Here is a 251,983-nt window from a genome sequence, read left to right as displayed (position 1 = left end):
ATCATATTTTTTAACATGAGATATTTATCGAGGTCAATTGCCTTACTAAAAATTTTCAAATGATCCTCCTGTGGTTCATTAAAGTTGAAAGTTATAAAAATTGTTTGGGTCTATTTAAGCTTATAAATCTTTTCTGGGCTCAATATCACACATAAGCGTGCGCGCGCACATACACATATATATTTATATATTTGTATGATGTATGTAGGAATGTGTACTGTCACCTGAGGAAGCTTAGAGAATTCTAAGTGAAACATAATATATTTAATTTATAAGTCTGTATAGTTGAATGGTTAACTGAAGAGCTCAATAAAGGTATTATTTTTAAGTAAAATATGTCTTGTTTTATATATATTTATAAGACCCATATTCCTCTGTACCAATATAATTTTTTTTTTTATATAATCAAAAACCAACTTGAACAACCTAAGTACAGAATTACAAAGTCAATGAAATGACACTTACTTTTTTTTTCTTTATTCTAGTAGCACTTTCACGGGATCCCACATCATCAGTTGTATACAATTGATATAAAATTACATATCAAACATAACAAATTTTTTTAAATTTTATTATTTTTTTTCTAGAACAAAATTAAAATAACTATCATATATACAAAATATGAAGCCAATTAAATAAAAATAAGTACATATGTAGAAATATGACATCAATTAAGAATTAAAAAATAAAATAAAATTTAAAAATAAAATAATTACAAAATTTATACCATGTAACCTGCCAGCCAATCTTATATTACTGAGTGGATTTGAAATTATTTATATACAGTTAAAAATAAGTTTGTAGTTATATACAAATTTGGAAATAGTAGAAATCAAGAAATTTAATTTAAATAGTAATAGCAATAATTTGAACATTTTGGAGAGATTTTATATACATAAATACAAAAGAATTTCCAACTTTATCAACTTTCAGACAGTATTTAAAGATGACATTTATAAAAGTGGCAACAGATGGCAGTACATTTTTAGATTAAAATAGATATAATCAGAATGTATATAAATAATTTCAAACCACTCAATAATATAACACTGGCTGACCAGGTTACATGGTATAAATTTTCTAATTATTTTATTTTTAAATGTAATTTTAATTTTTAATTGACACCATATTTCTACATATGTACTTATTTTTATTTAATTGGCTTCATATTTTGTATATATTATGTAATTTTAATCTTTTAAGTTTTATTCTAAAAAATTAAAAAAAAATTGTTATGTTTGACACATAATTTTATATAATTATATACAACTGATGATGCAGGATCCTGCAAAAGTGCTATTGGAATAAAAAAAAAGGTAAGTGTCATTTCATTTACTTTGTAATTCTGTTGTACTTGGGTTGTTCAAGTTGGTTTTTGATTATAAAAAAAAATACAATATATATATATATATATTTATACACATTATCTTATACATGTAAAAAAAAAGTTAAACCTAAATTTGTGTACAGCTTTCCTCATGTGGGACAAAATTCCCAAAAAAATTGTATTCCAGGTATAAATTAATCCATTTCATCATAGAATGATTTTGTAATTATGTAATTTATATAATACAACTGAATAAGTGACTGTACAAAATGCTTTACAAGAATCAAAATAGGCTGCATCTTTTTCAACTCTTGAACAAAAAATGGGTGCAACAAAATCATATCAACTAAATTAGAGATAATTTATCAAAATTACTAAATCCATATTCTCAAGTATGAAATCTTTTTTAGTGAGTAGCAAAGATACTGATTATATACATTTATATATAGTTGAGATGATTATTATCTCAGATAACTTGAGTAGAACACCATCAACAGAAATCAATTAATAATTTTTAAGGTCTGCATAGTTAGCTTTTTTTTAGAAATTAATGTTTCAAAACTCTTTTAAGATTCATAAAAAGTACTTGCTTTCAAGATTAAATGAAGAAGAAATTAGTGGCAATAACAACATTCAAACTGTCAATGATTGTAGGAGAGATGATATCTACACTCACAGTAAATCTGATGTTCAGTATATTATTAACATTCTTAATGTTTCTGTGATGACTTAAGGAACATTTATAAGGTCACTCTTTTCCTCATTGTCATAAATGAAGACCAATGAATTGAATCAAAGTATTATTCAAAAACTCATTTCTTACTTTTCTACATCAGAGAAAGAGTTAGGTTAGTTACCATGTGGAATCATTGGTTGTTGCTCAGTAATGAACCAGAGATGTCGATTGTTGAGTTGAGATTGAATGATTAGTTTCGTTTACTGGAATCAATAATTGCGAGAAACATAATGGTTCTTTCGGTAGATGAACACATCTTTTGTAAAGGTGACGAGTATACTGCTTTAGTGAAGCACAAGTTTTCTGAAACGTTTCCAAATATTCCTGTTCTTCACCACAATGCAATTCGAACTCTTATCGAAAAATTTCAGATAACAGGATCTGATGAATTTCCACTTTGGATCAAAGTGGAAGACCAACTAAACTAATGAATAGAAGCTGCTTAATATTTTGGATGCTATGTCCGAAAGTCCATCAAAGTCAATGCTTTGTTAAAAGTTAGAACAGCAGCAAGATATCGGACTTGCTACTGTACATAAAGTTGTAAGAAAAGAACAAACTTTTCCCCTACATAGTAATATGTGTTCAAGAATTGAAATGACTAAATTATTGTCAATGATTTAAACGTTTTATTGATCAAAATTCCGTAGGTGTCCTCGTAATTATGTTTTTTTATACATGAAGCGAGGTTTCATCTGGAAGGATATATTAATTCACAAAAAAATACGACTGTGCGAAAATTAACCCTTTATTACATGAACAATCTTTACATGAAGCGGAAATTGAAGTCTCTGCTACGTGAGTTGTGGGTCCAATCTTTTTTAAAAATACAGTTAATAGTTATCCTTATTGTGCTTCTTTCTTTTTCCTCTTTTAGCCTTCTGGAATTACCATTCAAGTTGTACTTCAGAGGATGAATGAGGATGATATGTATTAGTGTAAATGAAGTGTAGTCTTGTACAGTTTCTGTTTGATCAGTTTGGAGATGTGTAGTTAATTGAAACTCAACCACCAAAGAACACTGGTATCCACAATTTAGTATTTAAATCCATATAAAAGTAAATGTGTTTACTAGGACTTGAATGCTGGAACTCTCGACTTCGAAATCAGCTTATTTGGGAAGACATGTTCACCACTAGACCAATCTGGTGGGTATCGTTATTCATTAGTCAGTTAACAGAAGTGGAAATTAATCATGGTTGATTTCAACAATACGGCGCCACAGTGCTCATAGCTAACAGGTCAATGACTTTTTTACAAAATGTTTTTGGTGAACAAATTATTTTGAGTGGTTTGTAACATGCACAATCACCCATTCTGACACCCCCAGATTACTTTCTACAGGGGGGCAGTGAAACAGCAGCATACTGTAACAGACCAGTCACGATTTATGAACTAAAAACCGCAATAACAGCATATGTACGAGACATTCCAGTTCATCAGCTGGTTAAAGTGTTTGAAAACAAATTGAAATGTGTGCAGCATTATATTGATGTTGAGGAGGTCATTTTCAACACCTTTTATAAACTATTCCAGATGCTATATTATTCATTCCTTTAAAATAATGAAATAAAAATACAAAGCAATCATTAAGAAAGTTTCATCATTACACTTCCATAATTCCAGTGCACAGCAACTTTCGTAATGCTCTGTATAATAAAGATTCTCACTGAACACATCGACTCCCCTTTTATTAATAAAATTGTGAATTATTATACATCTTGCAATTGGTGATGTATAATTTCTTGACAGTATTCAAATAGTTTATGCCTTCTATTATTTGTATGTAGAATTCTGATACCTGTACTTGAAATATCAATGTCAATAAGTCACCTTAGAAATAAAAACTGTTTTCTGTATTTCTCCTAATTTTTAAGAAAGCAAAATCCAAAAGACTAGGTTCAGTTTCATACCATATTTGGTGTTCACTCAACCCTCAGCAGTATAATTTACAAAGGAATTTTCTTTGCTCACTCTTTTAAGCTAGACCTCTGTCATAATCCTTACTGACACATCAGTTTTCAATACTATCTAAAAAGGGTTTAGTTGAGGAACCTGGTGTTTGCTTGAAGAGAATGCATACCAGAAAAGTCAGTCCAAAATGTTTTATGTTTTTGATGTAATGATGACAGCATGTTGGCATCGAAGGTAAACTGTCTTTACAAGACTTTGATCTCTACTCTCTATTCATATATAACCAATAACGTCTTCTTAGTATAACAATAGAATAATGGTCTTATTAAGGTTAAGAGACAGTTCATACTCATTTGAAAACTTTGTGTTTTAATCCTGTTGGAGGATTAAGTAATCTCTAAGAGTTAATTTTGTCATACATTTTGACATTGTCAGCAAATTTGAATATCTTTGTACTTAGTCATTCCCTTTGTTATTAACAAATAGGATAAGTAATAGTGGATCTAAATTCAACCTCTATGGAATGCCAGAAGTCTCTACACACTAGCTATAGATTTCACCATTCCTTTACCCAGAAAAATTCTGCAAATACGAATGGATCCATCTTAGCACAACACCCTTATCACCACAAATTTCTAATTGTACAAAAGGATGTCATCAGGAACTGTTCAAAATCCTTCTTGAAGCCAAAGTAGATGGTGAACACCTGTCTAGGTGCTTTCAACTCTGGGGCAACAAAGGTATAACATATTTAGATTTGTATTGGTTGATCTCCTGGCTACAAAATCACATTGCCTTTGATCAATAAATCATCATCATTATCATACAGATAGCTTGTAGCATTCTTTGGCAAACCTTAACTACTACATTTAACTTGGTGTTAGGTCTACAATTAGAAATAGCATGCAAATCTTAGGGATACTGTGAGACTACTGCATTCTTCCAACAATAGGAAATTCACCATAACATTGTTTTAAATTAAATGACTCGGTTCTTTCATCTGTTACAACCCTGATCTGGATGAACTTTAAATAAATCCTCTATAAAGAATTTAACATATTTAAAAATGTTTGCAAGCTTTATTTTAAGCTTCTTAATCTTTATCTCTCTATCTCTTCTGAAGGAATCTTTTCTCAGAAAATTCTTAAGAGTTTCTTAATATTTCAATAGATTTCTTAAAAGTGTGAAATTATCATAATAAACAGCTAATCTGATTTTTTATTTTTATGCACTACTTCCTTACTCTTAAGTTGCTTAATGAGCTCCTAGAACACCAGGTAGGAAAAGTACTTGACCTTATTCTTCTTACAGGTACATATTCAATAATTCTTAAGAATATTTGAAAAGGCAATGGCAGCATCAATAATACTTGAGGAGGCATAGACCATACTCCAGTACATTTCCTTAACAGCATTAAACAAAGCCTGGTAGTCTCTTAGAATTATCATAAGCTTGCCTATTAGAATTAGTAAGGCCTTTTCTATTTGAATATGTACTGTAAGGTATCATGAAGTGCATCAGAATAAACAATATGTCTGTTTCCTTGTTCACATCTATATCAAAAATTCTGGGAAGCTGGATTGAGATAGACTGAGAAATAGTGCAATAGAACAGTCTAAATATGTTGCATAAAAATAATAAGAATAAATATAGATAAACACATAGAAAATCAATCAATAATTCATGTAATTAGGAAAAATATCTGTGTATTATAACAATAATATGAAAAAACCTAGAACTAAGAACTTTGTCAAATTATTGAAATAAGTTACAGCAACTACAAATAATTTTACTACAAGTTACTTATAATTGATAGCTTTACTTACTGATGAACTATTATCAACAACAACACCCACAGAATCTGGAAGATAATCATTTATTTAATCCAAGCACCTTACCAAAGAACTAATGAAGTCGGCTGCTGCAGTCAAAGAAAAAGATGATTCTTTCTAAATCTAACGTAAAGCATTCAAAAACCATTATTGGTTATATTACTAAGAAGACTTCCATTAAGTTCCTTAGTAACAAAGATAACATTCTGAAACAACCACCGATTCCTCCAGGAACTCACAGCCTAAAAACTACACTGGGCTTCATAATCAGAGCTTCTCCAAAACTTTTGTATGTAAAAAATAAAAAAAAAGATGTTTCTGAACAGTTTCAAGTTAATTAAAAGTATATACTCTATAATTCCATACTGGGGTGCATTATTCAAGCACTGGTCTAACATTATTTTATATTGATACAGACTCATTTGAATATGTTGTTTGAACATCTTGAAAAAGCAACAGACCCATAAAAGCAGTCCAAGGTTTCTCCTTGCTTTAGATAAACATGAAAAACATTCTCATTAAACAACAGTGTAATTCATTCATTAGTATTTTTATTCATGGAGTAATAAATATGAGACTAACAAAATTACTCCATATAAATGGAAGAGTGACATGAAAATGACTTGTTGGGAACAAGTAGTTAGAATCAGTCACATGCAATAAAACATTCATATGTTAACTAGCAAAGAAAGACCAACATGCAGTGCATGTGATAGACCACTTACTATAAGCATCTACTGGAAGAGTGTACAATATATGAAAACCTTAGAAAGAGGTATGAAACAAGAAATAATATTGCTGCTGATTTAGAAAATGGTAAAGAAGAAAAAATAGTTGCTTACCTACATGCCAGCAAATTACTAATAAATTTATGGTGAAGCCTTTGATGAAGTCAGTATGTGTTATATTTATGAGTAACATTATCGTATGCCTTACGTATGAGTATTCTCTACGTGGAAGTCACTTTACATCCAAACTGATTTCTCAAATTTACATGGTTCTGTCCAACATTTTTTGAGTATTTTTTTTCCTGTATGTTTAATGTTTTAATTTTATTTTGTGTTTTATGTAAATGTTAAAGCCCTTTACACTCTGTAAGTGTTGTATGTGTGCATTTTGTTTAAATGTTTCACGTAACATCTATTTCTGTGTTTTATTAAAATTTAAGGGCCTTATACACCCTCACATCTGACAAACCTGCTGGTGATTTTATCCTTTTTTTAAAGAATGTGATGAGGGCAATGATCTTTAGAAGTTGATGCCTGTATAAATAAAAAAAATAAATAAAAAATAATAATAGCAGTGTACATGTAAAATGTGCAGTTTTTAATTACATTAAATAACTTATTTACATACATTAAATACAATACAGGCCCCAGGCAACTGCTGAATTTAATGTATTTAATAGTTTTATCACTGGCACCTTTGACTAGATTTTCTGTTTCCAAGTAATAACTAGCAAATAAATCGAAATAGATACTTTCTACAGTGATTTTTTAAACCTTTTTTTTATCAAAAGTGGTTTATAGTATTGAAAACTGTCGAACAGTCAGTAAAAAGTAACTAATGTATAATAATATTATTCTAACAAATAATATTTAGTTTATTTGGACATAAGTATAATCAATAAATTCCAAAATCAAGTGTTCACATCATTACATTTTTGAAAATCAAGTGACTCACTCATGAATTAATTAACTTTTGGAAAAGTTATTTAATTTCATTATAACGTACTTTTTTTACAAGTTTTTTGATTATAATATTATTATATCAGATTCATAATTTGATATCTATTATCACATTTTTTAATATAGGTATAACCACTGATAAAAAGAATCAGAAAAAAGCTCTTTTCTTAAAACATTATTTATTGACACAGAAATTAATTCATTGAAGATCTAAATTATTATGCATATCTATTGCTCTAATAACTGTAATTTATTAACACCAATGGTAGTTAACGATTATATTTTTTTTATTATTTCTGAATCGGAATAATTGATAAAATCTATAATTTACAATATAAAAATCAACATTACTTCTATTATTATCATTAGTATTTTTTTTTTAATAACAATAATAAACAAAACAATAATTGTTAAAAAATCAGTTGATAATAAAATGAAGTGGAACTTATAAAAATAAAAAAAAATAAAAAATAAAATACAGAAAGAGAAGTAGCTCTAGTAACATGTAAGTGTAAGATAAAATCACAGAGAGATTTAGTTCTAAAATACCGTGAAAAAGTATAATTGTCTGAATCGAATTCATCCGAAAAATAAGAGTTATAAAAGATATATAATTTTAAAAATAAAGAAATGGGTCATACTCTCTCTCTCTCTCTCTCTCTCTCTCTCTCACACACACACACACACACACACACACACACACACACACACACACTTTGAAAACAAAAATTAGTTATCAGTGGCCGATGAGCCAAATCGATATCAGTGTGAGGTTGAACCAATTGAACTAATATTGTGTGGAAATAATGGCACAGTAACCTAAAAAGTGATAATTTACAATCTGTAAAACAAGTAACCAATGCAATACATTTAAGTATAATTGAGCTTGTTACTTTATATATATATATATATATTAATTTCATTTGTTTATTCCACAATTCATTGTCTTTGCATTCAGGCAAAGTTTTAATGACATATTTCCTTTTTATGGTGGATTGACTGACTGCCATATATACGTCCAAATTATACTACTAATCTGTAATGTATATGAACTGCTCGAAAGGTTTATAGTTCAGTTTAATTCATCTATACTGTATATGTATCTAAAAATTACAGTAGCAGGAAAGGGTGTCTCTTTGTAAAGTCTGAACTTATTTTTTAGTAGCCCTTTAATGTATAAAGGAAAATTTTGTTATTCATTTATGCTTGTTAAAGCAAAACCATTGATTCCATAATGTATTACTACTTTCCTAGGTAAAACTTACCTAAAGGTAACAAGTGGGTTGAGAAGTTGCTGCCTGGAATGGTCTCAAATCCTGTGGATGAAATTATTCGCTTGAATGGTTTATTGTTTTATGCTGCAGTTCCTTAATAGGTGTAAATGGGTAATCTATTTTCACCAACAAAATCTTTTTCTTTATCCTTGATTGCATCTTCCTTATTTTGATTTTTGTGATGAATTAGATCCACTAATTTCTTATTGATTATTTCTGACATCTGTAGGGGTTCAATAAAATCCAAGAGGGGACTGTTAGTGGATTTGTGAAGGGACTCTATATCCTAATTCTAATGGCTGAAGTTCTTGATGAAATATGCCTCTTAATCCAAGCTAAAGTACATGTCTAAATTATGTTATCATTTTTTGTCTTCATTTAACATTGCCTTAGTATCAAAACAATTTTTTTATAATAATGCATTAATCTTAATCTGACATGTTTTGTCTGTGAGGTTGGTAATGAAGAGTAGCCAAATTTTAAGCTTTTAAAATGACAAACCGAACCAAATTTAATACAGTGTTTTTAACTAATTACTTCAAAAGATTTTCAGCTGGTCTTGTATCTATCTTCAATGAGTGGTGCTACTGTGTTAAACATACATGTATTTAAAATGTGGTTTGAATTGTATCTATTCATAATTTAAAAACCTTATGAAGTAACTTCTTTAGAATTTTGTATTTATTAAATTTGCTTTCATTTATTAGTTGAAAAGTTAATGATTTTAAATAGCTTATTTAAATCTGATTTGCCTACTACATTTTAAATTTGTATTGTATTTATGAAATATACTGTGTTTTTCTGTCCCTTAAAGCTGTTTCTTATGTATTTTTTGTTTCTTGATATTTAAGACTAATATCTGAGTCTATTTTAATAGAACTTATGGCATACTTTTCACTTAAGAAAAACAGTAATCATATTTTTTTAATTTTTGTTAGACTTCAGATATGCTTCTGCACATATTTTAATGAGGGAGATGAGATGGATGAAATGAGTAAAAAATGTAGACCTTAGCCAGTAATTGAACCCAAGGTCAATTGATATAGACTGATAAGATAACTACTACATTAACTGGCCAGCCAATTATCTTACCTTAAATTTGGCAAGAATAAAATTTTAATCTTATTAGTGTATGTGTACTGAGGGTAGGAAGTGGCTACAAAACATGAAAAATATGACTATAGCAAACTGTAATATTCTTTTTTAAATTTTACACATCTAATATTAATTACATGTATATTAAATTATGTTGAGTACTATAATTACTACAACATGCCGGGTTGGTCTAGTGGTCAAACTCATTGTAAATCAACTGATTTTGTAGTCAAAAGTTCTCAGATTCGAATCCTAATAAAAAAAGTTGCTTTTATTTGAATTTGAATACTAGATCGTGGATACTGGTGTTCTTTGGTGGTTGAATTCCAATTAACCATACATCTCAGGTATTTTTGACGTGAGACTTTACAAGACTAAATCTCCCTCCACACATCACAAACAAGGGATGTGGCTGGCTACAGGCCTCGAATTCAGAGAGCTGCATGAGATATCTGGAATATTCATAAGAAAAGTAAATAAAAAAATTATTATATACTGATAATAAATTAGAGTGAGTAACAAGGTGAAGTTTATGAAGCAGGAATATATTGAATGATCTTTAAAATGTATTTTTATGTAATGATTAGAATAAAAATTTATTTATTTATTCAAGAAAAAAAATTGCATTGACTATAGAAATTTTTTAATTTTTAAACTGAGGTCTTATCTTCTCTCAGTGAGAAATGATTTTAATCACTTTACTTATCTTTTAATAACAGCTGAAGATAAGTAAAAAAATTGGTTTTGTTACAGAGTTAATAAAAAATGAAACTTTCTTCATTCATTAATTTGTACATTTTTTTAATCGGTAAAACATTCACCAGGTCTCAGAACTGCTATTTTAGACAAGATTTCTAAACAGTTTATTGAACTGTTCAGAATCTTAGGTGAGGTTGATTATGAGAGATTCTTCTATAAATTGTATGTAAGAAAGTTTGTATTCTTGTGTCAGAGAAAACGTTTGGCACTAGAGAAAATAATATTTACAATTTCTTCTTTTCTATCTAAATGACTCATTTGCTGAAAAAAAATTTCCTAATTTTTTCAAACCCGGAAGTTTTAGGTTCAAGTCCCTGTCAGGCATGACATTTTTCATATTATACAAAATTCATTAAAATCCACCATCGTAACTATTATTGAGCCAGGATGTTGTTACTGTGTATGAATAAACAAAAGAGTGAACCAGTGAAAAAATGTTACAATATGAAAAACACAACTGTACAATTTTTTTTTTTCTTGCTTGATATCACCACATAAGCTTGAAGTTTGTGCCTACGATATGGAAATGGATCTTTGTAGCGTATAAAAAATGCAATTCCTGATTGGGATTCGAACATGGGACCTCCGGATGAAAAGCTACCACTCCCCCATGGAAATCAACTGAATGAAATTTACATATACACAAAGATTGAAATATATATATATGGTTCTAGTGATTGAAGCCATCAATGGGCCAGTGAAACAAATTTGAATTTTATTAAACTTTGTTGCACTTTCAACACTATCACTTTCTTTTTCGTCTTAGATATCTGTTTAATGCACATCTCTTAATTCCTTACCCAGTTTGTGTTGATTACTTCTAAGTGCTGTAAAACTGTTGTTTTTCTTTAGGGTATTACAGATATTTTCTCCTCCTACTAGTACAAGAATTTACATTATTATGTAGAGATTTAATTTTTTCCTTTTTTTTGTAAAAATTTAACTTAAAAAACATATTTAAAAAAATGAATGTTTTCAATGCTAAAAGCAGTGTCAAATTATGAACTACTATCGATATTATTATTTCCAATCGTGACTTAGCCCCGACTTTCAAAATTCGAAATTTAAAGAATTAAAAATTACTATTTTTAATTTTTTACATTGGATTTTTGAATTTATTTACATTTTTTTCTAAATTTTAATTAAAATATGGTTAGGTCTATAGAAAATGCTACCGTATTTTAAATGTTCGCAAAAAATCGGATAAAAAAGTATTTTTACTGAACGTTGAGTTCAGGCTTACTGAAATATGAAGGATGTACATTCCTATTTACAAAACTTCTACCGATTAATAGTGTTAAATTTTGCGTGAAAATACTAGCATAACATTGGGATAATATCATAACTCTATAGTAATCCAATATTGTTCGTTGATGAAGACCAAAAAATGAAACATTTACAAATTATCTATGAAAAAATGTAATTTACTGTTAAAAAATATTTCAATTAATTTCTCCGCTAAAATTAAACAGAAATCAACAGAAAAATTTCCATTATAAAATTTTAAAAATTCATAAATACAATCACATAATCACACAATATATATATATTAGCATCTCCGTTCGAACTATATGTATATTTACGTTTCCCATTGCGGTTAATTTATTTTTTATTTTATGTTTTTTAGTAAAGTAACTACAGGCAGGTGCAGCCAGTCGTGTTGCACATATAGTAACACTGACTGTGTTGGTTTGGCCACCACGCCGTACAACAATGCACCCCCTGAATAATCGAAATCCAAAAAAACCCGAGAATGGTTTTTTCGATATTTATCTGAAGAGTATTTGCAAGCCAAATCTAGTGAATATCTTATTTAGTATAATCGGAAATGGGAAAATTTACAATCATTATTCAAGATTTTTTACCATTCTTCACCTCTTTCAAAGAGTTTTAAAAATCTAGAAATTGGTTTTTAGATATTCACATGAAGTTTAAACACCAAAAATCAAGTTGATATCTTTATTTCTTACCGAGAAATTAAAAACGTAAGTAGATTTCATTGTTATTCCATTTTAACCCTTTAAATTTGGAATTTCAAAAAATCCTTTTTAGTGTGCATATACATCATAAGAACGCGTATACAAATTTTAATCAATTTATCTACAGTAGTTTTTGTTGGGCGTTGATTATGAATCATTCACATGTTCTATTATACACAAAGGTTTCACGAAGAAATGAAGAAACCTTTAGGACATTTTACTGGTGAAAATAATGATAAAAATTCATATTTTAATGATTTTCCAGCACGATGGTGAAACGCCACATTTTTCTTTAGTAGCTAAAAATTACTTGATGCTAATTTCTTAAACTGGGTTACAAACAACTGGGAGCAAACGATTGGCCAACACGATTACCTGACTTAACGCCACTGGATTACTTTATTTGGGTCTATATGAAAATGATAGTAAACCGACAAAACGTTAATACCAAAGAAGAGTTTACTCATTAAAGTCCAAAATGCTATTGAATTTATACGAAACAATCCTGAGATGAAACCGGAAATATTTTACGTCGGGCAGAGACTGTTGTGTACATTATGAAGGAGGGAATTTCAAATAATTACTGTCATTGAGCAACTTTGAACAATTACTGTTATTCTTTTACCATTTATAATTTCATGTTTTTTATTTTTTTGTTTTGCTATATCAAGAATAATGCTTATTAGATACAGGAAGAATAATACGATTTTCTGCCTATTTTTTGTCTGTTTTGCTTAAATAAAAAAACGAGTTTTAAAAAGTTTTATTTACTTTTTATTAAATGCCGGCCGGGATTTCAACACAGGACCTCGGGGTAAAAGGCGCAGACGCTATTACGTCTCCACCATTAAACACTAAATATTATTAGTCATTTAACAAAGCTATTGTACAATAAACCTAAAAATCTTGTTTTTCGACACCGAATTTTGTGTTTTATGTCGGATATCTTAAAAACTACTGGAGTTACAGTTCTGGAAATCTGTTTCATCCTATTTCCCAACTCGAATTACGTAAGAATCCATCAACTTTTTCCCGTAATTTGGGTCCCAAATCCGAGCGAAATCTTTCGCGAGTCGTAACTCGAAAACAAAGCGTTTCCAAACCTACATTTATACGAACTTTTTTCATTATTTTCACCAGTAGAAATATCCTGAAAATGTCTCCGTTTCTTCGTGGAACAATCCGTATATAAATATAAATTCATGTCAAACTGAATTTTCCTCTTTTTTGAATTCATTTATAACTAACTCACGATTGTTTTAAAAATATGTCACTCACGGGCATATGAACCGAACAATAGTAATCCGCCCTCGATCCATTTACTTAGATCATGACAATAACGAATATTAGACTGTAAATCATCTTCAGAAACCTTTTTATTTCTACTTTCTCTTTTTTTGTAATTGTAAGAGATTACATGTTTTTGAGATGAAAATCTTAAGGATTTTTATGCGGGTAAAAATATGTTTATGAGAGTTCCGATGATAATATTAAAATTTCTTAACAGCCATATACTCGTGTAGTTATGACTGGTGTGAGTATATGAGTAATTGAACAATATACAGTTTGAAAAATACTTTTCGTAGTGCGGTTGAAAAAATCTATGTAGAAGATATTGTATTCATATATGATTATTCAGAATCTCATATGTCATATATATATATATATATATATATATTTTCAACAATAAGATGTAAAAATACCATCAAAATTGGTTTAATACACTTTTCTCTTTATTATATTGTCCTCAATGAAAACATTTTTCTTTATTATTCCGGGAGAAACTACAACATGCGCGCGCGCGCGAGCACACACACACACACAAGAATGTATGCATATACTTGTGATATTTATTTTCTGAAAATATTAGCAATATATATATATTTATCAGAAAATTTTGATGTTAACCCAAAAATAAATTTTTCTTAAAAAAAATTTAACATCTATATATCAAATGTATCTTTATAAATTTGTCTATTATATTTAAATCAATTCTAATCAAATTTCTGTTAGCAAAATTATCATCTTTTTGGGTTTTGGTATGGTTTGGTATCTTTAACGATCTATCTGTTTGATTGCAGTTAAGGTACAAATTATTGTAAAAGGTTAGCCTAAATACTATTAATGCTAGGTTAGAATTATCTAATAACCTTGTATCAATCTAAAGAATGGAGTCCCATACATCAATAACAGTTTCTGTTGTGTTATTTTGAATAAAAACAATATTACTTTTTCTGTTAAATACAAATGAAATGCTGTGATTCAGGGTTTTTTCTTTTCTTCTTTTTCTCTTTAGCCTCTGAAAGCAACATAAGGTGAACCAACATGAGTGAGGATGATATGTAAATGAGGTGTATTCTTGTACAGTCTCAGATCGACCATTCCTGAGATGTGTGATTAATTGATACCCAACCATCAAACAACATCAGTATCCACAAACTAGTATTCAAATCCATTTCAAAGTAACTGTACTGTGAGTCCAAGCATTAAGTAACCAAACACTGTGATTCAGTGCTTGGAGTGAAAGTAAAGCAGGTTTAGTGAGCTATGGTTTTTTTTTTTTTTGTTATCAGATATTTGATTGGTTTGATGCTATTCTTTGGACCTAACAATAGTAATTTAGTCTATTCTATTCTATATTAATGCTTTATCTTTAATATATTTATTATTTTCTACAGATTTAATTGTATGTTTTACAATATTATACATTACAGTATAATGTCTTCTCTACAGTTTTTATTTCACTGTATTAACAAATTAATTAAAATTTGGTGTCTAATATAACATCATATCAACCTGATCTGTTTACAAGATCTGTCACAAATTTCTCCCTTTTTTTAATTCATCTTACAATCTCTTCACTTCAAATTTGTTTGAAACACCTAATTTTCAACATTTTCATGTAGCACTGCATTTCATAAGCTTCTATTCTTTTTCTTTCTGTTTTTTTCATTCGTCCATGTTTAACTACCACGTGCACTAACCTAAAAATAAAATTTTTTAATAATTTCTGTTTACTTCTCAGATCAATATATATGAAACTACTGAAATTTCTCTCTTGCATGAAAATTCTCTTTGCCTTTGTTAATTGCTTTTGATGTCTGGTATACTTTATTTATCCTTTCAAATTTTTCTGCCTAAATAATAAAGTTCTGCAACTTTTGGTACGCTGTAGTCCCTTATTTTTCTCCTTCTGTTTCATTACTTTTGTTCTAATCTTATTAATTGAATAGCTCTTCACTTTTATTTTTTACTTCTGTCAAAAGAACAGTGTCGTTAACAAATTTCAATGTTTTTATTGTTTCTCTGTGGATAGATATTCCACAATCAAATTTTTCTTTCAATACTTGTTTGTCTTCTCTGCATGCAAGTTAAAAAACAATGAGAATGGACTGTATTGTTGTCTCATTCTTTCAGAATCAGAGTTTTCCTTTCTTCATTTTCTACTCGATGACTGCTTATCAATATCTTTTGTAATGTTCCATTAAAGTTTGTAGTCTTTCATTAAAATAAATTTGACATCTTATCTCTATTTGATACTGTATCTCGTCTCCACAAATGTGTCTTCTTAATTTATAATTATTAAAAAAGGTGTATGCAGTTGCTAGTTACTTAGTATTCACTTATTGATATTTTTTATTAAATGTTCTGAAAGCTTCTTTCATTTCTTTCTATAATCTTATCTTCTTTATAAATATGATTAAATCATCCAATTTTTTATGTATCTTTTCTATTTCTTCATCATTTACTGAAGAGGTTGGCACATAAACCCAGATGATTTTTATAGGGTTAGTTTAAAAATGTATTCTGGCAAATAATTTTTTTCTGTGCTTTTTGTAATAACATCTCTTTTCCCGTACGCTTATTATACGTCTACATTTCCATTTTCTAATTTTGTATTAAATATTCAATAATTAACTGAACAAAAATCTTGTTCATCTTTCCATTGCACCTCAGTAATTCATGATAAATTTATCTTTAACCTATCCGTTTTTTATTTTAAATTACCCTCCTTACAACACTTATTTAATTTTCAAACATTCCATTCTCTGATTCATAGAATGTCTTAATTTTTATTTCTTGGTGACCATGTCTTGAGAAGATCACATTTGGATATAATCAGGCTGATTATTTTACTTCTGGAATATTTTACTTGAAAAGATAGCAACATTGAATTGAATTTAAATAAAAGAAGAGAAATACATCTCTTCAAAATACAGCTGAATTTTCCACTCCTTTCAGTCATGCAGTACTTAGATTTAATTTATGTTAGCTTCAATTTTATAGTTCAGGCTATATTAACTATTAATTTGTTGGTACCCATAACTGAAAGAGCTGCTGACCCTTTTAGGTAATAACTTCTTCATCTGTCCTCTGTACAGACCTTTTACGATCACATACTTTACAAGATCTGCTAGTCAGACATACTAGTTTCTGTCTGAGGTGTTTGTTTATTTTTAGGCAGTCGATACCCATTCATGTAATTTTGTCTACCTTTTCCCTCTTAGACAGTACCCCACTGCCTCAGCTACTGTCACTTCTGTCAGTATCATGTAGTAGTATAGATGTGAATATTACTTTGGATCATTCCTTATTAGCAGCTAATTTTCATTTTAATGAAATTAGTAAATAATTTTTATATTTTTTCCCTGTATTTGATCCAAGGACCTACTTTGTTGCCCGGAGTTAGGTTTTAAATTAAATAGAGTAATGACATCAATCGTATTTCTATAACCAGGGAGTTCTTTTAAAAGAATAATTTTGAAATTAAACAAGTCAAACATGATCAGGAAAGTAATTTTGACTGATCCAAATTGATTATATCTGTAAATGATGAAATGTTTTCATCTACTAATACAATGAGAATCTGGGGACTTTCTATTATATTAATATTTATAACAAACATATCGAGCATTTCTGATTGATTTTATCCTAGCATTTGATTTACTGAGCTCATTATTGTATTACATGAACAAATAGAAATAAAATTAATGACAAACTACTGGTGTATATATGAAAGAATATTGCATGGAATTGACCTATGAGTATAGCAAATGAATTTTATGTCAAAGAATTTTTTTTTTTTTTAAATGCTATTACACTTATTACAGTATATTTTATTTGCATACCACAATGCTTTTCTTTTACAACAGCATATTCCTTATATGTTATCATCTATACGTGAATAGTTATAATTTTTAGAAAATAAAAATTACCCACTTCATAGTGAAATCAATGCAGAATATCGCAAATACAAGATTGTTATAAATTAACAGACACAAGTAAAAATTATTTTTAAATAAACTCTAATTCTGCACTTTTTATTGAATATAAGAGATAATCTTTCTAATAGCATTTTATATGTTGAGTCTAAATTTATTTATCCATTTTTATTTTGTTTATATGCTGTTGAATTTTAATAATAAGGTAATTTTAAGTCGTAAGATTTTGTAAATAAATTTATTTGTCTTCCTACATTCAAAGTATCAATCAACACTACAAGAAGAGTTTTTAAAAGGAACTAAAAAAAAAACACTCATCGATGATGGTAAAAAAATTGCAGTAATTCATTTTTAATAAAAAAAAAAAAAAAAAAAAAATAAGAACGAGTTCATTTGTGGAGAAGCATAGAACGATATTATTTGAGTGTAAGCCGTCGAACCTAGAAGTCGTTTGGTTTTCAATAAAGAAAAAATATTTTTACTCCGTCGAAGATAAATTTCTTTACGTCTCCGATAATAAATAGTTAAGATAAAAAAAGAAATGAAGGATTAACAAACTGCAGAGTCCTGAATTCGCTTATCTTAAATAAACGTATAACGCGGTGTGTAGTAGGGGTAAACTGGTCCGGCTATAATCGTAATAATTGAGACTCGACAGTGAAAAGTGACCTTGAAACCTTGAATAATTTTTCTTGTAATGGACGTTCATGTATATACTTTCGCTCGCTTTTTTCGACATAATTTTTTTTCTCGTGTTTGATTACCGTTATTATTTTTGTTGTTTTTAATCTATATATACACAAACACTTTTTATGCGTTGAAATACAATAAAATAATTCACCGAATATAATAGCCTGTTAATCTATCTTCCTTTCTATTTCTAGTAGTTTTTACTTTTAAAGCGAACAGTACATCATTCAGTAGCGTTCACTCGTTATGTTCGCACAGTGTTTTCACCATTAATATTTTAGATTATACACCGTATTATATACTGAATGGGATGTTATTGTTATTATTTACTGTCGCTATGTCGGTGTGTAAACAGAGTGAAAGTGAAATAAATTTTACGCTTCAGTAATCTTTTGTGATCTTTCGATTAAACGCGATGTTTGTGTCGTAGCCTACACACAAAAAATCCTTTGTTGTTATTTTAATCCATCGATGAACGGTTAGCATTATTGTCGATTAGCTGCTAGTACAACTTATCTATGATTCTAAAAAGACGGGTAGAAATTCGAGTTAAAGTTAGATTCAATCTGTTTGGATCCGCTCTCCTTAATCCTAGATGCCTGAAAATTCTGTACGGAAAATCCATAATGATGGGTACAGGACAAAAGATTGACGGAACAGGCGTACTATTAAAAATTTTACTTTTAGAAATTTAAAATATTCGATTAATTTATTTATTTTATATTCGAAATTATTTATTCGATTAATTGAAATACTGTGACAAAAAATACGTATTTTTTATTCCAATCGATCTGTGTATAATAATGATTACAGCCTGTATAAATTTATTTAAAAAAAATTATAATATACTAGCATTTCCCGTCGCGGCTTCACCTGTGCTATAAAAGTATAAAAACCGGAAATAATTTTTTATTTATTACATGTGGGCACTTGGTCTCACAGTTATTGCTAATCACAATTTATAACATATTTCTTAAAGGTTGAACTCGATTTTGAGCCGAGCGTATACGTTGTTCTTCAATTCTTTGAGAACGCTCTGACATTGATTCACGTTACCTATAATCATAAATTCTAGTAATTCTAGGAGTTCTATCAACAATAGACTTAGAAATTATGAAAATATTAATATCAAATTGAAATTCGAATCCATGCTGATTATCTACATGGCTTACTCTGATGGAACTTCTTAGTTCTGGATATAAAAATCTACAGAATGAAACTTTACTCGCGTAAGGTTGAGTTCTTATGGCTCTCCGCCAGATCAAAAGTTCAAATCGTAGTAAAGGCAACTTACTTTTATACAGATTTAAATACTAGATCGCGGATACCGGTATTCTTCGGTGGTTGGATTTCAATTAACAACACATCTCAAAAATGGTCGACCTGAGACTGTACAAGACTAGATGACACTTCACTCATATATATCATTCTCATTCAGCCTCTGAAGTTAATACCTTACAGTGGTCCAGAGGCTAAACAGACAAAGATAGAAGGGTCTCCACCAGATTAGATAATGGCATTAAATTTAGTGAAAGAAGTTCTAGTTATTTATTTATACATTAAAAAGATAAAAAAATAATAATTTATGTAGTAATGAGTGTATAGTGGATTTTATCAGAGTGAAAGAAGTTTGATCTGAGACAAGGAGGTACCTTTACAATGTAAGAAAGTTATACATAAAGACTACTTTGTACCAATTCTTGACTACGCGGCAGAAACCTGTACAGGAGGCAGAAAGATGTAGACTCGAGTATAAGCAGCAGAAATGAATTTAAAAAAAAATTATGAAGGGATAGACTAAGGAGTAGTATGATTAAAGAAGAAATGAAATTGGGAAACCTTGTCGAGTCGAATGGAATATCAAATCTCAGGTGGTTTGGACATATTGAAAGGATGGGTGAGGAAAGATTAAGATGCTGCATGCAGAGGGAACAGGTAGAAGACTAAGGACTAGATCAAGAATAAAATGGATAAATAAGATGATGAAAGAAATGCACAAGAGAGGGGATGTGATGAGAGTAATGGAAGAAAGATGGTTCATAGATCGAGACAGATGAAGAAATTTTGAAGGAGGCCCAACCAGAGGATACTTGGATTTAATGGGAACTGAAGATTGTAGTGATAATGGTATGTAATGAGATTGGTGAGATTTGAAATAAACATTACGGGGTTCATGAGAATGCTACTGTAAAAATTTCGTAATGATTGGTTCAACAGTTTTCGCGGTTATTGGAAACAAGCGAAAAAGACGTTAGTCTCTTCATGTAATAGTGAGATAAATCGATATAAAATCGACCTCAGCGATATGATCGGTTAGATAGTTATCCGAATATCCGTAGAAGTGAACAATAGAATAGGCATTTTTAAATATAATTACAATTTTATATTAGATATTTTTCTAAAATATTTTTAGGAAGATGTAAAGTTTAGCTTTAAGATGCCTTTATTATTTTACTGGGTAACGTGTAAGCACGTGAAACATTGACCGATGGTAATTGATTGTTTTGAAATGATGTTTCTTAATTTTATTTATTTATTTTTTTGTTGATTTCGCCACATAAGCCTAAGGTTTGTGCGTGGGAGATGAAAATGGATTTTTTGTAGAGTATGAAAAATGCCACGCTTAACCGGGGGATTCGAACTGGGGACCTCCGGCTGAAAAGCAGAGACGCTATCACTCCGCCCCGGAGATCGGCATTTTGAGCTCCGATATGAGATTTCTTCCGTCACATTCTTCATTAACTCAGAGGTGGCGTATCTGCAGTCCAAGCCTATCGAAATGAGTATAATATTGAGTCATACAAGTGACATCTTCGATCTATTGAACACAGGAACTGGCTGCAAGTTAAACATATTACTCTTACAAAAATCAGTTCTGATCGGTACATCAACTGCTTTCACAGAAGTAAGAAAGACAGGAAAAATAGTGTAAAACCGTAGATTAGTGTATTCATTTTTATAGGAAAACTATGCGTTGTATGCTTCGCCTCCGTCGAGGAACGGAACGCAAGAATAGCGGGAGATTTAAGTATCTCCTTACTAATCGCAGAACCTGGACAAGAGTCCCTTGCTGCTGTGTCTTTCTTTTAAACGGCGGGTAATTATTTAATGGTGGTTATATCTACGTGCTATTTTTCGACGGAATTAATAATTGCCATCCTTTAGACCGGCTGAGTATACATCGGGAGTGACTTTGGGAGACAAGCCGCGTGTGTGCTTCGTTCTCCCGGGGGAATTTCCCTTCAGTCCGTTCCCTGAACTCCTTTCGGTGCTAAAGACTTCCGGCCCTACAGGAATACGCCTCCTGGGGGTCCCAGTTGTTGGAGGGATGCAATGCACTTCCTTCGCCGGAGGAAATCGCATGTGCTGGCAGTGACATAATTGTAGCTCTCAAGGTCAAAAGTTAAAAGTAATTTAAAACACTTTCGGGCGTAAAACGTCGACCCACCGGGTTAATCTAGTGGTGAACGTGTCTTCCCAAATCAGCTGATTTGGAAGTCGAGAGTTCCAGCGTTCAAGTCCTAGTAAAGGAAATTACTTTTATACGGATTTGAATACTAGATCGTGGATGCCGGTGTTCTTTGGTGGTTGGGTTTCAATTAACCACACATCTTAGGAATGATCGAACTGAGACTGGACAAGCCTGCACTTCATTTGCACTCATACATATCATCCTCATTCATCCTTTGAAGTAATACCTGAACGGTAATTCCCGGAGGCTAAACAGGAAAAATGAGGGTGTAAAACGTCGCAATTATCACCTGTACCAGGTAGTACTAAGTCACCCGTATGCAATTCGAAAAGACGAAATAGAATAAAAGTGATTTAATTTTTTTTTTCAAACGTTATAATTCGAAAAGTTTTTCAGGGCCACGGCGCCGGTTTAGGTTAACCGTCATAAAATTCGAATCGAGAGGTGAAAGTGGAACACCGACCACGAACTTACCTTAGTACCTTTAGTCCTTCGGCGTTTATCTCTTCTTAACGTTTGTCTTTCAACGTTATACGTATGCCCGTAGTTATATAAAGGACTAGAATTTAGAAAATAGTCTTTTTATTATTTATAAAGTACAAAACGTTACTTTTTATCGAATTTTTTTGTGGCCACGGCTAGCTCTGAGGATTACCCGATATAGAGGCTCCACGCTTATCATTATTCGACTCTGCGTCCCGCCATTTACGGTGGTTCGTTTAATATGGCGTGAGCCCTTTTCCTTGCACACTGCGTTGTAGGATCCTTTCGGCAGATGCCAATGCTCACCCACCGGGTAGTGGTGAACGCGTCTTCCCAAATCAGCTGATTTGGAAGTCGAGAGTTCCAGCGTTCAAGTCCTAGTAAAGCCAGCTATTTTTACACGGACTTGAATACTAGATCGTGGATACCGGTGTTCTTTGGTGGTTGGGTTTCAATTAACCACACATCTCAGGTATGGTCGAACTGACAATGTACAAGACTACACTTCATTCACACTCATACATATCATCCTCTGAAGTATTATCTAAACGTAGTTACCGGAGAATAAACAGGAAAAAGAAAGATGCTAATGCTCAGACACGGCAGTCCTCCCAAAGAGTCTGCGAGCCTGGCTACACCCACTCCCGATACGGTTTTTATGCCTGCACTCAGTCGAGGAATATCAATTAATTTTTTTTTTGTCTTCATCATTTGACTGGTTTGATGCAGCTCTCCAAGATTCTCTATCTAGTAGTAGTCCTTTCATTTCGATATACCCCCTATGCAAAATTTTTCCCTTCTACCTGTCCCTCCAATATTAAAGCGACTATTCCAGGATGCCTTAATATGTGGCCTATAAGTCTGTTCACTTAATAAAAAGACTTAACATTGTTTCTTGAATATGCTACACAATTTGGGTTAGCGCTAGACCAGAATCAAATTCAATCGCTTTATTAATGTTTTCATATAAAATGCATCGATTGTGCCATACTAGCACTCAAATTATGTTGTTCTGCGTCACCCTTGTTAACCTGACCTTGAGTATATGAATGAATAATGCCGAGCGACTTTTCCGTTTACGTTGTTTAGTTACGTCGAATTTGTACTCAAATTACACCCCGCTAAAATTGTTAACATTAGTAGGAAACATGATGTTCGACCCTGAGAGATGAAAGTAATAAGTCGTGATTGTTGATAGCTTGTAGGAATAATATCAAATAAAAATAAATTTGAAAAGCTAAGAACATGGGAGAATGCAAGAGAATCTATTCTTGGGGAAAAATGGAGTACTTTCAATCCTACTGACAAACAAGGTAAAGGTTGAGTAAATAAAAAATACGGTAAAACTATGTAAATACGAAAGATGAATGAACGTCAACATTTTCAATCTCGAATGGAAATAGTATCAGTTTTTAATAAGATGATAACATAACGAAGAGGTCTATAGATACACAAGAGTCACTGGAGTGGCACGTGTGGACAAAAATATGATTGTCACGCTTCGTACTCGAACGATCGAGGCATGTCGCGGTCGAGTAGCTATCCTACAACCTACATTGGATTTGCCACCAGGAGAAAACAATTTACAAGATATTCTGAGATCAGAGAAGAAAACCAATTAGTCGTAATTTTGTAGATTTTAATTTTTTAAATAATAAATAAAGATGTACTAAAAACATCTTTTCGCTATTGTTGTTGTAAATCTTTCCTCTGAATTGAAAACTTCTCTAAATAGTATATCCGATTAATAAAAACAGATCTTGTCATTAAGTAATTCCTGAAATGACACTTCAGTTATCGGATACAAATGAAAGAAATTATCCAGGTATTTCTTACTTTCTTGGCAAACAATTTAAAACTGGCCTGTCTCCGTCTTGTTCTCATGAAAGGAATGAATCCAATACTTTTTCTCTTTTTATCTTCTAAAGCTTCGTAAAAGAAAATTATTTCTACATTAACTATAACCAAGAATAATGACTAACGTTTACTGAAAACAAATTAGAACTCGGTTTAAACCGATCGAGCAGATGAAATTTTCGTCTAGTGCAGCGCTCGCCTTAAAAATGTATAAAAAAGAGAATGATTTGATTTCTGTATTTGTTACTACCACCGTATCATCAAATTGCATTCGTTGACAATAACGGTAGCCGTCATATCTGATACTTGGTGATTATTTTATTTATGACATTTTTTTAATATTTGCAATATATATATAGTCATAATAAAAAATAACAACGTTTTTTTAATTTATGTATTTTTATGAGTTTATGAATAAACTCCAAAACAAAAATTAGATGAATCTTCATTGAACTCTTTTTTATTGTGCACTTAAGAGTTTATGAAATATTTTTTTATTTCAAAAAAGTTTAATATTTTTGTGAAAAATTCAAATTGTTTTCTCTATAAAAGCTACTGTCATTTTATCGAATAGATCGGATAATAAATTTCAATCGAATTCAGTTACTTGAACCTATGACGCGCAAGGATTCGATCGATGTTTTTCACCTTTCGCTGAGAAAGTGCAAGCTCATCCATATCATAACGTTAATAATACTAACAGTTGACACATTTACCACCCGCAGCGCTAGTGTAGCGCATTGTTTATTAACTAAAGTACGTACCGGGTTAAAGAATATAAACTTGTAATCTATGTATTTTAATTGTCATGGAGAAAATTATTATTAAATATAAGTCTATTGTCGAAGCTATCTTAGAGAATATTATCTTATCGCATTTGTTTCCTTCTCGTATCTTATTTTCATCTTTACTATGAAAGGTAGGGCATAGAAATTAATACGCTTACTGAGGAGCGTGCAGAGAACATACACGTATAATCGATTGAATGAATATCTATTTTTTTTTTTTTTTAGATCAAGAAGCCGATAATAAAAATAAAAAACCTATTATGGAAACCGATAACTAATCAATAAACTCGGTCAGATTTTAAAATCAGTGAATATTTACGTCAGATGACTCGAATTTTTTAGTCGGTTTTTATTTTTTTTTATTCTGATATTTGTTACTCCAAACGATTGTGGAAACCGCTTATAATTTTTTTTCCCGAGAATAATATTTGATAAGAAATATTTTGCATGAAAATATAAAAGAAAACCTGAAGATGTTATTGAACTTCCCTAATAATTAATAAAGCTTAAAATTTTTGACTTTCTGTAGGGATATTCTTTACTGAGTTATTAATGAATTATTTTTGCTCCTTTAAACAATCTTAGTCTTTTTTTTTACATCCATTTTCTTAATATTATAATTTCTTTTAAATATTTTCAAATAGTCAAAATTATATTTTGGGCTAGAATAATAATTACAGTAATAATAATACCGACAGAGAAACAAATAGGAACCCTCCGGGTTGGTCTAGTGGTGAACGCGTCTTCCCAAATCAGCTGATTTGGAAATCGAGAGTTACAGCGTTCAAGTCCTGGTAAAACCAGTTATTTATACACGGATTTGAATACTAGATCGTGGATACCGGTGTTCTTTGGTGGTTGGGTTTTTCAATTAACCACGCATCTCAGGAATGGTCGAACTGTGATCTGACAAAGACCTACACTTCATTACACTCATACATATCATCCTCATTCATCCTCTGAAGTATTATTTGAACGGTAGTTATCGGAGGTTAAACAGGAAAAAAAGAGAAACAAATAGGAAAAGGAAACCAAAGTAACATAATTATTAATATAATAATTAGTATAATCTGGAGGATTTATCTATTCCGAGTAAAATTAAATTTAAGTAGAATTTACGAGATACATAAAAAATTTAATTAAAAGAGAAATAAAGTGGAGGTAAAAGAGACTTTAATGAAATAACTAAAGAAAAGCACATTTATGTAAATTTTTGTTTTCCTAATGTGTACGTTGCAATCTGTTCAACTAATGAACAATAAGCAGCTTCCCCCCTTTTAATTTGAACTCCCCCATACTTTTAGAAAAATGTAATAAAATCAAATATTTAAATAATAGATCATTCCTGAAATATAAAACAAATTAAAAACAATATAAAACATATCCTCCGCTACACTTCTCCTTTACAACAAACATATGAATAAAGTTCTAATTATGCAATATTTTAGAAGTAACAGTAAAATTTCTGTAAGCCTATAACTGATTAAGAACTTAAAAATTTATCTATATTAAAGTCGATGAAAAAAAATTATTATTTAGAATATTTTAGGGTTCTTCTACTGAAGACTAAAAATATCCATGCTATAATTCATAATGTACATTTAAATTATGTAATAAGAACAAAGATGTAAAATTTCAGTGTCTAAATTCTATTTTTTTTTTAATAATAAATTTGAGTTTATAGTTTATAATTTATAGTTTATTTGATGTAAATTTGAGTTTATAGCCAAGATAAGACACTATAATACGGTGATCAAACCGGTAGTAATGTATGGGAGTGAAACACTGGGTCAAATCAAGATAGCATCGAGAACTGAAAAATTAGCCAAAATAAAAAGAAGGATCGTAAGGATCTGTATTGGCGGGGTAAACTTGGTGGAAGGAAAGTGGAGATTACTCCCAAACTATAAAATCTATGAGGTCGTTACACCAATTACAGAAGAAATAAGAAAGAAGAGAATAAAATTCTTTGGCCACCTCTTGCGTTTGGAAGAATCAAGGAAAAGTAAACGACTCTTGAAAAGAATGCTAAAGCTAAAAACGCAACCGGTGTGGCTCACTGAGGTGCTTCAAGACATCAAAGAAGCAGGTATTGCACTGCAAGATCTCAGAACATGATCTGGAAATTATGACAACTTGCCCGGTGTTAAATTTGCAGAAAAGCCTAAAAAGAGAATGGGGACGGTTTGGACTGAGGAACGGAAAAGGGATTTTTCCAGGAAAATGAAAAGAATATTGGAAGATAAGAAAGACTAAACATAAATGACTAATTGATCCTTCCGGGCCGTAGAAAAAAAAAAGAAAAAAAATTGAGTTTAGATGTAATAATGACGCAAATTTTATAACAGGGATCCGTTCAGAGTTATTTTTAATATCACAACCATAAAAATATTTGGAGCAAAGGTAAAATATAACGTTAAAAATACAATAATTTTGTATGATGTTTTGATGTGTAAAATTTCATTTATACTTCTTATCCTGATAAAAAATACCAATTTTTAATTATTATGCTATAAAGTCAAAAAAACGATAATTAGCCTGGTAGAAATTGTAATTAGATTATTATAATAACCTATTACAACTATTACATTAATAATTAATTCTTATATATAATAATATAATATTATATATATATTATATAATATATAATATATTCTTATATAATAATTAATTCATTAATAATTTGATTTTCTTTTTAATATTTAAATATCCTTCTGTTTTAGAACAAACAATCTTTAAAAATGTTTTTACTTTTAAACATTTTTTGTTATTATTGTTTACTGAGCGTTTATTTTCTGAATGCCGTAAAAGTGAATGAACTAATTACTTTCCTGTGAAGATCACCGACCTCTTAGCGACTAATAATTACGCGGCTACTTCAGCTACACCAGTGCATACGCATATATAACAGATACATCGTCTATTTAAAATATATCTGTTAAACTCATCTACGAAATAATTAACAGTAAATATTTTCAACCAACGAACAGTCGTTATTGAATTCAATATATATGTGTGCAAACATTTTTTCTCTTATATCAATTTTGTAAACCAAATGCAAGATTCCAAAATGGCGACAAAACTAACTTTTATAAATAAATCTTAATAAATTTATTAATAAATAATATTAACTTTGCGTATGTAGCGTGAGAAGAAGTTAGAAATGAATTAATAATTGAGAGAGATCAGTAATAATAATAAGGATATTCTTTCGGGAAAGTCTTTCTAGGTTTTTCATGGAACCCACCGGGTTGGTCTAGTGGTGAACGGACCTTCCCAAATCAGCTGATTTGGAAGTCGAGAGTTCAGCGTTCAAGTCCTAGTAAAAGCAGTTATTTTTTTACCGATTGAATACTAGACCGTGGATACCGGTTTTCTTTGGTGGTTTGGGTTTCAATTAACCACACACATCTTAGGAATGGTCGAACTGAGACTGTACAAGATTACACTTCATTTACACATACATATCATCCTCATTCATTCTCTGAAGTATACCTGATCGGTAATTCTCGTTGGCTAAATAGGAAAAAGAAATGAAAAGACTTTTATTTAATTTCACTGACAACTGGTTATAGGATTATTGTTTTATTATTATTTTTACAGAAAAATAATTCTAATCGTTTGCTACTGATTATTTTTTTTGCTTTGTTTTTATTGTAATTACACACTAATGTTATAGAAATACAGAGCGTTTGGAAAGTCGCTGAGCAGTATGTTTTAGAATTATGTGGTGCATTCTATTCTTTCATCGTTAGGTTGGTTGCCCTGTGGATTCGTTGCTCAGTATTAAACCAAGACATCAGTTGTTGAATTGCGATTGAAAGTGCTCCGTTTCGTTTATCGGATCAATAGTAACGAGAAAAGTAACGGTTCTTTCGGTAGAAGAACGTCTTTTTTTTCGTTGAACATGTCTTTGGTGAGGGTGAAAATTATACTACTTTAGTGAAGCATAAGTTTTTTTAAAAAATGTCCAAATACTCCTGTTCCTCACTACAATGCATTTCGAATTCTTATCGAAAAATTTCTGGTAAAAGGCTCTATTGAAGACGCGATCGAAGTGAAAGATCGCCAAAAATAAACGAACAGAAGCTTCTTGATATTTTGGATGGTATGGCCAAAAGACCATCAAAGTCAAAGCTTAAGTTAGCATAGCACCAACATATCGGACTTTCTACCGCACATAAAGATCTAAGAAAAGAACTGCATCTTTTTTTTCCTTACAAAGTAATGCGTGTTCAAGAAATGGAACATATATCATAACAAAAGATTAAATTGCTGTCAATGATTTAAACGTTTTATTGGCCAGAATTATCTTTGACATTACGTTTTTTACAGATAAAACATGGTTTCATCTGGAAGGGTATATTAATTAACAAAATACACGACTGCGGTCGACAACTAACTTGAATAATTAACATGAATAACACGGAAAAACTTTACAAGAAGCGAAAATTGGACTACGGGTCGGTGTGAGTAGAACGCGCATTGTGGGTCCAATCTTTTTTTGAAAATACAGTTAATTGATCATTATTGTGCTGTTTTAACAAACTTCATTAGTCAGTTAACAGAAGTGGAAATCAATCACGGTTGGTTTCAAAAAGATGGCACGAAATCGTACACGGCTAACAGTTCAATGACTTTTTTACGAAATGTTTTTTGTGAACGAAGAATTATTTCGAGGGGTTTGTGGTCTGCACGATCGCTCTATCTGACCCCCAGATTACTTTCTATGAGGAGCTGCAAAACAAGCAGTGTATCGTAACAGACCAAACACGATTTACGAACTAAAAACTTCAATAACGTTATACGTTTGAGAAATTCCAGTACATAAGTTGGTTAGTGTTCGCAAACAAATTGAAAGATGCGCAGTGTTGTATTGATGTTGGAGGAGGTCATTTTCAACAGCTTTTGTTATTTATTCCAGTTGTAATATCCTTTTTTATAAAATAAACAAAATAAAAATACAAAGTAATAATTAAAAAAGTTTTATCAGTACACTTCCATAGTTCCAGTGTACATCAACTTTCCGGATGCACTTTTATATAAAAATAAATTTGAATCCCGAAGGATATTACAACAATATTACAATATCAGATATTACAACTAAATAAATGCCAACAAAGCCACGAGACGAATAAAAAAATATTAATTCATTTCTTTTTTCTAATTAATAAGATGGTTTGACGTATTCTTTAATCCTTTCTGTTCTGTACCGACCTCTTACCCTCATCATATTTACCTATCTACTTCCTTAATTATTTTTTTCTTCCATTTCAATCTTATTCTTCTTCTACAGATTTTACTTTCTACACATACCTCCAGCAATCAAAATTCTGCCTATTTTTATACAATCAATTCTCTTTATAAGGTTCTACTAAAATTTGTTTTCCTCTTCTATTCGTCTAAGGACTTCTTCATTTCGAATTTTATTGGCTCAAGTTGTTTTCAACATCATTTTATACACTGCATTTTAAAGACCTCTGTTTTTTCCTTTCTGTTCTGTTCTTTTCTTATTTTTTCATATAAATGATATGATCTATATAAAAAATACTTAAATAACGGGTAAAGACGAATAATAACGGACAAAAGTTTAATTTAGTTTTATTCTTACAAAGATTTCCATAAAAGTTAAAAAAAAAATTATATTTTACGTAAGAGAACCACCATTTTACATATCGGATATTAAATTTATTTTTCTCTTCGTAAAGACTATAAGAAATACACTGTGACCATTGACATAGAGAGAACAATATTGTTTTCCGGATTGATAACAACAGAACCCAAAAAATTATCCCCGGTATTTAGTTTTACTTCAGCGAATCGTTTGGCGAGTAGTTCAATAAGTACGTTCGTCCGGGTCCCCCGTAGTATCAGTTAACCTAGAGAAAATAATGAAAGTAATAATAATAATAATTTTATCGAGTGTTAATAACAGAAATAACGATTACTTCTGTCTCCATCCATCGCATCTCCTGCAGACATTAACGGGCAACAGACTGTGTCGAAATTATTATTTACTTTAATAATAATAATAAAAATTTTGTTGACCGAAAAACCCTAATACTTCTCCTAATTATTAAAAAAAAATAGGACGATAAATATATCGATTGTTGCAGCAGTTAGTTTCCTCGATATTAATATGATAGTTTAGTAAACGTTTCGTTTGTCCTATTAAAATGCCGAAAAACACGGCTATTAACGATAGAAGTAAAAACAGCTGGAAAAATTTAAATAACTTTACCTGCTATTAATAATAATAATAAAAAAAAAAACCAATAATATTTTTTAGAGGTGGGAAATACATTTTAAGAAACACTTTTCTAAAAGTATATTCATACAAGATTAATTAAGCTTAACAAATTTGCTGAAGAAAAGTTTTCTAAAAACTTTTCCAGTCTCCCTTTGATAAAGACTAAAGTAAAAGAAAATTTTCAAAAAAACGTCTGTATTTTAGGTTCGAGTTCTATAATTTAAAAAAAAAAAAATAGATATTTCTTGATAGCTGTAAATATGAAGTATAAACTTACAAAAATATTTGGAAAATGTAGATATAGCAAAAGAACAAAAGACATATATCTCAATTCTAATAATTGGGTGTTAAAATTTGAAAAAAAAAATATTTTGGGATTATTTACGAGTATATAATACAATGTAAGTAAGAAATTTGTTTTAATAAAGTTTTCTCTAAAATTCCTCTAAAGAAAATCGAAATTGTTTTTTTTGCGATATCTTCTCACACCCTTAACGAATTTTGAAAAATTTTAATACGATTAATGCCTCCATAAATAAAAATAATTCAGGCAAATTTGAAGAAAATCGGTTTGGTCAATCCCGAGATTTAAGGCCAAAAACAACGCGACATACGTATACGTTCATCGTACACGGACGGACATACATATGCTTTTTTGGTTTAAATGAACTAGTTGGTCCCTAAAACGTAAAGCTTTGTAAAAAAAAACTTGTTACCTCATTTTTGACATGATCACCATACTATACCCGTTTATAGCTATTCTAGTTACGTAAAATCGAGATCCGGGAAAGTAAAACTGAAAGAAGTATTTATATTAATTCTATACGGACTATAAAACAAAATATACAGAATTAATTTTAAATAGAGATTTAAAAATTAATCTGACAAAACTAAAATCTTTTAAAATCAAATTTATACAATTTCACAAATACCGAATTAAATTAATTTAATTTTTATGTCGATAAAAAATAATAAGTAATGATTAAAACAGACATTAATCAAGCAGATCTTAGGTCGTGAGTCCAAAATATCACTTTTGAAAAATCGCAGTATTTTAATTATCTTCGGCGCGTCGTGAAGTAGAACTAGAAGTATTCAATGAAAAAATATATGTCAACGAAGTCGGTAGAGAAAGTAAAGATTTTCGGTTCATGAGCCATGTATTAACTGGTCGTAATTAAAAATCAAAATCTGTATATTTATGTTATTCGTTTTTTGTACGCCTCTACTTCTCAAAGTGTATGTGCCTCCAATAGAGGCACATACACTTTGAGATTTAAACAACATGTACGGTGTTTGGAACATCGACTTAACGAGGAATTCTTAAAACGTATCAGGTTTATCTTTTTTTTAAATTAGGGAAAACAAATTACTTATTTTCGCTTTTTTTGACTCCACTCCTTTGAAGTTCGATGAACTTCTCCATTTCTTTCTAATCTTGACCTCGACATATCTTTTGACAACTTATGTATTCAATATATCTGTTCCAACAATTCTTATCTTTTTCTTCTTCCATCTTATTATTTTACGTTTAGACGTCTTTAACCCTGAGTCCGGTAATCTTGTACGAATTGATATATCGAACACCGACCTTTTTAAAAGATGATACAAAGAAATTTTCCAGTTATTCTGACATATCACATCTTTAAAGTTTTTATTACCAGTTTTTCTTGTTTTCCTATTTCTTCCTACTTTCTTAATTTTATTTTATAATCATGAAATATTAAACAAAAGATTAATTCGTAAATTTACAGAGCACCTGGTAAGTCAGTTCGTAAATTTTATATTAAGTCAGGTCGTATTTTAAATTAAATACGACCGGAATAGTATGCCTATACAGAAGGTTAACAATCTGGTGATAGAAACTACAGAACATTTATTAAAATTACAGACTAATATAGAATTTACGAACTATCGAGTTCGATATAAGCACCAGCATTACTTCTGTAAACGCTAGATACGTAATCTATTGTCTTTCTTAAAAAATCTCAGAGAAATCAAACTGAACTGTTTTCTTAAAATATCACAGATTCTGTTCTCAAGATCACCGAAGTCTAACCTCATAAATCTCTTCTTCGGCTCGACTTTAAATTTTAAATTTAAATTCGACCTTGAGGTTGAGAGTAACTCGTCGCTCTCCTGTTTCCTTGTTGTCTGGATGGCAGACAACATTATTCCGATGTTTCTTTTGGTTAGACCACTAATCACTTGAACGGGAGGAGGTAATCAGCCGATATGAGGAGGCAGGACTGTTATCTCCCGCTTGATTTTGGTATTAGCCTGCACCAAGTCGTGTTGGGCCTTGATCTCCGATACCAAGTTAGAGATAACGGCATAGAGACTGATTACCAGGTTACGCCCAGAACTGGTTTCGTCTACATTATTGGAGGTCATATTATGTTATATGATTTTATACAATAATTAATATATTTAATTTTATTGTTTTTGTTTAAATTATTTTATTTAATTGAGATCAATTCAGTAGTTATCTTTAATAAAGTTATTTTATCTATACTAAATTATTTATTTAATTAATTAAAAATTATTTAGTTAAAAAGATGGGAAAATAAGAAGAAAGAAAGAGAAAGGAAAGGGAGAAAAGAAAAAATTAGAACGGGCACCGTACTGTTACCTTTGGATAAAGCAAGTTCCTCAGTAGCATCTAGACCAGCATTACTCCAATAATGACAGTTTTGTCTGTTAAAATAACTACCTAAATAAAAAACTGCTTCATCAGGCCAAGTGATATTAGCCAACCGATCGATATTAACTTCTTTCCATTCTGACATCAAGATTTCTGAACATTTCATACGATGGTCACAGCCCTCGGGAAACATTTAACGGACTAGTGAAGCTTCCATTGAAGGAAAAGAAACTTTTTCTTCAAAACTGTCTCCATGAAATAGCGTGTTAGCTCGATTTCTCTGATGACTTCTTTCAAACATCTCCTGAATATTAGCAAACATTTCTTCAGATCTTGATGCTCTCGGTCTAACAAAATATGAAATGTCCAAACAAGAACCGATTTTCAACGATTTTCTGTGACAGTTTCTGATGGTTTTGGGTTGAGCTTTCATTTCTACTGTTTTCAGCTGTCCACCACGCTGAAGTTGAACAATCGATTTCCATACTTCGTACTCTGCAGATCTTTATGCTCGATTTTTACGCTGAAAGCATGTTTAGTTACCGTAACAAAAATGGAAAGAAACTAATTTTCATTCGCTCTTCCTTGATTAAATATTACCAACTTAAAAATACAGACAATGACTTATCAGACAACTGGTATTTCTAATACCAATATATTTTATTCTTTCTCCTCATAAAATCTTTCTGGCTTACACAAGTCTGGTTTTGATTTCTACAGTATATGATAATTTGTAATTTTGCTACCTAAGGCAAAAAATTTCTGTAACTTACCATATACATTCTGTTCTACAGTACCTTTAATATTTACAGTATTTTATTTTCTTCATTTCTGCCCTATTCCCGTTTAGTTCTCTTTTTATACTTTTATTGTAACTACTTGATTCTAGTACAAATAACAAATATATTTTCTTTATATTTCTATCAAATTTTCTATTACTCGTCAAAGTTTAGAAAACTCAGTTGACGGCAGGCTGGGGATAGATTACTGGACCGGCAACTGGCTTCTTGCTGTTTAAGACATCCAGTCACGGTACACTGTTCCTTCCAGTGTACTATTAGCAGTACCAACACCACTTCACACACCCCAAGTCCGATTTAACTAAGGGTACTGCGAATTTATTTTTTTACGTTTTTCAGATTGTAAGGAGTAATACTTTTTTATATATCGTTTTATATTAATGTTACCATTTAAAGCCATTATTATAAATCGTTTTTTCCGTTTCTTTATCTTTTTTATCTTAATTTCGTTAACGGAAAGAACTATATGGTTAAAATCTGGAGGTCCCGAGTTCGATTCCCTCCGTAAGACAAGGCATCTTTCATACGCTACAAAATTTCCATTTCATATTCCCATGCACAAGCTTCGAGCTTATATGGTGAATTAGTTTTTTAGCATCCGGGACTACCATTAGATATTGCTACAGAGGATCAGATGAAATGACGATTTTGTACGTGCGAAAATGCATGTCTGAGCGGGATTCGAACACGGGACCTCCGGATAAAAGGTCGAAACGCTACCACTTACCCTACGGAGGCCAGTCAACGTTCCAACTTGTAGCATCACAACTGAACCACGCTTCTTACTTGTCCCTCACAAATTTTTTCACCCTTAAATTGAGCATAACTCAACAACGACTCAGTCAATCTTCATAAAAATTTCACATGCAGAACTTTAGATACTCTACAACAACATATCTAAATTTCAGTAGTTGTTTTAATAGTTTTGAAGATTTTCGAGTCACAAAATTTTATCCATAGACATATACGTAAATTTAAGGAAATGATATCAATTTAAGTGAATGATATCTTCGTACTACTCGTACCTCAAAACGCAAAGAAAATTTATTTCCTCAGTTTAAGTTTGTTTCCATAAAAATATATTCTATATAGATTCCATGGAGATAATTCAAGCTTGATGTTATAATACATATGTATACTATCTGCGGAGGCGTGCCGTAGTCACGCCCTCCGCTGCTAGGCCCTCTGGGCGGGCGGCGTCTCGGAATGGGATTATTATGTGTCCAAAATTGATTACTTCTTGTGTAAAAATATTTATTTTTGAATGATGAAAATTTATGTAACGAAAGTTAAATTGCAAATTTAGCTCTAGAAATTGATACTAACGAATCGGGATTTTCCGCTAGTGATCGGTACATTCCGGCACCTACCTTTTGGTTGTATTTCATTATTTTATGAAGAAAAACAACTACATAAATAAAAAAATCTGATATGGACACTACATGACTTCCTTGTATGCCTATTAAATTACATTTACACATTTTTTTAAAATGAAAAGTACATAAAATTTTATTTCATTAATAACTTCTGATAATTTTTAAAGTTTATTGTTATTATTGAATTATTATTTATCGTAAATTTTTTTTTACAATCAGAGGTTAATAATTATTAATAAATCAATATATTTAATTTAAAAAAAAAAAGTTAAAAAAAGGAGAAGTCTGCCTTCTCCTTGTAAGATCAAAATAACATTAATTAAAATTTTATTTGACTATAACTATGGAACCAATGAAAATAAGTACCACTTATGGATATATTGTTGAAAAGCTCTTAATGAGGGCTTGTTACTGGAGTTAAGGAAAAATCGAAAATCCAATTTTCTTTTGAATTTTGGGCTCTTTTGGACAATTTTGGTTCAGTTGATTGCAATGAAAGGGGAGGTACACAACTAGATGTTGTAACAGACCTAAATCCAAAATTTCAATATCCTACGGCTAATAGTTTTTGAGTTATGTGCGATATATACGTACGTATAAACGTCACGCCGAAACTAGTCAAAATGGATTCAGAGATGTTCAAAATGGATATTTCCATTAAAAGTTTTTGCGATCACAATACTTCCTTTACTTCGTACAAGGAAGTAAAAATACAGGTGTACATTATTAATATATATTTCCCATATACACCGATATACCGATATATAATAATATAAAAAGTATACACCTAACTACCACAAGATATGTACTAACGAATCGGGATTTTCCGCTAGTGATCGGTACATTCCGGTACTAAGGTAAGGGGTACACACACACACACACACACACACACACACACACACACACACACACACACACACATGCCCTTTAGTAGGGTAGGATGTAGATGCAATAAATAAAAATATTAAATATATAATTTATTTGTTACATTGACCTAATATAATACCGTACTCTATAACAATTAAATATTTCATACAACAAACTGAGTTAATATCAAGGTTAAATGCAGTTTAAGTATTATAATTTTAATAAAATGAATAGAATTCACACGTTAACTAAAAAATAAAACAAAGTACATTTAATATTAAAAATTATTTGTAGCTTATACTTGAAAAAAATTAACGTGCAGTACAATGAATGAAAAAAAAGCCCTATTCAAAATGTTCATACTGTACATTAGATGTAAAATAAATCCACATGTGTAAATAAATGTCTATTTATTCTATAGCAAATACAACATAACGGTCAAAAAGGTCATTTCATTTTTTTATAGTGACATGTAATGAATATTTAGTAGTGTGTGAAAAATATCAAGCCCAACTCCGAATCGACTGGATGAAAGGTAAAAACACCACAATGCTGTTAATATAAATATGCTAAAAAAAAATCACAAAACGTTTTTAAACGCAATTTTAATTCAGAAAACGAGGTTTCATAACCAAAATAAAATTTAAAAAAATCTAATCTGCACACCACATGACTTCCTTGTACGCCTATTTAATTACATATACACATTTATTTAAAATGAAAAGTACATAAAATTTTATTTCATTAATAGCTTCGGATATTTGTTTTTTTTTGTAGTTATTATTAAATTACTTATCGTAAAACGTTTTTTACAATCAGAGGTTAATAATTATTAACAAATCAGTATATTTAAATTAAAAAAAGGAGTTAAAAAAAACAAATGAAGTCTGATTCGAACCCATGTGCCTTACCCTTGTGAGGTACAAATATTTCATTAATTAAAGTTTTATTTGGATATAATTCTGGAACCAATGAAAATAAGTAACACTTACGATATATCACTGAAAAGCTCTCAATGTGGGCTTATTACTGCAGTTAAGAAAAAATCGAAAATCCAATTTTCTTTTGAACTTTGGGCTTTTTTGGAAACTTTTGGTGCAGTCAATTGCAATCAAAAGCAGAGGTGCACAACTAGATGTTACAACAGTCCTAAATCCAAAATTTCAACATCCTACGGCTAACAGTTTTTTATACATACGTGAGATACATACGTACGTATAGACGTCACGCCAAAACTAGTCAAAATGGATTCAGGGATGGTCAAATGGATATTTCCGTTGAAATCTGAAAACCGAAATTTTTCGCGATCACAATACTTCCTTTACTTCTACAAGGAAGTAAAAATTGACTATATCCGTAAATGAAATAGTTATATTAAAACTGAAATTATTTTAAAACTATTAAATACTTAAGGTGGAGTTGTTTAACATCTACTACTAATTAGCTGTGACAAGTGTTGTAGCACGCTCGCATATCGTATTTAATTCACGCGGGTGTGGCGGGACTAGCGGGGACAGTCGGCACTAAATAAACTAACGTAATTTCACAATTTACATAAAACAATTTTCGCTTCAATGATCGGCTCACCGATGTAGCCGCGAAGCGGCTAACGCCCTAGGTACCGAGTCGAATGGGCGATCGAGTTCGAGACCCAGCCATATCGGTTTACTTTTTTACACTTTAAATATTTAATAATTTAAGAGCATTTTTGGGGTGGGGTGCGATTTTGCAAAACGTTTTTGCAAATTTGTTATTTTTATTATTAACAAATGCGCGTAGATAAATATGATCTTAATTAGGCGAAAAAAATACATTCACTCGTAATTTGTTATTGATATGTGCTTAATTAAAAAATGAATCAAGAAAAAATAAATCAAGTCATATTACATGTACAATGAGAAGATATTACTGTCCTCGGATCCACCTGGATGTTATTATCATTCCACACTTTGATCGCGTACGTTTCCTTAGTCTCAACCTTGATCGTCAAGGTTCGGGAGCATAGGGGGCGGCGAGGGGATGAGGGACAGCCTCCTGATGAGCTGCCGTTCGTCTGTGCTTGCACGGATGGACGGCGGTAATGAGGCACTCGGACTCCCTCATCTCTTTGCGAAAAAGACCGAGACCCGATGTGGGTCCTCTTTATGGGAAGCTCACATTGGAGGCATTGGCGTTAAGACCGAGTCCGGGTACCTAGGGTGGGGTTCAGGAACGACATAGTCGGGCCTGGATACCTGGCTCTAGGGGTTAGAGGGAGGCACTGAAAAGATTTAACGCAGGCTGACGGGAAGGCTCATTAAAGTGGACAATCCCCTGGGCTGAGCTATGCTTCACAGTGGGTACAGAAAAAAGAAAACAGTTAAACACGAGGTATAAGAAGCTTTATTGATCGTTAGACAGGAATTTAGACTTGTCGCTGTCCAACAAACGTTTATTATACAAAGTAAGCAACATAAAACCGAAACCGTACCGTAACCGTTGCAGAATCGATGGGTTATGTTGGAATGTCATTTTATGAATGATACGGATAAATTAAATAAGAAAAACATAAAATGTAATTTAAATGTTGCATTTATTTACCTTATTGCTACAAAGCTGTTCAAAATTACTACCCTGGGCATCGATGCACTTTTGTGCTCGACTAATCATATTGAGAGTCCTCTGACGAAAAATGATGTCAATTACGTTGATTTCTCGTTGAATGTTCACCTTTAGTTCATCAACATTGTGAGGATTAGATGCTTAAACTCTGTTCTTTAAGTATCCCCAAAGGAAAAAACCGCAAGTAGAGAACTCTGGGGAACGTGGAGGCCACCGTCCTCTGCTGATAGCTCGTTGTCTGTCTCCTTTAGTTGCACAGTTGTAAAGCGGTATGGTTTCAATTTTAATTCGTGAAGAATTTTACGATAAGATGTGTATTTAACATCAGATAATTGGGATAACTTCCGTAGTGACTTTTTTGGATTGACAGTAATTCTCCTCTTAATATCGATCGACAATGGCCTGTAGAGTCCTAACGGAAGGTTGCCTATTTCGTTTTACATTTAAACCGAACCTGTTGTACGCCATTTTTTAACTAAATCGTAAATGTTACTCTTCGCTGGGATACAGGCATTAGGAAATTTTTCTACGAATACTTGACGTGATTGTTCAAATGATCCAGAACGAATATCTCAACTACAGCTATCCTTTTCTGGATTAAATAAGGCATTTTACAGAAATACAACTTTTCCTTTCTTTTTCCTGTTTAGCCTCCGGTAATTACCTTTCAGATAATAGAGGATGAATGAGGATGATATATATGAGTGTAAATGAAGTGTATAGTCTTGTACAGTCTCAGTTCGACTATTCCTGAGATGTGTGGTTAATTGAAACCTAACCACCAAAGAACACCGGTATCCACGATCTAGTATTCAAATCCGTGTAAAAATAACTGACATTACTAAGACTTGAAGGTTGGAACTCTCCACTTCCAAATCAGCTGATTTGGGAAGACGCGTTCACCAGTAGACCAACCCGATGGGTACACAAGTACAACTGCACTCGCAATACTCAACTGCAACAAAACGTATACTGCACTGACACGTAACCACCTGACAAACGGCATCAACAATCGGTAATAACATATACATCCACTAGTCGCGCTAATTGTGTGAGAGTCTTTCATAAATAGTGTTGGGTAGCGGTTTCATTATGGGTTCGGTTTTACGTTGCTCATCCTTTACAATGTGTATCTAAACCCGATATGGACTTTGGCATAGAGCTGTGGGATACGACGAGCAAAGATAACGTTGAGATTATACAACGTTTCAGAATAAGTTGAAGAGGTCCATTGTAGAGGCACCGTGGTTTGTACGAAACGAAGAAGTTCATGATACCTAGAATTACGCGGTTCGGTTCAAATTATAGACAGCGTTAGATAATCATGAGAATTTTTGTTAAAGCTAATCTTCTAGACAACAGTGAGGATGATCGGCGACTGAAACGCCTACACGTGCTGGACTTGAGGGACGGAACGGAGGGGGTGTTGTGGCGACCGGTAATGTCACAAGGTGGTCTTCCTCCAACCGGATTGGGATGGACTTGAGGGAATCTGAATGACTCTTAAGCTGGTACAATATCAGATAGGTGATGACAATCTTTCTATGTTTTGATGAAGAGCCTAGCTTATTTCTCGATGAGCTTAGCGTTACTGTTTTTTTGTCTTTGTTTATTGTTTAATGATGTTATCAATTTTTTTGTTTGTTTTTTATTAGACCTTTGTGAGTGAGGATATGTATTATTAAGAGTGTTCGTTGGAAACTCCTCATCATGTGTTTTTTGTAGTACTATTTACTTGTGGTTCCTTAGTACGAAATGATTGTAAATAAACAAATTGCAAGGCAAAAAAAATTTTTTTTTGCATTTGCGTTTTATTGCCAGAAGTATTATTTACTTCGTGCATCAAAACTATGTTCTGTCCTTGTATGCAGTATTCAATAATTATATATATTTCGTAGTACTTTCGCTTTATTTTAACGAGAAAGTACGAAACCGGCGGCGACATAAAAATAAATAATTACACTCGTCTGTCGGTTGTGAGATAAATGGCGTAGGTGAGTAGAGTTATTATAAAAATATTGTAGTAGAAAAGTACACACGCGTTAAAATTTGTTTGTGTTTAAACAAAGGAAAATTTAGTTTTAAACGGTTTCGTCGGAATAATTCTTGTATTCGAGACAATAAGAACGGGTCGAGCCCGTTACGGTGGATTCACGCCCTTATCGGTGAGCGTCGATGTGGAGCCGTGCGTTTCATACACATAATGCGTATAAGCGCATGTACGATCTGTTTTCATACCGTAAACGCATACACAAACAAATACACAGATACTCTTATAAAGAGAAATAGCTAGTGTAAAAAAGAGATCGTCAGCGTATAGGACGGGGGAAGGGAAAAAGAAAGAGAAAGATTCAGAAACTTTAATATGGAGAATCGAGGGCAACAGAGATTCTACGATTGTGCTCTTAGAGCGACTCTTCTTCTTCTCGGCATATTTATGGATCGAGAAGAAAGTGTAGCCTATTCTTTCTTTTTCTTTATTTCATTATTATAACTATTGTCGTGGAAGGCTAACACTTTCAGTTTGTGACGGACGATCATACTGGTAGGTACTCGCTCAGCTCCGTTTCAACATCACTACCACCACCACCGTATCGCCTCGCGTATCGTACCTCGCGACCGATCTAAACGAGACTCAAGACTGGCAGATTCGGTGACGACCTTGTAACAGCGATCTTTAGATTTGACTGATCATCGGTGACGCAACGTATACTACGATCCTGTCTAGAAGACGGACGGACAGTTTTTATTTTATCGGAGAAGATAATCCAATTTTTTTTTAGTAGCAAAAATTCCTCACCATTAAAAAATCGACTTTATTACAGGTAAATAAATTTATAAATGTTAAGAATTAATTAAAAAAAAAAAAAAAAAACTTATTAATTTGTCCGTAATTTTTTTGATAAAATTTTATAATCGAATTAATTAATGTAAGTCATGAAAAAATTGCCATTTAAATTTCAATATTTGAAAAATTATTTAAATTTTTCATTGATCATCTATTGCTAAGATGGTTTTTAAAATTGTATTCTAACTTCATTCTTGTTATCCGGTTACAAAAATTTAAAACAAGAATTTTCGTAATTGTTTAGTGTACTGAAATGATCATCAGAAAATAAAAATTTTACTGAAACAAAAATTATGTAGCTCATTATTACGAAAAATTTTTTTTGAAACATTATGTATAATTAAGGATCTGTATTAGTTTCCATTTAAACAAAACAGTTTAAATTTAATATTTTGATCATTATTATTATTATTATTTATTACCATTTTTTTAACTATGCATGTATATTCACGCACGGATACAACAAACGTAACGGTTGATCCCAGTCACGATTCACTTCAAAAATGGCACAACCATTCTGAAGAATAGCAAGTATCCCATGTCAGGTGAACTATGAAAAGCCAGGTTTCACATCGCTTTCTTAACCGAACTGAATATACAATTACATATCACCAAGCCACGATCAGGACCTAAAAGTGAGGCTTTAACAGGGATTTGCTGTATAGTGAAAATAATTACTTTCAGAGAAAGCAGTGATTGGTGCTTTTTATTTTTAAAGTATTTCGAACATGAGAAGACAAAGAAATAGTGTAAAGTAATAAATTATATATCCATTTATTTTTAATTAACTTAATATTTAACTCGTTAACATACAAATAACAAATATTATTAAAATAGAAGTATGTTAATGTGATTTACATTAATTAATAGGTGACACAAACTTCAAATAAAATTAATGAATTATTTTAAAAAAAGTAGTAAACTACATGAATTGGAGTGGGGAAATAAGAAAATAACGTTGGATATGTCACCCTTTAATAGAAACGGAAAATTTTAAATTCTACTAATTTTTATTCCTCATAGCATTATGTATTTTTTATCTCTTAAATCTTTACAATCTAGGTTGTTGTAAATTTTTATCTATATCTTAAAGATTAAGATTTACTTAACCTATTTAATTTTGCTTAAATTTCATAGATGACCTAAATTCCCAGATTCAATTTAACTACAGACGTCGGACGCACAATTTATTTTTATTTGTAACTGTTCTCAAATTTTTTTTCTTACAGTTAAAGAAATTATAAACGAAAAAATTTAAGTTTTTCATATAGATTTTTGTTGAAGTATGTTTAAAATTTTAACTTGTATTTGCCACTTTTGAAAACCGATTATTTTTACTTTCCCGGTGAATAAAAGTATATTAAAGGGAAAAGTGTGGTTATCATATTAAAAATTGGATATCTGAGTTTTGCAAATCTTTAAATTTTAGGGTCTAACTAGTTTGTCTAGCCCAGAAAAACATATGTATGTATGAGAATGTGTATGATATTGCTTTTGGCCTTATATTTCAGGATTGAATGAACAGATTTTCTTCAAATTTGGGTCAAATATTTCTAAATATGAGGTACTGATCAGATTTTTTTTTCAAAATTCATTAAAGGATAGGTGATATCGCAAAAAAACAATTTCAATTTTCTTCAGAGGCATTTTAGAGAAAACTTTATTAAACCAAATTGGTTACTTACAATGCATGTATAAATAATTAAAAAAAACTTTTCAAAAAATTAACCCCCCCCCCACTCATAAAATTGAAATATATCTGTTTGTTCTACCGCTGTATCTCCCTTCGGTTTAAATATTTTTTGAAACTTTATACTTCACATACATAGAACTATCAAGAAATGTTATAACTTTTTTAAATTGTAGACCCCGGGCTTAAAATGCAAAAAATATTTTTTGAAATATTTTTTCTTATTTTGGCCTTTATTGAAGTAAAAAGAAGGACATTCTAATTCTGACCGGTAAGTTGTATTTTATTTTTAAATCTACGTTCAAGCTTTCTCTCCACTAAACGGAATTTCTTTTATTTTGTAAAGGATCTCTTCTTCTGGTAGTGGTTATAAGTTTTCCTAAATTAATTTAGTGAAAAATTATTTTGTACAGAAAATTATATTGTTTATATAAAAGTTTTGATATTTAAAATATAATTTCAAGAAAATTGGTGTCCGATGTCTCAGATGAATGGGTCAGTCATTTCATATGTTTTTTTACAGTTCTGTTTATTCTTACTTTTGCAAAATGAAAATTTGTCATTTTATGAATTTCTTACCAAGCCATTGTTCATATGGTCAGCGCTTTTTGTAGGCCTATAGAGTTATATTTTAGATAAAAATAAAGAAAAAATGTAAAATAAAATAAAGTTAAAAACTGTAGATAAATGAACAAAATCTACTAAAAATGTATTAATAAATAAAATATTTTTTAAATTATAATTCCATCGGGCTGATCTAGTGGTTAACTCTCAATTGTTTTTCAGCTGATTTTCGAAATCGAAGGTTCAAATCCTAGTAAAATTTAGTTACTTTTATACGGATTTGAATAATAAACAGTGGTTACTGATGTACTTTGGTGGTTAGGATTCAATTAACCATAACGTCGACCAGGAATGGTCGTAGTCTTGTACAGTCTCATTTAGACCATTACTGAGATGTGTGGTTAATTGAAATCCAACCGCCAAAGAACACCGGTATCCACAATTTATTATTCAAATCCGTATAAAAGTAACTGCCTTTACTAGGATTTGAACCTTAGAACTCTCGACTTCGAAATCAGCTAATTTACGAAGACGAGTTCACCACTACACCAACTTGGTGGGTAAATATTATTCACCAGTTGAACAAATTGCAACGTACACATTAGAAATAATATTTACTTTCCTATCTGCCTACTGATGATGATTATTTAACGCTGAAAATGGGCATCTAGTTTTAGGTCTTGGGTAAAATTTTTGTATACGATTTTTAAGCAGTTTGCTTATTTTCTAATTTATTATCTTTTTCTGTCAAAATACAGTCAACTGTATATTGTTTCGACTTAATACGAAAAACTAATTGTAATAAATTAACTTATTTAGCATAATATTGATTCTCTCAAGCAGTTAAATTTGATTAATGTACTTAAATTAAAACAATGAGAATATAATACCAATTTTTATGGAACAATAATTTCCAGCTACGCGTACTCGATGCCTTTCTGTCGTGAGACGGATCGATTTTTAGATTAAAGTGAAATAGTTATAGATAAATAATAATTGAATCCACTAAAATATACAGGTTATACATATTATAACTTATTTCGGTATGAGAAATAAGCTTAATAAAAACCGATTGGATATTTTTTTTTCAAGTAAGGAAATATAATAAGAAAATTCAAATCAAATACTTGAGACGACTGTCGGATGTCTTTACAACGTGTAAAGATATCACTGACTATAAAAAAATCTTGTTTTAAACGATAAACTTGTTTTTAAAAGATCAAAAGAGAGTTACCAAATTTTTTAAAGAAGGAAATTTGTTAACGGAGAAAAATGAAAAATATTGTAAAAATCAGACTATTTCCCAAAAAGTATACAATATACAACTATGTCGAAACGATACAAAAATATTTATTTTCAAAAAAGAACATGTGATGGTAACTTCATAATCAATGCCCATGAAAAACTGTTAAAGGTAACTTGATGATTTGTATAAACGTTCTTACAGTGCAAGTGCACACTAAGAAAGGGATTTTTGAAATTCCGAGTTTAAAGAGTTATAATGGAGAAAACAATTAACTTTTCTAACAAATGAAGATAACTTGATTTTCGGTGAGTAATCTTCATGTAAATATCAAAAAATTAATTTCTAGATTTTTTAAATTCCTAATTTGAAGGGGGTAACTTAAATTTTATTATTTTTTTAAAATTTCTATGTAACAAATGAAGATATCAACTGATTTTTGGTGTGTGCAATCTTCATGTGAATAATTTCTAGATTTTTTTTAATTTGACCTTGAAAGGCGTGAAGAAAGGTAAAATAATTTGAAAAATTATGGCAAATTTTTCCCATTTCCGACTATAATAAACGAGATATTTACTCGATTTGGGATTGCAAATACTTTTTATCTGAAGAGTACTCTTCAGATATAAATATCTAAAAGCCATTTTCGGATTTTTTGAATTTTATAAATTTAAGAGATAAAAAAAAATATATTTTAAAAAATATTTTTGCCGTTTTATTGAATCATCTTTATGAAATTTGATAAAATTGTGATGGTAATTTACGTTTACAATTCTGATTATCTATTTCGCGAACGAAGCCGCGACGGGAAATCTAAAAATCAAGCTGACCAATAAATAATGTTACTCTCAAGAAATTACAATACATTGATAGTTTTTATAAATTGAACAGGTTTATTATTATTATCACAAGCATGGGTTTAATGACCACAAGGAGGTCCAGGGGACAGAACTTTGATTAAATATCCCTTGACCATGAAGAGAAACATAAATAACCACACAGCGTGAATGAAGCCGCGACGGAGATGCTAGTTTATGATGAATAATTCTAAAAAAATTATCTAGAATTATTTATAAACGGATTGATAAAGTAAAATAATTTTAAATGATAAAAATATAATTTCAATTTTTTTTTGTAAAGCACAATCGCTTCAAAAAAATCTGATGTTGACACCACATGACTTTGTTGTACGACTATTAAATTATATATACACATTTTTAAAAAAATGAAAAGTATATAAAATTTTATTTCATTAATCTGATATTTTTTCTTTTTTTTTATTGTTATTACTGAATTATTATTTACTGTAAAATTTATTTTACAATGAGGTTAATAATATTGATTAATAAATCCGTATATTTACATTAAAAAAAAAAATAAAGAAAAAGGAGATGAAGTTGGATATGACCTTCAAGCCTTCCCCTCGTAAGATCAAAATATTTTAATAATTAAAATTTTATTTGGCTATAACTCTAGAACTAATGAAAATAAGTACCACTTATATAGTTGAAAATCTCTCAATACGGACTTATTACTACAGTTAAGAAAAAGTTCGAAATCCAAATCTTTTGGATTTTGGGCCTTTTTGGTCCAGCCGATTGCAATCAAAAGGGGAGATTCACAACTAGATGTTACAACAATCCCAAATCCAAAATTTCAACATCCTATAGCTAATCACTTTTGAGTTATGCGAGATACATACATATGTACAAAAGTCTCGCCGAAACTAGTCAAAATGAATTCAGGGATGGTCAAAATGGATATTTCCGTTGAAATCTGAAAACCGAAATTTTTCGCGATCACAATACTTCCTTTATTTTGAATAAGTAAGTAAAAAAACATTAAAATGCTTGACATTGAAAGCGTTAAAGTGTGATAAAAAATATTACACAATTTTTCTCTCATTAAAAATTTCAGAAGTGTTAAAGAAATAACTATTTACAAATTCATACCTTTTTATGTTTATTAATCCTAACCGAAAGTTTAACACTAGATCAATACAAGTATTACTTGTATCTTATGCCGGGAATACGTATATCTCTACGTCAACCTCTTGGATAGTTTTCCTTTTATTATCATATCTTATCGTAATCGAACTCTTTAAGAAAGTCCACATTAATAAGCTTCTTGGTGTTTTAAGGTTTTGAATTATGTGGTCTTTATAGCAGATTAGTAACTGGGAAGAACAAGCGGTAGTTAATATCAGCTTCTGTATTTGACTCTTGTAGTACATCCACGAACTCTGTCATGATAACGCAATCTAGTATAACTGTCTTTTAATTTAATAAAAGTTTAATCATTGGTTTTTATTCATTCTTACATCTGCATTATAATAAAAGTTCTGAGTTTGTCGTCAGAAGTTCTGAGTTTGTTCTCATCTCAGAGTTTTTGGGGTTGATCTTTTTGTAATACTTAGCTATGAGGATATCATTTTTTTTCGACTCCAATTCTTGGGTCTTTGCAATAATTTTCTCAGAAATCATTGGAGATATTTTTTTTAACTCTTCATGCCGAAGTACATATAAAAACTCAACATTTTTCTCTTAATTTCTGTCCTAAGAATTTCAGTATGGCTTCCTTTTTTCGTTTTTAGCGGAAGTCAGGGCGAATATTTCACTAGCTATAACTCAAAAACAAAAAGTTTTCAACAACATGTTGTTTTCTTATATTAATGTCCAGAATTAGTTCTCGAAGTTGGGTTATTTTGAATCATATACACAGTGGTTTCAGAAAGTTTGGCTACACTGTTTCATCAAAATGAAAAAAATTGTTCATATAACTGCTTTTGAGTTACGAGCTAGCGAAAAATTTCGCCCAGAGTTTTTCTCTAATCGTAAAATAATAATATACTAAAACTCTACGGAAAAAACGAATATTTAGTAAAATTAATTGTTTTAAAATGCAATCTTAAATGATAAATTAACAAAAATAAGCCTCAGAACCATATCATCTGTAGTTTTCAGGTAAATTATAAAATAAAATAAAAAATTTAATCGAAAAAGAATTCATTTTTAGGTTTGGCGTAAATTTGTTAAATTGCCGATAACCAGATAAAAATACAAAATTTGTAGAGATTTTAATTCTGAGAAAATTAGTATAATTAAAGTTAATAAAAACCAAATAAAATTTAAAAAATACATTTTTACTGCAAACCAAACACAACTTACGTATAAATTTAATAGATTTTAAAATAGAAAACGGACTGTAATTCACCCCACCCACAAAAATGAAATCTAAGGTAATCTTTTATTGCTTGTACACGTTTTTAGTGGATTTTTCCTACTTTCTTCCATTTAACATAGTAAACGTAGAATAATCAAAAACATTTCTTGGAAGATTAGTTTGAAGGTGGGGAGCAGAAAAAAAAGTTTTTTGAATTTTAAAAACATTTTTTGTTTATTTAAACATTTAATAATAATTTTACAATAAAACTTCATCATAAATTACTTGCAACACAAAAACGAAATCTTAGGTAACGTTTTTCATGTATAATTATTTTTCCATTATACGGATTGTACCGGGACGTATTCGCCGAACTTCAGGTACTAATTCAGGACACCAAATTGAGCAAAAAACTTCATATCGACATAAGATCCTATTTTGCTTTACTTTCCTGTTGGACGCCATTTTGTGATTTTCAACAAAAAAAAATATTACTCAGGACGGGTAAACCTACTTTAATTAAATTTGGCAAATCTAAGACTAGTGTATTATTCTATAAAATAAGACAAACGTCACCTTCAATAATTTAAAAATAGCGTCCATATTAATTTCTTAATCTTTGTAATTATTTGCGTGAAAAATGTATGAAAATTTTACTTATTAAAAAATGTATTAAGCATTTTATTTTGAAGAAAGCGACACCCCTTATTTGTTAAAATCCGTTGACATACAATCGAGTTGTTGCAGAAAATTAACCCGGCAATACGACTGTACACCGCAATGCAGGCTGTTAATTTTTATTAATTTACTATTATTATTAATTATTTTTATTACATTTAATGGAGGAAATAAAAACAGGCAAAAAATTATCAGTATATTATGAAAGAGATTAAAAACACAGAACAGAGAGCTACATTCAACAAATATTTAGTTATATCGAAAAAATGACTAATACAAAAAAAAAATAAATAATAATATAAAATTTCCCGATTAGTTCTCTTACATTCAAAAAATTGATGGACCCATCAAAGAAGCATCTAAACCATGTTTTGGAAAAATATATATAACAAAAGTTTAATTTAGATTTTAAATATTCTAATTTTTAAACAGATTTTATTTTGTTTTGTTTTTTAATTCTAATAAAAAGATGTTAAATATAAAAAGGTTTTAGGTGTAGAATCTCGTACAATGTTTTACAAAGTAAATATGAAACGATAAAACTTTAATCGGTAAATGAATCAGGAAGGAAAATTAAATGAAAGTCTATTATAACACATACTTTAAATTCTGTCAGAATTTAATATCCTTAACAGAAGGGAATTTATTGAATTTAAAGGCGCGTACTTACTTTATAATAAGGCATTAGAAATTGAAGAGTGCCGTGTAATAAAACACACTAACTAAAGCAAGTTACGATACGATTTCGAAGAAACTATTATAAAAGAAAATAAATATTTCTTTTAAATACATAAAAAAATCTAATTTTGAACCTGTAAACAGTCAAAGATATATGAGATTATATTTTTTCTTTTTAATTGTATTTATTAATTAGGATCTCTGACGTGAAGGTCACAAGTTTAAACATTATACTATTACAGTTTAAAACTAATTTTTAATTTTCTATCTGTGCAGAAAGAAGTTCCACTTTTTTTTTTAATTATCTTTTTTCATAGTCGCTTAACAATTGAAGTCATTAGCGTGTAACCGTAAATGTAGCGGTAAACGTGTAGTCTGGAACAGATTCTGGCCGATTATTCCTGAAACATGGTTAATTGAAACCCAACCACCAAATAACACCGGTATCCGCGATCTAGTATTCAAATCCGAATAAAAGTATCTATCTTTATTAAGAGTTGAACCTAAGAACTCTCGATTTCGAAATCAGCTGATTTATGATGACAAGTTTTACTACTGACCAACCTGGTAGGTTAGTTCCAATTTTTTTATTTTATTTTTAATTTATTATTAATTACACTGATTATTATTTATTCATTTATTCTTAACAATAGTCAGTCTGATCGATAGCCTATATTCGCTTTTTTATGATGATGAGAAATTAATTTTGTAGCTTATGAAAAAGCGCCTAGCCTGACCGTGAATTGAACCCAGAAGCTTCAGTAAGAAAGACGAACATGCTACCGATTTGTTACAGAGATCGCAAATTATTTTTTATTTGTTGTTTTAGCTAAGATAAGATAAACGGTATACCGTATAACCTCCATTCCATATGTTCCCGGAACAGCGGCTTCCCGTGAAATCTCTATGCTTTATCAAGTTTGGGTTGGCCGATTTCAAGTGCACGTGACTGTTCCACAACCTACGTTAATCATGTCAAAGAAAACTGCTGCTATCTTTTTGTGCGTCTTTGACATGAATAAACTGCACAATTTTGGCCAAAAGAGTCGACTACGGATTTTGTCATATAATATTCAATTACTTCAGGTTTTCCTGAGGTACCACCAACTGATGTCGTGTGGAACATGGAAGATATCATCACTACCTACACTTCTGTTTTTCTTTGGGAACGTATAAGATCAACAAATTGTGACGAGTAAATCCAAATAGCGATGAATTTTGAGATCTATTTCTTTGTGGCAAAAACTGTTATGGTATTTCCCTCTTGTTTTGTCTCATTGTATCGACATACGTTAAACCATTAGATCAGAGTTCTACTAACTCGAGGGAAGAGAATCAATTGTCTCCAGTAATATTTCTATTGGTATTTATGACTGAATTTGCCAATCGCATTACAGTTAGAGTAGGTATAGACAGAGTTTTTGAATTGTTAACATTACGATTCTTTCCCCAGTATACAAAAGCATTTATTAAATGCGTGCGAGAGTCACACAAACTCAGTACTTTCAGACCATACTTTTTGGCTTGTTTTTCAAGTACTGCCTAAAACTACATCGCCCTCGAAAAGGAATCATGTGCTCGTCAACGGTTAAATTTTCACCAGAACAGTAATTAATTATTCCTGCAGTTTGCTGCGAACAGATCAAAGATTTCCGAAATAGGGGCTAGCTTGTCGCCTGATGATTTCCTCTTCTCTCTAGTTGCTTGGCCTTCAAAGCATAAAGCGATCGACAAAAATGAAAATCGTTTTATCTGCATAGTTGCACGAAAGATGTCACGGTTAGTGCCTTTTAAAATTTTCTATTAATTTTATAAATACACCGGAAAAGTTTAATTTGGCTGTATATACAGGCAAATATTACCCTGATCTTGGAAATTATCCGACAAGGGAGCATAATAGTATCCCACATTCGTTAGTTCTAGAACCCGGTCAGGTATGGCTTTTCACACCCGCTACAAATCATTCATCTCATTCTCTGAAGCATGCCTAACGGTAGACGCGGAGGTTAAATAAAAAAAAACCTTTTGAATAACATTACACCTAGCTGAAAAACTTATTGGAACAAATAATTACTCCAATAAATACACTATAAGCCCCAAAAGACAAGGAAACTGAACGGAACTTAACCAAACTTTTTGAAGTATACATTTTTTAAACTTTAATTTTCACTAACAACTATATCTAATATTAATTCAAATGATACGGGGACTTTTTTAAAACTCTTACGGCTATCCCCACTTAAGAATTTAACAATTTAAAAATATTTTTTATAGTTTTTAATACTGTGCTTTATTTGTTTTTCAAGTTGTAGCTGTTATTAAAAATATTATGTGAGGTTTCAAGTAGAAGGTCAAATGCAACCCAAATTTTTTTATTATAAATTTATTTTTTAAGATAAAAATGCCATTTGGTCAAGGAGATCAACCGGGACTAACATTTTTTTACTAAATTTTTATTCTTTTTTCTTAATTACATCTTTATCACTGCATTAGTTTTAACATAGAAACATTTGATCAAGAGAATTATATCTTTTAATCGTTTTCGCAATTGTACGGTAAATATTGCGTAATTAAGTTATTAATATTTAAAAATCCTTTGACATATGAATGAAAAAAATGTCAAGATCAAGACCGAGAACGTTATGGAATACGTTGTCGACTTTTTTTAATTAATATGAAATCGAAATGCTGCATACTTATTTTACAGTGGAAAGAGAAAGATGAAAAAATTCCAGATCTTTGCTCGGGAATCAAAATCAACACTAGTTGATTTAAATACCAAGTCGTATATAATTTTGGATTATTTATATACATGTATTGTAGGTAACAAATTTGCTTTAATAAGGTCTTTTCTATAATATTTCTAAAGAAAACTGAATTTTTTTTTGATATCCCCATCCCCTCAATGGTTTTCGAATAAAAATGAATATGATCAATGCTCCAATTACAAAAATATTTGAGTCAAATTTGAAGAAAATCGATTTGGTTACTGCTAAGGTATAAGGCCAAAAGTAGTGCGGTGCGACACACAAATGTTCATATGTTCATACCTACGTGCGCACATCCATATATATATATATATATATATATATATATATATATATATATATATATATATATACGGTTTTTTTATTTAGATGAACTAATTGGACCCTAAAACCTAAATATTTCAAAAAAACCGATACGCCATTTTTGACATGATCATACTTTCTCCTTTAATATAACTATTCTAGCTATATTCAACAGGAAAGTAAAAGAAAAAATTTGTTTGATAGTAGTCACCATATTTATATTGCCGTTCTTTTTTTCTTTTCTTCTGTTAAGTTGCAGCAATGTATATAGAATATCCTGAGATGGATTAACCAAACTTAAGGGACTAATTCAGAACATCAAAATAGAAAAAAATTTTAAGTAGATAAATCCTCTATCTCTCTTCACTTTTCCTCTGTCCGCTATTTTATGTTTCCAATAAAACCTGTTCAAACAACAAAATAAATTTTTATTTATTATTAATTTTATTAATATTTATTATTAATTAAATTATTAATAATATTACGATTATTAATTTTATTATTAACTTTGTAAATTGTTCAATCTACAAAATTAATGGGTTGGAAAATTAAGGTTTAAAAGTGAATCGCATTTTATACCTGTTTTCACTCCTACAGAAATTGAATTAAAAGTTATTTTTAATATTAGTAATAATAGAACCGGGATTTGTCAACATGAATGATTTTGTTTATTTTAATATCATAAATAAGTCCATTAAGTTTGGGCAACACATCCCAGGACACTCTGTTACTTTCAATAATTAAACTGTTTCTTTACATAATCTGTCCCATCCTTTCTTAAGGCTATGCAAACTACCCTATAGTATAAGAGACACCGGTAAGAGCTGCTTTCTCTGAGAGTAATGTTGTTTATTATACGATCAACCTATGCGGTGAACAGAATGAAGGTGTCAATTAAATATCACCTACATTTCTGCGTATATAACAATATGTATCTGATTAAAAAAAAGGCGACGAGAAAACATTTTTTTTGTCACTTTCTCAATAATCCTGGTTTGGGGTGATTTTATTCTTGAGAATGGTTATGTCATTTCTTTTCAGGTCACCTAGGCTGTTACGGTATTTCACAACATAAATACATTCATGTATGCGCTTCTCGTGCATAATTACTGAATTTTATCCACGTTACGCTTGATCTGAACAAATGAACAACAGACATAACCGGAAAACATGGATTAATGTAATCAGAAAAGGAAATTATAATGTTAATGCATTTTTTTTTTACTTCTTATTTGAACAGAGGTATTAAAAATCGTATCTTTAAAGAGATAGATGGGAGAGGGGGAAGCAAAACCTACACTACACTTGATTCGCTTAAAAAGCTATCCTGTTGTAAATAAACCATGTTGCACTGTAATAGACTGTCTCGAAAGTTACGCGTACAAATTGTATGTTTTGATGTTTTCATTTGGTGCCGACTGAATGAAATTATTTACGAATAAATTACACGGCAGTTATATTTAAAGTTATATTACTATTGAAAAAAACACGATGGCGATAAAGTATTATATAAATACTTGTGAGTTCTAACAAACTGGTCACCCGGTACATCACTGCACTAACGCAATCGCACACGCTGCAGTAAAATCTCACTATTACAAACAACAGCTAGGATAGCTCATAACGCTGAACATAGTGTACACCTTATATACGTACAAAATACGGCAAAAAACATTTAATTGATAAACATATATGTACAGTATGAATGAATTTTAAATTAAAATATACACGCTAACCTAGAAGAGTGTTAAACAAATCTGATAACACAGTTGTAGGACTTTCCCGGAATGCGGGTTTAGCTGTGTGACGGAAAGTCTTACAAATTTGGGTTGTTTCTGATGCACGGATTACGCACAAATACACATAAAACTTAATTTAAAATATTTAACATTTTATTTAAATATAATATATTTTCATTTATTTAATTTATAAATTCAAACTAAACCGCCCGCGCGGGTGCTGCGGTACTAGGGGGGGACCGTCGGCACAAACTAAACTAATGTAATTTTATAATTTACATATAACAAATTTCGCTTGTACCGTTGGCAGCTGGTGTAGCCGCGAGGCTTAACGCACTAAATACCGAGTCAATTGAGTGATCGAGTTCGAGATCCAGTTAAGACCGAGTTACTTTTTTACACTTTAAATATTATTCATTTATTTAATTCTACCGTTCACCTGTGACGTCAAAACATAGCTGTAACTTACAGCATTTTTTGGGATGGGGGTGCAATTTTGCAAAGGTTTTTTTGGCAAATATTGTTATTTTTTAATTGTTAACAGCTGCGCTTAAGAAAAATATGGCCTTAATTAGGCGAAATCTCGAGATACTGAAGGTGACCTTGCTGTACAGTCTCACCTCCTAGACTTTTTAAGTTGAGAATTTAAGGCATCAATGCCCCATAAACAGAAGTAATCTGTCTGAGTCTGGTGAAAATCGGTCCAGTAGTTCTAGAGATACAAGGTGATTTATAGGCCGACACCGAACACACACATGTACATAAGAACATTAACATCCGGAAAATTTCCATCCGGTTTTTTTAGTTACTTAGGTTCAAAAGTCAAGAACCCATGAAAATCGCATATGCCAAAATTGGACCGGTTACAATACTTTTCCTTCTATAGCTATAACTCTACTATAGCGCTATCTAGACGGGAAAGTAAAAATAAATGAAAAGAAAAAAAATAAATTTTAACTAATATTTATTTTTTTACTTTCCTGTAGTGAATAAATAAAAATGAACGAGGATAAGTCAAAAAGTAAAATAAAATTAAAAAACTATATAAATGCAATACGGTTATTTTCAACATAATCTCGTTTATTTCTATACACTTAGTTCATTTTCTAATAGGGTTCTGAATTTCTTCCTAGAAGAAATTTTCTAGTCTTGTGTGTAGTCAATTTTGAACCTGTTCCATGACTTTATCAGAAAAAAATGATCCCCTTACATCTTTTCCGTCAGCGGGCCAAAAAAATATGAAAATCTCCAGAAGCCAGGTCAGGACTATACGGTAGTTGGTTTCAAAACCAAAGGATTGCTTTGTTGATCCTATGAGGTTAAGATCCTGAAGCAAAGTCAAGCCTTTTGATGTTAATTTTTTCCTGTAGCGACCACAGTAACTTGCAGTGCTTTTTACTTTTCAGTATTTAACCTTTAGGTGTGAATTTACTATTAACTACAACTTCCTTTCTCATCCAAAAATATCTTCATTTCAACTTTCCCTGCAAACTGTTACTTTCGGATTTGTTGCCGTAGGGGATGATCCTGTCTTTTTAAAAATCAATCAATCCGTTTGTAGATCTTGCTTTAATTTGAACAATTCTCTGCCAATAATCTCTGCTTCGGAGTTGGGAGACGTAATTGAGAACGAAATTAAAATCTCCCTTTACCTTTTGATTTGTAATATATTGTATCCCGTATCGGAAACTACTTGATCACATCAAACTGTGCGTAGACATGAGTTGCAATTCAAACTATAGAATCACATCAAGAAATAATCAAGAATCAAGAAATTAAAGTAAGGAGTCTTAAACTGCATTTATCATAAGTTCATATGTGATACTTAGATAAAGTGACTTGATTTATGATTACAACTTTAAAGAAGAGAATATATATATATATATATATATATATATATATATATATATATACATGCTTGTATCTGAATGAATTCAAACAGGCATACGAAGAGAATTTTTGACAGGGGTAATGATGACAAGATGAATGTTAAATGGTTCAAGCAAGATATAATAGGATTCAAGGGTAGCAAAAATAAACGTAAGGGATTAAAAGACAGAAGAGTGTGTAGGAAAAAATCTTAGATCAAAGGGATCCAGAAGGAGAAGAACGAATGTGCTAACCTAAAGTGGTCGGAAAAGAAGGAAGCGACACAGTGGTCTATTCTATGTGGTCCTAGAGTGACCGGTGCAAAAAAAATATATATATACTACCATCCCTGTCACGGCTTCGCTACTTGGTTACTTGCATTTCGTGGTCAACTTTTTATATTATTTTATGTTTTTCAGTCAAGTAACCGTACAGATTCGGTAGAGGTCTTATTTCATAGGAAAACACATCAAGTTTGTTACCCAACATTCTAATTTGGTTCGATATGGCTTCCATTTTTAATGCGACATACATCCCACCTAAAGCTGATTTCATTCCGACCTGTAGCCAGAAGTCGGGAGTCACCTCTGCAGCTGTGGAGTTAAGTCGTAATTTTAGCTCAACAACTTCGGCAGGCAAAGGTAGTACATAAACCTGGATCTTTAATGAAACCGTACAAGAAAAATTTTAGCGGAGTCAAATCTGGGGAGCGAGGTGGCCGTGCGACTGTGGTGGCTGTTCACGACCGATTCACCGACCTGGGAATCGAGTATCAAGAAAACTTTGGACTTCTAGGTGGTAATGAGGTGGTGTCCCGTTTTGGTGATAGTAACGGCGTCCATCTTGGTCATCATCGTTTAACTTAGGAATTAGAAAATTTTGAAGCATGTAAAAACGTTGTAATAAACATGTAATAAACGTTGTCATTTACGGTTGCCTCCTGGAAGAAGATCGGGCCGTAAAGTTTTTCTTGCGTAGATCACAAAAACATTGACCTTAGAGCTATTACGAAAGTGCTGCAAAGTTTCATGAGGATTTTCGCTATCCCCATATTCGGGAGTTATGGTGTTCACGTTGCCACTAATGTGAAACGTTAACTCGTCACTAAAAATTACATTGTATAAAAATGCACCGTTGTCATTTTCGCACAAAACTGCCGCTGAGCAACTTTGTCGTCATCTGTAACTTGTTGAACCATTGTTAGTCTGTACGGCTTCAAGTGAAATCGTTTACGTGATACGCGCCAAACACTCGTTTGTAGAATGTCAGCCTCACGTGACGCACGTCGAGTTAATTTCTTCAAACTACGTACAAAGCTTTCTCCGAGCTGTTCCACAGCAATTTCAGGAACGTGTGGACGTCCTGGTGATTTTGTATGTCTAACGGAACAACGTGTCTCAAAGAAAGTTGGGTACCAAAAGTAAATTGCATGCTACTAGGAGGTTCTCTACCGTACTCTGTATGAAAATTACGTTGAACTGCAGTTCGTAACTGCAAATCGTGTACAGCGAGTACGTTCTGCATCAGTAAATATATCCATATTTAACAGAACTGGTGACAGCTGACTGGTGACCGAATTCGGTACTAATGAACTACACGAATCAAAACATGATGTGTTTTGCTATGAAATGAAACTTCGACCGACAAATGTTAAACTGCTTGACGGATAAAGTATCTGCATCTTTGATGATGTCAAATATGTTAGAGAATTGTCACAGGTTGTTAGATTCGGAATTCTAGGTGGCTACATTATCTCAAAATTAATTAGGCCTAATGTATGAAATATTGTTAATCTTTTAAAAACAGTATGATCTTATCAGATCCGCTTCAGATGTTGCATGCGGTGAGTGGTCATTGATTTCCTCACAAACTGACCATTTTCTTTATACCATAAATACATGTTCCGAAATCTATTGCTGAGGTAAATGATCACACTTTGGGGAGAAAAAAACTTCTTTCCGTAATTGAACGTTATAAAAATTCGTTAGAAGACCTTTGAAAGAAGTTTCCCTTAAAGCCATATCTTTGATAGAAGGCTCATTATCACCAGCAAGCTTAAGGATTTAAACCAAAGATCTTTTTCATCATTTTCTTAAAATCAGAAAATATTTACCTATGAAAACCTATCTCTGGTCTACTTAAGAGAAAATCATAAGAAAGATTCCTCAACAATATCAGAACTGTTCAGTGGTCTGGAAGGTCATGTAGGCTGTTTCAATTCGAAGACTGACCAGATCAAAAAGGCTTTTTTCCCACTTTTGAAGTGTTACTACTGATGGAGCTTCCTTGTCAAAATGCCAAACGAATTAATTTTTCATAATGTTCCTTAACATTTGTATAGTCATGCACCAAAACACTAGCAACAACCCTTTTCTTCAAGTGAATACTCGTTTGTGTCTACCATTTTAACTTAAAACTCCACTACATAAAAACTTACTGAACATGTGAAGATAACATTAACTTCTAAACATCAATTCATAACAAATATGGCGTTGTATTGAATAAACAAAGACAGCTGATTAACTATTACAATAACAATTAACTGATTTCATACAGTGTTACCAACCTATACGTTGTGTCATGGAAAGGGATTTCGTGACCACTGTGCTTATAACACTGATAAACAATGATTTTGTTAAATGAGAGTGAATAACTCATTCTTATAGTATTTTTCATGCTGATTTCAAATATGAAATCAGAATTCTTGTATCAGGCTTAGTGTTTTTGTAATTACCATTCTTATTTTCAGGTAGTAACATGCATGAACTCCATAAGCATAGCATTTTGTGAACGTAAATACATTCACAAATATTCTCTCTGCCTGCACCTAGTGCCACATAGCCAAGAGCTTCCAATTCCAGTACCACCAGATACATGGAACTTAGATGAAGATGAAAATGTCCAATCTTGTGCTGACATATCAGGCGATGAAGAAAGAGATCCAAAATTTATAGAAAATAGATCTACTGAACCCCATTTGATTAATCAGTCAGAATTAAACGATTGTTTTATGATCTAAATTTATCAGAGAATCAAGCAGAAATACTGGCATCAAGACTGAAAGGATGATATTTTCTACAACCAAACACTAAAATAAGTACTTTCTGTGACAGGCAGTCAGAATTTGAACATTTCTTCTCTCAGTACGAAAACTTAGAATACTATAATGATGTGGACTCTTTACTGAAAGCTTTGGGATTTATGCACCATCCTGACAAATGGTGACCTTTTATTGACTCGTCAAAGCTTAGTTTGAAAGCTGGTCTACTTCACATTGTAAATAAATACCCATCAATACCATAAACATACACTGTTCACGTGAAGGAGTCTTATGAAAATATGAAACTTTTTTTGAAGAGGATTCACTATGGAAAATATTTATGGCATATTTGGGGAGATCTGGAAGTAATAGTGCTTTTACTTGGACTGCAACTTGGATACACTAAATTCTGTTGTTTTTTGGCAGTGGGACAGCAGGGATATGAAAAACCATTACATAAGAGAGCAGTGGCCAAAGAGAGAGGTACTGACTATAGGAGAGAAGAATGTTGTTAGTCAGGCATTAGTAAAATCAGAAAAAGTTTTCTGTTACTTCACATCTTCTATTAATCTTCGTAATCTTCTATTACTACGCATCAAGCTAGGTTTATTCAAAATTTTGTTAAAGCAATGGGATCATAATGGTGCAGGGTTTCAGTTTCTAGAAAACAAATTCCCTAATATAAGTGATGCTAAAATAAAGGAAGGTGTATTTGTTAGACCACAAATAAGAAAAATAAGGAGTGATCTCGCGTTTGAAGAATGTTTGAATGACTTGGAGCTTGCTGCATGGACATCATTTCAAAATGTGGTAAACAACTTCCTTGGAAACCAACCATAAGGCCAGTAACTACAGAGAACTTGTGAGTGAACTCCTTCAAAACTTCAAAGAACTTGGGTGTAACATGTTGCTCAAAATCAATTTCTTACATTCACATTTGGATTTTTTCCCTAACAATTTCGATGTTATCAGTGATGAACATAGCGAATGGTTTCACCAGGAAATATCTACAATGAAAACATGATACCAGGGAAAATGAAACCCAAAAATTTTAGTTGATTACTGTTGAAATCTAAAGAGGGATCTATCTACACACCAAATTACAGTAGAAAATCCAAAAGAAATAAATTTTAGGCGAGCACAAAATGCATGTAATGTATTGTCATATTACGTTCACCATACATTTTTGTTTCAAAAGAAATTTCAATTAAAAAAAAAACTGAGACTGATAGAAAAAAATCTATTAAGATATACGAAAACGAGCATAAAAAATACTATTAGAATCAACCATCCATTCACATTTAACATACAAAAAATAAAATTTTGTTGACCAGTGTAATAACAAATGTAATCTTTTTCTTCTGTGTTCTGTTTCGAAGGAAAAAATTAATTCCTCATGTTCAATAATGGTTGGGAGTGTTGATGGATATATTTACGTGATTGTATAAAACAAGTAAAAAACCTAGTGTTTTTGAGAAAAACATGTTAATAGACATTTCACTCGTGATTAAACATAATACACCAAAATATTTAATTTTCAAAATATTTGTAATCACTGTTAATTTTCTGATGAAACTATTAAAATAAAACAAAAATAATTTAACGGATTTTAAATTAATTCTAAATTAAATGAACACGTTAAGAAATGTTTTCAGTTTGAAATAAAAATCGACCGTGATAAGATATAAACGCTACAATTTAAGAGAAATTTAATTCGCATAAGATCGAGAAACGCATCATCTAGAGTCGGGAGGAACACATTATGGGTGAAAGATGAGTCGGATGAAACCTTAACCTAAATTATAGATGAAAATCGTTTCGCTCAAAAATAATTTTTGACAGGAGATGAAAAAAGTGTCACGATGCATAATCGACGTACACACTGCACCAGTCGCGTGCGGATATACAGTCCTAATCGTATTTCTTCACCCCGTTCTCTTAGTCCCCTCGTTCCATCCGTCTATATTGATATCGACCGGTAAAAATACATCGATAAAATTGTAATGCAATTTATAAGTAGGTCAAAAAAAATACATAATGACGGTTAGACAAAGAAAATCAAAGAAGGAAAATTCAAGGAACGTTTACCGTCACCATCATTCTCTTTTCTCTTTTTTACACTCCGATTGCTGTTTAAATCACCGACAGATTATTTTTACATTAAGATGTCATCGCCTGTGGCACCGTTGTGAAATTTATAACTATAATAATAATAGCAGTAATGTCATCGTTATAAATTTTACACGTGTGGTTCCAGTATGTCCAGAAGCCTAATTTCTCTCATTGTCGGGATTAATATGTTCAATTCTTATTTATAATTTTTTCTTTTAATACGATCGAAATGTATCGTAATAGAAAACGAAGTTCAGCTAACACATTACTTTCTCTTTTAATGGTTGCCATCCGTGCGTCTTTTTGAAATAATTTACTTTATCGCAAATTATTGTGTAGATTATGAACTAATTTTTTTTTCGAGCAGTAATATAATTAAAATAAAAAGGAACGTACTCAGAGCATCGCATTAAATCCATCACTTTTTTGTGGGATTTATTGATTAAATTAAAACGGTTTAAGGCATTTACTCATTAAACTCTCTTCTGTGTACTGCCATTACCGTGCTTATTTTATTGTTTATTAATAAGTGCCTCAAAATCTTGAACAATTTATTGTTAGCCTATTTGTCGATGATACAGTTGTATCTATATATTAAGATTATTATTTAAAAGAACCTGAGAATTCTACATTAGCAGTTAAAAGAATTATCATTGGACGGACTGGTAAACATTTAATTTTAGATTTAATTAAAACTATTTATTCTCAAGTAAACTTAACATCGCTAATCACCTGGATAAAATACAGATTAACGATAGTACTTATGTTTCTATGAAACGAAATTTTCTGGGTGTTTTATTTATTTGAAAAATTATATTGAAATGAAAAAACTGAATTCATTTGCAATAAAATCAACCAAATGATTTTACTTTGAATCGCCTTAATAAAACTATAAGTTTGTAAAAATATCAAATATTTATTATGCTTAGTTTTCACACTTTTCATCACACTTTTTATTCACATACGAAGACGAACGTTCTTCGAGAACAATATCAATTTTGGTTTGAAGAAATGAGCTTTAAAAAAGTGGTTGTCAAAATGGTAACTGCATGGTTATGACCATGTATATGTCATATATATCCCATAGGAAGTACATTTGTATATAAAAAAAAAGATAGCACAGTTTCTGTTTCAATTAATTTGTTGTGTTAAGTTAGTCACGCTTCATTGCTTCTGCCTTTGTTTCACAGCATACCAAGGTCATCCGACTGTTTTACTAAGCGCTTCATTTCCCTTTAGTGTTCCAGATGCCTACTAACTTCAGTCCATTTAGGATGTTAAGGATTCACTGCATGGGATGGCAGAGGTAAAAGGAAATGAAAAAATTGTTTTTTTTTTATGAATATTAACTGTGAGAATTTTGTTTTTATTGATTTGACTAACCTGGTACAGAAAACACATTAGACCACTATTCAGAAAAATATTAAAATTCTTAATAAAAAAATTGGGATTGACTAGACCCCTTTGATCAAATTTTATTTATCTTAAAAATTATGCAATATTAATTGTATAATTTCTACGTTGAATAGTATTTACCTTTCTTAGCTTCATTCTTTTATTATACGTAGAACCGTTTCCAAATAATTCCATCGTCAATACTTATTGTACTGAAAATTATACATCAATAAAATAAAAAAATTGGATAGGCTAACCAACCATAATGAAAGAAATTAAACGGGAAAAATACGTTAAATTTCACCAAAGAATTGCTAACATAGCTAATACCTAACGGTGGTCCCGGAGGTTAAAGAAAAAAAAAATTATTGTTATTTTGTTATACGATAAAAAAATCTGATATGGACACCACATGACTTCCTTGTACGGCTATTAAATTGCATATACACATTTTTTTTAAATGAAAAGTGCATAAAATTTTATTTTATTAATAATTTGGATTTTTTTCATATATATATTTATTTATTTTTATTGTTATTATTGAATTATTATTTATTGTAAAACTTTTTTTACAATCGGAGATTAATAATTATTAATAAATCAATACATTTAAATTAGAAAAAAAAGTTAACAAAAAGGAGATGAAGTCGGATTGAACCGATGTGCCTTCCCCTAGGAACCAAATATTTAATTAATTAAAAAATTATTTAGCTATAACTTGGAACCAATGAAAATAAATACCAGTTATGATACATCGCTGAAAAGGTATCGCTGAAAATGAGGGCTTGTTATTGCAGTTAAGAAAAAGTCCAAAATCCAGTTTTTTTGATTTCAGGCTTTTTTGGACACTTTTGGCTTTTTGGTCCAGTCGATTGCAATCAAAAGGGGAGGTACACAATTAGATGTTACAACAGTCCTAAATCCAAAATTTCAACATACTACGGATAATCGTTTTTGAATTATGCGAGAATTCGGCGTGACGTACAGACGTCACGCCGAAAATAGTCAAAATGGATTCAGAGACGGTCAAAATGGAAATTACCGTTGAAACCTGAAAACCGAAATTTTTTCGCGATTTCCTTTTTTTACTTCCTTTTCTTCGTACAAGGAAATAAAAAAAGTAAATTTCATTGTTACTCCATTTTAACACTTTAAATTCCTAATTTCAAATACACCAATTTATCTTCAATAATTTTTGTGGGCGTTGATATTAAGAACACGACGTGTTATTATATATATATATATGAGCACGTCGTGAATGATTCCGAGTGTAGTTTATGATGTTAAAATGGAATAAAAATGAAGTTTTTTAATTTCTTGGTAACAAATAAAGATATCAACATGATTTTTGGAATGTGTAATCTTTATGTAAATATACAAAAACCGATTTCTAAATTTTCTGAAATTCGATATTGAAAGGGGTAAAGAAAGGTAAAAAAATTGGTAGTTATTAAAAAAAAATGTCGTAAAATTCTATACGAGAACTTGCTGAATGAGCTTGCTAGAATGTAAAAGAAATAACAATATAAAGAATTTAAAAATCGTACTAATTAAATATAACGTATGAGTGTTGTTTAATAAAATGTGAACAGTGCAAGTGTTTTCGTTTTTTTACTGTTTAATAAAGAAAAAGAAAATAGTAAATGCGGTTACTAATCGATTTAGATGTTAAAAACGTATAAATAAAATTTGAACTCAGTAGTGTTACTCTGACGGGAACGAACAAAGAAATACAAATAAAAATAATGAAAAATATTTCTAAAAAACTAGTTTATTCTGTCTCTCATCGTCTGTACAAATGATGTCGAATGTTAGTCGGTAGGCGCAGTAAGTCTAGCTCGCGAATATATAAAGATAATTCTTAGATTTACTTTCTTTTTTAATCATCTTTATAATCTCATGATATTCACGAATAAAGTCATTATGTAGCGTCTATTTATAAAAAAAAAGTATATGTATATATATAAAACACAATATGATAGAAAATGTTTTTTGATTACATTATTAAACATTTTAGGCCAATTGGAAATCGCGATCTGTCTGTAATTAAACGTATTTAATTGTTTGCGCTGATTCTCTAACAATTACTTTCCTAGCATCGTAACTCTAGAGCTATGCTGCAAGAAGGAAAATATGCTAATCAGTAAAAAAATGGGGTATTGATTTTTTCATTTCTCGACGTTTTATGACCCAGGAACCCCAAAAACAAAAAAAAATAAAAAAATTGGGAGTGTGAACTTAGATTTTTGACTCCAGATTTTTGACTGGATAAACCGATTTTGATGATATTTGTGATACAGAGACGTGTGTATATGGAACAATTTGTTGATAAAATTTTGGGGTTAATACTTCCAGGGGATGGAGTAGATAACTTTTTTGGGGTCAATTTTATAAAATTTTTTTTTAAATGTAACCCCACTTTATATTAAGCTACATGCGTGCATGCTTATCTAACCATTTTTTTTTTTAAATTTGGTGGACGTCATTGAAAATTATTTTAAATCATATTTTATGCACATTGAACGGATACAGATTTTTAATAAATTTTTAATTAGTATTATTTCTTCTGCAAAAGAAGAAAATATTATTTATTTTTTACTAGATGTTAAAAACGTATAAATAAAATTTGAACTCAGTAGTGTTACTCTGACGGGAACGAACAAAGAAATACAAATAAAAATAATGAAAAATATTCATTATTTTTCATTAAAAAAAAATGAATAATAAGATTTTCGCAAAAGTAATTTTGCGAAAATCTTTAAATGGTTCTGTATTATATTAAACATGGCAACAGAATCATAATAAGGCTTTATCTAGTAAGCCAACTAGAGTAGCCTGTACTAATAGCTGTTGAGCTACTAGTTCATGAAAATAGTTTTATAGTCTGGTCTGATAGAGTTGAATATCCTATTTTTAAAAACATAAAAAGTGTCTATTCTTTTTAGAAAAATTTACATACATCTATAAACATATGGATAAAAAAAAAATGTAATTTTATAAATATTTATTTACATGATTCATACTTTTTGGGGCCAAACGATGATCTTAACAGCCAATTTTTGTATCTTGAAAACTTGTTTAACTTTTTGAAAGAGCCGCAAGAAATGATATTACATTTCAGACAGGAATATAAAGAAGCATAACAAATATTAAATATTGATCACAAATTTGAGTTTTATTAAAGATATTCGAAGCTATTTAATACTATTAAACGTATTGCTATACTGTTATAAACGAATTCAGTTTAATAATCATTCCAAGAGAATTTTGTCTTTCAATAAAAAAAGGAAAAATTTTGTTTTATGGGCAACAGAAGTAATAACATTATCATTAATGGGTATTCTATCAATACGATTAGCCATTTTGTGTCAACCTGGGCAGCATAATGGAATGGTTTTATTGATGTTTAAAGTTAGGTGATTATCATCGATTCAGTGGATAATTTTTTAAACTACTAATGTAGCGTTTTCTAGCCGTTTTAAATGGCATACAGAGTGTCCCATGAGGAGACCGACATACTTCACAGGTGTGAAGTATTTTCCTCTCATTAAAAGTAAGTAAGGAAGTATTAATTCCTCTCATCAAAATAATGAAAAAGGTTCACATAAACATAAGTCTGGAAACGATTCGTTAGCAAGTTATGGCTAGTGAAAGATTTCACCCGGAATTCAGCTCCCGTAGTGAAATGAGGATGTACTGAAATTTTTTGCAAGCTGTAACGAGAAAAAAAAGGGTTTCCTATGATTATATGAAATTTTGTCATTATTTTCACCAGTAGAAAGTGTTCTCAAAGTTTCTTTGATTCTTCGTGGAACACCCCATAAGAATTTAATCTTAAATATAGCTTTTGAAAATGTAGAACGACACGATTAATTAATCAAAATAATAATTTAAACAGAAAGAGGTTTTTAAACTTAACATTTTTAGCATATTCTGACAATTAATAATAAAAGATTAAAACAGGATTATATTACCGCTTATTGTAACGGTAGAAAGTATAAAATTAATGAAGTCAAATTTAAGCTGTGTAGCTAATTTATTATATATATTTTCATAATAAATAAATAAATAAATAAAATGTAATTTTAAATGAAGATTCTGTTGATGATTTTAATGAGCGTTTCTACCTCAAACTATTATTATTATATTATTAAGATGATAATTTTTGTGAAAGTTTAACCAGATAATAATAACAATAACAACTTAATAAATAATAACAGCAGCAACATTATTATACCAAATAGTAGTATGTCATTATTATTATTATTATTATTATTATTAATGAAGTTGGGGTGTATTACAACTGATAATTATGAATGCTCTATTTAATTTCTAGCCTTAATTTTCACATAAAATATGTTGTACATAAGAAAACAACACACACGCGCGCACGCGCTACTAGAATAAAATCAAAAGTGTTTATCTTTACAATGAAGTCATAGTTGTGCATAGAATACTTTCTACTTCTATTTTATTACAATCTTTTTCTAAGCACACATTTACTACTCTTCCTTCACTCTCACTCTTAGCACACACAGGAGCATAGTGCTATAGATATATATAAATATTCATATTTATATAATAAGTTATGCACATTAAAAAACTATTGAATATCGATTAGTGATTCCCATATGATTTGTTCAGATATATATTTTATTATTATTTACTATATTGTTAGTAGATGCTTTCTATATTGTCAGTGAGTTAATAAAATATAGTATAACCATTTAGATGTTTTAGATTGGATGTTTTTATTACCAGAATATGTTGTAGATACATCTATTATGAATGACAATAAGCTGTAATTAGAGAAGCAGTTCAATGGTGAAGGAAATTGGGCAACATGGAAAATTATTATGAAAACTATTTTAGAATGTGATGCAGTTTTCGATGTAGTTTGTGGTATATTTATAAAACCTGGGCCAGATGCTGAAAATTATGAAAACAAACTTAATACATGGAAAAAAGCAAATTCAATAGCAAAGAAACATTTTATTTTATCTCGATATGAAGCCATTTCTTAGTGTAGCTGGATGGGCTACTGCTGTCTGGGAAAAGTTGAATCAAGTTTATGATGTTAAGACTACTAAAAAAACAGATTTATTGTTACATCAGTTTCACAATATCGAATAGGAATCAGCAAGTGGTGTACAGAATCATTCAGTAAAATTTGATGATATTCAGACAAAAATGTTGTTACTTGATAATTCAGTTGATGAAACTGATTTATGTGTTTGGTAAGTAGAAACTACAAAATATTTTGATTATATTTATTTCACTTCATACAACTTACCTCAAGCAGAGAAAACATGAGTGAAATTAAAAAAGATATGTCTGAAGTATGAACTTTGATTGACAGAGATGAAGCAGATGTAACTGCAGTGATGATATCAAAATCAAAATCTAGTGTACAGATTAAAATCACGGAAAATTGAAGGTTAATCAACAGAAGGTCTTTACATGAAAAGTTTTGAGACAAATCATCAAAAGCAATGTTTCCCAAGTGGAGATGTTTGACATCTATCACATGACTGTAAAATTGATTTGTTGTGATTGAACTGATTAAATCGTTGTGCTGCACACTATACAAAATATTGTCATGACTGGTATTGTAGATTTGAACCTTTTGAAGTGCCAAAACAAACTAATAGTACTCATCAAGGAGTTAAATTTAAAATTTTTAGTACTTGTTGCATACTAGATCGTGGATACCAGTGTTCTTTGGTGATTGGATTTTAATTAACCACACATCTCAGGAATGGTCGAATGGATACTGTACAAGAATACACTTCATTTACACTCATACACATCATCCTCATTCATCCTATCAAGTATTATCTGAACGGTAATTACAGGAGGCTAAACAGGAAAAACAAAGGAAAGAAAGTACTTGTTGCATAAATTTAAAAATTTTTAATGGTAAAAATTGGTCTGATTGAAGTTTTGAAGATGTGTGATACTGTCCAGAGGAAATTTGTAATTTGTTTTTAGTTAAGAAGGCTGGACAAAACGGAACTGACCAATTGATGAGTAATGGAAAATTATGGATTTTTCATAACTTATATAGTAATAGAAAATTTACCTAGATAATGAAAAATTATGGATTTTCCATAGAAATTGAGTACCCTAATTGAGAAATTAGAATAGTGATAGCTATTTCTAATTATGATAATGAATTTTATTGGTTGGCAGTGAGAGTCACTCGTCAAGTAAAATCTTATGCTATTTCTGAGGCTACAGATAAACTACAAAGTTGACATGAAAAATGTGATCTTGAAAATAAACAACATTTTCTGAAGGATAATTGAATACTAGTGCAAATAGATAATGAATCTTGTGAAGAACGTATGCTTGGTAAAAATCATCTACTCAGTTTTGGAGAAAGAATTTTAAAATCTGCTAAACCAAAAAAGAATTAATTTTTGCTGACATGAAGGCCCGATGGGGTAGAATGATTGAGTGGTTGTCAGTATTTTCTTATATTTAAAGATGATAATTCCAGTATCAGAGTTTCATATCTATTATACGTAAAATTGATGAAGTGAAAGTAAGATTAAAAATAAATGAAAATACAAGCTGGACTGATTGTAAAAGAATTACTGATGGAGGAAGAGAATTTGATAAGAAGGATGTAAGAATGTATACTGAGACTATTAGATTAAAATATTCAATTACAGTTCCTTACATTCCATAACAAAATGGAGTTACTGAATGTGAAAATAGGATTATATGTAAGATGACACATTCATGGCTTCAATCAACTGTTCATCTAACAAAGTATTTATGAGATAAAGCTGTACTTTCTGTGACATATACAATAAATAGAACTGCACTGAAAAATTAAAGGAAAATCAACCTAGAATTATTTTTGAATAAGAAGAATTATTTTCATCTCTTGAAGTTTTTTGCCACAGAATGTTTTTTATGAATTTCTCAACAGAAGTGAAAGAGATCTGATGTGAAATCTACTACAGGATATATTGCTGGTTATGCTGATTATAGTGGTTATAGAATTTACTTTCCCCAAGAAAAATATATTTGTATTTCTAGGAATATAAAATTGAAAGATGAATTTTCACAGAAACCAAAGAAAATTAACATGAATAAATGAATAGAAATTTCAAGTGGCAGCAAGGATGAAAGTGTTTCGCCAAATCTTTTTTGATATAGAAAATAAACAATCTGTGGATAATATTTCACAATTTGAGATAAATGAGAATAAGAGCAATTCACAAAATTCAGTTACTGTGAATTATGGACAAAATGAGGATGTTTTTTTCATAATTTGAGCTTGCAATAGAATAACATGAATAAATATTGATAATAATAATCAAAAGTATTGTTATAATCTAAGAAGCAGAAAGGAAATTCAAGAACATGTGCGAAATCAAGATGAATCATTTCAACAGAACCTAAATGTTATTCTGATAAGAGAAATACCAACTGATTATGATGACACTATGAACTCAAAGGATGTTAAATATTGGAAAGCTGCAATGAACGATGAAATGAATTCATTACCCAAGAATAAAAGGTGGGAATTAGTGAATTTACCATCTCACGGTACATTTATTGATAATAGATGGATTTTTTTCATAAAAATGAATTCTAGATATGAAATTATTCAGTATAAAGCTTGTTTAGTGGCTAGGGGTTTCAGTCAAAAAAAGGATAGGATTTAGTGAGACTTACAGTCCAGTTGCCAAATTAGAAACCATGAGAGCTGTACTGGTTATTGCAATTCAGCTGGATTGGAGTATTAAACAATCTGAAATAAAAACAGCTTTCTTGAATGGTACCTTAGAAGAAATATATATGCAGCAACTACAGGGATATAACAAGATAATGCAAGTCGTATATATAAATAACTTAAAAGTTTGTATAAATTGAAATAGGCTTTGAAATGTTGGTATAAATGTTTAACTGCACTCCTTTGAACTTGTAATTTACAGGAGAGTTGTGCAGATTCTTGTGTTTTGTAGTGAAAAATTGTTTTTCCGTGTGAATGATGGGTTAGTTATGAGATGAGATGAAGAATTAAAAGGATGTGATGATGATAGAAGAAAGGATGATTATAGAAGACATAGCAATAGAGATAACAATAGACAAAGAGCTAGGAAGAGGGGTAGAGAGATTGAAACAGAGATACAAATAGGGATAGAGGTAGAAAAAAGAAGATAGAGATAGAGAGTGTTATTGTGGTAGGAGATGATCAGATAGCAGTAAGGCTTGGTTTTAGATCGCATGACAGTAAATTACAAAAATGTGTAGCCCTATCATCTATAAAAGCAAAATATGTGGCTGCTTTTGAGATTTCACGATCACTTATATAGCTGAATAGATTAATGAAAGAAGTTGGAGTTATTGATCAACATTCTTATTCCTGTCATGTACATTGACAACCAGAATACTATTAAATTCATTGAAACCTTTTTTCCATGAGGAATTAAAACATATAGACACACATTATCAATTACTGTCAGACAAACAGTTACAGAGACAAACAACAGTGTAATATATATACCAACTGATGAGCAAACAGTTACTGAAACTTTATCTTCAAATAAATAAGAACAGAAATAAAATGTTTGTAACATCTGAGAAGATACTATGTGCTGAAACAACTGTCTTGATTTTTTATTAATTTTGTGTAAATCAAAAAACATATTTTACATATTTTATTTATTTTTGATGGAGTTTCATCAAGTAATGCCTTCATTCATCGATTATTTCAAATAAATCATATGAAAAATTTGATTGGTCCTTTCAATACGCAAATAGATGTTTATTATATTTACATAAGAATATTTCAGGAGACTGTCATAGATATATGTAAATATAAATTAGTGCATTAAAAAACTAAGCCTACAGGGCTGGTTCCGTGGTTAACTGGTCGCAAATTGAATTGCCAAAGTTGAAGATTCTGAAGTTCAAATCCTAGTAAACGTTAGTTGCTTTTATACAGATCTGAATATGAGATCGTGAATATCAGTGTACTTTGGTGGTTGGGGGTTCAATTAATCAAATTTCTCAGGAATGGTCAGCTTGAATATATACAAGACTAAATCTCTTTTACATGTCATACATATCCTAATCTCATTGGGGTTTGGCAGAGTTGCTTAATATTTACTAGCTGAACAGATTGCAATGTGCACATTAGGAAAAATAAAGATAAATTTATCTAGATTGATTAGTGATTCACATATGATTTGCTCATATGTATATTTTACTGTTATTGATGCTAAGTTGTTGTTAGTAAATGTTTTTCACGTTGCCATATCAGTTAATAAAATATAGTGTTACTGATTAGTTGTTTTCCTGTTGGACTTTTTTTTTATAACATTATATCTTATGTTGAATGTGGACCTCCAATAAATGCACACAGGCTAACTCCATTTCCTTTTTTAGTTTAGATCCGGAATAACTATAAGGTATTATTACATCAGAGGATGATATTTATGAATGTAAATGAAGTGTAGTCTTGTACAGTTTCAGGTTGACCATGTGGTTAATTAAAACCCAACCATCAAAGAATAATGGTATCCATGATCTTGTATTAAAATCTGTATAAAAGTAACTGCCTTTACTAGGATTTGGTCCGTAACTCAACACAAATCAGCTGACTTTGAAGTCTAGAGTTCTAAGGTCAAATCTTTATTTATATTCGTACATATGATACTCATTCATTCTCTGAAGTAATACCTTACAGTGGTTCTGGAGGCTAAACAGAAAAGAAAAAAAGATATGTTGGTAATTTCGGTATAATATCACATTGAGTTCAGTTTTGTATCTTACTTCAAATAAAGATGGAGCAACTGTTTAAGCGCTTAAAATAGATATTTTTAAATGAGAACCATTTTCTTGATTTCACACCCAGAAAAATCTTTTAGATGTTTTTAATGACATCGTAATAATTTTTACGACTGTTGCATTAGGGTGCATAGAATTCTTCTTGAACTTTGAAATGATTTCAGGAGACGGCATTTTCTATTTAAAAAAAAAATAGTTTTTAATAGAACATTTTAACGGGAAAAACAAATTTAGTAAAGTTAGACGCGGGTACAAAGGATGTAACAAGTTAACTGGGGAGTAACAAGAAATGATAAAAAAGCTTGGGTGTTACATAATAAACGACTGACTACATTTGTTACAATTTCTAGTATAAATATCTTTTAATTGCTAGTTATAATTTACTTACCTTCAATGCATTTGCAGAATTTTGAAGTAAATCTTAGGCTATTCATTCTAAACTAACCTTAATCAACCTAATTTAACTTAACCCATTTGTATTGTAAAAACAATGTTCGTACTGTTACTCGGGTGGGCAGAAGAAATTAATATTTAACCACAATTGCTCGAATAAATCATCGTTCTTATACTGTTGCCTCCACAAGTACTAATTCAGAAGCTCCTTGTGCGTGGACACCTTTCTACCTACGCCAACGTGTTGCTAACGTCCACATCGATGCAACAGATCATTTAAGCGCGCCTATCTGAAGATCTATGAAGTTCTCTCTACGTTTCACGGTTTGATGTATGATATACATATCTAGATTTCTGGGATACCGACATACGACTTCTAACAATGTATAACAGTTTTAGTGTCGGTTAAAATTTAAGCTCTTATTGTTTCATTTAAAGTTGCAGCATATCTATCTGGAACGGCATTGACCGATATAAAGAAACAAGCAAATAATTATGGCCGGCCCTTAAATTAGAATACCATTATTGATCGACAAGAAAAATACAATAATGACTGAAATAAATGAAAATTTAATTTATTTAAGTAGAAAATACACATTAGATAACAAAAAAACCGCTTCAGATGTAGAACATTTTTAAGAAATCCTGTTATCTAATATAATCGTATAAGACCAAAAGCTTATCGCATCAAGCAGCAGAATAAAGAGGTCTATTGTATGAAAGTATCTAGACGCTTTCTCGCCTAAATAAAATTTTATACTGTGATAAATAAATGTTTCCATCGAAATCGGAAAACAAGGCGCATGTCATATTCATTTGAGCACCTCAACAGGCGAATGAATAATTCTTCCGACTGGTAACAATAGGATAGCTTAAAAATTACCTACGTTTTCCACATGAACGTGCTAGAATAAGAAATCTGCTTTCTAAACTTATTACACAAGCTATCAATGTGTTAGACTTGATCTTTTGTTAAATTTTAATCCGAAGTAATTTACAAAAATAAATTATGATTGACTCAATTAATTTGAACAATAGAAATCAGGAAATGTAATTAAGGATCGTATTAGGGATATCAGCATAGGTAACTTCTTTCAACTTTTTAATATAGTCGTATCATTGAAATAAATAAGAGGCCAAGGAAAATACCCTGTGGAAGTTCTTTCTCTATTTAAACCAAATTTGGTTTTATATTTATTAATAAATTCAGTGTTCTTATGCGTTGTTTCAATAAACTGATTCGTTCACACTCATTTATAGATAGATGAAATTAATTTAAAAGATACCAAAATAATACCTTTAGTTATACTCATACAATTCGTTCGATAAAATTGAACGATTAACATGATCAAAAGCTTTGAATAATTGTATCAAAATGCTTTATCTTCTATAACGGGGCTGTATCAACACATTATATAAAAATTCTGCTGCATTAGTTATTAAGGTGAATCCTTAATATAACCATGTCCAAATTTGTTTAGAATGTTATTGTTTACAATAAAATTATGAAATTTTATTAATCCATTACATTTTGTGTGATTTTCAAATTGTTAATTTTTTTTTAATTTCGCTTTTTTAATCGGTCTAAGACCCTTTTCTAATCATCCTGGAAGTATATCAGTTAATAAGATAGTGTTTATCTGGTAATCGAACAGCTTTACAGGTACATTGTTACAATATTTGACAATTTTTAAGGTACGTCTCTCCAACCGGTCAGTTTTTATTTACAAAGGGATTCAATTATTTTGTGACTTTCTCCACGTATTACCGGTTGATAAACAAATAGTTTGTAAAAAAATACAATACATTGCTATCAGTACCCATTAACTCTTTCAGGAGGAGTCGTGGGATCCAACTCAAAATTCTAGTGAGGCAAAATATTATTTGATACATTTTTAAACAAATATGAATGTTTTAGGGATCCAAACTAAGAAAAATAATAATTATAAACAAATTTATAAAAACTATGATTTTTATTGAGTATTATTAAATTGTTATACCGTGTATCCGCTATCGTACTAATTCTTATTTTTTATTATATAATTACAACCCCCTCTCCAGGGGGTAGAATAGAAAGTTTTTTGGGAACAATTTTATCAAAATTTTGCAAACATAGCCCCATTATATATTAAACTCAATAAATGAATGCATGCTTATCTTGCCATTTAAAAAAGAAATTGACCCCAAAATTCTCCCTTTCCCAAAAATCTAAAAAAGCTATCTTTTTATTTATTGCATATTTTTTAACCGAATATCTTTTATGTCTTCTTTAGCATAGTAGTAATGCAAGTAATAAAAAATAATAGTTTGGGTTGGGGGAACCGATCAGAGTTTAAAAATTACAAATTTTTTGAACTTTTTAAAACGTCTTTGGTTTTCTAAAACTACTTTTAATATTATTAAAAGTTTAAATAATACATTTTAATAATAATATTACAATAAAATTTCTTCATAATTCACTCCCTCCCTACCCAAAAAAAAATAAATTTCAGGTAAATTTTTATTGGTTATATATTTTTCAATGGAATTTCTTTTATTTCTTCCATATAACTTAGTAAAGGTAAATAAATAATAAAAAAATAAAAAATATTGAAATATGATTTTGGATTTGGGGAGCAGAAAAAAATACCGATTTTTTTAAAAATCTTTAAATTTTTTTTTCTTTTCTATTTAAACGTATAATGATAATTTTACAATAAAACTTCTTCATAAATTACCTCCACCCAAAAAAATATCTTGGGTAAATTTTCATGTATCATTTTTTTCCCATTATATAAAAATAAATAACCGATGTCAGGAAAATATTGTAACTTTTTTGTCAGCTTTTTTATATTATTTCTTATCGTCTTGAAACCTCTCTCCTTTCTTGTCCCAACCAACTTTTCTACTTTTTTAATTACTATCTGATCTTTTCCAATATTTTTATAATATTTATAAAAATAATATACTTCTTGGGTAAAATATTATATATATATATATCAACGAATAATATAGATATGATAAATTATACTACACTAAATTTGCATAAATCCATTCTTGGACATGAAAAATAAGAGAACCCTAACAATTTCAATCAGGCATTTAATTTAATTTTTTAAATCAAACACACACACACACAAATACACAATACAGGTTTTTTCACTAAATCTTTTATTCTTTAAATAGCTTGATAATCTAATGTAGTATCGTGAACATAGAAAAATGAATATTTTATTAAAAATTAAAATCCTTAAAAAAAGACAATACCCTTATATGTTAGTGACATCATGAAAAGTCCTTGTCTTTTTTCACACGGTTATAAAAACTTCTCATAGAGAATAATAAGGCGGTTAGCCTTAAAGAATAATATTTATATACCTCACAAATGTAACCAAACAGTATATGCTCTCACCGAACATAAAACACACTCACAGCAGTTTTTAGTGAAATGTAATCATGCAAACGAATGATTTTCATGTTTCTTCGTTTATTCTTTATGAATTATTGGATAATAAAGTTTTTACGTATAAACTTTTTGGTGATAATTCAATCTGTCCCTTTTCCAATTAAAACTCAAATCATTTTATTTTTAATTGTCACTACATCTATATGGTTTATCATATTACTTAATTAAATAAAACTGTTCGATCTCTCTCTAAGTATTTAATCAAATAATTTTTTTTATTCTGATCGGTACATAATAAAACATATATAAATAACGCCAGGAATGGGTAGATCAGATTTTACCTGGAATGGACCAAGGGAAACCGAAAAATCTTAATCAGAGCCGTATATAAAAGTACGCAAATAATTATAAAATAAAAAGTAAATGTGATTAAAGTCCGTACTAAATATATTTAAAATATAAATATATGAAAAAATACTTAAGTAAATACATGAAGCTACTAAATATAAAAATTAATTCAGAATACAAAAGGCGTTAATGAAAATTATTTGATTACATATTTACGTATGTAAACGGTTTTGTAATTTAATAAAAATGTCAAGGAAAGCATAATAAGGCTCTTTCTCGTAAGTCGAAGTATTTTATCGAGTTATACGAAAACCTTTCTGTTCCTTGATCTGATAAAGCTGTATATCGTTATACTTAAAAAAAATAAATAAACGATGATACTTTTTAACAAACATTGCTCGTTCACAAATATAAATATACAAATAAATTTGAATTTTTTTTTAACGTTTGCTCAAGTATATTAGTAGTTATGTCTTTTTCAAAAAGTTGGTATATTTGTTTCATTATTTAAATCCATCCTCTATAAATCAACATAATTCCATTTTATTACAATAATTTCATTTGTCCTAAAATCTAAAGAAAAGTAGTATTTTTTAAACCGTTTGAAATAATAAAAAAAAGAAGATAATTATATGTTTTTTTACATTACATTTCTAATAAATATTCTTCGTCCAGTTTGGACAGTTTTGAATGCATTTTTCAAGCGATTTCATCAGGAAGGATAATTTTTAAAATTAAATAAAAATAATGTACCGATATGTTTATTTTGAATAAATCTAGTGAAAAAAAAAATAATAATTATTATTATTCTGGTAGGATAGAAGTGAACATTTGAAAATCTAAAACGGCTAAATTAACTGCTGAAAGAGAACATCTTTATCCGACTTAAACGAATTAAGTTTTTTAATATAGCTGCATATTTTTATCACATATTTAAACTTGAAGTTTATTCAAAAGTAAGTGATAGTTGTAAAACGTGATTTATTTTAAAGTCATTTGGATTAAAGACGATTAATTTTATCCCAGTCAACTAACGCGGGACTCTGTATACAATTCTGATCGATAAAATAAGTTACAAGGAATCTCATTTAAATAAAACTGAAAAAAATATGTACAAAAATAACATTGGTCAACATGATTTTTGTCTCACGATTAGGTGTATAATGCAGTTTTTTATCCTGTAAAACAAATATGTATTCGGAATTTCTCCATCACCCACAGTTTTTTTGTTATTTTAATTTCTTTAAATATTTTAAACATTTTTCCGTCCATTTGTCCATTGTCGAGTAAAAGCTTCTAGAACAATGTAAATATGATGGAACCAAATGAGCTAACTCATAGGGTAGCGTTGCTACTGTTGTGCAGCTTCAGTTGAGTATAGACATGTACAAACGTGATCTAATGTAGCACACATTCATCAGAACGATGCCAGTTATGAGATAGTAATGAAGCAGTAAACACGTCATTGTGAGTTTTGTGTATCTGAATTATTGTGTATTACATATTTACAACTTTATTTCTTTGAATTAGTCGTTAGTTACAAAATGCCAAGAGTTTGTTTAAATCATTCTAATATTTTTTGTTATGTATGTGGTGAAGTGACGCTCAACTCCCAAACGCAAAACCTTAACTCCATTTGTAAAAACGTGTTATAAACTTTATTTTGGGTTTAAAGTCGGGGACCAAACAAAAGTCTGGGCCCCACATATCTGTTGTTTATCGTGTTTTAGGCTTCTCACTGCATGGAAAAATGGTACACATGCCATTTGCTATCCCTATGATTTGGAGGGAACCAAAAGATCACTCTTCTGACTGTTATTTCTGCTTAACAAATATTAAAGGGATTACGTCAAAATCAAAACATACAGTGGTGTACCCTAACTTGCAATCTGCAATAAGACTAGTTCCACACTGCGAAGAATTGCCCTTACCAAAGCCTCCAGAACATGTGACATTATATGAAGAGAGCTCAGAGTCTAATAGAAGTAAGGAATAAAAAGAAACAGATTCTGGTGATACAATTCTTACAGTTCATCTTAGCCTCATTTATTGACTCAAGAAAATCTTAACGATCTCATACGAGATTTAAAGTTATCCATAAAAACGGTCTGAAATACTTGCTTCCCGGCTAAAATGATGGATTCTTCTTCAAAAGAATACAAAGATATGTTACTTATCGTAATCGTCATTCTGAATTTAAAGACTGTTTTTCTGAAGAAAATGGCTTAGTGTTTTATAATGACATTTCTTCTTTTATGGAGCACTTTGTAATGAACATAACCAAACAGAATGGCGCTTGTTCATTGATTCCTCTAAAGTTAGTTTAAAAGTTGTGTTTCTGCATAATGTCAATAAATTTCCATCAGTACCTGTGGCTCACTCTAATAGTATGAAAGAAACATATGAAAACTTCAAATTTATATTGGAAAAGCTTCAATATGCAGTGTATAATGAAATATTTTTGGTGATTTGAAGGTAATTGCACTTATTTGTCTGCAGTTTGGTTACACAAAGTACTGTTGTTTTTTGTGTGAATGGAATAGTAGGAACAGAAAAAACATTTCATTAGAAAAGAATGACCTAAATGTGAATCACCCATTCCTGAACAGAAAAATGTGAAACATGACCCATTGTGTAATCCTAAAATTGTGTATTACCCAGGTTACATATCAAACTAGGATTAATGAAGAATTTCGTCAAGGCCATGGACAATAATACTGGTTTCATGTACTTAAAACAGAAGTTTCCTAAAATTAATGATGCAAAAATTAAAGAAGGAATATTTGTGGGTCCACAAATACGATCACTAATGCATGAGGAAAAGTTTGAAGAACTATTGAATCCATTGGAGAAATGAGATTGGTAAGTATTCAAAAATGTTACTCAATATTTTTTGGGAAATCGAAAGTCAACGATCTTATAACATCTTATAAAAATTTGGGCTGTAATATGTCCTTAAAAGTACACTTTCTGCACTAGCAACTAGATTTTCTTTCCGTAAAATCTTGGCGCAGTGAACGATGAGCACGGGGAACGCTTTCATCAGATGTCAGCTATTGAAAAGAGGTATCAAGGCAAGTGGATTCCTAATATGCTGGCCGATTATTGTTGGACCATCAAGAGGGATGCTCCACAGGTGAAATATAGCAAAAAATCGTCATTTCTTAATTTCTAGCTGAGTCAAATGTTTGAATATTGTATAGTTAAAAATGCATAAAGTATTAAAATGTTTGAAATTATAAATGCCTGTCTCTCGGAAACCTTGTATGATGGGGAAAAACCGATATCGTATTTGAATTCAGAAGAAAGAATAATATCAGAATCACACATATTGTTCCTGAGACAAAAAAAAATCTTTTTTGTTTCCAAGAAAGTTCAAAATATTATTGTAATAACTTCTCATAACTAGTACCGGGTTCGAATCCTAGTACAGTCAAAAATGCATTTTCAGAGTGACATCTATTTTCTTTAAATTTGGTACCCGTGTGTTGATTATATCTGCTGGTAGAACACGATCTGACGTACTAAATTAATGACACGAAACGTTTTTACGCGTGTGACTTCTACAGTAATTTTTTTAAAATGATTTGATAGCAACATCACGTCATCCACCACTCCAAACTAAATGGCTAGATGGCGTTTTACATGTTATTTAGCAGTATTGATGGTACGAAGCTACCGAAACAATCTTTAGAATTTCTCGTTTTCTTGAGATGTTCTGAGCTTTAACTGATTATGAACACGTTCCTTAAAGCTATTGTTTCAACACGTATGAAAGTATGAATTTTTAAAATAGACCTATAGTAGATTTTGACAAAAACAATTTATTGGAATAAAGAACATATCAAACATGATCAATAACTTTACAATAAAAAAAAACCCACAAGGTTGGTCTAGTGGTAAACTCATCGTAAATCAGCTGATTTCGAAGTCGAGAAATCTTAGGTTTGAATCCTAATAAAAAGTAGTTGCTTTTAATAGCATTTGAATACTAGATCGTAGATATCGATGTTCTTTATTCATGTGGTTGGGTTTCAATTAACCACACGTCTCAGGGATGTTGGCCTGAATCTGTTAGGCTAGACATTTACCGGTAGAGTTATATTACACTGAGAAGTCACTAATGACTTTAATTGTAGATGCGACTATAAATAAAAGCATATATAAAAAGAAAAAAATCAAAAAAATAATAAATACAAAAAATGATTGAATAAGTAGCTGTTATAAATGAAGATATATACAATAAATACGTAACCGAAGCGGTTTCCTAATCGATTCAGTATGCTATTAACAGATCCAACTGCAAAAAAAAGAAAAAACAAAAAAAACAGTGATGTACAGCTGTGTGCTTTGAAACGATCTGGAGGCAAAATTTCACTTATTCTGATTTTTTTTTTTTATAATTTACAGAATGCAAATTGAATACGCTTAAATTATATATGTGTTGGGTATCATAAGATTTCAGTTATACGTAACTAATGAGAGATACAATTCATTAACGAAGATGTCAGACGTTCTTAAGTATAACAAGCATCCCATGCCAAACTGAATGAAGAAAGTGATGGGAAGTGATTTCCGATTGCCTGTTATACTCTCCAATCGGTATACTGTTGAGAAAGCTAGCTTCAACTTCTATACAGCCAGCCCTAGAATTTGATTCCCCGATGGGTCTGATTCCTTTTCATCTAAAATTTCATTATCTCTACTTCTTCGGTAAAAATTATTAAACTTATGTATGATATTTCAAAATACGACTTTAATAATAATAATAATAATGCCTTTTGAAATACATTAGACTATTTAGCAACACGATTGATACCGTCATTTCGTTCACCACGGGAACTAGCTATAATTGCTAATAAAGTCATTCGCACAGAAGATAGTTTCCGCTTGTACCTCAAACGCTACAGGTGCATTATAGCAATAAGAAGATCAGGAAATTAAAAATTTGACGTAAATCTTAGCTTGAGAAAAAAAATCGTATTGTTTGTACCATCCTCTAATCAAGAGATAAAAAGTTAAAATTATTATACTTGGAAATGGGTTTGATCGCTAATAGGAGGCTCGGCTGATAAATTTTGCACACTAGCGTGCTACACGGAGATAAAAGGTACTATCGAGTTGAGCGTGGCAGCACATGAAAGCTAAAATCCCCCTCTACAAACCTGCGATAATGCATTGAAATCCGTTTACCGGTTTGTTTCCAGTAGCAGTTAAATGTCGATTACGGTCAATATGTCAACACGGTTAAAATAGCGTGCAGTGTTCGAATTTTTAACAGCAGAAAATGTGAATCCTACGAATATTTTTCATCGTTTAAAAGCGGTTTACGGTAGTGAAACCGTTGATAGGAATACTGTGAATAGGTGGGCGTTGAAATTTCGCGAATGTGAAGCTGGTAAAGTGACAATTGAGGAAGTATCTCGCAGCGGATGACCAATTTCTGTGACTGACCAGAAACATCGAAAGGAGGTGAACAATTTACCTCAACGTGACCGGCTAATCACTCAGCAACGCACTGCTATTTATTTAGGCATATCTAAAGAACGAGTAGGCCATATTATCGAGCAACTGGGTTACCGTAAAATCTGTGCACGATGAGTACCGCGCAAACTGACGGACTAACTAAGCAGCGTCGTGTCGAATATTGCGAAGAACTTTTACACCACTATCGTACCAAAGGAAACAACTTCCTTTTCAATATTGTGACCGGGGATGAGCGTTGGATACATCATTACGACCCGGAAAAAAAAAAGGCAAAACATGAGATACATGCATTACGAATCACCAAAAACCAGAAAAATATTCTGGAGAAAGATCTCCAGAATATTTCAGTGACGGAATGCAAATATTTGTCACACGTTGGGAAAAGTGTATCATTGTAAACGGGGATTATATTGAAAAATAAATATTGCATTTTGTAGCTAAGATACTTTTATTCATTTATGTACTTTTTTTTATTCATTTTTTTACTTTTATTTATTTTTTATTTCATTCCAATAGCTCTTTTCATTTCCATGCTACGCATATATGTACCAAATTTAACAGCCGAGCCTTGTATTACTGTTAACTGTTATAGAAAAACTGTTTTGAAAGAATGTCTTTTTACATATTTTTTATTTTTTCCCCTAATGTGTACGTTGCAATCTGTTCATATAGTAAACAATAAGCGACCCCCTCAAGTGAGATGAGGATGATACGTATGAAATGTAAATGAGGTGTAGTCTTGTAAAGACTCAGGCCGATCATACCTGAGACTTATGGTTAATTGAACTCTACCATCACCTATGGTTAATTGAATACTCTCATTGACAGTATTCACTGTCTAGAATCCAAATCTGTATAAAAATAACTAACTTTTATTAGTATTTGAGATTCAGAACTTTTGACTTCGAAAATTAGCTGTTCAATAACTGATTTGCGACTACAAGTTAATCAATAGAACAGCCCGGTGGCTTTAATATATATATAAAAATAAAAACAAATCCATTTAATGAAATTTTTGAATATTTCAACGATTATTCGCAAAAATTATAATTCTATATAATAAATTTAAACAAATTAATTTTATATTTGTATAATTAAACATTTAAAATTAGTTTCTGTTAATAATTTATTTAAAAAAGCCATTTATTAACAGAATGTAAGAACGAATGAAGTATTTCGTATATTATGACAAAATTATTCAGGTTGTGTAACACTTTCTTGTATTTTTATTCTCTTTAACAGTAGACAACCGTACTAATAACTACCTATTCTCTCACAACTTAACCTTGGCAATTTAATGTACTCGTTCCTTCCACCTGTTTACTGCTACCGCATCTCCTCACTTCATAAAACAAACATTTTTTTTCTTATTTTAATTAAAATATGAAAATTAGTATTTTAAATAAAACCGTAATAAAAATCTCCAGATTTAAAAAAAAATTAAACAATAATTTGGTGTACAGTCACTTTCTCTAAAAGCGGTACACTTATTCATCAACATCTACGTAGGATCGGATTTACCAATAATGTTCTTAATGGCTACTGTTAAAGTAGATATTAAAATACCGTTATTAAACCACAAACGTTTATCCGGGAGTATTTTATTAAGTCTAAATTTACATTAAAAATTTCTATTTAAATATAACCAAATTAAGCTTTTCGATATAAGCGATTTCTTTTTTTTCTGTTTGCGGTATTTGTAGAAAATAACACAAAATAATTGTTAAATTTGAATATATTAATTCAATAATTAAATTCTCTTGATTTTCGAATTGTTTGAATTTTTATAAATATAGTTATAACGGAAAAATAAATATATCGGTAAAAAAAAAAAATAGTAATACTTTCCTGGCATTGGTTATTAATAAAGATTATTGGTTATTTAATTATATAGTGGAAAAATAATGATACATGAAAATAAACCAAAAAAAAATTTTAATTCAAAAAAGTTTTTTTTTTTTTAAACCATGATTGGCTCCTCCCTCCAATACCGTCCCCAGAACATTATCTTTTTTGGGTTTATTTGCTCTACTAGTATGCCTAAAAAGACAACAAAGAAATTAGGTTAAAATATATGCAATAAATAAATGATAACTTTCTTCAATTTTTAAGGAAGGGGGAATTTTGGGGCAATTTTTTTTTAAAAATTGGTAAGATAATCATGCACGTATGTACTGAGCTTAAAATAAAAAAAAAACTGAGCTTTAAATAAAGTGCAAAATTTTGAGAAAATTGACTCAAAAAAATCTATCCCTTGAAGATATTGACCCCTCAAAATTTTATCAATAAATCACGTCATATACACTGGTCTCTGTAAAAAATTTCATCAAAATCGCTTAATTCAATCAAAAGTTATTAAGATCCAAACGCGCCAACACACGTACGTACGAAAATTACCCCCAACGTTTATTTTGTTTTTGGGGTCCCTGGGTCACGAGACGTCAAGAAATAAAAAAAAACCCGTCGAGAAATTAAAAAAAAGACGTTTTTGTTTAACGAGACGTCGTTAAAAAAAAAATTAATTTTTTTTTTTTTTTTTAATTTCGATTTTAATCTAATTAAAATCGAGCTGAATGTATGGTAAATATTATTCTAGTTTCTCTAGCTAGTAGCTTTTTTTCATTTTTATTTTCTCAATTATTAATTGTTTTAATCGACATGACATTTATTGTGAAAATTTGTTGACTCCGAGAGTAAAGGTAACCGATTGACTGATATTTTACTTTTTCCTAAAAATGCATCAAAGCCAAAAATAAATTAATAATTTAAAATATATTTCTTTGTACCTTTATTGTAAATTAGAATGAAGTCAGAGTATATAATGCAGTTTCTAACCCGAAAGGTCTATAAACTGGAAATCAAGATTACGCTCAAAATATCATTTACAAACAATTTTACTTAAAATTTAAATCTAGACGGTTATTTCGATTTTTAAAGGATCATCTTCAGCAGACACTACGACAATAGTAGATAAAAAATAATTAAAAAAAAAAAGTAGAGAGACGCTTTTTCAATTGATTAATTTTACCTGCATTTCGGTGGAATTATGCAATTTTATATTCGTCTCGATAAAGTAGGCAACGGAAAACAACTACATTCCTCGTTTTCCCTGAGAAACTAAACCCGGATTCTTGATATTCTTGAGAATGGGGATATGCATTTCTTACAGTAATTTATTCTTATGTCTAATTCCATACAACAGTCTGGTTATCTCAACTGAAAAAAGGCATTAATTTGTTGCTTTACATTATCTTCCTAGTTTTTCATTCAGTTGAGACGCATACAAAGAGTCTGATGTACCGATTACAGTAGTTTTCTCTAAGAGTAATGATATTCGTTTCCTAATCAGTCCCTGAGGCGAACAGAGTGAAGATATTACTTGTAGAGTTTAATATCGCCTGGATTTCGATGGGCCTGGCATACTACAGTACATCAGACCGAGTAAAGAGGCAATCTGAAACCATTTCACTCCTCACTATTTCTAGAAAAGCCGGTATGGGTATTGCTGATGGTTATGGTGCTAATGGTTATGCCATTATTGAGAGCAAAATTGTATAAGGTCGTTTACAACCGTTACAGTTATGGTTCTTGTCATAGACTACATACAAACTGTCTTCATCTTTTTATTAATTTGCTATTATTATTTAATAAATAATAATAGTACACACCAAGTGCTATTTAGTGGAGGAAATAAAAACAGGCAAAAAATTCTCACCTTGCATTACGGTGCTAAAGCGCCCTGCCGGGTTAATTGTCTGCGATTACTCGATTGTTTGTCGATGGATTTTTATAAATAAGGTGTCATTTTGTTCAAAATAAAATGCTTAATAAATTTTGTAGTAAGTAAAAATTTGATCAAACCAATAATTATAAAGATATTGAAAATATCATATTAAAAAATTAATATGGTCGCGATTTTGAAATTTTTGAAGATGACTTTTCAAAATTTTTTATTTTGTAGAATAAGAAGACTTTAATATTAGATTTGCCAAATTTAAATAAAGTAGGTTTACCCATTCCTGAGAAATATTCTTTTGGTTAAAAATCACAAAATGGTATCCAGAAGTAAAACAAAGCAAAGTAAGACGACATATCGATATGAACGTCTTTGCTCATTTTGTTATCCTGAATCAGTACCCGAAGTTCGAGGAATACGATCCGGAACACTCTGTTTATCTGCTTTATTCCTAAATCCTTAATTTTTTTTTTTTAATATGTTAAATTCTTTAAAATAATTTATATCTAAAATTACATTAGCTTACTCAAAGTAGTTTTTTATTTTTTGCAGGAAGAACGTGTGATACCAACTTCAACGCAGGTATGAGGTAGAATCATTAAGTGATATATATCCGAGATAAAAGGAGCAAACAGAAAGAGAAAGGTATAAACGAGATCGAAATAAATGTGGTGGTTTTCTTGTGTTTGAAAAATGCGAGGGCTGAGGATGATACATATAACCGGTGCGGTAGTATTATGTGCGATACAATCGGTGAGATCCGTATCGATTCAGCTATCGACACAAGGAGATGGAACAGGAGGAGGGGGTTCACCTCTTGCTCTTTATCAAGCTCCACCTACTTATAAGGAACCCGGTAAACCGAGATTGAATTCAATCATCATTAAATCGAAACCGTATCTCATAAACGGCAGCTTCGTATCTAATTTAAACGACAATATTCATCAGGTAAGTACTCTTTATAAATGTTAACACGTTAAGATAACGTAATATAATTATAGCCAAAATCGAATTAAATGACAATAACAGGAATGGCAATCGGGTTTCCATTCCAATAACCGATAAGTTGCTGTTACAAAAGATAACCACTTTTATTAAACTTTAAATTCTTTTAGTAAGACAATTTTGCTGTTTTTAAAAAATATCTTTCAAATAATAGCAATAATTTATATTAAAATAATTATTTAATAAAAATATTAATACATTTTTAAAGTATTAAACAAATTTATTTTAAACAATGCAGGTGATTTTTAAAGTCGAAAGTTCTAAGATTCGAGTCCTTGTAAAAGCACTTTTATATAGATTGGATGCTAGTCAGTGAATACTGGTGTTCTTTTTATCACCAAAAAATCTTATTAATCAACTGGCTGTTGATTTTTAATTAACGAAACGACTCAAGAGTGGTCGACCTGAGTCTGTTCCAGCCTACATGGTTATCCGTACATTTACACTTACATTGCAACTACGTCAGGTCTGGCAAGCCAGTTGCAGTAATTTCATTTGTGTCTACACACACACACACACACACACACACACACACACACACACACACACACACACACACACACACACACACACACACTTTTTTACTTTTAAGGCCGCAAAGGACCACTTTAGTCAGAATAATTCAAGTCTTTTTTGCCGATCTTTTGGCCTTTAAGTTCTTAGCCTTTACTTTCTTCCAATATTTAGTCATTCTTAATGATCTTGCTTTACGATCCTCTTCTGAATAAACCCTTTTTGTATAATTAAAAGTTCTTACTTTAAAATTGGTATTCGGATCTTTAATAACAAATTTTAATTTTTCGGATTTATTAAGTAAATCTTCGTAAGTCAAATTTAATTCTTGTATGTCTTCTTTAATTTCTTTAATCCATAATGGCGGATTTTTTAAAGACCAAAATTGATCGATAATTCTCTTAGTAATCCTATCCTGCGGTAATCTTAACAAGTGTGCGCAGAAAGAAATTCGCTTCTTTTTCATAGTATCAAGTAAGGATTCCAAGTTTTCGTACAGAAATTTATTAGGCAATAATCTGTACTGATTTTCGTGTTTATGCAGGTTCTAAGAATCCTGCGTATAATAAAGTAAAAGTGTTAATACACTTTAAATATAATATTTAAAGTGTATTAACACTTATTAAATATAATAAGTGTTAATACAGAAATTAAAACGCTAGAATCATACAGAAAACCGCCGACTTATAAAGAAGTAGAAAATGCACTTAAAGAACTTAAAAATAAAGCAAGCGGAGAAGAGCAAGCAGTTGCAGAAATTTGGAAGAATGCAGGAGAATCAGTTAAGAAATATTTGCATAATTCTCTGGTTAAAATTTGGGAATCCGAAAAACTTCCAGAACATTGAACGACAGCTATTACACATTCTTTACACAAAAAAGGCGACAAGACAAATCCGGACAATTATCGTGGAATTTCGTTATTGGATTGTACGTATAAAATTTTATTTAGAATTATTTACAATAGAATTAAGGACCAACTAGAAAGCAAGCTAGGTTACCAAGGTGGTTTTCGGCCTTGGCGCAGTTTTCCAGATCAAATTATTACTTTGAAATTACTTATAGATATTTATAATAGAAAGCAAAAACAGATGATTATTTCTTTTATTGATTTCAAAAAAACGTACGATTGCATACATAGGCCTTCGATGTTAAAAATTCTGAGAAATCTCGGATTGGATTCTAAATTGGTAAATATGATCGGTTTAACACTGGCAAATATAAAATCTAAAGTGAAGTTTCGCGGTGAATTTTCCGAACCTTTTTACATAAAATCTGGACTGAGACAAGGCGACGGACTTTCGCCTTTATTATTTAATTGTGCACTAGAATTTCTGATGCGCGAATGGTTTAAAATTAATCCAAAAAATATTCACATAGGATACAAAAGAGATAACTTAAATTTAAATTTCCTAGGATTTGCCGACGACTTAGCTTTATTAGCTAATAGTATCGCAGAAACCAGAATACAAATAACAAGTATAGAAGAACTTGCGAATAAAATTGGACTTAAAATTACTTACGAAAAGACTAAAATGATGGCTATAGATCCTTTAGTTATTAATTCTGTAAATATTAATGGAAGCAAAGTAGAACTTGTAGAAAAATTTAAATATCTTGGAGAGATCATTACTTGTAATTGTAACGAAAAACAAAATTGGACTGAAAGACTTAATAAATAATTTAAACTGCTACAAGTAACCAAAAATATAATAAAGTAGAATTCTTCTACTTTATTATATTTCAAATACCATGGTAACAGAAAATGATCTCTGAGTTCAGATCTGTATATTAATCTACTAATTTGATCTGTAAAATATTTAATATTTATTATTATTATTATTATTATTGTAATTATCTTATTAACACATTTAGCAAACTTTTATGGGTTTTGATTGTTGTTTATTTTGGTTGTCAAAAATGGATTGTCAAAATTTTAAAAAATATTCATTCAAGAAAAAGAGTAACATTTCTTATTATTCCAAGTTTGCTAAAAGAATGAGAGTATCTCGGTCCCCTGAAACAGCTGAAATGCGTGATTCTCCGTTAACTGTTGAACGAGAGCGTTACGCCCAGACTCGAGCTGCAGCTTCGTCTACAGTAGGGATGTATCAAATCTTTTGTGTCAAGAACGAGGGAAACGTTGGAGGAAAGAGAGCTTTTCACCATTTAATTGTTATTTATCAGTGACATTCTCACAACCATGAGGATAACGAACACAGCAGGAGTAAAGGGCTCTGTCCGCGGGCTAGACGAAAAGGGCAATTGAAGCGAGTCCTAAACGTCTAATCATTCTATAAAAATAAACTATTGTAATAAAAATAATGTCTGTTTTAAAGATATAACTTTGTTTTTCATATTTGTTTGCTTGGCATTTCTCCCTCCACCACCCCATTCGGTCGCCCTAAAGCATAAGACCGAATGTCTGTGCCACAAACGGCTGCCGCTCACTTGTCATATACGTATTTGCTAAAATGGGTAGGCGCACCCCGTCAACTAATAAAAATATATGTAACATCCTTAACAAAATTTAAATTGTCTAGGCAGCAATTCGCTGCCACGCCTAGGTCGTTTAATGCCAGCAAGTACCCGTCCATCATATTAAAGCGCTTGGGGCCTTAATTGGCTGGTGGACAGCCATATATCTCTAGATTAGCTTCCCACAGCAGTGCGGTAAGAGTCTTTTCTCTTAGGTAAACTATTGATTCGGTTGAACAAAGGAACCGCATCAAGGAACTCCCACGCGGTCCGAAAATGCGGCTCTCGCCACATTGACTCGCCGCTTGTGAGTGGCCAATTTTCCCCTTGACCTCTAAGTTCCAGGGTGGCCCGGTCTCTGGCCCCCCCCCAAGAGCAGGGCAGTCAAACATCAGATGTTCAATTGACTGGACCTCCCCGCAGACGCACAGCATATCAGCTGCCCGGCGGAACCGAAACAGAAATTGGATCAAATTAACATGGTTGGTGAGCACCTGGGCCCCCGTTGCTCTTAAAAACGAACTGGAGGCTTACCATCCCCCCAGAACCTGTATTAATTTATACCAGGATCTTCCCTTAGTCGTAGTGTTCCATTCCAGCTGCCATGCATACATCGCGAGGCTCTGCAGCCTCTTCCGCAGGCGGGAGATGGGCAACTGAACGAAATTTAGATCCGGTGCATTGTGATCACCGTTCCGCTCCGGTTCGAAAGCACAATCCAAACATCTCGGCCTCCCTATCTCTTCGCAATCTCCACATGGCTGCCCGAACTTTCACCACTAAATCGATTGGGAATGCCTTTCCCAATACGATAGTAGCCTTAGGAGGTTGTTTTTAAAACACCAATGCATAAAATTAAGTCTCTGCGCTGGGCACTCCTTAAATTTTGAAGAAGTGCTCTATTCATATTCAACCTATGCGCCCAAACGGGCGCCACGTAAAGGGTCATGCTTTCGAAGACATCTCGGTACATCATGTATATTTGACGGCCCGACAACCCATAGTCTTTCCGAGCAATCCTTCTATGTTTGTGCATTACTGAGACGGTTCTTTTGTTTTTCATATACAAAATTTTAGCCCTTATAAGTGAATATAGTTTTACCTGTATTCCGCTAAAAGAGATATATTATTTTAAAATTACCCTTGTAGCACAGACAAATCAAAACGAATGTAAACAAAACTGGTATGGTCTGCTATTTATTTTTTTTTTTGGCAATATGTTCTGAAGTAATTTACTTTTTATTAAAAAAATCCGATAAATCTATATTCCCACTTTCTTAAAATTAGGAATTAAATTGAGATATAAGGACAAAAATATTTTGTTTTTTAATCTAAAAAAATATTGATTTTGTTAAAAAATTGATGTGTACAACACATGACTTCCTTGTACGCCTATTAAATTACATTTACACACTTTTTTATAAAATGAAAAGTGCATAAAATTTTATTTCAATAAAAACTTCTGATATTTAAAAAAATATTTTCTTGTTATTGAATTATTATTCATCGTAAAATTTTTTTACAGTGAGAGGTTATTAATAAATGATTTATTAATAAATCATTTAATTTAAATTAAAAAAAAAGAAAAGTTTGAAAAAAAGAAGATGAAGTTGATTCGAACTGATGTGCCTTCCCCTAAGATCCAAATATTTCATTAATTTAAATTTTATTTGGCTGTAACTCTGGAACCGATAAAAATAAAAATCACTTATGATATATTGCTGAAAAGCTCTCAACGAGAGCTTAGTTACTACAGTTAAAAAAAGTCCAAAATTCTAATTTGTTTGGATTTTGGGCTTTTTTGGACACTTTTGGTTCAGTTGATTGCAATCAAAACGGGAGATCGCCACACTACCCCTCCGTTCCAAGCCCTGATGGGCTTTAACGGAGGTCGTTTTTTAACCCTCTAACTGATTACATATCACAGTGATCAGCCAGGCCTCAGTTGGGATGCCACCGATGTAAATGCCTCGGTTGACATTTACATCATTGAGTTTTGATTCAGCCTTTGCCTTCGCTGTAGGCTTCTTTCGGACATCTTCTCTGTCCTACATCGTTGTCCTCTGAACTAGCTAACCGAGTTCGCGGTAGTACGAACCCCACGCCTAAGCATACGAACCCCAATACCTAGGCATTGTCATCGCCGGTGGTTCCCGCGGGACGCGTTCCTACTGTCTGAGACCGGCACAACTATAGCGTAAATTCGGAGCTGTACTTCAATACTACGCCTAGTTCACTACTTTAAACAAGCTGTGAGTGATTGTAAATGACTCATTAATACGAGCCTATTTTAATAATAATAAAGTACAGCACAAGAAATGTTCTTCGCAACAACGACTTAGTTCCCTTAGCAATCTCAATGATCAATTCCAAGCCTTTAAACTTAATTGCAACTACGGACTCCGGTCTTGTCTATCAGGGAGAAGAGGACAGACCTCTTTTACTCCCACTCAGCTACATCGCAGAGTCCCGCGTGACATTTACATAAAACTACCATTGTCAAGGTGGTGGTGCTAAACCTCTCGGGTGCATGGAGAAACGATTCCCGCTTTACGGATTAGCTTTATAGTTGTGTATAAAGTTTCTGTAATTATTTTTTAATTATAAAAGTTAATAACTGTGAAACTTTTAATCGCAAAAGTTTCTGTATTGATTTATAAGAAAACTCTTTTCATCCAATTAAGGCCTTATTTTTTAGCGATTGAATTACCAAACACACGGATTAACATGTATAAAATTAAAAAAAAAAAAGGGAGTAAGTATCCTGTTAAAGTGAATGAAGTGAAACATAGCACTATTTAAAAACGGAAAGAAGCGCATTATGTTACGTATTGGTAAAATATGAATTATAATTTTCGGGAATATTTTGCATGTCTTCAATTTCTTTTTGAGTAAATGTTCTTAGTGAAGTCTCTATTCAGATTCATTTGTTTTCTTTGTCCTATTACTTAATGTTTGCAGTTTACACAACCAATTGCTCCGCGGCTGAAATCGTTGTACATTATTTTTGGTTCTCCGGGCCGGATTATTAAAAAATATGGATAAGACCAGATAATTAAATAATCATTTGAAATATCAGCTACATGTGAAGTTCTAATATTGTGATATATATATATATATATATATATATATATATATATATATATATATACACTGCAGCTTGGCAAATTCAGTCTTCGTTTGTGATCTTCAATAATATAAAATTAATAATTAACTTATGAATGAACGAAAATATTATTTTTGGAGTTTTCTTCAATACAATGAATCTGGGTTCGTAAATTATTTTAACATCACTATCTGTGTAATATTATTTGTGTAATTTAGTTTTAGTTTTTTGGCCATATTAATTATTGTAATCATTATGGATAAATAACAATTATTAAGACAAAGAAAATCAATTAAGGCTTCCATTACAAGAACTGGAACATTTTTCGGATAAATTTGACGCGTCACAAGACAACAGTTACGCACGGCAAGTCAAATTACAAAATCTGCTTGATTTGCTCTGCAAATATGATTCCATTCAGATTCAATTAGAAATGGACGTTGATGATGATTGATTGTCTTTAGATCGACAAGTCGAGGAAAATTTATGCAACGTACGAGTAGAATGTAAGTTGCATCATTTATTAAATAGTCAGCATAGAGTCTGTAGACAAAGGTATTAAACAATTGCAATTGCGACCTATCAATTTACCATTATTTAATAGTGACATTCTTGAATGGTCTCACTTTTTTTGTATATTTAATGATTTAATCCACACTCGAAAAGATCTAAAAAATATTCAAAAATTATATTATTTACATTTGTTTCTAAGAGACAAAACCTTAGTCATTAAAAATCTTCCATTAACCAATGAAAATGATAAAATCGCATTAGATTTATTGATAAAACGATTTGATAAAAAATTTATGATTGCATATTTTAATGCAGATCGCATTTTAAAAATAATTTTTTTAACACTTTCAGCGCCAGGCATATATGGCAGTGTTATTGCAGTAGCCCACGATAGATTTCCCATTTTTTTTTCACCAGACCATACGTATCAATGATATACAGTCACAGTTTCACCCCAGGCCGTGTGTATCATATTGTCTCACATGTGTTGTCCAAGTTGAGAAGGTTGTTTATCAATATTCTCCACGCTAGCAATGATTTGTGTGGGTTAATGTGTAGGTCTGGGCTGGGGTAAAAGTTTTATGCCTTTGGGTTGTAAGATTTAACACATTGGTAGCCCTGTCAGCTACACAAAATTAGCTGACTTTTTGAGTCCATGTATTTAGCATTGCTAGTAAAATTTTGTGGTTATGATTGTTGTTTTGTAGCTTGTGTGTTGCTGTTAATGCAAATAATTGATAATGAATTCTCAAGACATTATGGACTTCTTAAATAATAATAGTGATAGTGACTTGAGTAAATTTGCCGATATCTCAGACTCTGATGACCCAATACTTGATATTAACAATGCTGAAAGTGAGTCTAGTGATTTAGAAAGTGAATGTGATGTTTTTGAACAGTTTGAACTTCCTGAGAGAGATGTTACCAATTCTTCTAATTTTCAATCTAAAACCTCAAAATAATACACAGGAACCACCAAATATAATTCCAACTGACCATCAACTTGTACAAATTAATAAAAGAGGAAGGTGTGTAATGTGTTATGCACTTTTTGCTAAAATATTTGATAGAAATACTGCTGCTAAGAAGACACCGCAAGTTACTCTTAAGAGTAACTTTAATAGACTAAAGTAACACTTATACTTTAGAATATTTAGGCCTACAGCATTTCTTAATAATTTTTTTTTTTTATAGCAGCAGTCTACTGCCAATTATAGTAGAAACAATAACTAATAAATTACCTTCTAAAGCACTTTAGGGTAACTTATAATTTGTATTTTTCAGAGAATCAGTCGACTACCAATCGTAAACAGTAAAAATAATAGTTTGAAGTAAAATACTGTATGTTACATTTTGTTGATACGTCATGGTACATTGATAGGCCTATAATATTACTTGTTATTTAATAATTTGTAATCCTAATAATTTGTTTTTCTTGAGAACAGTGAACTTTAGACTACAAACAGTGAAAGTAATAGAATAAAAAACTTAAAACTTTAGGATAGTTGGCCTTTGTCATTAGTTGTATCAATTTTTACATTAAGGAAGAATATTAAACATAATTGTATTGTAGAAACCAGTATATTTATGTTCTTAAATTTACAAGTACCCTGCTATATTTGTGGACCATTTACCAATTTTTCTCCACAGACCACATGTATATATTTTATACACGCATTAAAACTGGACTTAAATTGATTAAAATGTAATTTTAAGTACATCAAACTAGTTAATTTACATCAATATTGCTTATTTTTGAAAAAAATTTGCTTGGGCCCTGGGTGAATTTTTTAAGATTATGAGCTGGTCTGGTGAACTGGGTCTCATTTGTATAATATGTATACACATGGTCCACATAAAAGTCTTACTGTGTATAATAACTATACACATGGCGCTGAAAGTGTTAAAAAGAGAATTATTAGATCTTCTATATAAATTTATTAATGATATTTTCTTATTTGTCAATTGAAGCAATGCAACTTCTAGTTAACATATTCGAATTCAATTTCTAACCCAAAAGCTGGATTATAATACTGCCAGATTATGGAAGGAAAGATTATCAAATAAGGGCTGTTCAAACTTTCAAGAGTTCCTAGAATTTCTTGAGACCAGACGACACATCCTGGAAAATCTTAGTTTAAGTACTACAAACTCACAATTCAGGAATGGAAATGTTAAAGCACAACATTACAACAATGGATTTAAATCTCATCGCAAAAATCCTACTTCAAACAAGATTCATAAACAACATAATGTTAGTTATTATTCTAGATCTAACTTTAAACATTGTTTATTTTATAATATCAATCATCATTACAAACATGCAAAGAATTCCAATGATGAACGAAGAGACAATTTAGAACATAATAATTGTGGTCTCTTATGTTTTCACAAATATCATAGTAACAATCAATGTTACCCAAATCACTAATGTGATTTATGTCAACAAAGACACAACACACTCGTACACGCTAATAAAATTAATAATTCTAAATTAAGTAATGATAAATTTAGTAATAATGACTATTGTTCACAATTAAACAATAACGTAATTTTATCTACTGCTGTATGCAATGTAAATGACGTTTTTAGTCATTCTCATTTGTGTAGATTCTTGTTAGACTCAGGCAGTCAATTAAACTTTTGCACATATAAGTTTGCTCATAAATTGGGGCTTCAACTCAACAAAGATTTGTCTATTTCAGGCATAAATAATGAATTAGCCAAATCTGATTATAGTGTAGTACTTTCATTGCATTCACGATACAAATACTTTTCATTCAAGGCGCATTGTGCTATTTTGTCAGACAAAACTAATAACCTTTAATTACATACATTTGAAACTTCTCAGCTTAATCTACCTCAAAATATATTCCTTGTAGATCCTAAATTTAACATATCAAATAATATTGATGTTCTAATCGAATCCAATTTTATTTAGATCTTATTTTACCTCGTAAATTTATTCAAGATATCCTATTATTCAAGAGACTAAGCTAGGATATACTCTTAGCGGTTAGCGGTTGTCTTCCTGCTAAATTTAAACATAAGAAATCTCTTTTTACTAGAAATATAGATCTTTCAACTATATTTGAAAATTTTTGTAAAATTCAAGAAACTGATTCTGATGTTTCACTTAATGAAACATCTACGTGTGAAACACACTTCCAACTTAATACTAGTAGGAACAATCAAGACAGATTTATCGTCTCATTATCACGCAAATTCGATAAACTGCGGCTCGGTGATTTCTTCATTAACGCTAAAAATAGGTTCTTATGTCTGTAACGAAGATTATTCAACAATTCTAATCTTAAAAGAGAATATTCCACCTTTATGCAAAAAATACTTAAGATTAGATCACATGTCATTACTTAATTCTGACGATTTATTAACTAATAAATCAGATAAATATTACTTACCTTACCACCTAATATTTAAGCCCACAAGCCTAACTACTAAAATGCGAGCTGTTTTCTGTGGCTCAGCTATAGTTTATCTCTTAACGATACGATTGGGTCTGTTGTCCAACAGGATTTATTCTCAACAATACTTAGATTTAGAATTCATAACTATGTCATTACATCAGACAGCGAAAATGTATCGTCAAATACTAGTTAAACCTTATGACACTAATTTACAATGCATACTTTGGCGCGAATCTCTAAATCATGAACACTTTGCACTTAGAACTTTAATATACAGATTCGCTTCTACTCCATACTTAGCCACTAGATGCCTAATTCAAATACCAAATGAAAACCAAAGAGATTTCCCATTAGTATGCACTGCTATTAGAAATGATCATTATATTGATGATTTTATTTCAGGCACTGACCATCTTCTTTCTTTTTCCTGTTTAGCCTCCGGTAATTACCGTTCCGATAATACTTCAGAGGATGATATGTATGAGTGTAAATGAAGTGTAGTATTGTACAGTCTCAGTTCGACCATTCCTGAGATGTGTGGTTAATTGAAACCCAACCACCAAAGAACAACGGTATCCACGATCTAGTATATTGTTCTATTCTTTTAGCCCAGGAACATGAGTTACGTACCTTAGGCATTTTATGGAACAATTCTACGGACACATTATCATTTCAAATTACTCAATATATTGATACTAAAATCTGTGCTAAAAGAATTATTCTCTCTATTATTGCAGGAATATTTGACCCATTAGGTCTTATTGCTCCTATTGCTTTCTATCATAAATGTTTCATGCAATCTTAATGGCAACTTAAAATTATTTGGGATGATAGATTACCCACAACGATGTTATCTCAGTGGTATAAATTATACAATCAGTTGCACTTAATTGAATTAATTAAAATAATTCGTCCGGTTAAATTCAACAATGGTGCTGAGGTTAACTCAACCCAAATACACGGATTTTCAGACGCCTCTATAAAGGGTTACGGCTGTTGTATCTACATTTGAACTTTATTTTCTAATCAAACAATTTCATGTAATTTAGTTTTTTTCTAATTCAAGACTTGCTCCTTTAAAGCAAATAACACAACCAACAAGCAATAAGGCTTGAATTACCTAGTTGTTTACTACTTTCACATATGTTGGTGAAGATAATAAATGCTCTGAATATACATATTGATGAAATACATTTGTGTTAAGATTCAACAATAGCATTGTCCTAGATTCATGGAAATTCGTCTTCTTGGAAGGTATTTATAAGTAATAGAATTACTTAAAGCCGCTCCATGGCTGAAATTGTTGTACGAGTGTATACTATACCTTTTTCAAAATTTGTTTGTTTACTATTTAGCACGTCACTAAGATTTACTCGTTCTAGAAGTTATCATCTTATCATTGACTGGAAAGCTTATTTTTAAAGATTTGTCAAATTTCATGCAGAAATCTAACAGTAAGACCTTTATAAATCTATCAACTTTAAATTTAGAAGCCATTACTTGCAGTTAATTCATCTCAAAATATTTGCCGAACATTTTTCATGAAAGAATAGTCTGAGAAATAAATTTACATTTTGTTCGAGAGTCCGTCTGTATTAAAAAAGAGTAAAATCTGTATTAAAATCTTTGAAAATACATATTTACTGGAAAATTACAATAAAAATTGAAATTATCACAAACGAACACATGGAGACATCAGATGAACGATATAATCTTGCAACTAAAGCAGATTTAGACATAGTTTCTTTCTTTAATTTGACTACAGCGCATCCCAACAGTTTCCCTTTGAGAGTGTTACAATATCACTACAGTTTGAGACTATCGTACTATTTCAAAATATATTACAAGTTCCTACTGATCGTTGCCATAAAATAAAAAACCATGGAATACATTCTATTCAAATTGAATGCACACTATGATCTACAAGCCGATGCTTGCATATTAAAACTTCTCTAAATTTTCAAAAAATTTTCATTTCGCTCAAAATTTTCATCTGCATTTGTAACTTTTGTATCTTGAAGACATTGACAATCAAACATGTATTATATAGCTTTACCTCTTTCAATTTTCATTAGATAACATATTATGAATGTGCATTCAAATCCAGCAAATAATCTTTGTCCAGCAAATAAGAACGAAGGAACATGTCCACCAACATACAAAAATTTCTGTTTTTCAAACGTATTCATTATTCAAATTACAGAGAGAATTTAAATAAAATAATGACCTTGAATACAATCCTACCTAAAACCATATATGGAATCATTAAAAGCTTATGTTAAGTAAGTTATAACTGGAATTATCAGTAGAGAAGATGAAAGTAGTTGAAGCTAGGCAATTTTTTATTTTTCTAGGTATGAGGATGCTACCTCAATTATTAAATTTATTCCTTAATGATATTTAACAATTTCTAAATTAAAGAAGAAATACTTTAATATCCACTTGTTAATTGAAGATCTTTTTATTTAATTCATGTCTATTTTATTATTAATAAGTCTTACTTTCGATTAGTCATAGACTACGTACTGTAAAAAGTACGTAGTCTTTTATTCAAAGGTAAAGTCATAGACTTTCCCTTTGCTGGGAATCAAACCCTAGATCAGCAATTTAGCAACCAATGATGCTATCAACTGAGAAATAGATTACCACTGACGAAGCATTTGTTTTATTATATTTTTTTGTTTTGTTTCAGATTCAAAGTGGTAAATCGTGGAGACGAGAAGCAGTTGAGATCAGTCCGATTACGATTCTACCTCAAGAAAGAACTGACGAAATTACAACGACACAGTCTACGACAGTTATTGACGATCTCGCAACCATTCCGCAGTATACTATCGATTGTACAGGAGAGAAACAGACGTGTAGCGAAACGATAAGTATAACCGAATCGACTACAGCGGCTCCGACTTTTAAACCATATTCACAAGAAGAATTAGAAAAGTATTTATATCAGGCGACAATGTCTAGTATACCTAAAAGCAAAGTCGAAGAAAAGCCCACAAATAAATTAGCGAGCATTTACATAGAAGACGAAGCCGTTAATGTTTTAGAAACGACACCCGATCCGAGTTTAACAGATTCTCAAAATCAAGATAAATCTAAATCGTGGAATCTGGTCAATTCGCAAACACATAAACATCCGTACGATGATAGAAACGGCTGGGTGTCACTGGAACCTATACCTTGGTCTTCGAGTCAAATACAAAAATGGGAACCGAATCCTCATACCAGACCTCAAATTCCATCGTGGCCTGAACCAAATCGACCGTGGTCAAAACCGTCACATTCATCCAGACCAAACGAAGAATACAATCGACCGTCCTGGCACAAACCGGTTTATGATTATTCAAAACCGGTTTTAGAACATTATCAAAAACCTAGCAGCGGTTGGAATTATAATCAAGAGTCTCTTCCCGACAGACCTTATCAAGGAGGAGGGGGAAGTTGGGGTAGTTCTTCAGATATAGTCACCGATGGAAGACCAGGATATTTTCCTGCCGATAAACGACCTTGGCAAGAACAGAGCTCGGCCAGCTACCATAGACCGACCCAGGTAGGCCGCTTAACTTTGTCACAGTCACTCGACCGGTTTGATGCACTTTTCTATTCTGCATTGATCTTTTGACACTATTATATTTGTTATAGTCTAAATCCACTGTTATATGTTTTCATTATATCATATTGTCCCTTCCCTGAGGCTGGTCACTTGCACAGTTACCGTTTTCTATTTCCAGCTAAACTTTTGAGTTCCTGAAAGCCCTCATTTTATTTTTGATTGTATGTAATTAAATCATAAATTATCAAGATCGCCTCTCGTGAAATCACCCATTACCGTAACCACCCATTACCGTGAGTAACATAACTCGTTGGGCTCTCAGTAAAATATTCAATTCAGATAACTTTGAAATTTTAGCCTCCCCGCCCAAATAGACGCTGCATATAGGATAATAGCCTCAAACACGATTTTGTACAGAATGTTCATGGTCCTAAAATTAAGATCCCAATCAGGATTGATCACACGTCAAATTCCGAAGGCTCTAAAAGTCTTCTGCGCGAGGTATTGAAGGTGCCTCTTGAATTGCAACTTCTCATCCAAGAACACCCTGAGGTACTTCTCAGCCTGAAAATATTGAATACGTTGGCCTGCCATCGAAACGCGGGCCCTCCGCGTAATAGCCAAACGATCCTTGAGGAGCATCATAGTGGTCTTATCCGGACTGAACGTCATTTTGTGTTGATGACCCCACAGCTCCAATATCCTACACGCACGAGTGGCCCAAACTCAACCTCGCGTGCATCCTTCGATCAACAGGAGTCCGTTGAGGGCATAAGCCACAACACGACACCCACTGGGCAACCTCGGCCGCAGCAGAGAATCAAACCCAACCACCCACAGAGGACCTAACACATGGCCTTGGGACAACCCTTAGAGAGTGTCTTACCAACCTCATTGTTGCCCTCGTGGAGCAACACATCGCGATGACTGAAATAGCTTGGCAATAATTGCAATTCGCTATCAGTACATGCTCTTTTCTGCAATTGGTAAATAGCAGAAGGCCATCACAGGTTATTAGAAGCACCGAAAATGTCCTGCAAAGTTCCCAAGACACATTCCACCGAAATCGTCGATACCACACTCATCACACGAAGTATGACGTCCTCAGTACCTTTTTCAGGAAGAAACTTGTTCTGGTTTTTCATCAGTAACCCACGCGTGGTCAGCCTCTCATTTATATGAAGATACAGAACCTTCTCAAAGACTACTAATCACCGGCAGTAGCGTCAGAGGTCTTTAAGACGAACTAACAGTCGAATCCTTGTAGCCTCCTTTAAACAGCAATTTAACAATCCCTTTCTTCCAGCATACAGGGAAGCACCCTCCCAAACAACAATTTATTGAACACTCGTGTCATATTTTTCACACTTACCCCTACCAAGCGAAGAAGGAGCTCCGCCGTTATTCCATCAAAGCCATCAAATAATCTGATGCATTTTGACCTCAGCAATAGCCACAGACAATGGATTTCCGGGAAACAGAGCGACCTCACGCCTCACCCGCAAATGATATCCCAACCCCGTACAGGAAGACACCCACCTTGTGACGTTACTGGCCGCCATACTACCTCATCCGTTCCGAGCCCTAAGGGGCTTTACCGGAGGTCGTCTTTAGACCCTCTATCTGATTACATATCAGTCATCAGCTAGGCCTCGGTCGGGATGCCACCGATGTAAATATCTCGGCAGACATTTGCATCAGTAAAATACATATCAAACTTTGCCTTCACATGGGCCTCAAACGGACATCTTCACATCCAACCTAACATGATTCCCTCAAACTAACTAACCGAAACCGCGAACCTCGCGCCTAATCCAAATTTGACAGCACCGTTCGTGACTGTGAATGCCTCAGAAAATGGACGAGTTGAAATGTAAATCAGGCTACACTCATACCAATCAAGATTATGTCTTGCGTAACATAGAAATTCAGACCTACTCCCAAATAAGTCGACCAATTTAGGTCATCTAACAAGGGGAACGTAACCTCATTCCGGTCTGCGCAGAAGCCGAGGACAAACCCCGCATCCCCATTCGGTCCCATCATGGAGTCTCGCGTGACATTACTAAGTCACGATCAGGACCGCCATCGGCGGAGGGAAGCCACGACCAACAATCAGCCGATTCTTCTCGAATCGGGTTAATGTATAACGGAATCACCTAGGGCCTCAAAAATCAAAACAGATCATTTTAAAATAAAGACAACCATTATTTTCTTTCAGATCGTTACTTCATCGTCACTTTCATATTCGGACATAACGGTCTTCCAGGCTTTAAATTAGTTATCACCAATGATGAAGTGATCACATTTCTACTTTTACTTTTATTATTAATAAAATGTTTTGGTTCGCTTCTTTCAACAACCCACTTTCTTAATAGGTCTTATTATATGATCTTCCAACACCTCTAATTTAGTCATTTGTAAAAACCGATTAATATTTCAAGAAATTAGTTAATAAAAATGTTAATTGAATTTATTTAATATAAGATGTAAATCTGTTTTCTGCCAATTTCTCGCTTACTTTTTATTCTATCAAAAAATGTTTAGAAAGCGAAAAAATAGTTTATTTACTCTATTTCGCTAAACAAATGTTTAGATGTGGGATTCTATTTCTCTATAACTGAAAAATGTTTTAAACTGTTACTGTAATGAAAGTAATAACTTTCATTACATTTTAAAACAAATTAATCAATGACACAATATCTAAAAAAAATATATCAGTATTGAAATAATGTTTCAATATGGTTTTTTTGGAAAACTGTTTTTTTTCGAACATGACAGGTAACAACTGCCTTTCACAATTTGATTATCGTATATACATGTTGTTATTAGTGGAGTAGATAGATGTGCTTATTTTTACCTACTTCTTGAAGGAAAGAACGGTGTTACTTCCGGCTGCATGGTGGTACTGGGGGGAAGATGAAAATGTATTTTTTTTACGTTTTGAGATATGAGGAGTACGAAAATACCATTCATTTAAATTGGCATTACCTTATATATTTATAGGCAAATGTGTAAAATCTTGTGGCTCGAAGATATCAACAACTACTAGATAAATTTCACTAAAATTCAGATATGCTATAATAGTGTATTTGAAGTTGTGCATGTACAAATTTGATGAGAATTGGTTGAGTTGTTCTTGAGTTAGGCTCAATTTGAAGTCGAACAAATTTGAATGGAGCAAATTAGAAGCGTGGTTCGTTATGATGTTGCAAGTTGGAACGTTGAAATTTTTTTTATCTGCGGTATTTATTTTTAGCAATATTAAATTTTCCAAATTATAGAAAAAAAAATTAAAATATTAAAACCAAATTAAATTAACGCAAAGTCGGTCTTCTTGGACAGAACTATGCAAGTTTTCTTTTGAATTAAAAAATTAACTTTCCACTGTCGCCTTTGAAACGAAATATACATACATAAAAGATCGGATAAAACTATAGATATTTCAAAATGGAAGTGAAGTAAATTTTGATAATGTATATAAGTTATTTTCTTTTCATAAAAAAAAAAAAAAACAAAAGTACTCAGGTCAAAAATTATTTTAATTTTACAATAAATTGTAAAAGTGATTTCCTCTGATGGGGATGCGAATTCTTCTTATTTGTTTCACAGCATTTTATATATATATATATATATGATTATTGAAGTGTTTAATAATAACAGTTCTGGAAATCTCCACCCAAAGGATAAAATCTGATAGTATAAGACCTAAAGATTTTGATCGTCACAAGTCTTCTAAAAATGAAGCCATAACAAAAAAATTCTTAACCGGCTAACATTTCATTAGTGATGTGTCAGGTTCCGCCATCTTGCTGAAATCGGAAAATTCTTGTGGCATTTCTCTAACTATATTGTAAACCGTTGAACTAAGTATTAACTTATCGTGAGGTTACAATTTATTAATTTCATCGTGTGGAATTTAATAAAGAAGGTGTAAATAATACAAGACTATTACATTCTACACATAAAGAACTATTTTTTTTTTTGTATACATATATGATTGTAAAAATTTTGAAGATTTCAGCGCTCAATACTGGTCTATAATGAGTGTTCATTTAGTCATCCAAATGAAACCGACCCTCAAAACCATAATTTTCTCTGTTAACTAAACGCCTGTACCCGATTACTCTACCTTTTTTTCTATCGTAAGAAATGTGTTTTTAAAGCGTGAGAAAAAATTTCAAGACCGACCGGGATTCAAACCCAGAATCTTCAAGGTGAAAGATCCGTGGAGAGCGGTTGGCGAACTTGCCAACCAAACGACACATCACACTTCTACTTCATTTTCATAAAAAAATGCCAAAATCAACGAAAATACTGTAAACCCTCTTCGTGATCTAATTTTACTCTTACTAGTCTTAAAAGCAATAACTTTTGATAATTCGATCTGTGTGAATAACTTTCCGATGAGATTTTTTTTTGGGTGAACAAATCGAATGCTATTTCACTTCACAAGAATTTCTGCAGTAACAATGGCGCTCAGCCTACGCCGTTTCTATTCTGTACGATCCTGGGTTACAAAATTATGAATCGACTTGATTCCCTTGGGTCTGAGGAACAGAGAAATATCAACTGAAAGTCGATTTTTATACGTTTGAAATATACATATACATGTATATATACGCAAACTAAAGTCTTTACAGTAAACACATTCTCATCCTTGATAAACAACATACCTGACATGACACAAAAGAATCCGTACTGAAACTACACTAGTGCGAGATAAGATTATTTCAACTGCACCTGACCTCGAGCACAGTGTTGCCATCTATCATATAATGTGACCTAAAATTAACCTGCGCGTGAGTTACAGGTATCTACCCTTAGGTTTACTTCCTTTTTGAAACACCCGTTAATTTATTTAACGATATGGTTTTAAAATTTTTATCGTAGATTAATAAACTTCAATTAATAAGAAATTAGGTAAAAGTTATATGATAGGTAAGGTTATTGACGTTTTTAAAAAACCGATTAATTTGATTCATTTCTATTTCAGGTTATTTATCAGAAACCGAGCGATAGTTACAACGGCCACAATCAACACAATAATCACGGTCCCGGTGACAGCGATGGGCACTGGGTATTGCTGTCCAGTACGAAAGGTTATTCGACACCTCAAAGACATCGAAGTTTTCAAAGATCATTAAAAACAGAAGATTTTTTGAGTTCGGGATCATCAAACAGCGATACGGAGACGAGCTCTCGTCCGAACGGAGATACGGGTAGATCGCATACTATGAAATCTCATCGAACCGTTCGATTGACCGTATTACCACCATTAAACGGTACGACGAATACCACTGTATCTCACGGTGGATTGATCGAAGTCGAACAAACACATCAGACGGTCGACGAAGCGCATCGAGAACATATGGCTAAAATGATGAATTTATGGAAATTAGAACGAAAAGAAAGTAAAAACTTTAGCGAAAATAAATCACCTCCCGGTAGAATTACGGCGGAAAAACGTATCGGTTCTATGAAAGTAGTAGCAGGTAAGCCTTTGCGAGCGTCAAATTCTCGTAATAATGCCGTTTTAGCAGCAGTCGGTGCCGGTATGATTCCGGCTACCGTCGCGATGCTTTTACCGATGGTACTCGGAAGACGAAGAAGGGATACAGAAGAAGGTTCGCGATATTCCTTCCTTCCGTCTTCTAGTTCAGCCGATGTAGAAAATTCAGCGAGACGAAGGAAACCTATTAAAAAATTATTAAATCAAAGAAAAAAAACTCAAGTAGTTTATTATTAAAGTTTAAATTAACATAAACTGAGCAGTAAAGAGATATGAAATGAATTTGTTAAATAAGACTAAAAATATCAGTGAGGTTTCAATTAGTCTAATATGAATACTTAATCTCTACGTCTCGGCAAGATTATGTCGTTAATTGAATATTGTAATTAATGGTATACAAGCACGATCTTATCAGATGTAAGAAATGTGGAAGTTAAATCACGTTTCACGATTAAAAATTTGATTTATTGAACAGTATGTGGAGGTTCATTAATTTTATAGTGTACATATTTATCATTTAAAGCGTCAAACGTACGTTGTGGTTTGAGCGAACTATACCTCCTCCTCAGAAATCTTGGCTTAAGACATTTCTCTAGTACTGAGGTAGGCTTTATATGCCAACCGATGGTTAGAATTTCAGTGTTCAAACTTAAACACAAGAACAACTACGTACAGTGACAGTGATTTAACAATGATAGTGAAAAAGGTTTCTTCAAATTGTTATTAAACATGAACTGTTGTATATTTAATTTTATGTATGATGTATATCTCCAATTATGTTCTCTGAGTGTAAGAAATTTTGTCTTACATGTTTTAAGTTTCATAGCTCAGTAACAGCAAGTGATTTTATGATTTTTAATAGAAGATTTATGGCACAATTTAAATGTTTATATCAAATAACGATATATGATAATAAATATATCTACTTTCTATTATTCATTTTTGATTCTTTTAAGCAGTAAATCTTTTAAAAGCATTGTGTGGTTATGTGATGATGAACTGGCTGAAAGATTTATAATTCGATCGAGTGAGGTACTTCTGTCAGCCATATGATTCTGCAGATTTCTCGCAAGAAAACCTAACTAGATCAACCATTAAGATCATCTATTAAGTTCTCAGATGGTTTTTTAATTCTTTTCCTTCATTTTGAAATTTAATTTAAACAATAATAGTAAAAGTTTGGACATTTTGAGAGATTTTATATGTATAAGTACAAACGAATTTCCAACTTGATCAACTTTCAGATACAGTATGAAGGTGGCACTATTATAAAAGCAGCAACAGATAGCAGCATGTTTTTAGATAAAAATATATATAATCAGAATGTATATAAATAATTTCAAATTCATTCAATAATGTAACACTGGCTGTCCAGGTTACATGGTATACATTTTCTAATTATTTTATTTTTAAAGTTAATTTTAATTCTTAACTGATGTCATATTTAAATATATGTAATTGTTTTATTTAGTTAACTTCATGTTTTCTATATATGAGAGTAATTTTAATATAATTTTTTTCTATAAAAAAAAAAAAAAATCTTATGTTTTGATATGTAATTTTATATAATTTATATACAACTGATTATTAGGGATGTAGGATGTAGAGGGTATACTGAAATGAAACGACTAGCACTAGATAGGGAATCTTGGAGAGCTGCATCAAACCAGTCAAATGACTGGAGACAAAAAAAAAAAAATACAACTGATGATTCCGAATCCTGCGAAGTGCTATTTGACTAAAGAAAAGAAAAATAAGGTAAGTGTCATTTCATTTACTTTGTAATTCTGTACTTGGGTTGTTCAAGTTGGTTTTTCATTATAAAAAATACATTATATTGGTACAGATGAATATGGGTCTTATAAGTACTGACTTTAGAAAAATCATTATATTAATTTATATGAAGAAATATTTTTAGAAAACAAAGAATAACATGCAGATGCAGTAGTAATTGTTATAGATATTGTATGGAAACTATATGCTAGCTGTTTGGAAGTAAATGACATTTATTAGTGATACTAAATATGACCTCTTAAATAAGGTGCATTTGTACAGCCTCACAAATTCAAAGATGCTAGTAATGTACGGTCTAGTTATTCATGACAATAGATTAATATTTTTTTCCTGTTGATGTTATAACTCTGAAAAATTATTAATACATTATGCACTATTCGATACAAAACTGAAGCTAAATATAATGAAAATTTGTTCTATACTAGAAAACAAAGTTAATTAAATGTAACAAGACAGTGAATGAAACAATATTAAGAGCTGACCATGCTAAAATTCTAACCATTCAACATGATGGTTTCTAATAAATTCTATTGGCATACAGGAATCACTATTACCAAGTAACAAAACTGCTGGTTCAGTGATTATTATAAGTGTGCTAGTTTACTCTAAGAGTTTGCTTAAGATATTTCTCTAGTACTGAGGTAGGCAACCGATGGTTAGAATTTCAGTGTTCAAACTTAAACACAAGCACAACTACGCACAGTGATAGTGATTTAACGATGGTAGTGAAAAGGTTGGGAATGGTAGTTGAGAAAAAGAAAAGAGTGTATCACAGATATTTGCAGACTTGACATGAGTATGATTTTATTAGTTATATAAGCAGAAGAGAGATACTGCAAAAGGGCTGTTTTTTCTTGAACAGCCCTTTACTAACAAAAATTTACTAACAAAATAATAACATTTATACAATTCTAGGAGTATAATCTATGTGGTTGACAGGCTTATGCATACAAAATATTGAAGATCTTAAATAAGAAGGAGGAGATGGTGTGAAATTGGAGATGATCTCGAAATAGGAATTGTTGAATTATTTTTGTAGTGTTTGGTATGATGATCATCATGAAGTTGATACTGTAAAGCATGCTGATATGGATTGTGATTTTGAATCAGCACCGGTGGATTTACTCACTTGGAGGAATTAAATGTAGCATTAGGATTAATTAAGAATAGAAGGCAAGCGAAAGTGATCCAATTAATGGAGAATTATTTAAATATTGTGATATTCTTCTGAAACATAGATTTCTTCATTTGATCAACATTTGTTGGTTGCAATTGAGGGTATCATAGTAATGGCTAATCTCTGAAGTACAACCGATTCACAAAAAAGGGAGAAGAAATAATTGTGAAAATTATAGAGGTGTCTCTTTATTAAACTCAAAATATAAAATATATTCTAAGATCATTACAGCTAGAGTAAGATGATTGCTGAGGTTTGATTAATGGAGGAAGAAAGTGGTTTTAGAAAGGTAAGATCTTGTATGGACAACATTTTTAGTTTGCAGCTGACAATTGAGAAAATATGGGAATTTCAGTTAGAAACCCATATCATTTTTGTCAACTTGGAGAAGGCTTTTGATCATGTGAAAAGAAGTTTCTTACGGCAAATATTGGAAACTGAAGGCTTACCTGCCTATTTGATTAAAATTATAAAGAGCTTGTATAATGGAACAGCAATAAGGATGACTAAAGAAACCAAACTTTTAAAAATTAATTTAGGGGTTTGTCAAGGGTGTACTTTATCGCAGATGATGTTTAATTTTTGTTTAGATCATTTAAGCTTTATATGGAAAAAATAAGCACCACTTGGTGTAATTTTAGGTAACAATTTTTTGAATCATTTATTATTTGCTGATGATGTGGTTATTCTTGCTGAAACTAAAATTAATTTACAAATCAGTTTGTTCAAATGTAGTACGACTGGTATGGATTTTAACTGTAAAGTCTCTACCAGTAAAGTGAAAATAATGGCGTTCAAGGGAAAAGAAATGATTAGGAGTAAGATAATTAAATGAGATAATCCTTGAACAGGTTTAATCCCTTACCTTGACTGTTGTTTCATTTTTGATCAGAACAATGATATAGATAACAAGTTGAATAAATTTCAAACAATGCATGGCATTATTCAGAAGAATTTCCGAAATAAGGCTATCAATGAAAACAAGTTAAAAGTTTATAAAATAATGGCAGTGCCAATTTTACTTTATGGAAGTAAAGCCTGGAAAAAAATCAAGATGAAATCTTGAAATTACAGTAGATTCAAGGAGCAGAAATGGGTTTTTTGACAGGATTGCAGGGATTGAGTCATATGGATAGAATAAGAAATGAAGATATTCAGGCAGATTTGAATATTTTCCGTTAATGAAAGGATTGATTTATATAGGAATAAATGGGCAGAACAGTTGAACCATATGAATGAAGATCGAATCCCGAAACGAATTCTAGTTTATGTTTGTGACAGAGGTAGACCAAGGAAAAAATGGAGTTGGAACAGGTTAATAACCTAACCCATGCAGGAAATGATGATGATGATGTGGTAGTTTAATTGTTAAAAATTACGTGTTAACTTTAAATGACATTTATATATATATATATATATATATTTATAAATACACTAAGTAAACAAAAAAAATCACGATAAAAAATCAACCTCCTTTTACCAAAATATTACTTTTTTAACAATATGGATACTTTCATAATTTAAAATGGTTTAAGTTTAGGCAATTCTGAATGTTATCATGTCTTTGTACTATACTTACTCATGACTATGTAATTAGTAATATATTTAGCTGATAATTTAATAAATGTATTATCAACAAAGTATGTAATGAACCATTTTTTAATATTAACAATGTAAATATGTTTTTATAAATAATTTTACTAATAATATAATAAAATTTTCTTAGTTAAAATTAAACTATATGCAATGAAAAATGAATAAAAGCTAGTTAGTTTTAATTTAAAAATATATAATTCTTACATCACTCTAGAGAAGAAGTGTCAAGTAACATGCAGTAAAATAAATAATTACAATTTATACAGTTGGTTAAGAAGGTTAGGAAATCATTTGTAAAATGACTATTCTGGAATTCTGATTGAATTTTATTCGTGTGAATTAATGTGTGAATTTGGGCCAATAATATTGTAAGTAACAAATATGATAATAAAACATTGTTACTTATATATGAACATTTTAGCGACTCAGTAATGATCGCCAAATTTATTGATTTTATTATTAATTAAATTGATATATTTTGGTGTGTGTGTGTATATATATATACACACACACACACAAATTAAAAATTTAATTTTAATTTTTATAACTACTGCTTAATCATTATAATTGTTAGAATCAAGTAAGTTGAAGACAATAAGCAATAAGATAATTCTCACCTTACATTTATTTATGGAGAAAAAATGTTTTTAAAGGCGCATTCATAATTAATTTCATTCTCTTTATTTAAAAAATAACTTATCATTAATTAACTTGTGATCATTTAAAAATTATCCATTAGCCATAGTTTAGTAAAATATTTTAACTACTGCATTCTAAAGTACAAGTAATAAAGTGAGTGCAGCTATTTTTATCTAAATGACAATAAATTATATTTTAATCAAAAAAGTATAGAAAACAAAAGAAGAAATTAAAGATACAGAGACCTTCAAAAAAAAATATTTTTTTCTAGGAAAATAAATTTAAAGTAAGAATTATGTTTGCTGCTTTAGTAGTTTAATTTTGATTTTAACAATATATGTGTGTGTGTGTGTGTGTGTGTATGTGTGTGTGTGTGTGTGTGTGTGTGTGTGTGTGTGTGTGTGTGTGTGTGTGTGTGTGTGTGTGTGTGTGTGTGTGTGTGTGTGTGTGTGTGGGTGTGTGTGTGTATATGTGAGTGTGTATATATATATATATATATATATATATATATATATATAAATATACACATATAAAATAAATATTGTTTTTTATCATATCTAATTTGTAAATATTTATGTATAATTAGTAACTATTTTGTGAATTAAAGTATAACTGAAATGAAAATATTTTTACAGAAAAAGGATTATATTAATTTATTACAATCAAAATAATTGCAATAAAAAATACAGATTTTTACTAAAATAATTGTTTGTTGTTGCTATTTATATGAAATTAAAAAATCACTTATATGTTGTAATAATACAAACATGGGCTGAAAAGTAATGCACATACAAAAAAAAAATGCCCAAAAAGAAAATTCTTAGTTGAAAACTGCATTTTAATTAATTTTTTTTAAAAAAGCTGATTTTGTAATAATACCAATCAATAATGCGAGAAATTTTTTTTGTTGATATTTTAACCTTATCTATGATGGATTTTTGAGTGCTTATTACATTTATTAGCCAGTTCATATATTTCAATGTTTTACAAAAACTGATCTTCCACTGTAAGGTTTATCCATTATTTTTTCAACCAAGCTGTCATTCATGAAATTTTATTATTCAACAACTTACGTCAATCATTCCATTTAATAACCAGTTTTAAACAACAATGAATTTCATTAGGTAAAACTTTAATTACTCGATGTCATTTCAATTGACGTACTAATATTTCAAAGCATACTAATCAAGAGAACAAAATGCATGCATTACTTTTCATCCCACACTTGTATGCAATACATTATCATTAACAGCAAACAGTAATCCAATCTTTATTTACTTTAAATGCTATGGTTTCACAGTTTTAGCATGGGAAATAACTAAATTAACACACTGAAAACAAAACAGACATATAGAATGCATTTGTTAAATGACTTTTCTGAGTTTTACAAATTTGTTTAGTAACGTTTACTGTGCAATTCATTTGATATTTTCTGCACAGATACATCTTTGTAAACACCTCATTTTCTGCCTGTTAAAAAATAACAGAAAATAAATATTGTAGTTTCTATCTTGAGTCAGTCATAAACCTATGTAAAAGATTTATCTTCATAAGTGAAAATCTTTATCTCATAAGTAAAATCAATGAAGTATGATGACAGTAAGTCATTTCTGACTACTATTTCTGAAATATCCTACAGGAAAAATTCTAAATAGCACCAGTAAATTGCAAAGGAGCACTATCTCAATGAAAAATATAACAATCACCATTGATTTCCAGTACAACTGTGGTGGTAATCTCAAGCGTTTTGAAATTACAGTTTTTTCTTTTTTCCCTACTTAAGTATCTACACCTTTTGTATTAAACTGTAGTAATGTAGGTTTTAATTAAGTTTAAGACATTTCAAATGTTTTTCTTTTTGAAAATTAAAACTGTATTGTAAAAAATAAAACTAAAAAATAATTATCAATAGAAGTGGTAGAAACTTTTTCTCACAATAGAGCTCAACAACATAAGAACGTATTGCATAAATACAGCTGTGATTAATAACAACAAGAATATACATAGGTCAACAAAATTCATAAAATTTAACATTTATAATAAAATATTTTTTAACAAAAGAGAGAATATTTGTATGGGTTAGTTTAAATGTTGCAGAGAAGGCCAAAGGAAAGAATAATATTACTTTGTCAAAACAGTTATGTTTTGACAAAAAAACTAAAGAACAGAGGTACGATAAACAAAATTGTGTGGTAAGTTAGGTGGTCTTGTTGCATGACTAGTCAGGAAGACTCATGTACAAGAAATAAAAAAAGTAGCAGTGTGTGACAACAGTGGAGTGTAGGGAGGAAATTAAATTTTACTCTGATAACCAATCTTAGGAACTCACTGAGATGGGTATGAGATTTTCATTTTATGAAATACTAACTGTATATTTATTATATGTGTCTAATTGGAATGCTGATTTTTAATATTTTTCCAAAGTTTAATTAAATGAACTTTGAATTGAATAGGTTTCAACATAAATTATTCATTTCTCAAACATGCTACCGCTGATATGTTAAATGAATAAATTAACAATTAATGTAATCCACCTTATCAGCATATTGATATATTCTCTAGATCTTTCGGCCTACCCGGAAGCTATCATCAGGAGTTAAAATTAATATATTTAAAGTCAAAAGTTTAAAAAATCATAGTTAAAAAATTTTAAAAAAACAGTCATGACTGTTCCAGTCCTACTAGTATGTTCTAAAAAGTATACTCTGAAGAGTATACTAGTAGGACCGGACAGTCACTACTTTTTTTTTTTTAATGTTTATCTATGATTATTTAAACTTTTGACATTAAATATATTAATTTTAACTCCTGATGATGGCTTCTGGGTAGACTGAACGATCTAGAGTATATATCAACGTGTTGGTAAGGTGGATTACATTAATTTTTAATTTATAAATTATTCATATCACAAACTAACAGGTACTACAAAAAAATTTGTATTATTAAAATTTGTTTTCATTGTATTTACACCCTAACTATTTTTTGAAGAATTATAATGTCATTTTACTTAGTTATAAATAAACTAGTGCATAAAACCACAAAATAGATTTAAAACAATTTACACAATTTCATTTATTTTTGTACTGGAGTTTATTCCTTAAATTTGGGAGTAAGAATGTTTGATACTGGTTTTTTTTAATTCCTCTGTTGTTATGATCTTTCCTCTTCAATGTTATTGATGCATTCTTGTCCTTGATTTTAACAAAAGAAAAAAAGGATTAAATTTCCTAATTCTTAACATTCGATCAAGAAGGAAAAGCTTACTCGTACAAATAACAATGTATATATGTCAGGAATTAGAATACCAAATATGTATCTGAAGAAAATGACAGTACTCAGTATGTAAATCACTAAATAGTATATCAGTGTTTGTATAGTAAAGCTTTCAGAGTTACGTTTTCATTCAATGCCTGCCTAATGATGTAGCTGTACTTTTCACATTAATACAACTAGCATTTGAAACTCAATCATGACTTTTTTTATTCAATATATCAATAAATCAGTACCACATGGCAAGTTAATAGTGGACAGATACTGTCATTAATAAAAATCAACAGTATTGTACTGAATAAATTCACTGTAAATTAAATTTCAAAATCAGCTGAGCAAGTAACTCATTTTAGTGAGTTTTATATGATTATATATGTTACTAGAAGTTTTATTATCTGTAGCGTTTAGTAAATTGTTATTCAAATAGTTCTAGTTTTATATTTAAGCTCATAAGTGCTGTGTGTGTGATAAATAAAAATATAAAGAATACAAATTATAGACAATGTATTTATTAAAAAAAAAAGATAACAAAAATATTGTGTATATATATTTTTTTTGTTTGTTAATTGCACACAAATTATAAATAAGATTATATTTTTTTAGCTATTAATTTAAGTACAATGTTATTTCTTATTCTATTGACCTAAGTAATTTTATTTTGTTGTCTATAGTATATATAAAACAACTGTATTGTAATTAATTAATCATAATATTTATGATAGATAAAAATATTGACCTTGTATATGCATATTTGTTGTATGTTTATTTCATTGTAATTTTTTGAAATGAAAAAGTAAAAAAAAATGTATCTTATATAAAGTGTCTTATCATTTTTCTTCTTTTTGATTTAAAATATTAATGTTGATTTATCATTTTGAAATAAATTGGTTTTAAAATCAGTAAATTTCATGATACACTTAAACATACAATTCACAGAAATAAATAAATTTGAACATTTGTAAACCATAAAAGTATAATTCTTCCACTCATCACAATAATTTATCCAATGCTATCAACCAATGTATATTCTTCAATATTATAATTTAATTATATCATGACTTTTCTTAAATTATAAATGGGTTTTTATAATGGAAATTATAATTTTAATTTTCTAGTAAGCTTTATGGAATCTTCTATAACAAACAAAAAAGATGAATTTGTACTTCGTTTTAGTATCACACAGTACTATTTTCAAGTTTTGATAGTTTCTTTTTTATAATAACCATGGCCTATTACTAATTTTTATATTTAAAAATATATAAATATTAATTTTATAAATATTTAAAAATCGTAAAAGTACTCATTTATAAATCTAATAAATTGTAATAATGTTAAGAAGGTAAAGACTATGAGTGAAGATAAAGATTAGAATGTATACTGTATTTTTTCAGTTCCGAGACATCCAAAAATACAGAGCAGATCCAAAAACTGCACTGATAACAATCACAGCCATTTCCTGATTTGTCTGAAGTTTGCATTTTCAAAGTTTTGCTTCAATTTCCAAGAAATTAATGTAATTTTTATCAGGTTACCTGCTCCTAGTTTCCTGCTCTAATCAAGGTTTTACTATGGTTTCCCTCAATCCATCCAGAAAAATATTGTGTCAATCCTTTTTTATCTATGAAGTAGCATGTCTATCCATTTCTGACATAATCTATATAATCTATTATTATGTATTGGTCAGAATAAAACATTTAATTATTGTACTAGTAATTAATTACAAGATTTAGCTCCTCATCCAAGGCTTTGGATGTGTTAACAATCACAGAATCTCTGAAAAAATGAATCAGTTGTTGAAGTACACTTCAATAATTCTTTTCTTCATTTAATTTTTCAATTTGTTTCTTCAAAACTTAATGTCAGCTTTATACATGCTAAAATATTTCTATTAAAAATGAAGCTCAACTGTACGTACACACTAAACAAGAGAAGTTAAAAAATTAACAGAAAGATCATTTTATTACTAACAAAAAAAGATATCTGGATTTAGTTTAAACTGGCTTGAGTACAGATAACTTATAAATTTATTATTTCAAGAATTAAATTGTTCATTAGTTTTTTGAATGATGTAAATATTCATGGTTAGCTTATTTTCTTAAAGACTTTAATTTTTTTATCTTCATCTCTGAATTTATATAAATCAGGCAATAACTGTAAATTCACTGTAGATATAGGTCAATATACTTGCAGTAATGTGATTTGTTTCTAGCACAGATGCTTCCTGATCCACATAATTTCCATTTATTTCATCTCATATTCCAGATTCTTTCTTTTAAGAATAACTGGTAATTTTTATCTTTGATGATAAAGTGAAAAGCAATTTTTAAAGTTTAATGGACAAAATTAGTGAGTTTTAAAAGAGAAAGGAAAATATAATAATAAGTAAAATGTGAAAAGTATGGTAATTAAAAGGTTAGCATAGAGTAGAAAAAAGAAAAAAGTTCATCAAACAGTTCAAGTTAAAGATTAAAAATAAATAGTTCAATAAAAATTAAAAAAAAAAAAAAAAAATACTAATTTTCCAAATAATATGGAGTAATCTAAAGAATTCAGGCAACATAAACTAATTACAACAATAATGATATCCATTTATCATTTAATAGAAACGTTCTGGATGAAGAAAAATTTTAAAATAAAAACAGAAATTTATTACATATACAATTACTTCAATATTAGACTATAAAACAGGTACATTAAAATAAATAAATATTCATTCATATATTATATCCAGGATATTTTACAAGTTATTAATAAATTACTGACTAAAAGAAAAATTAACTTTAAAAAATAAACAGGAAGAGTCATCATTTTGAAATTATGTTATTTATTCTAATTATTTAAAAATATGATGGGATCAAAAATAAATAAATAAATAAATAAAAATTGTTCAGAATCATTAAGTTTGTGGGGGAAATGACTTAATATTATGACCCGATGTTATATGAGATAAGCTTCCACTCTTTGTTGATGAAGCAGATGATGATAATGGCGATGGTGAAGTTGAAACAGTGTTCCCGGTCGTTGCATACTTTGGTTTACAAACACACCCACTTTCAACTAATATGTAATCTTGACCAGTTAACGTTACTGGTCCTAATGGAATTACAAGGAACAAGTACGGTACGTACGTTTGAGTGCATTCACCTCTGACAACATCACATTCATTAGACCTGTAGAGCAAAAATATATCTTATTTTAGAATATATTCTATTTATTTAATTCTTGCTGCAGTAATATATTTTAGTCCTAAAAATTTACATCAAACAAGTGACCTATCAAAGAACAATTTCTAATACAAAATAAAACAGGATGGAAAAAAATTAACAACCAAGACTGAATTTTGCTTTTTTTTGGTTTAAATGCATAGACAAACTGCAAAAAGGTATATCAAAAATGTGCAAATACCCAGTTACAATTTGTATAGTTTAATTTTTAAAAGAAAAACATATATATACGAGTATTTGTATGCAAGATTTTAGGACATGTTCTACAAATGAAAATAAACAAAAACATTTGTATAAACATAATCCAGAAGAGTTATAGCTTGTGAAAAATTTTACCCTGATTTCTGCTTCAAGGATAAGATGAAGCCATGAAATTCTTGGAACTTAAATTAAGATAAATTTCATTTTTTCATATGGTTTTTGATTGAAAAACTGATTAAAAGTCCCAAAACTGTATCTCCAGTAATTTTTGAGAAAAATATTTTAAAACAAAAAATTGGTGATGCAAAACATAATTTTTTAGGTTCAATGTAAAAATTTCATTAAATTGTCAAGAAATAAATAAAATTTAGCAATAAAATTTGAAAAGAATTTAATTTTGAGAAACTTTATGTGAGAAACATTAACTGAACATAAAGAAAATTTAAGAAATTTTTTTTAATTAAAAACAAAACTGATTAAAACATAGTAGAAAAATACAGTAAATTTCTTACTGAAGAGTTTTCAGAATTAAATACTTTAAGGCAGTACCCCCGGGGGGGGGGGCATGATAACACTAAATGGGGGCGCAAGCATATTGAAAAGAAATTATTATTAAAAAAATTAACATAATAAACAATAAAATATACAATTATACTGATATAATACACTTATAAATAGGATTGTATCAGTACTGCACAATGTATTTAATAATTAACTTATCAATACTAAATTAAAAACAAATTTAATAATTATTAGTGACTTCCTTGGACCTGCCTTGCAGAGTAAATTTTTTTGAAGGAAGGTTTAATATTAGAAATAGACACAGAGTGTCTATTTCTATGCCTAATATTAGCATAGAAAATGCTCTTAATGGCTTAAGATGGACATAAATTTTATAGTGTATTTCTTTGATTCTTAGTATGTATTTAGGTACATTTTTATTTAAGATAAACAGATCAATACATTTTTTTATAATACGTAACAGAGATAACCCAGAAAACAAGATTAAGATCAAAAACCCATTATAAAAATGTTAACCCATATGGGTTAAAATTATTAAATCAAGGTGGCCATTTTGAATGCTAAACATTCATCACCATCATAAGTAGGCACAGAGGAAAATTAATATATATATATATATATGCATAGAGTGAGCAACTTAAATCCGAACTGAGTCAGCTATACTGCAGTTATTTGAGTTTTATTTTAATGCAGCTACTGCCACTGCTACTACACTCACCATTAGCAGTGTATGTTAGTACTCTCATCTCCTATTATCAGTTATAAATTGTTCAAGCCTCAGTGGAGTATAGTTTTATTCTGTACCGTAGTATTTTTCTAAAATGTCTTATTCAAATTACGGAAAATGTTGCTATAGTGGAAGTTTATTTGCGTTCTGGATCCTTTAAAGAAATATGTCAAATATTCATGGAAAAATTTCCAAATGTCAAGTGTCCCAGCAAAGAGTATCATATAAGAATTTGTTAAAAAATTACTTTGTTCAACAAAGGTCAGTTTCAAATGCAAAACAAAATAGGCAACCTTCCATTAGTATGCCTGAGCCTATAGCTGATATTCAAACAAGAATTTCTGCCAGTTTGAATAAATCTTTACATAAGTTATCCCAACAGAGTAGTGTAAAATACTGTCGTGATGCTTGTGGCTCGATCAGGATATTGGGAGATTGACAATTTAGAATGCTTGTATAATGACAGTTTATTGGTTTAAAAACATTAAATAATGACAATGGTAATAATGTGACAATAATAAAACAATTAATGAAAAAAGTAAATACACAAATATTAATCATAGTGATCACAACCACAATAAAAATCAGAATAATAGTAATACTGATAATAATAATAAGCGACAATAATCAAAAAACTAATACATAACATAATCAAAACAGTAAACAATCATAATATTTCACATCAAATAGTCATAAATGTCAATAATAATAATAATACAGAGATTATACACAAGACAGAGTTTAAAATAATCCTCAGGATTTATTCCAGGTAGATAAAAAGAAAACCAGAATTCCGACCCATTAATAAAACATAACCGCTAGTCTTAACACTTTTAACCACTAGTCTTGTATTAATAAACAATAGTATACTAGATAAGACAAGTATAAAGTTCACTGCAAATGCCTTTGTTGCCCACCAATAAAACTACCCAAACAGTTTATGAATGAAATTTAGTACATTATTTCTTTCACTTATAGTTTTACAGTAACTCACAGACAGTATTTGTTGTTTACTGGAATTACTTGTGGCATCACCTTAATCATATTACACTTAATTCATACTGGAAATTCGCTCCTTCACTATCCTCCCCACAGAATGCCCTTGCTGACTGATGTCTTGTAGACTGAAACGGCCAACTCTCCTCGCTGGAATGATGTCGTAATGTCTCACTCGACTGGTTCACAGAACTTTGCACAACTCATGTTTCGCAGTCTCTACTCGCAAAACTGACATCGCAACATCTCGCAGTCCTGTTATCCTTACTAAAAGGGTTCTTTTTAGTTCCTTTCTGGATTCCTACAATTGTTATATTTTCTAATACTTTCATAATAATTGGTAGGAATAAGTTACTCAGGCCCTCTATACCGGTCTTGTTGCAATACACATCTTGCTGTAAGACTCTTTGTGATTTAAATTTGAAACCATATTGTGCAATAACTATGCAACAATTTAAGAAAGTAGAAAACTGAAATGTCTTAATTATTGTGAGTAGCTTCTAAAAAATATTGCTAATGGAAAAGATAGACCCAATGTTGCATTTCATGGTTTCATTTATCTGGATATGTTAACTCGTACATTAGGTATTGGATGACAGAAAATCCTTACCAGATGATTGAGCAACCACTTCATAATTAGAAAATGAGTGTATGGTGTGGTTTCTGATGACTGTATTGTTGGGGCCAATATTTTTTGACCAGACTATCAATACAATGTGTACGTGCAATTTTTGTAGAATTCTATCCTCAGTTAACAAATCGTGAAAAAGAATGCAGCTTCTTCCAATGAGGTGGAGCAACATGTCATACACAAACGATTCACTAGCATATGTTCATGCAGCATTTACAAAAAAAAGAAAGAAAGAATCGTCAACAGATTGCTGCGGCTTCTGTGTTCCTCAGATTTGTCTACTTGCAATTTTTTCCTTGGGGGTATTTGATGGATAGAATTTATGAATCGAATCCCCATAATATCTGTATCTCAAGGTGAATGTATCTGTATCTATATCTACTGAAGGTGAACATTCAGTAAGAAATCTCCAACAACATTTTAATTCATAACATATTATATTGAGGTGACCCTCAAAAAATCATCATTGCATAGAACACTTACTTCAAAAATGTTTTATAAAAAAATTATTTTAAATATGTAAAATTTGCTAAAGTAAATAGAGAATTTAATTTATATTTTCATTTAAAAAGAATAATGTAAAAAAAATGATTTTTCTTTGAGTAAGATTTTGAGATATGTGACCCATAGTGATCATATCTCCCACCACTTTGACTGATTGTAACAAAAATTAAATGCCTTCATTGCTGCATATACAAAAATCATCGCACCAAATTACATCCAAATCAGTTTCTTTCAGTGCGTAGATATCAACCAAAAGCGAAGTCAATATGCACACAACCATCTGGAATTTTTCTGCGCTAAGATGACAAGCTGTTGATGAAGGGAAATTTTTTCTGAACTTCCTGCATATTTTCAGATCTCTACAAAAGTCTGATCTTCTGTCACTGCTTTGTAATTCTTCTCACCCAGTGCTTGGTAGACTTTTTTTATAGTGGAAAGGGTAGATGTTTTCTGGTGGTGTTGGTAGATGTTTTCAGTTGTTGGTGTTGAAGTTTAGGAGTTCTGTCGGTTCTTCGCAATTTAGCAGTTTGATGAAATGCAGCTATTATGAACAAAGTTTCTTTTAAACAAAAGTGTATGAGCTCGAAAATTTAAGTGATAAAAAACTGAATAACACATTTCTGAAATGATAAATGTATTATATTTCCTAAAAAAAAAACATTAACTTTAATTAAAGAATATTGTACACTACACTACATGGCCTCTTTATGGGCTCTTCCTACTCTTAGTAACCAAGCAGAAATTTTTACACAACAATCACAATTGAGTATTCACAAAATTAAATCTAGCAGTTCAAATAAGACAATGTTTTAACCATTTGTTTGAATTGGTGGACACAATTCTGTTGCAATTATTAATATCAGTTAAGGATTATTAGATAATATTAATCATTAAAGATTATCTAATTTAATTAATGTCAGTTAAGTAGTGAATGATGCTGCAAATGCTGGAACTTATATGTCTCAAATAATTATTTCCACATTAGATTTCCCAAAGCTCCTGGACATACAGATACAAGTAAGCATCCTTTTTTTATTTCCTAACTAATAATAATGCTACATTATTGTGATTTGTTTCATATTTATATAAGTAGGTGCAAAATATTTTAAATAATTCTTTAATTATCAAATTGTTATTGATTAAAGTTCAGTTATGTTTTCTATCATGCAGGCAACTAATTGCTGATCAATTTTACTACATCGCATTAATGCAAGAAAACAAATCTTAACATATGTTCTTTTAGAGATGAACTGTAAATTAAATTTTGCAACTAAGTACATTTTTTGCTGATAAATTTTCTTGATTTTCACATTATAAAATGTAGCATACTTAAAAACAATTTCAAAATAAACAAAAAATCATCAGTGACAGATGTACTTATTTGTAAACTATTTAACCTCAACTTTTGAAACTATGAAAATCAACACATGTCACTTTAAGACCACATAGACACAAATGTATAGTAGTGGACCAAGTTACTCTTACTAAATAAATTTAAAAAAATAATAAAACAAAAACACATCCCACAAATATTCACAACAGGCTAATAAAAATAAAGGCTAATAAATAAAAAAGCTTATATAGTATATAGTTAGTTTTCAGTACATAAATAAATTAAACTGTTCCCACTACATAAATCTTTAACAAATCTACATAAATTTGTCAACAAATATACAAAATGATACTCCAACAAATATGTACTGCAACAAATGGGATGGAGTCACAAACAAAAAGAAAATAAATGCATCGGAAGTCAGTTCCTGCCCCAGAGACCATAAAAATCAATGATGCACAGCCAATTAATCAAAAATAGAAGGTAGGCAGTAATCGGTCCCCTAGGACCCACATGTAGTGCATGGCTACCTGGCCTTCCTCAGCAAGAAAATTCAGGGATGCACCAGTATCGGAGTCCTGTTTAGCCAGGAGATGAATCCTACTGGATCATCCAAATGTTGTGGTCTCAGAAAGCTAGAGTAAGAACTAACTTTGCTAGACTTCAGAAAAAGAAAGGATGGCCTTAAGGGAAAGCCTCAAAGTATGGTTTGTTATACTAAATAATTTAATTTTATTAAACACTCGACACCAGAAATGCCAAGATAGGTAAGTGATAGGAAGTGTTGACATGTTATTTTATTTGTACGAATAGCATGCAACAGTGAACTATATTTTTCAACAGTCTGATGATTCTATAATATCTTCTGACACAGAAGCACCCTGAAATACAAAAGGTGTGAAGTAGGATAAAATACTAATGGCCTTAGCAGTATCCGTAGTTGGTTCCCACAGATTACCAAAGTTAATAACATTATATGCAGTGCTCTGCATATTGTAGATATTTTTTGTAGTCTAATAACTATCACAGTAAATTCCAATCAAAATACAAAATAATAATAATTAAAGAAAGCCTTCAATGAGTTGCATAACTTTCCTGACTTCACCCTTGATAGATTTTTATTTCAGATACTTCATAGTGTTTTTAAATGTTAGTAATTTAATTATGCAATATTTAGATTACAGTTGTGAAAAAGATTAAAATTTTGGTAAAAAAATATGGGTTCAATCTGACACCTTGAATAAATGTTTTTTTTTTTTGTTTTTTTTTACCCTAATAATTATGATGTATTAAAAATATAATTGGGAAAAATATAAATTCACAGTAGACAAATAAAAATCTAAAAAAAAAATAAAATTTTTTTAGTAAACATTTGGGTCCCTTCTGACTTCCTTCCACAACAGCTACCTCATGTAACATTTCTAATAATAGCTACAACTTGAAAATAGTTAAAATATCAGAAAATTATGAAATTTAAAAAAAATTCTTGATTAAGATCCCATGGACCCAATTTTTTTTAAAAAAAGTTCCTATGTCATTGATATTAATACTGGATAAAAGCTGAAAATTAAAATATTCTTGAAAAAAAACTGACATTGATAAGCATTGGTTCTACTCAGCCCCTTGTTTTTTTTGGGACTTAAAAGTTTATTTATTGTAATTACTTCAACAAACTGAATTACTTACACTGTAGTACAGTGCAATGTTTACAATTCAACAAGGCTATGAAACCAAAGCTGGGATAAAAGTAGCCAAAACTTTTGTGTCAAATTTCAAGTTTTCAGTCAATGGACTATTGAATTAGAAGAAAGTGTTCTAAATCGTGTGGAAGAATCCCCTGGTAAAAGTATACGTTCTCTGCGAATACAAGAATGTGTGGACCACGTGACTGTGTGGCAGATTTTAAATGGTAACTGTCTTTGCCCTTATCATTTGCAGTGCATACAGGGGCGACTGCCAATGATTTTCCACATAGATTGGCTTTCTGTAACAGGTTTTGAAGAACATTAATTGAAGACCCTTTATTTTAGCCAAGGATTCTGTCCACAGGTGAAGCTTCTTTTAACAAGAATGGTGTTTAAAACTATCACTACCAGCATATCTGGAGCAATGAGAATCCTCATGGTACCTACCAAAGTAGCCATTAACAAAGATTTTCCCTGAACATATGAGCAGGTATTTTTAATGACTACCTTTTGGATCCTGTCATTTTACCAAATCGTTTAAATGGAGAAAATTATCTTGCTCATTTGACCAAAAACCTTCTACATTTGTTGGAAGACCTACCTCTACAATTAAGAGAAAATATGTGGTTTCACCATGATTGAGCTCCAGCACATTTCAGTCAGTTGGTATCAGATTTCTTGTATGAAACTTTCCATGAAAAATAGATAGAGGGCAGAGCCCTGGCCTGCCCGATCACCTGACTTAAACCCTCTTGACTTCTACCTGTGGGGCCATTTGGAACATATTGTTTATTCAACTCCAATAATCAACATTGAAGCTCTTCAACAAAGGATCCAGAATGGATTTCAAGAAATTAGGAATACTGCTGGGATTTTTGAATGATTAAGACAATCTCTCATAAGACTTGAGACTTGTGTAATTTCTAATGATGAACACTTGGAGCGCTTATAACTTTTAACAATTGTTAACTGTTAATTTAAACAAAAAAGTACACCTAATATTCTTCAACAATTAAGGAAGGATAATCACAGGTAGTTGTTTTATTTTTTTTAATTATTAGGTTTATTATTGTGAGAAAATGATTACTTAATTTGATACTAATTTACAATACTAGAATTAACAATTAATATTTAATCGGATTGAGTGTCAAATGGAGGACATGAAAATATAGACACAACAACATTAATTTTCTGCCATAACTCGGCTATTTTTAAACTGATTTTAAAACATAAAATGTCATTTTGTTCAACATAAAGGCTTAATATTTTATCAATAAATTTTGATAAAACTAATATTTATGGAGATATAATGGATTGAAAAACAAACATGGCCACCATATTGTATTTTGCGAAAGTATTTAAGTCCTGATTTTTTGCTAACTTCAAAACTTTATTACCAAGACACTTACCAAATATTTACGTGATTCCTCTATCCGAACTTGATATATAAATTTAAATTTTTATGTAAAAATAACAAAATGGTGAATAGGGGAAGAACAAAGGAGAAATTGCCATTTTTCCTAAGGATATTTTTTGTTTAATTTTACAAGTACGTAGAATCCAAAAACGTACAGCCAGCTCACCATTTTAAAGACACCTGTATATTTATAAACCTAAATCATACAACAATAATAATAAAACTTGTCAACTAAACATTAACTGAAAATAAAGGGCAAACATTAGCATGTCATTGAAAAAGAAAGATCACAAGTGTTATATGTCAAGATTATTGAATGTCAATTGAAAGTGTTAATTTTTAACTCATTTTGGTTCAGTGCCACTACAGGATTTACATATAGAACTAAGAGTATAAGTTATGATATAATACCACCAATAAACATGATTCAGTTAACTGGAACATACATAAACACAAGTATAATCATATCTCATTAAAAAACAAATTTTGAATCACTAGAATTCAATGTCATTTTTTTAAATACGAAAATAAGGGTTTTATTCTAGGAATTTTGTTTTAGAAATATTATTTTTTATGATTTTGGTTTCTTTCTTTCTTTTATTTTGATGTCCTAGAATTGATATTACATTATCGAATGATATCTATAATATTTATCAACTCATGCTTATCAGTCACAAATTCTAGCAATTAAGAAAAATTACTGACAAAAGACTACTACTTGGGTTAGGTTTTAGACAAAACACCAGCGACGTAAATGAGAAGAAAAACATACCCTTGAATTGGTATTTTGTATGCAACTACATCTATTAACAATTTTTTCCCCAATAAATGTAGAGCCCACTGGGCTGGTCTAGTGGTTAACTTGCCTTCACTAATCAGTTGTTTAACAGTTGATTTTTTAAGTTGAAGGTTCTGAGGTTCAAATCCTAATAAAAGTTAGTTGCTTTTATACAGATTTTAAACCAGGTAGTGGATATTGATGTACTTTGGGAGATGGTAATTAACTACAATAGTCAGCCTTAGTCTGTACAAGACAAACACCTCATTTAAATGCCATACATAGCATCCTCATCTCATTTATTGGGGCGTTTGCTTATTGTTCACTATTTGAACAGACTGCAACATACACTTTAGAAAAAAAAATGTAGAGATTAATGGCAAGAAGTATAATTCTATAAATATCTATTTTTCATTTATTTATGTAGAATGTAAAAAATAATAGGGACTATATATTACTAGAAGTGCAAAATGTAAGGCTTGTTTGATAAATAATATGAGATATACTTCAAAGTTCGACTGACAGTAATTTGGAAAATTGCCAAAAGTATTCATTAAAGATTAAATTTAAAATAGTTTTTGTGTTCATTTATCTATAAATGAACTCTACTAGATATTTATCACTTAACTGTCTTTCAAATCATCTTCTCTCCTACACTGTCAGTCGCATCTCATAAACAAATCTGGACAGAATAATCAGTACCAGAAATTTAAATGGTAAAGTTATTTACCATCTAAATATCAAGCTCAATAAAAAAAAAAACCATTGTAAATTAAATCTAAAGGTGTGACAGAGGTTTTTTATTATAGATTAAACAAACTTTGACTAAACTTACTCGCACACTTCATAGACAACTTGTTGCAAAAGATCAGGAAATTTTTGAACAATAGTGACTGGCTGTCCAGAGGTAAGTGATACACCATACATTGGGGCTGTTGTGTTGTATCTTGTTTTGCACAAGCGTGATGGTGTGGCTTGGCAAACTGAATTATCATTACGTGCACTGCCAAATTCCCTGCCTAAAAATAAAAAATAAAAAAATTATCATTCAAAATTCCTATAAACTAACATCCTCATAACTGATATGTTTTCCATTTTCAAAAACTAAAACACAACAAATCTCAGAAAACATAAATTAAACAACATTGCACCAATTGCTTTATTTTCCACAACAAATATTCTACACAACATGATGACCTTCATGTTTGTCCTCTACATCCACTATTCTAGCTAAAACCTTTCTGCAACAAATAGAAAAATCAACAAATGTCAACAACCAACATGATCACAAAGTAATACAGTGGCACAAATGAGACCATTTTACTGTATTGAAGAGACACAAAACAATGTGAACAACTGTCAACATTCATAAACAAAATGTGCCACAAATTCAACCTTACAACTGAAAATGAATATAATAAAAAAATAAATTTTCTAGACTGACCACTATAAAAAACAATCAACAGAAATATGTTTTTAAAACATACAGAAAAGCATATATAACAACGGCCTATTCACGACAACTTTAATAATCTGACAATCTGACCACAAATAAACGTTGCTTTTGGAAGAAAAATTAAAAAATTTGATTTCTGAAAAACTTGAAAATCTCAATTCATATCTTTTAATTTTATCTAAATTGTACACAACATTTAAAATATGTATTTATTTTGTTATTCAAAAGATTGAAAGTCCTACTATGTAACAGCTCAACAAGCAGAAAAACTGCCAGTGAAATTATAGGGATTACATTTCACTTACGATAAACTGGACTAACAAACATAATTCTTCACAAATTTCAGTTTCTAAAAAATTACAGAAATAAATTTCTTGCGACGTCTACCAATTGATTTATTGGATCACATATGAGAAATAACACAGTATTTTCTACCATTTCTAAAACCAACTATAATTACAGTTCTTCAAATTTTCATTGCTGCAGATAATAATTAAAAAATATAAAAAAATTTCCTCGAACAGACTTATCAAAATAAAGAGCATGTTATAAATTGTTAACTGTTAAGGTTAAGTGTACACTCAAAGTTTTTAATATGGTAAAGAATACTAGTTCTGACTTTCATGTACACCAGACTACACTGAAATATAGGAAATAATTATTTGAATGCTCATTTTAAATAAAAAAGCATGCATCAATCTGAATATTGTGAAGGCTTTAAGATTTTAAGATTCATTAAAAACATTTTAGGGTATACTATGCTAGGAAATAATCATTTAAGCAATACATTAAAAAATACATAAGCTGTTTAGGGTGGATAAGTGATTGAAAAATGGATTTTAACTATAATTTTCACTTATAATATTGAAAACAGAAAATTTGGGTTAAGGAAATAAATACGGTAACAGACAAATCAGAAGTGAGACAAGGAGAGAATCATTAGATGTATCTGTTAAGTCTGAATGTCATTAAATTAAGAAGTGGACAAAGATTGCATATAAAATTATTGGATCAAAAAATTTTATAATTAAATCCTATAGTCTAGGAGTTTCAAGCTAATACTAGAAATTCTATCACATAGGGATGTAGACACTGGGATTTTATACCAATTGTGAAACTCATAAGAGAAGAAAAGTATCATTATTTCATGTATAATTATTCATTGTTGGAATATTGGACAGGGAAGATTTGAGATTACTTGAGCTGTTTTAATTCTTTCCTGTTTGGCTCTGTCCCATATTGATTACATTAGTGGCCAAAATAAAAGTTTCAGTATATTAATTATTTTTATTATTTCTACTTTCTTGCCTAGCACTATAGCAGAACTGTAGCTATAGAAGGGAAAGTATGGTAATCGCTCCAATTTGGGCATATGCAGTTTTCACTGCATCTTTACGTTTTGACACCTAAGGAACCCAAAAACCCGGATGGAAATTTTCCAGATGTTCATATGTATGTGTGTGTTTGGTGTTAGGTGACATACCCTAAATCACCTTATATCTTTAGAACTACTCTTGACCAAACTTGGGCAGAATACTTCTATATATGGGGCACTAATGGCATTAAATTTTCAACTTAAAACGTCAAGAGGGTGAGGCTGTAAAACAAGGTCACCCTCAGTATCTCGAGATTTTGCCTAATTAAGGTTTTATTCTTAGGTACATTTGTTAACAATTAAAAATTAATAATACAGTAAATATTGTTTATAGTGACCTCTAAGGGACCGATGATTTTAGGTTATTACAACCGATAGTCGCAGTAACCGATATTTAGGTAGCTTAGTAGAACTACTTTAATATGCCATCTACACAGGTATTGTAATATAGTAAAATAATAATCATTAAAAATAATAATAATAATTTATTTCAGTAATAAAGAAATATAAAAAAACAAAAAATATGTAATGATAAATACAAATAAAATAGAGTAAAAGAAGATATAGAAAAATTGTAAAAATTATTTTTTCTGCAAAAAGTCATTTATTTTGTTTTGTTTCGAACATTTTGTGTTGTAATACAGTTTTTGAAGGTTCGTTTCTAAATCAAAACACACTCTTTCTTCATTAGCAATTTCTGTAAAACTGAGAAACCGGCAAACGGTTTTCATTGCCACTAAAATTTCTGGAAGATTTGGTGAGTTGATGTCTTCATCATTGTTGCTACCATTACCTTCGTTGTCATTACCTATGTTCCTGTCTATTTCTGCTAGTACTGAAGCCACTACATTGTCATCTATTACAGTTTCATGCGTTTCTAAATCTTAGTCAACTTCATGACAATCTTCAAACAATGCTTTGATAATGATTGGTTTTGCAGGCTATTCCACTAAAGTGCATTCTTCAAGTGCAACATCAGTAACTTTGCCAGCTTGTGGTAAAAATCCTGCATGTCAAAAGCAATTTTTTTACAGTTAGCAGAGAAACCTTATTCCATGATCTTTCTAACATAATTATAGCATCCAGAATTGTTATTTGCATACCCTTTTTTTGATCTAAATCCTGTATCAGTTGTAAAATTTGGTGCTTTTTGTAGTGGAGTTTTATCAACTTGAACACGCCTTGATCTAAGGCCTGTAAGACTACTCTTGTTTTTGGTGCACGAACACTAACTTTATGCAAAAAAGAATTTCAACGTGCGGATGAGCCAGACAGTTGTCAATGAGCAGCAGTATTTTGTCATTTTCAACCTTTAATTCAAGGTCCCATTTTTGTAACCAAGACGTAATCACTTGTCATCCAAGCTTGTCGAATGAACTATGCCTTCTTGGGCAATGTCCTTATTAGTTTTACCTTTCTCTAACCGCTAGATATTGTGCGCATTTTCCTCTATCATGAATGTTTTTTTGCAAAATAATAATTAAATCAGTATTAAATGAATTAGACAGGATATGTAAAATAAAATACTGTACCTGCACGATATGATATGCTCACAGCAAAAGATTAATAACAACTGAATTGGCTGCTTCAGTTTACAATACTCTGGTACAGGAAGAAGATAAAAAAACAAGAACTATACATAGTACATATGCAGTTAAAAAGGAAAAGGTGACTCATTTTAACCATCAAAATATTTCTGTAGCTACAATGTAGATAATGACAAGTCACTTCCGTCCATCATTATCGCAATAAAATATTGTATTGCAGTAGAAAAAATAAGTCATAATAACCGACATGTCACTACAATCAATGTAATTATAAACAATATACCTACTGTATTTATGTATTAACAGCCACAAAACCAACCAAGAGACAAGTTTACTATATCACCACTATAACCGATATGTCATTATATCTGATGTTACTATAAACAGTACTGTATCTACAAAAAAAGTTTTTTGCAAAAAATGCTCTGAATAAACTAGTGGCTAAGTGGTATAGTATGTTATTAGTACCCTTTCACCACAAGGAGCACTAGTGCAGCACTTACATACAATTGCTGTAGTCATCTTCTATGTTGTAACATCACAGGTGAGCAGTAGAATTAAATAAATGAGTAATATTTAAAGTGTAAAAAAATATTTCAAGTGGCTGCTAGTACCACCACACCTGTGTGAATGAAATACGGTATGCGCAGATGCTTTAGTTAGAATCATTGAATTAAATAAACAAAAAATATTATATTTAAATAAAATGATAAATATTTTAAATTAAGTTATGTGTATATAAGCCTTGCATCAGAAAAAATTTGTGTGGCAAGAAAGCCCTACAACTGTGTTGTCAGCATTTTTTATTTATTCTTATACACATTATGAATTTATCCTTGTATTTATTTTTCACAATACTGAAAGGTTTTCATAAATAAAAATCTAAAAAATTGAAAATCCTCCAAAATTATCTTTATATTGACTATTAACTGTACACCTGCATTAAATTTTGAAATAAAAATATAAGTCTTAATAACAAAGAAATTCATTTTTAACTGTTCACAACAGATATGCATTACTACTACTACTACTACTTATATCTAATTCAAACTACTTCTAACTATCAAATACAGAGCTTTTGTCAAATTTTTTTTTAAAGAAGAATAAACTAATCTAACCCTCTATCTATGTACAGATACTTAATAAAAAAGAAAGCAGCTATTAAAAAAAAATTGCTGAAAAAACCTTATAGCATGTAAATGAAACAAATAAAAGCCTATGAAAATTACACGTACTTCCCACATTAAATACAAATTAATCAACTAACACAATTTAAAATATTTATCACATTTTGAACAAGAACACTAAATTCTTTTAATTTAAAATATAAAAGAAATGTTACTTAATGCACAAAAAGAATTTAAATGAACAAAAACATTGCCACTCTGAACAGCTGAGTATTTGAACAATATCAAATTTCATAATCCATCACAAAATGGCAGCAAATGTGAGACAGAAGTATCAGTTTTGGTAATGATAAACCGTAACTGAATAAAGCAATCAAATGAAATAGAAAATTAGCACCCATGGACTAAAATCAAAAAACCAATAAAAGGTTTAAAAAAGAAGAGGAGATAAAGGTTTAAAAGTATAAAAATGGGAATCATCAGTTTCTTTTGTAATACTGTTATTAGTTTTGAACAGTCTGTTTTTATTTCTTAATGGTACACGTATAAATGGATGAGTGTGTGGATGGAGCAAATAAACATACTAACTTTATTATAAGATTTAATTTTACCTGGGCTAAATCCTGACAACCTGGCAGATGATCTAAAGGATACACTAATAAAGGATACATTTCTGCTTTCTGTTTGGACTCCTTACAATTAAGCTGAATTATTTGTTTTTTCTTTTTAATGTTTTACAGATATATGGATCAACAGACAAAACTTCAAAAATAAATAACTCATTCTCTAAGTACAGAATCTAACAAAAAGAAACCCAAAAAACATAGTGCCATATAAAATTTTATGAGAAACTATTACCAGTAGAGAAACTGATAAGTTAAAAAAGATAATACACACTAATATTTATCTTGCTTTATTGATTTTCATAAAAATTATAAACATTTCTTTTTTTCAAGAAAACTTTTGATATGAATATAATTTTAAACAAAATTAAAAAAAAAAAAAAATTGGAATAAAAATTATTCACAAAAATATAATTACAAAGAATTTGTCCCTATTCCTTGTTTCTTCGGTTTAAATTCAGTTATGATACCTTAAAATAATTATTTATAAAATTTGCCTAAAAACATTGGCGGCTCGTAGCTAAAATTAGTGGGGGATGCTGCTCCAGAAAATTTTTTCTGGGCCTTTTCAAGGCCATGATTAAAGTTTTCTGTAAAATAAATCAACAAAAAAAATACAAAATGAATCAAATAGAATAGCTGGAAGCAGGATAATAATCTAATTCTACACTTTATCACATTCAAGAATATGGATACATGGCTTTTAAGCACAACACACACAGAGTAAAAAAAACTACCTTCCACTAGCATGCCAGGGTCAGCACTGTGGGAGCGACAGCGCTCTCTCTCTTGCAGCCTTGCATGCAGCATGTGCACAACAGCCAAACACCATGCTGCTGGAACTGTGAAGCACAGAGTTTCATACAAAGATTTTTGTATCGTTTTCATAAACTGGCGGATGGCTACTGACATTAAGCTTAAAGGTTATATACTGTACAAAGAAAGAAAAAAGGACTCATTATATTAAATGTTATCAGTAATATCAAGTGGAAATAGGGGGTGCTGCAGTTCCACAGTGTCTATATGCGAGCCGCCACTGCTTAAAAAGGACTACATTCATGTTAATTTGGATTTAAAAAACAATTTAGATTTCTGAAATTGTACTATAAGTTGGAAGAGTGTTTTTTTTTCAGTTAACTTATTTTTAAGATTTTTATTTTTTTTACTACTATTATTCTATTACTATTTTTTGTTCTGTTTGATATTTTCACCTCTTTTCAGAATTATACATTATATTAACGTTTCATACATTCAGAATTGTTATGCATAATTATTTTAGATTTTATATTGTTAAATTTTACATAATATTCATATTTTACAGTAAAATAATATAGTATCTCCTAGACATAAATATTTTTAAATAATAAGTGGTTTATGGCAAAAATAAAGTAAATAATTGTAGACTAGAAAAAAAAATGCATTCATTTATTTCAAGTTTCAAGTAAATTACAATTATGTAATATAAGACTAGGCACTGTACAGGACAGAACTTGCTCAAACTGTCATAACATACTGCAGTACAAACTATTTTTTATAGTGAAGTATTACATTTACAGGAGATACAATCAGTGCATCAAGGTGAACAGTGATATGAGAGCTATACAAACCATTATACATTACAAAGAATTCTGTGTTTTAAGTTGTGGTAGTGAACATTTTTAAATCTTTTTAGGCCAGTAAATTTCCTACTTGAAAAACCACCTATGTTCTATAAAAGAACATTAATCTTAGTTGTCAGTTACCTCCTTTTTTCAACAATAATTTAGTATGTTTTTCTATCAGATCAGTTCACTAATGGAAGGTTAAAAACAATTTTATTTTTCAATCACTTTGAACTGAACTATGAATTGAAACAACCAAAACAGTTGTGACCATACATGAAAATAAGACTAGAATTTGAGATAAAGCTTACTATAGACATTGAGTGAGTTGCAGGGAGCCCAAATTGGACATTTTTCCAAAGTAATTTTAAATAACTAATATAAAAACAAATATTTAATATTTGTTTTAATTAATCTTAAAAATAATTATTTGATGCAATAATTTTTATAACTGCCATAGACAAAAAATCTTAAGGTTACATATTTTCAGAAAAAAATTGATTACCTGATCTACCAGAGAATTGTCCAGCATTTGAATTTTCATTTGTCATAAACACATTATTATTATCATTAACCATGTTATAGGTTTTGAGCAATGCATGTCTGGTCAACATTGGATCAACAGGGTTGAACGTTCTTCCAGTCCTTGAAGAACCTGTCTTCAAACTAGACCAAACAGAATCCCTTCTACTGAAGGCTCTTCTTATCTGAGAACTTTAAAATATTAATAAAATTCACAATTGGATTATATAAATTTACTCTTATACTAAACATATGATAATTACTATAAACTAATATGTTAGACATATTCATTAACTTAAATTGCATAAATTATTTGAATAAAATTATATAAACCACAACAATTTTCAAAGTGACCTGAAAATTGACCAAATCAAGGCTTCTTTTATAATTTACCACTTCATAAAATCTTAATTATCTAGTAACATACTGAAATACATACTTTTATATAAAAACAGAATATTTAGGCATTTATCAATAAAAGTATAGTTTTGTTTGCTCACTGAGGTTGACATCAAGTGAATTATATCAATTATGCTTGGAATTTTAAATCTTACATTCATAACTATGATGTTATTAAATCTCTATGTTCTTAATTTTCTAATTATGTGAACTAGAAATTAGATCTTTTAGAAAATTATTTAATTTATTTTTATATTGTAAATATCATTTATGTTTGCAAATTGAAAAGATGTGAATAAAAGACAAAAAAAAAACTACAACTGTAGTCACAAACTAAAAACATAATTTTATGTTACATAGAAGATTAAAGGCTTTATTTAATTTAAAAAAATAAATTTTTCTTAATTCTATATAAAATCATTGTTGGATTTTTTTTTAAATTGCACGATTACAAAGATTAAAAGGAATAGAATTTATTAATTTAGTACTGGTGTAGGTAAGCTATTTCAATAAAGCAGCTAAATAAAATCTCCTTCAGAGTAAGATTTCCAGCAAGGCATATTGCATAACCTTTAATTTCAATCTTTATTCATTATCCATACAAATTAAATTTCAATCATAACATATTAATGTTATTAACACTTAAATTTAATTTTAAATTAAAAAAAATAACCTTCTAAGCTGGAGATGGGATTTAAAATTCAATCAGCCACTTATTAAGCCATTATTTTTTATATTATAAGATATAGAGCTATAATTAATCATTTAATAATTAATATTTTGAAACTAAAATATTATGAAAAAGTTTTTGTTGACATCTTTCTGCCTATAGCAAAGAACCTTACTGCAAAATTTCATAAAAATCACGAAGTGCTTTTGTCATGAACCGCATCGTAAACAAAATTGCAAAACCTTGATTTAAAACAGGACCTGCTTCAAGAAGTAAAAAAATGTATCAAAGTTACTGCTATTTATAACCCACCAGGTTGGTCTAGTGGAGAACGTGTCTTCCCAAATCAGCTGTTTTGGAAGTTGAGAGTTCCAGCGTTCAAGTCCTAGTAAATAAAGTCAGTTACTTTCATATGGATTTGAATACTAGATTATGGATACCAGTGTTCTTTGGTGGTTGGGTTTCAATTAACCACACATCTCAGAAATGGTCAAACTGAGATTGTACAAGACTACACTTCATTTACACTCATATCCTCATTCATCCTCTGAAGTAATAGCTGAACGGTAATTCCCGGACAAAACAGGAATAATTTCCTGTTTTGTCCAAAAAAGAACTGCAATTTATAAAGAAAGAAAAACTGTTATTTATAAATATGATGGTGGAATTGAGAATTCAGGAATTTGTTCATTATAAAAATTATATTAACTACTATTTCTTTTACTTTATTTCATCCTTTAATCTTATTTTTTCATTTATTATATTAAAGTTAAAATTTTTTGTCATACGTAACTTTTCAATAGGTTGGATTCTAAATCTGTTATTAATTTTTAATACTGATTGACTTCTTTAGTTGAAAATTTATGTTAATTTTTAATATGGTTTTACTAGTTTGATTTTTATATGAATTGTTATCCTGCTGATCTTCGTTGCAAAGTGGTATCATTCTGCCTTTTATTTAGAGGTTCTGGGTATGATACCAGTCAGGCATAATATGTTTCATGTCAGTCATTAGTAACTGTTAATGGGTGTCAGCCTGTTTTTGTTGTAAAGATAAATAATTTTTATGTCCATGAAGTGACTTTCTGAAACTTCTATTAGTCAGTTTAATCTCAAATTTATCACTATTTTTATCACCAAATTTTATTCTGTATTCATCTGTTTTATTACAATATAATTTGAATATGTAGTAAAATACTATTTTACTACAGGAAAAAATGGTATTTATTAAATAATAATTTATCTGAAATCTGATGCTGCAATGCATTTCAATAAATTTATTATTTTAATAAATAATTAGACTTTTACCTTCAGAGTATAATTAAATCACATAATGATGTGTGTGCGCGCGCGCGCACGTGTGTGTGTATTATGTAGAATATTGAAAATATTAATAAAAAAATTGGCTTTATAATTTCTTGTTTCTAGCCAAAGTAAATTTCAAATTTCAGTAAATATCATCACAACAGTTTAATCATTAACAATTCATTATTCCCAAATATCCATTAGTTATTAATGAAAATTCTTTTTTTTAATTAATTAACAAAAAAAAGTATTTTTCTTATTATTATTTAAATTCTATGATTTTTAAATTGTTTTTTTAATAATCAAACTGTTTTAATTTTTATTATATATTCAAATACATAAAAATTTATTTTTGCCATTTTTGAAGTAATAATAATGTTCTGAAAAGATGTTAAATAATGATTAGGTGGTTTCACATATATTTTGTTGTACACATTATAATTTACTTTGTAAAATCCAGATAAATGATATTTTTTTCAGAACTCTTTAGTAGTTTATATTTTAATAGTTTTTTTTTTTAGCATTGCATATTGTTTATTTATATCTATTAAAAAATATTAGTAATATTTTTATTATATTGTTGGGGTGTCTATATAATATATTTTTTATACCTACAATTAGATTTATTAATAATAATTATTAGTGTTACATGGATTTATTTCTGTTAACATTTTCTTTTTCTTTGTAAATTACTCATGTCATTTATATTAAAATCATTACCATTATGGGTCATGATAATTTTGATGCAATTTATTTCCTTTTCCAGCTTATTTTCATTATTACTATTATTAATGTAAATCAACATTTTATGAATCTTATTATTAAATGTATTTACTTTATACTCATATAACCATGGATGGTTAATTATTAATATCAATGAATTCGATAAAATAATGTTAATAAATTTTTTCTTCTTCTTTTAAATATTTTTACTGATAATAATAATAATCATCTGAAGAGATTTAGATTTCAAAAGGAGTAAGACAGGTTGTATTAAGTCACTTTTTAAAGGGTGTTTGAATGAGTACTGAAGAAATAGCAGTTGATAGCTGTAGAGCCATTTATAGGTTCTACATTTATATTGAAGATACATACATTTATTTTAACTTTATTTATTTTAACAATCTGTTAGTTTATGATAAAATTGTCAAAAACTTATCATACTTTAGATCTAAAGGTAGATTTTACAAAAACTAACAATTTAGGGAGGAATGATCAATCATACTACTTAGAAAAGATTATAAAGAGTTGTCAATAAAGTATTTAGGAGTAATAATCTTAGAAGAGCATTCCAGCAGGAAGGAAATTTCAAATAGAATAGCAAGCTAAGCAGGAAATAAATTAATAAAATTCAGTTTCTTGGTCAGACAAAATTAGAATGAAAATTATAAGAAGAATGGACAGTAAAGTACACTATTTTCAAAGCAGAAATATAGAAGATGACAAACCAGGATAAACAGAGGTTGAGAGTTGTAGAGAAGGATTTTATGGAGGCTCTCAAAAAAGTCATGATATAAAAAGAGTATGAATGGGATTTTTGAGGAGAATGAAAGGAAGTATTTTAAATGGTACGACCAAGTTCGAAGAATAAGAGGATGTTAGTCAAAGAAATAATTGAAATCTGCTGTAGAAGGAGAGGAAGATTGCTGGAGAAATGATACAGAACAAGTCAGGGTGATACTGAGAGAAAAGGATTGGAGGATGAAATATATTTGAATATTAATCCAAGGAGGAGAGGTTGAGAGATGGTCAAGGGGGATGCAAACAACTTAATTGTTTGTATTGTATTTTACAATAATAAATTATTGTAAAATACATATAATACGTGTGTGTGTGTGATTCTAATTAAAATTTCAACTTTAATGAACAGATTTTGAAATTTTTTACCTGTTCATGTGATTTTAAATTTTTTGTTAAATAAATTAAATTTTTCATTCATAGATGCTAACATAATGTTCAATTTTCATGTTTAAAAATAAATAGTATGTTATCAACACAATAGTTTCATAATAAAATATGTGTTTACATAATGAATGCTAAGTTCAAGAGTATTTTCAGAATATTGTAAATACATCATGGGTACTGAAGCAAGTTATGGAAGCTTCATATCCAAACTCTCAATCTGATAAAGTATGCCTTCAAGTTCAAAAAAATTTTTATTACATAAATTACCTCCTGTTAAAATGTCATTTAATGTATATCAATATCCTCATTATCATAATTAAATTTAATTATAATTATACTTTATCAGTAATTTACATAGTACATTAGTATTATTATTATAATTATCAGTGTGTGATTTTGGTTTTATTTGTAATATCCATTGAATTTATTAATTAAGTCAGTATTTTATATTATAATTGCATTATAAAATTATTTTTATCTCAGTATTTGTCAATTTTTTCAATGAAGTTGAAGAAAGCAGTTGTAAAATTAATTAGAGATTAGAAAGGTAATTTTTATGAATTTTTAGAACACTTAATACAGAAGTACTTGATTAACTGGTAAATTAGTATATAAATAAGAATGTTAAATAATGATGTGTTTTATTTAAAATGTCTATTCTTAAATTTTTCTGAGCAGGCTCTTTTATTTTAATGTAAATGTTATTATTTGTTTTATAATTATCAAGAAGACATAAATCCAATAAGTTCACAACTGAAAAAGGTAATAAAATATTGAAACAAAAATGAAATGATAAAAATACTATTATAATATTTTATAATGGCAAATACTCTGGTAGTAATTTTTAATTACTATAAAAATGAAGTAAATGATTTTACTGAAAATAACAGTTTTACAAAATAAAAAAAACAGAATTTGAAAAAAGACATAATGATAAATACTACAAAAAAAAACTCAAAAAAAAATCACAAAAAGATTAATTAATTTATTTAATTTTTTTTATTTTAACTGTTGATATCACCATATAAGCTCGCAGGTTGTGCATGCAATATGGAAATGAAATTTTGTAGAGTATGAAAAATGTCATGCCTGACCAGGATTTGAACCCGGGACTTCAGGATGAAAGGCTACCAGTCTATCACAGATATCGGTGAATTTAATATCATGACAATTAATGAATCCAACTGGGTGAACTGGAATACCTAAAAAACTTATAAAGAAAGAAGGGTGAAAAAAGTAAGATATGTGGAAACAAAAAATTGGGTACAAGACAAAAATTGAGTATAAATACAAACCTCATCTCTTTTTTCAAACACATAATAAATAAAAAATATGGCTACATCCAATATGAGTGGCATAAACCATTTTAAAATACAATAAAAACAACAGCTTAGTGACTGCAACAAATTTAATTTTGAAATGAGTTAAAATTATATTTGATTATTGTAGAGAAATAATATACTCAATTTTACAATAAAATATACTTAAATAAATATGGTACCAAAATATTAGTTTCATTATCTACTAGAAGACTGCAATAAATTACAATAATCAATTTTATTTCACTGACCAAGATAATAAACAGATATCTCTAAAAGAATTTTAAAATTAAATATGATTTTAATATGTTTATTATAGTAAAAAAATATGTTCTAAAGGAGCAGAGAATTTTATATCAACAGATACAGAAAGGAAAATAATTTAATAGATTCATTTCATATTTCAACAAATAAAAATCTTACTAATAATTTCATTCATATAATTTCTATACTCACAGAGGATATGGCATATCATTTGGCCCCGTACAAGTCGGTGAATCAACAAGTGCATCACCCCATAGATATTTCAATTGTTGTCCTCCTCCACGACAGCGTTCACTATCTGAATTTCCACCGACTGTTGTTATAATTGCGGCTAACAATAACACACTTGACTGAAACTGTAAACAACCAATAACTTCAATTACTGATATCTCCAACCCAAATACAGTTCCTAAAAACATTAATTCTCATAGGGCAGCAAAAACTTGCATCATATCAAATCAATAATAGTATATACATCTTTTATGTTATTAATTTATTATTCAAAACTCAAAATTTAACTACATTAACCTGGTTTAAATTTAATTTGACCTTACATTTTGAATTAAAAATTCAGATACACAATCATTAATGTCTTGTTACATTACCTAGGTGACAGACTGTGGCGTTTTACACAATTAAACCAAAGGTTAAATAGCACAGTTTGATTATTACTAACATTTTTGATTTTTTTTAAATCTGTCATTATATCAATTCATATAGCAAGCTGTTTTGTTTCATAAAAATTAATGCGATCATTAATATACACTGTACCATTCTTTGCATCTTAATTTTTATTTGTTTATTTATGGATACATTTCCTATATCTTGGTTGTAAGTTATTTTAACATTACAACTAGTTTCTTTTAACAACAGCTACCTATTGAACATCCTGTCACATCTGACGATCTGTATAAATATAATTTTACCTAATCTAGACATTTTTTTAATTTCATAATTCGTATACCTTATGTAAATAGAAATTCCTAAGTCCTTCTTAATGTAAAATGAAGTAATCATTAAAAAAACCATTCTTCATGTAGTACGAATATACAATTTTAATAATTTTATATAGATTAAAAAAAATTATTTAAACGAAATTACTCCACGACTGTACATTATATGAACATTATTTTTCCTTACAAGGGCAAGATACCATACTGTTTTCTATTTATCCATCAACATTAAAAAAAAAAAATCAAACTCAGATTCGAATAACGTCTTCGTAAAATTTTTATGTCTAAATTTGATGATGATAATACAATAATAAACAATTGGGTTTGAATAAACAGACAATTGTATATCTCCTAACGGCAATGCATAACAACAGTAAAAACTAACCGCAACGGTTTCTGAAGATCACAACTTGTACAAAAAAAAAACCAAGGTCAAGGATCTGATACGGTACATAAGAGTGGATTTAAATGAAAATGTTACATGTATTTCAATGAAAGATTTACCATGCGTGACAGAATGATATTAAAATGTAAAAATAAAATATTGTACGTTGTTTGTATGAATTGCTCGCAAATAACGGATCATATACACTGTAGTATAGGAGTGCGTGATCGTCTAGCGTTATAAACTTATTATTCACGAACAGGTTCTTCTCAGTTTATGCCGGGAGTGTTCAAAAATACCGTTATCTTTTACTAAATCTGAGTCTACGAAAGCTAAAACAAAAAAAAAACATGCTATACTTTTTCCTATACACTAATCCATTTGAAATATCAATTGATAATCATTTAAAAATTAAATAGCTATTTCCTACAGTATTTATTATAATGGTATTTAAAGTCAATAATATATTTACCTTTAATATGCGGCTTATGGACATAATTAAATATGTAGAGGCGACACGAAGATAGACGATACATAAACTCTTGGATCGTAGTAATAAAGTATATGAAAGATGTTATGTATAGGTTTACTTCACACTTTGATACATGATTCCCTTTTTTCCTAATATCGGGCAATAGCAACCCGTGTCAACGACCTGACGAAGAACGGTAAAATAACACGAACGGATGAAGTGAGGAGACACTGTCGGCTGTCCCGTCCGCTTCTGCTGAGTGCGGCAACCGCTTCTCATCCCCACTATTTCTTTCGAACAAGTCTCCCACTTACCTCTACTTGTGCACTTGCTAATAAGTTTTCCCACAGTTCTGCCGTAATAATATTACATTTCTTTTTTTTTTAAGACGCACTAAGCACTTCAAATTTCAGATAGAGAAAGGAATAATTAAGATTAATCACGTTAATTAAAGACGATTAAATATCAATTTTCACTTCAAAAAAACTGAAAGTTCCGCACTTTTCGTGAAATCGGTTGTTTTTTCATTAGTTATAGCTGGAGACCGGACCGGATTATAGGCAACATAAAAAGCTTGAAATATGGATGCAAATATGCATGAAAAATGCTTAAAATATGCATGAAAAGTTTCAAAATATGCAACTTTAAATAATAAAAAAATAGTAATTTTTAGTTTTTTTTTTTTTATTTCAAAATCAGCATACAATTAGTAAGTAAGTAGTTGAATAACATACCGATAAATTCGATAATTAACAATTATTTAACATTTTGTTACTTTTATATACGTAAACAATCAGGTACTGTTCCGAATGTTAGGTAGTAAGATTGTGTCTTCGAATACTCAAAATATTAGTTGAAAATTATCGCTCCACAAACCACTGAGGTAATTGGGCAGTATTTGAATTTGGGTGGTATGCTAGCACTTATTGTTTCTGGAAAAAGTTCACCCGTCCCATTAATAAAACTATCAATTTGATACAAAGGTTCAAAGCCTAGGTTATTGTTCAAAATGTTTTCAAATTTTTCTTTAAGATTACACGGGAATACCTCTGGCAATACGGAGTTCATTTGGCGGACTTTATTCATTAACTGAATAGATTCAGGCAACGCCAAACCTTAAGTTTCAAGTTTCTTAGTCGCAGGTATGTGGGAAAATTGAGTGCTACTCACAGTTACGTTTTTTTTAATACTAGAATCGTTAAATGCTTCCTTGGACTGACAAACTGCGATAACCTCTGCACTATGGAAGTCGTTTACTACACCTTTGATGGCCTCGAAATGTTCATTGTAAAACAGTACAGCTTCAATCCACGTTCCCCATCGAGTAACCACTTGTTCGGGAGGTAAAGGCACATTTGGCAGTTTTTCTATATAGGCCTTATTGCGAGCAGGTGTCTTAAGAAACACTTTCTTTGTTGTTGAAATCAGTTTATTTACATTTCCAAACCTGGATCGTACTTCTTAAGCGAGTCGATGTACTCCGTGAACAAAGCAAGTCACATGAATCAAATTGGGATAAAATACTTGGAGGGCTTTGGCTGCCTTGATCATATAGGGAGCAGCATCTGAGAAAAATATATACACTCTTTCATCTGCAGAAGATTCACGAAATACTTCCTTAATACTCTAATTCACAAATTTGGCGATCGTAGAATGATTTGTTTTTTCAAAGTCTTTGCAGGCTATGAAATAGGAAGAAGAAGGCTCTAGTTTTAATGCACCACAACTGTCGGTAGTTTCGTCAGTTGAAATCCAAATAACGCTATCCTTGAGTTCATTGCGTATTTCTTCCAAAACATGTTTTCTGGAATTGTTCAGGTGATTGAACAATCATTTCAATTGAACAATCACTTTTGTGTTTTGCTAAATGTTCAGGTGAATTGTTGGTATGTAATTTTTATGCAATATTAATTCATCTGGTATATTTTGATTCAAACAATATTTTCGCAAAAAATTTTTTAATGTAGAATTTGTAATTTGTGAAGAGGAATATTACTTGTAAGCAACGCTTCACGTAAATCCTTGTTAAGTGTTTTTTTTTTATTTACGTTGGAAGTGAAATCACTGCTACTTGCCGCTGTTATAAGTTGTTATCGTGAGCCTTTCTTTTGCAATGCTGCGATATGAAGACTTGTCTCGACATGCTGGTCTATTTGAAACTTCATTGTGCACGAAATATTTTTCTCGCAAACTCGACAATATAAAACATTTACGTCGTATGTAAATGTTCCAGGATAGTCAGCTATCCACGGAGACACTTTTTTCGGGAGGCATGGTGCACATTAATCTTTGCATAAATAAGTAAAAAAACTAAACTGATGCAATGAGCACGGCAACAATAACATGCGTAATTTAATTGCCTAATAGGAGGAGTGCTGCAGTAGGCGTGCGCGACTCATAATGGTATCGTCCGTCGTTGTCTCGCGTGAATCTGTGTTTTACTTAGCCTCATTATATTTTTTTCTGTTTAGTCTCCGGGAATCAACTTCAGGTTCAGAGGATGAATGAGGATGATAGTATGAGTGTAAGTGAAGTGTAGTCTTGTACAGTCGTAGGTCGACCATTTCTGAGATGTGTGGTAACCACTAAAGAACACCGGTATCCACGATCTAGTATTCAAATCCGTATAAAAGTAACTAACTGCCTTTACTAAGATTTGAACGTTGGAATTCTCGACTTCGAAATCAGCTGATTTGCAAAGATGCATTAGACCAATCCGGTGGGTTTCTTATAATAATATTATCCTACCAAAACAACAGACGCGCGGCAGATAGTTCGCTCTAAGAGCCGTGCGGTTAATACTCGTAGATTTGGCCGGCTACAACGTAAGATTTCATTTATTAACTAGGCACCTACCGAAAAATATTGTAAATATAGCGAAAATATGCATCATCACTAGATCTTAAGGAAAATATGAAATAACCGGTTAGAATGGGCAAATATGCAAATAATATACTTAATATATACTTAATTATACTTTGCATATACTTAATATGCAAATGCATATAATCCGGTCTGTAGTTATAGCAATTCATACAACAATTATCCAAATTACCGGACCCTTAGAAAACATTTCAACTGAATGACTGACATTCGCTTAGTCATAGTTTAGTTCTTATGATTGTCATCATTAATAAATATTTATTATATCTACAGATACTTTTGTACAAAGTATAATAATTATCAATTGGGGCTCCCTCAATAAACTCAGAACGAGTTTTTAAGATAGAAAAATGAACTCTCAGATCATTATCTGGCGTCTATAAATACGGATTGTGTAGACTTGTATTTAGAAAATTAAATATGTTAAATTACCCTTGTGTTTATGAATGTGCAATATTTGCTAAAAAGAACGGTTACTTACTACTAAAAAGTAATATTTACCTTTATCGTACCAGGCAACGGAACTGTTTTCATAACTCAACACAATAATTCGGCTTCGAAAAGAACTTTATTATTCTTCTGTTGTCAGTTTTAATAAATTGCTTTTTAATTGTGAATTATTTTGTAGAAATTTTTTATATTAAATGTATTTACGTTAATATTATTTCAAGTATTAAAATTTAAATAATTAATATTGATGTTGGACGCGAAACACATCTGTTTTTTATCTTATAATTTGTTTTTACATTTATAATTAATCTTACGTTGATGTGATCAATATAATGCATTATGTTACAACCAGAATACAGATTTATTTATTTATAAATACAGTTACTGATAACTAAAAATTGAAAAATTTAGATAACTGTAAATAGAGAAAAAAATTGCAAACAAATAAATTGAGACGATATGTATTGTTTTAACTTATGGAAGTGAGATGTTGATGTACTCACAAAGGAATAATCAAAATATTGGCTACTGAAAGAAGATATTATATATTCAGAGATAGATTGTACGAGTACAAAAGCGACGTAATGTAGAATCAGAATAATATCAAGAAACACTTAGCAAAACAACTGCTTAGTGTAACAAATGAAATAATTACAACACTTTTTGAAAATGCCAGTATTTAATCAACCTGGGTATAAAACTACAATCCTACTGGAAGAAGAGATAGGATTGCTGAGATAGTAGTAGACTATGAACGGCTAACAAACCTAATTCTTGAAAGATAAGAAGAAGAAATGCAGAATGATTGTATTACATATAATCAATAAGGTCTTCTCTTGACTGTAGACGCTTAACTAGTTATTTTCCAAGTTTACTGTAATATTACTAAAACAGCCCCTATTCTTTTGTGAACAAAAAGGGTATTTTATTTAAAATATTCTTTATTTTATTAATTCATTATTTTTGCATTTATTGACCAAACTGAATATTTATTTCACGAGTAAGATTGTTTCTATAGAAAGTTTTAATATCAAATTTGTCCTCAGTATTGAATAAAACAAATGTTTTCAATTTTTCTTGCCTTGATAGTAAAATTTTTCATGCAAAAGAGAAAGAAAGAAAAATTATTTTTGATGAAGTCTGTAAAACTTAGTAACAAAAAATAATCCTGGATCAAGTGAATATTGTACTTAACAGCTTTTTCTATCTATACGTTTATTCACAAGATACACACAATAATTTCAACTACTAGTTTTAAATCGAGTGAATATGAATGGCAAAAGGTTCTAATAAGGCTCTAATAACTTTAATCCTCTTCCAAAACTTATGCGACTCTGAAGTTACTGAAATAATTTCAACGGTAAGTTATTCTATAACAGTAGATAGTAGAAACCGAATAAAAATAAAGGAAACTAAGGAATGTTATCATACTAATCGGTTTTGAAACCACGGTAAAAAATAAAGAAAGTTTCAGTTCTGTTCCTAAAAATGGAATATACATTTCTCTTGCTGGACAGGATATTTGGAAAGTTAAAAAATTAGGTGTATAATGTTAGGATCAGAAGAATAAAATGAAATAACACATATTTCAATAATACAGTGTAACCCCACTATAACGCGGTTATCGGGGGACTTACGTGCGCCCGCGTTATAGGCTAACCGCGTTGTTTCGAGAAGAAAATTTTAAAACACAAAGGGGATTAATTAAAAAAATAGGCAAAAAATCAAGCAAAATTGATTTAATAGAAAAAGCCAATACAATATAATAAGTACTTACATAAAGATACGATATTTTTTCTTTGAATGTAAATTAAAAAAAAAAAAGTTATTGTTTTTGTTTCGCAGTTGATGTTTCTTCTTCATAATATATGAGTTTACACTTTGTAATGCAATAAATGACATCATCACTATCACTTTGTTGCTCCATCCAGGTTATTATACTATTTATATTTTCCAGAACGTCTTTTATTGAAGGTGTAGACCTCTCCGTAACAGCGACCTCTGCAACACATTCCCCTTTTTCCTCCGTCAAATTATCGTTAGGTTGTAGAATGGAATTTTCAATTTCTTCGTCGGTCATGTAATGGGCAACGGGTATTTGATTGTTTTCTTGAACCCACTCATTGAGATCACTTAGAGACAATTCTTGCCCTTGAATTTGACAATTTGACAACATTTCTTGGTTGAATTTGACAATTCCAGTGTAAAATATGAACATAAAAAAATTAACATTTCCTGTTTCAATGTCTTCTGTATTATTCTTTGACCAACAATTTTTGATTGTAATAGAATTTACGTTACTCCGTGCTGTTCCAGCGCAGTATACAACACTTTTTAATGACACAGTTTTAAGAAATTCTGTTATTTGTAATTCAGAGTTAACGATAGCGGTCAGTAGCTCTTGTCAGTAATAAGTTTTAAATGCCGGAATAACTCCCGAACAACTCCTCTAATGGTTGGATCAAAGATGTGCCGTTCTTGGGTAAAAATATTTCGATTATTTTCCCATCCTTAGATTTCAGCAAGTCAGTAGACGGATGAGCAGGGAAATTGTCAAGAAGTAATAAAGCTTTTTCTTCCAATTTTCGCACTTGTAATTATTTTTTAACACAAGGCACAAATTAGTTGTTAAACCACGTTAAAAAAATATTACACATCAACCAAGCATTTTTACTGTTTTTAAAAATAATCGGTAATGAATTCATATTAACATGTTTGAAGCAACGTGGGCTGGCATTCTTGCCAATGAGCAACGGCTTCACAAGGCGGGTGTGTTCCCCTACGGGGTTGAGATGCCGGCTTCGCGTCTAATGTTTTTGTTGGCAATAGAGTTGATAATTCAAAACAGTTTCATCACAATTATACAACTGTTCGTCACTGAAGTTTTTCTCTTTTATAACCGATTATAATATTGTTTGTGAGAAATGTTCGGCTGCCGTCGCATCTGCTGAAAGAGATTCTCCTTCGATATTTACTTGGCCTATGCCATGACGGATTTTTCATCGCGATAACCAATCGCTAGAACCACTGAATTCTTCTCCATTGTTAATTTGTTCATGAAAATTTAGTGCCTGAGCTTCAAGTAATGCCTCTTATAGCGGCACTCCTTCACGCCGTTTTTGCAAAAACCAGAGGTACATACACTCATCTACAACATTAACAACACCGAGTCTAACCTTTTTGCGATCAAGTCTGATTGTGTCATCTATCAAATCAATAAAAGAAAGCAGTTTATGTTTTTCTTTCGCTCAATCACGTATAGTACCTTCAGGCAGACCGAATTCCCAGGAGAAATTGGCTTTCGAACGACCTGCTTTAACCTTTTCAATAATTTTTTATTTTTCCTTCACAGAATACGTTTTTCGTTTAGACGACACGTTAAGCAACTACGAACAAAAACAAACACTACAAAATCTAATAAATTAACCAACGTAATAAAACTTAACGATACTGATAAACATAGCAGAAGCAGCTCGAAATAAATCACAATACGTAATAACATTCAGATACCGTATACTGTGCCTTGTACGGGCAGCACATTGATGGTCTTATCGCTGTTACAGGAAAATGAGTCGTGTGCAGTATATCATTAGAATTTCTCCTATTGCTGTATTAGAATCACAGTTTAGTTTTATTGAATCATGTTTTTTGGGAATTCCAAGGCTTTAAATTGGTCGTGACTAAATGACAGATGTTATATTAGAAGCGTATTGTTGACAATTTCAAAGGATTTATGGTGGGTTTTACACCGATATCGAATACAGTAGCAGCATTTCTTCATCCTATTTTATTTTTTCAGATATTCAGATATTTTTTGGGGGACACGTTATAATCCGGGTTATATCCGTAACCGTGGTATATCGAGCCGCGTTATAGCGGAGCTGTACTGTATTTATACAATTAGGTAATGTTTGTACATATACTGGAACTCGTACTATATGAAATTCTAAAACAGACAGGATAATAATAGCATTTTTTAAGATAAAGAAAACAAGGAAAATCATTGTTAACTGTTAAAAAAACATGCAAATGCATGCTTGAATGAGATGGTATATTTTACAGTATAGTGAAAAATGTTCCTGAAAGCCTACTCAAAAATGGGAGAACTTTAAATAAAACATTCAAGCATCAAAACTGCAAGACTAATAAAACTGATGGACATCAGACAGTTTAAGAGACTTCACTTTGCTGATGAAAACTGGAACTGAGAAGTAGACAATTTTTTAAGAACATTTTGTGTTTTTGAAGATAGTAGACTATAAATTACTGGCGATTAGGATGACATGAAGAGGGACTGTTATTACTGATAATTGTGTCAGTTTTGATGGTGATAGTGACAAAATAATGATTAGAAAAACTTCACTATAACATTATTTACCACGACTGAAATTAAACCTGAAAACTGATTTCCATAGTTAAAGAGTATAATGACAGGAGTAGTATTTTATCCTCATTTGAAATTCCATAGTCACACTTTTACAAAACTGAAAAGAGTAATAAAGTTTATATATAATTCAAAAAATAGATGATGATAAATTGGTTCTTGCAGTATACAAGGATTTATTGAACTCGTAAGTTATAGTATCCAGATGTTGGATGGCACAAGTTGTATGCTTCTGATTAAATTAACTTCAGAGGAAACTGTTCTGGAATCAAAAGCGGATGGTAAAGCTTCAAACAGTCAGGAACTATAGTTTTAGTGTAGTGTACTTGTGTAGATAAGAAAATTATAAACCATCTAGACACTGATACTGACAAAAAATTAAACTATTCACACAATACTAAATAACAGAAATACGAGTAGTTTAAGGTAAATAAATTTGGAATAGATAGTTACAACACAAAATTTCTAATCTATATAATGATATTTACTACTAATCTTTGTTGTTTATGTTACTACTGATCAGACTAAAAATAAAGAAAAAAAAAATTAAATGATGGAAATAGTACGAATTTGGACTAGCAAAAGATTTTATTGTTATGATATAAACTAATGTTAACATTTTTTATAGTTGTAAGATAAATTATTTGTAGTTAATAATTTTCAGTAAAATATTTTACAATTAATTACTTTGACTGCAACATTTGACTGATATATTTAATTTTAAAATTCATATCTGGCTATTTTATTTTACCAACTGTTAGTCTAAAGTCATTCTTTATAATGCACTTTTATTATTTGTTTTGTAATGAGTAATTTTTTTTTAATTACAAAAGAATTATGTTAATCAGACAAATACTTTTCAAATTATAATAATGGCAGTCATCTTGACTCATCTTGGCTCAAAAACCGGATAACTGTATTAAAATAAATATGTGCTAATTAATAAATTTATTGAATTTAATAAATAAATAGTTGTCTAATTATATATAAGAGTATTTCAATAAATTATGCAATTAATTTTTTTATCTTCACAAATTTGTTTAATAACTTATAAGTATAACTAAGCAAGTATAATTCTTATGCCTGGTTTTATGATAGTTGTCATCTTTATTTGTTTCAAAGGATATTTCCATGTACTTACAACATATATGTTATGGCATATGTTAATATTTATACTTATAACATATAGGTATAAAAGTTCCACATGTGTGATGCTATTCTGATCACTGTTTTCCTTGATGCGTCTGGGCAAATTATAAAACCAGTTTTACATATTACATATCACTCATCTTTTCTTGATGGGATCTGTGTAATGTTTAATTATATGTGTCGTTCAATGTAGTTTTGTATGTCAAAGTGAAATTTGTGTTCTATATGATTTCATGTTGGCTTTACTGCAAATATGCTTATGAAAGCTCATTATCCTTTGCTAAATGTTTTTAGCAAATTCTCTTAATAAGCGCTTAGGAACATTCAAGGTGATTGAATGATAAAATTCAACATAGTCAAATGAAGGTCTGAAAAATGACAACTGAAAGTCTGAATTTTGATAATTGATCCTAAGGTCTCCCAATACAAACTGATGAGTAATAACTGGTGACTAAGAATTTGTTCTGACAGGCTAGATGTTTCTAGTATAGCCACATAATATAATTTTACTTTCCCATCTATATAGCAGCTATTGTTATATGGAAAGTATGGTGATCAGTCAAAGTTGGGCAAATCCAGTTTTCACCGAATCTTGACGAATTGACCCCTAAGGGCCCCAGAAAACCAAAAAATGGCATTGAAATTTCTGCAACAAAATGTGCGTACATATGTATGTTGGCATGTAAATCAACTTATATCTCCAGAACTACTTGACTGATTTTGACCAAACTTGGTCAATTACTTCTATACATGGTGCATTGATGATACTAAATTTTTAATTCAAAAGGTTTGTGGAAAACAAAATCATCTCCAGATAATTCATAATTAAGGTTATAATTTTTTATAATTTTATGAATATTTATAAACAACTTTTTAAAAAAAATGTTTTGCTAAATTTCACTCTCACTCCTAAAAATGCTTTTAATTTTGAAGAGTTATAGAATGCAGTACAAGGGAGTGATTTTCATTGCAGTTTTTTTTTGTTGATAATTTTGTAAATATTAATAAACAATCTTTCTAAAAACATTTTTGCTACACTTCACCCCACCCTAAAAATGGTTTTAATTCTAAAGAGTTAAAGAAGGCAGTACAACAGGTAATTTTTGTTGCATTTTTTTTTTTAAATATTTTTGTGAACAATTACAAAAAAACATCTTTTCTGTAAAACGTTTTTGCTAAATTGCAACTCCACTCCAAAAAATAGTATAATTTAAAAATATTGTAGAAGGCAGTACAGTGGGCCTTTTTCACTGTGATTTTTTCTATCAGCAACTTGTTGGATCTACAGATTTGTTCCCCATCACCCAGCCAACCCCCTTAACAGCGGTCAAAGACCCAGCCACACCGCACATCCTACTTAGCGGCCGGACTACTGCTGTAATGATCTGCTATGTTACAATGTCACAGGTGAATAGTAGAATTAAATAAATGAATAATATTTAAAGTTTAAAAATTTATTTAAAGTGGCTGCTAGTAGTGCTACAACAGCACAAATGAAATATGGTATGTACGCACACTTTAGTTAAAATCATTGAATTAAATAAACAAAAAATATTATGTTTAAATAAAATTATAAATATTTTTAATTAAGTTGTGTGTGTGTATGAGTATGTAAGCTGTGTATCTGAAAAAAGCCGTGTGACAGGAAGGTCCTACAACTGTGCTGACAGCTTTTATTAATATATTCTCCTGCATTGTACAAAGTAATTTACTAAATATATTTTCATTTTTTTTTCATAAGGCACTTGTTTTAATAGCATTCTAATCACTTATAACATAGTGATGTAATTAACCTGAATTCTACATACATTCATTTAATTTTTCTTAAAGAGTGGAAATCTCAAACTTACATACTTTTTATTATTGTTTAATGCAAAATGCACACACTCATGAGAAGACTTCCAGAACTATGCACATAAACCTATTATCACATTTGTTGATGGATGTAAGACCTATTGGTTTCTTTCTTTTGATTCATGCTTCTTCTTACTTTAAACTTTCAAAACATGCGAATAATTAGACAAAATAAATTTCCACATCAGTACAAAAGTTACATTAGGATTGTGTATAAAATTTCTATTTTATAAACCATTCCAAAATTGAGTTTTCTTTTACAGACAACTGAAAAATCAATGAAAACTGACTGACTGAAAACTGGTTGCACACAATAGTGTTGCATGCAATTTATTTTTATCAAATAAAACTTTAGGACTTTTTCTTTCAAATTAACTGCTGATAAATTATGACCTTTTACTACACCGAGTTCATGCTCTATGAAAGTTGTGAAGATAATTTCTACACTACTATTATTTATATTAATATAAATCTTTCACATACACTATTTTACAATAGTTCTTTAACACTAGATAGATTTTCTGAACTATCATCATTTTATAGAAACTTCACTATTCTTGGAATTGGTTTCATTTAAGGTAATTCTGATTTCAATATATTATCACTTTGTTACCAGCAACAAATAGTCTTCTTCAATGTATTTTACATTCGCATTTTGTAATCCATGATTAAGATCTCATCAGAGAAAATTCTTCTTTGCATAACATCATTGCATCAATTAATTTAATATAAATATTACATGAAATCACATAATTCTTTACTTCAACCAAAATTAAATCCAATGGAATTCAAATCCTAAACTAAAAAGAGTTTGGAAACTTTATAAAAACCCGTAAAATAAATTGTCAATAAAAATCAACATTAATTATGCAATAAGTAATTATGTGATGCACATTACTTAGAATAATTCCGTAAACCATTAAACTTTAACATTAATTACATTAATTTTTTTTTAGTTTAAATTAAAAGATTTTTAAGATTTAACTCATTTGTAATCAATTGATTTTAGTGATATGCTGTAAAGTCTCCATATATCTTGAACATCTTTTGTGAGGTTGGACATTTAGGCATCCCTTGTTGATGTAGTGAGTGAACATGTACCTTATTACCTAAATTCCATAAACTCTATGAATTCTAGTAATCTGTTGATCCAGAGTTGAATCACTCTATGCATAATAATATCTAGAAATGTCATAATAAAGTCTATAAAAATAAAGTCTTGATGTCATTATAAATGACATTAATAATAAACAGTCATAATAAATGACTGTTTATTATGCTTTTTTTTTAATAGTATTTTAGATTTTTTAAATAGTATATATCTTTTTTATAAATTGTCTGACGTGGAGGTAAGCAGTACAGGTAGCTGGACACTGGAAAATCAGTGTTCGGATAATTGGTGTTCCACTGTAGATGATAATTGGAGTTTGCAAAAAGTAAAATTACTATTTAAAATTTTATATACAATAATAAAAGATAAAAATTACTTCTTATATTTTAAATACATGCATGAAAGTTTAAAAAATTATTGAAATTCTTTTTATAATTTTATCTGCATTACATAAGGTGATGATGCAGCTTTAGAATAGGAGGTTGGAGGGGCTCCAGATAATCCATTTTTTATTTGAATGAGTTTTCCATTTTAATATCATGATTTATTATACCATTAATTATTAATTTTGTAAAAGTGAAAGAAATAAAAGAATTTAAATTTGAATTTGAATACGCACCAAGTAGTGGTTTTATACCGAAAGATAGACCATTTTGAGATGGAATGATTGGCTTAATTTTATTTTTTTTTTTATATTTCACTCTTGAATGACTCAAACTGTTTCTATCTGAAGATAATTATTTAGAAGGACTTTAACATTAGTTGATTAAAAAATTTATTCATTGGATAAATTATAACCATCTAACTTTAAATCTGAATAAAACCATTCTACTGTGCTTCTCATTCACAGAGTAACACAGATTATTTGGTGTAATCATGTAGACAGAATTCTCATCATTAATGATATCATTTTTGATGTCTGTAAAGGGAAATTTCTAGGTGTTTTATTAGATGACTTCTGATTCTCTTTGCATGATCGAATTGATTTCATTTACAACAAAATCAAACAGTATTGTTTTGATTTGAAGCATTTAAATAAAACAGTAAGCCTTTCATCAATAATAAATATTTATTATATTTAACGTATCCCTATTTGAAGTATAATGATATCTCTTTTGATTCCCTAAAAGACTTAGAAAAGATTTTTGAGGTACGAAAATGGTTTTCAGATAGTTTTATGAATCTCATAAATATGATTCTTGTGTACTGATATTATTGAACATTTTAACTTGTACTTGTGTTTATATTTTATGAATATAAAGAATAAAACAACTATTATACTGACTTTTAAAAAACAAGTAATATCCACCTTTATCAAGCTGGACATCAGAACTATTCTCATGCAAATTAACACAATACTTCAACTTATGAGATAGGGCTATATTTTTATGCTTCCATCAGCTTTAATAAAGTACTACAAACCATTTAAAAAAAACTATCCATCAATTTATTTAAATTACAATATTAACAATATTAGTGAATAAATTAATTAATAGAATTAATTATTCCATCCAGCCGGCTAAACACACTTTTCATAATACTTAACCTCAACACCATACAAAAACAAAAACACCATAATTACAAATCTCCCTACAAAATGTTTTATATCTCCAGTTGATCATAAATTTAGTATCCAAGAATAATAGCAAAGTAATTAGGATAATGATAATAATTAGGATAATTCCAATATCATTAGAATTTATTTCAATAAATGAAAGATTATTTATTAATTAACCTTAGTAATAATGAAATTATTATTACAAACAACATAAAATCTCCCACACCTTGCTTTAAGGCTAACAAAAAGAATATATTTAAAAAATATGTTAATTAGTTGGTAGTAGTGGTTTGATAGACAATGTAAGAAAATTAATTTAAATTTGGTGGAAAAGAGGAATTCACAAATCATTGTAACTTTACTTCAAATAATACTGGAAAATACCAAAATATTAAAATGAAAGTTATATTGACTGCTCTCTTGAATAAAATAGTTACATACATACAAATCTTTGTGGGCCAAAATGATACTAATATTAACACTAATTTACAGAAAACTATCAAGCAAAAATAAAATTTGATTTGAGATAAGAATAGGTCAAATACTATAGAGTAAATGGATTGGCGTTCTCTTCAAAATAACGAATAATTTTATTTTAAAATATAACAAAAAAAAAAATTGGTTTAATGCAAGTAATAGTTTTAATTTCATTTCTGTTTTAAATTATTTTTAATTTATTTAATGTTTATAAAATTTTTCTCAAAAAGTAATTTAAAAAATAAAAGACAGGAATAAATAAGTATGAAGTAACAAAGTATAACATAAGGTGTTCTTCAAAACCATGGCATTTGGTGCCATGGCTTGACTTACAGAAAAAGACAGGAAGAAAGTGGATTACAAACAGTGGTGATAAGATTTCTTACAAGAATTTTAGACAATACAAAAAGGTAATGTGAGGAGAATGCAGAAGTAAGGATTGTCACAAAAATACAGTAATGTCAGAATGCCAAGATTAAATATAGTATTTTTTATTTGACAAACCTGGACAGAGAGTTAACAATAAAAAGATTCTTTAAAAAATTGCTTTTTAAGACAGGGAACCCTTTTTTCAAGAGCAGAAACAAGATGGAAGAGGTAGATTATTTGAATTGTGAAAGGACATAGAATAAATTGTCATTTCGAGAATAGTAAACCTAAAGTGTTTGATATATTTATAATGTTTTTGATAGTACTGCACACCTAAAATTATACAATTTAATTTTACTTGGAAAATGATACCTTTAAAATGCGTAAGTTTTATACAAGTAAAAAGATTATTAAGATGTTAGATAACATTGATTTTAACCAATAATAATTATTAGAAATTGATATATTTCATTTTGTAAATAATTTACCAGACAATAAGGATAATTGGGAAAAACTAAATTAACTAGAGAATTATCAGCAAACAATTTAAATATAATAAATGTAATTTACAATGTTTTGTAATAGGTTTTCAAAAGTGCTCGTGGGCGGCAGACGGAGAGACACTAGAGGTGGATCTCGGAACACTGAGCCCCCACAACGTGGTTGCGATAATGCTCCGTGACCTGAACAGCTAGGAAAGTGCGACCCGATTCATCGGAAGAATTCTCAGGACGAGAAGGGTGACCTGGGAAGTCCTGAAAATTAAGTAGCGACCTTCTCAGACTAGAATAAGAGGACTCGACCTGAAGTAATGTCTTGAATGGTTCCGGGTTGAGTCCTGGTAGAAAGGGGAGTGGTTTTAGACGGTAGTCTGCCGATGGTGGTTGGATAAGAACCCCCAGTGGGAGGGCCCAACACTCCGTGAGTAAATGCATTTCCATCTCTCCCCCCCAAAAAAATTTATTATTATTATACTTCTCATCCAAGTTATGGGAATAACTTAGAAAGAGACAGTCTGTACCTGGGGCCAGACTGAGTCCTAGAAGCGATGATAATAATAATAATAATTATAGTAAGAAAATTTGTTATTAATGTGTATTTAATTTATATATTACATAGTAAGCAGTTCTCTGATAATTTCTACATTAAATTAATGATTTATTTGTTAGAACAAAAAATATTAATGTATACAAAAATAATGATAAGATAAATCTTTAAGTATTTCCCACACATAAAATACAGAAATGAAAGCATTATTTATGATTTTTTTTTTTATAGTGTGGTATCTTAAAACTGGTTGGTTGTCTAAAAACGCCAAATGTCTTTGTTCATATATCTTGTCGACATATAAATACATCAAAGTTTTGAGTACTATGTTCCTTCATTTTTAGAAAAAATTTATACTGAAAATAATGTACAAAATGTTTTATTTTATTTTAATTTTCTTCTGCGTTAGTACAAGTAAGTTTTTTTTTTAGAAAGAAATCTATAATCTCAGTAAAATTTAGATTTTATAACAATTAAACAGTTGTAAGTATTTAGTATGTATTATATTAACTATTAATGTTTTTACAGTTAAACATAGAAAAATGATATTTTTCTGTTTGCGAAAAATTTCCGTTTTCACATTTCAACGAAAATATCCATTTTGACCATCCCTGAATTCATTTTGACTAATTTCGGCGTGACGTCTGTACGTATCTCGTATAACTCAAAGACGATTAGCCGTAAAATGTTGAAAGTTTGGATTTAGGACTGTTGTAACATCTAGTTGTGCACCTCCCCTTTTGATTGCAATCGACCGGACCAAAAATGTCCAGAAAAGTCCAAAATCCAATTTTTTTTTCTTTTGGACGTTTTCTTAACTGCAGTAATAAGCCATCAGATTTATTGTATTTCTATATACTCTATATTTTTTCGTTTCACTATGTAATTTGTATTTGTGTATTTTTGTACCGCTATTTAAATTTTTACTAATTTTCTATTTTCCGACACCCAAGATATATCATTAAATGAATAAATATTAATTTTTAATGAATCTGAATGTTATTTTTTTTGTGATTTCGGGGTGAGTAACCTCAACTAATTAATTACCCACAAAATAATAATATATAAAATAATAGACACAGTTCAAATGCAATAAAGAATTTACCACCCTAAATGTGTGGCCTCATACATAGCTCAAGAAAACTAGTTACCTGTATAACATCAAATGAACCAGAATTGAAAATATTAGAGCAAGTTTTTGAAAATGTTTGCAAAAAAAAATGAAAATATTATGATTTGAATTTTTAAACATTTTGATAACATAAATATAAATTTTTCATTAAAAATCAATTATACTACATAATATTTACTGTCAACTATATGGATAGGAAGTCGTAAAACTTTATTAAAAAATCTGAAATGACAATATTTTGGGCTATTTTTATAAAATATGTACAATTTAACTACATTTATAAAAAATCCATTTGATGATTTGTATGAGTAGGAATAGATATCTGATGGCTTGGACATGCTATTGTACTTATCCTTCAAAATGCTAGGATTATTGCGATATGCCATTTTCAGATATCTATTGAAAAAGTCATGCTTGGTATGAGGGATAAACCGATATCTTTTGAGATTATATCTTTTGATAGTGTTAAAGAGTTCAGAGAGCATTTCACTTGTTGTTAACTGCAAGATGATCATGTCGCTTTTTCTTGTTGAATTAACACTAACAATCATTACCCTTTAAGTAAAACTGCAAGGTCATATATGATGTTTGCATATACATGCAAAGAAAATATTACAGTAGTTTATTATATACTGTATGCAATATAAGATTAAAAATTTTATCTAGTGGTGTGAGACCTATTGAAATACATTAAAACACATATTGAAATACGTAATTAAATCTTAGCATAAGCATTTAAATTTAACTCTTGACATCTCTGAAGTTTTATTAATCTCAGTTAATCATATTATTACGAATTAATTTTCAAAGCAATTCATAGCACGTAAAAAAATCTTTCTAAGTCCAATAAGTCTTTGGTAAACTGAATTAGAAGCTTCAATAAGTTAAAATAAAACAGAAGTATTGAATATAGTACTGGGTTTACTAACAAAAGTGTAAAGTCAAAGTTAATCAGCAGTTCTAGACCATCGTGTCATCCCTAATATCAACAGTGTTATGTTTAACATGCTACATATGCTGATTAATAAAAAACATTAAATTACATTTTTTCACCTTATTATGATGTTTTATGTTGGGAGTTCTTCTAAAAAGTCAGCAGAAATTTTTCCATATATAATTGTGTTCGTCATTGTTTGGTGCACAATGTATTTATTAATTGTTATGATTAAATCATGGTATTTAGCAAACATAACAAAACTTTTTTCATATAACATAACCATTTTTGTAGAACAAGGTCATTTGGCCTTAGAAAATGGGATTTAATGTGGCTTCATTGTCACTTTTAATTAAATACTTTCTTTTCAAGCTGTTGAGATTTTGTTTAAATAATAAAAAAATAATCTTACATTTTCTTCATTCTTGTTTAACATGTGAGTGTACTTAATATGCACTCAAAAACATCCAAATTATTTTATTAGTGTTTTATTTTTGTAATTTAAATAATGTCAGCATTGTTAAGTTAATTGAATCCAAAGATTTTAACTTTTAATGTGTCGTTCGGACGTGTTTTTCCCCGCTCCGTATTTTTGCAGTTTTTCTTTCAGTTTTGTATTATAATTTAGCTATTTTTTTCCGTTTTTGAGTTACTTTTGTTGTTTTATGTTACTGTTAATCGTTTTGTTTCGTTTTTGTTTGTTTTAAGTTTTATTTTCTGGTATTTACCTACCAAGGACTGTTTGCTTGGTTACACAGCTGTTAGTATTACTTTCTTCAGTTTGTTTACATTCTTTGGTTAATGTTGTTTTGTTTCATTTTAAATTTCTTTTCTTTTAATCTATTTTTTGTTGTTGGACTATGACCGAGTCATATAGGTCCGAGGGTGTTTCCGCAACGGTTGGAGGGGATTTTGGTGCATCTCGGGCTTTGGTGAGTGAGGTCCCTTCGGACAGCAGCGGGATCGATAGTGCGGCAGAAATGGATATTGCGGAATATCGGCGTGAAAAGCGACTGATAGAAAGGCACGTCGGTTCGGTGGCGGTAACAGGCTATCGCTTCACCGGTTTTAGTCGCTGCGGGTTTCGCAAGTGGTAGCGGCCTTGGAGAGGACTTCCCGCCTCTTTCAGTACGGTCTGACGATAATGTGGAAGTGGGGCAGGGGATTCCGAAAACATCTGGGAAATGGAGATTGCGCCTTTCTCCACCGGTTGCAGAGAAAACAAAGAAGTCCAAGACTGGTGGAAGGGGTTTCAGGCCGGAGCTGGCCTGAGCATGTTTTCCAATCTTCAGTCCTGGTGGAGGATACCGCTGGGGTAGAAGAGGGTACTGGATTTGCATGGATAATTGATTTGGCGGATGGAGTCGACCACCCAATCACTCTGCGGTATTTCGTAAAGCACCATGGATTGAGAACCTAGCTCGTTCAGGTAAATTAACGGTGGGACAAGTCCTTGTTGTACAGTCATCTGCTCGTGATCTGTTCGGGGACGGCGTGGGTTCCAAAATTGACCTTGATCGTAATGATTACTCCCTAATAATTAACTCGGCGGCTAGAGACCGCGAAGTGGCCTCCATCGTCTGCCGGTCGATTCCTCAGGTGATGAAGTATGGGCACAGTCCGGCGGTGTGTTTTTCAGGACAATCTTGGCGTGTTGGCAACTGTTACGCCGCACAGTTGAATATTGCAGTCGACGGATCGGGAAGGAACACTTTGTGTAACTGTTAGTATCGATGCAGAAGAATGTCGACAGGAAACGGCCGGTAGGACCACCGACGACGACGGTAATTGTCAAAGCGAAAGGAAAATTTACGCTGACCTCCTCCACTTGGTGAAAGGAGCTGTGCCGCCAGGTGAAGTCGGGGTCCTCTCTGCGCGTAACTGTCAGGGTGAGGACCTCCACATCCGGGTGCGGGCCGATGGTGGTGCTGCTGAACGGATAAGCAAGGATATTTCTACGAAGGTTGAGGGCACCACTACTGCTCTGACAGGGAGGGGTGATAGGAGGGTCCACGTCCTTATTAAGGATGTGGATGTACTCACCACTCAGGATGAGTTTATTACGGAGTTTCAGAAAATCACGGGGGAGTCAGTGTCAATCGAAGTTATGTCCATGCGACCGGCCTATGGTGCAACACAGGTGGTTGTGCCGCCCATCTTTTCGGATAAATTATTGGCTGATGGACGTATCCATATTGGATGGTTTCCTTGTAGAGTTATGAGACGTTCATTTGACGAACTTTTTTTTCGCTGCTGGAAGCCAGACCCCAGGGCCAATTCGTGTACCGGGCCGGATCGTAGTGGCCAGTGTTTCACCTGTAGAGAGGCCGATCATCTACGGAAAGATTGCCGGCGACAGGCTCGGTATCCTTCCTATCGGTTGCATGGACATGACCCCGGGGTAGAGGATGCAAGGCTTCACCTGCAATATGAAGATGCAGCACCTGCTCAGTGCTAATGGGTGTCTGTGGGGGACAGCTTCGTCCAGGAGGCTCCGGCGTCCCACCATACATAATTGGACCGGGACTCCTTCGCAGCGCCTCTGGGGAAGGGAATGTAAGACCGTAGTTCCGGTGGGGGATCCCCTTGAAGGTTCCCCATTAGAGGCAGGGCATTAAGACCAGAGTCCCGGTGAAGGGACCCCTTTGGAGTCTTCTCATTAGAGGCGTGGCATGTAATGCAAGACCGAGTCCCGGCAACCTGGGCGGGACCTTGTGTTCTGCCGAGGTAGTTTGAGGTGAAGGCACCCACTGGAGCTGACTAATGCTTAAATGCTTGTTCTGGAATCGTGGGGCAAGGTGAATGAAGATGGGAAAAAAATGTTTCTATCCCTGATTTTCTTTATTTATTACCATCATATAATCTTAACTTTCATATTATTTCATATATATTTTTTTTTATTTTTATTTAGTAGTATGGATTTTAATGATTTATTTTTTTATTTTATATTTTGGGATGCTGCATTAATCAAGGTTTTCCATGATTTTCCTTGAGCCTTCCATGTGGACCTGTTATTCATAGCCTTGGGCATGGTTCGTGGACCATTTATTTTTTCTTCATTGTGGCAGTAAGCATAATAAAACTAAGCTGATCTGACTCTTGGTAGAGTCTCATTACAAGCTAATGTTCTTCTACATTAATTACACTGACAACAGACAATATTTAGCAGTAATCATTTTAGAACAAATTAAAAATTACAGTTTGGTCAATTTTCAACCAATCTAAATAGAAGATATTCTATTATAATATTACTTTAAAATTTTACAGTTGTTGTCACTGGTAAGAAAGGATTTGGGCCAGGATCACAAGAATATGGATATGTTGAAGTAAGAAAAGGTGCACACATGTTCTACTGGTTATATTATATCAATACAGTAAAAGAAATTGAAGCTACAAATCATCCACTTGTTATATGGCTGCAAGGTGGTCCTGGTGCTTCATCAACTGGTTATGGTAACTTTGAAGAATTAGGAACACTTTATAAAAACCTTTCAGAACGAGAATCAGCTTGGGTAATTTTTTTTTATATATTTTTTTAACATTAGCTATTGTTTGGTGGCATAGTTGGTGTGGACTTTCTTCATCAAACTCTCTAACTATTTAATTGAAATTCATAGTAATTTCTTTATTCTGCTACAGGTACTGATGATCATACTTTTCTGTATCTCTAAGTAAAACCACGGGTTGAGTTGCAATTTTTCAGTGTTCACTAACACGAGTAGTTTTTTCTTTTGGTACCATACCGTAATCGCAAGGATGATCGGCATGGATGAACACACTGTTGTTGCCATATTTTCTTAATTTCCTGAGACAATGGTATATTTATACTTCTCCACTTTCTCACTACTTAACAAAACTGTCACAATTGGATAATTATGTAATAAAATTTTTCAGGAAATATAGTGATTCAGTGTGCTGAACTAATAAGTTAGAAACACTTCAACTGACTTATCAGTGTAGTATAATTAGTACTATTAATAATTAACAGTCAATCTATAGAAAAAATTGAGTATATAAAACGGTCATTAAAATATATAATGTCTATGATGTATAAAATATAAGAATTTTTTTTTAAATATTAAAACAGAAGGGATGACCTGGCTTTTTTGGCTGAATTAGAAGAAGACACAGTAGCACAAGTAGAACAGTTAACAGAAATAGCCCAGAAAGCAGGCCTACAGGTATCTTTTATCATGATGAAAATCATGACAAAAATAAAATCATTCACACAAAAAACAACTGAGACTAAATATGAAAAGATAAAAGTCACTAACCACTTTAAATACTTTATAGATTACAAGCAGAACAGGAATAGATCAAAAATCAATTGAAGATAGGACATCAAAGCTGGAGTAGCTTAGATTTATTACAAAAGACATCTACAATCAGAAGCATTCCTCCAAGGCTGCGAAACTGAGACGTTCTAAAACTGTAGTAAGACCAGTAATCCTGTATGGGACTGAAACATTACACCTAACCAATCTCAAAAAACTGTTCAGGATAGAAAGAAACATATTAAGGCGCATCCATGGACCAAGAGTAATAGAGGAAAGATACAGACTGAAATTTAAGAAGGAAATTATCAAAATCAAGAAGACCTAGAAACAACAGTTAAGGAAGAGAAGATTAAATTTCTTGGGACATAGATCAGGATGAATCCAGACTAAATAAGCAAATCTTTGACAAACAAAGGAACATAAAAATTAAGTTGAACTATCTTAAACAAGTGGAAGAGGACTCTTAAGGACTAGCTTCAAAGAAGAGTAACATTACGATAGAAATAACTTCTGAAGAATAATATAAATGCAAAGGTTCTTATGACAGGAAAAAGGAAAACAGGAAGTGGATAGATGAGGAAAGGTATAGCCATGCCAAAAAAATGAGAAATGCATGGAAAAAAAAGAAAAGAGGCTAGAAAGAAAGTGATATTTGCGTGGTCCAAGTTAAGCTATTCATAAAAATAAAAAAACAGAAGGTAGATAGAATAAAGATTTTTTTTTTAATATATATTTCAATTTAACAAGTTGAATTTTGAAATTCTTTTTGAATTATCTATATATGCATTGTAGATAACAAGTTTTCTTTAAGATGGCACTGAAGAAAATTAAAAGTGGTTTTTTTACGATATCCCCCATCCCCTTAACAAATCTTGAAAAAAAAAATTAATCTGATCAATTCCCATATATATAAATCCTACCCTATTAAAGGGTATTTGTATGTGTGTCTGTCCATTGGTGTGTGTGTGTGTGTCCATCCTCCTTAGCTTAGCACATAAAAAAAAGTAGTCCAAGTGATGTCATTCATACAACAATAAGTAATAATATGCTCAGATTACAGGCACCAAAATGTACCGATCACTAGTGAAAAATTCCGATTTGTTAGTATAGTGGTGATCAGGTGTATACTTCTTATATTATTATATATTTATTATTTTACTTGTTATTATTATTTATAATTGTAATATATATTTATTTCTTTAATCAATACATATGCCAAATATATATTAATAATATATTTTTTTTATTTATGTGTTTGTTTTTCTTTATAAAATAATGAACTATAATCAAAAAGTAATTACCATGATAAATTAACCATGTTACAAGTGGAAAATTGTTTCTTCTGACCTTCCTTTTCTGATTTCATTTAATTTTCATATTCATCGAATATTCAAATTTAAAAAAAGGAACTGCTAACACTTTTTTCTATTATTAATACTGATGTTTGAATTCACCTTATAAATTCATGTTTTCTGTTATTGTTTAATATTGAATTTTTATTAATTTAAAATATATTTTTATAGTTCTATTTAGATCCCATTTCAGAGTACTCTGACTGAATTAAGTATAGTTCTTCTTTTAATGGAATTCTTATTCTAGTATCGTGAAAATTTGAATGTGGAAGTTTTCAATATACATAATCCAGCTGGTTTACTTCCTCATGTTTTGAAGTTTTCGATTGTCATGGGTTTAAGATATTTGAGCATAAAAGATGGTTTATGCAATGGAATGAGACTTATTGTCAAAAAAATATAGAATAATGTTTTAATGTGCAAAATTTTGACTAGAGATAAGCAAGGAGAAAAAGTTTGTATTCCAAGAATAACTTTGATGAGAAAAACACCAGGGTTTTCACTGAAGTGACTTAAGTTTCCTGTTTCATGATCAGCTTTTTGTATGACAATTAATAAGTCTCAATGGCAGACTTTTGAATTGGTTGGTATTGATTTGAGAAGAGAAGTTTTTGGAAATGGACAGTTGTATTTGTGTTATCAAGAGTAAAAGCATGGAGAGGAGTAAAAGTGATATTATCTCCACAGCATAAAGATAAACAAGTCAAAAATGTTTTTTCTCTGAGCCCCTCCAAAAAATTCAAACTTCAATGCCTATGCCTAAACCAAATTTAATTGGGAAGATTTGCTGATATCTTTCACTTTTCCTTGATCAATTTCATCATTAAAAAAAAAAAACACTTTTACACAAGAGGTAATCAATTTTAGACACTTAATCCCATTTTGAGATGCTACTTGCCAGGGCAACCTGTCCGGAGGGCCTAGCTGCAGAGGGCGTGCGTAGGCATGCAGGGAGAAGCTAGTATTTGAAGAAAATCTTTCAGTCAATCCTGAGATATAAGGCTGAAAGAAGTGTGACACACATACACACACAATGTACACACATACATATGTTTTTTTTTGGTCTAGATGAACTAGTTTGACCCTAAAACATAAAGATTTGAAAAAACCCCAAAATTCCATTTTTTACATGACCACCAAATTTATATAAAAATTATATATTGGTAAATAAACAGAACACAGGAACCTAGCTATGAATACATTTAAATTACTAATTAAATAATCAGTTGTATAACAAAATTTTGAGCGATACATCAATGAGGTAACCCTCTTTGAGGTAGAGGGGTACCTCATTGATGTACAGTTAACTCGTAAGTTTTATTTTCACAATTTTTGTAATATACATATGCTGAAGTATAATTTTCTATGTTACAATTGCAAAAACAAAAAAAATTTTACTAAATAATATAAGAAATTTCTTGAAAGTGTATAATCCAAACATCTAATGAAATAAAAAGTAAATAAAATATTAAAGAAGGTTGCAAATTGTTAGGTAAAAGAAAGTCAGTATAATTACGTGAATTAAAATATTAATTTAAAAATAATTTATATATTTATATATTTCTGTATTTTTTTTATTTGTTGTATTATTCTTTTTTATATTATTTTTACTTCTTGTACGAAGTAAAGAAGTATTTGTGAAAAATTTTGGTTTTCAGATTTCAACGGAAATAATCATTTTTGACCATCCCTGAATCCATTTTGACCAGTTTCAGCATGAAATATGTATCTCCCATAATTCAAAAACGACTAGCCATAGGATGTTGAAAGTTTGGATTTAGGACTGTTGTAATATCTAGTTGTGCACCTCCTACTTTGATTGCAATTGACTGAACTAAAAGTGTCCAAAAGAGCTCAAAATCCAAGCAAATCTGAATTTTTGACTTTTTCTTAACTGCAGTAATAAGTCTTCATTGAGAGCTTTTCAACGATGTATCATAAGTGGTACTTATTTTCATTGTTCCCAATTTATAGCCATATAAAATTTTAATAAATGAAATATTTGAATCTTACAAGGGGAAGGCACATCAGTTTGAAAGAGATGTCATCTCCTTTTTTTCTTAACTTTTCTTTTTTTAATTTAAATATATTGATTTAAATTATTAATATCTCATTGTAAAAAAAAATTTACAATAAATAATAATTCAATGAAAATAAAAAAAAAAAGAAAAACTATCATAAGTTATTAAAGAAATATATAATAAGTTTTTAAAAAATATGTAATTTAATAGGAGTACAAGGAAGTAAGTGGTGTCTACATCAGATTTTTTTGTATTTGTAAACCTGTGTACAGATGCCGTGGCACCTCTGCAGAGTACTTTTAACACAATGTCTCTGTACTGTTTTACTATGCAATCAGGTATTAAATAAAACAAAAATTTCTTTATTTTTTACAGACAAAACATGTAAATGTATTATATATTGACAATCCAGTGGGTAGCGGATTCAGTTACGTTGAAAATGAATCTTTGTATGTTAAAAACAATCATGAAATTGCTGTTGATTTAGTTACATTTACTAAAGAATTTTACAAAAAATTTGAGAAATTTTCAAAAACACCACTTTATATATTTACAGAATCTTATGGTGGAAAGATGACAGTAGAATTTGCGTATAATCTTTATCAGGTAAAAGTTATGTTTACTCAGATATTTAATTTTCAAAATTAATATAACCATAGTAATCTCGTAATTTTGGGGCATTATTCTGTTAGTGTTCATTTATATGTGGATGAATGTGAATGTAGTTTTACCTATTAAGTACAGTCACTACAATTTAATTTATAGTTCTGGATTTTTATATTCTTTATTAATATTGTACAATATTTTGTTCATGATTTTGAAATCAATAACCTTCTTTCCAGAAAATATGGGTAATTTTTCAGTGTAATAAGTTATTTATTTTCTTTTTCTTTTGTTAATAAATCGTGCACAACTGTGTCTGTCAGGCATTAACATGTATTGGGTTAAGATCTCCATCCCAATTTTCAACTGATATTGGTAAGTTATGTATTGGTAATGTTACATAATGTAACCCACCGGGTTGGTCTAGTGGTTAACGCATCTTTCCAAATCAGCTGATTTGGAAGTTGAGAGTTACAGCGTTCAAGTCCTAGTAAGGCCAGTTATTTTTACACGGATTTGAATACTAGATCGTGGATACCGGTGTTCTTTGGTGGTTGGGTTTCAATTAACCACACATCTCAGGAATGGTCGAACTGAGAATGTACAAGACTACACTTCATTTACACTCATACATATCATCCTCATTCATCCTCTGAAGAATTATCTAAATGGTAGTTACCGGAGGCTAAACAAGAAAAAAGAAAGAAAGAATGTTACATAATGAAAAGCTGTGTATACTGAGTGGAGCAGATTCGATGTTGTGAGCAAGTGTGCCAGTTGTGATTGATTATAATTTTAAAGGTACTTTTATTGTCTACTTTGGTATATTCAAATTTAGTAGTGTATCAACAGCTGACAAATTTGTTGATGAATGTGAAAAAATGATGGAATTGTTCGATGTTATTCATTGTTATAAAGTTCATTAATGAAACATTTAAATTTTTACTTAAAAGATTCATCTTTTTATTTTTAATTAATTACAATCTGTGATTTGTATTGCATATATGATATTATTCATGATTGTAATATTTTAATTAGTTCTGTTAAACATTTGCAAAAATGTGTGCAACCAAAAAGGTCAATTTTATCTTCCAAGTATTATGTAAAATCTTATAAAGTTAATAGGTTTTCTAATAAAATATTTTCAACTGGTGATATAATTTTAAAAATCTATTTAAGGCTGAAATTCAGTCCTTCACTCATGGTGCAATTCTACAGTTGGTGTTAACTTTGCTCATTTTTAAATAGTTAAGAGGTATGTTTCATCAATGAACACTATCATCTCTTTTTAAATCCTAAATTTTTCACTTTTTGTCTTCCCTGCAGAAAACTCAGCATGTTATAAAAAGACTGAATGAGATTTCTTAAGATCATTCCACTTAAAAATGCTTTATGTATTTTCTATATTTTCATTGGCTTTCTAGGATTTTCACTTGTTTTATGTAATTTGGAAGCTAGTTAAAGGCCCACAAAGACAGACTTTACCTTGTAACTTGATTTATAATGTTTAAGTAAAACAAAACCATGTTTCGTTTTCTTCTTGTATCTTATTTTCTATATTTGTTATCTTATTATTATTATTATTACTGTGCAACTGTTTCAACAGTTATACTTTAAATTATTAATATTCTATTTATGAAACAGATGAAATCCACCTTATGTGCAGAATATTAATTTTTGATTCACTTACATTTGGGATAATATTTAATTCCTAGTAAAATTTCCTGTAGTTGGATAAACTATCAAACTAATTTAGTGTCATATCAACTTATTTGGTGAAACACATTAAACTAAATCATGGTGCCAACTACTTCATTGATTGGCACTATGAATTAGTTTAGCTAAGCCAACTAAACTAATTTGTCACAAAATACCTATTCATAAATTTAATTCAAATTTGAAATCTGGCAAACTCAACCCACTTACTTTAATGAATATTTACTCTAAAATTCTCAAAAAATTTCATAAGTTCCATAAATAAATTTTTTATTTAAGTTTAATATTATTTCAAGTAATTAATCTGGTTTTAGGGAGGGTTTAAAAACACAGGAAGCCTTTTATTATACAAGTCTTGATAAGGAGAATAAGATCCTGACAATATTCTTGGTTATTAAGACATTATTATTATCAGCTGGCTGAAACTCTTGTAAAAGATGGAAAATCTTTAGAGTCTGTGGGATTGCAATAAGATGGTATGAAAGTTGCTTGACGAAGAGACATATAGGTTTAATGACCATGATCCCTGTAAATGTTCTGAATTGACAAGATTTATAGTGATAAAGCTGATAAAGATTTTGGGGTATTTCAAGGAATTACTTTGTGGCCAATATTATTTAAGGTATATATTAATTACTTATGTAATGTCTATTCTTTATTGAAGGAAATATATTGGTGTTTGTCTAAAACGGCTTTAGTATTTCAGAGAAATATAGCAGGAGGTTTACTTGAGGGTACAAGGAAATAATTTTGTATGTTAAAAGATGATTTAATTACAGAAAGTTTAAGTTAATAAAAAACCGTATACGTGACTTTTTCAACTCGCTCTGATGGTCAACCCTGTTATGTAACCAAGTCACTAAATAACATGAATGTAGCATGGAGTACAATGATTATAATTATACAATGTTGAGTCAGGTAACACAGACTAAATGTATGGCCTTATATTAGAGATTATAGAATGAGGTGATATAACTACAGATTGCAAATAAAAAAATTAAAAACTAATGTATTTTGTAATCTAAGAAACGTTCTAGGTAAAAGTAAGCATTGTCATATGAGGAGATACATCTGGGATTCAGTATTAGAGCATAAAAATAATGTAGAACATATTATTAAGAATAATAATGAAGTTCAGATGATGCCACAGATGTGAATGCCACAAGTGACATTCCCGTTTGTGAAATTATTACTAAAAATAATAAAACACATCTCTAAACATCTCTAAAGCAAGACTGAAAACTACAGTCGTCGAAGAAACTGAATCACCTGCCTGCCCGAAAGGTAAAGCGAGTTCATATGCGACACAAACACGGAAAAACACAAAAATAAAACTAATAACAAAACAATATAACACTAACAAAACAAAAAAAAAACACTAACAACAAGAAATTGTAACAAAATAAAGTGCGCAGGGACAAGACCAAGCAGCACCCTAGATTCCCTCTACAATCTGTTCCCTTGCCAAATAGTGCAGAAATTCTGAAACCACTGACCATTCAGCCTGGTCCTTCTATTTTTGACTGATGTCAAGCATTACTCCGACAGTATCCAATCGACAAATTATTGCAGTGTGCTCCAGTATCATATTTGGCACAATCATACAAGTGGAAGGCATAGTCCTGCATGCACAGACCCGAATCCACCAAGCCACACCCAGCCAGTCTACCCCTGAAGGTCCTGTGATCAGTAAGGAACTGAGTTACATACTTGTTAGGAGAACCCATGAGGCCGCCCTGCAAGCTTCTAATGTCTGGGAAGAGATCTTATATATATCACTCATCAATAGTCTTATCCCATCTAGCCCGCTACATATCATAATGATGTTTTGCTCAATATCCTGAATCTTTTCAGAAGTCAACACCCAACTTCCCAGCAACATACTGCTCCTTTCACTCAAGACCTAGAATATCAACTGGTTTCACTCTCGCAATCACACCGCCTCCCATGAAACCAGGAACTACTCATTACCATCAACAGAAATGGTTGTTGGACCCTTAATAATATATCTTTATAACTATGAATTTCATCCTATCTGCTCAACCCGGTGCATCACACAACATAATTGCTTTGCACATGCCCTTATACAGGATACTTAGGATCCTAAAATTGAGACCCCAATCCGGACTGAGCGAATGTTGGATACCAAAAACCAAGAAAAAGTACTGCAGGCTTTTTCTGTCTGTGACATATTGAAGGTGCAAGGTGGCCCTGAGCTCGGAGCTCGACCTCCCTTCGAGAGCAAGTGCCAGTTGTTATATGCCACAACAAGACACCCACTGGACAACCTCAGCCACAGAAGAGAGTTAAATTCCACCACCCACAAGAGAGGACTCAATACACTGACGATGTCTTCCCTAGTTCATGGCTGTCCTCAAGGAGCAACACATTCCGATGACTGAAATAATTTTTCAACTCCTGCAGTTCATTTACAATGCATCCTCACCTCTGTAATTATAAAATGGCAGAGGGCCATATCAGATTGTTAAACGCGCCGGAAATGCCTAGGAAGATCCCAAGACATATTCCGCTTCACTGGCCGACACCACACGAAGTATGGCATCCTTGATGCCTTTTCTGGGGCGAAACTTGTACTGATTTTCCATCAGCAACCCATGCGAGGCCAACCTCTCATTTATAAGAAGATATACCTTCTGAAAGATCTTGCCGATAACCGGTAGCAATGTCAATATGATGATGCCAATAAGATGAACTAACAGTTGGATACTTGTCCCCTCCCTTCAACAATAATTTTACAATCCGTTTACTCCAGCATACTGGGAAGAACCCGCCAAACAGTAATTTATTAAATACGCGTGTGATAATTCTCACGTTAATTCCAACCGAGTGAACAAGGAGCTCAGCCGTCAGTCCATCAAAACCAGGCACCTTACCTCTACCAAAACTTAGGATAGCTCGACGCACCTCGGCCTCAGCAATCTCCATAGATAATGAATGCGCGTGTGATAATTCTCACGTTAATTCCAACCGAGTGAACAAGGAGCTCAGCCGTCAGTCCATCAAAACCAGGCACCTTACCTCTACCAAAACTTAGGATAGCTCGACGCACCTCGGCCTCAGCAATCTCCATAGATAATGAATGCATCTCCGCGAAACAGAGCAACCACACGCCGTACCCGCAGATGGTTTACGGCCAAGAGTTTCACTATCACCAGGCAGAAGATTGTCAAGTAATCTGCATAAAATTTCGGAGATATCCAAAACCACGCCCTGTTGGGTCGAGAGAGCGGACAGAAGAACGTTCTTCCTACGTTTACGACCTAGAACCCTATACACGACTCGCCAGGGATCCTTGTTTCCCTGGTCGTTAACAAAGGAACGCCACGAGTCCCTTTTGGCTGTCTGGACTTCATGAAATAGTTAGATCTCTGATCCTATATCCGCCAATAAGAACTGCCCGCCGCTCAAGCTTACTCTCACGTTGATAGTCATCCTTTAAATGACAATCAACTCTCTTCATATTAGGTAACTCAGTATTCCACCAAAGGGCCAACTTCTCTCGACCAGAACTGCGAGGAATCGAGTACTCAGCGACATCCATAAAAGCCACTGTTAAACCATCCGCCAGGTCCTCTAGGTCAATTGTGGCCAGACCCTGATCTAAAGTGCAAAATCTGGCTGACAAAAGATCGACAAACTTCTTCTAATCTGCATGCCTGTGCAGAAGCTGACCCCGCTGAACCAGAACGTTACATCAGTAACGATCACACAAACCACCAACGATCTCATAAACAATTAACCAATGACCGCTTGAGCAATTGTCAACCATTCTCTTGTTACAAACATTGGCAGGAATATACCTACTGACAATAACATCAATATTCGTTCCACCAAACAACCAACACCCTCATCCACCATTCCCACATTGGTGTGCAACTCACCAGGTTCATTAAAAATTTGCAGACCATTTTGAGCTGTAAACTCCTTAACCAACTCACCGCTAACAACAGTGAGACCATGAGACCACTGTGCCACAAATGTGACTTAACATCGACATCCACACCAATCAGGAATGGACTTGGACCAGAGAATCTGAGGATCCTATCCCAGAGTTTGATATTACAATCAGCAGGGTCAAGGTATTGAAAATATGAACTTGCAATATACAGATGCAAGTTTGGAATATCCAACAAATGACAACATGATGCTCATTAGAGAACTGTGAAAGAAAAACACAATCTAACTCAATTCTGCAGAGAACAGCGGACATACTGTTAGAACCATGATAAAACTTTTTCTGAGAGAAACCTGGCAGATCACCAGAAACAATGTAGGGATGTTGCAATAAAGCAACATCCAGATTCCTACGAAGAGCAACCTCACCAAGACCAACCTCTACCTCAACAATGTATACACCTGTGCATTCCAACTAATCGTTTTACAGTACAACTGATCGAATTACAGTACATGTTGACAGCTCTCTGATAACACGGACATTCCTCACTGTTCACAGACTGCTTATAGTCCTTGTGAAAACGCTTCCAATTAATGCAAATAGGACCCTCAGACCTCTTAGGGTACCCCTCATGCTGATGTCTTTCATATCCACAATGTACACAGACTACTGCCAATTGTTTACAATTTTTGGACATATGACCATATTGGCAGCAATAAGAATAATTTTTCTAATTCATTTTTTTTTTTAATTAGTAAAATTACTTTTGAAAGACCAAAGAGTAAGAGATACATACTAGGAACAACTTCTAATTTCAAAATTTCATGTCATTTATAACACATCTGAATTCATTAGTTAACTTCCAACATTATTACACCTCATCACTCTATGTGATAAAACTAAGTTCGAATGAAAAACTAACTTGATTGAGTTGAATTTTAATATACTACGAAATAAACAGTATAATAAAAGTAGAAAGCACTTATGAGTAGTGTTTGTCAAACTACTACATCTTGACTTCAATATTGTCAATAAAATAATGAAACGATAAATATATAACATTAATAATACTGCCATATCAATCATAAATTTTTTACAGTGATTTTTAATCAAAATAAATCAATAAAAGTTTACTGGGAATTGGGTATTTTCCCATTTTCAGAAATGTAAGCCAATCAAAATTAAAAAATATCCCCGCAGGAAGGGTTTCATCGGTTTTATAATAATAGGAAAAAACAAAAGAAACAGAAAAATGTATTAGTGAATTGAGTTGTTAAATTAATATGACAAAATACAAATAAATAATAAAATCCCACTAATTCTACACCAAACTTGTGTTTTATCAGTTCATACGCATAACTAAACGTTATTAAATAAATATAAAAATTCAAATAGTAATCAAGACACAAATCACTGGTATTAACAAATGTAAACTTAAATATAGCCAAAAAAAGGCATCTATTCAATGCCATAATGCTTTATGATGAACTATCAGAAACTCTTTAGAATGTGTATGCAAAAAAATTAAACTGTTAAGACCAGATTAAAAATGTGAGATGATAAAATCTAAATTGAAGATACCTAAAAAAATTGTAAATAATGTAAACAAATTATAATAAATGAGGCATGATTATGAGCATTTAGTTTTGCAATTTAATAATACGTAAGTTTAAGTTTGAAATTTCAATATGTGATCAGATCCGCACATAGGTAAAATAATACTACATCCAGCAGAACTAATTTTATTATAAGAAAAATTAGTTCCTTGTATATATCTGACAAATAAATAAATACATGAAATATAATACTTTACTTTACTAATCTATCTATTCATGTGTATTTGTTGCAGGAAATTAAACAACACAAGTTAAAAATCAACTTTAAAGGCATTGCATTAGGTGATTCATGGATATCTCCTATAGATTCTTGTCTTACATGGGCACCATATTTACTTAATACTGTCAGTATAATATTAAAAAATATTATTACTTTAATAGTTTGAAAATACCCCAACAAAAAAGTATTTTCTGAATTATACTAAATAATTGACATGAGATTCAACTGCACAATCATTTCACCAAACATTATTTTAACTAGTTGATCTGTGGGAGAAGGTTTATTAAACATAGGTTTTGTCATGACACATATCTTCACCTTGCAGAATGCCATATACAATTAGATCAGATCATGGTAGCAGTAAGTAAATAAATTTTTCATTCTGATCGATATGTGATAATTCATAATATACATCATATCAGGAATGGGTAGATATTCGACTCCACAGATAAAAAAAGGAACTGTCCCACCATTTAAATGGATGAATCAAGGAAAACTGTGGTAAAACCCTAAAAAACATTAGAGAGTAAGCATTTAATTGCATATTAAAGAATATATCTGATTAAAATCCATACTAATTATTTAAAATGTAAATCAGTGAAATAATATTGCGGTAAATACATTAAAATACTAAATATAAAAAATAACTTCAAAATATTTCACAATTTAAAAGGCATTAATAAAAACTATTTGAGGACATATTTATATACACTCTGAATGGGATGCTGAGTTATTTTGTATTTCTAATTTTTGTACTGGTAAAATGTAAAAATTTATCAACTGAGTAGTACTGTTTCTGTAAACAGTTTCAGAAATGCAAATAATTTGTTATCTATCACTAGATTACAGTATATGTTACATTATTTTATTTCTTTATTTTATTGTTTCCAATTCTGTCCAATAGAATGCACACCGCTTGTTATTTTTTAAGCTACACAACTTCTTTTTGGTGATACAAAAGTGCCAGCTGTGTTATTTGGTTTTGGTGTGGTATTATCCTCAAAAATGTTGTTAGTAATGTCAATGATGTTGCAGAAATATTAGCTTTAATTGATATTGATGTTAGTGAGAAATCGGCTAAGTTTTGATCATTGAAATGTGACTAGCAAGTGAAATATTAAATGCAAATTTAGAGGTTAGTTGGAACAATGCTATTGTAGGATCGATAATCACAAATTTAAATACAAAGAATTAACCGGCAAAAAAAAAGTTCCATTAAACAGTTTCCCAACCCATCACATATTTTTTTTTTTCTGTGTCTAATATATTTTTTTTTTGAAATCCAAGAATATGCAACACATTTTTAAGTCAAAAGCAAGCAGAAATATTCGTTACAGATTCAATAACTGGTTATCTCCATCATCAGAAGTGAAACCATTACTGTTTTATAAAGTATGGGCCCAAACAAAAATCTAATCTTACAGCCTAATTGTTGATATAGATTTCTCTTTAAAATTTGATGAATCCTAAAACAAATAACTTAATATGGGGTTATACTGTGGTTTGCAATTAAAAGTACTAAAATACGGTTTCCATGAGATGTAAATAAATGCAACAGCAATTAGTTCCTGTGCGATTGTATTTTCAATTACAAATATCCTGTGAACAAAGTATGAATATTGCAGGTAATAGTAATGATTTTCTACAGCTATTGGGGGAAAAGAAAAGGGTCAAGAGCAATTTACAATAATTGTGAGAAAGGATTACATTTAGACCGCACCTGAGCACAAATATCCAAAATTAGATTGTTTTGAATTATAAGATTCTATAATTACACACTGTTTTTTTGACTTGTAGTATATTAAACTACAATCATTATTATTATATTTTTTTTACCAAATTATTCATAACATTTATATTTTTAAATTAATTGCATTCCCATCATAAAATTTTTATTAACAGGAGATAAATTTTGATTAACTCTCTCTGTAACCTCCTTGTTAATTTATGGAAACAGAATTGTGAGGAGATGCAGACCCAAGATATTGAAAATACTGTGTTTTTTGCAGCAAACCAATGATTCTCACAAAATTAAACATTACCTTGCCACAGACATAACAGAAATTGTTGCAACTGTGAGGCATTCTTAAGATAGGATAAGTAAAACTGTAAAACAAATTAGCACTTTATTAACACAATCTATAATATTACATTACTCATTTTTTGCTTTACAAAAAAAAAATGAAAATTAATTTTAAAGCTGCAACATTCATATTTAAACATTTGGTCTCAAATGAAGTAATCAAACCCCTAACCTGCATCATATTTATTGTTTAATTTATATATCTATAGCTCTTGAGTCAATGGTCAACAAGAATAAAAAGATAAATAATCTGTTATGATTCATGGATGAAATGATTACAGAAAGAAAATAAATAATGAATCATATGTTCCTGTTCTTTTTAATTAGTTTATAAAGGATAGTAATGAGGATTACCCAAACTTGGCTGTTTGATTTATCAATTTAATAGCAATAAATAAGCTAAAACTATTTACAAAAGTGGCACCCAAAAGTTCATAAGATTCTTCAAAAATTGAGCTATTAACAGAATCATTGTTGATTGTTATTAATACATAATTGCAATTTTTTATTCCTTTTTTTTGTTTTAGGGTGAAATTGATATGGAAGGGTATAATATAATACACAAAGTAGCACAAAAATTAAAATCTGAAATTGAAACAGGTCAGTGGTCTCAAGCAACAGATACAATGAATTTTCTACAAAGAGTTGTTTCAATGATGTCTCCTGGAATTGATTTTTACAATATACTTTATGGAAGTGATATTGGTGCAGTTTTAACAAATGGTAAAATTTAAATTAAAGGGGATTACTTATTTCTAAAATAATTTTATACAAAACATTATCTAAAAGATGTGTAGATATTTCCTGTATATTATAACTGTAAAACCATACCATGTTGTTACAGTTATATTCACACAGCATGGCTCTAAGAAGCATCCAGCAAGTTGTTACTTTAAAATTCCCTTTATTATAACAAATCGCTTACTGATAAATTAAGGTCATTTCTTGTTAATTTTTTTTATATATTTTCAAAACAGAATAAAACTTAACAATATTTTGTATTAATACAAATAACACAATCATAACAAAAGTCTATTGAAAAAAATGTTTGTGATATATAAATATCAACTAATAAAATTATTCTTATTTTACTAATATAACTTTTTAAGTGGTATGAAAATAAGTAAAAAAAATATATACCTGCATAAAAGATATGGTTTTTGTAATGAAATTCATTTCTCTTTATTTTGTTAACACACCATTGTTTTTATCTGCAATACTTTATAACAAAAATTATTCCCTGAATTTGAGTAATAAGCGTAATATAAATACACTATGACTCACCTGGGTTACTTCATCATATCATCAAGGATGCGCACCTAGTTGTGGAAAAGTCCGTCACCAGGGCAAGCCCACAGGTCTCCATTCTCGGTCCCTTGCTTTGGAACCTAGTATTCAAAGGATTATTGGGACTGACATTCCCGGAAGAGGTCATGACCCAGGCTTTCGCCAATGACTATCTCCTGTTAGTTCATGGTAACTCACAATCGCAGCCAGAAGACTGAGCGCAGGCGGCTTTGTCAAGCGCAGAAGGCTGGATGGGCAGTCAAAATTTGAAGATTTATGTGCCCAAGACGAAGTTTATGCTTTTCAAGGATGCAGATAAATTATCGTAGTTATAACTTCTGTATTAAGTACAAAGACTGTGTAATCAGCCGAGTTCGAGTTCATAAGTACCTAGGTGTTTTGTTTGATGAGAAGTAGCTGTTTACCAACCACATTAGGCATGTAGTGGCAGACGCCATCTCTGTGATGCACAAGCTTAGGAGGATTGCTCGAAAGGATTACAGGCTGTTGAGCTGTTATTTGTACATGGTGTCCAAGGTGTCAAACTCTTACGCGGCGCATAGGTTGGAAAGAAATCAAGCACTTATTCAAAATTTAAGGAGTGCCCAGCGCAGAGCCTTAATTGTATGCACAGGTATTTTTAAAACAGCCACCTACGAGGTTACCACTGTATTGGGAAAGGCTTTCCCAATCGATTTAGTGGTGAAAGTTTGGGCGGTCAAGTGGAAATTGCAAAGAGGCAGGGAGGCTGAGGTATTTGGGATGCAGTTTTGAGCTAGGCCTGTACCAGAGCGGAATGGTGATCTCAATGCACTAGTTCTAAATTTTGAACAGTTGCCCATCTCCCACCTGTGGAGGAGGCTTTACAGCCTCGCGATGGAAGCATGGCAACAAGAATGGCATGCCACAACTAAGGGAAGGTCCTTTGTATAGATTTATACAGGATCTGGGGGGATGGTATGTCTCTCCTTCATTTTTTAGGGCAACGGGAGCCCGAGTGCTCTCCAGCCATGTAAATTGAAACCAATATTTTTTTTTTGGTTCTGCCTGGCAGCTGATTCGTTGATGAGCGAATTGCTGTCTTTGACCAGAGAAATTTAATTATTGATAGTCATATATGTTTTAGTAGTTGATGGGGTGCGCCTACCGATTTTAGTGATATATGACAAGTAGGTGGTGGGACACGCAAGCGAGTGGTGTATGGTACCACGCTTTTAGGTTAGCTCTAGGAGCTAGTTAGTTAGAATACTGGTCACTAAACTGTTTTGAGGCTCAGTAGCCGTTTGTGGCTCAGACATTTGGTCTTATGCTTTTGGGCAACCGAATGGGGTGTGGCAGGAGAAATGGCAAACCAATATCACCTAGTGTTCTGCCTGGTGGTAGGTCTCTTATGCCCGCTTTCTCCATCCATTTCTCTCCCTAGCTTTCTCCTTTGTACCCTTGTAGTTTCCAGTCTTAACTAAATTGCTTATACACAGCATCATTCATAACATTATTTCCATAGTTTTGTTTCCTGATTGAAAAAAAAAAATTTGTCTTTATTATTTACTGTATGTATGAAAATGCTCTTCTTATCTCAGCTGTAAACAACAATTCAATGGAAATGAACATGTGAAATCATCCAGTTTGATATAACTATCCAATCACTCTGAAAAAAAGGGATTTACTGGTGCCAAAACACTGTTCCAATATGCTTTTTGGGAGAAATACAAAATTACTTTGTCATACAAAATTTGTTTTAAGTTAAATAATAATAATAAACCAATAAAGAATCTAAATTATAAAAATCAAACTGCCTGAAAACAGTTCTTGCTTTTGGATAACCTTAGTCTAATAGCAACAAAATAAGTTGCTAAAAATGTCTGGCTTAATTTTACTGAAGGCACAGAAATTATAATGAAATCTTTAACCACCCAACACTCGCTAATGAAGTGTTCCTGAACCTATGTTTATATGAACTTTATTCTTTATTTTCACCAGCACATGTTGTGAAACTTTGTTATGTTTTTATTAATCACCTTGTGCACATATACATATATATATTTATATATATATATATATATATATATATATATATATATACATATGCATATGTCAACAGACAATAACAGGACCATACATTTTTTAGATATAAACATAAAATTTAATAACATTAATGAAACTGAAACAAGCATAAATAGAAAACCAACCAATAATAAATATAACCATTCATAAAAATTCAAATAACCCATTTTCACATAAAAGTAACATTTACTATGGAATGATACGTAGAGCTGTTATTTATTCACATAAACATGAGGTATTAAATAATGAATTGGAATATAAAAAAAATATAGCTTTACAAAATAAATCTTATGTCAATACAATAAATCTGTATTTATTTTGCTACAATAAATCTTACATTTATAACATTTACCAGGGATTTCTAAAGAAGAAATATAATAATAAAAACACTACCCTTATTCCAGTGAATGGTTCTGAAACTTATGATAGAAAATATATTTTATACAATTATATAAACAAATTCACAAATAAAATAGTGAATTTTTATAATAAAGAACAATATACAATTGCATATAAACCAGTAAATAATAGTTTGAAAAAATTCTTTAATTAAAACACTAATTATATTTTTGACAAATTTAACCTAAGTGACGTACATAAAATTAAATGCACAGACTGCGATGCCATGTATATAGGTAAAACTGATAGATAATTTAAAGCAAAATTCTCGGAACACCTAAGAGCATTTAAAAATAAAAAGAATAATTTTTCAAATATGAAATCACCTGATTTCAAATGGGCATAAAATTACAAATTTACTAAATAATCTTAAAATATTAGATATTTATAACGTTAAAAATAAACTGACGCATTTGGAGAAATATTATATTTATAAATATAAAAATTTCAATTAAATAAACCACCACATAAATGTTGAGCCGATGATCAGTTTAAATTGGTGGCCTACCAATTTAAACTGATCATTCAGGCCTTGTATGACAGAATTTTAACATTGATAATTGTAGTATTTTAATAAATGATGATGAATCTAAAGGAAGGATTTGAAAAGGCTTATTAGATTGAAAGTAAGATCAATCTTGCTTTATAAGTGTGTATCTGGTGATTTGTATATAAATATATATAATTATATATATACAATAATTAATTATATATATATATATATATATATATATATATATATATATATATATATATATAATTGTGTGTGTGTGTGTGTCTGTGTGTATATCTGTCTATCTCTGTGTTGTGTGTGTGTGTGTGTGTGTATGTCTGTCTGTCTGTGTGTATGTGCATGTGTATTTTACCAATAAATATATATCTAATTTGTTTTTTTTTTAATATAGGCCTATAAGATTGAGTTTTTAAACTTTGTATGATTTTTAAATGAAGGTAACCATTTTTGTGTTATTTATAATTTCAAGATTATTTATTTATTAGTCGAAAATCATTTTTTAAATTATATGTGTATGGAAGGAATGTTTTATTTCTTAATACTTTATCCATTTTAGCAATGTAATAAGAAAATACAGTTTTGAAATTAAGAAGTGTGCAGTTGGAATGTTAGGTTTATGAATTTTAGGTAAATCTGCTAAAACCCACCGGGTTGGTCTAGTGGTGAACGCGTCTTCCCAAATCAGCTGATTTGGAAGTCAAGAGTTCCAGTGTTCAAGTCCTAGTAAAGCCAGTTATTTTTACACGGATTTGAATACTAGATCGTGGATACCGGTCGGTGTTCTTTGGTGGTGGTTGGGTTTCAATTAACCACACATCTCATGAATGGTCGAACTGAGCATGTACAAGACTACACTTCATTTACACTCATACATATCATCGTCCTCATTCATCCTCTGAAGAATTATCTAAACAGTAGTTACCAGAGGTTAAACAGGAAAAAGAAAAAAAAGGTAATCTGCTAATTTCAGAGCAGATGGGATAAAAGGTAAAGACATGAATTTTTATGTTATTGTAATAAAAGTTTGGATGGTAAGTCAGTCATTTATAATTGTTTTTATAGTTCTTATGTATTCAGTTGCTAGGTCTTTTATTTTGTTGTAATTGTTGTCAAGATTGTATATATTAATGTTGTCAATATAATTATTTTTATAAATGATGACAGGTGTTTTTTTTTATTACAGTATGTTATTGTTGACATTTATGGTTATGTAAGTAATCAGAATATGTTAAGACACCATGTACCACATCGAGTTTATGTTTAATGTCTTTGATGACATTTATGATTACTTTTATGTTATGTAAGTAATAACTATAAAAGAGGAAATAATACATTTCCAAATTATCTGATCATGTTATGAAAAATTAACTTAGAATTATTGGTATATATGTAATAATTTAGAAATAATGAAAATAAATAATAACAGGGAAATGATGTACTTGAAGAAATATTATATCAGTAACTGTAAATATAGATTAATCAATAAATAAACAGAATACAATAGTTTATTACTTAAATTGGTAGAACTGTTATCATAATCAAATAGTTTTTGAAGTATTGTCACACACTATTGTACCAAACGTATTTAGAAAATATTATTTTAAATGACAAAACATGATATGTTGATACTTAATAAGTGTTTCTTTTGACTGACTGTTATCTGGTGGTTTTATTTATAATCAATTGAATTACATATACATACTAGTAACTCCCCTCCATGTCACAGCTTCGACTGCATTATATGGATATAGAACTTCAAAAGTTGGAAATAACTTTTTGTGTGTGGGCTGTTTGCTCTCAGAGTTATCACTATTCACAACTTACCTGATGAAACAGATTCATTGAGATTAATGACAAACTTTTCAGTAATATAAAATTTCATAAAACATGATAAAATAAGAGATCTATAAAACTTCTGGTTATATAAAATTTCTTGTTTATATTACTGTAACAGATTGTAAGAATTATGAGACTCCAAAACTAGTAATCTAAAATTTTGTAATTCAAAATGTTGATAAATAAAAAAAATTAAGCAGTAAATTCTTATTGCCAATAATACTTTATTTGTACTTTAACCAGTAAAATGATTATGCTGAATAAATACTTAGGTAAAATTTACACAAGTAGAAAGTAATATTTCACCATTTTAAAACACGTATTGTATTCCTAGAGATTTTAATTTTTAAGACTTATAAATAAATTCACTATGAATTTGAAATTCAAATTTGATAAAAGTTAAGTACAAAAGAAAAAATCTTGAAAAAGACATAATCTTTATTGTTTATAAAACTGTATAAAAGAAAAGCACAAAAAATGAAATTTTTTTAAATTTAGAGTTTTAACAAATTTCATAAAAGTAGTATGTGCTTATTCGACTAATTTGCTTAGAATGAAGGTCTTTTAAAACTATAAAATTAATTGGTAAAGAACACAAACTGACTCTTACTATAGGTGTGTGACTGAAGAAAGCAATGAAGTGCATACTTATTTTTCACCATGATAAAAATTTGAACATTGCACAGTTTTCATAGAATTAGGATGTGTTTGTTTGTGTTGAAATTATTACTAATAAATATTTCAAACCAGGGCTAACTTTCATAAGTGCTGAGTCTGTTCAACATGTAGCAGTTTAAAAAACTTATCAATCAGGAATCTTGTAAGATAAGCTGATTTTGTATCATTAAGTTCATAGAACAGGAATGTTTAATGATTAAAAAATTATGATTTTTTTTTTTTTTAAATGGGTAGCTAGAAACACAAAAAATAAAGCTGACATCAAAAATAAACTTCTGCTTACTAATATTTCTCTCTTGAAGTTTAGAAAAAGATCAAAATTGAAATACTTCATAAAGTAAAATTAGCGATACAAATTTTAAGTACAATATTTTGTAAGAATTTAATTTACTTGGATTTTCCAAGTAAATTACCTGCTAATGCTAGAGGTATTTGTTGTGACAAAAAGAAAGAGATTATTTCTCAACTTGTCAAATTACGCTGCAAAATAAGAAACCAATTTTGGATTAATTTTCCATATATATTTGAAACATAAGTAATGAGCATTAATGACAACTATTAAATTGTTAAAAATAACTACAAATTACTTTTTCCTTAGCTCTTAATCCACAAACAAATTTGTATTTTATTATTATGTTTATAGAGTTCTGTGACGGTACCACAAAGAAAACAAGATTTTTTTTTATATAGATTAAATGAAATTAATTTTAATTATTTATATTATTTTTAAAATCATTAAATTACATAAATGAAAACTTATTTGACATATAACAGTCTTAAGTTGCGGTCATAAACTGTTTGTTACATGAAACTAACTGATCATTGTCTGCATTATCTACGACTTTTAATATTAATTCTGGACATATAATTAACTCCTAACACTCTTTTAGTGATTCTTTCAGTTAGTTTTAAATGTTCATGCCATTTGGCACATAATTGTACAATTCTGTAGTATTTGGATTTTTCTTCTGCAATCTCTTTATGTCTTTGTCAAGTGAATAACATTGGCATTGAGTGAACACCACATTGCCACCACATCTATCCTTATTCAATTTGTAGATTATCAGTAAATGAAGTAAGATAATTTTGTTATGGTTTAACTGTCTGCCAACCAATGTGACAATACCACTAAGTCTGTCTTACTCTTTTTGTATCATGTGTGATGTGTTAGGAATCCTGTCTCGCTTGATCTGGAAACTGATGGTTACAAGTTCTGTCTGAATTCAATCAGGGCTTGTTTAGTGGCTATCAACTATCTAAGTATATTGTTCTGTTTTGTTTTTCATTATCGAATATTGGTTTTTTGTGATGATAGCAAAATGATTTTATAAGATCAGCATGTAAATTTAACAACTTTTGGATTTTTATAACGTATAATCAATGGTTGTAAATCAGGTTATGAGAAAATTCTGACTGGCAATTGGGTAGAATGTAATGAGAGTTTACTGGTCCACTTAAATTCCTGACCTAGTCAGGCCAGTCCAAATTATTACCTGTTTATTAATAGTTATTTTTTTTATATTTATTAATTTAAGTTTTTTTAAAAATATTTATATTAATTTTCCCAAAATGTACTGATATTAATATTTAACAGTTAAATTTTAGCTTTAGATTATTTAGTTTTAAATTATTATATTTTCTAAATTTTTTCTATTTATGATTTTTAAGCTATTAATGGATTAATAAATGTATTTATTAATGTATTTATTGCTATTAATGTATTTATTGTTATGTAATAGAAAATAAGAAATCAGATTTTGAGCCACTTAGAATGTTATTCAATTTATCCATCAGACTACGACAGCCATTAATCTAGTAGAGCTATCTCTTCATCCCTGCAAAACTAATGACTCAAACATACAAAATTAAAGTATTAATGATAAAAAAAAATAATGAAATACAAAAAGTCAAGTGAATACTATTTGATAGATTCGCTTAAAATTTATTTGCAGATAAAAAGGATCAAAATAATAATGAAAACAAATTATTTCTTTATAAATTTTCACAACGATTAAAGAGTGTAATGGATGAAGTAAAAGAGACTTTTAAATCAGTAATACCATCATATGTTGAATGGAGTTCACAAAGTTCATATGTACAAAAAAATCTGAAAGAAGATTTAATGAAACCTGTTACAAACTATGGTATGTATTTTTTGTTTTCCATTTTTAAAATTTTTTAGGCTGCTATAATCAAAATTTAATCTTAAAAAAAATTCAGTAGCATAAAACACAAATAGTACTCACCATTCATAACTTTGTTAAACTTTGGGAAAGGTTCATTGAACATTATTCTTCTTGTTACTAATTTTCCTTGTATTCAGTTTCGACGGTGTTACTATCTAAAATGATCCAAGTTTTGTAGAAACATTAGGATGTAAGCATAAGAAGTTCTATTTACCAGTTGTGGAAGTTTTGTAAAAGAGGTAGGGATTTTTTATTCAATTAATTTTTTTATCTTTGAAATTTTTTACATGTAAAAAAAAAGTATCTTATGTTTTATATCTGAAAGATTCAGTTTTCTTTTTCTTCACACATAAGCCAGAAAGGTCACTCAAATATCACTTCATCTGGTTTCTTTCTTTTCTTTTCCAGAAGTTCTTTATTCTTTTGAACTGTTTAACTCTTCTTTCTTCAATCCATTCCCCCTATTCTATTAAAGGAACCTTTAATTTAAAAATCTGATTTTTGATTCAGATAGCCCTTTTCTGTAATATTGAATTTTTTTAACTCTTCCTTCATCTGTTTAACATAACCTCCCTCCTTTACCTTTGTAGCTCCACAGTTTATTAAAAATTTGTTTGTTTGGCCTTGATTGGTTTATTTGGATTGTGTATCCATAGCTTTTTCTTATTATTACTTCCATATTTTCAATTTTCTGTCTGATCTCAATCTGTAAAATTATCTCATAAATTAATAAATAAATAAAATTAATTTAATTATTAAATTATCTCTTAAAATTATTTTTAAGTATTTTTATAATTAAAAAAAAGTGAAATATCACTGGATGGAGAAAACTAATAATATTGAAGAGATGAACACTGAAAAGCAAACAATTCTAGAAAGATGGTACAACGAAACAGTCAAAAATGTTGATAGTTTTTAGAATAGTAAAAAAAGAAGTGGGAGTAAAGGGAAGCAGTAAGACTTACAATGAAGAAGTATTGGGAAATTTAGATGGAAAAGAAGCGTGAGAAGAGTAAATTTGATTAAGAATTGTTATATGTGGTCCATAGATGGCCTGAAAGAAAAAAGTTAATTTAAATTTAACAACTAATGAGAATAAATTAAGTTGACAATTGCATTGTTACCTGTTAGTGACTTTGATATTGAATTCAGAGAATTCAATGTTAAATTTCATTACAAATCCTAACAATGCAAACTAAAGCTATGCATATACTTCTAGAGATATAAAGCACAGCATATTAATAGAATAGATGCAAAATACTTAATGTGCCTAAAATGAGCGTTAACTTAAAACTAACTATTTTAAATAAACTGAATCTTCTTTTTTTTGTTTGTGTTAACAGTGGAGAAACTATTAAATGAAACAAATCTGCAAGTTGTAGTTTACAATGGACAGCTTGACTTAATCGTGGATACACCAGGTAAGAATATACAATATGTCATAAACAAAAATCACCCAAATTTAATAATACACAATTTTTACTGACTTCTTTTCATCCTATATTATATGAAGGTTTTTGTAGCTGCTACTTTTTCAAATGAATCATAAAATAGATGCATATAATTAAAATACTTATATTAAAACTTCCATAACAACATAAAAGAACAAAGAAGCATGAAAATAAAGGAGTAAACTTTTATTTTTGTGTTAGTAATAATATAGTTAAAAAATGTTATACTGACGCTCTATCTATACTATTATATAAAGAGGAAGAGGTTTTTTCTTCTCGATAAGCAAAAAACTCCTGATATATCACTAATAAATTTTTACCCGCTTCTTGGAACCACAGAGAAGGTTTGTGAATATATTTCATCTTGAAAAAAAAATATATATATATGTATTAGTGGAGGTTTGCCGGTTAAAGCAAAAACTAATGAACTGAATTAATGAAATGTGAACAGTGTTCAAACTGAATGATTCAAAATAATCGAATGAATGATATTACATAATAATAAAATAAAATTTAAATTAAATAAAGTAATCTATCTATACTATTATATAAAGAGGAAGAGTTTTTTGTTAGCGATAAACATGAAAACTACCTGATTTATCACTATTAAATTTTTACCCATGTTTCTTGGCACAACTGAAAAAGTTTATGGATACATGAGGTATGTTCAAAAAGTAACAAGAATTTTGAAATTTCACAGGTTGTATTAGTCTGATTATTGGGATTTTTTCGTTGTTGTATTGGTAAACATGTCTGAAAAGTATCTGTACATTTTTAGTCATATTGGATGTTTAGTCTCTTGTCAGCTGTCAAAAGGATAACACGTGTTTTGGTAAGTCGGCGATTTTTTATTTGTATAAATAATGGATAACAGAATTTGTATTAAATTTTGATACAAGAATGGAATAAAGTACAGCAATGTTTTAAAAATGTTAAATATTGCTTTTGGTGAGTCTGCTATGAGTAATACAAGAGCTTACAAGTGGTGTAAGCGTTTCCAAGAAAGTCATGAAGACGTTGAAGATGATGGTATAAGCGCCCCAGCACATCAACAACCGATGAAAACATGGGAAAAGTGAAAGAAATGATTATGAATGATCGTCGAATCACAATCAGAGAAGTTGCTGATGATGGTGGGATATCACTTGGCCCGTGGCACAAACTTTTTTCGGATGTTTTGGGTATGAAACATGTGACAGCAAAATTTGTTCCAAAATTATTGAATTTCAAACAAAAACAGCAGCGAATGGAAGTTGCTCAGGAGTCGCTAAATGAAGTCAACAATGCAGAAACTACTGAAATGTGTCAAAACAGGTGATGAAACAAGGGATAAACAAGGGTTTACTAAAGCTCAATCGTCCCAGTGGATGCATTCTGGATCACCAAGATTGAAAAAAGCTCAACAAGTACAGTCAAATGTGAAGGTTATGCTCAACATGTTCTTCGATTTTAATGCCGTAGTGCATCATTAGTTCTTGCCACAAGGTCAAACGATCAATAAGGAGTATTACCTGCAAATTCAATGCGTTTTGTGTGAAGCAATCCAAAAAAACACCTGAATTTGTGGCAAAACGATTCAAGGCTTTTGCACCACAATAATGCGTCTGCTCACACTTCATTGCTTGTTCGTCAATTTTTAGTTAAAAACAACACTGTAATGATACCCCAGCCACCATATTCGCCAGACATGGCCCCATGTGATTTTTTTCTATTCCTAAAAATAAAGAGAACTTAAAGGCCCATCGTTTTACAAGCATAGATGAGATTAAAAGCGAACAGCTGAAAGACCTAAACACTATTCCAAAGATCAAATTCCAGATGTGTTTCAGGGATTGGAAAAAGTACTGGCATAAGTGTGTAATATTTAATTGGAACTATTTTGAAGGGGATAACAATAACATAGATAAAAAATTATTTGCAAAAAGCAAAAATTCTTGTTACTTTTTGAACACACATCATATTTTATTTTGGAAAAAATGTATATATATATATATATATAGCAGTAGAGATTTGCTGGTTGAAGCACCAACCTAAATGAATTGAATTAAAGAACTGTGAACAGGGTTTAAACTGAATGATTCGAAACAGTGGAATGAATAATATTACATAATAATGTTATTAAATACACATTAAATAAAGTAATCTATCTATACTATTATATAAGGAGGAAGAGGGTTTGTTGTTCAGGATAAACAAAAAAACTACCAAATCTATCACTACTAGAATACTAGATTGTGGATACAAGTGTTCTTTGGTGGTTTAATTAACCACACATTTATGGAATGGTCAACCTAAGACTGTAAAAGACTACACTTTATTTATTTACATTCATACATATCCTCATTCATCCTCTGATGTAATGCCTTACAGTGGCTCTGAAGGTTCAACAGAAAAAGAGAAGACTATTAGTCTATTGCTATTAAATTTTTACCCATTTTTCTTAACATAACTGAGCTTTTTGGGTATTTTATCTCAAAAAAAAATAATACATATATATAATAGTGGAGGATTGCCGATTGAAGCAAAAATTTAATGAATTGCGAAGTGTGAGTGTCTTATCACTGTGCGAGCTGGGTCTGAACTGATTGATTATGAATATCTAAAAAAGAATTTCTAGATTTTTCATGTTTCAAGGGTTAAAATTGATTTTTGAATCCCTGTTATTTTTTTTAATTTCTCCGTAACAAATGTTGAAGTCAACCTGATTTTTGGAAAGCGTAATCTTCATGTCAATAAACCAATTTCTATCTTTTTTAAATCTGACCTTGAAAGGAGATGAAGAAAGGTAAAATCATTTTTGAACAATGATTAAATTTCTCCAATCCCGACAATAATAAACAAGATTTTCAGTAGATTTGGGCTTGCAAATACTCTTCAGATTGATTTTTAAAAACCATTTTCGGGATTTTCTTAATTCTGATTTTTTTAAGGGATGTGAAGGTATCGTTGTGGCTCAACCACCACAGCCACTGCCATTGTTACAGCATGTGTCACTGGCTGCACCTGCCTCCAGTTACTTGACTAATAAACATAAAATAAAAAGATTGACTGCTACAGGAAATGCAAGTAACCATATAGCATGGACAAATCTGACAGGGAGCTAGTTTTATCATTGCAATACAACTGAAGTGTAGCTAAAAAATTATTCGTCACTGATTGATACAAAAGGAAAATAAAACAAACCACCACTTTCTAGATATCTGTTATTGGTGTTCCTATATATTTTTTTTTAGTAATTTTTCAAATTAAGAGAAATGTTAACATGCTGCTCACTCTTTGTTCTTCTACGGTTCATTTGCCTTTTGGGGCAATTTCCCATTCCCAAGAACAATAGGTTGCCCTGACCCCCTACCCACTCATATGTCCTTTTTTTGGACTTGGTAGGGAACGACTCCTTATCCCAGGAGTCATCAGCCTGACTATCTGGTGTCTTAAACACTGCGTGATGGGGTCGTTACATCCGTATGCCAGTACATTACATAGTACTTATACATTATATGGTTACACTTATTTACATTACTATTATGTATAGCCAAACTCTAATGATGTAGCTCGATTAGTTAATTTGGATAAACATATTAACAATTCAGTGTTGAATTCCATGTCTTCCTACACCCTTACAAGATGAATGAACTATATTGTAAATAAGATGAAAATAGATTCCGTGTAAATATCAAGTTTTTACAATTGACTCAATATGTTTTATTATATGTAAATCATGAGGAGATCTAACTTATTAATGATCCCAAAGTCAAGTACATTACTTTAATGTAATACATATTGAAATATAGAAACTTGATGTGGATTTCAAAATTATTTCAGTCTTGCAGGAATAGAAGGACATTACTTCCACAATATTTCTCCTGAAATATTGTCCATATTATAATTGTATGTTCTTCAATTAATTACAAACTACATGTATGAGTATTAATTAAAATGTTAAATCTGAATTATAACTTTGTTCTAATTAATGTTATTGTCTAATCCCCAATGGTTAGAGATTATATAGTATCTATAAAAGGAAATTTTGGACCAAATTATATTTTTAAATTACTGAAATTTTGATATTTTTAATTTAGGTACTTTGAATTGGGTTCAACGACTGCAGTGGCCAGGAGGTGAAAGATGGAAAAGGGTTCCTAGAATTGAATTCAGAACAGAATTTAAACAAGAAGGTTTTGTAAAAACATACAATTTATTTACTTTCTATTGGATTAACAGAGCTGGACATATGGTTAGTGAATTAATTGTTAATTGATTTGGTTAGTTGTTAATTGTTACACACATATGACATCCATATTGCATCAAATCAGAATATGTTCTTGTACACCAAAGTGATTAAAAAATAAACCAAAAATGTTTCTTCTATAATAAGCCCTTCAATTAAAAAAGATACATAAAATATGTTAACGATTTTATAAGTTTCAAATTTTACACTTACATTCTGAAAGATCCATTCTTGAGAAAATAAAATAAACATAAATTTGTAAGCAAATATTCTTGTAAATTTTGCATGCTGATGATTTCATTCTTTTTTTTTTTCATAGAATACAAATGAAATATTTCTAATTAAGAGGTCTGACAAATATTCTGAAAATAAGATTTCATTTAAGACAAGTGATTTTTTTTAATGATGTCAACTTCATTACATCAGACATGTTTGATTATATTTTTTTATACTTACCTTTTCTGTGCTTATCTTTTACCTATATTTGCTGAGCATCCTGAAAAGTGCTGAAATTATCTTTCTTAAAAGCTGGGAATACTTCATTTTAACTTTTTGTTAAGCATTTTTTGTTGTTTTATTAAAAAATTGTCTAGTTCTATTGAACTTTATTAAATCTAATTTTTTCAAATATTGCACTACCATTTGTTTATCACTTTTTATTTGGGCAAACTATTTATTTATCATTGAAAGTAGGTATCTGATTCATCCATGAGAAAACATATTCATCTACAAGAAAAAGTATTTAATCAATTTTTTCTTTACTACTCATATTATCATATATTTATAATGTTCATCCAGTTTACAAAATGGCAGTAAATTTCACTATCATTTTATAAGAACGACAACATGTGACAGAACATTACTGATTTTTTTTTTTTTTTAAGGAAATATCTTTAAAAGAATTTGCACTACTTTTAGCAGTACTATTAATGTTAAAAGTATAGTCTTCAGATGCTGACACATGTAAACATAAAATGTTTATTGTACTCTCAAAAATGTTTTTTGACACCTTATAAAATTTCAAAAAAAATACTTTTATTGGTTAACATTTGCAGAGGCATCACTTTGAACTAGATAATCTCTATATTAGAGAGTTTTTTCTAAATTAAAACCAATATTCGATTGGTTTCCCTTTTGTTCATGAATGAGACAGTTTAGGACAAATTTTGCTGTTACATGCTGAATTACAAGCAAGATCTTCTGTTAAAATCGATTTCATTGAGCCAAATGAAATTCCTACATCATTTTCAAGCCCTTAACTGTTATTCAATGTTATTCATCACCATGTGTCAAACTTGTTAGATTTTTTCAGGAATTTTGCTGGTCTGCCAGAGTGTTATTGCCACTTTTAAAAGATGTACAACCAGCTTGGAAATGACAATATAACTTGTAAACACATGTAACACCCATAACTTGATCACCAAAAGCTGTTTGAATCTTCTTTGTTGTCTCTATTTGCGTTCACCAAATTTATGATAAAATTTAACGCAGATTCTCTATTCAACCTATTCAGTCATTTTCAACGGCAACAAAAACACGGCAAGCACTACTCATATGTTTTACTTTCACAATTGTTAAGCAGTGACTGGCTGCAATGATAACATAACAATGAATCATATGCAGTCAATATGAGTCAAGATCACATTCCATGAGGTCATCTTCCTACGCTAAAATTGGCTATTGCAATAAAAAGTAAATCTGGATACTTTTGATCACATTTTGTGTGCAATATATATATATATATATTTACATACAAGTGCACCTTTATGCATCTTTTGTTGATCTTTTTTTGACTTTTGTTGATTGATTATAAATCTCTTTATTTTATTTTTCAGGTACCAGCAGATAATCCTTATGGTGCTCTAGAAATGTTAAAACAAGTAACTCAATATAAAAAGTAAACCATAGGTACATTACAGCTACATGCACCCAATTAATGGATGATTGTTATGGTAGTCCTGCTCCAAAATTTTCTTTATTTATCATACCTAAAAACTTCTTGAATAAATTTGTAAAAAAAAATTAATAAACTTAAAAAAGTATTTTTAGATATTTTCTCCTTATAATAACTTGCTTTATTATAACCATTAAACAAATTTTGACATTAACAATACACATATTCTATATTTATTACACACAATACAAATTAATCAGTCATTTACACTAAATGATAAGCAAAAGTGTTACATTCAAAGGTAATGTGTACTTAATACTTAATAAAGATCACAGAAGCGGATTTTAATTATAACCCTTTCTTTTGTCAAGGACAAGATTTTCTTGCCATATAAGCAAAACATATTCAAAAATGTAATAGAAGAGAATAGTAAAAAACTATAAATTTTTAACAGTATCGTGGTAATAATAAAAAAATAATTTTATGATGAGTGAGCAGTTTACAAATGTTATTTTATATTTAAAATACAATAGACATTTTAGGACTTGTATTTTTTACAATTTTAACATGAATATTATTTTTTTATAGAATATTGTACTTTAGTAAGATATATACATTATTATTTTCAATTACGTGGACTTAATTGCAAAAACTTTCCAAGCTGTTAATAATAAAAATTAAAAAAGAGTTAAAGCCAAAAAACAAAAAAGTAATTATATTCTTTAGAAGTTAGGAATAAATTTTAAGAGAAATTTTTCTAAAAATATTCATATCACAGGATTTCCCACGACGAAACCAACATACTTCACAGATGTGTATCAGTTCCTCAAAATAATTAAAAAAGATCACATAAACATAGGTCTGGAAACGCTACATTAGTAAGTTACGGCTAGTGAAAGATTACACCCACAATTCATTCCCGGGTTTGAAATGAGGACATACTGAAATCTTTAGGATGTTAATTGAGATGTGAAATTATGCTTTCCTATAGTTTTTGACCTGAAAAATTGAATAAAATAGCTTCCAGCATTGTATCTACAGTTGTTTTCATGATATCCAAAGTAAAACTTAAAAATTAGTTGTCTGAATACCAGTTTTTTAGGTTTACAATACAATAACTTTGTCAAATGACTAATATAGATGCGTAAAATTTATTAACCAAACTTGTAGAGAATTTAATTCTAAAAATACTGATGTAAATAAGTCCAATAAAAAGCAACTAAATGTTTTAAAAATCATATTTTACTGAAGAAACAGAACAAATAAATGAAATGACTTACTCAAAAAAAGATTATTGTATTTAATTTTGTTTTATTTTTTAAAATTTAATTATCTATCATACCTTACATATACTGTTCAAAATGATCATTTTGAAAGTTTATGCAAAATCTAGTGTGACATATAACATCAAAGGAAGCTTTTCTAATAGTATCACGATTGTTCCCAAGATGTTCAAAAGCATTTAAAATTTGAAACAAAAATAATTCTTCTTTGGAATGAATTTTTTTTGTGCAAACAAGTTTTTTTAAATGATTCCAAATGTAATAGTCCAACGGATTTAAATGGGGGAACCTAGAAGGTTGATTAATTGGCCCACCTTGACCAATCCATCTGCCCAGAAAACTTAAGTTTAAATGCTGTCTTGCGAATAATGAGGTAGTGCACCGTTATGTTGGAATAATATTTGCTGCCTTTTTTCATCTTCTAGCAGAACTGGTAACTAATTTTGTAAAAACCTTTGTAGAAAGTACCAGAAAGGTGATTTTAAAAAATAAATGGCCCAATTAACTGGTCCACAATTATACCACACAATACATTTATCAAAAATCAAGTTTGAGAGTTTGAATCTTTAACTGCATTCGAATTTTCAGTTGACCACCTGTGACTATTCTTCAATTTTGTAATCAGTGAATAAGATGAAATTTTGTTGTCCCCACTGACAAAAATTTAATCTTAATTCACTATCACTTGGTTGAAGGTTTTGAACCTTCTGCAAATGATAAGGATAAATGTTCATCTTTAGTGTTCTCCACATTGTACTACGAGATATGCCTGTTTGATTTGAAATTTGACATGCTGAGTCAAGGACTGCACTGTATCATTTGAATGATACTATCTTGTTCAAGCATAGGCTATTCTAGAGAACGTTCAATAGAACAAGCAACCGTTGGAAAAGATTCATTAGTTTTTAAGTTAATGAAAACTATGGAAAATGTTTTGAGAGTAGGTATGTATTCTTCTATTCAGAAAGCTTCATTCATATTCTTGTTTTTCAGCCCAGCTATTTCCATAAAACCATAAACAAAAACAATATTTACATTTTCTTGATTTGAACATTTCAATGGCAGCTCACTTTTTTAAAAAAGCACGAATAAATTATGCAAATTATAAAAAGCGTACGTATACTACATAAATCACATATGAGACTAGTTATGATAAGTTAATTGTTGAACAGCTGAACAATAACTTTGATTCAAATTTTGTTTCTGAGAAAATCAGTGTTGCCAACTTTAGATTTTTAATAACCTTAAAGAACTTCAATTACTACAGTTTTTGAAATCCTGTTTTTGTAGAATATTTTAAGACTGTTTTGTAAGTATTTAATTAACTAAATACTATACTGTATTTGTCTATTATTAACTATCTTTTTTAAATAAAAAATGAATGGATTAAAAAATTTCCAGAATAATTCATTTCATTTATTTCTGTTTTGTTTCTTCTTCATATTTTTTTATATATTTATTTGATTTATTAGACTTATGTACATCAGTAATTTTACAATTAAATTCTGTACAAATTTTGTTAATAAATTTTATACATTTATTAGTTATTTAACAAAATTATTACATTACAAATCTAAAAAATCGGTTTTCATACAACAGATTTTTCAGTTTTACTTCGAATGAAAACTACTGCAGATAAGGTTCTAGAATATATTTTATACAATTTTTCAGGTCAAAAACCATAGGGAGTCATTAATTTCATCTTTAAATTAACATCCTACAAATTTCAGTATGACCTCATTTCACTGGGGGAGCTGGATTCCAGGTGAAAACTTTTTCTGGCTGTAACTCGAACGAAGCATTTTCAGACCTATGATTATGTGAACTTTTTCATTATTTTGATGAGAGGAAAAGGTTAAGCATAACAATTTTAAGTAAAGTTTTCTTTAAATCTAACACCTTCTGTAAACAAGAATTTTATCATTTTAAAAACTGTAGACATTTCTTGATATCTCTATATATGAAGTATTTTTCAAAGAATTTTTTGAAAAATATTTAAACTGAAGGGAGTAGAACAAAAGAACAAAAAACATATATTTCAATTTTCAGAGGGGAGGTTAATTCTTTGAAAAAAAAATTGCATTATTCATATATGCATTGTAAGTAACAAATTTGCTTTAATAAAGTTTTCTCTAAAATCCCTCTGAAGAAAATTGAAATTGATTTTTTCACCAAATCCCCTACGTTAATGTTAATGAATTTTGAAAAAAATTAATATGAACAGTAACCTATATATAGAAATATTTGAGCCAAATTTGAAGAAAATTGGCTTGATCAAAACAGAAATAAGATACAAGGCCAAAAACAGTGTAACAATACTTTAAAATGTGAAGATTTGCAAAAACATGATATTCCACTTTTGACATGATCATCGTAATTTTCTGTTTAACATAGCTATCCTATCCATATTTGCTGGAAAAGTAAAAGTGTACCTGGTTATACGATTTCCAATTCTATGAATTAAATGAACAAATAGTATTCTACAAAAAAATGCAATTTCACCTTTATTCCTTTCATCAGCAATTAGTGACTTTAAAGAAAATTTCATATCTCAAGATCTAATCAAGAAATCATTGCAATATTATTTTCATATGAATATGAAAATTCATAGATTTTTGTAATAAATAAAAAAAAATTATGTGCAAACACATTTACAAGTTTAAAAATAGAGGCCATGTTTATTTTCTAATCTACATCTCTGTAATTGTTATTTAATCAAAAAATGTTTTATTAACTAAATTCTTAGGCTATTCATTGTAAACAAAATGACATCTTATTTTTGAAAATCAGTTGACAACTTACCGAGTTACTGTAGCAAATTAATGATGAGAGTTATGAATTAGTAATTAGTTAATGATAAAACTGAATTTAATAATTTAAATCTTCAATTATTCATTGTTAACAGCCAATTATGTAAAATTATGGAAAACTGTGGTTTATTTATAATAAATGAAAAAGAGAAAATAAAATGTTAATTGATTTTAAAAAAATTATTTAAAAAAGTTGTATGTACCAAAAAAGCTGTTGGACTTTTTTAAATTAATTTTGTGAAAATCAAAAACCATTTTATTTTCAAGATTTTATTTTCATTTGTGTGGATTTTCATCAAGTAACGGCTTCATTCATCGATTATAATTAAATTTCTTTTTAAATAAATAAGAAGGCTTCCAAATTAAAATACAAAGTTATCTAAAACCCTTCTCAAAATGTTAAATTCCCAAATTGGAAAATATCAAGAATGTTTTAGAAACAGGAAATCTTGTTCAAAACAAATTTAAAACAGCTAATTAGACATTTAAAACTAGGTAATAAATTTATTACCTAGTAAATTTTAGGTAAGTAAATTTTATTTTTGTAGATTTTAAAAACCTTTATACCATCAATAGAGATTCATTTTCCAAATTTTAAAAGAACTTGGGTGAAATAATAAATAATTAGAAATATGGTAACTACATAAATACTAACAAATATGAACTAAAAGTTAAATTTGTGGGAAATATTTCAAAATCTTTTCAAAATTGTAATTGTTGATAAGGAGATGGATTATTTTCAATTCTTTTTGGCATTAGAGAATAAACACAACTTCAACATAGTGCCAATATTAAAAACTGGGAAGCACTAAAGCTATAGGCTCTATAGCTTTTATAGAGGATTTATTTATAACAGATCTAGATATAGAAAATGATAAAAAATGAGATTAGAACTTCTTAAGGAAATTGTAGAAAAAGAAGGTGAGCAGATTTCCATTTGAAAAAATAAATACGTTCAGTGATATAAATGCACTTGAAGTACTAAAAACATGTTATGGAAACATTAAGGAAACTGATTTCAAAAATGAAAAACGGGCTGCTAAGATAAGATTAGAAAAATTGAAAAAATTACTTTCTTTACGGCTCAAAATTATTATTTTTAATGAATATAAAGGTACACTATAAGATTTAGAAAAGAATGAAAGAATTATAAGGAAAATATTAGATCCAGTCATTAAAGAAGGTGGGATAAAATCAAACTTTAAAATATACTTTTTTCCAAATATTAAATTCAGTAGTGTTACTTTTTATGGCCACCATCAGAGAACGGACAAAGAAAGTTTAACTAAGAATACTTAATTTTTTTTGAAAATAGGAAAACCAATTAAGATAAAGATTGGTGAGGATAAAATAGTGTGAAGATTTAGAATATGAACAAAAATTTATTATTAATAAAATTTATTTATTTATTTGAAAGAAAATTAAAGGTTTCCAGGAAGAAAAACCCCCCAAAGAACATATAAAAGAATAAATGGAAAGAAGAAAGTAAAAAGGCATTCTTCGAACACTGGAGATAAATTAAAGAGAACAACACAAAAAGAAATATTTATCTTTTTGTGTCAATAGCTGGCTAGTAATGGAACAAAGGTCACCCTTTTGCAACATAATATTTCACAATCTAATTTATTTAAAATAAAATTTAAATAGCCATTATTTAGCATCAAAAGTATGAAAAATTCAAACTTATTCAGCGATTGTGGTGATATAATACTTACTGATATTTAATTACTTTAATAGACCATTAAATAATGCAACTTAAAATATTTCTTAAATATTACAAAAATTTCACACAAGTAACATTTTTACACTAATAACTATATGGTAAAATGTTAAAAAATACATAACATCACAATTACATATCCATTTAATTCATATTTTATAGTTCTAAGTTTAGAAAACGGTAAATCAGATAGAAATTGTAAGAGAATTAACCCATAGCAGAATAACATGTAGCTACCAAAGACACCTATTGGTGATTTTATAGAATAAATTGTTTCAAACATTTTTTTAAGAGTTGGTAACATACTTAATAGTTAAAAATGTACTAAATAAATATATTTAGTATTTAAGATAATCACAATCTGTTTTGTTGTACGTATATATACTTGCATCTTTCTTTTATTTTTTTTTAGTTATGTAATGCTAGCTGGCCCATCTAGCCAAAACCTGGATGCTCAGGGCTCAGGTCAGCCTAGGCAAATACCGGAGCCAACTCGGGGGCTCCTCGGGGTCTACCCCATGGCTGCAGAACTCACTTCGCTCCCCATTCCCATCTAGCCAGAGGGCTCCATTTCCTGGAACCCAGTACAGTACATTAACCTCATGGTTGTGAGAATAATACTGAATAAAAAAAGATAGAATCATAGTAACTAGTATGATAACTAAAGTACACACACCTTCGACGATGAAAATTCATAACTTATTTCTTTGCCATGTTGGCAGAAATATAATAATGAAGTAAAAGGATTAATCTATTTTATCCTTAATGAATATCTTTAATTCACAACTTCACCCTTGGGGGTGAAGAAATAATGATTATTTTTAATAGCTTAACCTTCAAGGAAAGTAGGGCCTCAGTTGATGGCTTAAAAACTTCTCTGTGATACACGAATGTATCCTGAAAATGTTGTAAGTAATTGATTGGTTGGTTCTCACGTGATGTGATAACTAACAAATAGAAACTTATATATAACAAACAAACTATATATATATATATATATATATATATATATACATTTCTGAATAACCGTGATCTGTTACATCAAGAGTGTACCTGATGAGTACAAACGTTAGCCTTACCTACTAACAAATACCCTGTTTAAATTTTGAAAATCAGATGACTGTTTGAGAAGAAATATTATATTATTATATCCTCCCAAAACAGCACCAGGGGCACCGTGTTTGTTACAATTGGTGGTGATGATTGGTCTAGCCTCTCATGAGGTGCTTGCATACCTCACTTATAACAGAAATTTTTAAAATTTATGTAATATCATTTTATTTAACATATATTTAATTCTATTATTTCTGTAATGTTGTTCTTTCAATTGATTCGAACCATTCATTTGAAACTCACACTGTGAGAGACTCACAGTTCACAGTTCAATTCATTCAAGTTTGTGTTTAAACCGGCAAATCTCCACTACTACATATTTATATAATTTTCTTTTCAAGGTAAAATACATCTCAAATATTCTCAGTTATGCTAAGTAACATGGGTAAAAATTTTGGTTGCAACTGATCAAGTAGCTTTTTTGTTTATCCTGCACACCCAAAAACTCTTCTGCTCTTTACGTAATAGTATACATATAGATTTAATATAGATTTTTATAAATATAATTGTTATTGAACAATTATACAATTTTAATACCCATAATAAAAATAATGTAGTAATATATATTATTAAATAAAGGAAATATTAATAAATGGACGTATGTTTAGGATCAGACTTTGTAGTTTTTCTCCAAAATAACAACTTTAACAGAAGTAGGGTTGAGCCTCCATGAGGTGCACCTGAATATATCCAGGACAAATAGGAGATATTTGTCCAGTGAACTGAATCTATACAAACTTCACAGCTTCATTAATCATCAAATTACACTTCACTAGATCACATCTAGAGTTGTAACTCGGAACCTAGTACCACCATAGGTGACTCCATGACAGTCAATCATGAAAGGTCTTTTACGGAAAACTCCACTGGCTGAACCACGCAACACCAGAGTTCAGAGAAGGCAGCATTAGGATACAGTGGACTACCACTTAGAAGATAACATGCGATCTCGCAAGCATTGGAATGCCCCTTCATTACACACACGATTAAGAAAATTACTAAGTCCAAACTCAAACCAAATCACCTACATTTCCACACACAATGTAAAGTCACTCATACATACTGGTATACTAGTCTAACACAAAATTCTCATCATGGGTCTACATGAAATAAGAAACACCGACCAGGACATCATAGAATCTCAAGGATATAGGTTCAACAAAAGTATACCTGGGAAGAGAGTGATAAAAAATGTCCCACAGTTTGGAACAGGTTCTTTAGTCAGCCAATTGTATAAAATTCCTCAAAGGTAAGAATGTTATTCATGAATAACATTCATATCATGTTAAACATGATATAATAAAAATAAAATTTTTTTATTAATACAAAATCTAAATAAATATTCACAATGTACCTAATATAAAACTGCTTTTTTTTTTGTTTGTCAGTGGTGGTATGCAATAAAGATTGTTTTTTTAAATTATTGACTCTTTTAAAGACAATCTAAACTAAATTAATGAAAAAAAAAAAAAAATGCTTTCAAATATTTTGAACATTATTATGGCAATCTTCAGTAACTCAATAATATTTTTATTTAAAAGAATGAGTGGTATTTTTCAGTTAAGCAGAAAAATATTTAGAATGATACAAAAAATAGATTTCAAACATGTCAGTTCATTTCTTTCTTTTATCACTATGAATTTATATATACTTAATATTGTTTGTGTTGAAATCTGAGCATTTGTTTTGTGTATTTATGGAAGTTTTCCAGTTTTAGTAGATCTATAACTTTAATTTAATTTAATTTTTCTATGAGATGGTTAGCAAACGTTGACTATGTATATATTATAGGCTATTATGTGTGTGGTATAGTAATTTGTTTCTCTATGTAATGGTTAACTTGAAACAAAACAAATTGTTTGTTTTACACATGCTTTTACTTTATATATAAGCATGATGTACTTTTATTTGTGCAGACAATGACAACTGGAGCCTTATTTAGTGAAGTATTTCTGTATATAAAACCAATATCTAAAAAATTGGCAATATTAAATGTATTACAGAAACTATTAATAGAAGCTTAGTGAATCAGTTATACTACAAATAAACTCTGCCAAATAGAAATCAGTCTTCTGAAAATCAGAACATCTACTCAACAACCTAATATTTTAAGAATTTTCATTTTTATAAGTAACATTATTTTCACAATGATTGAATACAGCTGGATTAGAAATGAACAAGAAAATAATTCATAACTTTATTGTGGGTTATTATGCCTTTAAATAGTGGATAAATAGTCCTTTTGAAGTTATTTGACATGCTTAACAGAGTTTTATGTTTAAATTAAAACTATAATCTTTATGGCCCATAACTTAAATATTTTATCTCTGGAACTGGGTTTAATTTAAATTAGTCTACGAACAACTATAGAAAAAAATTGAATAAAGAGAAAAATAAAATCTGTTTATTGAATAAAAAATTTACTTCAGTAACTAGTTTTTATTTTATATTTTTCAGTCACAGGTTCAAGTAAAGAACCTGTCCCAGGTTGGATTGATAATTTGTATGGCACTTCTGGAGTTGGTGTTGGATATTCAAATGGATTTATAAGAATAATGGAATGTGATCCTAATGTTACAGCTGTTATAATATTTGTTGATGTGGTAGCTAACATAATAATTGCTTCAGTATGGAATTTAAATTGTAGGTGAGTTTTAAATTTTAATAAAAATTATAATACAAAAAAATATTTTTAATCATAAATTGAACCAATTTTAATTTTTAAGAAATTAGAACTGGTCTCGTGCAAGCAACTCTTTTCTGCAGTCTTTCAAAAAATTTCTTGGTAAACATATTGATTTATAGTCTGTCCTGTAGGCAAAAACTCCTTATGGACAATGCCATTACTATTGAAGAAACAAATTATCATGATTTTGATTTTTGATCTGTTCATTTTTGCTTTTTTGGGACATGGTTAGTTTGAAGTGTGCCACTCCTTGCTGTGGCATTTTGTTCTGTGGTTGGCAATAGAACATACTCATGTGTTTGGCCTTCCCAGCATAGTCAGCATTTTTGTCGCAGAGTTGTATGCTATTAATAAAGCCTTAAGTATAATTAACCAAACATATGACACGTAGTCATCTGTTCAGATTCCATGAGTGGCTTGCAGGCAATTAGTGCTACCAGACACGTTGGTGTCTGTGAGATTCACTCTATCATATCTGAGATAAAACAGCATAACACAAGTGTGAGCTTCTGGTGGAGCACCAGACATGTTGGAATTTCAAGAAATGAGCAAGCTGATAGTGCAGCAAAATTGGCTAGTTTATAGCCTACTTCAACTAATCGTGTTGTTTCTGATGACCTTGCCTGTTTTCTTGAGAGATAAAATGAATGGAAAGCTACCATCAACAATAAACTTCGTCCAGTTAAGAACACTATGTCATCGTAGAATTCCTCATGCAGGATTAACCTTTGAGAGGAGGTATGTGAATAGGGCACACTAAACTTACTCATGGACACCTCATGAATCAGACCGATGCACCAGTCTATGTTTGTTGCGACTGCCAACTAACAGTATATCACATCCTTCTGTTATCCTGTATTGTGTCCCAAATTTAAACTAGGAATTAATATCCAAAATATTAATGTCTTACAATTTCTTAAGGCTGTACATCTGGATTCAAATATTTGATTTTAACTGTAATGTGTGGCTTTTAACTATATTTATGACTTTTAACGTACAGCAATTCATTATTTCATGTTAATCTTTATATTGTTTTTATTTTTGTTTCATTTTGCATTTAGAATATCGCATAGGTATTTTATATCTGTTCAATTTTTACGGTAAATTTTGATTGTTAATTTGTAATCATTTACTATAGTAATTTTGGGCTGATAACAATATCTCATTGTACACTCAGGAAAAAATTTGCCAAAAGATCAGATTTGAATTGTGTCTATTCAAGTCTAACATTTTCTCTAACTTTATTTATTTTAACTATAGTTTGGAAATCTAATTTTCAGTCTTTTTTCTACATGATACTCTTGATTTACCTTGTTTTAATTGTGTTCAGTCTTTTCTTGGGTTTAACCATTTAAGTTAAACTTTATGTTTTACCCAGAGATGTTGGTGTTATTATATATAATAGGGTACTTTTTTACATTTATATTTGTTTTTTGGTTAATTTCACCTTTAATTATTAGTTATAATAAACAGGTAGTACATATTTTCAAATCTAATGTGCACTTTTCTGAAATTCTTTTTGCAATTTGTGTTAATGAAAATCCAGTATTCATAATTTATGGGTAACGAAGGTACAAATAAAGTTAAATGTACTTTAAATTTAACTACCACTTCTCTAAAGGAGTCTCAATATATAAAAATAGTTTTAGTCATCGATTGTTTTTTGCATTAAATTTGAGAGAAGCAGATTTCAGCCTAAAAGCTTTTTTGTACTACTATTCTTCTGAAAAATTGTTGATTGATTGTTGTTGGGTCTTCTCATATAATCTATATAAGACAACATAATCCGAGAAAGAGTGAATGTATGATTGTTAAACATATTATATTAGGTTAGGAACTCTTTAGTAAAGAAAGCACAATAGGATGTTAAAAACACTGAAAAATATTTATTAAAAACCCTTTTAATATTTATTTTTAAAAAAATCACCTAAAAAATGCTCTCAGATAAGAGTAAAGTTACTTTAGAATATTTCTGTATTTTTAAGGATTTTCTTCAAGGTTTGCAGTAAAATATTTTTACTTGGAGTAATATTATCATTAAGCCCATTAACATTACTGTAAAAATGCACTTATGAATTTCTTTCTGAATTCAGAACAGTATGACAAAATCTTGTGAAAAACAGAAACTTTAATATTTTACATTAAGATTTTCTACATATGTACCATTAACAAATTTTGTATTTATTTTTAATTTTACTATTTAATTACCTAATCCTTCATCTACTATTAGGTACACTTTCATTGCAGGTACAATCTAAATAGGACATTCAGCAGGAACTTAGTGAATTTTCGAGTAAGATGACTTAATTTTAAACTTTAGTGTAATTTAATATGAGAAAAAAAGGTGTTAACTTGTTTACTGCAGTCTGTTTATGTTTACATTAAAAAGTACATAAGAATCCATTTGTAGTATATTTCTTAGTTGAATTTGTGTAGCTGTAGCTGTAGTTTGAATCTGCAGGTTTACTACTTCCTGTAACTTCAAAAGTTTAGAATTTTGAGGAAATATAATTACTGTAATACTAATGAGATATTTTTCAAACTGAAATAAGCTAATCTTATACTATTTTTCCTGTATTGTTACTATAAAACTTTAAAAAAATTTGTTACAGAACAAAAAAGGACAGTATTAAAGTTCCACCAACGAATTAAGGCACACAAAATCCAATGACATGGGATAATTTTTGTAAACTTGGCAAAAGATTGTGGTCAATTTCCATCTTTGCCTATACAATTCCCATTCTCATTCTGGTAAAGGACAAATTTAAATTCAGCATTTTTAAGTTCTTTCTTCATTATCTACCAGCATTACTGATAGATATAATTGCACAAATCTTTGGTAAAGAAAAAAGGTAAGCTTTTGTTTTTAATGACAATTTATAACAGGAAACTAGAGCCAAGACTGGCGAGAGTTTATTCCTTGATTACACTTTTGTAAGTATTACTATTATCCATTTAAGAAAAGGAATCATGCCAAATGTTACCACTCTATCATAGAGGTGGACAAAATGGTTGAAATGAGTTGAAATTATAATTTAAAAGTTTAATTAAAGCCTATACTTTTAAAAATAGATACAGACTATTTATATGAAGGTAAAGATACGTTTATTTTCCCAGGGTAAGAGCCCACTGGGCTGGTCTAGTGGTTAACTCATCATCGCAAATCTGCTGATTTTGAAGTTGAGAGTTCTAAGGTTCAAATCCTAGTTACTTTTATACAGATTTGAATATAGATCATGAATACCAGTGTTCTTTAGTGGTTGGGTTTCAATTAACCACACTTCTCATGAGTGGTCGACCTGAGACTGTAAAAAACTACACTTCATTCACATTCATACACATCGTCCTCATTCATCCTCTTAAGTAATATCCTACAGTTGTTCCAGAAGCTAAACAGAAAAGGAGAGAGGATAAGTATAAGAATTGCTCAACTTTCCTGAATAGTTTCTATAACATTTTAAAGATTACTTCTTTCTAAATATTTGACCTTCAGTAATTACATCACTCTACTCACTTACTGCTGTAAGTCCTGCTGTTAGTGCTGTAGAAATGTACTTTCACTCATTTACTTTCACTTTCAAATGTACAAATGTACTTTCACTTTTAGCACATTTCAATTAATCACACTCTATTGATAAATGTTTTATAAAAGAATCAGAAAATGAGGATATTAGTTGAAAAAGTTGCCGAGTAGACAAAGTGTTTAATCCAGAAAATTTGTACCTACAATTTTTTTTATCTTCATACACTTTCCTAATGCTAAATTATAACATTAAGTTAGAAACAATTCTAAAATAAAAATTAACAGAAAAATTAATTAAATACCGATATCTATATTTACTTTACTGAAATTATTCTTTTTAAAATTCATATTATTCCGCTGTATTGTTAAAATCCTCAGTCATGATTGAAGTTATTCTGTAATAAAAATATAAAAATAAAAATACTAAAATAATGATTGTGTATTAATTTCCATGCATGCTGCTATATGTTGCAGTATTTATAAGAACGTCTCCCTCAAATACTGTCGATGGCTATCAAATTGAAATTTTGTATGTATTTATACATGTAATATTTTTCTAATATATTTAATTTTATGTAATCTTTATTCATTTCTAATACTTCTAAATTTGTGTTAATATCAGAAATACAATGTTTATTGTTTATTAAATGTTTATGCATGTATTTATTTATAGCAGTCTTGGTGAATATTTTTAGTGAAAAAAAAACTGTGTTAAACATGTTATTCATTTTATTTTTGTTGGTATACTTTCAGGCAGCTAAAAATATCAGAGAATGTTGACAAATTTTCACAGTTAGTATCACATTTCTCTACAAGACAATGCGATTTTTCTAACAAGAATACTCAAGATTTGTGGAAATCATTAGATCAAAAAGATAAAGAAATATTTCCATTTAATATTGAAGATATTAATCGGGAAGAATATTTTTATAATTATATGAGAGGAATAAGACAATACTTATTAAAAGACAATTTGTCAACTATTCCAGCTGCAAAGAAAAGGGGAAAGTGGTTAGTTTTTCTGAATCTTTTTTTATTAGGCATTACACTAGATGGTATTCTCTGTTTTTATTCTTCTCTGCTAATCTCAAAAATATTTATAACATTCTTCATCATGTGATATCATTAAACAAATTTTATTATACTTTCAAATAATACTACTTCTAAAAACCTACTGCTCTGAGAATGAGTTATTAATGTTTTATTTTATACTGTTATCAATTTTCCCAAACTGATCAGTGAATTTATACTAATGTCTATTTTCCCATATCATTATTATACTCCACACAACCTCACTAACCAAATTTGGAAAGATTACCATTAAACCTATTGATCCAATACTCCATTTTACAAGGGGGTATAGTTCAACTTCTTTAAATTTGTTCATGAATTTTATGAACCTGCATCATTTTCTTGTTAAACAAATTATTTTAAAGTTTTCTTTCCTTTCTGACAAATCCCCACATTTATATTTGGTACAAGCAGATTTATTTGCTGCATAAATGGTTCTCTTAGTTGGTGCTAATCTGTTTTTAATATCATCTTTACTTTCCCATTCCCTTGTGATTTTATAATTTAAAAAGCAAAATTCTCATAATTCTGATGTCACCTCTTTTCAATAGTTTTGAACATCTACCTTTATGTCAGTCATATTTCATTACTTATATTTTGTATCAAAATACTAACTGAATTTATTTTACTTAATTTTTTATTTCCACTAGAACAACTATATCATTAGCTTATTTTTAACCTATATTTATTAAACTTGCTTTTTCATTAATTATATGTACAAGTTAAGAAAAATCATAGGCTGAGGAATTCATGTCCAATTCCTTTCAAAATTAAATCTTGTAAATTTGCTCTTGCTATTATAACAGCAACTATCCTTCTACAAATTGTATATATTATTCATTAGCTATACCCCGACACAATTTGAAATATCTCATTCCATTGGACATTATCAAAAGTGTTCTTAAAATCTACAAATAAAGAATTAGTATATTTAGACAGATTTATTTGTCTTTAGTGTGCCTTGGTTGATGTATAACAAATAACAAATGGAATTTTATACAGATGATTAAAAATATCACTATACTTTTTTAATAAAATTGAATAGCTTTTTTGTAAGAAAAATAGTCATTATTAAAAAAAATACTACTATTATGAGGTTAAGGTCCTGTTAATCTACATTATTCTGTGCACTGTGGAGTAGTATTCAGTGAAATTTGAATGCTTTTTGTAAAAGTAACTTGTCATCACTGGTGCTCGCTCATTTATTTAAAAGTTCCTGCAATAATAACAATTAAAAATATGCATTACTCTATTAAAGTGTTTAACAAATCTCTGCAGGTGGCAAAAGATGGGATCAATCGACAAATGGCAGATAAACCTACAGACTGATCCCAGAGATCAGAGATGGCTGGACATGGGGAACTGGGTATGGGTTGAGCCAGCTCCTTAATAGTCACAGGTATTTCAAAGCACACCTGTGGGTGTCGATGTTGAGACAATCTGTTTATAAAAAAAATAATAATAAAAATATTAGTAATAATAATAATACATAATTGTATGATTCTCAATAACTTTGTTTTTTGTGTTTTTTTCCAGGATATATTTGTCAAATTACATATTATAAATATTCTTCATTTTTGTATTTGGGTGCATAACATGGATTGCTGTTGGTTTCATTACAAGCTTTGGTTCAATAATTATACCCTTAATTTATGATTATTTTACATACAGCTCAATACATTTACATGTTATAAAAATGAAGAAAATAATGCAAGCTTCATTAACAGTTTTAATCGCATACATTATTAAAAAATATTTAGATAAATATGAGGATGATATACCAGTTCAATATATTTCTTTAAGAGGTGGAATGTTTATATTTGATAACAATAATGATCTAAATGATGGTATACGTACATGACTAAAAACACCATTTTATACATTTTTTTTGCAATGTAGATTATAAAATTCAATACTACTATTAGTATTGTATGAACCATCTAGGATAATTAGTGTTAAAGGTATTTTGTTAATTGTCAAATCTTTTAAAATTACAATTGGTAAATGTTTAATTAAAATAAAATAAAAATTTATATATTTAAATTTGTGATGATGAATACCTCCTTCAGTTGGCAGGCATGCTATTGTATAACAAAATATATTTCGTCAATAAAGATGGCGAAGTTAAACTTCATTCATCATGATGAAGTAGATTACTGCTGCAGATACATTCTTAATAAAAACAGACTTTTATACTTGAAAAATATTCAGCTCAAAAACTTACAAACGTTTTTATCTCATATGGAAAAGTTTACAATTTATTACTGATTTATTACTGATGCTTAATTTAAAACTTTTAGAGCATTTACTATATATAACAAGCAAAATAATGTTGCTTAAACAAACCGATCAAAAAAATTAATTACGAATGCAAAACAAAAACTACTTTTTACCTCTTATGGTTCTTTGTGTGATTTATTCATAAATTTTTACTAGTTGTAACATATGGTATAAAAGAAACTAATGTTTTAAAGAATACTTATTTATTAGTTTCATAGGGTCATTTCACATCAAACGCCTACTATCTACAAGAAAATGATAATGGAATTGGTTTTTATAGCAGATTCATACTAGCTATAGAGGTACAATCAGAATATTACCTTTCCTGCAGCAAATGAGGTCAATTTGTTTTTTTGAGGTCATTTTTTTGTGGTCTTGCTTTAAAGCAAGACCATGAATGAAATTTTTGTGGATGAATATTCTTCTACCTTGGTCCTAAAAAACTAAACAGCTTCAAGAAACAAAAGGAAAGGATAAGAAATGGATTGATTTTGGTGTGTTAAGTTCAAATTCAACATGAATTTCATCTTCAAATACTGTAAATATTGTATTTTGAAGGTTGGGTTTCAATTAACAACTCAGTTTGAACTAGTTGGCTAAAGTCTATGTTCTATGTAAATAAACTATGGTCCATCACAACCAAAATAGTATCTAAAGCAAAATATCAATCAACAATCACTTTCTGTTAATATATGCTGCAGATGTTTATTAACTAAATCTTATTTTTATTAGGAAGTTTTTTTTTGTAGTAATGCAGAAGTTAACATTTATATTGACTTTAACTTATTTCTAATCTGATAAATAAATTTATATTTACAATAATCTGGGAAGTGAAATAATATAAATGTAAAGTTTACAATATGTTTATAACATTTTCTTTGAGTTTGGATTTTTATTTCCTTTGAATTTTCATTTTGTTTTGAGTACTGCATGACTAAATAAAAAGAGAAATACAAGCAGAATATCTGTGGATCTACTTTCATTGTGTTCAAACTTAGTTTTAATTAAAAATTATCACATCATCTTACCCAAATTATTCTGCAGATAAAATAGTACCCGAATCCCTGGGACACCTTAAATTACATAAGCTGATATCTAATACTTCAAATCAGACATGCTTGGGAGATATGTAGTATGCATATATACAAACAAATGAGGTCATTAGTAAAAATACAAGAATAACAAATTTCAAGAATAGCAAATAAACATGAATAGCAGTAACATTAACTGAAATTGCGTGCTCAGTTGTATAATTTTTAGAAATTTTTTTCTATTCTGACAGTTGCAGCACAATGAATTGTTATTGTTATATGTCCTTAAAACACTTTTTGATTTGTAGTTGAAAGACCTAACATTGCTTTACTGCAATCTGTTGAAATTAATACAATTTTCTCAAACAAATAGAACGATGGGTGAAATAAATCTGGAAAGGATATCCATTCACAGTTTTAGTTAATCATAATTGCTTTATTTGTGTTATAATTTTACAAAAATAAATGAAGCATTCATAAATTATTGAAGCAAATTATATGATAGACAGTACACAGTCATCTGTAATGATGACTAAAATATAATTTAACACTTCTTTAAAATTTGAGATTATTTTACATTTTTACAGTTACATCTTCCTCAGTTTTACAAAGTACTATTCACAAAATTAAACATAATTTTCATAAGATACACTTGTAATGTTTTTATTCATAATATTATTATATTTTATTTTTCAAAGTTTTTCATGTTTGAAAGCTCACAAAAAAAAATTTCATCACAAAAATTTGTTGATTACCTTGAATTTTCTGTATGCTTTCAGCTAACTTAAATAAGAAGTTCATTATAACATGTTATTTTTCAACTAATACTCTTCTATTAATGAGAGTTATATTTTTATTATTGTAGTCACATGAAAGTTCACCAATATTATTATTACATCTGTCATTCTTGATATTAATAAATAATTTTTTTATCATTTTAAAATTACATTTAAGAAAAAGTATTTTTAATTATCTAAAATGTCATATACCAAAAGTTCTATTATTGATATTAATAACTGTTACAAAAGTTTTTCCATTCATTCGCGGTTGAGTTAACAAATATAACATCATACAATCAATCAAAATAAATTTGCATAATAAATCATCAGAAGTACAGCTCATAACAATTCTCTTGTGAATTGTAAGTTCAACAACAAAAATAAGACTTATTCAGTATAATTTTAAGGTTCAGAAATGTTTTTCCAAGTCAGGTTTTATAAATATTCAAATCTGAAAATATGAGATACCTAGATTTTGTAACAAAAGGCAATATTAGTATTTTGAACCATTTCCATGATTAGCTTGTAATAAAATGCACTGCATTTTTTTAGCATTTGACAGAAGGCCAGTTACTCAAAAATAATCCTATCTGAAAGATAACATTTAATAACATTATTGAAGGCTATTTGTTTTGCATTAACAGCAAAAACAGTAATATTAACATGATTAACTTGGAATTATATGCAAATAAGGTAGATGTTTAAGTAAGAAAAGATAAGGAGCCAAATATATAGTGTCACATAGTTTTGTAATTTTCATCATAGATTTACACTGAATTTTCAATTATAAATCTTTTGCTTTATTAAGCAAAGCAACTTCATGTTTAATTGCTTACTCACAATACTATACTCCAGCTGGTCTGGAATAAGTCATCATAGGTCAAAATTGACCATTTTACTGAATTCTTCAAATTGATTGGCTAATAGTTAAGCAATTTCATTTGATGAATCTACTATATGTCTTCAGATTGAAGACAATGTATTTGGTTAAAGCAGGTGTAGCTAACAGTTTTTGCCTCCAGACTGAATTAGAAAAAAAACTGTGTAGTATGGGCCAAACAGAATATTAAAATTAAAAAATATTAAATACAAAAACGATTCAAGTAAACAAAATTTTATTATGGAATTTGTTGTACTTTTATTTAGATTCAATAAAAAATAGGTTTGTTCTCAAATATATTTTGAGCTGAATATTACTAAATATTTCTTGACAAGTTTTTTAAATTTCTGTATTTTCCACTATTTAATTGCTTATAAAAAAAAAGCTAATATTGAAGAAATTTTCACAGGCTGCATAAATTCATTACACGGGCCATATGTTGGCCATGCCTGGGTGAAAGTATGTATTCTCACAGAAAGCCTTCACTTTCTTTCAAATGTCTGCCGCAGTCATATTTCTGGTAATGGATCACACATTGTTGCAATAATTTTTTTTTAATCTGTATACCTTTTTGCAAATACTGTATTTTTTAAAGGCAATTAAAGTTTTTAATGTTGGACATTTCTTGAAAGCATTGTATGTTTTTTTCTTTTTTTGATCACTTCACAAATCTCATTATTCCACCATTCATGGTGGTTTCCTAGGTCTCCCTGATGTTCTGTAAGTAAGTATTAAAGCCGAGTCAAATATAAAATCAGTTATTGTGATGACATCACTTTCAATAAATTGAGTTTTTTCTGGGAGGTTTGTGTTAGCAATGAAGCTTGTTCAAGCTGCCTTGTTGAATAACCATCTTTTACAGATGGGATTCATTTTCATTAGAGCACCAGTTGAATTTGCACCAAAAGTGGTCACTTTTGTGAAGGTTTTTTCAAAACCTTTTAAGAGTACTTTGATGCAACTATAAATCTATGCAGGATTTCATTAAGCTTCTGGCATTAAAACAAGTCCTGAGCTATTATTTAATACAACTATTTCAGAATTTATAAGGAGCCTTTCCAACTCTCTTCCTCGGGGATTTATTCAGTCTAATCCCCAAAGAGCATTATGTGCATTAGTCACCCATTACTAGTAGGGTAGTGGGTGGAGGAAGCTGGGCAATTAATTGCATTATGTCATCCTCTTTCCAGTCAAAGTTTGGTAAGTGTATGTTGCAGAGAGTAATCTAATGGGTGCTTCATTCTGATTGTGACCTCTTACCCTTACACTTGAAGGTTGATCTCACAGATGAATATTACACTTTCTTAATTTAGAATATCATCTTGGGGAAAATGGGTTTCTTACAGATATATACAAATAGGGTCCAAATCATTTAACAATCATAGAAACTCAAGGATACTGTCAAATATCCTTGATGCTTCACTACAAATCAATTTATTTATGTAAGAGGATTAATTTCCGAGTTTGCCTTTTGGCCAACCCTTTATCTTCTTCTCCATCCTAAAAATTGCTTCATTGTCTAAAATTATATGAAAAAGGAGAAACAGTCACCCCTTATGTTGTTTTAAATGGTCTCTCTGGTTTGGTAAGTAAGATCACCTGAGAAGAAAATGGCATCAAAGGCTCTTTAGAGTTGGTTCTGAAAAAATTACTTTCATAACTGGTTCATCTGGTGGATTATGTACCTGAACCTTAGCCTCAATTTTATATAGTTTTTTAGTCTGTCAGATGCACTTTTATTTTCATTCAAAAGAATTTTAAATTTACTCAAACAACCATTGAATTTATTTGTAAAGTTTTTCATGTAAGTAAATACTTAGCAAAACTTCCCATTTTGAGAGTCAAGTGAATTTCCACTAAAACCTCAAACACAAGAAAACGATGAATGGAATTATTTACAGTAATGATTATTAAGCTTCTTATGATAAGTCACAACATTTCGTTCACCAAAAAAACATAACTAACATGATAACCAGTAAAACAGTTTCGTTATGTAATTTTCTTTTCTTTATATAATGGTTACTTTTGTTAATGTTTTTTTGGTAGTTATGATTTTTTTTTATTGAGCTAACGCAAAACTACTTATTTCATGAACAATAAGAAAAGGCTTATCTTCGCTAAATTACCACCTTCCCTCATAATCACCAGGTACTAAGGTCTGAGTGAACTCTTCTAGTTAACAGCTCTCTGCAAACTCCTTACCTCATTATGAACACGTACTAATTTAAATTATTCAAAAAAGAATAAAATTATTCAAAATTAATTATATCAAATCAAATTATTCAAAAAAGAATAATTATTATAAATTTGGGCTTTTGTCTTTGAAACTTTTAACCTGATTTTATGTGATTTTTTTTTAATTCGTGTTGCATTATATGGATTTTTACAGACAAATTAATTCATCACAGAAGCTTACGAGTAAGGTTTAACGTAAGAATGTGAAAATGGAAATTTGTAGCGTATAAAAATGCCGTCCCTGACTGGGATTCGAACCCGAGACCTCCTGATTAAAGGCCGTAGCGGAGATAAGCTTATATGATTTAAATAATATTAAGAGAAATGGAAAAATTACGAAATATTTAACAGATTTTTATAATATCTAAATTCATGAAAAATTAATGCAAATTTCTTCTTTTTTTGTTGTTTAGAAAACTACGTATTCTTATGCCGTTTAATACGGATAGTTAAGTCTAATGATGTTATAAAACTTTTCTCGTTAACTTCTGCAAAAAAACTCTGCTTATATTCTTACATTCTTTAAGGGAAGTATAACAGACTTGTTACCAATGTGGAAATCTTTAACCCCATTTTACCCGTCTAACCATTTAACTATTGTGCTTAGTGCTTTGTGAACGATAAATCTAGTAGAAAATTTTAACACTGTCACGGTTGACTTATCTCTAGCTAACCAGCTGGTTATGGTGCTGTTTTTTCCTCTTCTTTCATTTCGTTTTTTTTTTTTTTTTTTTAGAGGAAGTGCAAAAAAGATTAACTTCGTTCGTGTCTGACAGCTTTTGAGAATAAAAATATTTCCAGAGTTAAAAATAAAAGTTTTAACTAAATAGAACAATTTATTTATTTTTTAATTACTGGAATTTAATATAATTTATTTATTTAAATCTCTCCTCTATGAATCATGAGACCTTGCCATCGGTGAGGGGGCTTGAGTGCTCAGGGATACAGAGCAGCTGGACCGAAGGTGCAACCATATCGGAGAGGTATCTGTTGAGAGCCAGACTAAGGAATGATTCCTGAAAGAGGGCAGCAGCTCTTTCAGTAGTTGTTAGGGGCGTGAGTCAGAATGACTTAAATGGCCATATCAACATCACTCAATCCTCTGAGTACTGCGCAGCTGAAAGCAATGGAAAACTACAGCTGCTTTTTTCCAAGAAAATGTGGCTCTCTGCATTTTCACATAGCAATGATGAGGCGCCTTCTCTGGTAAAATATTCCGGAGGTAAACTAGTCCCCCGTTCGGATCTCCGGGTGGGGACTACTAAGGAAGGGGTCACCAGAAAATTAAAAAATAACATTCTACGAGTCGGAGCATGGAATGTTAGAAGTTTAAAAAAGGTTGGTAGGCTAGAAAATTTAAAAAGGGAAATGGATAGGATAAATGTGGATGTAGTAGGAATTAGTGAGGTTCGGTAAGAAGAGGAAGGCGACTTTTGGTCAGGTGATTTTAGAATAATTAACTCAGCTTCAAATAATGGGCAGGCAGTAGTAGGTTTCATAATGAACAAGAAGATAGGGAAGAGAGTAGAGTATTTCAAAACGCATAGCGATAGAATCATTGTAATAAGGATAAAATCAAAACCTAAATCGACAACGATTGTTAACGTCTGTATACCTACAAGCGCCCATGATGATGATGAGGTAGAGTGTGTATACGAAGAGATTGATGAAGCAATTAAACACGTAAAAGGAGATGAAAATTTAATAATAGTTGGAGATTGGAATGCAAGCATTGGAAAAGGCAAGGAAGGAAATATTATAGTGGGTGAATACGAGCTGGGCAAAAGGAATGAAAGAAGGGACTGGCTTATAGAGTTTTGCACGAAGTATAATTTAGTAATTGCCAACACCCAATTTAAAAATCATAATAGAAGAATATACACTTGGAAAAAGCCAGGCGAAACTGCAAGGTATCAGGTAGATTATATCATGGTTAAGCAAAGATTTAGAAATCAACTCGTTGACTGCAAAACTTACCCTGGAGCAGACATTGATAGCGACCATAATTTGGTTATAATGAAATGTAGATTGGGGGTTTAAAAACCTGAAGAAAAGGTGTCAGATGAATCGGTGGAATTTAGAGAAGCTTGAGGAAGAGGAGGTAAAGAAGATTTTTGAGGAGGACATCGCAAGAGGTCTGAGTAAAAAAGATAAGGTAGAAAATGTAGAAGAAGAATGGGAGAATGTTAAAAAGGAAATTCTTAAATCAGCAGAAGCGAACATAGGCGGAATAAAGAGAACTGGTAGAAAACCTTGGGTTTCAGACGATATATTGCAGCTGATGGATGAATGTAGAAAATATAAGAATGCTAGTGATGAAGGAACTATCGGCAATTATGAAATGCTATAAACAGGAAGTGCAAACTGGCGAAAGAAGAGTGGATTAAAGAAAAGTGTTCAGAAGTGGAAAGAGAAATGAACATTGGTAAAATAGACGGAGCATACAGGAAAGTTAAGGAAAATTTTGGGGTACATAAATTAAAATCTAATAATGTGTTAAACAAAGATGGTACACCAATATATAATACGAAAGGTAAAGTCGATAGATGGGTGGAATATATTGAAGAGTTATACGGAGGAAATGAATTAGAAAATGGTGTTATAGAGGAAAAAGAGGAAGTTGAGGAGGATGAAATGGGAGAAACAATACTGAGATCTGAATTTAAGAGAGCATTAAAAGATTTAAATGGCAGAAAGGCTCCTGGAATAGACGGAATACCTGTAGAATTACTGCAGGTGAGGAAGCGATTGATAGATTATACAAACTGGTGTGTAATATTTATGAAAAGGGGGAATTTCCATCGGACTTCAAAAAAAGTATTATAGTCATGATACCAAAGAAAGCAGGGGCAGATAAATGTGAAGAATACAGAACAATTAGTTTAACTAGTCATGCATCAAAAATCTTAACTAGAATTCTATACAGAAGAATTGAGAGGAGAGTGGAAGAAGTGTTAGGAGAAGACCAATTTGGTTTCAGGAAAAGTATAGGGACAAGGGAAGCAATTTTAGGCCTCAGATTAATAGTAGAAGGAATATTAAAGAAAAACAAACCAACATACTTGGCGTTTATAGACCTAGAAAAGGCATTCGATAACGTAGACTGGAATAAAATGTTCAGCATTTTAAAAAAATTAGGGTTCAAATACAGAGATAGAAGAACAATTGCTAACATGTACAGGAACTAAACAGCAACAGTAGTAATTGAAGAACATATGAAAGAAGCCGTAATAAGAAAGGGAGTCCGACAAGGATGTTCCCTATCTCCGTTACTTTTTAATCTTTACATGGATCTAGCAGTTAATGATGTTAAAGAACAATTTAGATTCGGAGTAACAGTACAAGGTGAAAAGATAAAGATGCTATGATTTGCTGATGATATAGTAATTCTAGCCGAGAATAAAAAGGATTTAGAAGAAACAATGAACGGCATAGATGAAGTCCTACGCAAGATCTATCGCATGAAAATAAACAAGAACAAAACAAAAGTAATGAAATGTAGTGGAAATAACAAAGATGGACCACTGAATGTGAAAACAGGAGGAGAAAAGATTATGGAGGTAGAAGAATTTTTGTTATTTGGGAAGTAGAATTACTAAACATGGACGAAGCAGGAGCGATATAAAATGCCGAATAGCACAAGCCAAACGAGCCTTCAGTAAGAAATATAATTTGTTTACATCAAAAATTAATTTAAATGTCAGGAAAAGATTTTTGAAAGTATATGTTTGGAGTGTCGCTTTATATGGAAGTGAAACTTGGACAATCGGAGTATCTGAGAAGAAAAGATTAGAAGCTTTGGAAATGCGGTGCTATAGGAGAATGTTACAAATCAGATGGGTGGATAAAGTGACAAATGAAGAGGTATTGCGGCAAATAGATGAAGAAAGAAGCATTTGGAAAAATATAGTTAAAAGAAGAGACAGACTTATAGGCCACATACTAAGGCATCCTGGAATAGTCGCTTTAATATTGGAAGGACAGGTAGAAGGGAAAAATTGTGTAGGCAGGCCACATTTGGAATATGTAAAACAAATTGTTAGGGATGTAGGATGTAGAGGGTATACTGAAATGAAACGACTAGCACTAGATAGGTAATCTTGGAGAGCTGCATCAAACCAGTCAAATGATTGAAGATAAAAAAAAAATCTAATTTAAACCTCTTTTTTCTTTTCACCTCTGACAATACGGCTGGTTCATAACTATAGGGTTTTTGTGAACCCTAAGTTACAATAGATTGTTCAGCAATTAAAAATTAATAAACAAGAAACTGAATGTCATGACACAAACTCCAAACAGTCCTTTAAAGAATTAAAAAGTAAAATAGAATAAAAAAACAAAAATCTATCAACAAAAATTTTATTTACAAGAACAACTTTCCCAAAAATATTAATAAAAAAGAAATCTATGAATTTAAAAAACAATTCACCAAACTAGAAGAAGAAGATAAAGAGAAAGAAATAAAAATGCAAGAAACGTCAAATAGAATCAAAATATTCTAATATAACCAACGAAAAACTAATCTTGAAATCATAGGCATAAAGAAGCAAAACAAAAACCTACAACAAATTATTTATAAAATAGAAAAGAAACATGTTGAACAAGTTGGGGGAAAAGACATAGAGGAAATCTACAGATATATGCCCAATAAAATAAATTAAAGATAAAGAGAAGGAAATATCATAGTAAAATTCATATATAACTCAAACAAGGATTAAAATGTATAACTAAAGAAAAACAATTATAACAAATATAGATGTAGAGAACAAACTGGATTAACAGAATATTTATATGCATGAAAGCTTCACAAATCAATAAAAAAAAATTCTTTTGGGAAGTAATCCATTTAGTTCTTCAAGGAAAAATCCTTTTTGAATGGTCAGGACTATGAGAAACAATAGATCATATCTCAGTCAAAAAAGAGGTAATGGAAATGAATCAACAAAAAAATATGTATATATAAACCACAGATTTACTTACATCAAAATCTTTACAAATCATCAAAAAAGATTCTTCTGTAAATCAAAACTATACATCTGATAAGAACATATAGTAAAACCAACTCCAGATCCAACTAAATCCAAATATAATTTTTATATAAAGCAAATAAAAGCTTAAGGACCTTTTTCAGTAAGTGGGTACAACCTTTTTCTTTTTCTTTTTAAAAATAATAAAAACATTTTTACATTTATATAACAATAACCAAATAACATTTTTTTTAATAATTATTATTATATTTATTACTGAAATATGTGCCTTTAAATTATTACAAAACTAGGTGGACCTGGAACAATTGTAATATTGATGAGTCTCTGTTTTCCAAAAGAAAATATAATAGAGATTGAATGTTACCACAATAGCGAGTTTTTGGAGAAATTTATCATGAAACAAAAAAATGTTTCATGTGTGCTGTTCCTGATAGAACAAAGGAGACATTAATGTCTACAGTTGTAGCATGTATTGAACCAGGTACTAAAATCATATCAGATTTATGAAAAGTTTTGTATAGAGATTGTATAGATGTAAAAGATTGTATAGAAGATTTAGAAGGTATGAATTATATACTTACACAAATGACAATAGAAATAGACAAGTCCTCATTTTCAAAAAGAAAGTACAATACAGGCAGAATTCTTTCAAATCAGTGGGCATTTGTAGAGAAATTATAAATATAATCTAACCAAACTTATCCTACACTCGTTTTGCTCGCTAACCTTGACTAATTACAAACAGATACAGAAAACCATAGTGAAAACTTTGTTGATCCAAAAACAGATGCATATAATCAAAGTAATGAAAGTTTGTGGTGGTGAGCTAAAAATCACAATAAGAAGGAATGTGACCCTAAAGAGCTATTGGGTTATTTTAATAAAAATTATGTTTTGGAGATTAATTTGGTTATTAAAAAACAAAAAATATATGGGTACTTTGTTACTTTTTGAAAAAATTGGTACCCACTCACCGGAAAAGGACCAAGCTTAGCCACAATTTTATATATACTGGTTTTGATGTTTCTTCATTGGACAAAAAGTATATATAACACTATAAAAATTTATTTACATACTCAAACAAAAATGAATCTGAAAATGCAAAATCATGAAATATTAATGAATAATAATGAAAAAATATATAATACAAATTGGAAAATACAACAGTACAAATAATAAATACAAGCCTAATCTAAATATAATCCTCATTAAACAGAAACAGCTTAATGTAAACTGGTGTACACTAAATATGCAATTAAAAAGAATGAGAATTGAAAAAGACATAATTTGTCTATCAGAAGTCAATTTATGTAAAAGTAATATTTATAATGTAAATGGATATAATAAATATCAAAACAGAGAACATGAAGAAAATGGAATTATAATATTTATAAAAGAGAATGTAAGGTATACAATCCAAAAGCCAAAACTATAAAAAGTAAAATCTATAGAAATTGAAATTATCAAGAGTTAAAAAAAAATCACTTAATAGTAATACATAGACCACTATCAGGAAGCATGATTGAATTTATTGAAGAACTAGAAGAATATCTGAAAATTGAAATAAATCAAGGGAAAATTAGCAGTGATTTTAATATAAATACAATAGATGAATCATTAATTCTAGCAAAAAAATATCTGAACACACTATCTGCATTATGGATTACTACTACTAAGCACGATAACCAAACCAAAATCAGAAGAATTTGTCTAGAAAACCTTAACTCAATATGAATAGATCACATCAATTACAATTTACTACCAGAAAAAATAATACTTTATCCTCTTTCAAAAAAAAAACATTTTTAGTTGAAAAAAGACCCAAAAAAACAATTGTTTATTCTGAATCCAAAAAAAATTGATGTACAAAGAAACTGAATACTATTTGTTACTCTCAACATTACATAGTAAAGTGCATAGTGAGTACAGAAGGGTCTCTTTACACCTGCTATCACATCAGCCCTGGCTACCACATTACCAGTTATAATGGTGGTGTAAGTTCAATTCCAAAATCATTTTCTATTATACATAATCTGCAATAAGCCATGACCATAGTGCCCAATCAATGTAGTGATCTGAAAGTGGAAGTCAGATCAGGATCATTATAAAGATGGCTACATTTCCAGGTCTACTCATTTTATTACATTTGTTTTTGTTTTCACTATATACAATATACTATATACTATATACAATAAATTAAAGAGTAAACAAAATAATCGTTTAAACAACCGAGTAAAAATATTAAACACCTCTTATGATTCCTGAATCATTCCACTTTTGAAGTGAATGGCCAATATGAATAAAGGGGATTAAAGTTAAGCAAACTGTTTTAAATACTAAATAATAAAATAGCAAAATAATAGATGTTGCTTTTAATGATTGAGTAGCTTACATTTTCGTGTTTCTTCTAAACCATTTGTTTTTTACATTTGGATTCAATTACAAAAAAATGTTACTTTAAATAGATGTTCTTAACAATTGAATAGCATGCTTTTTTCAAATTTTTTCTTAACTAATTGTTTGTTATAAGTTTTTTATCTTTTTTTACCTTATAAGTTTGTTATAAGGTTTATCATGTTTGCATGAATCACCGATAAATATGTTTTTAAAATACATAGGGCTCAAAAATCTACCACACTCTTGAGTCAGACTGACATACCTTCAAACATAATTTTTTCTTAGCTTTAGACATTATTTTTATTATTATTATTATTATACTACAATTAACACTGCATATTTTTTAAATCTTTTTATTTGTTAAAACTAATTTAAATTCTTTAGTTTTAGGTGCTGCTTGGTAATTTTGATAATTATCAATATGTTATATATAGTGCCATATTATTTCTCCAAGTTCCACATTGAACTTGTTAGAGCCTGCCTGCCAAAATGTCTTATAGCTACTCTTCAAAGTCATAAGAACAAAAGAATTACAGTCTTTTAAATGTACCAACAATATGTAAAATATTGCAAATCAAAGTTTCAAAAGAAACAAATATGACTCAAATCGAATTGACAATTGAATGTTTATTTCCAGATGAAAGAGATCTTAATGTCAATAATCATAAAACTGAGGAGATGCACATGCTGTTCTTCAATTGTACCCTTAAAAAGAATACACCATACAGATTTCAAAGACTAGCATTACATGACCATGTTGATAGGTTGTACTTGTAATTTCCGTTCAAAGAAATTACTTAAAAATTTTACATTCTAACATCATTGGGTATGTTGTGCTATTTTGATGGAAAATGCAATGTTTTCACTGATGATTCTTTAAATAGAAAATGATTGGATCATGATCAAGAAACTGTTATTGGCCACAACTTTACCCAACTTATTTTCCACAACTTTACTCTATGATCAATTCAGTTCCCAACATTTCAACAATAAACTTGTACATTGACTGTGGCATATCACTAGTATTTGGAATAAAACATGAAAAAGTCACATTCACTGTTAGCAAAATGCAAAAGGGTTTGCTGGAAATGGTAAAAAAAAACACATTGTTAATTTTCCTAAAGACTTGAATGTGAATTTTATCAGATTAGATGTTGCTATTTACAAAAGAAATGAAGTGTTACTTTTACCTTACATCATAATGTATTAAGATAATCCGAATCCAATGAATATGCTCGACCAAAAGGCATCGCCCCTAAAAAAACTTTTTAAATGTGAAAAAACAAAATTATACAATATTCAAAATGAAAAAAACCCAAATTTATTATTTCGGTGAACATTAATTCATTGGTGTCAAACATCATTATTCTGAAAATTCCATAATCAAACATGATGTTGATAGGTGCAGTGAAAAGCCAGTAAGTGTGAATGAAAAAGCACATTATTGTAGGTAAAGCTACTCAATCAAATTCAACAATTTCAAACCAGTTCAACAAAAAGCAAAAATTGAAAACATACATGACAAGAGATGTAAAAATGAATTTGATACATTTGAATGATAATCACATGAAAATCAGACAAAATAATCAATGGATAAAGAATAATCAAAAGGTTGCCTTTAGATCAATAATTCAAAACACTACAACTTATTTACCTTATGAAACTATTTACTTTTAACAACCCAAAAAGAGAAAGCCACTTCACTATTAAGTAGCCACTTCTCATTAACTACCCAAATAATATATATAATACTCATAAAATAAAATACATTCAATATTCATGATGAAAGTAATTAATCAATGAAGAGAATAAATAAACAAAATTTACTTATTTACCAAGAAAAATTATATTTTGCCATATTTTCAACACTATCATATCAAACTGTGTGAAATATATAACTGTAATTTAGCCTGGGTCATTGTGATCACTATCTTTGGATCACTTCAGAAAATGTTTTATATTGTTTATCTGATGCATTTTAGGTGTTAGACTGGCAGAGATTGTTAACCCTAACTGCATGTGGGAGATTGATAATTCAAGGCTGAATACTATACCCAGCCACCATTTTGTAATGAATAGTACACACCCGGCGGTCCAGGGTTCGAATCCCAGTCAGGCATGGAATTTTCACACATGCTACAAATCATTCATCACATCCTCTGAAATAATACCTAACAGTGGTCCGAAAAGTTAAACAAAAAAGCAATAATCTTATGGGAGTTTATCAAGCTCACCGATGTTTTTATAGATGCAATATTATAAGATATAGACCACAATTTGTTTAAAGCAATGTAAACAAGAATAATGCTTACTCGTATGTACAAACTTAAACAAAAAAATTCAAATTGTGATAAAAACGAAATGTTTAATAATAAATAAAAGTAATAAAATCATTTGTTTAAAGTAATAAATAGTATTTAATAAATGAAAAATAAAATAGTTCAATAGGCATTGCAAAATATTTATAAAATATTTTTTGATCATACGGTGACAGAGGAATATTTTGCATAGGTATTTCAGAGGTAATAATTTTTTGTGTTAGCTGGATGTACAAGGTGAAAAGATGAGTCAGCGGGTAAGTAATGGGAGGACGGCATGAGACAGAGAAGGTTGATAAACAGAACGGGTTCATTGCAGCCTATACCGTTTCTATAGTAAACCATGGGAAGTATGCTCACTTGCATACTTAAATTGTGTACACACTTCTGCACTAAACACTATTTTGTTTTTTTTCAATTATTATTTTATTAAGGCATGTTTTATAACATATTTTTAGAAATACCGGTATTTTTACTTTATCGACTGCAGCTCTATTGCTTCTACGTAAATGCTACAACTATAAAGAGTTTGTATAACATATTCATCGGCCCAAAATTTCTATATCGGGTTTTTTTGCAAACGTTTCATAACCTCCCCGAGTCCAAAAAACGGTTTTTTAAAAATCCGTAGAAATTTAGGAAAGATGTATGTACATTTGTTGGCCTGTATTTTGATTAATATCTAAGTGTAATTAGTGGCTGAACGAACATTTTCTTCGAAAATGGCCCAAAAATTTTCTACATAAGGGACTAGATGCCATTAAGTTTTGGAGAAAATTAAAAAAGGGAGGGTAGTTGTTGCCATTTTGAATTTTTGTTTTATGTGTAGTGGTCGAAACTTTTCTCGCGGTTCTCTTCATTAAAAATTCCAAAGTTTTAAGTCAATCAATATATGGGGGGGGGGGGGATATTCAATATTGTATCTAAAACGAGTTGACCAAAAAGGTTGAAATATGGCACTAATATTTTTCTACATACATGTATATTTTTCTCCCACGAAAAAAATGAGAATTCACAGATTCGTGAATTAATTTCATTGTTGCTTCCATTTTCATTGGGGAATGTCCTTCTTTTATTAAATGCGCTACATAATTAAAATCTTGTTTTTGATTTTTAGAAGTAAAATGGAAGAAAAAGATATATAGAAAGTAATTGTGTATATCCAAAATAAAATGTTAAATGCAGTGCAACATACATTGACAAACGGAAAGGAAATTAAAATTAAGATGTAACTAACACATGAGATTTTTTAAAAATACTTTCACAAATGTGTTAAAGGAAGAAGAATGAACATTTTACAATATCTAAAAATCTTTAAATTAAAAAGTAACAATAAAACGATCATAAATGAACAGATCAACAGACAAGCGGGTGTCCTTTTCAACCTCAATTTATTAAAAGCAGAAAATAGATAAATAAAATTAAAAGATAAGTATAAAAATTAATTTCGAAGTCGAGAGTTCTTAGTTTCATGTCCCAGTAAAGACAGTATTATATGGATTTCAATACTAGATCACAGATACCGGTGTCTTTGATGGCTGGGTTTCAATTAACCACACATCTCAGTAATGGTCGACCTGAGACTGTACAACATTACACTTCATTTACATTCATTCATACAATCCTCTGAAGTAATACCTTATGGTCGTTCCGGAGGCTAAACAGGAAATAAAGATAAGGCATGACGTCAAATATAAGGAAGGGCGTTGAATAAACGCTATATAAAGATTAACAGAAGATTAAAATTACTAATACAATATCATTTTTGACAATGAAGTATTTCGAACACGCGTCAACAAATTATAAAAGAATAAAGCTAAGAAAGGTAAAGAGTGCTCAAAACAAAACCTATAGTGATATTAGCAGAAAAGATAATAGGAATTATTATTTTAATAACTGCAATATCAATCATTCTGAGAATTTCGTTTACAGTATTAAGGATCCAAATACCAAAAAGGATTTCATTGCTTTCGACGACTGAAAAACAATCGAGAGTGCGAAACAAACAGGGCAATGATAGATCCTATTTAAATGAACTTACATGCAGTACAAAAGTGTGAATCTGTGTGAACAAATACAACGCGATAAGTGGCATAAATCCCTCCTAACGAACAGGTGAGTGGCATATTTGATTACGGAATTAGTAATACTTTTATAAATAGCAAGGTCATTTAAAAAAAAATACATGTTAGTTACAGTAAATAATCTAAAAAGGATTTTTTTTCAATTCAAGAAACAATTAACTAGGGAATAGAAGACGTACATCAAATAAAATATTTTTGAGGAAAAGTCAACAACGGAAAGTTTATGTAAGCTGCTGTTCCTTGAGAATACTTAGAATTTCGATTATTAGAGACGTTGGAAAATCTTACAACGGATGCGTACAGACGTATGTTCTTGAAATCAGATTTTTGTGTAACCTTACTCTCTCGTCACATTTATATTGAAGAATATAAAGGAATTGTTTTTGAAAATTTAAATATTCTCCGATCATTAATTTTGAAAGGGTGTATGTAGTTAGTGATACTGAAATTTATAAGAAATAGATTTAGTCTAAATATAATTTGCTACTCGTAGAAATACTTACTTAACTCCTAACAGAAACACAGTATGAGGAAATAGGGGAAACCAGGTGAATTTAGTTCAATTATTATTAATTCTTATTTCAGAAGCCTATTAACACAATAATTTTTATCTTTTAATATTAATATTATTTAATAATAAATCCGATTGCTTGATATGTTCATGCATCCTCACGCATTCAAATAAAGCGCCAAGAGTAGTGTGGCGCGTGACTACAATCGGCCTGTTTCGTTGAAGTTCGGCATCCTCACTTGCCTGTCGCGAGACACAAGTCGTAGGGAAGTCACCCGCCTAGTGACTTTCCGGTCGCCACCCCCCCGGTCGTTCATTACCAGTTATGGAAAGGAACGGGGGGGGGGCTATTGTGTCCTTGACACAATAGCCGGTTAACCAGCACGATGATCAGCTGTTTCGAAGAGTCCACGAGGTTAGCGAACGACCCAACAAAGTCACATATACACAAACGTAAATCCCTCGAGTGTGAAAACGTTTCTCTTCATTAAAAACGCACTTTGCAAAAGTATCTTTTATTTTTAAAATGTTATTCGCTTACTGATGTAGTATTTGTGTTTTTTACTTATATACTAAAATAGAATTTATAATGTATTTTTATTTTTTTATTTATGAGGTCGTAATACAAATAGGCTAAGCTGATGCATACAAATTGAGTATCAAGCATAACTAAGCTGCACTTATTTCATTAATGATAACAAATTAAAAAGCTCAATTTACTAATAAAGTAATAAAATATATTTATTTATTTATTAGCTTACATTATAATTTTGGGCAGCCAAATATATTTAGTGCCAACGTCCGTTTATCAGGACTCTAGTAAAAATTATACGAAACCGTAAACGAATGTTTTTTCTACACCGTTTGTTATTTTTTCTCAGAAAAAAACCCGTTCTTTCTGTTAATAATAAAATGCTGTGTATTTGGGCTATACTCCAATCGAAATATAGATCGGTCGGTTAGTTGTTTTCCGTTTACGTTTGGTTATGTTGTAAAAGCGTCTTTGTTAGTGGGGTTATGTTGTGCTTTGTTCCAGTTTTGCGATATTTTAAGAACAACGAGAGTCCGAAAGTTCTTCACCGATCGCTTTGAAATTTTGACACGACGTTGCATTCGAATACGCGCGTGTTTTTATATACCTAAAATTTTACACTTGTTTTAGGTAAAAACATGTTTTTTAAAAAAAAACAGCGCCATCTGTTGGACGTAAAAGCAACACACACTATACTAAATATTTTACGATTCCATTTCAATGTTTCCGATATGCGTGTCCGCTGTAGACTAAAAAAACTACTGGACCGATTCACGCGCGGAGAAAAAGGAAGAAAGGGAAAAATCTAAAAAGGGAAATGGGGAAATTGGGAAAAAGAAAACGCAGAAAAGGAAATGGGAAAGGAGAAAAAAGGAAAGCTGAAGGGGAAATATGGGAAAGAGAGAGAGGAAAGTAATTGAAAGGAGGAATGGGAATGGGAAATGAAAATGGAGACGCGGGGGAAAGGGAAAAGGGAGAAAGGGTAACAGGGAAAAATTAACTTTTGCGAAGTCCGTAATGTTCATTTAGTTTTAATGTTTTATCAAACTTTCAATTGTGTTCACTTAATTATATATATATATATATACTCAAATCTAGCAATAGCGAAGCATTGCCGGATCTGCTAGTTATTAATAAATCAATATATTTAAATTTAAAAAAATAGTTAGAAAAGTTAACATTTTTTTTCAATCGGAGGTTAATAATTATTAATATATCAATATATTTAAGTTAAAAAAAAAGGTAATGAAGTCGGATTCGAACCGATGTGTCTTCTCCTTGAACGACCCAAAAATTTCATTAATTAAAATTTTATTTGGATATAATTCTGGAACCGGTGAAAATAAGTACCGTTTAAGATATACCGTTGAAAAGCTCTTAATTATGGCTGTTAACTGCAGTTAAGAAAAAGCCCAAAATCTAATTTTTTGGGGATTTTGGGCTTTTTTGGACACTTTTGGTTCACTCTATTGCGAAGATGCAAAATTAGATGTTACGACAGTCCTAAACCGATGTTTCAAGATCCTGCGGCTAATAGTTTTTGAGTTATGCGAGATAGATATTTTACGTCGGTCACGCCGAACTAGTCAAAATGGATTCGAGGATGGTCAAAATGAATATTTCTGTTAAAATTTGAAAACCGAAAATTTTCGCGATCACAATACTTCTTTTACTTCGTACAAGGAAGCAAAAATCGCAATTTCACGGTCGGCCGTGGGAAAAGGAAATGAAATATTTACAATTGATATCGCATATCGTTTAACATTTCCATGTGTATTTATTTTTATCAACACATTACGTCATTACTTTTAACAGTATATGTTTATAAATCGGTTGACAGATTTCGACATTTAATTGCGATTAATGACCGATTATAATGTTCTGATTCATACAGAAATCTTTCCCTTTACATTTAAACCTCTACATACCGGATGATCATCTGAAAAGTTACTACATTTAAGGTCTATTTACGCACATCAGTATCAATGTTATCCTGATCGATCAGCGACGCCAATTAGGACTGCAGTACTTACTGTGTGATATGTACTACGGATAGATGTCGGATGTTTCGCGTCTTCCCAAATCAGCTGATTTGGAAGTCGAGAGTTTCAGCGTTCAAATCCTAGTAAAGCCGGTTATTTTTACACATATTTGAATACTAGATCGTGGATACCGGTGTTCTTTGGCGGTCGGGTTTCAATTAACCGCACATCTCAGGAACTGTCGAACTGAGAATGTACAAGACTACACTTCATTTATACACTCACACATATCATTCTCAGTCATCCTCTGAAGATTTATCTAAACGGTAATCTTACCGGAGGCTAAACAGGAAAAATAAAGAAAGAAAGATGTCGGATGTGCGTGAATTGGCATCACTGATCGACCACGGAGAACACCGATGTGTGTAAATAGGCCTTTGTTATTCAACAGCTTTCAGTCTCTTCGTATTTCTATTTGCCGGCAAGTATACCGTTGTCGGGGGAACCTTTCTACAGTTATCTTCAAAGGGAATGAAACCTATACCCTCTCTGCTACACCTACCCCAAACTCAAGAATCTTATTTGGCAACGGTAACATTTAATTCCATTAATTAACAACCCGAAAAAATAATGTAATGTAATGAAGGAGCGGGCGGATTTTAATTCTCTTTTCACCAAAATTCATTATTTTTCGGGTTGTCAATTATTGTAAATTAATAGAATTAAATTTTGCTATTGCCATATAAGATTTTTGAGTCGGGGTAAGTGAAGCGGAGAGAATATGTTCCACCACTTTGAAAATAATTTTAGAAAGGTTCCCCCTGAGAATGGTATACATGCCTGCAAACGGAAATACAATTGGACTGATATCTGTTGAATAATAAATGCGGTAACTTTTCAAATGATCGCCCGGTATTATAAACTATTATTTAATTATTTGTTGAAACGTGCTTTACGTTACTGCGTGAACGGAACGCAGCAGTGAAATTGTTTAACCTTGAGAGGGCACTGATTGTTTTGGTGGAGGGGAGAGTTGTTGACAGTGCTTCGGCAAGCAGAAAATCGTTAACATTATTACACGTTATTATTAAACGAATATTTACAACCGGTATATCTTTTTATTGAATATTAGGTAAAATTAAATAATTGAAAGCCTCATTCATCATTACCCTTTTATGTTGTACAATTGTAAGTTATCACGGTTAATAAAAAATAAAAATGAAAAAAAAATCAGAACAAAACTTTTGGCTAAATTTTTGTCGAAAAAAGTTAATAAGTCTGACCATCTAACATAAAAACCGACCGTTTTGATCTACAGAACATATCAATGTAGGTTTCAAAGAAAAGTGAGAAAATATTTATAAAGTGTTTCATACTAAACAACAAAGGCAATTTATGTTTCTAAAATAGATAGCTAATTTATTAATCACCAAATGTAGACACAGGCAAAAGGTTTTGTTATTAACAGAAATCTAAAAAAAAAACAGAACTTTATTAGAATATTGATATCCGAAATAATTAACTTTTAAATAGAAATACGTAAATAAAACGTTTAGTATACAAAATATTCAGCAAACTCTAGTGTACTAGTGTATCGGGACTTACTTGAAAGCAAATTATTTTAGTTACATATTTTTATAAAGTAATCTGTACTTAATTTTAATTAAAATAACAAGAATAAAAATATATTTGACTAATCTAAAAATAATGATTTTTGCCAAAACAAAATGCGCAAATTAGTTCATTAAATTCCCATAAGTTAACCAATAATCACATTATTTGTGTACCATTTTTCTTATTACAAAATATTATTATTTGAAAGAACTTACCTAGTTAACACGTAGAATTATTTTCTAAACGGTTTTGTAGCTTCACGTAAAATACATCTAATATACATCTAATACGATAAATACAAATAATCAAAATTTGATACGATTTTTAAAACACTACAGAAAAGAAATAAAGCATTATTTACTGTATGACAACGTTATTCGTTAACAACACTTTTAATAGATTAATAAATTATCAGAAAGAAAATGTAAGCTAATATTATTATTATGTAAGATTTGTTTATTTTTTCTACATCGCTCTGAATATAATGGAAGCAGCTATTTTATTTGTTTATTTTATAAACAAATAAAATTTTTCATCAACGTAACACACATTTTGACATACGCAGTTTGATGAATTTCGACACGAACAAAGAGAACGAGAGACAACCGAGGGGGGAGAGTCTGTACTCTTCCCCTCTCTTAATATACGGTGAATCTTAATATTAATAGCTTGTATAAGAAATAGATCTATTAGTAATTGACAGGTGCCATGTTGCCAATTAACATGACTTTTACTTCCCTCTTGGCCCCTTGCCCGTGAACTTAGGCATCATATTATTTACTGGGTTGCGTTTTTCACTTATAACACATTTACATAGAATAAACCTTCCAACTATTACCGGTAAGATGAAAAAAAAAATTTTTAATTTTTACGGTAAAATTTTTTTATTAATTTTTTTAATTATATTAACGAATCAGTATATTATAATTTTACTTTTATTTATAAAAAAAAAAAAAAAAATTGTATAATCAGTTAGTAAAATAATCACTGATTTTATACAACAAAAAATGGCATAATTACCTTTAAAAATATGTGAAGTTATTATGTTTATAAAATATATACAATTTAGAAAGCGTTAATGAAAATCATTTGACTATATAACATTTGTACATATTAATTGAAGATGCAGAATATTCAAGTTTTTTTTTAATAATTAATCATTAAAAGTTCATTAACTGATTAATATTGGTTCTGTAAAGTAAGATCATTTAATTTTATTTTGAATGAATAGGTAATAAGAGCCTATTAAATAGTTTTGTAATTTCTTAAAAAAGTTATCGGGAAGTAAAATGAGGCTCTTGTAAACTCGTATTGTGCAGCAAAAAAAAAACCTAGTTCTGTTAATTTTACAGAGGTGAATAAAGTTATTATTTAGGAATGTTACTACTCTTTTCAGCACAAATAACATACATTCTTTCATTTAAACGAATGAATAGAAAACATAAAAAAAAATAAAATTATCTGTAACAATAATTTTATCGTTTATCATACAGTTCAGAAGTAATGATTGCGAAAAGTGAACATTGTTTCTCAACAAATTATTTTGTAATTTAAATACACCACTTTTCTTTAAAAATTATTCATGTAATTTGTGATAAAATTGCTATCATTAAAGATTGTTAATTTTTTATCCATTCGATGGCATAAGCATGTTTGCCTGTAAAACAGAAGGCCCCGTGTTTGATTCCGATATAATCCCTCCTAATAACGAATCAGCCTTCAATGTAGTTACTGATGATTTTATTTACTGATCCGACTTAAAAATTAATATATCTAAAATGGAATATGATAAATTTCATGTTGAAAACCTCTTTCTAACACATGAAATACACTTGGCTTACATCAGTAAATTTATATACAATAAATTTTACTTCCCTAGTTAATTAATGGCCAAATAACCTATATAACCAAGCATATAACTCATTTCATTTTTTGTTTATTTTTGCGATTCTGGTTCTCAACTATTTAGAACTATTTGGATACATTGTCAACAGATAAACACAGTAAATAATTATTAATTTATTTTGTAAAAATAAATGATTGTAAACTGAGTTCTAACATTTTTAATCTAATAAATAATTTGAATATAACAAATAAAACAAATGGGAATTATTGTTTCAAAGATGTTATAATATTCCGTAATAATATTAATAAAAAAAATAAAACTCACCTTTGCCAATAATAACAGACGTCTCATACAAAAGATATAAACTGGATGACGTTAACAACTGGATTAGGTTATGTTAAAAAAGAGTGAATATTAACTCGAGGCACTAACTGAATGCGTATGCGTAATCAATCTATCTACCGACAATTTCCCGCCAGTCCAGTACTAGAGTTGCTGGCTTGATTAGTTATTTCTCTGTTTGCACGCATTATGTTTGCCTGTCGCCTGTCTTCCCCCCACTACGGCGCGACCGCCAACAACAGACATCTTCTAACTAGTACTTTTAAACATTTAAGTAATGAAAAAATTATTCCATCTAATTTTTTTTTTAACAAGCCACCATCTCTGTTTACACTGCCTGTCTTCTCCCCACCACGGCGCGACCGCCAACAACAGACATCTTTTAACGAGTACTTTTAAACATTAAAGTAATGAAAAAATTATTCCATTTATTTATTTATTTTTTTTTTAACTACTCACTATCCAGCATAGGTTGTCTAATATTAAATTAGTTTTACTATATTGTTATTATTTATCAGACTTGACGAACTTATAATTACATAAAATATTAAAATATCTTTTATAAATGCACCTATTACTAAAACAGCCAGCGTTATAATGACATTTTTACTTAATTAATTATATCTAACAAACTGTTATGTATGTAATCAAACTCATTTCGTACATGTCAACACAGACCTGCAAGCTCATAAATAATTTTTGTTTAGTATCACTATTTTTTAAATATCTAATCAGGAATTTAAAAAATAGGGCATCTTTTATGACATAGATTACAAAAATCATGAATGGTACGTAAGGAGGTAATGATTAATATTATTTCTAAAGTTCAAAGTTATCATATCTAACCGACTTCCATATTTTACAGTTCAGCAACATTCAATATTCAAATCAAATGTATGTGTGTGTACGTGCGTGCATACACGTACACGAATCTACTTATAAATAAACTTTAGTATACACGTAAAGCCTAATTTAATTTTATTTAGATCTTTTAAAATATAATTCTTTGTTTTTAAATAATACTTGGTTATCGATGAATAAAACACTTTAATCCAGAGATTCTATTAAGCGACATGTAATTAGATTTTGTTGGGTGTCATTTTCATTTTTATAATCTATTTTGTCGCCTTCGTAATATAAAAAACAAATGATGTACTGAAGGTTTTGGGTTCTATTCTCTGCTTGGACACTAGCTTATATGTTTAATGCTTGTTTGAATATTGGCTATTAAAAAAAGGTTACTCAAACGATTTTGTCCGGATTTTTTCTCAGCTTGGAGACAGTGCACAGTATAATATGCTTATCCGAGTATCGTCTTTAAAAAACACTATTCATGATCTTAAAGCCCCGGGATTGACTCTACAAATAATTACTTGCGTAATGCTTCTGTCTCAGATTGCTTATATTCATGTGAATATTAGATACGGAATCGATTTGTTCTTCACAGTTCAATTTTATTTACTTAAGTATCATCTGTAAACAAGTTTGACTAATATGTTGGAAAGAACCGATTGAAACGTTGAAGGTTTCGGGTTCGATTCTCAACTTAAGACATCAGCTCACAAATATACAGTTTAACCAGATTAAAAAAACTAAATGTATTGGGTTCCACTCTTTGAATTAGCGAATTTTTTTTTAATTTGCATATAAAGATAACAAATTCAAAAATAAATAAATAAAAATAATCAGACCGTGAAAGCGAACGTAAAGCGAAAAGTTGAACGTTTTATCTGATATTGTTGACTTTAATTATTTTATAAAATAGCAAACTCAATTCTGGGATGTATTAACGTGGTAGCCTGTCTAACCTTGAACGTTGAACGTTTATACTAGGATGGAGTGAGGAAGGGTTACACAACATTACATAACAAAGAGACGCAGGCCAGACAGCGCGGCAATTAACGGTTATCGTCTTCACGCCCCATTACTAAAACAAATATTCATAATCTGTTCGTCTTTAATAATTAATTAATTCGATTGATATGATATTAATATCTAATTTTTATTTTCTCTTTAATTATGAAATGAAGAGGATGTAAAAATATTGAGTCATGTTTTTATTTTCAAACGGTTTATTTTTTTAATCACAGAATCAACATCAGATAGTTTATTTATTGTGTGTAAATAACAAACGGAATAAAGTCGGTTTTCGGCTATAATAACGCACTCAACAGTTTCAAAGAGGGGGTTAATAAAATCTCTCTCTCTCTCTCTCTCTCTCTCTCTCTCTCTCTCTCTCTCTCTCTCTCTCTCTCTCTCTGTGTGTGTGTGTGTGTGTGTGTGTGTGTGTGTGTGTGTGTGTCTGTCTGTGTGTGTGTGTGTGTGTGTAGCTTGTAGTACATTATATCGAACTATATTCCCCTTCAGTGATCCTAAGCTTTCTATGGAAGAATTACTGTTAAAAATTTTTTTTTAATTTCGTCCTATTTTAACGAAAATAATAAATATTTCCATCAAAACAAGTACCGTATACTTTGAAAGTAATATCTGCGCAAGCATATGTAGTTCTTCATATTTAGTTTATTTTTTATTGCATTTATGTGCATATGTTAATATTTTTAACTCACGTATTTTCCAAAAATATTTTTTCCTTAAATCTTTTTACCCGATAGAATCGTGGCACGTTCTAATTTAACCATATTGTTGCACATTCCTCAGCTTTCTATATATATATATATATATATATATATATATATATATATACACACACAAGTATATAGAAAATATATTGATGTAAAATAAAAGTATATATATTGGTTTGCTTGGCATTTCTCCCGCTACCACTCCATTCGGTCGCCCTAAAGCATAAGACCGAATGTCTGTGCCACACACGGCAACTGAACCTCGAACAGCTTAGCGACTAGTCCACCATTTTATAGCGCTTGGAGCCATAATAATTGGCTGGTGGTCAGCTATACTCAGGGTTAGCTTCCCACGGCAATGCGGTAAAGTAAACTACGGATGCCGGTTGACAAAGCAACTGCATCCAGGAACTCCTACACTTTCAGACAATGCAGCCACATATATTGACGCGCCTTCTCCTTCGCCCTCCTCGAACACTGGTTCAGATAATGTTGGTTCGAAAATGGATGTAGGGGTGACCACCCGGGAGGGTATGAACCCAATCGTTGAAGAGTTTTCACAAGCCGGGGGCAGCCCTGGCAGCTCTGCCCCGTTGGCCCATCATGATGTTTTGACGGAATAGAAGGGTTGTTTTCCTATTTAGCAAACCCTAAGAGTACCAGTGCAGCTACCAAGGGGAGCTTATTGCCTCGTCTAGAATTCCTCCGAGCAGCTTTCACAGCTCTCGTGAAGGGTTTCGAAAATATTGCCTCAAAGCTTAAGGAAGTAAACGTAGTTCAGAAACCGGCCCCGGCGCAGCCGCGTAGGTATACTGAGGTGCTTAGAGGCATATTTAATTACGATTTGAAACTTAATATATTTTCAAATACGGTTATAAAGAATACCTGGAATATAAAATCATTAAACGTTAGTTAAAACCATTCAGGGGGCAATTAATAACTTAGAAAGTAACATAGTTAAGTATACCTGTTTACATTTTTGAAGTCATAATTTCTTTTTTCAGAAAATCTTTGAAATTTATTTAAGATAGAGCAATTTTGATTGAAAATAATAAGGATTAAAGCAAAGCAAATCTAATTATCAATTAGAAATTCTTATTTTTTTTGTAAAAGATTATTAATTAAATTTAAAAAAATTCTATTTAAATAAATATATAGAAAGTAGTTTAAAAGTATAGAATGTAAAAAACTATTAACTCAAAAATTGAAACTAAATGATTCAACATTAATAATATAAAAAGATATCTTTAAACAATAATAGAGTTGAAGAAACATGTAAGTAGTACGGTAACTTTGTTGGTAGTAGTGACGTAATGTTAGTGACGTAGTAGTAAAGTAATCTTTACATTAAAAGCGTATATTGGAAGCTGATGTGTGATCAAATTCTGATTTCGTCCCATACAAGTTGGTTCTTGCTGCTATCTGTCAAAGCAACTGAATGTGTCAAAATATGTACTGTTACATTGAAGAAAATTTATATATGTTTATTAATTGCTTCCATTATCGGTGTAATAACCAAAAATAAAACTTATATTTTAACTTATCTAATACGTACAAGTTTTTGATAAGTTATTAATCTAGTATCAGTGTTATTAATGATTAACGTTGTCATATTCAATAAATTACATTTTAAATACAGAGCCGTAGTTAAAATTAATCAAATTCCGTAGCGTATTCGCTGTGTTAAGTAGTGTTTTTCTATATGAATCGACAGTTTAGGAAGACTTCTACATATAAACTATGTAAGTACTTCTAATAATAATATTTTATATTAAGAAAAATAATACACTATTAAATAATGTTATTTGGACGTAGGTTAATGTTAATTACGTGAACGTTAATTTATTAGCAGAATTGTGAAAATTTAAAAACTAAACGTTTTGACATTACACACTTATAAAGCTTTAAAAATTATCATTTTTAGCTTAGCCAAATATGTTTTTATTCTTTTAATTTAAGTTTAAACTGTATAAAATTTATATATATATAGATTACTTTATAAAAATACAAAATAAAAATGCGTACTTTTAAGTACCAATAAAATTGAAGAGGGGGTTGCTGATTCTTTTGAAGACTAATTTTTGTTTTTTTTTTAAATGATTTTTAAATTATAAGAATATTTTTTTTTCTATTTAAATGATATAATTGCAAATTATTATTTGTTTTAAATATAGTATTTTATTGAACTTCTGTTTTTTGTTTTATAAAAGTTATGTTTTTATTAATAAGAAAATCTTTTATCTGTGTTTCCATTTGGTGATTAAGTAGCTATTTATTTTAGAAAGGTAAATTACTTTTGTTGTTCAGTATCAAATATTTTACTAACATTTTTTTCACTTTTTTAAAACATACATTAAAAAATTAAAAAAAATATAATGTTAAAGTTGCAGAAAATGTTATTTAGTTTTATATATCTTGTTAATGTATCAAAGTTAACAGTGATAACTTTTTTCTTTAAAAACATAAACTTTTGAACAGAATTTGATGAGATTTAAAATTTTGACATATTTTTAATTGTTCCTGTGGTCATGTTCAATGACTGGTACTGCCATTGTTTCATCCTGGATTCAGTTGATATTATTGGCAATTTTTTTATATTAAGCAAACATCTCTTTAGAATGTGGTCAAACAGCATGTCGGATTTGAATGTGTATTCATTGTGGACATTGTTCTGTTTTTGTGTATATATATTTATTAAGAGTGTTGTCTTTAGTGTCTGTACCTTTTCTCCACTTATCCCATGTTATTGTTTTTACCTTTTTGTTCATTAGTTTATACCATCCTGTTTTTTCTTAATTTTCTTCATGTGAGTGGTCTCATAAAGCCATTTCTTCTTTGTTTTTTGTGTTGCTCTTCTTAATTCATTATTCAGTTTTCTCCACGGTCTCTTATCTTCATTATATTTCTTGTAAGACGAAGAAAAAGATAATAAGTTAGCTTCCTCAATCCGATGATTAGTGTTTTATTGTTTTTTTATGGAATTTTTCATATTCACACTGAATTCATGTGCTCTTTGGCCTTTATTTATTTCCTTCAATAAAATAAATAAAAGAAAAGTAAATAAATACTTGTATTAAGAGCCTTTTATAATTTTTCACAAACATTTAGATATAAAGTATTTTTACTTAATAGCTTTTTCTGATTTCATGAAGAAATATGGTTAACTTCTTCAGTTACATTGATAAAGCTATGTTTTAAAATCATATTTATTGTATTTGATTCATTTTAGATTATTTATTTTTATCTTTTGAATCAAATCTTATCTTTCAGTGCTTAATATCCCAAACAAGCAATTAGTTAACCAGTTTATTATAGTATGTAAAATCTCACATATGTATTAGCCTAATTGTGTTTATCATTTTACAGCATTAAATGTATAACTGTAAGCCTATTTCAAAAATAAAGTAAACTAATTTATTTTAAGCCAATTAAATATCAGTCACATTTAATCTAACTTTTTCATTATCTAAATTTTTTTAACCATTCTAAATAATGTTATTGAACTTTTCATCTTATTTTAGTTAAGGATGTCTTACATTTTCTTTAATTTTCATTATTTACATCAGCTAATAAAATTAACTATTTCAGAAGCATATTATCGGAAATCACCACTATACAACCAATGTTATTCATATTACTTAGTCCTAGAACAACCACAAAAAAAAACAAAAATATGACAGCAAACAGTCACTATAATATAATGTTTATTAATAAACATTATGTTGCCCTTATGTTGTCAAGAGCAAGAAAAATATAATATTTGCACTAAACCATAGTTAATTAATTAAATTCTATTAAACTATATTTAAAATAATTCATCAACATCTTCCTATTAGTATTTTAGGATATGACAAAATAACAATTTTAAGTCTTGATTATGAAACATTTGTGCATATATTTTACAAACAATATAATCATCATTATCATTAAAAGTGAATAATGATAATGTCTTATTACGCTTCAGTTTCCATTTTTAACAAATTACTGGCCTTTTTAAATATCTTTTCATCAATTTATTTTCAACAAAGTTGTAAGATTTTCTTTCACAAAAGTAATAAAACCAAAATGGTTGTAATTAATGCTACGCTTTAGTTAATAAACTCTGAATTATGTTTATCATTGTTTGAGGTGTACAAAAAGTTGTGCTTAATTATTTCATTTCTATCTTCTAAATTGGTATTCTGTATTTATTTAATATATTTAGCATCTTCATAAATTTATCTTACTTTTATTTCATGTATAAACAGTTATTCTTTTATGAAGAGTGTTGTGGGAGGTGTCTAAAAATTTAAGGGGCTGATTCAGGACATCAAAATTTAAAAAAAAGTTCATGTGGAAAAACAATCCAAATCCTTCTAACATTTGTTTTTTTTTCATTAAAAATTTATATCTTAAGAATAATTGGAATAATTTAATAAAATTTGGTATATGTGTACTCAATAATACTCAATAATTAACTTTGAAAATCCAAAACGGCAGCCTTTTAACTTCTAATCATTAATAGCCTCATAGATATATGTTTTATTGAATTAAAATTAAGCCTCTTATTATGAACAGAATTGAAATTTATTTGTTCAGATGAATCGACAAACATTTTCACTTTCATTTGTTCAGATTCACTTAAACAATTTCATCTGTAACAGGTAAAATTGATTAAGTGGATCGTAAAATTATTTAGTCTTAAAATTTTGCACTTCTTTTACTAAAAAAAGAAATAATAAATAATTATTTTAAATTAACAATCAGTGAAGGAAGAAAAAGCTAGCACAGTCCATTTTCTTAGGATGTTACCTAGGAAATTCCGAGTCATTTTCCTAGGTTGTTTTGTTTATTTTAGAGACATTTTTTAGTGAATATGTTTTTCAAATGACAAGTTCCAGCTGAAATAACTGTGGTCTGCAGTTGACATTCATTCATTTTAACTAAATCAGGCATGAAGAATACTGATAAGAGATATTGATTTTACTTCTTCCTTTATTTCTGTTAATAAACATAATCTTCAATAGACAATATCTGAATAGTAAAAAGCTTTTTGAAGTTATAATTTGGGGAAAAATAAGTCGATCCAATTGAAAAAGAAAACCAGAGAATTTAAAATTAGTGTACATTATCTTCATGGTGTGAGAATCGTACAGATAAATAATAATTATAGTGTTCAGGCTGTATAGAAGAAACCTGAAAAAAAACTAAATTACAAAAGATAGAATAATAGTAACTATGGTAACTAATGTGGGCACACACACAATTGGTGACGAAAATTTCATGATCTGTTAGATCGAGATTGTACCTGTTGTATGCAGAAGTTAGCCTTCAACCTACTTACAAATACCCAGTTTGAATTTTGAAAATTATAAAATTGTGTGGAGAAATATTATAATACCACCCCATTGCACCTCCCAAAATAGTGCGTAGGGGCACTCCGTTTGTTACCAGTTAATGGTGGCCTCTCACGAGGTGCTCACATACCTCATCACTCTAGTCTCACACGTAGTTCCCACAGAAAGCCCATTGTTAAACAGAAATTATTTAAACTTAACTTAATGTAAATTTAATTTTATTATTTTTATAAAAACATAAATTTGATTAATTTGAATCATTCAGTTCAAACCCAGCTCACGCAGTGATAGAAACTCACAGTTCATAGTTCATTAATTCAATCCATTAAAGTTGTGCTTCAACCGGCAATCTCCACTACTATATACATGCATATATATATTTCATTTTTGAGATCTTTCGAGATGAAATATATTTAAAAACCTTCTCATTTATGCCAAGAAACATGGCTAAAGATTTGGTTGCGATTGATCAAGTAGTTTTTTGTTTATCCCAAACAAACAAAAACCCTCTTTCTCTTTATTTAATAGTATAGATTTAGATACCCATTAATTTGGATTTTACATAGTCTGTTACGGTTAAAAACTTCTTTTTTTTTAAGTTATTTTAGAACACTTCACACAAGCAGTAGTAGAGTTGAAAAACAGGCTGTTTGCAGTCGTTTGCATATTATTTCTTATTAACTATCCAAATATAATATAATACTCATAAAATAAATATTCATGATGAAAGGAATTAATCAGTTGAGAGTAAATAAACAAAATTTAATTATTTACCAAGAAAAATCCTTGGTATATTTTGCCATATTTCAACTCATCACTGTTAGAAAACGTTGTAAAATATATAACTGTAATTTGTGATCACTATCTTTGGATCATTTCAAAAAATGTCTTTCAGTATTTTTCTGATGTATTTTGGGTGTCAGATCGGTAGATATATGAGATCTGTAAATAAAGTAATGAGACTGGTTCAGAAAAACTTTTTATTTACAATCCAATTCTACATGGACTCTATCACCTTTGAAATAGTTCTCTTGGGAAGCCATGCAACACTTCGAACAGTTTTCCCACTCTTCATAGCGGTGTTGGAACTCAGAAACCAAAATATTCTTGGTTGAATATTTGGTCAGTTACAACCGACCACGGTTGTAACCGTGGTCGGTTACATTTTTCTTTTTTGTTTTCTACTGTTCCAAAATGCTGTTCTTTGAGATGTTTTTTTAAAGTTTGGGACAGGAAGAGGTTGCACGGAACAAGTCAAGTGAATAAGGTGGTTGAGGAACTACAGGAATGTTTTTCTTTGCCAAAAACACATTAATTGAGTGTAACAAGGTGCATTGTCATGACGCAGCATACAGTTGTTTTTGATGACTGGTCTCAGGCAAGCAACTCTTTTTTGCAGTCTTTCAAGAATTTCTTGGTAAACATATTGATTTACAGTCTGTCCTGTAGGCAAAAACTCCTTATGGACAATGCCGTTACTATCGAAGAAACAAATTAGCATGGTTTTGATTTTTGATCTGCTCATTTTTGCTTTTTTGGGACGTGGTTAGTTTGAAGTGTGCCACTCCTTGCTGTGGCATTTTGTTTCTGGGTCATACTCAAATATCCAAGATTCATCACCAGTAATAGCAGTTTTTTAGAAAATCAGTTTCAGTTCGCTGTAGAAAATCACGGCACACTTCCACCCTGTTGTTTTTCTGTTCAACAGTGAGGTTTTTTGGGACCAATTTTGCACAAACTTTTTTCATGTCCAATTCGTTTGTCAAAATTTGACGGACTATGGTATGCTTCAAATTCAATTGTTTTGCAGTCATGCTGACAGTTAATCGCCGGTCGTACCATATCAAGTCTCTGATTCGCTCTACACTGTCATTTTTTGACGTTAACTATCTTCAAGAGCGTGGATCGTCTGCAACTAATTCCCGGCCATCTGAAAATGCGTTAAACCATCTGAAAACTTGGGCTCGTGACAGAGCGTCATCTCCATATGCCCTTTTCAATTTTGATAATTCTTAGTATCATTCTAACGAAGTTTAACATAAAACTTTACAGAACGTTGCTTATAATTAGTATCACTCATTTTTATAATGCACAACAAAAACTCGTTTCACAAAAGTTTGTTTACGTCTCACGGGGCAACAATAGGCTAAAGATATTAATACCTAATATAAATCAGCTGTTCATATAATTATATGTTTCCTAGTAACTTGAATTTACTAGAAACTTGTTTACTAGTAACTTTATTTCGGCTCGACCGTTTCTGAGGTGTGTGGTTAATTGAAACCCAAACACCAAAGAACACCGGTGTCCACGATCATGTATTCAAATCCGTATAAATGTGCCTTTGCTAGGATTTGAACTTTAGAACTTGACTTCGAAATCAGTTGATCTGCGATGACGAGTTCACCACTAGACCATCCTGATGGGTAGGTGCGGTAGGCATGAGTCTATTGAAGACTACACTTTTACCGGTTTACTTACAGTTACACCCCCAGTCTCGCCAACGACTTCTTTTTTTTTTATGAAGGGCATCGACTGCTTTAGTCATTTCGCCCTACGATAATGGAAATTTGTAGCGTATGAAAAAATGCCATGCCTGACTGGGATTCGAAACCAGGACCTCCGGATGAAATGCTGAGTCGCTACCACTCCACCACGGATGTCAGCATTTTAATTGTTGATGCGACTGTAAATAAAAAAAAGATAGGTAATTACAATTATGAGAAACTTTTTTTTTGTTTTCATACTTTTTGTTATTTGAAAAACTTAATTAAAATGTTTTGCACTGAAAAATACGCCTTTATTTCTTTATTTTATCAAATTTATTTTTGAATAAAATCATATTAAAGAAAAAAAATTAATTTAAAAAAATTAAATTGTAACTATTTTAGGTAACTACTTTAATCGATTATTAAATTTTCATCAATATATATTGGGAGGCTGATACGGGTGAAAAATGTTACATATAAAAGAAAAAAAGTGTATAATAAAATTTTTTTAATATTTGTGAAATACTAGAAAAAAGAAAATATTTGTTCGTTGCCTAAAAACTTTTGACAAAAATATCAATGTTAAAGGACTACTCAACATTTGTTTAAAAAAAAATTCTGAAAAGAAAAAACCACTTGGTGTGTAGTTTTGACAAAATCTTGATATCTAAAAATAAATGAATTAATTCCTTTGTGTTACACTCATGTTGTTGTGGTGTGGGCATGTTAACCGTACAGTATATTACAAATTATGATGTGTCAGCAGTTTGTACGTGATAACTAATTCGGGTAGTGTGTTATGCCGTATGTGCATCGAGCGTAATGCGAGTGTGTATGCCGGTTGTCATCGAGCAATATGTGACCTTCGGCAAACGTTTGAAAACATGTTAGTTGAATTTAATATTACTGTTTTTTTCTTGTAATCCTCATCCAAGGACAACAAAATCAACGTTGTCGACAGATTCACGGAACTGATCGTCAGACAATACATTTATTTTTTTTTTTATTATGGTTGTGAAGTGTGGTTACTGATGTAAGCAATATTATATACTTTGTGATACTGGTTTACGATTCATTAAAACATTAACTATTCGAAATGCAATAATGTTACGTCAGTGGGGAAAATTTATATATATATATATATATACAGGTGATTCAAAATTATACGGCAGTCTCTCGGGAGCTGATTCTATACCTAAAAATAGGAAAATATTTCATATAAACATAGGCCCGAAAACGCTTCGTTAGCGAGTTCGGCTAGCGAAAGATTTCGCCCGGATTTTGGTTCCTCCGGAGAAATGAAGACTTCCTGAAATTTTGGGAAGGTTAGTTAAGAGGCGAATTCAATTGCTTGTTATGATTTTTGACCTGTAAATATTTTAAAAAAAATGGGTCCTAGAACAGTACCTCCATTAATTTTAAAGATATCCGACGTAAAACACAAAAACTGGGGGTAAAAAATAACACGTTTTTGGATTTAATGTAAGAAATTTCTGTTAAATGGTTAATTAAGTTGTATTTTTTTTTCAATTAGAAATGTAGAAAATTTAATTCTGAAAAGATCATGTAAATTACTTAAGTAAAAATTGAGTACATGATATTGATATTTAACTTTATTAAAAATTAAACAGACTGAATTGTGAAAAAAAATTTAACAGCACGGATAACTAATTTTGTCAATAGGGTGGAAACATCTTTTAACATAAGATGTAATTTAAACTTTGAAAACAAGAGAAAAATCAAGTTAAAAATTAATGAAGATGTTTTTAATTAAATTACCTTCAAAGTTGCTCGAGGTGACCCCCGTTTTATACATGATTAACAGGCTAAATACATGAATTTCGCTCGACGATTGTTTCTAAAACGGTGGGCTGGCTATACTTTTTCGGATTCTACTTGTAAAACTAAGCAAAAAATGTCAACCTCTCCTTCGTTCTCCCTCTGTCTGCCAATTTGTTATTTTTGTATAAAAATTTATATCTCAAGTTTGGATAGAAGAATCACATTAATATTTGGTAAGCGTCTTGGTAATAAAATTTTTAAAATAAGCAAAAAATCAGGACTTGGAAATCATACTTTCGCAAATTACAAAATGGCGTTCATGTTTATTTTTCAATTCATTATATCAACATAAATAATAGTTTTATAAAATGCATATTATTGCTAAAATATTATGCCATTTACAAAATGAAATTTTATTTTTAAGATCAGTTAACAAATAGCCGAGTTGTGGCAGAAAAATGTTATTTTGTGTCTGTTTTCATGTCCTCCACTTTACGTTCAATTCTATTAAATATTAATTGTTTTTATTTATTGCTACCTCTAGTATTGTAAATTAATTTGAAATTAAGTAATAATTTTCTCACGCTAAAGTTTAATGTTAAATAATAATAAAACAATCGATATTAATTTTTCACTTTTGAATAATTTAACACAGCGACTATTACTTCTGATCATGTTAATAATGCAATTTTTTAAAAAATAAACCATATGATTTTAAAGTCATTGTTTACTTAGCAGTGTTTGCTTAACATTCAGTGTCATTGGTTTATTTTTTAAGTTTTGTTGTTTTTTCATCATGGAGTTTAAATATTCTTTTGCAGAAATGTGTGACGTGGATTTAATGTATGGTTTTGCAAACTGCAACAAGGCAGAAGCAAAATGACTGTAAGAAAACAGGTTTCCTAATAAACGTGTGCCAAATGAAAAAAATAGGAGTACTAGGACTATTGAATTAGAAGAAAGTGTTCTAAATCGTGTGGAAGAATCCTCTGATAAAAGTACACGTTCTCTGGCAATACAATAAGGTGTGGGCCACGTGAAAGTGGCGGATTTTAAATGGTGTAACTGTCTTTACCCTTATCACTTGCAGCATATACAGGGGCTGACTGCCGATGATTTTCCACGAAGATTGGCTTTCTGTAGCTGGTTTCAAAGAACAATAATTGAAGATCCTTTATTTTCGGCAAGGATTCAGTTCACAGATGAAGCTTCTTTCTACAGAAATAGTGTATAAAATATATATATATATATATATATATATATATATATAAAACATACAAGTTGTAAAAATTTCACCTTTGGAAATGAAAAAATTATAAACATTTTTTTTTAATCATTAAAAGTTCTGGAAATATTATTTTTTTCTAATTTCTTTTTATTAGATGAAATATTACCGCCTTCAATTGTGAACAAAATGACATTTTATCTGTTCAAATCTGTTGAAAAAATGTTAAATATGACTGATATGTTTCGGTGATTTGCAAAAATTATTCCTGAAAACTGACACAAGATTGCATAATTTCCAGTCTGCACCCCTCTGCCGACAAGCGGGTAAAGCAGTGGTACTTTTTTAGCAATTATAATCTAAATACAGTATAATTTTGATGATAAAAGTCATTTGACCAAGGGGTAAAGGAGACAATTCTATTTATTGAACATTTAAATCTTTTTTCAGCACTGTACTCTAAATACTACATTATTAAATCAATATTTAAAAATCGTATGGCGTATTTGAATAAAAGTTTTTTTAGAGAAAAGCCGGGAAACTTATGCAACCGTTCGCTAGCTTTTTTTTGTATGTTTTAACTGACTGTTCACCAGGTAGAATAAGAAAAATGATTTTTCTCTATCTAATAGCACATCCCCATGTCTTGTACCTAACTAGCTGTTAGGTACATATACAAATCCAGATGAATTACGTTATTTAAAACTAAAGCAAATGTATAATAAATAAACATTTATTAAGAATTAAATATTACAACATAAATTGAACGATAAAAACATCTAATTGTTATTTTTAGTTAAATGGGTCCTGAAAAAACGGGAATTTCAATTATCACAAAATGCAACAAATATATCAATCAAAAGACTTCTGATCACCAAAAGGTTTTTTTTCAATTCTTTAATTGCAGATTTATCTAATTATGATTTTTAACTGTCTACTCAAGGTTTATTTTATATATATATATATATATATATATATTTTTTTTTCTAATTTTATTGGATCTAAAAAAGGAAAGCTAACCATTTCTGGTCATACTAGTTAGTTGTAGTGAATATTTAGAAGATAATAGTTTAAGGATAAATTAAGCTTATTAAATATTACACCAGAGGATGTACTGTGTAGCTATACAGTACCCTTTTGAACAAATGAATTTTGTTCATAATAAGACTCAATATTTTATCTAATAAAAACACGATTTCATAAAAGTAACAATCATTAAACGATTTTAATGTCTACCATTTTGAAATTTTAAGAACTAAAATTTTCAAATATTTATCCTGTAGAAGATATTGTGGTACACATTATATTTAATGTGTTTCCCTCTGTTGGACAGAGGGAAAATGAGGTGAGATAAGGAATTTGCCCACATGAACCTTTATTTTGATTTTCTGAATCAGTCCATTAAATTTGTCCAACACTTCTCCAAACACCTGTACTGTTATGTATAATAAAGCTAAAGATGAGTGGAAAAAGAAGGATCAAATTTTCTGATGAAATTAAAATTGAAGTTGGATGTATTAAATTAATTTGCAGTGAGTGAATATAACCATCAAATAGTTATTCTTTATAACAAAACACCATGAAGATGATTTATTGCCTCAAGCTGGTACAACTGCATAAAAAATGCATCTAATTGCATAAGTCTATTTTCTATTATCTTTCCTTGGCTTTACTTTCTAGGTTTAAGGAAGTTTTTATACGAGGGAGAAGTAAGTCAGGTTACAATTACAAAAAGAATATTGATTTGTACTGGAAATAAAGCCACAAACCTGTAATAGATTATAATAATATTAATGCACTCAACATTTGCAGTCAAAATCCTGATCCTGATCTTAAATACTCTACATTCCTCATATTAAAAAAAAACCATTTTTACCAACATTAATTTTTCTGATATTATGTTCAGTAAAACCAATGAAATTGAAATACTTCTTTCCAATAAATCATCAGGTTTTGCGTGTTTTCAGAACTTTGGCAACGAAGACAGAAGCCATTTCGCTGAAAATTTTTATAGAACTGCTCATAAAACTGAGAGAGTCTCAATTTTTGTTTAAGATTAACAATTTTAATAAAATTAAAATTTATTTTGTTGTAGAAGAAATTCTGAATGTGAAAACATTCAATGGTCAAGTCTAAAGTTGTTTGTAATTAACGAATTAATTACTGGTAATTTATAGATTTCTTTCAGATCTTTCTATGAAACTATTTTTAAAATTCGTAATAAATTTGGCATTGTGTACGGAGACTTAAATTTTAACCTTCTAGACAATTCTAATATTGTAACAAAAAAACTATTTCAGTTTGAGTTAGCAGGACTAAATATTTCTACATCACAGTAAACTAGAATTATAAGTGCCTTTGCTGCCTGTATTTGTAATATTTTTTTACAAATTCACCTACAGGTAATTTATTGTTGTTTTGCACAAATTACAATCTTTCAGACATTAACTGTAAAATTGCAGAAGAAAATTTTGAAATAAAGTAAATTTCATGGAATGAAGTACTTTTATTCTTTTAAAGAAGTGGTCAATCAACATATAATTAAAAGAAATCTTTGTCTGAAACAAATTAGGAATTTAACAAAATGTAAAATAATAATAAACAAAATGTAATGATTTTCTTAATGTTTTTCAAAGTTTTCTCTCTTTTTAGTTTCTTTGTAGCTAGAATTACTAAAGAAATAGTTTAAACAGAAAAGAATTAAATTTTATATATAGTTAAACTACAAAAAAAGCATCTTAATATAATTATCTGATAACTTTCAAAATTACTTTTAAAAAATTGTAAATGACTTTATATATAAAAGTTATTCATAAAGGTAAAATAAAATACTGTGATAATATTTAGTTCAAAAGACATCCTCTGAAATAATACCTAACAAATTTAAGTTAGTTTTTTAACAAAGTTAAAAATTATGTGGGGATTTGTTAAAAGTAAAAATGCATTCAGAAATAAAACAAAATAACTTCACCAAAAAAACAAAAGGATTCAATCAGTGTCCATTATATCACCCTCTATTTTTGTAGTGTAACAATTCTATAAATTTTCAGTATTTCAAAGAGCAATAACTGTGATCCATTTTAAACATAGCCATTTTTACCTTAAATGTTTTTGTTGATAAATCAGTATTTTTATTTCCTGCAAATAACTAGTAAATAAAAATACTGTTTTAAAACTTGTTTTATTTTAATAAAAAAGTAAATGTTAAAAATGTACACAATCTGTAAGTACTGATTAAATCCTGCCAATATTTTTTAAAAAAATATCATAGATGCTGTCATCCTTTATACAAATTTAATTAAGAAATCTCAGCAATGGAAAATTTCCCAGCTGTTTTAAAATTTTCATTCTTATTCATATCCTTAAGAAATGGTGTTAACTTAATTAGAAAACTATAGCCCGATTTAGACATGTCTGTATTTTCAT

General features: G+C 30.2%; 3 protein-coding genes and 1 long non-coding RNA gene across 5 annotated transcripts; 2 read left to right on the top strand and 2 right to left on the bottom strand.

Moving 5' to 3' along the window:
• Positions 1-9,854: 9,854 nt before the first annotated feature.
• LOC142331476 (uncharacterized) lies at positions 9,855-74,192 on the bottom strand. The gene is made up of 3 exons (XR_012758002.1): positions 73,942-74,192; positions 53,800-53,992; positions 9,855-10,318 (listed from the first exon to the last, which is right to left on the bottom strand). It is a non-coding gene; the product is annotated as an uncharacterized LOC142331476 (long non-coding RNA).
• Positions 74,193-87,610: 13,418 nt separating this feature from the next.
• LOC142331688 (uncharacterized) lies at positions 87,611-107,276 on the top strand. Its single transcript, XM_075377720.1, has 3 exons — positions 87,611-87,850; positions 100,637-101,497; positions 106,497-107,276. Exons 1-3 carry the CDS (start codon positions 87,611-87,613, stop codon positions 107,247-107,249), a joined length of 1,854 nt encoding a protein of 617 aa, XP_075233835.1. The 3' UTR covers positions 107,250-107,276.
• Positions 107,277-115,969: 8,693 nt separating this feature from the next.
• Positions 115,970-235,390, bottom strand: LOC142331286 (uncharacterized). 2 transcript variants are annotated; one of them, XM_075377080.1, is made up of 5 exons: positions 235,126-235,390; positions 141,812-141,975; positions 135,741-135,949; positions 128,342-128,525; positions 115,970-118,658 (listed from the first exon to the last, which is right to left on the bottom strand). In XM_075377080.1, the coding sequence occupies exons 1-5, from the start codon at positions 235,150-235,152 to the stop codon at positions 118,385-118,387; spliced, it is 858 nt and encodes a 285-aa protein (XP_075233195.1). In that variant the 5' UTR covers positions 235,153-235,390; the 3' UTR covers positions 115,970-118,384. The 2 variants fall into 2 exon arrangements, with proteins under 2 accessions (XP_075233195.1, XP_075233196.1); XM_075377081.1 differs by lacking the exon at positions 235,126-235,390 and adding an exon at positions 143,430-143,673.
• On the top strand, positions 158,965-195,460 carry LOC142331285 (retinoid-inducible serine carboxypeptidase-like). The gene is made up of 9 exons (XM_075377079.1): positions 158,965-159,125; positions 164,045-164,289; positions 168,803-169,033; positions 176,512-176,622; positions 179,109-179,304; positions 187,312-187,503; positions 188,889-188,966; positions 193,076-193,230; positions 195,060-195,460. The coding sequence occupies exons 1-9, from the start codon at positions 159,077-159,079 to the stop codon at positions 195,123-195,125; spliced, it is 1,323 nt and encodes a 440-aa protein (XP_075233194.1). The 5' UTR covers positions 158,965-159,076; the 3' UTR covers positions 195,126-195,460.
• Positions 235,391-251,983: the final 16,593 nt, after the last annotated feature.

Source organism: Lycorma delicatula, chromosome 10 (assembly GCF_047948215.1).
Source record: "Lycorma delicatula isolate Av1 chromosome 10, ASM4794821v1, whole genome shotgun sequence".
Lineage (NCBI taxonomy): Eukaryota > Metazoa > Arthropoda > Insecta > Hemiptera > Fulgoridae > Lycorma > Lycorma delicatula.
The sequence above is the reverse complement of the archived record's forward strand: the minus strand, read 5'-3'. Positions and strand labels throughout refer to the sequence as shown.

Coding starts and splice junctions, on each gene's coding strand:
- LOC142331688 (XM_075377720.1), top strand. CDS start 87,611: ATGATACATATAACCGGTGCGGTAGTATTATGTGCGATACAATCGGTG. Junction 87,851..100,636: donor TAAACGACAATATTCATCAG/GTAAGTACTCTT, acceptor GTTTTGTTTCAG/ATTCAAAGTGGTAAATCGTG. Junction 101,498..106,496: donor GCTACCATAGACCGACCCAG/GTAGGCCGCTTA, acceptor TTTCTATTTCAG/GTTATTTATCAGAAACCGAG.
- LOC142331285 (XM_075377079.1), top strand. CDS start 159,077: ATGTACAAAATGTTTTATTTTATTTTAATTTTCTTCTGCGTTAGTACA. Junction 187,504..188,888: donor GAAACCTGTTACAAACTATG/GTATGTATTTTT, acceptor TTGTGTTAACAG/TGGAGAAACTATTAAATGAA. Junction 193,231..195,059: donor TTAACAGAGCTGGACATATG/GTTAGTGAATTA, acceptor TTTATTTTTCAG/GTACCAGCAGATAATCCTTA.
- LOC142331286 (XM_075377080.1), bottom strand. CDS start 235,152: ATGAGACGTCTGTTATTATTGGCAAAG. Junction 135,950..141,811: donor AATGATATGCCATATCCTCT/GTGAGTATAGAA, acceptor AATATTTTAAAG/TTCTCAGATAAGAAGAGCCT. Junction 128,526..135,740: donor ACAATTCTCTGGTAGATCAG/GTAATCAATTTT, acceptor TTTTATTTTTAG/GCAGGGAATTTGGCAGTGCA.